Source organism: Mercurialis annua, linkage group LG1-X (genome assembly GCF_937616625.2).
Source record: "Mercurialis annua linkage group LG1-X, ddMerAnnu1.2, whole genome shotgun sequence".
Lineage (NCBI taxonomy): Eukaryota > Viridiplantae > Streptophyta > Magnoliopsida > Malpighiales > Euphorbiaceae > Mercurialis > Mercurialis annua.
This window is the reverse complement of record NC_065570.1, coordinates 63520652-63792467: the sequence shown is the minus strand read 5'-3', so window position 1 is coordinate 63792467 and position 271816 is coordinate 63520652. Positions and strand designations below refer to the sequence as shown.

The 271816-nt window shown below is 32.2% G+C and overlaps 27 protein-coding genes and 2 long non-coding RNA genes across 49 annotated transcripts; 24 read left to right on the top strand and 5 right to left on the bottom strand.

The window, feature by feature from the left end:
• Positions 1–29302: 29302 nt before the first annotated feature.
• Positions 29303–31356, bottom strand: LOC126665014 (uncharacterized). Of its 2 annotated transcripts, none has more exons than XR_007637502.2 (5): positions 30800–31356; positions 30204–30397; positions 29994–30092; positions 29787–29890; positions 29303–29530 (listed from the first exon to the last, which is right to left on the bottom strand). It is a non-coding gene; the product is annotated as an uncharacterized LOC126665014 (long non-coding RNA). The 2 variants fall into 2 exon arrangements; XR_007637503.2 differs by having other exon boundaries at positions 30204–30346.
• Positions 31357–31903: 547 nt separating this feature from the next.
• On the top strand, positions 31904–34503 carry LOC126677413 (transcription factor FER-LIKE IRON DEFICIENCY-INDUCED TRANSCRIPTION FACTOR). Its single transcript, XM_050372010.1, has 4 exons — positions 31904–32429; positions 32537–32734; positions 33404–33577; positions 34030–34503. Exons 1-4 carry the CDS (start codon positions 31947–31949, stop codon positions 34123–34125), a joined length of 951 nt encoding a protein of 316 aa, XP_050227967.1. The 5' UTR covers positions 31904–31946; the 3' UTR covers positions 34126–34503.
• Positions 34504–39529: 5026 nt separating this feature from the next.
• LOC126665948 (cation/H(+) antiporter 9-like) lies at positions 39530–42717 on the top strand. Its single transcript, XM_050358893.1, has 3 exons — positions 39530–39781; positions 40395–41393; positions 41599–42717. The coding sequence occupies exons 1-3, from the start codon at positions 39530–39532 to the stop codon at positions 42715–42717; spliced, it is 2370 nt and encodes a 789-aa protein (XP_050214850.1).
• Positions 42718–44869: 2152 nt separating this feature from the next.
• LOC126674703 (cation/H(+) antiporter 4-like) lies at positions 44870–48423 on the top strand. Its single transcript, XM_050369193.1, has 3 exons — positions 44870–45034; positions 45702–46688; positions 47302–48423. The coding sequence occupies exons 1-3, from the start codon at positions 44870–44872 to the stop codon at positions 48421–48423; spliced, it is 2274 nt and encodes a 757-aa protein (XP_050225150.1).
• Positions 48424–51753: 3330 nt separating this feature from the next.
• On the top strand, positions 51754–54983 carry LOC126665845 (cation/H(+) antiporter 4-like). The gene is made up of 3 exons (XM_050358778.2): positions 51754–52075; positions 52731–53729; positions 53826–54983. The coding sequence occupies exons 1-3, from the start codon at positions 51764–51766 to the stop codon at positions 54954–54956; spliced, it is 2442 nt and encodes an 813-aa protein (XP_050214735.2). The 5' UTR covers positions 51754–51763; the 3' UTR covers positions 54957–54983.
• Positions 54984–60363: 5380 nt separating this feature from the next.
• LOC126665846 (cation/H(+) antiporter 4-like) lies at positions 60364–64942 on the top strand. The gene is made up of 3 exons (XM_056104309.1): positions 60364–60605; positions 62166–63164; positions 63245–64942. The coding sequence occupies exons 1-3, from the start codon at positions 60378–60380 to the stop codon at positions 64373–64375; spliced, it is 2358 nt and encodes a 785-aa protein (XP_055960284.1). The 5' UTR covers positions 60364–60377; the 3' UTR covers positions 64376–64942.
• A 5632-nt stretch (positions 64943–70574) lies between these two features.
• Positions 70575–73176, top strand: LOC126674694 (cation/H(+) antiporter 4-like). The gene is made up of 2 exons (XM_050369183.2): positions 70575–71800; positions 71889–73176. Exons 1-2 carry the CDS (start codon positions 70859–70861, stop codon positions 73029–73031), a joined length of 2085 nt encoding a protein of 694 aa, XP_050225140.2. The 5' UTR covers positions 70575–70858; the 3' UTR covers positions 73032–73176.
• A 6522-nt stretch (positions 73177–79698) lies between these two features.
• LOC126674676 (cation/H(+) antiporter 11-like) lies at positions 79699–83252 on the top strand. Its single transcript, XM_050369160.1, has 3 exons — positions 79699–79962; positions 80919–81914; positions 82131–83252. Exons 1-3 carry the CDS (start codon positions 79699–79701, stop codon positions 83250–83252), a joined length of 2382 nt encoding a protein of 793 aa, XP_050225117.1.
• Positions 83253–85178: 1926 nt separating this feature from the next.
• On the top strand, positions 85179–94042 carry LOC126674668 (cation/H(+) antiporter 11-like). Its single transcript, XM_050369151.1, has 8 exons — positions 85179–85302; positions 86509–86777; positions 87030–87098; positions 87212–88210; positions 88786–89905; positions 93192–93277; positions 93362–93383; positions 93987–94042. Exons 1-8 carry the CDS (start codon positions 85179–85181, stop codon positions 94040–94042), a joined length of 2745 nt encoding a protein of 914 aa, XP_050225108.1.
• A 4656-nt stretch (positions 94043–98698) lies between these two features.
• On the top strand, positions 98699–104702 carry LOC126674659 (uncharacterized). The gene is made up of 4 exons (XM_056104925.1): positions 98699–99745; positions 99897–100033; positions 100141–103281; positions 103783–104702. Exons 1-4 carry the CDS (start codon positions 98699–98701, stop codon positions 104393–104395), a joined length of 4938 nt encoding a protein of 1645 aa, XP_055960900.1. The 3' UTR covers positions 104396–104702.
• Positions 104703–108006: 3304 nt separating this feature from the next.
• Positions 108007–114350, top strand: LOC126674640 (cation/H(+) antiporter 11-like). Its single transcript, XM_050369126.1, has 6 exons — positions 108007–108097; positions 108261–108383; positions 108729–108817; positions 110034–110048; positions 111927–112925; positions 113223–114350. The coding sequence occupies exons 1-6, from the start codon at positions 108007–108009 to the stop codon at positions 114348–114350; spliced, it is 2445 nt and encodes an 814-aa protein (XP_050225083.1).
• A 6481-nt stretch (positions 114351–120831) lies between these two features.
• LOC126674631 (cation/H(+) antiporter 11-like) lies at positions 120832–125259 on the top strand. The gene is made up of 3 exons (XM_050369115.1): positions 120832–121080; positions 121466–122455; positions 124132–125259. Exons 1-3 carry the CDS (start codon positions 120832–120834, stop codon positions 125257–125259), a joined length of 2367 nt encoding a protein of 788 aa, XP_050225072.1.
• A 4029-nt stretch (positions 125260–129288) lies between these two features.
• Positions 129289–133358, top strand: LOC126674622 (cation/H(+) antiporter 11-like). The gene is made up of 3 exons (XM_050369105.1): positions 129289–129555; positions 129935–130933; positions 132231–133358. Exons 1-3 carry the CDS (start codon positions 129289–129291, stop codon positions 133356–133358), a joined length of 2394 nt encoding a protein of 797 aa, XP_050225062.1.
• A 1485-nt stretch (positions 133359–134843) lies between these two features.
• On the top strand, positions 134844–137460 carry LOC126668579 (uncharacterized). Of its 7 annotated transcripts, none has more exons than XR_007638355.2 (7): positions 134844–135169; positions 135375–135447; positions 136245–136453; positions 136551–136591; positions 136706–136786; positions 137126–137212; positions 137294–137460. It is a non-coding gene; the product is annotated as an uncharacterized LOC126668579 (long non-coding RNA). The 7 variants fall into 7 exon arrangements; XR_007638352.2 differs by having other exon boundaries at positions 135372–135447; XR_007638354.2 differs by having other exon boundaries at positions 134844–135228.
• A 5239-nt stretch (positions 137461–142699) lies between these two features.
• Positions 142700–148429, top strand: LOC126674613 (cation/H(+) antiporter 3-like). Its single transcript, XM_050369092.1, has 3 exons — positions 142700–142954; positions 144124–145119; positions 147317–148429. The coding sequence occupies exons 1-3, from the start codon at positions 142700–142702 to the stop codon at positions 148427–148429; spliced, it is 2364 nt and encodes a 787-aa protein (XP_050225049.1).
• A 3928-nt stretch (positions 148430–152357) lies between these two features.
• LOC126674602 (cation/H(+) antiporter 4-like) lies at positions 152358–156712 on the top strand. The gene is made up of 3 exons (XM_050369082.1): positions 152358–152588; positions 153991–154992; positions 155476–156712. The coding sequence occupies exons 1-3, from the start codon at positions 152358–152360 to the stop codon at positions 156592–156594; spliced, it is 2352 nt and encodes a 783-aa protein (XP_050225039.1). The 3' UTR covers positions 156595–156712.
• Positions 156713–163393: 6681 nt separating this feature from the next.
• On the top strand, positions 163394–166669 carry LOC126672527 (cation/H(+) antiporter 4-like). Its single transcript, XM_050366482.2, has 2 exons — positions 163394–164427; positions 165535–166669. Exons 1-2 carry the CDS (start codon positions 163471–163473, stop codon positions 166648–166650), a joined length of 2073 nt encoding a protein of 690 aa, XP_050222439.1. The 5' UTR covers positions 163394–163470; the 3' UTR covers positions 166651–166669.
• Positions 165422–173095, bottom strand: LOC126672498 (uncharacterized). 6 transcript variants are annotated; one of them, XM_050366468.2, is made up of 9 exons: positions 172527–173095; positions 169493–172375; positions 168861–168914; positions 168341–168678; positions 167486–167577; positions 167348–167385; positions 166825–167123; positions 166425–166617; positions 165422–166222 (listed from the first exon to the last, which is right to left on the bottom strand). In XM_050366468.2, the coding sequence occupies exons 1-4, from the start codon at positions 172980–172982 to the stop codon at positions 168421–168423; spliced, it is 3651 nt and encodes a 1216-aa protein (XP_050222425.1). In that variant the 5' UTR covers positions 172983–173095; the 3' UTR covers positions 165422–166222; positions 166425–166617; positions 166825–167123; positions 167348–167385; positions 167486–167577; positions 168341–168420. The 6 variants fall into 6 exon arrangements, with proteins under 6 accessions (XP_050222425.1, XP_050222412.1, XP_050222418.1 ...); XM_050366455.2 differs by having other exon boundaries at positions 165422–166617; XM_050366461.2 differs by having other exon boundaries at positions 165422–166612.
• Positions 173096–177363: 4268 nt separating this feature from the next.
• Positions 177364–181919, top strand: LOC126663514 (superoxide dismutase [Cu-Zn], chloroplastic). Of its 2 annotated transcripts, none has more exons than XM_050356430.1 (8): positions 177364–177763; positions 178121–178182; positions 178279–178318; positions 178419–178514; positions 178600–178631; positions 178821–178896; positions 179364–179417; positions 181622–181919. In XM_050356430.1, exons 1-8 carry the CDS (start codon positions 177379–177381, stop codon positions 181645–181647), a joined length of 771 nt encoding a protein of 256 aa, XP_050212387.1. In that variant the 5' UTR covers positions 177364–177378; the 3' UTR covers positions 181648–181919. The 2 variants fall into 2 exon arrangements, with proteins under 2 accessions (XP_050212387.1, XP_050212386.1); XM_050356429.2 differs by lacking the exon at positions 181622–181919 and adding an exon at positions 179749–181566.
• Positions 181920–199829: 17910 nt separating this feature from the next.
• LOC126676576 (zinc finger protein ZAT5-like) lies at positions 199830–200916 on the top strand. Of its 2 annotated transcripts, XM_050370814.2 has the most exons (2): positions 199830–200087; positions 200175–200916. In XM_050370814.2, the coding sequence occupies exons 1-2, from the start codon at positions 199940–199942 to the stop codon at positions 200825–200827; spliced, it is 801 nt and encodes a 266-aa protein (XP_050226771.1). In that variant the 5' UTR covers positions 199830–199939; the 3' UTR covers positions 200828–200916. The 2 variants fall into 2 exon arrangements, with proteins under 2 accessions (XP_050226771.1, XP_050226764.1); XM_050370807.2 differs by having other exon boundaries at positions 199831–200916.
• A 13785-nt stretch (positions 200917–214701) lies between these two features.
• Positions 214702–218430, bottom strand: LOC126653421 (50S ribosomal protein L9, chloroplastic). The gene is made up of 7 exons (XM_050347319.2): positions 218208–218430; positions 217947–218074; positions 216629–216674; positions 216432–216529; positions 216299–216346; positions 215626–215816; positions 214702–214913 (listed from the first exon to the last, which is right to left on the bottom strand). The coding sequence occupies exons 1-6, from the start codon at positions 218349–218351 to the stop codon at positions 215696–215698; spliced, it is 585 nt and encodes a 194-aa protein (XP_050203276.1). The 5' UTR covers positions 218352–218430; the 3' UTR covers positions 214702–214913; positions 215626–215695.
• Positions 218431–224381: 5951 nt separating this feature from the next.
• LOC126653407 (protein SENSITIVE TO PROTON RHIZOTOXICITY 2) lies at positions 224382–225737 on the top strand. Its single transcript, XM_050347301.1, has one exon. The coding sequence runs from the start codon at positions 224449–224451 to the stop codon at positions 225679–225681; it is 1233 nt and encodes a 410-aa protein (XP_050203258.1). The 5' UTR covers positions 224382–224448; the 3' UTR covers positions 225682–225737.
• A 5457-nt stretch (positions 225738–231194) lies between these two features.
• Positions 231195–236589, top strand: LOC126688351 (uncharacterized). 2 transcript variants are annotated; one of them, XM_056104308.1, is made up of 2 exons: positions 231195–231787; positions 231911–236589. In XM_056104308.1, exon 2 carries the CDS (start codon positions 232027–232029, stop codon positions 236512–236514), a length of 4488 nt encoding a protein of 1495 aa, XP_055960283.1. In that variant the 5' UTR covers positions 231195–231787; positions 231911–232026; the 3' UTR covers positions 236515–236589. The 2 variants fall into 2 exon arrangements, with proteins under 2 accessions (XP_055960283.1, XP_050238982.1); XM_050383025.2 differs by lacking the exon at positions 231195–231787 and having other exon boundaries at positions 231807–236209; positions 236273–236589.
• A 2831-nt stretch (positions 236590–239420) lies between these two features.
• LOC126653411 (histone H2B.3-like) lies at positions 239421–240065 on the top strand. Its single transcript, XM_050347307.2, has one exon. The coding sequence runs from the start codon at positions 239489–239491 to the stop codon at positions 239909–239911; it is 423 nt and encodes a 140-aa protein (XP_050203264.1). The 5' UTR covers positions 239421–239488; the 3' UTR covers positions 239912–240065.
• A 1444-nt stretch (positions 240066–241509) lies between these two features.
• LOC126688380 (pheophorbide a oxygenase, chloroplastic) lies at positions 241510–245675 on the bottom strand. The gene is made up of 7 exons (XM_050383055.2): positions 245110–245675; positions 244307–244542; positions 244090–244216; positions 243374–243510; positions 242908–243067; positions 242416–242694; positions 241510–241901 (listed from the first exon to the last, which is right to left on the bottom strand). Exons 1-7 carry the CDS (start codon positions 245515–245517, stop codon positions 241647–241649), a joined length of 1602 nt encoding a protein of 533 aa, XP_050239012.1. The 5' UTR covers positions 245518–245675; the 3' UTR covers positions 241510–241646.
• Positions 245676–246863: 1188 nt separating this feature from the next.
• Positions 246864–248539, bottom strand: LOC126653451 (uncharacterized). 5 transcript variants are annotated; one of them, XM_050347376.2, is made up of 4 exons: positions 248428–248539; positions 248215–248310; positions 248006–248143; positions 246864–247255 (listed from the first exon to the last, which is right to left on the bottom strand). In XM_050347376.2, the coding sequence occupies exons 2-3, from the start codon at positions 248295–248297 to the stop codon at positions 248014–248016; spliced, it is 213 nt and encodes a 70-aa protein (XP_050203333.1). In that variant the 5' UTR covers positions 248298–248310; positions 248428–248539; the 3' UTR covers positions 246864–247255; positions 248006–248013. The 5 variants fall into 5 exon arrangements, with proteins under 5 accessions (XP_050203333.1, XP_050203308.1, XP_050203324.1 ...); XM_050347351.2 differs by having other exon boundaries at positions 248215–248324; positions 248428–248538; XM_056104307.1 differs by lacking the exon at positions 246864–247255 and adding an exon at positions 247265–247499 and having other exon boundaries at positions 248215–248324; positions 248428–248538.
• A 977-nt stretch (positions 248540–249516) lies between these two features.
• LOC126688368 (uncharacterized) lies at positions 249517–257656 on the top strand. 2 transcript variants are annotated; one of them, XM_050383043.2, is made up of 18 exons: positions 249517–251221; positions 251310–251396; positions 251487–251685; positions 251799–251898; positions 252740–252832; positions 252984–253065; positions 253147–253206; positions 253287–253339; positions 253590–253756; positions 254320–254530; positions 255053–255107; positions 255205–255261; positions 255346–255597; positions 256230–256306; positions 256465–256521; positions 256599–256692; positions 256784–256924; positions 257235–257656. In XM_050383043.2, the coding sequence occupies exons 1-18, from the start codon at positions 249845–249847 to the stop codon at positions 257316–257318; spliced, it is 3246 nt and encodes a 1081-aa protein (XP_050239000.1). In that variant the 5' UTR covers positions 249517–249844; the 3' UTR covers positions 257319–257656. The 2 variants fall into 2 exon arrangements, with proteins under 2 accessions (XP_050239000.1, XP_050238993.1); XM_050383036.2 differs by having other exon boundaries at positions 251487–251691.
• A 573-nt stretch (positions 257657–258229) lies between these two features.
• Positions 258230–260126, top strand: LOC126653431 (cyclin-dependent kinases regulatory subunit 1-like). The gene is made up of 3 exons (XM_050347330.2): positions 258230–258444; positions 258634–258694; positions 259361–260126. The coding sequence occupies exons 1-3, from the start codon at positions 258392–258394 to the stop codon at positions 259652–259654; spliced, it is 408 nt and encodes a 135-aa protein (XP_050203287.1). The 5' UTR covers positions 258230–258391; the 3' UTR covers positions 259655–260126.
• Positions 260127–261435: 1309 nt separating this feature from the next.
• On the top strand, positions 261436–262920 carry LOC126653442 (cyclin-dependent kinases regulatory subunit 1). The gene is made up of 4 exons (XM_050347339.2): positions 261436–261538; positions 261647–261776; positions 261863–261923; positions 262349–262920. Exons 2-4 carry the CDS (start codon positions 261724–261726, stop codon positions 262493–262495), a joined length of 261 nt encoding a protein of 86 aa, XP_050203296.1. The 5' UTR covers positions 261436–261538; positions 261647–261723; the 3' UTR covers positions 262496–262920.
• Positions 262921–271816: the final 8896 nt, after the last annotated feature.

Below are 271816 nucleotides of genomic sequence, written 5' to 3'. Positions count from 1 at the left end.
AAAATAAAGTTCTTTATATATATATATATACTCATAAAATAAAAATATATTGATAAATAAAATATTTTTTAAATATTTTTTTTGTTAAGAATTTTTATATGAGTAGATTATAAAATATATTTTATTTGAAGAATTAAAAACATATGTATGTATATATAAATATAATTTATAAAAGTATATATTATTTATAAACCGGTTAACCGGTTAAACGCGGTTTTTAAAATTCCAAAAGCTAAACCTAAACCATTAACCATAAAAATCAAAAATCAAAACCTAAACCTAAACTCTTGGACCGGTTAACTATATTTTCCGGTTCGATTTTACGGTTTTGGTTCGGTTTTACAGTTTGACCGGTTTGTTTGTCCACCCCTAATAATTATATCAGTATTTATGGGAGTACATAGCTAAAAGTGAGATAATAGTCGTACTGAATATCTCACTTAATAAGAATCATGGACTATAATCAATAACCGGAAACCACACAGCTATTCAAAGTTATATATATATATATATATATTATATTAGAGTTATATAAAATAACATGTTAAATGGATAAATAAAATCTCAAATTACCCAACTACTGCATCTCTAGAATTAAAAATAATTTTTTATTAGTTTATTGAAATCGATTTCCGAGGTAAACAATGAAAACCTTGTCATGCCAAAACTGTTATTTATCTGAAAGGGAGAAATATCAGCCGATCAGTTTAAACTGAGTGAGTTCACATAACTACTAATGAACATTAATAAAAATATAAATTGCATATATCAGTCATATAAATATAGCCAGATAATGGATCCGATTGAAACTTTAAACCTCCATCTTTATCTCATAACTAGTCACCCAAATTCACAATGGCATCAGTCTATCCAATAATCCATGATATCTAAACCGTACACTACAGACCGTTGTCTCAAACATTTTTTATTCTCACAGATCTGGACCGTGCGCCATTGGTAGCATCGCCATAGATCTGAATCGAGGTTCTAGGCCATGAACAATGTTACCATCGCCTCAAAATAGTCCCGTTAAGTCTAGGCCGTGAAAAATGTTACCGTCACCTTAGATTTATAATAGAATCAATTCTTAACTCTGTATCATGCACATACTTATTCTTTAAAAATTTCAACTAGTGATCACACAGTCCTTTTGTCGTCCAATAGGAAAGCACATATTATCAGATCTATATCGGTTTTCATAATACTACATGAAACATTACTATATGTAATGGGTTTTAAATAAATAATTAAAGACAAAAAATATTTTTAATATTTTTAATATTCAAAATTAAATTGCAAACTCATCATGACCGTTATTTTACAAATTAAAATACCGACCGTCGACTCCAATAATTTCTTTGGTCCTTCGACCAAATTGCTCGACGACTTGTCAGATCTAATTAGGATTGAAATATTAATTTTTAAATTAATAAATTCCTAACTCTATATAATTGACTTTGAATGTAAATAAAATATTTAATAAATAATCTAATCCTGATAAATATTCTTTTACCTTATTCCACCTTTCGTAAATTATTTTGCACAATTTACATTTTTAAACCATCCAAATTATCGTTTTAAAAATTTAATGATAATTCGTCCTTTCGATTTATAATTCCTCAATGTAATTCATATTTCACCTTTTTATTTTTATTTAACCTTTTTAAATTTCATTTCATCAAAATTTGACATTTTTCATTTTTCTCGTCAAATTTCCTCGTCGAAAATTTTTCGTCAAAAATTTGCGTCCCGCATAGATGGGCCTTAATGACTACTGAGCTGGGCATGATGCGTCGGCCTTGGCCCCGGGGGGCCTCAGACAGAACAGATAGAAGTGGCCATGGTTTATAACCCGGCGGTTCCAGTTCGGAACCGTCGGGTCGCGGTCCAAGAAAAAGTGGAACCGGCCAAGATTCGCCTAAGAGATGGTTCCATGACGGTTCGGAACCAGACGATTCCGGTTCCGGTTTAGGACGGTTTAGAAAAAAATTGAAAATAATTAAAATTTAATTACTAAAAAATGTAATTTAACAATAAAATAACTCACGGAGATAGTATTACAAGAAAATAAATAATTTTTTTTTGAAAATAAAATATTAACCAAAAATTTAACTAAAACAAATATAACATATATTTTATTGCAAAAATAAATATATTATATGATAAAGATATAATATATATTTTAAATATATAATATATATTTTTTATCAACGTGTTCGACCTTTAAACCGCCGGTTCCGACCCGGAATCGCCGTTTCCCGGTACAATAAATTTGGAACCAGCCCGGAACCGCCCTTTCTACGGTTCTGGGCCGGTTTTAGTCCGGTTCCGAGTTTGATCGGACCGGTTCACAGGCTGATCCAGCCTATAGCCAGCTCTAAGAACAGGGCACTCGTGTCCGGCTCTACCGAGAGCTCTCCGACGAGTTTAATTCGACTATAACACGACCTAAACGTCAAGTTTCAATCCAACCAATTATACATCCAAACACCTTAGTTAACTAAACACCCAAACTTCATCAATTAAATACTTAACTAGTGATTAAAACTAATAACATTTGAATTAAAACCTAAATCCACAAAGAAATTCGGAGCAAAAATCAAACTTCAAAAACACCATTATTTTCACCATGTTCTTGGATTTCCAACAGCCCATATACTTGCTAAACACCATATTCTCCTCCATCAAATATCAAATTAACAACTATAATCATAAAATTTTGAATTACACTTAAGTGTTTAATAATTTATAATGACAAATGAGAAAACATGGAGTTCTTACCTTGGGGAAGGGGTGCGGCACTTGGAGGAGAAGAAGAATAGGGTTTATGTCTTTATAACACATGTAAGGGGGTTTATATGGTGTTGGCAAATAGGTCAATTTGGTTCCTAAAGTTTTTAGGAGTCTTTTTTGCACTTTAACCAAAGTTTTAGGTACTAAATAACATTTTATTTTAATTCCGATATTAATCTTCTCCAATAATTATTAAATATTATTTTATGGATAATAACCTCAAAATTATTATCTCGGGACTTTTATTTTATTTTATATATTGTTTTTCTTAATTTTCTTCCTTAATCCCATTTAAATTCACTTAATTCCGAAAAATTTAAAATTAATTTTCTGTGATTCCCATATTTTGTTAGGCTCCTCGAGATTTAAATTCTCAATTTAAATTTAAATAATATTTTTCATGACCCCGGTTATCCAAATCATGACGAACCGAGCGGGGTGAATTGAGCAGTAACTTCCCTCGCGGCTCTGATCTATTTTCAGCTAAATTTCACGAATTAAATATGGTATAGTTAAATAGGATTTCGATAGTTTCGATTTGACATAAAGAACGTTAAATTCCAATGTCGGAATAGGGAGATATGAGCCGGAGAAGGTCGACTTACCCAAAACCACTTGTCCAAAGATTTGAATGATTAAATAAAAAATTAACCATATTCAGCCTATATATATATATAGAATGAAGATGTTAAAAGCTCAGCTCAATCCTTCCGTATTCCTTATATCTGCAATTGATTCTTTTGCTTATTTTTAGTTTATTCTTTTAAATATCCCCTTTATTCTTATTTATTTACGTATATAATATACGTATTATTCTTTATTGAACAAAGGATCAATTCACCCCCTCAACTTGGCACAAAATATCAAATGTGTCATTTTGGACGTTTTTGGGTCAAACAGGCCCGCAACTTGCGTTTTTCACTCAAATCAGCCCCTCTCACATAAAACACCCAAAAAAGAGAGTGAAATTTCTAATTAAGCTAATTAATTATAATTAATCACAATTACAACCTTAATTAAACACAATTAAAATCCTAATTAAACCTAATTGGTCTAATTATTTTATTTAAACACCTAAATTTAAACCACCGGAAACCGCCCGACCCCCTCCGTCACAAACCGCTCCTCAGGCGAGGAACCGTTGCTCCTCGCCTGAGGAGCAGCAGATATGCTCCTCCACGTTGGAGGAGCAGATCTGCTCCTCTAAAATGAGAAGCAGCAGCTCCTCTTTGGAGGAGCTGTTCAAGGAGCAGATCTGCTGCTCCTCACTTGAGGAGGTGGTGGCGGACAGAGGCGGCGGTAGATGATGGCGGACGGTGGTGGTCGGAACAAAGAGAAAGAAGAAGAATGGAAGAAGAAAAAAAGAAAAGAAAAGGAAAGAAAAGAAGGAGAGGAAAAATATAAAAAGATCCTTTATTTTATATTAAAAATTAAATTAGTTATTGAATTTTTAGAAAATAAGAGATGTAATTGAAAATTAAAATAATTAAGTATTAATTTAAGAGATAAATAAAATATTGAGGGTTTTCTTAAACTTTTTCCATTTTCTTCGGAGAGTGTAACGCAAGTTACGGGTCTGTTTGATCCAAAAACGTTCAAAATGTCTTTTTTGATATTTCGTGCCAAATTGAGGGGGTGAATTGATCCTTTGTTCATTCTTTATTACTTATTCTTAAAATGTCTTCGATCCATGATGGTTCAGAACCATCTTATGAAACGTGCTAAAGAGGATGCGACATACATCACTTCTTTAGAGTCGGAGGGTCGTCGCCTTAAACATGAGATGGACAAGTTGAAGTTACCCTTGGATGCCCAAGAAAAAGATGCCTTATAGGCTACTAGCTTGTACTCACTTGAGGCAAGGATCGGGGAGATGGAGAAGTCTCATTCTATTGAGTCTATGGAATTGGAAACTGGACCAATTCTCTTCTGAGAAGCACGCCCTTTCGCTTTAGTATGAGAAGGACTTAAACGAGTTAGAGTAGAAACAACGAGCTTCCCCAGCTGCTACCGTTGAAAAAATCTTTGAGTTATGACCCATCGTCTCAAATTAGAGCATGAATGAGATTTAGCTCTTTTCAAAAAACAACCGGTATTGGATGCGAAGCTAATATGTATTCCGAGTTTGGTTCGAACCTTTAGACTATTCAAGAGGATAAAGTAGCCATGGATCATTTTGGTCATCCTTTCGATACTTCCTTATTGCAGTTTGATGCCCAAGAGGTGGTTCAACAATTAAGGGTTGCCAAAGCTGCTATGCATGAGTTGGAGGAAACTGAGAAGGAAATTATCGAAGAGGATGACGTGGTTAAAGAAACCATTGAGGTGGAGGAAAACCTCAAGACTCGAGGACAGGTTGTAGATCCTGCTGACCAGGTTATTAATGATGTTCCTGATGAGGAGGAAGAAACTGAGAAGGAGCGGCTGATAAGAAAAGCACACCGGTTGGAAGTAGTGCCCTCATGTGTTCTATAGGTTTTCATTACTGTTAATTTTATTTCTACTGAGCTTATTACACTTAATATTCCTGGAGAGATTGGAATATGTTCCATCATTGTCCCTAGTGTTCTTACTTCTGAAGAAAATGTTGAAAATGCCGAGAGAGGCATTATATCTATATAATAGTTTTGAACTTCTTTCATTTTTTTAATATTTTGATATTCCTTTTTCTCGCTGTTTTTTCTTACATTTTAATTGGTGGATTTGTCAATTTTATTTTGTTTCATGCATTGGAATGTCTTTTTTGTTCTTCTCTAAGTTTGTATATTTCATGATGCCTTAGTATTTTTTTGGTAGGTTTGTATCTTTTCTCTTTCTCGTATCTTGGGCTTTTTTTACTTACGTTCAGATTTGTCGGGCTTACCTCCACCTACGCTTATGTTTGCAGGGCTAACACCAATATTCTTATGTTTGTCGGGTTTACGTCACTTACACTCAAGTTTACCGAGCTTACGTCGCTCGTGCTCAGGGTTTTCGGGCTTACGCCCCTTATGCTCCAGTTTTTTAGCCTTACGCCACTTACGATCATGTTTATCGGTCTTATGCCACTTATGCTTATGTTTGAGGGGCTTACGCCACTTACGCTCCACTTTGCCTTGCTTACGCCACTTGCGCTCAGGTTTTTCGGACATACCCCACTTGTGCTCGGTTTTCCAGGCTTACACCACTTACGCTCATGTTTTTCAAACTTATGCTACTTACTCTCATGTTTGCCAAGATTACGCCACTCATATCTTTTGACAGTAAATGGAATCATCACAGGAGTATCTTTTTTAAAAATATCTTATATTGACAGGGAAAACTCATGCTCGATTTACAAAGTTATGTGACCCATGCATGAGTGAAAAAATCCTGATTCTAACATACTATTAAAGAAGCTAACTCGTATTGTTTCTAAATCTTCAGTTTCAGGAGACTTACACAAGCCTCGCTTTTTCCCATAGTACATCTAGGCTCTACCTTCTCCGAGGTTCCTTCTTCTTTCCTTTTTACATGTTCTTATTGATTTCCCTTGGTGCCTTCTTCTATCTTGTCCATTGAGATCTCTTTCTTGAACAAAAATCCATTTTTTGATTTATTTCATCTATTCCATGATCGGAACGGGCGGGGGGGGGGGGGGGGGGGGTACCAGGTAACACCGATGAGCCAGTTGTTGGTTTCCCTTTATGACTAATATGCTCTTCTCAGTTGGTATTTCCATTACTAGATATTTTATGCATGTAATTGCTCCTGTACTATACAACATGGGTCTGCCGAGTATGACATTGTAGACCAAGGGCATGCCAACAATCATAAAAGAGTTTTTACCTTCTGTATTAGTTTCTTAAGAATTCACTTTTGTCCATCTGGTATTTTCATTTCTACTCTTAGTTCTAAATTTAGCTCTGCCACTCCTTCAGGGATGATGGGTAGTCCTCCTATTCCTACCAATGGTATGTTGAATGATGTGGGACTCGCTCTACTTCCTCCGAAACCTAAGTAGGTTGTCATAGTTAACAGGTTGGCCGAGCTCCCTTTGTCTATCAACATCCTTTTGAGCTAGAATGTCCTACGTTTCCCAGCATTTTGGTGGGGAAACTCTACTCCCTTTCCATCTTCTATTCCAAACGTTATTTTTGGTAACATATTTCCCTCTAAGATAGACATTACCCATTTTCGCTTCTTTTTCCTTCCTCACCTGGTAACAGCTACCCCCTCTCTCAGTGAAGGAAGATCGGTATGAGTCACCACTATAGTCCTATTCCAGTATGTTATGTCTGATGGGTATGCAGGATGATCTCCTAGTGGTGGTGTGATTCCGTTTGGCGGTAAAACTTGTGTGATAGGTGGTAGTTGAGATAGCAATGACTGATGTACTTGTTGAATATAGGTCATCTGTCTTCCCAAGTATTTCATATACTCATGAATTTGTAATAGAGTAGGGTGTGCTGCTGTCGAGCAGCTTGTTCCTGCGGTCGCCGTGGTGGTTGTTGCTATGGTGGTATAACTAAGTTTGGTGGGGATGAGTGTAGTTATGTAAGAAATTTTATGGTATTTGGGTTGTGGGTGTGATGAATGGGGATAGATTTTCTTCAAACAGGGGTCCGATGAAATGTTGCGGGGGTCTGAAGAGCGGCTAACTCGCGGGGTAACCTAGAATTCTATAGGAAAGGATTAAGGTCACGTCACTTTTTGTAGACACACTGCTACATACATGTGTAGTCAAGGGAGGTGTGAAAGTGTTTCCACCTAAGAGTGATATTCACGAGTCTCCCATCGATAACGATGGATATACCCTGGGATACTCAAATACCCAAAGAACACGACATGGTAACCTTCCTTAATACTGGGTCTAGATATTCCAATTTCTCGAGTATCTCTTTGCCGTTCTATTGGATGCAAATGAAAATCGTAAACAAGGGAAAAATCAGATTTCCATAAACGTCGTCAAGTGATAAATCATCAAAGCTATATGGTAGATTTGCTCCAACCAAGTAACCTAAAACCAGGAATAATAGTCAGAAAGAATGCTGAAAGGGGGTTTCTGAACGTTCTCTCCGATCAAGATAGTGTTTTAGTAGTGAAAGAAGGGAAAAAGAAAGAAAGACAAGTATGCAATATGGAATAAAAAGAAGTACCTTAGGGTTTGGATATAAGGTGGTTTATTTAGGTAATTCTCGTGCCCTTAGATCTTTTCTTCTTTAATCCTTATGTTGATAAAGTGTCCCTCCTAGGTTATAGGTTAAGCTGGCCTTTTTGTTACTGATGAGAGAAGTTGGTGTCAGACCTGAAGGGTGTGTGGGTATTGCCTCACTTGGGTTAGAAAATCTTTTGTGGTTCACTTATTAACGTGGCATGTATGACTTCTTCCTCAAGTATGCTGAGTTTTGCGGGTATTTCAATTGTAAGGGTGTGATCATCGTGGTTTCTTGTGCTACTGATTCCTGGGACTGAGATGCCATCCACTAGTATTTTGGTATTTCCTCGTGATTCTCTTTGGCTCACTGGCTTCCTTATACTGGTGTTTACACTTTGCGTGTCTTTATGTTCATTTGGACTTGTGGGCCGAGTTTAGTATTTTGCTAGACTTAGTTACATTTGAAGTATTTGAAGTTGCTTCACCGCTAGTTGTTGGATTTGGTCATTTGCAAATTTTAATCAATTTGATATTGCGATAATTTTTTATAATTTTTAAAAGGGTTAATGTCATAAAAATTCACCAACTTTACACGTTTTCTCATTTTAATCACAAAGTTTAAATTTTCTCATTTTCATGCACGAAATACCACTTTTTTTCAAATTCATGCACGGTGCTGAGGTGTCACGGTTCCATTGGTGTAATTCGCTGAGGTGGAGATCATTTTACACCAATAAATCAGCGCCACCTCAGCACTGTGCATGAATTTGAGAAAAAATGGTAGTTCGTGCATGAAAATGAGAAAATTTAAACTGTGTGATTAAAATGAGAAAACGTGTAAAGTTCGTGATTTTTTTTGACATTAACCCTTTTTAAAATTAATTTGTTAACTATTTAACCAATCTATATAAAAAAACTATATCTAATCATGGGTTTGGACTATATGGTATCTGCCGGTCCGCCCAGGCCATCCGCCTAGAGAAGACTTGGACATTTACTTACAGAGCTAGTCTGAATCCGAGCATGCAATAACCTCATTTTTGTATGTGCAAACTTGCACTTTCAATATTATGTAATTTTTCATATAGGTCCAAAACATCGAACCCGAATTTGTATGAATATAATGTAAGAATCGAAGTTGAATAGTAAATATGAGGTTCAGATCAGGCTCAGATTAGACTTGAACTTGCAATAAAATCTGTCAAAACCAATATGAGCCGATCCGAGTCTGCCCATAAACATGTTTTTTTTAAAGGACAATAGACAAGAGAGGGAGTAATTAGGTTAAGTTAAAACAAACTTTTCTTTATCATTATAAAATAAAGTTAAATAAGCTGAAACGATAACACACTAGGTAGCACGGAAACGGAAACGGGAAACGGAAACGATACGAAACGGACACGGAGAAACGAAAAGTTTTTCAAAATGAAGGACACGAAACGTGGGGGAAACGTGTAAGTAACAAAAATGTTGGGATATATTTATAAAAATATTATCTAAATATTTATGATAATTAACAAAATAATTCATTTTAATATACTAGATATTTAAATTTTTATAAATATATATAAAAATATAATATAATTCAACACAAATAAATATATTTGATGTATTGTGTGCAATGCGAATGTAAAATTTATGGGTAACTAGTTAGTTTTTTTATTTGTGGGTAATAATTTTAATTTTTTTATAAATTTTTAATTTTTATTATTTACGGAAACGGCCCAAAACGTTTCGTATAGGTGTCCAAGAGTTTCCGGTTTCCGAAACGGAAAACGCAACTTTGTCGAAGTTTCCGTGCTTCTTAGAATTAACACATAATGACTTATGGAAATTATTTGATTGCTGGACTTCTTCCATTTATGTATTATCATTAAGAATATGACAAAATACATAGGAAGATTCGTATACTATACTATTTTTGTTCCGAAATTTTTTGCACTATTCTTTTTGTTTTTCTAGTGCCTTAATTTTTCTAATTTTTGATTTTCAAGTTTTTTTATTTTTTTTTTCAGTCTTTTTACTTATAATTTATTTTTCTCTAACCACATAAAAGGACATAAAAATCAAAAATTAAATAAATAGAGGGACTAAAAAATTAAAATAATATTATAAAATTTTTTGGAATAAAAATGATATAGTACAAGGACCTTCATATAAATTTAGCCTAAAATTATTAACAAGTTAGTGATTGGATAAGGGGCATGTGCTGGACGTGCATGGACTCGATGCCAAGCTTACTTCCTTTATGTTGCACACGTTCATCTAACTTTACTAATTTTTATGCTAAAAAAAAACTAATTTTTAATCATGTGAAGTTTTATACTAACACTATTGTTAATTCGAGTATATGATTACTTTCAAGTTACAATTAATTAATCCAAGTTCGAAAAAAAAAATTAATTAATCCAAGTTGTTACAAATAGAGGCTCTTCTTCTTGTCACCCGAAAATTACATCCTTAACGAGTCAAAAATTGAAATTGAAATTTTTATATTTATTATTAATTAATTTTTTTTAATTTTTTAATTATATTTAAATTTAAAAAATTTGTTTCAATTATGTTTAAAATTTAATTATTTTTAAATTCAAACATTTGCATTAAATGACGACCAAATTTTAAAAATGTCGTCTAACTTTTAAAAAATGTTATTATAAAAATTTGGTTGTAATTGATATAAGATACAAAACGTTTAAATTAAAAAAATAACTTTAAAATTTTGGAATAATTTTAAAAGAATTTTTTTAATTGGACATAATTATAAAAATTAAAGAGTTTGATCATAAAAACACAAAATATTTGTATCTAAAAAACTAGTTTAGTCTTTTAAAAAATACAACGTAATAGGTAATTCTACTTCTCCAAACTCATTTTATATGCATGTGAACTCTTACATTCAAATTCATGTATAATTAATTATTAACATATTAATCAAAAAATAATTTTTATATGATAACACAGCGGATATGATTTGATTTTTAATTTTTTGATTGTTCATCTGGATGTTCATTTTCAGTAGTTTAATCCAGTATTATCGCTGCGCATTAATCAAATATCAATTTCACGTGAAACTCAATTTCAAGTGACAACCTACTATCTAATTTTAGTTGCACTTGAGGGGAGTATTAAGAAATACCACATAAATTTATGTTTTTTTTACTTCAACATAAAAAGGGGTCAAATTGGTATTTTAACTTGTAAAAATAGGATGGAATCAACACTTTTTATTTTTACTTAAAATATGATCAAAATAGTATTTTAACCAAAACGGGACAAATTGATATTTTTGTCACTTAACTAAGAATTGTTTATGTAGCTTCAAACCATAAGAAATTAATATGAAACTATTATAAAACATAAAAATCCATGTGAAAAATAATTAAAATTGATATGCACTTTGAAAGAACTATTGATGGATCCGGAAGTCTGACAAACGGGTTGGACTTTAGAGAAGTGACAAGGGAAGAGGGACGGGAACCGCGAGTCTGGGACTCAGGATCTGCTTCTAGGCTTAGTTTTCTGGATGTATGGTGAGGGAACCACGTTATTTCTTCCGCAACATTCATCCCTTATGTCCTCTTAACCACACCTGGTGATGGAGGCTCTTCTCTGTTATTTTCGTTCATAATAGCCACAAAACTAAAATTGTATTTTTTTAAAAGGATGAATACCCGTTCTCATAGACGGAGTCAAATGATGGTTTTGCCACGGCCAGAGTGACTCTCTTAGTTCAACCTGTAAAACAGAATAGGTTAGAGTGATTCAGACCTGTTTCATCTGAACAAACACCAATTCTAAGTGAGTTTTTGGTATATGAATAATAGTGGTTTAGTGTGAAAGGATGAATTAGGTTAACTTAACTAAGGCTTTTTTTTATATAGGCATTCGTCTTAGTGTTGTCATGGGATTCAATCACTTGTAGTGAGTATATTATTCGGTCTCTATCTCTTTGTGGAGATGAGATTGTGATCTTATCTTTTCCTATATTTATAGGATTTGATATTATCTGTTACGTCTGGTTCAATACGTCCACTCGTTTTTAAGCAGGACTCTTCCTGGTCTTAGATAAATTAGGTACGATTGGTCCTCCCATACCTTTGTAGGATCTGGTCTGGTTTCCGGGTAGTTCTGGTACGTTAACCTATATCTACCAATTACTAATGGAAAATTTAATCTGATCACTCTCTAATTGCTCATCAGAATACACTTTTAGAGAGCGTTACATATATATTGAAGTTTGAAAGAAATTAATTAATAAACTTAATGATTAGAATAAATGACTTACTGCATTTAAAAATAGGAATATATGACATATTCATTTATTATGGAAATAAAAAATAAGATATGCTTATATAAGAGGAATATATGCTTATATAAGAAGAAAGAATATGTGCGTATAAACACTCATTTTCCGCGCTGAATATACATCATCAAGGAAATTTAAAAGCAAGAAGGAATCATTTAATTATTAACTAAATTTGGTTAAGCTTACAATATAAAGTTTATTTAAGCTGAAATTGGTCAAATGTTGAAACAGGACATATCGTTTGTATAACATGCACGGTGAGATCATGGCAATAGTATGTTGATTCATATTAGCTAAATGTTTTTCTGTAAATAAAAAAAATAATGAAATGGTACAATAAATCCAAATAATTTCGCTTTCTTATAAATTTAGCTTAACTTTTAGTTCGAATTTTATAAATGGTTCAATTTGACATTTATTTTTGGACAAATGTTATAAAAAATTACAAATTTTACATGTTTTTTCGATTTAATCATGATCTATAAAAAGTGTTAAATTTATAGGTAATTGATTCCGGGGATTCCTGAACTTTGCCCGAATTTTATTTTGGTGACCCAAGTTCAATTCATTACAAAATAGTTTCTCTACTATATAAAAGTCGACTTCCGACGGTTACTAAATGAATTCCGGTCAATTTTTTTCTACGTGTCAGCTGGAGTTCGAGTCACTCCTGTCCCCCCCCCCCCCTCTTTCGCCATATCATTCCACAATACTCCTACAATGCCATGTCATCATCCCCTTCCTCATTTTTCTTCAAAATTAAACACCAAAAACGAAAAATAAATTAATCATCTCCTACCATATCCACCATCACCTGCAGCCACCCCTACTCGTCGCCTACCGTACCCGCGCGACATCTCCAATCTTTGTCTGAATTCGTCTTAGACGGAGATACTTTTGTCTGATACAGACTCAGAGGAAGTTCTCCGTCTTGGTTCGTCCCTAGACGATGCTTGAAGTTCTGAATGGCAGCATCACTGGGACGTCAAGGTGGCGGCATCGTTGGGACATAGAGGTAGCGGCGGTGCTGGGAAGGGAAGGTAGGAAGTGGCGGCGACGCTGGAATATAAAGGTGGAGATGGTAGAGTTTTTTTTGTTATGAATAGAAGATGACATGGCAAGATGACATGGAAAATTGCAAGATTGTGGTATGATGTGGCGAAGGGAGGAAGGAGTGATTCGGCATCCAATAGCCACGTAGGAAAAATTAGCCGGAAATTATTTCGGAACTGCCGAAAGTCAACTTTTGTGTAGTAGGGTAACCATTTTGTAACGAATTGAACTTGGGTCACCAAAATTAAATTTGGGCAAAGTTCAGTAACCCCCAGAATCAATTTTCAAAATTTATATCGCAACTTTCATTTTTTTTTCAAATCGACCTATTTCAAAATTCTCTGACTTCCACCTCAACAAGATTTGAAAACTATTTATCAATTTGACAGAAAATAAAAGTTGGTGTATAGATTTGATTTTGTCACAACCCATTTTTAATGAATCGCGACCGACACTAGGGTATTGGTAATGTAGTAACAAAACCCGTAGCAAGCCTTATGAAACATACAATCACATAAACCTGCAAGAAACCAATGCTCGGGGGCAACCGAGACTTCAGTCTAGTTCTAGCAGTTCATAATATTCAACATAAATATAATAAATGCTCGTACAACTACGAGTCTTCAAGATATATATATATATATATATATATATATATATATATATATATATATATATATAAAAAACCAGAGTAAACAGTATAACATGCCAAAGCAAATATATCCAGTCGGACCAATCCGACAAACAACTAGCGTAATAATAAAGACTTCAAGTTCCTACTGCGGTCCAAGAATAAAACAATTTGACAGCTTTATTAAAATAAACGGAACCTCCGAGAAAAGTAAAGAAACGGAGATCAGTTGACTCGCTCAAAATCATAACCCTGGAAAAATGGGGGAAAACAACGAGGTCAGATATACTGAGATGAGTTCATACCACTATTTACATATATTAAGTGGAAAACCTTTAAAACTATTAAAACATTTTAAATAAACATTATGACTATTAGTTGGAATCCTAACCCACAATATTCTAAAATATACTTAATCCAATAGGCCTGGTGCCGAGAGCTGAGCTATACCGAGTTACCACCGACCACACTTAATCCATAACCAGAGTCCCGAGAGCTGAGCTACATCGAGTTACTCTACCTGGTCCCGAGAGCTATGCTCACACCAGTTACCACAATTTACAATATACCTTACCCAGATCATTACCGGTGCGCACACAGTCCTAATGAAGCCCATTAGGTAGCATGTTCCAACTAAGAGCCATAATGGAAAAACAATTCGCAATTGTACGTATACAATATATAGATATTAAAATAACAATTTACTTAATAAAGCGATAAATAGTAAGTACAAACTCACTGCTTTCTAATCCACGTGATAACCTGGCAAGCGACTAATCCTGATTCGTCTCCGAAGCACGAACAGTCGACGAGTCTAGACAATATAAATAATGATTAAAATGGACCCTAACTCTAGAGAGTACTAGACACCACATAGGACTCGCACAAACAACAAGTCAAGGTAAAACAATCCAGTGTAACCACAAAACTCAAATAATTAACATAACATAAATAAGCCAAGTCTATTGAGTTCCCGCTTTAAAATCCGTTTTGGAAAAGTATTATTTAAATAATGTTTAAATAATAAATTAAATCAATTTCCAACTTCTGTGTTAGCCGAGTTACTGATAACTAACAAGCTGACCTCACATGTCAGGTGACCTAATTCTAACCCGACCCAAACATTTTATAAAAATATAAACCATAGTTTATATCTGTAGAACATTTGATAAAAATAATCATAATTCATTTTAAAACGAAACTCAATATCTTCCATTTCAAGTAACCGAAGTTAAAAACCAAATTTTAACTAAATTAAGTTTTAGAAAACGTTTAAAGTCAAAACGTAACTTAGCCAAATTGGCATATCAATCCATACAGCCTAACCCATAATTACCCAAGTAATTATGTGATTAAAGATTATAAAAATGCTCATTGTTTTAAATACTTCAAATTATAATAAAAACAATATTACCTTCAGTTTTAAAACGATGCTAACAATCGGCAATTTAGAAACCAAACTATAAAATCAACTAAACATAAATCGATATCAATCCCACGTACAATAGCAATTAAACTAAGGAATTTCAATAGCCACTACATAAACATCCATGTTGACAATACAAGCCATAGAATGAATTGGTAAGAAATAACCAAACCTTGGTCACTTAACATTCAAAATCAAGTATTCCGGCCAACACCCATCTTATGAACAATGAAATAAAGGAATAGCAGTGACCCTAAGCAAGTATTCAGCAATACACATGAAGAATAAAGAGATTGATTAAAGAATCTCCATAGCAATCTCAACGATTCAACCAACAAACCATAACCCAACCAAATTATAACCACAAGAACAAGATAACATCAATGGCAATGGAACAAGTAAACGGCAACCAACACATTTGCATCAACGCAATGTAAACGACAAGGGATTCGACATACCGATTGAGCTAACGAAACTTGATGATTCAGAGGCGGCGTGGTTCAGATTTGACGTGATATACAAGGCCTAACAAAAATAATATTTATGCCCAAAGGATTCCGAAAACGGCAGCAGTAAAACAATATGAACGACAGCCACAACATATTTGAAACGATAATCGTAGCGACGTACAACGAATAAAGTTCACGTACCGAATTCGTTTCCAACACGTAGAGATTAACTATGTCGCTGAATAGAGATGAATCGTCGAAGAATTTTTTAGATTGATGCTACAACAAGTGAATCATGAACTTAGAACGATAGTGACGATTATCGAAAGAAGTAATGATAAGGAGTGTGAATCTTACCTAATTCGAGAATGATTTAGAATGGTAAGAAAGGATTGATGTTGCTGAGTATCTTTGAAAGAAATAATGCGGCTAGGGTTTTAATTAGAATGAAGGGTTCTATAAAAATAAGAAACTTCGCTGAACAAGTCTATTTATAGACCTGTCAGCACGACAGCAGGAAGAGGTGTGCGGGCGCAAAACCTCGTGTGTGTGTGCACACACATCTCCAGTGATGTGTGCGGGCGCACATCACTGGTGTGCGGGAGCACACTGCGGTCACACATATCTAGACCCTGCCAAACCAGATCTGAAAATTAGCTGAACCGAGAGAAAAACGAGTCCGTAACCAACATGAAACACGACCGAAATCACGGGATATTACATTCTCCCCAACTTATTAAAAATTTGACCTCAAATTTAAAACCTAACCAATTAAAGCATGATAACACGTAAAACACACAAAACAACTAAAATAACCACATAAGCAATGATCCACATACCTCAAGGAAAGAGGAAAGGGTAAAGTTTCCGCATATCGGACTCCGTCTCCAAAGTGCACTCCTTAACATAATGATTGCGCCTGAGAACCTTGACCATCAGAATCTCCTTCTTTCGCCACTTACGTACTTGCGTATCAACAACCTCAACTGGATATTCTTCATAAGACAACTCTTGGTCAACCTCAACGGTCTGAGGCACAATCACGTGCGAATGATCACAACAACATTGAAACATGAAACACAAGATGCACTAAAGACATGTCTGTCGGTAGAACTAGACGATAAGCCACAACTCCAATCCTCTCTAATATCTCATAAGGACCAACGTACCTCGGTGCCAACTTTCTCTTGACACAGAAACAAACCACGCCTTTCATAGGCGAAACCCGAAGAAATATAAAGTCACCAACCTGAAACTCTATGTCTTTCCTCTTCGGATCAACATAACTCTTATGTCGACTAAACGCAGTCTCCAACCTACGCTTGATCAAAGGTACCTTCTCTGAGGTAACCTGAATAATCTCAGCACCAGACAACTTACGCTCGCCGACCTCTTCCCAGCAGATAGGAGATCGACACTTGCGTTTGTACAAAGCCTCATAAGGTGCCATCTCAATGCTCGCATGGTAACTGTTTTTGTAGTAAAACTCAATCAACGGCAGATGAGTATAATAGCTACCCTGAAAATCAAGAATACACATCCTGAACATATCCTCCAACGTCTGGATAGTCCTCTCAGACTGACCGTCAGTCTGAGGATAAAAAGCTGTACTGAAATCCAATCGAGAACACAAGGATTCCTGTAACACCTTCCAAAACCTCGAAGTGAAAATAGAACCTCTGTCTGAAACAATCGAAACCGGTACACCATGCAAACTGAAAATCATGTCGATGTAAAACTGAGTCAACTTCGAAGCAGGATACGAAACCTTGATCGGAAGGAAATGAGCCGACTTAGTCAAACGGTCAACTATCACCCATATGGAATCGTACCCTTGCCGAGTACGTGGTAATCCACCACAAAATCCATTGCAATCCGCTCCCACTTCCACTCTGGAATAGGTAGTGGTTGCAGATAACCAAATGGTCTCTGATGTTCCAGTTTCACCTGCTGGCAAGTCAAACACTTTGAAAACATACTCAGCGACATCCTTCTTCATTCCGCTCGACTAGTACGTACCCTTAAGATCATGGTACATCTTGGTAGAACCCGAATGAACACTATAAGCAGACTTGTGCGCTTCTTCCAGTACGTACCCTTAAGATTATGAGTATTTTTTTTATCAAAGATGATAATCGACTCTTTATAATCTCAAATTTTTGAGTCTACTTTAGTTTAGTAAGTATTTAAGTTAGAATGACTTTCACTAACTGAAAAACTTTTCATTTGTTAGTTAGAAAATATATTTAGTTGTTTTAAATTTATGAGTCTAACTTAGTAAGTACTTTAATAATGAGGCTATTTTAAAGTATCTTCGCCCTTATACTAAACCAACCTTACAATGCTAAATTTAGCAATTAGAATGAAATGCATAACTCTATTTATATGTTGTATCTTGTGCTAAATTTAGCACATGTTAAACTTGGAGCTAAATTTAGCACCAAGTTATATGCAAATTTTTTTTATTCATTTAAATTAATTACAAAATATTATAATAGCAATTTTATTTAGAATAATTATACCAAATTTTTTTATTTTAGATTAATAAATTATGATGATAGTAAATTTTATTAACTTTTATATAATAAAAATAGTGTACAATAATTTCTTTATTAAATATAAATTAGATGATAAATAATAAAAATATTATTAATAATAGATATTTTATAAAAATAAATAAACTATTACTATTAAAAATAATAATTCAAATATTAAAATAATTTAAATTTTTTTATATTTTCCAATATTTTATTTTTATTTTTATTACATATACTTAAATTTTAAAAAATGTTAGTTTTTATGAATTTTTTTATTACTAATGTTTATTTTAATATTTAATTAGTAATTATTAATAAGATTGAAATATTAAATTAAAATTGAGTTATTAATAGATATTTTATATTTCTTGTATATAAATAAAAATCAGTATAAAATTTAAAAATTATTATTTAATATATCAATATGTTTTAGAGTTAAAATTTAAAATTTATGCTATATTTAGCATTTATGCTATATTTTGTGCTATTTTACAATGGAGATGCACTTAGTTGTTTCTAACTTTTTTTTGTTTACTTCTGATAGATGTTTAAATCAATTATGAATGCTTTATCCCTAATTAGCAAAAGAAATTATGAATGCTTTATTTTAAGAATATACTTTGTATTAATTTTCTTTTATGTTATATACTCCTAGATTATTAGTGGCTAGACTTCTTCATTCTTAAATATATGTTTAATTATCGGACTACGCAAATCTCTTTTGCTATAATATATTTTGCCATATTATTTTTTATTTGTATCAATTATAAAATTAATCTCTGGAATAGTTTTGCATCTTATTGGATAGCAATCCGGTTACAACTGTCTTCAATTTAGTGACTATGTAATTTGTTAAAATAATTAGTTCAACTTGTTGGAAATCACTTGGCGAAGTTCGTCATTCATGATGCTCTTTATTATAAGTAATTAAACATTTGTGGTTAAATATTTAATTGTAACGACTCTCATCCAAAGACAATGACAATTAGACTAATTTTTTTTTCTTTTAGAATCAACATATACTTTTATTAATGATTGAAAGCAGTTACATTTGTGAGATATTCAGGAAAATGATTAAATCACTCCTGATGACTTGAAATGAAACGGGCTTTTTGCGCTAACACATGCGCAGCCTGATTCGCAGATCGCCTAACGAAAACAAAAATAATGTTACTAAACTGCTTTGCTAAGTCTATACAATCGCCAACTAATATATCCGCATCTATAAGAGACTGATTTCTCAGCTCAAAACCACCTTCAACGCATCCGACTCTATGATTAAGAACGGACAACCCTTGAGCCAACTTAATGCTTCCCTAATGCCAATCGTCTCTGCCCTCCTCGAGTTCAGACTTCCATGTAGATGAATATGCCGAGCCCTAACCACTGCACCCTTCCAATCTCTAACCACAATTCCTAAGCCAACACCATTTCCCCCCGGAGAACACCGCTGCATGAACGTTTGCTTTGAGCCACCCTTCTCTAGGAGGAACCCATTTGACCCGACCATCTCCCTCAAGCAAACTTGCACTTCTTAGTTTAGTCCCCGGAACGTGAGCTACACTCCATGCAGTAGCCTGAGAACAAGCTGCCGATATAATTAATTCAGCAGAGCTATGTTTGTCGTTCCACACAGCGTTATTTCTATTTAGCTACAAATTCCAACAAGCAAAAGTCACCAGCGTTTTATCCTCCATCTTCAGCACAGACAACCATCGATAAAACCAGTCTGTCACACTGTCACCTTCAACAAAACTCGGAACCCTTATAACCTGCCAAATTTGTGAAGCAACTGAACAAAAGTACATTAGGTGAGCTGCATAATCGAGGCCTGACGCACAAACTGAACACTGGTTAAATACAAAGACTTTTCTACTTGCAAGAGATTCTGCCGTAGGGAGAAAACCTCTACACACTCTCCACAAAAAGTTTCGAATATGCAAGGGAATCTCGAGTCTCCAAATTAAATTCCACGTCTCACTCGGCTGGCCAGCAACATCCCTAAACACAGCTCTATAACAGCTTTTTACTATGAATTTTCCTTTGGAATCACACCTCCACAACCATCTATCATCAACCTCTCGCACACTATAAGGGACACTAAGAATTTTTTTCCACATCACTACTCTCAAAAATATCCTTCACTAAACATGTATCCCAACCTCCCCCATCCACCTCGAGAATGTTATGAACCTTAGCGTTAACAAGAGCTTCCGACATTGGAGTATTAATTAGACCACTGCCATCACTTAGCAACCAAGGGCTGCCCCAAATGCATGTATTCCTCCCATTACCTATTCTCACTCTCGCCCCCTTAAGCATCACCGGTTGCGCCTCAAAATTACTCCTCCAAACGTAACTTGGGTTTGAACCCAACTTCGCCTCACGAAACGTAGAGTTAGGAAAATACTTAGCTTTGAAAACCTTAACCATTAAATTATTTTTCACATTAATGAGCCTCCAAGCTTGACGAGCCAACATAGCAATGTTAAAGTCCCGATTTTTTTAAATCCCATTCCACCAAACTTCTTCGGAACACAAAGCCGATCCCAACTTGCCCAACTAATTCCTTTCCGTTTAGCTTGGTCTCTACCCCACCAAAAGGAATTAAGCATCCTCTCAAGCTCCTCACAAAGACAAAGGGGAATCAAGAACATATTCATGACGTAATTGGGCATGGATTGAGCGACCGTTTTAATTAAAACTTCTTTACCTCATCTCGAAAGAAACTTTGAGCTCCACCCTTTCACCTTGTTCCAAACCTTCTCCTTAATAAAACCGAAAATAACAAATTTATTTTTACCCACCAATGACAGGAGGCCTAAATACTTTCCACTATCTCGAGCTTCAACCACACCCAACACCGACGTTATGCTCAATCTATCACTCGAAGTAGTATTTGCACTGAAAATTATATTTGATTTTTGAAAATTTATCTTTTGGCCAGACAAACTCTCATATTTATCAAGCACCCTTTTCACCACTGTTACTTCCTCCAGAGATGCCCGAAAAAATAAAAAACAATCGCCTGCAAAGAACAAATGACTAATCGAAGGAGCTCATCTACACACCGACACCCCATGTAAACTACCTCTCATCTCCTCATGCGCAAGTAACAGACTTAGATCTTCCGCGCAAATAATAAAGAGATACGGAAATAATGGATCGCCCTGTCTCAATCCTCTGCTAGGAACAATAGGATTAATATGAATTTCCGATTTTAATATGAATTTTTGATTTTTTACAATTAAGCTCACATATATTTTCTTTTGAAAAATGGTGTCATTTTACATCAAAAACGGTACCGTTTTACATCCAAAACGGTGCTGGTGTCTTTAATTGCAAATTTTTAAAAGTTCGTGTACTTTTTTGCCAAAATTTAAACATTATGTTAAATACCAAAAATACGCGAAAGTTGGTGATTTTTGGTGCATTTAAGCCTAAAAAATAAAAGGCTAATATTTTTAAAAACTACCGATCTTATATCTTTTTTCAATTGCATTATAACGTTGTAAATCGGTAAATTGTACTCCGATGTTGTTCAATTGTTTTCAGTTCCACCACAAATCATCAAATTGAACTCTTTTCATTTGGATAATATTCAAAGTAATCCTTCATATAATTATCAAAAATTCTAAATATTTTTTAGTGTTATAATTAAATTGCACAAAAACCATCTTCTCCATAAAATCAAGAAAAAATATTAAAAAATTTAATATTGATTAATTAAAAAAAAATGTCTCCGACCACGTCGCTACCTCCTCGGACCCGCCGCCGCACTCCTTGAACTCGCCGCCGCCGTTGGGCCCGTCTTCCCTGCAAAATGGCTCTCATCCGGAGGCCGCGACAGAGAGGGACGGCGGGTTCGAAAGCGGGCGGTGGCGAATCCGGTTAACTTGTCGGTATTTAATTTATTTAATTATTAAATAAAAATAATTAATTCTATATTTAATTAAATATTCCCTTAGGTTTTATTTGAATATTTTGAAAGATAAATGACTTATTTGAATTTGTGTAAGTAGAAAAAAGTATGATATGACCTTTAAGTTTAGTTGCGTTTAATATTTTCATCCTTATAGAAATAAAAGCGTCTAATGTTTTCAATTTAGAGTTCTATTGAAAGTCAAACATACGAAAAAGGATAAAATTAATGAAATTACAAAGTCAGAGTGCTATTGAAAAAAATAAATAAAGGTCGATAGTTTTTTAAACTATATAAAACAAAATTATTAATCCGATGTGAATCAAATTAAAATTTATTTTTGTTGGAATATTGCATAAAATGCTAATTGTATTAGGATTCTATTTGTGGAGTATTGGGTGAAGGGTAACTTTATTGTCATTGGCTAATTAGGAAGTATAATCCAATTAGGCTAAATACTCCTAATACCATGTGGATTATTTATTCACTATAAATACAATACCTCGTTCATCTTTTAGAATTACACCAAAAAGAGTCGAACGGTTTGTGTCATGTGAGAAGATTAAGTTAATCCTAACCCTCTTGAGTTACTTTTTGTAGAAAGCTAACCACTTTGTGAGTTTTTATTCTAAGAGCATATTTACTAAACATGTTCTCTATTTGATGATTTTCCATCAATTTTGTACTCATTTTAATGATTAGTAGATGACTCGATTCTTTCGCACGTGGATGCGCGCTTTATTTATTTATTTTACAAGCATAATTTTGGGTATTGGTTCGGTTAAGGACAATATGCATAATGAAGCAGTTAGAAACATGTATTCTAAATGCACATTTCTGGTATCTCAGTATATAAAACTACGAGTTTTGTGCCTTATTTGGCGATGAAGTGAAATTGGATGCTACACTGTGATATGATCATTGGGTTGGTCGACTTATGAAGATTAAGGGCTTGTCACGATCCGATTTCATAGATCGTGACCGGCGCTAGGGTATGGGAGCGGTAGCTCCGAAACCTTTAGCAAGCCTCGCGGATAAACATGCAAACATATATTATAACAATCAACGTGCATAAAACCAATGTTCGGAGACAACCGAGACTCTAACATTATTCTAGTATTAAACAACAATATATAATAATGCTCGGCTCAAATCTGAGACTCCAACATCATATCATATATAAAGTGGACTACTATTCGCCGCCCAAAATTACTACCCACCGCCCAACTTTTTACCAATATACCCCTAAGCTATTTTCAGTTTTAAAAAAAAAACTCAATCCTCTCAACTCAACTAAAAACCCAACGAATATCCTAGCGGATTTATAATAAAAATGTTAGAATCGACTAAAGATAGAGAACAAAAACTTCTAATAAATAATCGGTTTTTAATTTTTTCGTTTTTAAATTTTTTTTAATGGGCCATCGCCATCTCATGAGATGGCAATGGCCTTTTGGGCTATCGCCATTTTTTGGCGATAGCCCAAAGGGAAATTGTCCCTCAGGGACAATTGTCCTTATGGACCATGGCCCTGAGATGGCGATGGTCCATTGGGCCATCGCCACCTCAGGGCGATAGTCCATTGGGCCATCGCCATGTCAGGGCAATGGCCAATTAAAAAAAATTAGAAAAATTTTAAAAATTTTAAAACGAAAAAAATTAAAAATCGATTAATTATTAGAAGTTTTCGTTCTCTATCTTTAGTCGATTCTAATATTTTTATTATAAATCCGCTCGGATATTCGTTGGGTTTTTAGTTGAATTGAGAGGATTGAGTTTTTTAAAAAAAAACTGAAAATGGCTTACGGGTATCTTGGTAAAAAGCTGGGCAGTGAGTAGTAATTTTGGGCGGCGAATAGTAAAGCCCTATATAAATAACATTCAAACCAAAGTAATAATCATGCCAACACAATGTATAGCAACAATGGATCAATCCGACAAACAACAAGTCTAATATAATAAAGACAACATATTACAGCTATTACTATTGCGGTCTAAGAGTTTAAATAAGTTTGATCATTTTTATTAAATAGAAGTAGACCTCCAAAGAATAATGAAAACTGGAGATCAACCAAATGCGCTAAAAATCATAAACCTGGAAAAATAGGAAAACAACGGGAGTCATATATATATTGAGATGAGTTCATACATACTATTTACATTTATATAGTGAAAAACCTTGAAAAGCCTTTAAACACACACACACACAGACACACACACACACACATATATATTGAAACCCTATCTCAAAGTATCTAAATCCAAATGCCGTGCCGGTGAGACGTATCTCCATAACTGATTCCCGTCACTCAAAATAAATAGACGGGTGAGTCCTAGAAGATGAATCCACCATCGGCGCCCTCACTAAGGCGAGACGTATCTCTAACCATACCAGTGTATATATTGGTGCCCACACAGTCCTAATTATGTCCATTAGGTAGCACGTTCCAATCCATTTCCATAATATTTTCAAAAACCGTTCAAAATCTGCATATACAACATATATAGCAAAATATACAATTTACTAATAAAGCGGTAAATAATAAATATAAATTCATTGCTTGCGAATCCCTGAATAGTCTGGCAAGCAACTAGGCCTGATTCGACTCTAAAGCACGAGTAATCGACGGGTCTAAGAATAAAGTATAAATCATAATTAAAATCACCCCCTAACTCTAAGGAGTAGCACACACCACATAAGACTAGCACAAACACCAACTAAGTCAAAGCATAAGTCAAACATAGAGTAATCATACATACTCAAAGAATTGCGCAAGTTAAACAACAAGTAAAGTTTATTGAGTTCCACTTTGAAAACATAATCTGGAAAACCTTTTTAAATAACTTAGTTAAAACGATAAAATCAAGTTAAAACCAAAGTGGTGAGATAGCCGAGTTATCGCAACTGCCAAGCCTACACTCACAAATTGGGCGATCCAAGTCTAACCCAAACCAACATTTCACAAAATGCAAACCAAAGTTTAAAGTCCGAAAACCATTTAAATATATCATATCATCCATTTGAAAAACAAAGGAATTCAAAAACAACTCAATAATACAATATGAACAACTAACCCACAAAGTGTTTTATAAAAGTGCCCAAAGGATAAAAATGCTCGAAGCTAGCTAACACAAGCCACAACAATCACCTTATCATATAATCTATATATTAAACATGTTTAACATGCCTAAGCAACAACACCAACAATTTAAATTAACATGTTAACAATTAATGCGAAGCACGTCATAACATAACTTTATTTAACACTATTTGGACTCTATCCAACATGAATCGAATATAAAAAACCATGACCAACCTCATCATATAAAACAATATACAAACAACCATTTAATCAAATCAATCAATCAAGACAGTTTATAGTCAAAGATCAATGCGCAAACCCGGACAAACATAACTAAACTTGGATTAGAATCAACAATTGAGAATACCACATGTATGAATCACAACACATGTAAAAACAGTCATATAATCATGCTTGAACAAATCTAAACAACCAAATCAGTCTATAAACCCAAAGCGATGTGTATTTCGGATCTAAGGTAACGAATTCAGGATTTGATTCAATAAACATGCGAGGAATGATGACAGCAATCCCAACATATTAAAACAGCCCTAAAACATCTATAAATAGTAACTACTCATACAAAACAATACCCACAACAACCAATTCAAAGATTCGAATGATACGCTACGCGTTCATCGGGCTTTTGCGGAAAGCAAGAAATGAGTTTATATTTACCGTTTACCACTTTATTAAGTAAGTTGTATATTTTGTTATATATTATGTATACACAACTTTTGAACTGTTTTCAAAACATTATGGATTTGGATTGAACGGTCTACTCAATGGGCATCATCAAGAGTGCGTGCGCACCGGTAATGATCATTGGTATTGAGGTAAGGTTGGAGATACATCTCACCAATAGTAAGGGCATCGGTGGAAGATTCATCTCCTGGGACTTATGCGATTATTTTGTTGAGTGACAATCGGGGAACGGTTATGGAGATACGTCTCACCGACACGACATTGGATACTAAATATATTTTTGGTTTAGGGTTTCAATACTTATCTGTAATGTTAAAATGATTTTAAAGGTTTTTAACTTAATAAATATAAATAGTAGTGTGAACTCATCTCAGTGTATCTGACCCCCTATTGTTTTCCCATTTTTAGGTTTATGATTTTAAGGACTTTTGATTGATCTCCAATTTTCATTATTCTTTGGAGGTCTACTTTTTTATTTAACAAAGATGGTCAAACTTATTTAAACTCTTAGACCACAATATTAATAGTTATAGTATGTTGTCTTTATTATTTAAACTTCTTGTTTTGTCGGATTGGTCCAACTGTTGCTATATTGTTGTTGGCATGTCAATACATTAGTTTTAGATAATTATATATATGTCAAGCTGTTGGAGTCTCGGAGCTGTGTCCAGCGTGTTATATTATTTGTTAATGTAATTGCTAGATTAAGGTTGGTGTCTTGGTTGCACCTGAACTTTAGTTTTATATAGGTTATGTGTTTATTATATGTTTGTATGTTTACCCGCGAGACTAACTACAGGTTTTGGAGATACCATTCCCATACTCTAGCGCCGTCACGATCTATGAATTTGGGTCGTGACAAATAAGAATAACAAAAGGCAGCCTAGAAAGAGATCATCCTTATATCACACCCCTATTTTAAGAGTAGAGTCTACCTTCCGACGTTCCTGCCTGTATCACCGAGATAATGGCAAAATCCTACATTACTTGCCTAGCAAGATAAGAGGGAACCACCGAATATTATCTGACACACACGAGGTGTCCCTTGCGCTATCCGCGCCTGACACATGTTCCCTATAGAATAACATAATGGATAGCTCAACAAATCAGTGGGGATTAGAGAAGAAGCATCTAATGATCGACATACCATCTATATAAACCAACTTATAAAAAAATTTAAGGTGCTTTTTTCTCACATCATATGTCCATGTTTCTTTTCTCTCTTCTTTTTCCATAAAACTAACTTGAGCGTTGAAGTGAAAAGCCGGAAACCTTTTCGGCGTTCTTTTTGACATTTGTTCGTGTATTTCAGGTGGTAATCAGATCTACCTGGAATTCTCGCTGATTTAGCACTTATGAAAATTTTAAAAAGTGTTAAACTTATTAAAATATGATCTTTTAGAGCTTGCTTAAAGTTATAATTTCATTTTCATCTTATTGTGAACTAATATTTCAAACAACAAATTTACATGACCATATTTTATTTTATTTTTATTAATTTGATCGGTCTTCTTTTTTTTTAGCATCTTGAATATAATTGATATAAATTTTTAAATTATTGGACAAAATTGTCAAACTGTTTTGTTCGTAATATGTTAGACAAACACATTATTTTGTATATACAGATGTATATTTCCAATTGTTTTTTTTTGGTAAGCCCATCCGGTTTTCAAGACTTCGCCTTGACTAATCCGGATCCGACCCGCGTCGCGCACCTGGCATGGTGGGTGAGTCTGCCAGTGGGAATTTTCTGCATTCACAAGGACTCGAACCCGAGACCTTGCTTAAGCGATATCAAGCCGCTTACCACTTGGACCAACCCCCATTGGTATTTCCAATTGTTTTTTTAATGCATAACAGTTTATCTAATCACGCTCTACTCAATCGATGTTATTTACTTCCAAATTAGTATTAAAGTGACAAATTTAAATTCATATTATATAGTAACACCTAACAGTTTGAAGTTTTAGGTGAACTATCATTAGACATGGTACTCAAGCTTCTGTGTTTGAAAATTTTAGAGTTCGACTCTTGGCAACTATTATTTGATTAACTTAATGCATAATATGAAATGTATATGAGTTTGTTCACATTTCAAATTTAATGAATATTTGCATGTCTCACCTAAGAATTTAAATTTATAAATAAGTTGATTATTTCCAATCCATCCCATTTTAAATTATATATTTCTCAAATATTTTACAGTAGACGAGAATGCATAATCAGTGACGAACGGATGAAAAGAGCGAAAAACAATAGGTGATCGACAGAAAAAAAAGGAGTTAATGTCATAAATATTCACCAACGTTACACGTTTTCTCATTTTAATCACGTAGTTTAAATTTTCTCATTTTCATGCACGAACTACCACTTTTTTTCAAATTCATGCACGATACTGAGGTGTCACGGCTCCATTAGTGTCATTCGCTGAGGTGGAGGTCATTTTACACCAATGAATGAGTACCACCTCAGCACCGTGCATGAATTTGAGAAAAAATGGTAGTTCGTACATGCAAATGAGAAAATTTAAACTGCGTGATTAAAATGAGAAAACGTGTAAAGTTCGTGATTTTTTTTGACATTAACCCAAAAAAAAAACATGTGAGACCATTGCAAAATATAATACCAAACAAAATAGATAACAATTTGAGCCAATCGATAACTGACAACCCTCCGTCCTGCTCGCTTCGATTCCGGCCCGTGTTTAGTTACGTCGGAGAGGTTATTTTCAATTGCTTGCCTGTCTATATCATTATCTGAATCAACACTACAAAAAATGAGACCTAAGGGGACTACAAAAATGGTCTTCTAATGTTATAAAAATGGTCCTCTATACTTTTGAGGACAAATAAAATGGTCCCCATCATTTGTCCCTATTGCCTCCGTCCCCTACTCTTTAGGGGACCAAAAATAAAAAGTTGTCCCCATTTTGGGGATGATTATTGTCCCCAATTTTAGGGACGACAATCATCCCCTTATATGAGGACCAATTTTGTCCCCAATACAAAAGGGACGACATTTCCCTGAATAATAGAATAGGGATGATTGTAATTACGTAAAAAAAACAGAGGACAATAGTTGTCCCCAAATGATTTTAAAAATAAAATAAAAAAATAGGGTAAAATTTGATTTTTTTCTTATTTAATTAAACATTTTATTAATTTTAATAGAATATTATGCTTTAAGCATAAAATTCTATTGAAATTATTAAAATTATAATTAACTAGAAAAATTAAATTTTACCCCTAAAAACGACAATAATTATGTAAATAAAACCACAATAAACACAACAATGTCTATTTGTATTAATAAAGTAAACATTGTTTACAAAAATATGTAAAATAACAGAATGTTCATCATAAACTAATTCAAAGATATACAATTTTAATAAAATCATTCATTTACATAATATACATACATCCAAGTAACAGTGGCTAGAAGCATTTTGAGCAAGTGCTGAATATTAGTAGGAGACTGAGTTACAGCTACATCCTTGACCATTACACGACCTGCATTAAAATTTGCAAAAATTGTCTAAGACTCCATTCCATAAACTACTCAGAGGAGAAATGAGTTAATTACTTGCACTTCTTTACATTTTAATAACCTCAGTCCTTACACGTTAAAATATAACAAAGTTAACAACCAACATACACTGTAAAATTTGTAAACTATTATGCTTCAGGAGTCTTCAAAACTCCACTAATTAAAAGCAAATTAGTAAAAATGAAAATGAAAATGACCATACTGATTCCAATTTCTTACCTCATCGCTTGGGGCATAAACTGCAAGCACTGCTTGAACTATACTCTGCTTGGCTCCATTACTTGCTAAATATCTCATTTGGCGCATAAGAGAGACATTCTCCTCTGCCAAAATTAATATAAAATTATATAAAGACTAATGCGGCCAAAAATACTCTAAGTATGATAAATACTTCAGCCACAAGAATTGCTCTATAAACATACGGACCCTTACGACAAATTCAAACTTCCAATGTTCCTTGTATAGCCTCCTTGAATTGGACTTCTGGCAGTGTGGCTGTCTATTACAATTTGAATTCAGCAATCACTACAAATGTTGAATTACATAAAGTTACAAACATGTAGAAGATAAAAGGTAAACTAAACATTATCACAAATGGAAAAAGAAGAATGTCAAAAAGCAAATAACATGAATTACCAATCCCTGAGAATTGTTGACAACTTTCAATGTGGAATCAGAAGGCTCTTGCTTCTCCTTCACATGTGAGCACTTATTTTCTAATGCAAAATACTCAACGCTTTGAGCTTCCAACGTCTATACAAGAGTACAAGCTTTTAATTCTGGAATTGAAGAACCACAGTATCAAGCTTTGCCATAGCAAAGAGCATGAGCTGAAATGAAATTGTAGTGTAAAGTTATCATGATAAGCAACCAAAATAAGAGGCTGCTTCACCGATTTTTAAAGGGACTGCCATCAAAGAGCAGAAATCAAAAGGATCATTCAAGTAACAATAGCACTAGCAAAAATGGTTCTAAATTACTACCACATGATGTGAATTGCTTGCCTAAACAATCAAAGCAGTATAAAATGGAGTTGTATTCTTGCATTATCTTAAAATCAAAGTAAAGCAGAAAGCTTTACATAAATTAAAAATGCATAATGTCAAAAAATTAGATCAGAAATACAGCAGAATAACCCACCAAAGAGAAACCTGCATAATTTCATAATTATACATAGAATCAAAGTTGATGAAAAATCAAAAACCCATCAAAGCAACAAAAAAAATACTTACCAACAATATATTGTTGTCTTCAGAGAAATGAGAAAATGGCCGCTTCTTAGGCACGGCAGTTGTGGGTGAAGATATAGGTTCGCTTCTAACGCATGACGCAATTATCAGTTAGTTTCACTGGTTCTCCCCATCAGAAACCCTAACCCACACTAGGGGAAAAGCACATACACCAAATTCCAACACAACCTAAAATAAAACCACCAACCTAATCAGATCAAATAAAAAAATTCAATACAGTCAAGCAATACTTGAAGAAACCCAAAAGGAATAAACACAATCTTCTTCAATTTTATCTCAAATCTTATTCAATTTTGAACTCCGATTGAATATTAAATAATTTAGACAATTTCAATTTAATATTCCATAATATAAAAAAAATTCCGTCCCCAATTTTACAAAAAACCTAATTAGATAAGTATTGAATAAAAAGTCGTCCCTATTGATTTATTAATCGAAGAATAGGGGACAATTTTTTTTAAAAGTCCCCATCTGTATCAGTTTTGGTAATTGGGGACGATCAAAATAATATGGTCCTCTATTTTCGTCCCCTTATCTCTCTATTTTTGTAGTGCAAGAAAGAAAAATAAAAATAAAACATATACAAGCAGAAGAACCTGCCTAGTTAGCTATTCATTTATATTTGTATATGCAACATATATAAATCTCTAATGCCGTCACCTTTACAGAATCTGATTCCTTCCCCATTGCATTTCAATTTAAGTTATGTCTACATTATTATTTAAAATTATTTAATAATTAGCATTAAAACAAAAAAAGATTTACTAATATCTAAACTATTATTTAATTAAGAATCACATTTTGAAGTTTTTCTGCTAATTCATTCTCTTTCAAAGAATCTAAGATAGCGAAATTGCTGGAACTCAGTCATGGAAAAGTTAAAGACATGAAAACAAATAATAAAACAGTCACCTAATAAAAGAACAATATAATATATTCTTAATTTTTTTAGTTAATGTCATTATCATTAAGTTTGGTCCACCATATTATAAATTTTTTTAATAGTAATTTCCATCGTCACAAGATGCTTTTCATATCACTATAAATATAAATCTTGTTCTAATTTTATTGTAAGTTATCAAAGAATTTCTTGAATTTGTAATATTTTTTTGAATTCTTTTTTTGAGAAATGGATATGTTGGCTGATTCAAACAACAATAATTTTGAGCTACTAGATTTTACTGGTGATGCTAATTTCGATCAGTTCATCAATTTGATCCGAGGAGAAAACGAAGATCAAATTAGTGGTTTCGATTGCGATCTTATCAATGGCATGCTGGTGGATTATCATCAAACCGATCGTCACGAAAATTTATTTGATTTTAATACTACTACTACTGCCTACGATTGCACCATGATGCCGGATCAAAATTATCTTCCGACTACATTGCCGAGTTTTTATCTTGGCGATATGCAAGAATTAGGAGAAGGAGAAGAAGAAGAAACGAATGATGGAACCGAAGATTCTTCGGAAACTACCACAACCACGACCACCACGACTAGGAAAACAAAGACTGACCGGTCAAAAACTTTAATTTCCGAACGAAAGAGACGGGGTAGAATGAAAGATAAACTTTATGCACTACGGTCCCTAGTTCCTAATATAACTAAGGTAATTTATAAATTTTAAAGTCGTTTTAAAGAATTTTGATTCGATTTTTTTTATATTTTTTAGTGCATTTAAATCTGATGACTTGTATTTATAATTTTGTGATACAGATGGATAAGGCATCAATAATTGGAGATGCGATATCGTATGTGCAAGATTTGCAAATGCAGGCTAAGAAGCTAAAAACTGAAATTTCTGGACTTGAATCTTTAGTTAAAACAGAAAAATGTCAAGGATCAAACAGAAATTTTCCCAGGCAGATTCAAATTCCACGCAATAGTACTCCGATCTGCAAGAAGATCATTCAGGTTTATTTCAATATTAAACTCCTGATATATATATATATATATATATATATAACTTATATAAGTAGGTCATGTTTGGAAAAGTAAATATTTTGCGGTCACTAAACTTTTATTTTATGTCATTTTTGTAAAGAAACTTTAATTTGATTCAGCTTAGATATAGACTTAAAAAGAACAAGCAACAAAGTGATTTCAGACCAAATTAAATCAACCGGATCTCGCTATGTCATATTTTTCTTGCAGCAATGATGGATATTAAATTCTCGGGGTTATTAAACTTTTGTTTTTAATTCATTTTGGTGTGAAGAGCAAAATTTTGTTGCTCTATTATGTGGCTAAGTCCCGATTCCCACATAAACTCAATTTGACATGAAATTACTAAAAACAAAAAATCCATTTCTTATAATTTTAAAATTAAGTACCTAAATATAATAATGAAATAAAATGAATACTTGGCTACTATAACAATTTAATGCTAGTCACGTTTTGTTTAGAGTTTAGGATAGGTTGAAAACCAACCAAATTGAAATAAAAACTCTTGCATGGTTATTTATGCTAGGTAGCTTTTAGGCCAAAGAAACGTTTCTTTTAAAATGCTAATACTAAAACTATTTAATTGTAAAATTAAAATTATTTAGTTGATTAATAAAAATTATTTATCTGGGTTTGTAGATGGATGTGTTTCAAGTGGAAGAAAGAGGATTTTATGTGAGATTAGTGTGCAACAAAGGAGAAGGTGTTGTTGTCTCTCTTTATAAAACTATTGAATCCCTTTCAAGTTTCAACATTCAGAGCACAAATTTAACAACAGCTAGTGACAGCTTTATATTAACATTTACTTTATATGTGAGTCTTCTTTCTTTTTCTTTCTTTTCATTATCCCCGGGTTTAAAAAAAATTGCGGTTACTGAATTATAACTTTTTAAAAACGGCTATCATCTTTTTATTTGATATATTTCGATAACTAAACTTTCTTTTTTACATCAACAAGAGGTTATTATAATAATTCAGGTCAAAAGTTACTTATCTGGTAAAAAAGATATTTGTGTCGTTATACAATATGTATATTACCGTATAAGTAATTTTTGACCTTAATTGTTATAGTTGCCTTTTGTTCTATATTATGTAAAAGTAAAAGTTCAGTTATCAATATATAATAAATAAAACGATGGTAATTGTTCTATAAAAAATGTGTAGTTCAATAATTGAAGAAAAATTGAACCGCATTATCGTCGGGTTTTTTTATTTCTACTCTTTGATCGCTTAGTCATTTCTGTTATGTATTATATATATAACAGGTTAAAGAAAATGGAAAAGGTATGAACTTGCCGAATTTGAAGCTGTGGATAACTGGAGCTTTCTTGAACCAAGGATTTCAACTTTTTACTGCTTAATTATGTTGCGAGAGTAAGGCAATTTGGTTCATAAACTTGTGTTGACGGATCAAATAGATTCAGAAGTTTATAATTTTATGTCAGATAAATCCAGATTTTCTTATTATTCTATCTAAATTTGGATCTATTTGATTTGATTTTAGAAAGTTTTAGATTTATTTAACCTTACTTAATTAAACTGAATCTATTTGATTCTTCAATATAAGTTTATGAATCAGAATGATTCTTCTCTTAGTATGTTGATACAACATATGCATGTTGATCACAAACTCATGATTCCACTTGTAATTGCTTGCATATATGCAAGTTTGTAATAGCTATGTGGATGATATATCTACTACTAAATTTCCAAGAAATAAAAAATTATTTTGATCATAATTTTATTATTTATGGATCTTATAATTTATTTTCCTCTAGTTTTTGACTACGCAAGTAATGACCATTAATCTTAGATTTTTTTAATAAATTTCTAGTTTATTTAAGAGGGTTTATTAAAATAAAATTTAACATGACATAATGGTACCATGCGAAATTGACATTAACAACATTATCCACAAGTTATCTAAATGAAATGTTATTAATTGCAAAGTGAGAAGCAAATTGATAAAGGAAACCCATCAAAATCAAAATATACAAGAAGAGGAAAGTAGTAACTAGTAGGCCTGATTGTAAATTTTATTTAAGCATTTACCGTGTGTTTGAAATTTAAATAATTTTTTAATCTTTTATAATACTAGCTTAATTTGACAACTTCGTTGTAATTTTATTCATCTTTCCTATCAATTTTTTTTCAATCTTTATTTGACTTGGTAATCATTTTAGTTTTAGACTTGCTCTTTATTTAATCTTCAACCATCAAAAGTTAGAGAATTTGAACCCACGAGGAATGAATCTAATACCAAAATAGTTAGCTAAACTATTATTTGAGCAATTAGAGTTGAGATATTTTTGTATTTTAAATTAAACTAATAAAAACAGAAAATACTAAATAAAAGAAATTAACTATAATAACAAACGACTTCGAATATTGCTTTTGTATGAATTATCGATACTTTACAAATCTAACTTATATCAATCAATTTTAATTGTTATATGCAATGGAGGATAGATCGAAGATACTAGCTCAATATTTCTATAATGTTGCTAGCCTATTTATTATAACCTATTATCCTAAATCACCCTTACTGTTACGGCTTACAGAATGATAGAAGATAAACCGCAATTTATAATCAACGCATTATCGATTAGTTATCCACATAGACCACATAACGCAAACATGGTGGTCGGACAATGCTTTGTAATTATGTATTGGTTACCCTTTTCTGATTAAATTGCTTAAATCCCCTCCTCGCAATTTATTCTAAGTTCATGTGATTTTATAGAAAGATGCAAGGCAAGATTAGTTGCTAAAGGATATACTCAACAGGCTGGAGTTGATTTGCTTGACACATTTTCACCAGTAGCTAAAATAACAACAATCAGAATATTACTTGTTGTTTCTGCTGCCAAAGGATAGTTCTTGCATCAATTAGATATTTCATGAAGAAATCTATATGGTACCTCCTCTTGGTTTGGTACTTCCTAAACAGAAAAAATGTATGCAAATTGTAAAATCTTTGTATGGACTGAAATAGGCTAGCAGGGAATGGCATGCAAGCTCATTAATTATCTTCTAGATAAAGGATTTCATTCTGCTCCTTTTGATCCTAGATTTTTATCAAGTCTGAAGGTACAACTTTTATTGCATTATTGGTTTATGTGGATGATTTGATTCTTGCCAGCAATTTTATGTTGGAGATAGATTCTATTAAGTGCTCTATTTACACGACATTTTTAAAATAAAAGACTTGCAAGAACTCAAATTCTTTCTTGGGTTAGAGGTTGCAAGATCCAGTCTGGAATTAATATTTGTAAAAGAAAATACACTTTGGATCTTCTTGCTGATACATGTTTTTTAGAGTGTAAACCTGTTGCTACTCCTATGGTTGCCAAGGCAGCTTTTTCTGCAGAATCTGGTATTCTTCTCTTTGATACATCTCAGTAAAGAAGAATGATTGGCAAATTGTTATACTTGTGTGCTACAAGACCAGATATATCATTTGATGTTTAACAATTATCTCAGTATTTGGATAAACCAACTGATGTTCATTTGGCAGCAACTCATACGATCTTGAGATATTTGGAAGGTGCTCCTGGTCAAGGCATTTTCTTTCTTGCTACTAATGATATGAAGCTTAAAGTTTTCTCTGATTTTGATTGAGCAAACACTAGACATTCTGTTACTGGTTATTGTGTTTTTCTTGGTGATTCCTTAATCAGTTGGAAGTCAAAGAAACAGTCCACAATCTCTCGAAATTCCTCTAAAGTTGAGTATATAGTATTGGCGACTACCACTTCTAAATTACAATGGTTGTTTTATTTACTCAGAGATGTGCACATTGCTGTCTTATTCTGTTATAATTAATCAACTATTCATATAGCACAAAGTCCAGTCTTTCATGAAAGGACTAAACATATTGAAATTGATGGGCATGTAGTTACACATAATGTTTAAGAAAATGTGGTTCATCTACTTCTAGTTAGTTCAGGCAATTAGTTGACAGATTTCTTGACAAAGTCCTTAAATCTTCCTTTATTTCTTCTTTTTTTTCCAGGCTGGGCATTCAGGTCTCTTTTTAATTTGAGCATGAAATTCGAATTCCAGCATTAGTGCATGAATTTTATTGAAATTTTATTAAAATTCCAATTGCAGTTGATGGAATTCCAGCTTAACTATTTTCTGACCAATCACAAGCAACGGATCATTGTTGCGTGGATTGATAAACTACTGCTTGTATGAACTTTTGGTGATTGGATAATTTGAAGATCACTTAGATTGCTGAGTGGAGTACATTTAAGTGGGAAATGAACTGCATATAGCTAGATCACATGTATTCTGTGTGTAGATTGATCATTCCTTTGAGCTATAAAAAAAATGATCAAGTCTATTATTTATGTTTACTGAAAATTATTATGATTCTTATTCTTAGTAGATTAGAAAGAAAAAAAAAACAACTGTTGATGAAAAAAATAGTCAAAACTCATTTTAGGGTCCTGTGCTTTTCATGTTTGTTTATTTGGTCCTTTACATCTATTATGATTTTACTAGGCCATTTACTTTTATTTGTCGAAATTATATGTCATTTGCTTAATGAAGACTTATCTTCTGAAAACCCCCTCATTTTTTACCCCCAATTCATTTGTACCCTCACGTTGTAAAACCACCAATTTTATCCAAATTAAGAACTTTCGGTTTCAATTGCACCCTCAAGCATCAAATTGATCTTTTTTCACTAAAAAAATATTCAAATCAATACTATATATTTTATCATATATTCTAAATAGGGTTTAGTGTTATATTTAAAATAAAAATAAAACTATTCTTTTTAAAAATTATAAAACTTAATAATAATTTTTTATTTAATATAAATAAATATATTTATTTTATAAAAATTCACATCCGCAACCACGCCGCTCGACTCCACAAGATTAATTAATGGTATTCCGATATTTGAATGATTTTATCGCCACTATTTGACCCGCCGAAGAAATTTATATTCTAACCCCGTCCCAACTCAGATTCTACTCACCCGAGTCCGAATATCCCAGTAATACATCACCTGAATCAGGCAAGACCGACTCAGAATCTCTCAGTAAACCATCTCCTGAATCTGCAATTCTTGTAGAAATTAAAAAAGACGACTCTGTCCCTTATTCTGCAATTCTTGCACAAATTAATAAAGATGACTGGATTGAAGTTAGTGATGTCAGTAACAAAGATATTATTATCATATGGGTTTTGATCAAAATCTGATATTTTAATTTCTTATTCGAAAATTTAAAACTTTGTTTCAATTTTTATTGGTTGTTTGATTGTCTTAGAACTGAAGGAGCTAATGGAAAAGTACTTCAAAGACAACGATCAGGTGCTCCCTGTAATTATGGAAGCTACTTTGAAGCGGAAGTTGACGAATAAGCACGAGGACACTGTTGTCTTTCTCAGATCAGATCTGAAACTAATAGACCGAGGAAGACAACCGGTTCGTCTTCCTCGAAACAAATCCGAAACGGATTCGTCACGAGAAAGATGAAGGGATCTTAATTTTTTAATTTTTCAAAAAATAGTTTTATATAAAAAAAAATATTAAACTTTTCATTTTTTAAAATTATTTATCAATATATTTAATTGATTTATATTTAATAAAAAATTATTATTAACTTTTGAAATATTAAGAAAGATGGTTTTTTTGTTTTAATTATAACATTGAGAACCATTTAAAATATTTATTAAAATTTAAAATATTGAAAAAAAAGTCAATTTGATATTTAAGGGTATAATTGAAACTAAAAAGTGTGGATTTTAATGTTTGAGAGTGCAATTGAAATCAAAAAGTCATAATTTAGATAAAATTGGTGGTTTTGCAACGTAAGGGTGTAAATAAATAGGGGGTAAAAAGATGAAGGGGTTTTCAGAGGATAAACCATTAATGAATGTTAACAAACCCGTTAAAAACTCCACATAATTAATTTTTGGCTTGATCACTAAAAGAAATCTCATCTTTTAGTCCCTTTTTAAATGCATCCCGACGTTGTAATTTTGTCAGCTGCACCCTAATTCGCATCTTTAGTTTTCAAGTCCAAACGAGTACTTTATAAGAATTTTTATGAATTTTTTTCGAGTGAAAAAGAATCCAATTTGATTTTAAGGGTAGAATTAAAATCTAAAGGTGCGAATTAGGGTGCAGCTGACAAAATTGTAACGTCAGGTGTAATTGAAAAGAGACTAAAGGTAATTTTTTTTGTGATTAAGCCTTAATTTTTCTATTAAATTCATGTGAATATTTGCCTCAACTTAAAGAAATCAGCCAATAGCAACAACCACAGCACATAATTATCATGGAACATCAAGAAGCCAGAAAATTATTACTATTATATATTTTGAACAATGCCAGAAATTATTATAATTTTACAACTTTCTATATATATGGTAGCCAGGATAATTATAGTTATTAGTTATTCAAAAGAGGCAGCCAAAGAAAAAAATATTTTAATGCTTTAACGTCTCATATTTATTTAATTAATTAATGGACATGGTTATATACATATAACCTGACAGATTTAGTGGTCTAAATTGTTAATTAATTAGAAATTAGTTTCATGATTGCCTAAATATTATCACAACTTTCAACTAACACAGTTACACACATATGTTTTAGCAATTACTGGCATTTAGTTAACAATTCTTTTTCTAATAAAATTAACATTTCTACAAATCCTTCTTCTTTACTTCATATCTTCTTGTCTTCATTAATTTCACATTAATCTTACAAATTAATAATTTCTGTGAGTAGAAACTTTATTCGAAATGTCGAATATTAATTTCCCGGAGCAATATAAATATTCAGGATTCAAAGCAAATAACTTGACATTGGTGTGCATAAATATACCTCCACACACCAATTCTTATGGCATGCTTGCTTCTAAAAGATTATCAGAATTCTCAACATATCCACTGCCTCTTCTTGAGTTGCAGATTTTTGTTATTTTCATCTTCGCCAATGCATTTCATTACATGCTTAAGCCTTTGGGTGCTTCATCATTCGTCTCGTGCCTTTTCGTACGTATATTCCGATCTTCATTCGTCAATTGTTTATCTTATTTAATTTACAGATTTAGCATTGTTTTTTCAGATTTTTTGTTGAATACGTATTTTTTTTCGAATTTAATGACTTGAATGATTCAAATATTTACCGCTTTAACCAAATTTAACTAATTTTTTTTTATCAATTATAGCATGATTTCGTAAATAAAATAAAATTATAGCATGATCTTAGAAAGATTTTAATTCAATTGCAGCCAAATTCACTTAATTAAATAGTTGCGTCTGGTTTTGCTTATACGGTAGTCATCGGATAGTTGTATATGAACTTGCTAGAATTATTCAATAAAAAAACTAGCCAGAATCGTACACCAATTAATATTAAGAAAAGGTAAATATAAGAAAATATAATCATTCAATGACTGCTACGTATTCTAAATCAGACTCATTTAGTTCAACCGAGCAGCTTTGTATATAATTAAAATAAAATTTCCTTTAAATTAGATTATAATTAACAAAGTTAAAAGGTTTTATTAGAGTCAGATAAAACTGGTAAACATTTGATTTTTTTTTAATTGCTAGTGTTTTTTATGCATTCATATAATTAATGATATTATTTTTGGTAATACAGGCTGGAGTAGTTTTGGGACCAACATTTCTTGGACAATTTGAATTTACTAGAAAATGGTTTTTTCCGCATGAAAGCCAAGACAGAATCATGTCATTAGCATTACTTGGATATAGTCTCTTCTTATTTCTCAGCGGGGTCAAAATGGACGTCGGAATGGTACTCCGCACCGGAACTAAGGCATTATCGATCGGAGTTTTATCCGTAACATTACCGTTAGTACTAGGGCTAATATATGTAAATTCCAGAGCCGAATATTATCTATCCGAAGTTGATTTTCTCGCAAGTTGGTGTCTAACTTTGATTCATGCTATTACATGTTTTCCGGTCACTTCTTACATGATCAGTCATCAACTAAAAATTTCGCATTCGGAACTCGGTCGGTTATCATTATGTTCATCGTTAGTTGCGGAACTTCTTGGCATTATTACGATAATCGCATTTAACCTAGTTGATACAGGGTTATGGGTATTAGTTGTTAGGTATTTTAAATACATTCTCTTCTTTGTTCTTGCTCTAATATTTATACTACGGCCCGCAATGAATTGGGTCATCAGAAAAACTCCGGAATCGAAACCAATCAGTAGTTTTTACATTTACGTTATTCTGGCGATTGCCCTAGGATCGGAAATATTCTTTAGTTGTCTTCGTCAAGTTCAGTTTTTGGGTCCGTTTATCGTCGGTTTAGCTGTGCCAGCGGGAGCTCCGTTAGGATCGGCTTTCGAAGAGAAGTTTGGATCTTTTACCGTAGCTGTTCTTTTCGAAATTTTAACAGTGACGTCGATGATGAGGGCGGATTTATTTTTAGTCATATCGGAATATTATAAGTTGAAGAAATATATCAAATTGATTTTGATTACTTGTGGAACCAAATTGTTATCTTCTTTGTTTCCTTCTATGATTGCCAGGGTTCCTTTGGTTGATTCTATGGCACTTTCTTTCATTATGAACTATAAAGGCATTGTTGAACTATGTTTGGCTGTTATTTTCAGAGACACTAGGGTAAGTAGTTCTCTTTCTTTTTTAATATTCGTACTTTTTTTGTAACTTAAACTTAAAATTTATTTTTAAGTTTGGTGTCCATTTGATAAAATGGATAAAATTTGGGTACTAGGCATGTAATTCACCTTTGTTTCTCATTGAACACATATCTACTGTTGAAACTCGATCTGACCTTTTACTATTTTTTCTTCTAAATTGATTTCAGATGATAAGTGAAGAGATATTTGCCCTAGTAGCATTATCCATTTTATTAAACGCCGCCATCATTCCGGTCATCGTTAAATTTTTCTACAATCCTTCAAGAAAATATGCAGGCTATCAAACAAGAAATATCACAAGTTTAAAACCAAATGCTGAGCTCAAAGTTCTTGCTTGTGTTCACAGACCTGATAATGTAGCTTCGATCATAAAACTTCTCGATGCATCTTATCCGACAAAAGACAGACCAATCGGCGTTTATGTCCTTCATCTAATCAAGCTAATCGGAAGAACTACCCCAATCATGATAGCCCACTCGAAACAGAAACCGGTTTCTAACTCGAGCTCGAAAAATGTCATCCATGCATTCAATCAGTTTGAGAAAACGAAATGGGGCACCGTGTCAATCCATTTGTTTACGGCGATATCTACGTATGATTTGATGCATGAGGATATTTGCACTCTTGCTCTCGATAAACTCACTTCCTTAATAATAATTCCACTCCATCGAAAGTGGTCGATACATGAATACATTGAATCCGAGGACAAAAATTTAAGAGCTCTAAACCGAAAAGTCCTCGAGAAAGCCCCTTGCTCAGTCGGGATTTTTTTCGACCGTGGCGGGCTCGGACATTATAAAAATACATCGTCGGATGAGTCGCATAAGCTTCAATTGTGTATGTTCTTTTTTGGAGGGAAAGATGACCGTGAAGCCTTGACTTTAGCAAAACGAATGTCGAGAGACGCGAATGCATTCCTGACGGTCATACATTTCGTCGCTAAGGACATAATCGTAGAAATCGAAGATAGAATTGTGGACGCATTATTATTAGATGATGTCAAGAGAAGGGCTAAAAATGTTTACGAAAACGTAGAGTACATAGAGCGTGTTGTGAGAGACGGACAAGAAACGTTAGCATTTGTTCGTCAAAAGGCGAAATTGTATGATCTTTTTATAGCAGGAAGACGGTATGAGATTTCGTGTCCACAAACGGCGGGACTAGCAGAATGGAGTGAAATTCCAGAGTTAGGTGTGATCGGAGACTATTTGGCTTCTAAAGATTTGGAAACAAGAGCTTCTGTTTTAGTGGTGCAACAACAAAAACAAATCAAGAGACTACAATAGATTATAGCAACTCAAACTCCAAACTTTCTGTAGCTTCAGAGATGAGTGTAGTATCAAATAATTCATAAATTAGACATGTGCAATCGCAGCTTGAACATCTTGTATATATATAGAATTTTTCTATCTGAATTTCACTTGACAAGAAGATTTTTCAATCTGAATTGCGCAACATGAAATTGCAATTTGATTCTGAACGTCGGAGGGTCTGCTTAGTTCAAATGAATTTCACAATTTTTATGAAATTCAATTGAATTTATAAAAGATACGTGTTTGATTCAAATAAATTTTCACAATTTAAATTTGCATTTACACTCCAAATAAAATATTCAATTTATTTCATATTTAAAAGTCGGAATACCAAATATAAGAATTCATTTTCAAATAAAATTCATTTAGAAATGAAATATGGGCTCTTCTTTTTTCTCTTTGACAAAAAATCAAACACCTTGTGGGCGTATGTACCGAAAAACCAAGAATGAAAACATAACAATGCAGTACCATGAGAAATAGATTATTACCTGGGAAGTTATAGGAAACGGATACTTGGCATCTGCGCTTCCATATAGTAATCAATTAATAGGATTTGGGCAAAAATTGCCTTCAATTTTAAAATGAATTGAAACCCCTAATTGTTACGGAAAGAAATTCATTAGGTTTGTTGTTTTGTTTCAAAATTTGAGGATAATTTTCATCCATAGTACCTTAAGTTTTATCACTTTCCAGTTAGATCATTTTATTTCAATTTGTAACATAAAATATTCGACTTCTAAATGACTCTTTCACATTACGTGGCACGTGGCTCGTAAAATATCATTATAATTATACTAATTTATTTATATTAATAATCAATTTTAAATTAGTTTGAGTTTTTACTAGAAATAAATAAAATATTTCGATTTATTTATTTTTAAAATCAATTGACCTCAATAGCTTTATTTATGATTTATCATATTAATTAAATTTATTATAGCAATACCAATGTTTTTATGTATAATTAATATTAAGCTAGTTAGTATTTTTTTTTGGATTAGAAAATATCTTTATGAGTTGAATTAACTAGTAATTACATTAATTAATTATACTAATAAGTAAAACAATAGTAAGTGTAATATTATATTAATTAATTCATTGTTATTATTAATATATTTTAAAATTATAATCAATGTAAAATAAATTAGAGTTTGTTGGATTACAAAATATAAATTGGATTAGATTTATTATAATTACATCATTGTATTTTACTTTATGATTAATATTGTTTCCCGCGATTTTGTTGAAAAAGGTTGAGATATGGCTTTTTTTATGTGAGCTTTTTTATGTGAGCGTGTCAGAGGGTGATATCTAAAATTGGAGATTTTGAATAAATTTCAAGTGATTGTGATAATTTTTAAAGGAAATAAAAAAATGTTACTAAGTTCTTAAACAATCTACAAATAGAGTTTAAAATTGAAAGACGACTACTGTAATTGAAGTTGCTATTGAAACTATGATAACAATTAAAGTTGAAAAAAGAGTTTGAACTAAAAAAACGCAAATTACACTAAGTATGAATTTTTAAGATATTTTGCCTTTATATAATTATACGACGGATGTGAACAAATTTGTCTATCCTTTTACTAAAATATACCTAATTAATGAGATAAACTCAAAATGGAGATATAATATTTAACTTCTATCTGTTTGTTTCTATGAAAGTCAAAATTTTAGTCAAAAGAAAAATCAAACTATCTGATTTCTCTCAAGCACACCAGATTTAGCTCAAAATATAGGATTCTGTTTTTAAAAACCAATTTCTGTTCATTTCAAAATTAAAAAACGCGAGATTTAATTTTTAATTAATCTTATTTTTAACTGAAAATTGTCTATTTAATACATGTTGGTTGGTTGCAGGTGGAAACTGTTAAATAAATAGTCAAAGTTGTATTAGCATGTGAGAAAACTGGCAAAAGAAAATAAAAAAACAGTTATTTATTTAATTTCTAAATATTAACATAAACTAACATAACTTCCAAGGCAACTGTAATTCAATTTGACAAAATTCATTGATCTCCATATTTATTAAAGCCATGTTTATTTATATATTTCTTCAGAAATTTTTCTATACATTAATTGTTTTTTAGATAATCTATTAAGATTAATTACATAATCAAAAATGGATTATCATAATAATACAAAAATTATATGCTATAATCATCATTTTATGGAATTCTCATTGCCAGTTCTGGAGGTTCAGATTGGTCTCATTTTCATTATGAGTCATATGTTTCATTTCGTTCTCAAGCGTGCGGGAATTTCTTTGATTGTCTCCTCCATGATTGTGAGTTCTCATTCTATCCTTTTCATTTTCTTTTCTTTTTTCAATCAATTTTTGCGAAAATTCGAATTCGAGGCCTAAAAGAAAAACATTTGAACTTAGAACGATTGCTTGTGCCCCTAGGCGTGTGCAATCGGTTTTTGATTTGGTTTCGGAAGTAAGTTTTCTGAAAACTGATCGAGTTAGGAAATAGAAATTAATGAAATTAGAGAAGTGCAACTTGATTCAATTTGATTGGATTTTTGGTTTTAAGGAAATACCAAAATAATGGTTTTTTTTTTACTTAAAAGAAAAATAAAGAAATATTTTTTTTAAAAAAGTAACAAATATGAATATTAAGGTCAAATCTAGACCAAATAATAGTATATGATATTTTTAAGGTCAAATCCTAAAAAATACCAAACCTTTGCAATTTTTGTCAGTTATGACTAAATCGTTCAAAATTTGCAAATATAACCCGTTTTTAGAAATATTTTTAAGGTTTTGAAACTCTATATTGATTAAATATTCTAGTTAAAAAAATGGTGTTTTATCTTCTTCTTTTTTCGCATTCCTCATTTTATAGCGTTTTCATTTCCATGCTACATAGACTGATTTTAATTTCTAGATTTGTTAAAGCTCAGTTTGACATAATTCTAACCTATTTTTGATGATCATTGTAAAATTGCAGACTGGAATAATACTTGGTCCTACATTTCTTGGGAAATATGAATTTGTGAGAATGAAATTATTTCCTCCGGACAGTCAAGCAACACTCAACTTACTATCTACACTCGGAACTTACATATTCCTATTTTTATCAGCCGTGAAAATGGATCCCGGATTAGTATTGAAAACGGGCAACAAGGCGATGATGATCGGAATCGGATCAGTAATATTCCCCATTCTAATCGGTCACGGTTATAGAAAAATAGTAGACAAAAATAATATTTATCGTGGTGATGCTGATGTTATAGAATTACAATCAGTCACAGCATTTCCTGTTATTTCTCACCTAATTGATCATCTCAAACTCAGCAATTCGGAACTCGGACGGCTAGGGCTTTCGTCAGCATTAGTAGCGGACATGACGGGTGTTGTCGCCTCATCGATCAGTTCTTTCATTAGGGCTACCCCATTCGGATGGAATACTGTGAATAATCGTTTAGTAATCGTTGTCTTTATAATTGCCTTAGCTTTCACTTTCAAACCCTTGATGCTACGGGTAATTCGTAACACTCCGGCTGGAAAACCGGTGAATAGCTTTTGGATTTGGATCACAATGGCGCTCGCCTTTTTATCTACAATGTTGTTTTTTAAATTCGACCAGGGTTCGCATTTAGGTCCGTTTATTATTGGGTTTTTTGTACCGTCTGGACCGCCGTTAGGTTCTGCCTTCATCGAGAAATTTGAAGCTATGACATTGGGTATTCTTTTGCCCGTCCAAATCGCAACCCTAATGATGAGGGTTGATTTGATTGTCGTCCTTACCGAATATAGCGAAATGTATTATTATATTTCGATTATAGTTCTTATTTTCGCAGTCAAATTCGCAGCTTGCTTGATTCCTACAATGCTTTCTAAGATGCCATTAATTGATTCTTTAGCACTTGCTTTCATCATGAGCTGCAAAGGTTTCATCGAGTTGGCCATATATGTTGCTATGGAAGAAGTTGGGGTACGCTTTCAAAAATTATTTATTTGTTTTATTAGTTGGCAAAAGAAATTACTATATCCACACGAAATGGATAAATATATTAAAAATTGTATCCATTTGGTTAACAATTTTATATTTTTTATTAACTATATTTGAACATCGAAGAAAAAAACAAAAGACTTAATTGATAAAAAAAAGGTAACATTTAAGTATCTTAAGTTATTTTACGATAAATTAGTTAATATTTGAAGAAAAAATTCATATAATTTTTAATAAATCTAAAAATTCGAGAAATTCTTAGGTAGACTCAGTCTACCACGTAGCCTATCATATTATGACACGTTATTAAAATAGTGGTACTATCTTCATATATTTTTTACAGTTTGTTCTCCAATTGCATATTGATTTGTCCTAAAAATATTATAGAACTAAAAGATATTTAATTTTTTTTTATTAATTAGACTTTTGATCCTTTTTATATGTTTCTCGGATCTAAATGACACAAATTATAAAATTATCTGACATTCAAAATATGTATATTTATCAATTTCGTCATAATTCTGTTTAAATTAATTCATCTTGCATCTATAAAATATGGAAGAATCTAACAATTTAGATTTTGTTGAAATTGCAGAGCATCAAAAAACAAGTATTTGGAATTGCAGCTTTATCCATATTGATCAGCTCAACAGTTTCTCCAGTTCTTGTCACTATCCTATACAACCCTTCAAGAAAATATGCAGGTTACCAAGCACGAAACGTTTCAAGTTTAAAACCCGATTCGGAGCTTCGAATTCTGACTTGTATCCATAAACCCGAAGACGTAGTTTCGGTCATAAGATTTCTTGAAACTTCTCGTTCGACAAAACAAAACCCTATCTGTGTTTATGTTCTTCATCTTATCGAGCTAATCGGTCGAGCCACACCTGTTTTTTTAACTTACCAAAAGAATAAACCCGTTTCGAATCTCTGCTCGAAAAACGTCATTTTCTCCTTCAATCACTACATAAGAAATTATAACACGAGCGCTGCATCTGTAAATATGTTTACAGCAATTTCTCCAACTAAATTGATGTATGAAGATATATGTACGCTTGCTCTTGATAAGCTAACGTCTCTTATACTAATACCGCTTCATCAGAAATGGTCTGAAATTAACCCTATTATCGACACGGAAAATCTTAGGTTACGGACTTTAACTTGCAGCGTTCTTGAAAAAGCTCCTTGTTCTGTTGGGATATTTTTCGACGGAAGTAAACTACGTAAGACACCAATGAAAGCATCGAAAGGACCGTTTTTTAACTTGTGTATGGTGTTTTTAGGAGGTAGAGATGACCGCGAGGCATTGACATTAGCGAAACGAATTGCGAACAATTCATCAGCAAGATTTACAGTTATTTATTTTAGTTCCGATGATAATGATAGGAGTGTTGAAGGGAAAATCGAATGGGAAGACAAAATTATCGATGCAAGAGCAATCAACGACATCAAGAATTGTGCCCGAACTAATAAATTTATAGATTTTCAAGAACATAGAGTGAAAGATGGAGCTCAAACTGCATTAGTTATTCATTCTATAGCACAAGATTATGATCTTTTTCTAATTGGAAGACGATATGGAGTTGAATCGGCTCAAACGATAGGATTATCGCAATGGAGTGAAGATCCGGAGCTAGGGACAATGGGAGATTTGCTTACCTCTAAGGAAGTGTGTAATGGAGCTTCAGTTTTGATAGTGCAACAGCAAAGAAGATGAAGTAAAATAAATCCCAAGAATTGTCTTTTAGCCCTAGGTACATTCATTAGGAAAGTAAATTTTTTTTGTCTTTTTTTCTTTTTCCTCATTTTGCGAGGTTATGATAGATGATTATTTGAGTTTCAGATGACATTTCATTGAGAACTAGTAGTATTTATAGATTCAGTTTGATATTTAAAAATATTAATTTTTTTAATTCGGTTCAAATTTTGGGCACTGAAAAGTTTCATTTAAGTTTTAGTGCAAACTGTATCACAAAAATTGAATCGAATAAAAAAAGGCCGAATCAAATCAAAAAAATCAACCAAATCGATTCAAATAAAGATAAGTTTACATTTTTATAAATTCATTTTATGCGGTTCAAAGAAAAAACTCATAGTTAGTAAACAACAAAATAGAAAAATAATCAAACAAACACAAGATATACACGGTCCGCCAGTTGTATATTCAGAGACGAAGGAATGAGTACACCATTAATATCAAATAATATTACAAGAGAATGGTTAAAGATCCTCTAACGGTCAAAATACAAACGCTACAAACGGTTTATTCGGCTCAACAAAGAAAATAAACCAAATAATGTTCTGCCTTATTTATTTATTTTGCCAAAATGTTCTGCCTTATTGATGTAGCAAAAATATGGATAAACCTATAAATGAGTTGATTAATGAAATAATTTATAATTTTAGCTTCTAAAAACCTATTGTTTAAAGGAATAATAAAAAATTAGGCATCCAACGATTCATTGATCTAAAGAATTAATAGAAAATTGAAAAGTAAAGAGAAAACATTCTCTAGTAATATTTTTTAATTAAAAGTGCCTAAGCTTACTAATATAAAACAAAATAATAAAAAAAACCTCCACAAAATTAATAAAAACAAACCTACTATCTATATCTATACTATTCCAATAAATTATTATTTTAATTATTATTTTATATTTCCTATTAAAATTTAATATAATTATAAAATTTATGTATTAATTAAACATTTCAAACAATTAAAATAGTCAACTAAAGTATCTACCAAAATAAACTATTACAAATTAATTATATTTGATACTTTGACGAGTCACGCTACGTGTGAAACACGTAAAACAAAACTACTTAATTAAAAATTTAAAATGCAATTTTGAAGGTATAAATGACTGGATTTTACTCAAAAGTGACGGACATGAGCAAAGCTAATGTGTATTAAGTGTTGGCCCGTTTTTCATCAAATTGAGCCAAGAAATCATCAAATTTGTACATTTCAAACTAGAGCAAAGTTACGAAAATGCCATAATTTAGGTTTTCCTTCCAATTTTTTCATAAAGCTGATGTGTATTGATTGTTGGCCTTTTCTTCAAATTAAGCCAAGAAATAGTCAAATTTGCACACTTCAAACTTGAGCAAAGTTACGAGAATGCCATAATTTAGTTTTTGGCTTAAATGCACCAAAAATTAACAAATTTTGCGTGTTTTTTGTATTTAACATAAACTTTTAATTTTGACAAAAAAGTGCATGAACTTTCAAAATTTTGCAATTAAGAGCACGTGTGTGTTTTCTTTGAAAAATAGTGCAATTTTATATCCAAAACGACGCCGTTTTAATCTAAAACGGTGTCGTTTTACATCCAAAATGGTGCCGATGTTTTTAATTGCAAAATTTTGAAAGTTCATGTACTTTTTTGCCAAAATTAAAAGATTATATTAAATACCAAAAACACGGGAAAGTTTGTGATTTTTGGTGCATTTAAGCCTTAGTTTTTCGATCAAATTTTTTCATAAATTTCAAATCCGCATCCACATCCGCATCACCTACACGCTCTTAAAACTGTAAAATCATATAGCATGAGTATTTATAGAGACTGAAAATGCTCATCAAAGAGAATTTGTCTGCATATCAGCACAGGTTGTACCACGAATGTGGTGCTGCTGCCAGTCACCACGACCTCCATCACAGAGGCAGTCTTGGCTGCGTTGCCTCCAAAAACTGCTACCTCTCATGTTGGACGGTCTCCACTTCGCCACGGCCTGCACTACAGCTGTTGTGCTTCATGTACTGAGTCTCAAACTTATTCTTCAAACTCGGACTTACAGCTTCAACTCAGAATTATAGGCATAATTCTTACCAAACTAAAATTTTAGCATCAGTTATAATAATTCATCTGAACTGGTGTAATTTGTAAACAAGAATACACCACAAATTCCTTTAATGATAAGGATTGATAGAGAGCAAATTGTTGTTTGAAGACGCTATAAATATATAGTTTATAGTAAGCCTAAAATCTTGCTATAATAGTAGATTTTACTAAGAATAATTTCATACTAGATAAACTATACGATTGCTATATTGTTACAATTTTATAACAGCTTAACTGCTGCGAAGTCAAAAAAAAAAAACTGCTGCAAAGTCAAACTTTTTTCACAAGTCTATTCATTGTAGTACGTTGACTTAATCGAACAGTAAAATAGTATGTAATCCTATAATTTTATATTAATACTTCATCTCAATCAATATTATCTTATTTTATTTGAAAAGTTAACACATGAGGTGGAAAGACAAAAGTATATAAGAATATTACATTACATATTATTAAATAATATTTTCCAATTTTTAAAAAATCAAACCGATGTCCGAACCATGTAGTTAGAAAGAAATTCTTTTATCTCACAATAGCTCTCACTCCAGTCTCCAAATTATGAAACTTTCATTATTAAGTTAGCCATATACTTTACATGTTTATCCATTAATAAGACATCATCAAATATTATAAGTTTTAGATAAGAATCTACGACACAAAACGCTCTTGCCACGGTTTATAGTTCAACCACTACGTTAAATGATGAGTAAATTATTTATATAATTTCTTTTCTTCTAAAAATAGCTTAAAGTTTAAAACCATACATAAAATTATAACTAGCAAATGAAATTCAAAAACTAATAAATAAATCACACTCTATCTAATAAAAAAAAAGCAGATGATTTTTACGATTAATCGGGTTTAATAGTTCTCTATTTTCATTTTAAAGAGGTTGAACCATATAGTTCTCTATTTTCATTAAAATGAAGCAAAAAAAGAAAACAACCCAAAAGAGATAAGATAACACCATGTCTAGGTTTGAATTTCCCCCTTTGACAATAGGTGTTTCTTTTTTTAGGTATATTCTGTTGCACAATGTTTTTTTAATGGATAACACCTGATCGTTGGCCAACATTTTAATTAGCTCAGTAATTAGAAAATGCAAAAAACATCATATTAAAACAAGAATCTGCTAATTTTTCTGTCTAATTATTAAATTATCTACATTGTAGCTGTTGAATTAACTGTCATTTGAATTGTATATTTATAAATTGAATGTTTCAAAATCCAATTATCCAATTAATTATCCCAGATTTAATTTCGTTTTCCTCAAGTTCTCAAATATTTTCAACAATAATGGATAAAGATTTACAGATTGTTCATGTTCATAGTAATTCTTCAATGACATGCGTAACCCTCACAAATATGACGAAATATTTTGTAGAAACCGATATGGAATCATATGGTTTCATGAGCCACTATTTGCCATTATTTGAATTACAAATTGGTCTCATTTTTATTTTCAGTCATTTGTTTCATTTGCTTCTCAAGCGTTTCGGAATTACCTTGTTTGTTGCTTCAATGCTCGTAAGTCCATTCTTTATTTACTCTTTTTTCTTGGCAATTAGGGTTATGATTGAGCCAAATCTAGTTGAAATACTATTAAAATCGAGCTCGATTCGATTCTAAAATTTAAATTTTGAATGGATTTTAGTCTAACGCAGTCGAGTTCTATTTTAGAAGCTTGGTCTAGGTATGTAATTGAGAATCGAAGTCGACCTCACTCGATTCTCTCTCTAAAAATTAAACCTGTATATCTAGAGGTGAACAAATGATCTTAATTACTTTAAAAATACAAAATTCGGTCGAATTTTGAATTAATCCGACTCCACCTCGATCAAGTTTTATTTTAGAATCTCGATCTTAGTATGCAGTCGAGAATCGAAATCGACTTCGCTTGATTATCTATTTAAAAGTTAAATTTTAGTATATAAACATTAGTTATCATTATAAATATACATTTATAATGATAAAAAAATAAAACTGGAGTAGACTTGTGAATCTATTGATTATCTTAATATTCTAACTTGACTTCAAATATTTTCGAATGAGTTTTGAATAGGTCGTGAATTGACTCTACTCAATTAGACCTCTGATTACTAAATCAAGAGCGGGTTAAATGGTATTATATATAGTTAAACTATGATTGATTTATCTTAATTAATGTATTCATGTTTTACAGACGGGGATAATTCTTGGCGACACATTTCTTGGGAGATATGAATATATGAAATACAACGTATACACTGTAGAGACCCGTATAACACTCCGAATCTTAGCTACATTGAGCATCAATATCTTTATGTTTCTATCGGCAGTAAAGATGGATGTTGGAATGGTACTTACGACAGGAAAAAAGGCAATGTCAATTGGTGTAGCATGTACACTATCTCCATTTATAGTCGGAGCAATTTACACAATTACCCAAAAAGATGGTAGTTTTGCAGATTATAAGGAATTGGTTGTAATCTTAGAAGTAATACAAATCCAATCAATCACTCCCTTTTCTGTTGTTTCCTACACAATAGATCAACTCAAACTAATGAATTCGGAACTCGGCCGCCTCGGACTTTCGGCGGCTTTAGTTGCGGATGTATATTCTATAATGATAGCATTCATTGCATCATTCTTTAAAGACGGATATAAGGGAGGCAGTAAGATATACTTTATAGCATTTGCTACCTTTCTTGCTGCGGCAGCATTCATCATCCGACCAATAATGCTTTGGTTTAGTAGACAGACTCCGCCCGGAACTTCTGTCAAAAGTGGCTACGTTAGCGTCATCATAGTGCTATCATTCTTAACTGGCCTGTATTTCTTTGAATTTCGTCAGGGACCGTACATTGGTCCCTTAATTCTGGGTTTTACAGTACCAGCAGGATCTCCATTAGGAACTTCTTTGGTAGAAAAGTTCGAAACTATTTCGTATGGATTTCTTCTGCCTATCCTAACGGCTATATCGATGTTGAATGTCGATTTGTTCTTGATCGTATCTGCATTTACCGACATACAACCTTACATGGCTCTTATAGTCGCACTTTTCGTTGTCAAGTTGACTTCATGTTTCATACCTTCATTGTTCTGCAAGTTGCCATTAATTGATTCAGTGGCGCTTGCTTTAATATTGACTTGTGAAGGCGTAATAGAGCTAACAGCAATCGCTGTTCTAAAGAAAAAAGAGGTAAATTAATCTGTTTTGAAGAAAATCAAAATCTTGATTTGTTTCGCATTATTTAGTAGATTTACTAAATGTCTCGATTTCGTTCTTGCTTTGCAGGTCTTCAGTCAAGAGCTTTTGTCCCTTATGGCTTTGTTTATCCTATTTAGCTCGACCTTTTCCCCGGTTCTAGTCAAATATCTCTACGACCCTTCAAGGAAATATGCAGGGTATCAAGACAGGAACATTTCTTGTTTGAAGCCTCAAGCCGAGCTCCGAATAGTCACATGCATTAAAAAACCTGTCGACATATTTTCTGTCAAGAAACTGCTTAGAACTACATATCCTACGAAAGAAAGCCCGATTGCAGTTTACGTCCTTCACCTCATTGAGCTAATGGGTCGAACCACCCCTATTTTCATAACCCACCGAAAGCATAAACCAGTTTCTAACCCCATTTCTCAAAATATCATCCTGTCTTTTGAAAACTACCAGCAACATAATTGGAATGCAGTATCCGTAAATACCTTTACAGCAATGTCCCCCCTTAAGTGCATGCACGAAGACATATGCACACTCGCTCTCGATAAACTCGCATCCCTTATAGTAATCCCATTCCATCCGAAGTGGACAACCCGTGCAGCAACCGAATCTGAAAGCTTGAACAGATTTAGGAATCTAACTCGGAAAGTCCTCGAAAGAACCCCTTGCTCTGTGGGGATATTTTTTGACCGCAGCAAATATAATCAGCAACACATCAAAGCATCAATGGACTCATATCAATCCTTATGCATAATCTTCTTGGGAGGTAGTGATGACCGAGAGGCCTTGGCTTTAGCAAGACGCATGGCGAAGAACTCGACAACAACTCTAACGATCCTCCATTTGATATCGGAGGAACAGGACAACGATAGTTCTAACTGGGAAGAGAAAACCCTAAACACTAATATGATAGCAGATGTTAAGCAAAGCAACAGTGAAAGCAAAGGATCAACAATAAACTACCAGGATCATAAAGTAAAAGACGGACCGGAGTCTGCATTGCTAATTCATAAGCTAGCGAATGACTACGATCTTTTTATAGTCGGAAGACGAGACGGAATCGAATCTCCACAAACAACGGGGCTATCTGAATGGATTGAGCTTCCAGAATTAGGGGTTATGGGTGATTTTCTAGTTTCAGATTATCTTCGAAGTGAAGCTTCAGTTTTGGTAGTGCAAAAACAAAAACAAAAGAAATACCTAGAATAAAATAGATTAGAGTTAGATTAAATTAGATTAGAATTCAAATCACACTCGGAGCTGATTAACCTAAAAAAGTTATCAAAACTGTTTCCAACTAACATTAATTTTTTGATGAGTCTTGAAGCTAATTAGTTGAATTTTCAATTTTCATCAAACATATTGTAAATTTTTGGGGGAAACTAAATATTGCATTGTAAATGATAACAGAACAAGAAAAGATGAAGATGAGAAAATCAAACATACCAATAGTTTCATGAGAAAATTTCACTGCTAAATGCCTGATTTCTTGTAGTGCAATATGATAATGATATGATAACCAGATGATAATACAGTAATATCATAATTATTTTAAACACCCAGAGTAAAAACATAAATTTGGAAAAAACGTGAGATATTTTCTGTAATTTTTTTATGTTGAAGTAAAAAGTATATATATTTTTATTTTTAAAATAAATATAAATTTTTTCTAAATCTATATCACAGTCTCGATGATTGTACCTATTCTGGCCTAATATAAACACCAACCAATTTTATTTTTCTATTGCTTTAATTAATTGTTCATTACTTGCTGGATCAGTGGTTTAACCAATTTAACTAGTTGAACTTTAAATTGATATCCACATCGGTTTAATTATCAATTTAAATTTCAAAATACTGGATCAAAATTGATACTATTTGGAAAATAAAAAAATTAGCAAATAAAGCAGCAATTAAACTTCTAAATTCTCAAGAAAAGTGACTCTCATTGTCTATTATTTCTTCTTTAGATTCTATAAGTTATTCATTGTCTTGGTCGAACATTTATGTGATAGATTATATACAAGCTAAAGGTATAGAAAATCATGTAGGACTACAAGGAGAGAAACAACGAGGGAAGCAGGTTGCAAAACAATGGAGACTTTGACAAAATAAAAAGATTGCTATTAGGTTAATAATATACGCTCTTCATATATATGGCATATATAAAAGGAGAAGACTTAACACATAATTTAATCTCTAAACTATATCACTTTATTTTTATATTCTATACGTCGTTTTTCATTTTTAATTGAACCTTTTAACTTTCACTTTTGTTCTGTTTAATCCCTTAAATCATCTGTAAATGACAAACGTGCTGATGTGAAATTTATTTTTTTGGATTTTATTCTACTTAACCCCGTAACTATGTTATTTGACCTATTAATACTCCTTAATTAAAAAAAAATTCCCACTACACATCTAAACCACTATATTTTTTTTTATCAATTTAACCTCTAACACAATGTATTAATTTTGAAAAAGTATAAGTATGCCCCTCATATTTAAAATAAAGATCGATGTCTTTCAGTTATTATTAAAAAATTAATTTGAGGTTTAATTTTTTTAAAAATTGTGAACTTTAACGTGTTTTAAAATTTTAAGATAAATTTGAAAGATTTATAATTAATTTGAAAGGTATGAAATTGCAAAAAATCGAAAGTTGGTATTTTAAAATTTTCAAAATTAGAAATTCTTGTTAAATTTGCCAAACACAGTAAAATTTGTGATTTTTTAAACAATTAAATTTCCATTTAATATCACCAAACTATAGGAAATTTATTTATTCTATAAATGTTGTTTTAAAAAAGACAACTTCTTTTTATCATTAATGAAATGTAAAAAAATATTTACATGTACAAAATTTAATATCATATAATTACCTGATTAATTTTAAATATGTTTTTATTTATTTTTACTTTTTTTTTGCTAATATCTATCATCGTCAATAATTTACAAAAATATTATCAAAATTTGAAATTAATAGTTATTTAAAAATTATATGTCATCATACATAAATTCATTTTACATGCTTGTAAGCATTCATGCTATATTTAATATGATTGAAAATTGAGTAATTGCATTTTTGAGGAGGTTAAATGAGTAAAAGAAACTAAAAATTTAAATGTGCAATTGGCAAAAAATAATAATTCAGGGTAAATAGAACAAAATAGTGTAGTTTAAGAGTTAAATTATGCATTTTATTTATTCTTTACACGCTTTAAAGCGTTTGAATACACTCACTTTGCCACGCTGGATAAAAAGAGGTCAGATCGAAAAAAAAAATTGAAAGTTGAGGGATTAAATAAAATAAAATTGAAACTTCGAAAGTTTAATAAAAAAGACTTTTAAATTTCGGAGAATAAAATGGTATAATTTAAGAATTTATAAATTTCAGACTAATCCCAAGGTGCAGATAAGTTGATAAGGTGCTTTTCCGGTAATTGAGGACGCGGGTTCGAACTGTATTTATGTATGCAGTCGTTTAAAATTTGAGTTCAGGGGTTTGCCTCCCGCAAAAAATTTATCTGTGAGTGAGAATTAGCTTGAATCTGAAACATTTGATAGTGAGTTTTATAGTTGGAATCGTTTAAAACACCTCATATCAAAAAAAAAAAAAATTCTCCAGAGATTTTTATTCATATAATAACCCTTTAGATAATTTTATATTTTTATTAATTTTACTTCAAAAACAAAAGCTGATGATACTCCTCTTACTAGAGCATCTAACATACGAATCACAAATTAATTAGATGCTGAAGTTACTACTATAACATTTTATGTAAAAATTGTTATTTAATTTACTAAGATCCATAATATGTGAATGCTTATCGATCTGTTGACTATTTTGCATTGGGTTGATACATACTTTACTAATTGATAACAAGATAAAAGGAACAATTTAAAAAACTAAAAATCTATCTTTATCTTAAAACTAGACCGAAACAGCCACATTACGGGACAACCGAAGCAGTAATACCACGAGATGACTGAGATTACGAATCTGAGAAAATCACATTACTCAAATAATCATATCAAGTCCAGTCAATAGTTCGAGCAGGATTTCACCGAGGAAGGAAATAAACACGCTAAAAAATAATATCTGATAAGAAAGTACAATAATACACGAACTAGCCACCGACAACTCCTGTAAAAGACAGAGACAAAAAGAACATACAATAGAATCGGTCAGCATGATTTCCTACCAGTCAAAGACTATAACAAATTTTTAACTATAAAAGACCCACATAAAAAATAGACAAAGGTTATTATTTTTTTTTCTCTCAACTTACGCTCTCTTTCACCCCTTTCTTCTTTCTATTACTCATACTTCTAATTTGACTGTCAGAGTGGTTTGCCGGAATCATCCTCAACACCCTTCTGACGGATTTTTTTTTGTGATTATTCAGGATCCAATGGAGCAGACCCGACCATTTATCACTAATCGTGTCTATATGTATTTTCTAGATTAAGTCTATATGTTTAAAATTTTAACACATATATAAAATTCTAACAATCGAATGTACTGACTAATTAATAATTAATAGATCACATTCTAACTAATAAAAAAGGCCAAACACATATTTAGGTCCCTGCACTATCATTTTTTTCCAACTTAAGTCCCTGAACTATAAAACATTTAAAATAAGTCCCTGCACTATCAAAAGTCTCTGATTTAAGTCCCTCTGTGTCATTCCGTTAGAGAGTGAGATACAAACGCATGACTCTGAGATTGGTTGTAGTTAAAATTTATGAACTTAAAATTTTGAGTCCCTACACTATAATTTTTTTACCATTTGAGTCCTTGCACTATAAATCTAACTTAAATTTTTAATTACTCAAAATTAATTAATTCGAAATAAATTAATTTAGTTAAATTAAAATAAATATTTTTAAAAATATGATATTTTAAAGATTGAGAGGTAGACGAACAGTTTTTTAATATATTTAATTTTTTATAAAAATAAAAAATTAATTGTATAAAATAAGAATTTATTTTATTTAATTAAATTAATAAATTTTAAATAATTAAAATTTTAAATTAAAATGCAAAAAATTTATTGATGGTCGGAGATGATTCTAGCTTTGGAAATGCTAAAAAATTTAATAACATTAAAAAAGAAAAGAAAATAAAATAAAAATATTATTAATATTATTTAAAATATGTGATAGAAAGACTTAAAATTGATGTTTCTAATAGTGTAAGGACTCAATTTGGAAAAAAATGATAGTGCAGAGACCAAAATAGCATTTTTGATATGTAATTGTTAACGTCATCCACGTTCCGTTAACTTGCGCAACGATAGGGACTTAAAATAGATGTTTTTGATAGTGTAGGGACTTAGTTTAAATGTTTTATAGTTCAGGGACTTAAGTTGGAAAAGAGTGATAGTGCAGGGACCCAAATATGTGTTTGGCCAATAAAAAATGAAGGCAAATTATATCCACAATCCATTTGAATCTGATGAGGTGCGATACAATACACACCATGTTGAATTGTTTTGTACATGTAGACGGATAGTATTACACCACGTCATTCATAAATGCGTTGCAGATATATTTAAAAAAATTGAAAAGATGATGATGGTAATACATGATAAGATTGAAAGAATATTGTATATATGGCAAACATGTTAAAATTGTGAGTGAATAGATACATAAATAGATACATTTTGCTAATAATGAATCATACATGGAGAAATTTTTAGATAGAGTAAGTCCATCACGTCATCCGTAGACTAATCTTATTACATAATGACACATTTTTAAAAGGCATAATTACTTAAAAACCACCCACCTTGTAACTTTTTTTCATTTATACCATGACCTAGGAAAATTTTCAATTGTACCCTATTTTTGATTTTTATGTTTCATCTCTACCCTAATGAGTTAAATTGACCTATTTTCTTTTAAAAAAAGTTTAAATTTGTCCTTCATTTTTAACCTATATTATAATAAAACGTTAATATTAATCATTTATTTATCTTGTTTTTAATATTTTCATTCTTAAATCAATTAAATTATCAAAAATTTTAAATTTGGGGTACAAATGAAACATAAAAATCGAAAATAGGGTACAATTGAAAATTTTCCTAGGTCATGGTATAAATGAAAAAAAGTTATAAGATAGGTGATTTTTAAGTAATTAAGCCTTTTTAAAATGATGGCAAATACATGATACTGTTCTTATGATTACTTGGCCCATTAATTACAATTCTTACTGGTTTTTGATTGAAATGGATTGATCTGTATTTTTAATATGTGAAAAAAAAAAATCAAATCAAATCAAACCGAATAAATTTTCATGTACAATACTAGTTACTCTAAAAATAAGATGTTATTTTTATTTTTATTTTTTTATAATATTTTAATTTTACTTTCGATAAAGAAAGCCAACAAACAAACAACTCAAAAGAGCTCAGATAAAGTACCTATTGATAACAGATGTTGCCAATGTTATCCTCTTTTTTTAGTTATATCTATTTATTTTTCTATCTAATTATCAAAATTAACTAAAACAACGAGATTGCAGTTGAATTAACTATAATTTGAATTGTATATTTATATTTGAATTAACTGTGACTTGAATTGATTTTATTTTATTCAAGGTTTAAAACATTTTCAACAATAATGGAAGGCTTACAAATTGATCATGTTCATAGTAATTCTACAATGACATGCGTAAGCCTAACAAATATTACGAAATTATATCGTGAAGGAAATATAGATTCATATGCATTCATGAGCTATTCATTGCCATTATTTGAATTGCAAATTGGTCTCATTTTTGTTTTCAGCCATGCTTTTCATTTTCTTCTCAAGCGTTTCGGAATTACCTTCTTCGTCTCTTCAATGCTCGTAAGTCTTCTCTCTTTTTCTCCTGTTTCTTCCATATTTCCGATTAGGGTTTTAATCATTGCGTTTAGGGGTATAATGGGTAATGAATTGTGACCGTCATTTGTATTTCATTTCAATTACCGTATATTAATTTGTATTATTTAAGTGATTAAACTTCAATTTCATTTCAACAATAAATATCGAGTTGATTCTAAACTAATTATGTGTTTATATAATCAAACACCATTTGCAACATATGCATAATTTAGCCGTAAATTATTGGAAAAGCACCTGATGTTACTTAAATAGAAGTTAAATACTCAACATATAACAAAACAAAATACGGTAACCACAATGAAATACAAGCAAAATACATGACAATGGAAATCTATTACTTGGGGTATAATCAAGTTAAAATAAACTCTACTCGACTCTAAAATGTAAATTTCAAAATAGTTTGACGCTAACTCGATCTCTCAGTATTTAGTAGAGGATCAAATATATTAATTATAGTGGTAGATAAAAAAATTCGAGCATGTCTATGAGTATCAAATATCTTAATATTTCAACTCGGCTCAACAGTTCACTCGAGAAGGTCGAACTCGATTATATTAATATACTGCGTCGATCTCGAATAATTTTTCGAATCAGTATGAGTAGTTCGCGAATTGACTCGACTTGATTAAACCTTCAATTCTAAATCAAAATGTACTATAGTATTATGGATAGCCCGAAAGCTTTGCGGCGACGACCGACGACCACTACTGCCTGTAGTGGGTTAAACTAGCCCAAGAGTTTCACGTCGATTACTTTATGATGACGGGCAAGCGTCTGTAGTGGGTTAAAGTATAGGCTAATGGGCTGAAAAAACCTCGATTTTTGTTTTAGTTTTCAATTACACCCCGACTTAGCAATTTTTTAATTATACCCTATTTTGTATTTTTAGTTTTCATTTGCACCCTGATGTATTAAATTGAACTCTTTTCATTTGGTTAATATTCAAAATAGGTCCTTCATTTTTATTAAAAAACCTAAAAGTCCTTTAATGTTATAAATTATACCAAAAAATCATCTCCTCTATAAAAAAAAATTAAATTAATTTTAAAAAAAATATTTTAAAATTTCCGGAGCAGGCAGCTCCTCAACGGAGGAGCAGAACTGCTCCTGGCCTGAGGAGCAGCAGCTCCTCAGGCCACGAGCTGCCGGAGAAAGAGCAGCTGCTCCTCCCCCGGAAATTAAAAAAATAAAATAAAAATTAATTTATTTTTATTTTTAGGATTTATTTGAATTTCATTTAAGTATAAAAATTTGTTTGAATTTAGCCAAATGGAAAAAAGTATGAACTAATCCTTAAATGTATTTGTTTTATATATTTTAGTCCTTATAATAATAAATTCATTTAATATTTTTAATTCAGGGTGCAATTGAAAACTAAAAATGCAAAATAAGGTATAATTGAAAAAATTGCTATGTCGGGGTGGAATTGAAAACTAAAACAAAGGTCAGAGTTTTTTCAGTCTAGTAGCCTAAAGTATATGATTGATTAATTGTTCTAATATTAATTTTGCTCTTGTTTTACAGACAGGGTTAATTCTTGGTGAAACATTTCTTGGAAAATATGACTTTATGAAATACAATATATACCCTATTGAGAGCCATGTAACACTGCGAACCTTAGCTGTGATTAGCATCAATATTTTTATGTTTCTAGCGGCTGTGAAGATGGATGTTGGAATGGTACTTACGACAGGAAAAAAGGCAGTATCAATTGGTATTTTATGTACACTAACTCCATTTATAGTTGGGACAATTTATACACTCACCCAAAGACATACGATTTTTGATGATTATAAGGAATTAATTGTTTACTTAGAAGTATTACAGATCCAATCAATCACTCCATTTCCTGTTGTTTCCTACACAATAGATCAACTCAAAATGACAAATTCCGAACTCGGCCGTCTTGGACTTTCGGCGGCTTTAGTTGCGGATGTTTACTCTATAATTATTGCATTCATTTCATCATTTTTTAAGGAGGGATACAGGGGAGGCAGTAAGAGATATTTTGTAGCATTTTCCAGCTTTATTTTAGTGGCAGCATTTATCATAAGGCCAATGATGCTTTGGGTGAGTCGACGAACTCCGACGGGAACTCCGGTCAGAAGTACATATATTAGCATCATCGTTGTGTTATCATTCTTATCGGGCTTGTATTTCTTTAAGTTTGATCAGGGACCATACGTTGGTCCCTTAATTCTGGGTTTTACGGTACCAGCAGGACCTCCATTAGGATCTTCTTTGGTAGAAAAGTTTGAAAGTGTTTCGTTCGGATTTCTTCTACCTATCCTAACTGCTATATCGATGTTGAATGTCGATTTATTCTTGATCGGATCGGAATTTACCAGGATACAACCTTACCTGGCTGTTATAGTCATACTTTTCGCTGTCAAGTTTACTGGGTGTTTCATCCCTTCGTTGTTCTGCAAGATGCCAATAATTGATTCGGTGGCGCTCGCTTTCATTTTAGGCTGTAAAGGCGTAATTGAGCTAACAGAAAGTGCTGTTCTCAATGACAAAGAGGTAATCTGCTCTGAAAAAGAATCAACATCTTGGTCTATTTTGCATTAATCTAATGTCTCGTTTTCATTCTTCATTTGCAGGTCTTCAGTCAGGAGCTTTTGTCCCTCATGGCTTTATTCATCCTATTTAGCTCAATCTTTTCCCCAGTTCTAGTCAAATATCTCTATGACCCTTCACGGAAATATGCAGGGTATCAAGAGAGGAACATTTTTTGTTTAAAGCCTCAATCCGAGCTCCGAATTGTCACGTGCATTCAGAAATCAGAGGACATAACTTCTGTCAAGAAATTTCTTCGAACTGCATATCCTACAACAGAAAGCCCTTTGGCAATTTATGTTCTTCACCTAATCGAGCTAATAGGTCGAACCACCCCGATTTTCATAACCCATCGAAAGAACAAATCAAATTCGACTCGCATTTCTCAAAATGTCATCCTGTCTTTTGATAACTACCAGCAACACAATTGGAATGCAGTATCTGTAAATACCTTTACAGCTATATCTCCACCTAAGTTCATGCACGAAGACATATGCACACTCGCTCTCGATAAATTCACATCCCTTATATTAATCCCATTCCATCCAAAATGGACAACGCGTGGAGCTTCCGGATCCGAAAGCCTCATCAAATTTAGGAACCTTACTCGTAGAGTCCTCGACAGAACCCCTTGCTCTGTCGGGATATTTTTTGATCGCAGCAAATGTAATCATAAAAACATCAAAGCATCAACCATGGCATTTAAGTCCTTGTGTGTGATCTTCTTGGGTGGCAGCGATGATCGAGAGGCCTTGTCTTTAGCAAGACGCATGGCCAAGAACTCAATGGCAAGTCTAGCAATCATCCATCTAATACCTGACGAAGAGGATAATGATAGTGTGGATTGGGAAGAAAAAATCCTCAACACTGATTTGATTGAAGAAATCAAGATAAGCAACAGTGATAACAAAGCATCAATTTTCACATACAAAGAGCATAAAGTGAAAGATGGACCAGATACTGCATTGTTAGTTCATACATTAGCGAATGACTACGATCTTTTTCTAGTCGGAAGACGAGACAGAATTGAATCTCCTCAAACAAAGGGGCTATCTCAATGGAGTGAACTTCCAGAATTGGGGACTATGGGGGATTTTCTTGTTTCAAAGGATATTCAAAGTGAAGCTTCGGTTTTAGTAGTGCAAAAACAAAAACAAAAGAAATACCTAGAATAGATTACAATGGAATGAATTACGGCTCAGTGATTTTGCTCCGACTGTCAGATTGTGGATTCCAATCCCAGCCCGAGTCAGGGTAACCGTTAAATTTTTTGCGGTTATCGAACTATAGCCGAACCTCCATTTTTCCAAACAGGAGGTTACCATGGCAATTCCGGTCAATAATTCCTTATGTGGAAACAGGTGCCATATAAGCGATAATTCAGCTGAATTCGAAGCGTAAAACGCCTATAGTTCACTAACTGCAACAAATGTTAAACCCTAAGAATCAAAATTTCCAAATCTAAAAGAGTTACAAAAACTGTTTCGACCAACAAGAAACTTTTGTCACTCAGAAGTAATCTCATGAATCTTAAAGCTAATCAATGGAATTCTCAGTTCTCATCAAACAGATTGTAATTTTTTTCTTGTTTGAATATCAGAGATTGTAAAGTAAATGGAAGAGCGAAATATTCAGTGAATGATAATGTTTCTATCTTTTCTAATTGCAAAACAAACAGAAGCTAAATATGAGCAGAATCAAACTTACCAGTTGTAGTTTCTGCATAATTTAATGGGGGAGGAAGACGGAAGAAGGATTTTGCTAATTGAAATCAAAATATACTTTGCTTTGCACTTTGTTCCATTTTAATTTGTTCCAATTTAATTATCTAATTTTAACTTCTTCTTTTTTAATTTGATTATTAAATTTTAGTATATTTGTCAGAAAATACATATATGACAGCTTAAAGTTTTTTTTCTTAAAAAATTGTCATATATATTAACTAGTTTAATATATCTTTTAACCTCTGTTGATTCATTTATCCATCTGATCTCTCATCTTTCAATTTAACGTATTTGACATATTAACTTGTAGGTTTTATTGAAAAGGAAATGAGCACAAATGCACTGATGTAGAAAAAAAGTGCTTACTGGACTGCCATTTAACAAACACATTACCAAACTCGAAAAAAGAGAGTCAAATGGGTTAAACTGTAAAATATAAGATTAAATGTGTGAAAAAATAAAGAATTTTTAAAATCAAAACTTACAATTTTTAATAAAAAAACTCATAATTACAAAAAATTAAAGTCAAATGCAATTTTCTTTTTAAAAATTTACAACATGTTTTTATTTGTAGTTTAAAAATTATATATTAAATATTTTTATTTTTACGGTTAATTTTATTTATGGAGTTGATTTTATTTTTTTATATATAAAAATAAAAATGAAATTGAAGTTATAATTTTAAATTTTTAAATTTTTAAATTTATATTTATTATTTTTCTTTTTTAAAAAGGTATAAAAAATCATTTTGATTTTTTTTAAAAGAATCTATTTTAGAAATCAAAAGTTCACTAATTATATAAAGTACAAGGTTCCCTTGGCGCTGTAATAGTATACGATGCCATACCTGCTATTTGTTTATGTCTTATGCTAGGACACGCTATATCATTTGATCGTTTTGACATTGTTTTATGATAACAGTTTTTGTAAGAATAGATTGATGAGCTAATATGTATGTGGTACGGAAGTGAAATGCCCACATGTGTCGTGTCGATTGATTGGTATATATACACGTTGGTATGTTTGCTTCCGTTTATATAGTCACAATATGTTTGTTTGTTTGCAAAAATATTATAGTGATTTTAGGCTTACTACGGGTTTGAAAGCCACCATTTCCATTTTCTAGCGTCAGTCTCGGCCATTGATTTTGGGTCGTGACAGTTGAAATATATCAGAACCGGACCATCAGGATTAGGTTGATCGTCTCACTCGAAAGAAGAATTCAGTTTGGAAGATTCGATAAATCGAGGATTAGGGTTTCAATCGGGAGTTATATTTGGATGCATATGAATGAATAATTTATAACATTGTTTTGTTTTATAGAATACTCATTTGTAAATTTATGAACTCATTCAGTATCGACTGACCACCCCATAGTATTTCCTTTCAGGTAAAATTGTTTTGACGCGATGGACTTCTACTCTTGTTCTAGAAGTTTGTGTTTTGAAGTATGTACAAAAGATGGTTTCAATCGATAGAGCTGCAGTAGTCAAGTCCTATTTGTATATGTTGTTTTGTCAAACAGTTTTTAAATGTATCGTTTATAATCTAATGTTTGATAAACTTGTGTAGTTTTGAACTGTGTTTTAACTGTTTACTTTTGTGTGTGAAACGGGGTTATGCTAAATATGTGGCATCGCATTGTAAGACCCTGGTTTCCATATATCGTTTTTAGAAGATGTTTGATGTTTGTAACCATTTAAAAATTTCCTGAAAACGTTTTATGAATTATCGTATGTTGATATGTTTGATTTGATTAGATCGCGAAAAGTTTTTAGTGGTTTTTAAGTTTGCTACAGGTTTCAGAGCTAACACTCAATTCCCTAACGCCGGTTTCGGCTCAAAACTTTGGGTCGTAACATCACCAGTTCTTGGACTCAATCCTACATGCAAATGAGTGATAATCAACATGTCATCAATTCTTTCTAAGACAAAACATATACCCCATGAAAACAATAGTCCAAAACTCAATATATAAATAATTTTAGCAAACTTCGAGGCCCAATTGTAACCTTATGAGTCTAGAATTATTATCAAAAGAAATTTCATCAATATACTATACACTAAATTATAGCATTTCTCCTAAACATGGTTCAAACTGCCAGGACAAAGAGAGTAATATAATGTTTTAGACAAAACGAATATGTTGAAGACCAAATAAGAAAAAACTTAAACTTATAAATATGTAGTTAACATTTTAAAGTTTATATAGCAATAAAAATCATTCAATTTAAAGTTATAAAACTCAAATTATGCATCTCGCACTAAGGCTATAATTCCAGATTTAGTAACATAACATATAATAACATAGGTAAACCAAAAAAAAACAAGCTAAGTAGATAAAAATACATACCAATTAGCCTTGAATTACTTTCTTCATCTTAAGAGCTCATAGAATTTAAAGTTTAAAGGTTTATTCTAGGTATATTAACTTTACCTTTAAATTCTCAAGAATTTGATAGTTCATTTGAATCTACTCAATTTTACCAATCGTAACATTCATTTTCAATTGGCTTAACCGATGTTAAGGTCCATGTACTTTCTACTTTATATTTACTTGATCCTTATACTTTTGAATGATTTTTATAAAATTCTTATATTTCTTTACTTAGTCTTTGAAAGTGCAACACACTTCCGCACTTTTATTATCATAAAGAGTTTATAAAACTGTTTTCAAAAGTATAAAGACCAAGTAAAGAAAAAGAATTCTAAGGGACGAAGTAAAGAAAAAAAGAGAGTACAGGGGCCTTATGATAGGGTTTTCCTTTTCAATTTGATTCTAACTTATAAAATGTATAATAACTAATTTCTATTTTATTTTAATTATAGCTAAACAGGATATGCAATGTATAATGAATGCTAAATGAGATTATGGTGCGGTTATGAGACCTTCACCATATATCCTCAACGCCACTATTACTAATAAGTACACTCACAATCCAGAAAACATCTTCCTCCTAAAACATCCCGCAATAGACCCTCTTACAAAGCCTTACCATCAAATTCTAATAATTGATCAACCATGGCTTCTAATAAATATGGAAGTTGCGGAGTACGCACATACCCCGACTCCAGATCCATCAAATTTTTATTTTCTTTCCATCGTAATTCGCACTCTAGCTCCCAATTTTATTCCCGCTTGAGCCTAAAAAATACTTCGCCGCACATAACTAGGATTTGATCCTAAATGAGATTTGAGGAACGAGGAGTGATGAAAATTATCAGCTTTGAATACATTCGAGGAATGAACACAAGGTTGATCAGATTGTTCGAGTCTTTCTGTTCTATTTGTTGTGGACAATATTGTTTTGCGATTTGAGTTCGACTCCTCCTCTATGTGTATTATCGGCGCTGGAGGACTTGGATCATGTCGCCTCCTATGATTGGGGGTTCGCTTCCCTCGCCTATTTTTATGGTAATATGGAGCAGATTGTCCATGAGGGATCTCGTCTCTATGGGATGTGGCCCGTTGTAGACGTGTATTCTTTTTTTGAACCCTTATTTTGTGTATCTTGTCTCTATTGACTTTTTAATTTGATTATGTGTTTCCCTTTTTCAAACTTGGGATGTCCAGACTGGTATTTTGACCGAATATAGTGACATGCCGGCGCCTAGCATTCCTCTACTGTGATTTTGGGACGTCTCTCGTACTTTGACTCAGTGTCAAGGAACTGAATATAGAGATTGTCTGAACGACTTAGAGTGGATTGATGTACGTAATAAACTCATCAGTGAGTAATTTGTGTTTTAATTGCGATGCTTATTTGTAGCAATTTTACAGGTGCACTCATCTTAGAACATTCCTCCGAGGAACACTGGTCTCTTAAGCTTTAGGGAGCTATTAGTAGGTCTGACATGTGTTGTCTGATGCATGGTTGACGAATTCTCTAGAAATTATTATTGTACGCTTTAGTCCTTTATCACTTTTTACCTGTCCGGAAAATATGTGGCTACACTTGTCACCAGACGAATATCTCTGGAAATTATTATTGGACGCTTTAGTCATTTATCCCTTTTACCTGTCCGAAAAAGGGTATCTACATATATCTATATATATATATATATTATATTTAACTTATAAATAATAAAACATATTATTACTTCCGCACTTTACTTCCGCATTATAAAATAATCATTTTAAAAATGTTTTTTCATAATAAGCTTTTTTAAATATAATTTTTTTTCAAACAATTAATTTTTTTAAAATTAATTATTTTTTAACAAATCTGTTGCTAAACTACAGATTTAGCAATGAACTTCAATTTTTTTCGCTAAACTACATATTTAGTTGGCGGGATAACTATTTGACGAATTTAGCGACAGATTAAAATCCACTGCTAAATTCAGCTTTTCTAGTAGTGCACCCAAAGATTGTTCGACAGACTGAAGCCTTGATATATTAAAAATTACACGGCCTCTCCAATAAATTTTCTAACTTTTACGACGGTTGCAACAATTAAAAGACGAATTTGAAGCTAAAAGTGTCCTGAAAACCCAAATAAAACTAGTAGGTATTATATCGAGCTTATAAATTTAAAATTTGAGATTGATTGAAAAAAAAAAATTGCTTGCAATGAAATGTAGAAATTATGACATTATTGTAAAAATTACAAATTTTGAATTCGTAAAAATTGAATTTATCCTGCTATTAAGCCATAAATCACACAATATGATAATTGCAATTCTTACTGATATGTATTTTCAATTTTTAGAAGAAAAATGTTGAATCGAACGGAACTGATCATCAATTTACAATACTGGTATTAATCAATCAATACAAGATGTGGTTTGTATTTTATCTTTCAATTAAACTACTTTCGATTTAAAAAAGAAAAAAACTACCTTTTGATCATTACAGTTGTTCAATGTCATAATCGTTTTTTGGTACATCTATTTATTTATCTGTCTACTTATCAAAACTAACCAAACCTACAAGATACTAGCTGTTGAATTAACTGTAATTTGAATTGTATATTTATATCTGAATTAACTGTAATTTAAATTAATTTTATTTTCCTCAAGTTTTCAAATATTTTCAACAATAATGGAAAGCTTACAAATTGTTGATGTTCATAGTAATTCTACAATGACATGCGTAGATATAATAAATATTACGAAATTTTATCTCGACGGAAATATAGATTCGTATAGTTTCATGAGCCATTCATTGCCATTATTTGAATTACAAATTGGTCTCATTTTTATTATTAGCCATGCGTTTCATTTTCTTCTCAAGCGTTTCGGAATTACATTGTTCGTCTCTTCAATGCTCGTAAGTCCTCTCTTTTTTTCTTGTTTTTTCCATGTTTGCAATTAGGGTTTTATAATCATCCCGCGTTTAGGGGTTGTAATTCATTTTGGTTACCGTATTTTAATTTGTTTTTATTTATTTTAGTGAATAAACTTTAATTTTATTTCAACAAAAAAGATTTTTTTTTTCACGAATTAACTCATATATGAGTTGATTCTCGCCTCCTAATGTGTTTACGTAATATATAAGGTGTAATTTAGTATAAATAATCAAACACTGATTATTTCATATCCATAATTTGATCAAAATACTTAAAAATCTGATGATGTTACTTAAATGGAAGTTTGGTACTCAAAATAAATAAATTAAAAAGAGGTAGTCACAATGAAATACAAGCAATGTACATGATAGTCATAATCTATTACTTGGAGTATAAAAAATTGAGTTAAAACATTGTCAAGATCAAACTTAATTCGACTATAAAATGTTAATTTCAAAATAATGTGACTCTTAACTCGATTTCAGTATTATAGATAGCCAGAAAGCGTCACGGCGACTACTTTACAACGACGGACGAGCACGAACACCCGTAATTGTTGATTGATTGATCTAATATTAATTGTGTTGTTGTGTTGCAGACGGGGTTAATTCTTGGCGAAACACTTCTGGGGAAATATGACTTCATGAAATACAACGTATACCCTATAGAGAGCCATGTCACACTCCGAACCTTAGCAGTGATCAGCATCAATATCTTTATGTTTCTAGCGGCAGTAAAGATGGATGTTGGGATGGCACTTACGACAGGAAAAAAGGCTATGTCAATTGGTGTTTTATGTGCACTAACTCCATATATATGTGGGGCAATTTACGCAATCACCCAAAAACATAATATTTTTGAAAACTATAGGGAGTTAGCTGTATTCTTAGAAGTCGTACAGATTCAATCAATCACTCCCTTTCCTGTTGTTTCCTACACAATAGACCAACTCAAAATAACGAATTCCGAACTCGGACGTCTTGGACTTTCGGCGGCTTTAGTTGCGGATGTGTACTCTATCATAATAGCATTAATTTCATCATTCTACAAGGGAGGCAGTAAGAGATACTTCATAGCATTTGCCAGCTTTCTTTTACTGGCAGCATTTATCATAAGACCAATGATGCTTTGGGTGAGTCGACGGACTCCGACGGGAACTCCGGTTAGAAGTGCATACATTAGCATCATCCTCGTGTTAGCATTCTTGTCCGGCCTGTTTTCCTTTGAGTTTCATGAGGGACCGTACGTTGGTCCCTTTATTCTGGGTTTCACGGTACCAGCAGGACCTCCATTAGGATCTTCTTTAGTAGAAAAGTTCGAAACTGTTTCTTTCGGGTTTCTTCTTCCAATCCTAACTGCTATATCGATGTTGAATGTCGATTTGTTCTTGATCTCGTCGGAATTTACCAAGATACATCTTTACCTGGCTGTTATAGTCATACTTTTTGCTGTCAAGTTGATTGCGTGTTTCATCCCTTCGTTGTTCTGCAAGCTGCCGATAATTGATTCGGTGGCGCTCGCTTTCATTTTGAGCTGCAAAGGTGTGATTGAGCTAACAGCAACTGCTGTTCTCAACGACAAAGAGGTAGTTGAATCAATCTGTTTTGATAAGAATCAAAATATTGATCTGTTTTGCATTAATCTAATGTCTTGATTTCGTTCTTCCTATGCAGATTGTCAGTCAAGAGCTTCTGTCCCTTATTGCTTTATTCATCCTCTTTAGCTCAGTCTTCTTCCCAGTTCTTGTCAAATATCTCTATGACCCGTCACGGAAATATGCAGGGTATGAAGAGAGGAACATTTCCTGTTTAAAGCCTCAATCTGAGCTCCGAATTGTCACGTGCATTAGAAAACCCGACGACATAACTTCTGTCAAGAAATTTCTTAGATCTACGTATCCTACAAAAGAAAGCCCTATCGCAGTTTATGTCCTTCACCTCATCGAGCTAATGGGTCGAACAACCCCGATTTTCATAACTCACCGAAAGCAAAAACCAGGTTCGAACCACATTTCTGAAAATGTCATCATGTCTTTTGATAACTACCAGCAGTATAATTGGGATGCAGTATCCGTAGATACCTTCACAGCAATATCTCCACCTAAGTTCATGCACGAAGACATATGCACACTCGCTCTCGATAAACTCACATCCCTTATATTAATCCCGTTCCATCCAAAGTTCACAATTCATGAAGCTGCAGGGTCTGAAAATCTCCTCAGAGTTAGGAACCTTACGCGCAGAGTCCTCGACAGAACCCCTTGCTCTGTCGGGATATTCTTTGATCGCAGCAAATGTAATCACCAACACATCAAAGCATCAACAAACTCATTTCAAGCCTTGTGTGTGATCTTTTTGGGAGGCAGCGATGATCGAGAGGCCTTGGCCTTAGCAAGGCGCATGGCCAAGAACTCGATAGCAAGTCTAACAGTCGTCCATTTGATATCCAACACAGAGGAGGATGATACTGCTGACTGGGAAGAAAAAATCCTGAATGCTGATTTGATTGAAGATGTTATTGATGATGTTAAGCAAAGTAACATTGATAACAAAGAATCAATTGTCACATACAAAGAGCATAAAGTGAACGACGGACCAGATACCGCATTGTTAGTTCATACATTAGCGAATGACTACGATCTTTTTCTAGTCGGAAGACGAGACGGAATTGAATCTCCTCAAACAAGGGGGCTATCTCAATGGAGTGAACTTCCAGAATTGGGTATTTTGGGCGACTTTCTTGTTTCAAATGATCTTCATAGTGAAGCTTCAGTTTTAGTTGTGCAGAAACAAAAACAAAAGAAATACTTAGAATAGAATAAACTAGAATGAATTCAGTGATGTTGAAATTGTAGCTCCCACTGTGAGATTGTGAATTCCAGTCCCAGTCCGAGTCTGATTAACCGTTAAAATTTATTGCGGTTACCGAACTATAACGCAATTTCCGAGGTTACTATCGCAATTTCCGTCAGTTATGTAAACCATTACTCACCGGAATTCTAAGTGTAGAAAGCATATTAAAGCATATAGTTCACTAAATTGTAAAAAATTTAAACCCTAAAATTAAAAATTCGAAACCTAAAAAAGTTATCAAAACTGTTTCCGACTAACAAGAATATTTTTTCGCCTAACTAATGGAATTCTAAATTTTCATCAAACAGATTGTAAAGTTTATGGAAAAACTAAATATTCTAATTACAAACTAAACAAAAGCTAAAGATGATTTAATGGCGAAGGACGATGGAAGGAGGATACGTTGATCTCGGAGATATTGTGATCATATAATTAGATAAATTATTTCTTGTAAACTGAAAAAAATTGTTGATAAATACCTCTTGAATTGAAAAAATTGCAGTCTGAAACATTAAGCTTCATTTGAAACCCAATCCATAATATTATTGCCTTTAAAATTAAAAGCCTAAATTTAAAATGTAAAACAATAACCGATTTAATCGGTAAATCATTTATAACGGTTTAAATTTTCCGTTTTATGGTTTTTGATTATATAACTACTAGTTTCGCTTTATGTGACTCGTAACCTGACTAGTCAATTATATATTAATTTAATTTATGATAATTATACCAATGTACTTTATTTATAATTAATAATAGAATTTTTATTAGAAATTAATTCATAGGTTATAGGTAATTAATCATATCCGACACAAAACATGAAAAAAATTCTCGATCAAGACATGAAGAAAATTCAGAATCGGTTTTGAAATTTGAGCTTGGTTGGTCCGCTTCCTCTTTTGGCCCAACACACTTGTATTAGGATGTATCTACTTTTCTTATTTTCTTGACTATATAAGTCACTTTATCCTTTTTTTAGGTTATCTATCGTTTCATCGTAAGAAACAATTATTAGCTTAGAGTTTTATATCTCTTGTTCTTTTAATAGTGTAGAGATTTGAATATTGGTGTTCATCATTTTATTTTCAGATTTTGATGTTCTTGAATACTCATTTAATACAAGTAGTAGTTCATTTTATTAAAATTTCATTATCTCATTAACACTCTTAGCCTTTAATTAGTACTTCAAGGTAATTAATCTCTACTTTTGTTTAATTAGTTTTGTAATGTTAGTGATGAGTTGCTAAATCCCTAGTTTAGAAGTTGCTTATGATTGCTATGTTGTTGACTAGGTTATTGAGTTGGGTTTTTAATTAGGGTTCGTTGTGTTTATCGGGCCTAATTCTTAGATTAAATTGATATATTACTCTATGATTTATTTAATTAGATGCACCTAATTAAACACAAGTTTAAGGATTAATCACGCGAGAACGGTTTAGGACTTTGGTGGTTGTTAAGTTTGCGAATTAATCGTTTGATTAGTATTGTCGAAATCTAATTACGCGAGAGCGATTTAGATTTCGGTGTATTAATCAACTTTTTGTTCTTTCAATTTTAGACTCGAGAGAGCGGAATTGATACTTTTGGATAGTTTGATTAATACTTTGGTGGTTGATTTATTGTTAACGGCCTTTTGTTCTATTTTTAGCCTCTTTTTCTTATATCTTTCTCTTTTAATCAACGATATATTCAATCTTCTATTTATAACCAATTTTGTTTCAATTTTTTTTTTTTTTGGTTTTGATGGATTATAATTTATCAACAAATTTTATATCAAATACAATTTATCGCCAATCAAGAATCAAGATATATTGAAAACCTTTTAACAATAATGTTTTTTTAATACTGTATTTTATTATTTGTTCTTTTAAGGTTTTTTTTTTTGTAAAATATTTATATGTCCTTTTTATGAAGAGTTTGTTAAGTGATAGTTAAATCAGATTATATGGCTACAGTTTTTACTATAGTTCCATAATTTTTATATTTTTATAAGTAGATCTGTGAAATGGACAATACACCTATTACAAATTTTTTTTTTCAGTTTTTTGACAAATTGTAAGTGTTTTGGATTTAATTATTGATATATGATAAATTAAAAAAAAAACACTTTAAGTTGTTGTATTGTAAAAAAAAAAAACAGTTTTTGCTATCAGAAATCCAGTTTGCAATACAAAAACACTTTAAGGCTGCCTTATTATAGATTTAGTAATGTCTCATATTGAAACAATACTTGATAATAAAATAACAGCTTAAAGTTTTTGTATTTTATATTTGTTATTTGTTTGGTTCTCGATCTATTTTGTCTTTTTAATTAATTTTTATAGGTTTTTTTTTAATTTTTTTTATCTTTCTATAACTAATTTTCATAGTAATTTAGTCCTTAAAGATAGAGTAGGGACGAAATAAATAAAAAATAAAATTTTAAAAGAGAAGTAAGTAAATAAAACAATTTATGAAAGATTTAGACGAAAACGGAAATATAAAGACTAAGTAAATAAAAAAAAACAGGGATTAACTAAAGTACCAAACTAAATCAGCGGCCAAGTAAAAAAAGAATCAAAAAAAAAATATAAGAACGTGAAAATAAATTATGCCTAAAATAATTTTAATTTTTTATATGAAGTTGTAGTCGAAAAATCAGGGATCGCACCCGAGCATCTCAACTAGGTTGACACTCTCTTAGCGAATACATCATTTTTCTCGCTACAAAAATAAATAGAATGAAAAATTACAAAATTCGAGAAACCAATTACAAGAAAAGCTCCGGAACAAAATCCAACCGGAAAATCTAAACTCCCTTAAAATCATAACTAACAGGACTAAAAAGTGCAGAACAAGCATAAGCTCCATATCCATGATAATTATGCTCCAAAAAATGTATTGGTTGTTAAGTAATTAAATTTTCACTATATATAATACTCAACATTAGATTAAGTTAGGTTCTCCTAAAACTATTGAATACTATTTATAAGCTTTTTAAAATTATTGAATATTATTTATAGGATTTCAGGTTTTAATGATTCTCGAATATTTTTTATGGATGACAAAATAGTTTTAAATATGATTAATTTATTTTAAGTTCTCTAAATTTTATATTTTTAATTTATCCGGTCTTCAAACTTCCATTTGCTATTATCTGATTTTTAAACTTTATGTTTTTAGTTTATCTGATCACTAAATTTCCATTTGATCTTATTTGGTTTCTAAACTTTACATTTTTAATTTATTTGGTTCCTGAATTTTCGTCCGTTTAAGGATCCGAGGAAGCGAAAAAAATTAAAGTTTAGGGATCAGATAAGATCAAATGAAAATTTAGGAACCAAATAAATTAAAAACATAAAATTTAAGGATTAGACAAGATCAAATAAAAGTTCAGGAATCAGATAAACTAAAAACGTAAAATTGAGGGATCTTAAGATGGGCTAATTCTTCTAAATACTACGTCAGCAACCGATGCGTTATAGCTCAAACGGTTTAAGCGTTAGGCAGCAATCTGCTAGGTCGTGGGATCGATTTCTTCCACAAGTGCTCCCCCGCCCTCTAATTATAAAAAAAAAATACGACGTTAGCATATAAGAATGTTTTTTCTCTTTTGGACAAGGGCATGAGTAAGTAGAACAATAGTAAATTAAGTAGCAATTTGCCCCTCAATTTCTAATAATAAGCAATGAACACATAAATTACTGTGTAGGTAAATCAGTCATTAACTTGCTGAATATGGGCAATTAGTCCCATTTTTAAAAATTTGCTTACAAGTTGAGGGAACAAATTGCCAATTGAGGGGACAATTAGCTTACAAGTTAAAGGTAAATTGTCAAAATGGGACTAATTGTCCATAATTAGTAAGTTCATATTGATTTGTCCACAAAATTAATTTATATGGTAATTATCCATTGTTTATAAATTGCGGGTGCAAATTACAACTTAAGTCGTAATTTAGTCCAAATGAATACACAAATTTAATTATTTTTCGACTTTTACAAATTTAAATAAAAAATTGGGTATTGACAAAACAAATCCTCACCTTTTTAGCGATTTAAGTCTAACATTTAAAATGTTACGATATAAATATTAAACTTCTCAATTTTTGCATTTTTTCGCCTCATCTTGAATTCTGGCCATTTTGCCATCTTTTTTAGGTTCCATAGTGCAAAATTGCAAAACATCGGAATTTTATTTGTAAAATTTTAAAACGTTGGGATTTAAAATACTAATAATATAACTGCCACATATTCAAATAATGGCCAAAAAACGGTTTGGGTTATAAAATGAAAAAATTAGAACGGTTAGAATTTGTTTTGCAATGTTTTAAACGTTAGAATTAAATCGTCAAAAAAGTAAAACGTTAGGATTTGTTTGGGTAAGTTCCTTAAAAAATTTGAAGACCTTACTAAATGGATAGATTTTTTTTGGATATAGAAACTTAAATTTAGGAAATAAAATTTATAACCTTATTTTAAAGGCTTAATTATTTAAAAAAACCCCACCTTGAACCTTTTTTTTCGTTTATACCTTGATCTTGTAAAAAAATCATTTGTACCCAATTTTGAGTTTTTAGTCATCTCTACCCAAAAGTACTAAAATTGACTCTTTTCACTTGAAATAAAGTTGAAAATAATCCTTTTATTTATGTTTATATACTAATTAGACGTATGATATAACCTTTTATTTAATTGTTTTTAATTTTTTTCATCCTTTAATTCATTAAATTGTCAATTATATTTTATATTGGGTAGAGATGAAACCTAAAAACTTAAAATTGGATACAAATGACTTTTTTACAAGGTCATGGTATAAACGAAAAAAAAGTTTAAGGTGAGGTTTTTTTTAAGTAATTAGGCCTATTTTAAACGACTAATATAATCTTAATAAAATTAGAATAATTTTTTTTGACGAGAAAATTAGAATAATTAGATAGGTTAAATATAGAATGGGGTGTCTGAATTTTTACTGTTCTTATAACTGAATCCTCTAACTTTACTTTTATTTAATTGAGACTCTAAACTTTTCAATTTATTATTTGTTAATTTTTGACTATCAGATGTTACAATCATAAAATAAACCGTGCAAAAACTGATAAACAAAATTTATTTTTATTACAATTTTTAGCAATTGAATATTTGAACTTCAATTTCGTTTCACCTATGTAGATCATCGAACTTTTAATTTTATAAAATCTTTTTATATACCGTAGCTACAGTCTTATTGTAAGATATAATACGATTTTAAAATCTTACAAGTTTAATCCATCATTTATTCGACATGTACCAAATATACGCACATCTCCTTTGAAATATGATTCAAATCTTTAAATAACAATATTAATCGGTAAAAAACAATGGTGTTTTGATATTCCAAAGAAATTATGGATATATTTGATAGATATCGAAAAAAATAATGGATCAGCCTGACACGATTTTAAAATTATGATATATTTACCAAATGGACAATAATTATAGATATGTAAGAACATTTTGCTTTAGTTTTATAATATTAAACTCCAGAACATAATTTAAAAGTAAAGCATCATTGAAGTAACTATATAACAACCATTGAAGTAGTAAATAACAACTATTGAAGTTAATAAATAACAACCATTAAACTAATCATGCAACACATTTTATAGGTATATTTCTTACTTTTATTTTCAAAAAAAGAAAATGAAATTATTTATTTAAATTATAGATTTTTATTATAATTTTTGAACTAAAATGTACATGCATTTTAAATTTATATAGATTTATTATTTTCTTTAGAAGTAATTTATTGATTAATTTATCGGATAAATAATTAAGCAAACTGTATAGTTGTACAATTGATATTTAATTACTTAGTGGTGTAATAATTTGTATTTATATATTTTGTCTGAAAATTAAAAATTACGAAAATAAAAGTTAAGCGAGTCAATTGAACAAAACTAAAGTTGAAAAATCTATTTATAAAAACAGTGTTAGTACAATTTTATAGTTTAACAGAGTTATATATTTATATTGCATGCTATTAACTTTCATTAATCAGAGATCCACGAATCAATTTATAGTGTGAAGAACGAGGCTATATTAATTTTAAAAATTGTATGTAAGTTTCATAAATTAACTATAATTTCAACTCAAATTCAAAAATTAACAATAATCTCAATTCGATTTCAGAAATTACTTAATTTGTGAGAAAATCGTGTCATTAGTTATCTTAAAATTGAAAAATTGTTATAACAGTAAGTGCTTAATCTATGGTTTTCTTTTACTCCTAATTACTTGCAAAAAAGTATAACAAGAATTGTCATAACACTAGAACATGTAAAACCGTTTTTTGTTAAAAATGAGTTTTCTACTTGTTTACTTTCTTTCAATTTTTTAACTGTTATAACGTAATATTAATGTAATAAAATATATATATAATTAGTCAACAAAAACAGAAATCTTCTCGTAATTCACTTGTTAATCATGACAACAAAATGGAACCAATTGTTAATTTTGACCTTGATGACAATAGTTTTGACCTAGCCTAAACAATTTTAAAAGCTAATAAACTGTTAGTTTTTTTCCTTAATAAAACTCGATCAGAAGCTTAATTTTTTTTTAAATTACTACAATTTCTAAATCTGATTTCACATTTTCTAAAATTTTCTTCAATGGCGAGCCACTCCGCCTTTGTAAGTATGGTCGATAAAGGAAAAAATACAAGCCAGTCCGAAATTTTAACATGGACTTGCTATAGAACCATTCCTTCTTCAATTAGTTCTGAAGGTGCCATTGTAGAGAAAAATGCTATTCATTTCTTGAAGTACCCTTTGCCACTTCTAGAGCTTCAAATTGGTCTCATTTGCATTTTACATCATACAATACATTTATTCCTCGGCCGTTTTGGAATTACTGAACTTGTCTCACAAATTATTGTAAGTAATTTCCCTTTTCTAATTTTTTTATGTTTTTGTTTACATAACCTAGAAATATAGTCGGCTCCTAAGTTGCACGAAAACTTAGCGAGTCTTATGTTTTTCCGTTTCTAATTAAGGGGTAATTGATCCTGAAGATTATTGAACTTTCGAGTTTTTTCATTTCAGTCGCTAAACTATTTTGTTTTTCTTTTTGATCACCGAACTTTCATTTTTATTCATTTTGGTATTTTCCGGCCAAAAATGCTTAGGTGGCAGCCGGAATTAATTTTTTTTAACATGCAAACTTGCCATATATGCATAATTTGGCCTAAAAAATCATTTTTAAAGTGAAATTATGTATGTGTGATACATTTTCAAAATAAAACTAGAAAAATCCGGTTGCCGCATGCCAACTTCCGGTTGCCAGCTAAGCATTTTTGGCTGGAAATACCAAAATGAAAAAAAATGAAAGTTCAGTGATCAAAATGAAAAAAAGAATAGTTTAGTGACTGAAATGAAAAAACTGAAAAGTTCAATGATGGTCAGGATCAATTACCCCTAATTAAGAGAATAGAAATTGCTTCTAAAAATTCTAAAATTTTATATTTATAATGTGTTTCAGAATTTTTCGTTGCTCCATGTATAAATGTTGAAATGGATAACGCCAAATGGAAAATGATAAAATTGTACTCTTTACATGGAACATGTTATAACTATAAAGTTTCAAAAGCATTTTTGATAAGTTTCTGCCCAAAACCTAAAACTTTGATAAGTTTTCGTGCACTGATGGATGGTAGTTTTTGCACAATGTATTTCAAAAACATTTTAAAAATAGAAATGGCACACCAAAATCCTAGAATTGCTATACGTTTTTGCACAATGTAGCTCGTTTGAATTTCGACATTTCGTTTCCGTGCAATATATTTTGGGGGATATGTTTTTAATTAACCTTGAAATGATTTGATGTGAAACAGACGGGAATAATTCTTGGTCCAGCATTTCTTGGAAGATTGGATTTTATGAGAAAATATATATTTCCTCATGAGAGTCAAGATTTAGTATTTACAGCGGCAGCATATGTTGGATTCCATATCTTTATATTCTTGACTACAGTAAAGCTTGATTTAGGAAAAACACTAAGAACAAGCAAATTGGTGATATTCAGCGGCCTCGGAAATGTCATATTACCTTTAATTCTTGGTCTAGGTCTCACCAACATTTATAAAAACAAAGTAAAAGATGATGCATTTATTAACGAAGCAATAAATGTAGCTATCATGCAATCTTTCTCTACATTTTCAATCATAGCAAATGTTCTTGAAGAACTCAAGATTTTAAACTCGGAGATTGGACGATTAGTACTTTCTTCGACGTTGGTCGGTGATATATTGGGTATAGTCCTTTTGATTATGGTTACAACCGTTGTGCAACGCAAAGTAGAAAGAGTTTACATCGATGGTTTAGCCGTCATTGTTTTTATTATGGCGGCTTGTTTGTTACGGCCGATATTGGTGAGGGTAATTAGACGTACTCCTCAAGGTTCGCCGGTCAATTCGACATGCATTTATATTATTATGGCAATAGTAATGCTAGCTCAAGGTTATTTCCAATTTTTTCACCAATATTTAAACGTAGGGGCGGCTATTCTAGGCTTTGCTGTTCCGGCTGGTCCGCCGTTAGGATCCGCTTTCGTAGAAAAATTTGAAACTTTCATAACGAAAGTCTTAATGCCAGTTGCGGTTGTTCAAGCCGTAATGAGAGCTGATCTAACCCTAATTTTTACTAGATTCCCAAGATTTGAATTCTACCTGATTTTGGGATTATTAATTTTCGGATCCAAATTCGGAGTTTCTCTAATAGCTTCCTTGTGTGCCGATATTCCATTGAATGATTCGTTTTTATATGCTGCGGTTATGACTTGTAGAGGCGTAGTTGAGATTAGCACGTACGTGATGGCAAGAGATACTAAGGTATGTAATTCTCAATTTATCATTAGTTTTTATTTCATCCCAATATTTTCCGACTAAAAATTGGCATAATCGCTTAAGTATATTTTTAGAAAATAATATCGGACCATACCGTCATTTTGTTGAAGTGACTTCTAACACGACAATGCGTTTGCCAAGTCAGTTAGATATCAATTGAATATTTGAACATAATATAATTATTTTTTGTTTGAATTGCAGACTATAGGAGAAGAGGTTTATGCAATCTTAATCTTCAGCGTCCTCATTAGCTCAGCTTTTGCTTCAATAATTGTGAAGTGTAATTATGATCCAGCAAGAAAATATGCAGGCTATCAGACAAGGAACATTATGAGTTTAAAGCCTAAATCACACCTTCGAATTCTCACATGTATTCACAAACCTGATCATGTAACTTCAACGATAAGTCTGCTCGATGCTTTTCATCCGGCTAGCGACAAACCAATGGATGTTTGCGCCGTTCATCTAATTCAATTAATTGGCCGAGCAACACCGGTTCTTTTATCCCATCAAAAGCAGAATCGACTAGTCGACCACCGATCTCAAAATGTAATCCTTGCGTTTACTCTATATCAACAAAATAACTGGGATAGTGTATCTTTATCTTCCTTTACGGCAATAAGTAAACCTAAGATAATGAATGAAGATATTTCGACACTCGCACTCGACAAGCTCACGTCGCTTATACTGCTTCCCCTTCATCGACAATGGACTATTCATGGAGGAATTAAATCGGAAGATAAAGATATAAGAACCGTAAATTGTAAAGTTCTTGAAAAGGCTCCGTGTTCTGTGGGTATATTTTTTGACCGCGGAAAACTTGGGCGTCCATTGTTATCCACGGAAGCACCAAGGCCTTCTCTCTCTATATGTATGATTTTCTTAGGAGGTGGAGATGATCGCGAGGCATTGGCGTTAGCTAGACGAATAGTTAAGGACTCAAAAATACGTTTAACGGTCTTACATCTTGTACCAGAGGGCAAAGTCATGGACCAGTCGGAGGAAGATGAGGATAAGATGATCGATTCTTGGGCATTGAAGGACGTGATCAAGAACCAAAATGAGTTTTTTTCAAATATTGTATATAAAGAGAAAATTGTGAAAGACGGACCGGCAACTGCACTGGAACTTCATTCCATAGTCGATGATTATGATCTTTTTATGCTTGGGAGACGACATAACGAAAAATCACCTCAAACAGTAGGTATATCAGAATGGACCGAGCTTTCAGAATTGGGAATTATTGGAGATTTGTTTGCTTCCAAGGATCTTCATAGTAGAGCTGCTGTTTTGGTGGTGCAAAAACAAAAACAGGTTAGGTAGCTAGCTAGGACATATTCATGGGCACGAAAACTTATGGAGTTCTTACATTTCGGAATTTTGGTTTTAAATACTTAAATTCCAAAATGATACTTTTCTTTATAATCTATTCGTGTAATAAGAGTAGTTTCCTTGTTTTTTTATTTCAACATCTATGTTTATGCATAGTGTCCATCGACATAATTAGAATTATCTTTTAATTTATCAATCAAAATTATTTTTATTATTATAAAAGTTACTTACCATCATATTAAGCAATGAAGGAATAACTTCAACTACTCACAAAATGCATCCGCGATAAATTAATCTATATCATCGAAGCATGAAAAATCCCTGCATAAATTACAAACTGACCTAAGAAGTTTAAGGAAGTAATGTTACTTAAAATAAGTTAAATTTGTATGGTCGAAATAAAAAAAATATTTATAGACTATTTAAATATTATTTGGATTAATATTGTAAAAATAGTCATTCAAAATTATTTAATACTTTGTTAATAATTAATACATATACACACACACATTTCGTGCTACAAATGTGGCTAGTGAGGTCACTCGTCAATATATAAATTAATTAAATTCTTTATAACTATATCAATTTATTTTATTTATAATCGAGGTAAAATTAACTTAAATTAATTTAATAACATTATTTTAACTAAATTTTAATTTTTTAATTAAAATAATTGAAAAATGAAATAATAAAATTAAATAAATAATCTACACAAACTGAAAATTCGTAAGTACATATATTAGTGTAAAATAAATATTCATAGTAATAAACGACTAATGTCATCTTTAGTTTTACTATTATTATCAATGTTTTTTTTGATAAAATGATGATTTATGAAGCTCAACTATAAAGAGCGGAAGACAAAGCATTTAATATTGGATCAATCAAACTATTCTAACAAAGTAGTCTAAACATCTCAATACATTTGTGAGCGAGGTTAAAGGCCGCTTACCTAGACTTCAAATCTGGAAAGGTTTTGAAATAAATGGATCGCTACTTAGCTAAACTAAGAAACGCCTTTTCTACCGACTGGTTAGATCTCTCACGCTTATGGGTGAGATCACCTTGCATCAGACCAAGGCCTAGAAAACTGACTCAAAACATGTCCGAACACACCTTGAAAGCCACGATTCGAACCCGACATGCATGCTCTCAACACGAGAAAAACAAACGCATAAAAACATAGACGTGTCGAATAAAAACACCCGAAGTATGCTCGCCAATGAAACAACCAAGATCAGATTATGACACTGAAAAATCAAGTCGGAAAACACGGAGTATAACAATCTTCCCATCAGAGCAAGCTAGGTTATGAAGGGCTAACAGGGAATCCGACCTAGAAACCAAACAATGGAATGCCAAGAGATCATGCTCTGCTAAAAAACTATGCTTTTTCAAGGACTATTCACTCAGAACACACCATTTCTTTGGGCCTTCCAATTACTCTATTAATCACATTAGAATCAACTTTGCAATTCCTTTCTAGGTACTCATAAGCTTGAAGAGTCCTGCCATACATTGGGTCAGGAAGATACCAGCTATTATTCCTCCAACACATTGCCTTTTTAGCATTTTTTTGGAACATAAGAATCATGGATATTGATACCAGGAATTCCTTGATCAATTATGCTACGTATGATTTGTCATAGACGAATACTTCATATGATTGTAAGCTTTAGGTTCTAGTTTCTCCTTTACATGACCTGATGCTAGAAGCTTGATAGATGTGCAATATTAGAAATCAAACTCAGAGAACAAAGAACTATATTATTGGATTGTAAAAATAAAAATCCAAAAGTGAATTTAAAATGAATGCTCTATTTATACACACAACTTAAAACGATTTTTTAGTAAATGTTAAACACACAATGAAGCATGATTTGATGAGCTGTCTGATGTCTCTGAGCTGTCAATAAGATGAGACTAAAGCAAGAGCAAGAGCATGAAGTTTTGCACAAGCAGAGTTGGATCATTCTTGATGCAGCAAAGAAGCATATACTCTGTTATAACAACCTGGAAAATGACAAATTAAAATGTCATGGTATCAGAACCTTGTTCATTCATACAATTTGAGTTTGGCCGGCCCATGTGAGATTTACGTGAGGGGGGACTTTGTTACTCGGCCCGTACACGCTACGCGTGAGGGGGAGTGTTGAAGTGGGAAATCCCACATTGGTTGTATATGTGAATGGACATGTGTTTAAATATTAGTTGTACACCTTCATTTGATACCAATTGGTTTTAAGATGAAATCTAACATGGTACGACTTTTATATTATTATACTTTGGTATGTTACATTGGATTATTTATATATGAGGCATGTTTCATAGTTTTGAATTGCTATTAAGTAATTATATTAGAACTGCTATATAAGTTATTAGACTTAGGCTGAAGTCTCGGTTGCCCCTGAGCATTGGTTTTCTTGCAGGTTTATATTGAATATAAGATTTTCCGCGAGGCTTGTTACGAGTTTTGGTACGACCATACCCATACCCTAGCGCCGGTCGCGATCCATGAAATTGGGTCGTGACACTTTCAGCTTAGGTGAGTTCTGCGATTCACTCGGAAGAGTGAATCTTATACGACTCGGCTCTATTATTTTTATGCTGGAATTCAGTTTCCATCAATAATAAACATATAATTAATTTAAAAAGTAGTTAGAAAAGATAAGTTGTAGAAAAACTAGAACACTTAAATAAAATAGTAGCTTGAATGATATTTCAAATTAATGATGGTGAAAAAAGGTAACAAAAGTTAAAATATTATTAATTTTTCAATTAAACAATAATTTAAAAAATAATTTTTTTTTTTCAGATAGATTCTATTCAAATAGCATCATTGTTTTTTTTTTTTTTAAAATCAAAATTATAGATAATCATTGCATAAAAAAAATGGAAAAAATAAAAGAGATCCGATAGCTGTCTACAAAAGAGAAATAGTTTTAAGTTATAACAGCAAGCAATATTGTGCTGTTTTTATTCAAAATTAGTTTTTACTTTTTTACATTGTCGTTCTCTGTAATAAAATAATAATAAAAAATATAGTTAGTAAACCAAAACAGAAAACCCGTCTTAAATTTCTTGCTAATCTTACAACAAAATGGAACAAATTGTTACTCCTAACCTCAATGACAATTTTGTTACTTCAACATTGATTTATTCTAATGAAACTGCAGTTACCTGTTCTATTGTTTTAATAAGATTAAATCAAAATCATAGTTCATTTCTGCAATTTTTAATTTTGCAGAAATGGGCCATTTTGAATTTAAATCTGTGCTTGATGATAATGCACAAAGTACAAACAAAACCCTAATTTTGAAATGGACTTGCTACAAAATGATACCTTCATCCATTCATTCTGATGGCATGTTGGCAGAGGAAAATCATCCTATTTATTTTTTGAAACATTCTTTACCTCTTTTAGAGCTGCAAATTGGTATTATTTGCATTTTACATCATACTATACATTTCTTCCTCAGTCGATACGGAATTACCGAAATTGTCTCGCAAGTTCTTGTAAGTTCATTATTCATTTTTCTCTGTCTGTTAATTTTATTTGACCTAATAGACCAGAAAATACAAACTTGTTCGACGTTTTTTTAATTCTAATAAAATTTACTCCAATTAGGACGTTAGAAATGTAAACATTTAAAGTTCTAATTAGGTTTATAAACATTTAAATAAAAGGTCGAAAAGGGACTTATAGATTCCACGTCGGCATAGTTTTTTTGGCAAACTACGTGGGATTGGGCACACGCTGCTGAATAGGCGCATAAATTAAAACTGCTGTTGATGTTTGAAACTGGGCTAAAATTACCAAGATTGGAAAAGCCTTTGGTTAGAATTGCAAAAAAAATCGAAAAAATATTTGGATTTTCTGATCAACTAAGCCATTGTATTTTATGTGATATGCTTTTTAATTAGACTTGAAATGATTTTATGTGAAACAGACAGGGATAATTCTTGGTCCGACGTTTCTTGGGAAGTTTGATTTTATGAGAAAAGGTTTATTTCCTCATGAGAGTCAAGATTATTTATTTACATTCGCATATTTTGGATTTGGAATTTTTCTGTTCATGACTACAACAAAGTTGGATTTAGGAAAAATACTAGGAACAGGCAAAATTGTGATATACAGCGGTATAGGAAATGTCCTAATACCTTTATTTCTTGGTCTAGGTCTTACAGGACTTCATAGAAACAAATTAAATGAACATGGATTAATGGATGAAGCTACAATTGTAGCTATTATGCAATGTTTCTCTACATTTTCAATCATAGCAAATGTTCTTGAAGAGCTTAAGATTTTAAATTCTGAGATCGGGAGATTAGTACTATCTTCAGCATTAGTTGGTGATCTTTTGGGCATAATTCTTTTGTCAATAGTTACATCGGTTATGCAAAAAGGTGCGAAAGAAAATATCTTGATCGACGTTAGTGTAGTTCTTGCCTTTAGTATTGCAGCGGCTTTCGTATTCCGCCCTACAATGCTGTGGATAATTAGAAAAACTCCTCAAGGTTCGCCTGTTGATTCCACCTACATTTTCGTTATCATGGCAGTAATGTTCCTATCTCAAGCTTATTTCCATTATTTTCACCAGTATCTAAGCGTAGCGGCGGCAATTCTAGGGTTTGCTGTCCCCGCAGGTCCGCCATTAGGATCTACTTTGGTGGAAAAATACGAAACCGTTTCAACGAAATTCCTTATGCCAATAGCTATGGTTCAAGCAGTAATGAGAGCTGATTTAAGCCTATTATTTACTAATTTTTCAAGAATCGAATTCTACTGTGTTTTGGGATTATTGATTTTCGGGTCCAAACTTGGTGTGTCTCTATTAGCTGCCTTGTATGTCAAGATACCTCTGAATGATTCTTTTTTATACGCTGCGCTTATGACTTGTAGAGGCGTAATTGAGCTATGCACAAATTTGATGGCAAGAGATTCCGGGGTAATTAATTCTCAATCTATTTCACTTAATTAATTACTAGGCTAAACCTATGTACATTGTGTAGTCATTTGAATGGTACATGTAAATGGAAACATCAAAATGAAAAATAGGAAAACAACTATTTTTTATAAGAATATATTAGAAATGTAAATTTTTAAAATCTTATAAGCTTTTTTGAAAATGAAAATAATGAATTACCACAACATACGAGTAGAGGAGTTTCTTGAAAAAATTTAAGTCTTCACATTTTATTTTTATTTGTAAAGAGCTTCCAAAATTCTATAACTTTAAGCAAAATGATTTTATCTATCTATAATAAAAGTCAATTTCAAGAAGATCTCCTAGTAAACAGAATTTAAAAGTCTAGTTTGTCAATTTTATGAATTATGACAATTATTCCAAATAGTAAATAAAAAATATAGAATTTAATTCATTGAATAGTATTTTATTTTTTTAATTTATTTTTATGATAAATTAGTTCAAAATTGAAGAAAAATCATAACATTTAAGAGATTGTCTTTCCAATGTGATGAAAATTTATATTATTCTTAAAATATTTTTTATGTAATTTGCAGACCATAGGAGATGAAGCTTTTGCGTTCTTAACTTTTGGTGTCTTCATCAGCTCAGCTTTTGTTTCATTAATAGTAAAATATTGCTATGATCCATCAAGAAAATATGCAGGCTATCAGGCAAGGAACATTATGTGTTTAAAGCCTAAATCACGCCTCCGAATTCTCGCATGTATTCACAAACCGGACCATGTAACTTCAGTGATAAGTCTACTGGATGCTTTTCTACCTACCGAAGACAGACCGATCGATATCTATGTCGTTCATCTAATTCAATTAATTGGTCGAGCCACACCAGTCCTCATTTCCCATCAAATGCAGAGCCTGATTACCGATCCACGATCTCAAAATATAATCTTTGCATTCACTCAATATCAACAAAACAGATGGGGAACTGTATGTGCATCTACTTTCACGGCAATAAATAAACCTAAAATAATGAATGAAGATATTTCGATGCTCGCGCTCGACAAGTTCACGTCCCTTATACTGCTTCCACTTCATCGACGATGGTCTATCCATGGACGAGTAGAATCTGAAGATCAAGATATAAGGCTTGTAAATTGTAAGGTTCTTGAAAAGGCTCCTTGTTCTGTAGGTATATTTTTTGATCGTGGAAAACTTGGACGCCCATTTTCTATGGCGGCAACACCAAAGCCTTCTATTTCGATATGTATGATTTTCTTAGGAGGTGCAGATGATCGCGAGGCATTATCTTTAGCTAAACGTATAGTTATGGACCCGAGGACGCGTCTAACAGTCATCCATCTTGTACCACAAGGTTTAGACTTGGAGTCGGACGAAAATGAGGATTTAATGATCGATTCTTGGGCATTAAATGAAGTGATTGACAATCAAACCAATTCTTTATCAAATACAGAATATAGAGAGGTAAGAGTGAAAGATGGACCGGCAACTGCAATAATACTTCATTCAATAGTAGATGAGTATGATCTTTTTTTATTGGGAAGACGTCATGGCGAAAAATCGCCTCAGACATTAGGTTTATCAGAATGGACTGAGCTTTCAGAATTAGGAATTATTGGAGATTTATTCGCTTCCAATGATCTTAATACTAGAGCTGCTGTTTTAGTGGTGCAACAACAAAAACAGATTAGATTAGGTAGTTAGCTAGGATATATTTAGGAGCACACCAAGTTATTGAGTTATAAATGTTTCGGTATGTGTATATTTCAAAATACATTTCTGAAGCATCAATATTTTACCTTTATATCTTCTTGTTTTTGACAATCAATTAATTTTTCATTAGTATCAAGCAGTTACACGTGTAAGAATTTAGAAAGGATATAATCGTTTCTAATGACCTGACATGAAATAAGCTGTAAAGCCTTAATTCGCAGATCGCCTTACAAAATAAAAATAAAATTACATAATTGCTTTATTACAATAAGATCCAATAATTTTCTGTATAACAAAAAGAATAAAAAAGACAAACAAACTTTTTATATAAAAAGGACGACAACTTTTCCTCACCAAAGGCAATGAGTCACCCTTACCTTTATAACTTATTTTTTGTACAAAAATATAGTTTCACAGTTTTTTATTTTAGTGTTTTCGTTCCGTACGATATTCATTGACATAGTTAGGAGATTCTATTTCTACTAATAAAAATTGTTTGTAATGAATTTATATTGATACTCGTTTAGATTTTTTTTTTTTCTTTCTTGCATTGCTTTTCTTTTTTTGCACATCAAGGCATTCACTTTGCCAAGAATGTGGTGGACTAATCATTGTTTATTTTCTTTTGCAGTTCCAGTCCTTTTTTATTCAGAAGTACAACTTTATTTGGATATTGACTTTCTCTACAGTTTGGTTTCATTATAAATGGAATAGCTTGTCGGTTTATATATATCGAACACTTTGAAGCAAATTTGGTAATTTGGCATTTGAAAATTGTGATATTTAAAAGGCTTAATCATTTAAAAGTGTCCCACCTTTAATTTTTTTTCGACTGTATACTGACGTAAAAAAAATTTCTCAGAACCCTCCTCCCCCCCTCTCTCTTTAGATTTTTTTTTCAATTGTACCACAAAGTATTAAATTGACCTATTTTCACATGAATTTTTTTTTAAAATAATCTTTCATTGTTAATCTATATTCTAATTAAACACTAATATTATTAATAATGTAAAAAATCATTCTTCCTAAAATTATATCTAATAACTTTTTAAAATTAAAACTATAAAATTTTTGAATTTAGGGTACAATTGAAAAAAAAATCTAAAGTTGAGGGGATTTTAAGAGAATTTTTCTACGTCAGTGTGCAATTGGAATGGAATTTAAATCTGGGAGGGTTTTGAGAGAGTTTTCCAACGTCAGGGTGCAATTGAAAAAAAATTTAAGGATGGAGAATTTTTTAGGCCTATTTAAAAACAAAAGGATTTTCAAAAATTATTAGATGAAGTGGATCCTTTGGTTTACTATTGCATTTGCAAAGCAGTTCTTTTCTATAAATCGCATCATTCGGGAATTCCATATACTGCATAAAACGTCTCTCAAAAATCATATTGTTTTTTATTACTTTCTAGTTTTTGGAGTAAAAGATTTTTTTTTCAGCCCCGTTTTTGTGTTTAAGCTAATCAATGGCCATCATTGATAAAAAAAAAAAAAAAAGCCTACTGCCTTAAAAAATTTCGACATTTTAACTCCTTTTCGATCCTATCTTAACGTTGAAAATTAGTCAATTTTATCATATTTTGCATTTTTGTATTTAAATTGCATCTTGAAATATTAAATTGACGTCTTTTTTATTTCAAAAAAATTCAAAAACGTTCTACATGTATAGCATATATTAATTGTATGTGTTTAAAATTTATTTAGATTTAATTAAATTAATTAGGAATTTAAGTTAATTTTAATTTGATTATGAATTTTAGTTAGTTTTTAAAAATAAAGGACTTATTTATACTTTTTTGATTAGGAATGACTTTAATTTTATCTTTAGACATGATTAATTGAATGATTTCATTATTTAAGTAAAAGTATTGATAAAAATTAAAAATTTGGGGCACAAATGGAACGATAAAATGCAAAATATGATAAAATTAATCAGTTTTCAACACCAATGTAAGATTAAAAAGGGGTTAAAAGTTCAGGATTTTTTTAAGGTATTAAGCGTAAAAGAAAAGAGCATTTTTTTTCTTCAAATTTGTGTGATTTGTTTAACCTAAACCTTTTCTTAAGTCTTTTTGAATCAATGATTATTGAAAATATAATTTTTAGTTTTTTTAATCAATATGTTTTGAAGGCTGCAGTCTTACATTATTTTATTAGTTATCTCATTTTATAATTTTATCTGAGATGTCGTTTTATAAAACTGAAAATTAAGTTCTAAAAATTAAGTGCTGAATTTTAAGTGTTGAAAATAATAATTGCTGATTTTTTTAAATGTTGAATTAAATAAGTCTATTTGATAATTGTAAGTCTACAATTACTAAATATTATAAAAATTATTACATTTACATATTAAACATGTAAAGATTAACTATTTTAAAAATAAATCACTATATACAAATTATATATTATTTAAATTTTTCAAATATAAATAAAAAATATTATGAATATTACATATATTATACATAGAAATCATAAATTTTAGTTGCATATGTTAATAATTAGTTTTTAAAGATTATAATGATACTCCCTTTTAATTTAAAAATTAATCATTAAAATAAAATATTATTTTTAAAAGTCAGAAAAACCGTTTAAATCTGACAATCAATATTGTGTGTTATAAACGGAAATTCAAATAATATTAAAGAGTGGATATATTAAATAAATGACATATAGACTATAAAAAGAAAAGTAAAGATAGAAAATAAAATATTTATAATGAAAAATATAATAATTTATAATTTTAAGTGTTGATTTAAATATAATACGCTCATTATGATATTAAAAATATAATAAAAAAGAATGTATGTGAGATAAAATATTTTTATTCGTGAGTGAAAATTGAAAATAATAAGGATATAAAGTTTATTCAATGATAAAAAAAACTAATATTTAATAACTAAATGTTTCCAGTAAAAAAAAATAAGTTAAATTTTTTGATTTATTATTTTAAGTGGTTTTTGACTTAACTGAATAAGTTAAGTTGGATATTTTTGAGTTATCAAACCAACTTAAAATAATTAAGTGTTTAATATATTAATTCAATTAATAAGATAGGTTATCAAATATCCCTTTAATCTCCGCATGGTCAATTCTTCAAAATCCTAGCTTCAAATCCATCATACACACCTCATAAACAACAAACATTTTAAGTTAGCTTCAAAGCTTCAAAACCCTATTATTTTCATTCATTTTCCATCAAAGTTCACCATATAAAACATCAATTGATAGCTTACCTTGCCTCCTTATCTCCTTATAATCATTTTACATCAAAGATTGTCGAAATTGGTTGAGAATTGGCACTCCTAGTTTGATCATGATGATATTCGGCATTCATGGAGCAAAGAATGAAAAGTTTGAGGTTTTCTTTTGCTTTTCATTTCTGATTTTAGTCTTGAGAGGAGAAATAAAGAGGTGGGGGTAATATGTGTCTTCATTTCCTTAGTCTTGTAGGGAAAATAATCCATGTAAGTGCTTCAATTTGGCACCTCTTTCAAGTTAATCCTTTAACTTTTAATTTCCCCAATTTAATACGAAATTCCATTTTCGTAATTACACGGAATCTTGACGGTTATTTTTCTATAGATAAATAATGGACTTTTCGCATTAATTTTTTTCTGAGTCTAATAATTTATTTATTTAAATTTTCTTTTTTCGAATATCCAAATTCCGCTTAATAAATATTTTCGTCTAAATTTCACGAAATTTAATTTTATATTCATAAATTTATTTTACGATCTCTATCGTAAAATTGATTAGCTCGGGAATTTTCAATATTTTATTTTATTTTCTTTAGTCCCGATCAAATCCAATTTATCGCATAATAATTTTCCATTTAAATAATTATTTTTTTGATAATTCCAATAGACCCGCTTCGGTCTAAGTCCTTATTATCCAATCTTAATCCGATATTCTCGTTCTTAATCCTCATTATTATGCTTCATGACACTTACGACAAACTTTAAAAATTTGGGTTATTATATTTCTTCACTAAATACTTACTTGAGCTTTGGAGTGAGCGTCCAAAAACCTCTTCCAGCAATTTTTCTGATTGTTTTCTCTGTTCCCAGGTCTTAGAGTTCCATTAGGGGGTGTTAATGATTTCCGTGTGTTGTTGAATGATTAATGTTTGTTGTGATTATTAGAATTAATGCTTAGATTAAAGTAATTTTTAATCTATATTGTGTGTTTAATTAATTGAATGAGAGTTATTTAATTAAACGGACTTAGTTAATCACAAGCTTAGGGTTTAATCACACGAGAGCGGTTTAGGGTTTAAATGGTTATTAAGTTTGCAGTTTAATCATATTCGATTAATGTTATCAAAATCTAATCATGCGAGAGCGATTTAGATTTCGTTGTATTAATCGAATCTTAGTAGTTTTAATTTTCGACTCGAGAGAGCGAAATTGTTGCTTTTGGATGACTTGACTCGAACCAATATCAATAATTGACTCGGTTACCTAAGATTCGTTTATGGCATGATTAGCAACCTCTAGGCACCTTTATCCAATTGTTTAGAATCGTTTAGTTGTTGTTTGTTTTTGTTTCATTAATTTTTTGCTTAGTGATTGAATCGTTTAGCTATTTGTTCTTTGTCTGATTAGTTGTGATCAAATCCGTATGTTGGTTTGCTAAACAAATCGTGATTCAAAGTAAATTCATTCTCGTCAAATCCTTTCATCCTCGTAGGTTCAATATCCGGACTTTAGTCCACTCTATTACGAGTTGCGATACCATATACTTGCGTAAATGACCAACAATAGCTACTCTTTACCGAGTATTGATCAGTTGGTGGACTCCGCCAGTGGTTATGAAGTATTTGCATTTATAGATGCAAAAATGGATTTCATCAGATCCCGATGCACAAGGAGGATGAAGAGAAAACCTCCTTCATAACTGATTTGGGAACATACTGTTACACACATATGTGTTGTGATTTAAAGAATTCTAGTTCAACTTACCTGAGTTTGATAAATTTTATATTTGTTGATCTATTGGAAAAGAATGTGGCAGTTTACATTGATGGTATAGGTAAAATCCAGGAAAATGGAAGATCACGCTAAAAATTCAGTAGAGGTCTTTAAAAAGCTAGAGAAATACAATCTGAAACTTAACCCTGAGAAGTGTGCTTTTGGGCTAAGGCTGCAAAGTTTCTAGGATATATGATATCTCAGACGAGAATAGAAGAAAACCAAGAAGGATCAAGATGGTTACAATTATCAAGGGGATTACAAAAGATTTTCTGACAAGATAACAAACACACACACACACACACACCGTGCCATCCGCGCTCTGAACACTAAAAGAACAGAAAAGGCCAGCTTAGCCTATATCATAACGGGACACCTCGCCAAAGGAAGCACAGGTGAAGAAGAGTAGTACACTATATAAATCACTTTATCCTTAAAACATAAGATACTTATTTTTTTATCATTACTCTTTCTATTCTTACTTAACTCTTCTTCTTTACTAAATACTTACTTGAGCGCTGGAGTGAGTGTCCGAAAAACCCTTTCCGGCGTTCTTTCTGATTGTATTCTCTGTTATCAGATCCAGAGTTCTAGTAGATCATTCCTCCGTTTTTAGTGATTTATCAATAGCCTAAACACCACACTTAACATCAATTTCCAGCTTTCTACACCATTAAAACTCATTTCATATTCAATCTTTAATATTTATATCAATAGCCATAAACAACATTCAACCAAAAATCCAAAATCCTAACTTCGTTCTAATAACACCAATTAATTTCATTTCAAACTATTAATTTCAGTTAATTACTTAATCAACCTGTTATTTACAGTAACTTCCATGCTCAAGCCTTCATCCAATTTTTTTTTTTTTTTTGAAAATTTGATTATACAATTTAAGATATCAACATAATTGGATGTATATTAACAGGTTGAGCATAAGATTGAGAGTCCCTCAAAGATGTCCTTAAGTCCTGCTTTCTGAAAGAGACATGCTGCTGATTGTTGGAGATTGAACTCGGCATGGCATTAGGATTAGGTTTAGGGAATCTTAAGATAAACACTCTAATCCTGAAAGAACATATAGAGACCCTGTTGAGTTTATACAAAGTCTCACCATCGTCACTGCACGAGAAAAGGGTTTCTGAAAGAGGCGATGATTTTTTTTTTCTTTTAAAGTTAACGGAGTTTACAGGGATGGTTATGAATTTTGAAAGCATGTAAAGGCGGTCTAAACCATCTCTAATTCTGCAGGGAGCGTAAAAATGAAAACCTTAATACAGTAATTACGTTTTAAAAAAGTTTTATTATTGACATTTATTAATGACACGTGTTACACGATAAATAGATAGTTAATAATCCTACGTGGTAAACTTATTTCACACAAGTATTTCTCCTTCTTGAGAGCCATCCATTTTCTCTCTCTTTTTAATAAAACTTTGATCAAATACTGAAAACAAATCATAGTTTCATTATCGACATTCCTAGAAAATCAAAACATTTTTGAGGTAATAGATCGTTAAACATTTTTTGATATAAACCATTTCTTTCAAAATTTCTCTTTTGAAGCTTTTTATTTTATTTTGAATAGAGTTTTCATCTTAGGTTTTAATAGATTGATTTTATTTCATTTTAGATTTGGATATTAAACTCCATAAATCACTAACTTTTTCTCAAATTACAAAAAGATCACTAAATAAATTTTTCTTATAAAATGGTCATTAAACTATATCTTTTGTTACAAAAATGATTCTGTTGTTACGAAAAGATCATTAAACTTTTTGTAAATTACAAAAAAGTCATTAAGTTATACCTTTTATTACAAAAAGGTCACTGAACTATGTTCATTTTTGTAATTTCGGATTGCCACGTAAGCAAAAATGTTATATTTTTGCGTGAAAACGGTCTGTTTTTTTATGGGTGTAGCCTTTTATAATAAAAGGTATAGTTCAGTGACCATTTTGTAAGAAAAGTTTGTTTAGTGACTTTTCTGTAATTTGAGAAACGTCTGGTAACCTACAGAGTTTAATATCTTTTTAGATTTAGATTTAGAATTTAAGGGGTCCAGTGCAATTTGCTAAGAGACTGGTGTCTATACTATTACAGATCTCTGATAGGAGTAAAATACTCCTATCTACTAGGGTGTTCTAAAGCACTTTTTATGCTACTTTCATAGTGTTTTAAGATGAATTGAGTACCTTATTACGTGCTTTACCTTTTCAGGGCATTTGAGTGTTTTAGAGCGGTTTAGGCTAAAGGAAGCGAGAGAATCGTCAAGAAAGCAAAGAAACGAAACCTTCGAGAAGCCAGAAGCTTGTCTCGATCGAGACAGGCACAAGAGGAAGTGTCTCAATCGAGACAAGGCCAAGAATTGAGGCAGTAGCTCTTGAGCTACTAGTGTCTCGATCGAGACACACTCTTTTAATGAGTGTCTCGATCGAGACAAGGGTTATGAGATGGGCTCAGATTTCGAATTTTGAAGAATCAAGACTTAGGCCCACTTCCTTATTTGGCTAAACACCCATGTAATAGGATGTCTTTTATTTCCTTTTTGGGGAGTACTATATAACCCCTTTTATCTCTATTTTTAGGTCATTACCTCATTATTGTAAGAATCAACTAAAAGTAGAGAGAATTTCCTTTTGCTCTAGAGAATATTTCTAGTTTTTAGTGTTCTTGATACATTTCCAGATTTTGGGATTTATACCCACTTTAATGCAAGTTCTCATGATTCAATCTTCATTATCCTGTTTATGTTGGTATTCTACTTTCTAATCAAGGTAATCTATCCTATTTCCATTATGCCTATTAGTCATTACCTTGTGATTAATGTTAGAATAAGTATGGTTGGCTAAACTCTTTGTTTGGGGGTTGTTAATTTAGGTTGTTAGTTGATTGGGATTGGGTTTGTGTTTGGCTTGTGTTTGTTTTGGCTATGTGCTCTTAATGCCTAGGTTAGTGTGATCTATTAACCTAGGATTTTGGTCTAATTAATTAGGCGAGGGTCAATTAATTAGACGGAATTGATTAGTCTTGAACCTAGGACCTAATCACGCGAGGGCGGTTTAGGGATTAAGTGGTCTCTTAAGTTTGCTTGATTAATTGTAATTTGCTAGTTAGTCGATAACTAATTATGCTAGGGCAATTTAGTTATCGGTTGATTAGTTCATTGCAATTTTCCTAGTTTTAGACTCGAGAGAGCGGAACTTAGGGCTTTCGAATAGCTTGACCCAAAACCGGCGCCATCCTACAACCCCGACTCTAAGATTCTATCAATTTAAGCTAGCAACCCTTGAACTTACCTTTATTATTGTTTCAATCTTTAAGTTAAATAGTTGATTGTTTGGTTGTTATCGATAGATTAATTATTGATTACCTTATTTTTAGTCCGTAGTTATTAAATCCAAATCATTTGTTTGTTGCTTTCCGAATTGGAATTCAAGATCCGTGTTCGTTCATTTTAAACCCCTTGTCTTCGTGGGATCGATTCCGTACTTCCGGATTTACTACGAGTTGGGTTTATTCTCAACAAGTTTTTGGCGCCGTTGCCGGGGATAAGGTTGCGTTTAATTGATTGAAAGTATTTTGAAATTCGGTCGAGTTAGCATTATTTTCTGTTTTTACCTTTTGTTGTTCATCTTGCGTGTTTTCGTGATTTACGCTCGGTTCTCTTGTCTTTGTTGTGTGTAGGAATCTACCCTTCGTGTATGCATAATACACGACGTGCTAATCTTCCACTAGAACCTTTCCAAGAGGATCTCGGTAGTTACGAAAGAGGCGTGAGAAGAAGAGCCCGAATTCCTTTAGTTATGGAGGGTGACGGACATGATTATGAGATAGAAGAAGGATTCAATCCTCTAGTGGATGAAGGGGAACAACAATATCCACCCCCTCCTCCACTTGAGAATGTGAATCAACAAAGGCAACAAGAGCGACCAAGGGATGTTCGCCCTCGGGTGCAACCGCAAGTGCAAAATCAACCGAGGCAAACTTTGGGCGAGTTCTTCTTGCCGGATGTGGATAATGCCACGTTCGGATGTTTTGCTATGCCGGTTCAAGCGGCGACCTTTGAGATCAAGCCGAGTACTATCCAACTCTTGGAGAACCGTTGTGCCTTCTTTGGGTTGAAGCATGAGGACCCAAATGCCCATATAGCCAAGTTCTTGGGGGTCCTTAATACGTTCAAGCTTCATGGGATAACCGCGGACCAAATCAAGCTCCGGATGTTCCCTTTCTCTTTGAGGGATAAAGCTAGTTTGTGGCTTCAATCTCTACCCAATGAATCGATCCATACTTGGCGGGAGTTGGCTCAAGCTTTTCTTAACAAGTACTTTCCACATGGCAAGACAACAAAGCTAACCAAAGACATTCTTGAGTTTGTGCAATTCGACGGGGAGTCGCTCTATGAAGCTTGGGAGCGCTTTAAGGATCTACAAAGGAGTGTTCCCCATCATAAGCTTAACAAGGAGCATGTGATTCAAATTTTCTATGATGCAACGAATATCACCACTAGAGCCACTATTGATGCGGCTTCGGGGGGGTCTTTGATGCAAAAGACATATGAAGAGGCTCTTGAGTTGGTAGAAAAGTTGGCCATGGTTAGTAGCACATGGGGGCCCACGGATAGAAGAGCACCGGCTAGTCAAAAGTCGGTAATGACGCTTGACCAAGTTAGAGAGATGGAAGCTATCAAGGAGAAAAATGTTTCACTTCAAGCGCAAGTGGATGCCTTAAGGAAACAAGTTGCCCCAAGAAATGCTCCGGTGGCCTATGTCCAAGTAGGATGCGAGTTTTGTGGGGATCTCAACCACTCGGGAGGCGAATGCCTAGTTACGGGGCAAAGTATGAGTGAGCAAGTGAACTACATCGGGGGTCAAAGGCAAGCCAATGATCCTTATTCCAACACTTATAACCCCGGATGGAGGAATCATCCAAATTTTGGGTGGAGAAATCAAGAGGGGCAAGGCAATGCTCAAGGGTCAAATCAAGCGGGTTCAAACTTTCAAGGTCACAATAGACCTCCACAACAACAAGGTCCCTACCAAGGAAATCCAAACCATGGGAACAACTATGGTGGTAGACCGCAACACCCTCCCGGTTTTCAACAACCACGGAACACGGATGAGGGAAATGTGCTTGCCAAGGTACTTGAGAAATTGGAAAAAATGGAGCAACGGGAGAAGAACCAAGCTTCCACTATTCATCATTTGGAAACCCAAATTTCTCAAATGGCAATTTCGCTTCAAGGAAGACCTCAAGGGGGATTGCCGTCCACTACGGAAAACAATCCAAGAGAGCATCTTAAAGCGGTAGAGCTCCGAAGCGGGAGGAATCTTGAGAAGGCCAATGGGAAGAAGCATGTTGTAGAGGAGGATGAGCCTCAAGTGGTGATTGATGTCGCTAGCTCTAGTCAAGAACTACCTAATGCTAGTGAGGAGGTGGCTATTAACATCGAGGAAGCATATGTGAGACCTCCACCACCTCCACCCTTTGTTCCGAAAGTACCATTTCCAAGCCGGCTAAGGAAGGCACCGGACAACCAAAAGTTCCATAAGTTCCTTGAGGTTTTCAAGAAACTTCAAATCAACCTTAGTTTGGCGGATGCTCTAAGAGAGATGCCCCAATACGCGAAGTTCTTGAAAGACATCATCATGAATAAGCGTAGTTGGGAGCAAGGCGGAACAATACCCCTCACGGAGAATTGTAGTTCTATAATTCAAAGCAACCTACCAACAAAGCTAAAGGATCCAGGGAGTTTCACTATTCCTTGCACCATTGGAAATACTAATGCTATAAATTGTTTATGTGATCTTGGTGCAAGTATTAATTTGATGCCTTTGTTTCTTTTTAGGTCCTTATTTGGTGAACAACCGGTGAAGCATACCTCGATGGTGCTACAACTAGCCGATCACTCTCTCAAGAAGCCGTATGGGATAGTAGAAGATGTGCTTGTTAAGGTGGATAAATTCATCTTTCCGGTGGATTTTGTAATCTTGGACTACGCGGTGGATAAAGAGTGTCCTATGATCCTTGGCCGCCCATTCATGAACACCGGGCGTGCTCTTATTGATGTGCATGCCGGAAAGCTTACCTTGAGAATTGATGAGGAAAAAGTGGAGTTTGATATGAAGAGGGTGATGCGGAACACCATCGAGGACGAAGAGTGCATGAGGGTTGATTTGGTGGACAATCTTGTGGAAGATCAATTGAAAGAGAATGTGGAAGTCATCAACCAAGGAGTTTCACGGAATTTGGAAGAGTTTGACCACTGCAAGGGGTGTCTCGATCGAGACAGCCACCCAGAAAACTGTCTCAATCGAGACACATGTAGCACAAAAGCTACTGCCCCAAATCTTGGCCTTGTCTCGATTGAGACAGGGGTGTCTCGATCGAGACAAGGGAAAATCACTCCTTGTCTCGTTTTGGACCCCTCTGTCTCGAAAGAGACAAGCTGTAATGGGGAAATTACTGATTTTTCTCGAGTTTCAAAGGTTGTCTTCCATTCCGATGACATTGAGGGTGAGTATTCCGAAGAAGAGGAGCCAAGGCCGGAAATCTTGATAAAAGAAGGAGGAGTGACACCCCCATCTTCCGAGGTGCCACCAATTGTTGAAATGAAACCGTTACCACTTCACCTCCGATATGCATTTGTGGGAGAAAACAGAACGCTCCCCATCATCATCTCCGATAAGCTTTCAAAAGAGCAAGAGAAAAGGGTTGTTCAAGTAGTGAAGAGTCATGTGTTGGCCATGGGATGGCAAATTTCCGACATCCGAGGGATAAGCCCTCAAGTTGTGATGCACAAGATTCATCTTGAAGACGAGTCGAAGAGATCAACTCAAAGGCAAAGGAGATTGAATCCAAATATGAAGGAAGTTGTGCACAAAGAGATTGTCAAGCTCCTCGACGCCGGGATAATCTACCCTATTTCGGATAGTGGGTGGGTTAGCCCGATTCAATGCGTGCCTAAAAAGGGAGGTATAACGGTGGTGGAAAATGACAAGGGAGAGCAAATCTCCACAAGAACGGTGACCGGTTGGAGAGTATGCATTGATTATCGAAAGCTCAACGCGGAAACCCGAAAAGATCACTTTCCGCTACCATTTATCGATCAAATGTTGGAGAGAGTAGCGGGTCACAAGTTTTACTGTTTCCTCGACGGGTACTCCGGATACAACCAAATATTAATTCTCCCGGAAGACCAAGAGAAGACGACCTTCACATGCCCCTACGGTACCTTCGCATACCGCCGGATGCCTTTTGGTCTATGCAACGCACCCGCTACATTTCAAAGATGCATGACCTCAATCTTCAATGATATGATTGAAGATATTATGGAGGTGTTTATGGATGACTTTTCCGTCTTTGGGGATTCTTTTGATAAGTGCTTGGTAAATCTTGAACGCGTATTGAAACGGTGTGAGGAAGCAAATTTGGTACTTAATTGGGAGAAGTGCCATTTCATGGTTGAAGAAGGTATTGTGCTCGGGCACAAGATTTCCGAGAAAGGTATTGAGGTGGATAGAGCTAAGACGGAGGTAATCGAGAGATTGGTTGCCCCGACCACGGTGAAGGGAGTCCGGGCATTTTTAGGCCATGCGGGTTTTTACCGGCGATTCATTAAGGACTTCTCATCTATTGCAAGGCCGTTGACGAATCTCCTAGTGAAGGATGCCCCATTTGAGTTCACAAGGGAGTGTTGTGAGGCGTTTGGGAAATTGAAGGAAGCACTTGTGACCGCTCCGATCATTTCAACTCCGGATTGGAGTTTACCTTTTGAGCTCATGTGCGATGCAAGTGACCAAGCTCTAGGGTGTGTGTTGGGGCAACGTAAGGAGAAGCGAGTCCATGTGATTTATTATGCTAGTAGAACTTTGGCGGGGGCTCAATTGAACTACACCACCACGGAAAAAGAGATGCTCGCCGTGGTTTTTGCTCTTGATAAATTCCGGTCTTATCTACTTGGGGCCAAGACTATTGTTTTTACCGACCACGCGGCATTGAGGCATCTTTTCGCCAAGCAAGATGCAAAGCCTCGCCTAATCCGGTGGATCCTATTGATGCAAGAATTTGATATTGAAATCCGGGATAAAAAGGGAACGGAAAATGTGGTTGCGGACCATCTATCAAGGCTTGAGAACCCGGAAGCAATCCCAATTGGAGTGGAGATTAATGAGCAATTCCCGGATGAAATGTTGATGGTGATCTCGGAAGTCGATACACCTTGGTATGCGGATATTGCAAACTACCTATCTTCGAATATCATGCCTCCGGATCTATCCCATCATCAAAGAAAGAAATTTTTAAGCGATGTGAAACGATTTTTGTGGGATGAACCCTACCTATTCAAGGTATGTGGGGATGGGATGATTCGGAGGTGCGTGCCATTGAAGGAAATGATGCCAATCTTGAGCCATTGTCATGAAGCGGATTATGCCGGGCACTATGGGTCATCTAGAACCGCCGCAAGGGTTCTTGAGAGTGGGTTCTTTTGGCCGACCCTATTTCGTGATGCCAAGGACTTTGTGGGGCATTGTGACCGTTGCCAAAGGGTTGGAAACATTTCAAAACGGGATGAGATGCCATTGACCTCCATTCAAGAAGTGGAGATATTTGATGTTTGGGGGATAGACTTCATGGGGCCCTTTCCAATGTCTCACGGGAAGCTTTTCATCTTGTTATGTGTGGATTACGTGTCCAAATGGGTGGAAGCGGAGGCTTTGCCTACAAACGACGCCAAGGTTGTCCTAAGTTTTCTCAAGCATCTCGTGAATCGTTTTGGCACACCAAGAGTCATCATAAGCGATGGGGGGTCTCATTTTTGCAACCGGCAATTTGACGCCTTAATGAAGAAGTACAACGTACATCATCGAGTTGCAACTCCGTATCATCCCCAAACTAGCGGCCAAGTCGAGGTGTCCAACCGTGAGTTGAAAAGAATATTGGAAAAGACGGTGAATGGGTCTCGAAAGGATTGGTCCTTAAAGTTAGACGATGCTTTGTGGGCATACCGGACGGCTTTTAAAACACCGCTTGGTATGTCCCCTTTTCGCATTGTCTACGGAAAGGCGTGCCACTTACCGGTGGAATTAGAGCACAAGGCTTATTGGGCCATCAAAAAGTTGAATTATGATTTCAAGGCGGCGGGTGAGAAGCGCATGTTACAACTCAATGAGTTGGATGAAATCCGATTCAATGCTTATGAGAATACTAAGCTCTATAAGGAGAAAACAAAGCGGTGGCATGATGCTCACATCTCACCCAAGACTTTTGAGGTAGGAGCCTTTGTGTTGCTCTACAATTCAAGGTTGAGATTGTTCCCGGGAAAATTAAAATCTCGGTGGAGTGGGCCTTTCAAGATTCGGCATGTAGCAACCCATGGAGCTTTAGAATTGGAAAACCAAAAGGGGGAAACGTTTAAGGTCAACGGACACCGTTGCAAGCCCTACTTGGGACCTTTGACGGATCAAATAGGCGAACAAGTCTATCTAGCCCCTCCTTCGTAAGTCTCATGTAATGGAACGGTCGAGCTTTCGACTTAAAACAAGCGCACTCGGGAGGCAATCCCGAGAGGTTCGATTTTTAATCCTTGTCTTTTCATTTTCTTAGTCAATTAATTTTAGTATTTTAGTTGTTATTTTAAATTTTTGTTGTTGGATTTTATGCCGGGTGTGTTGTTTGTGTTGTGTAGGCTAAGTAAGAAAAAAATGGAATTCCGCTCATTTTTGGGTGTCTCGATCGAGACAGTCATTAAAGGAGCTGTCTCGATCGAGACAAGAAGGGAAATCGAGGCAGTAGCTTTTGAGCTACTAGTGTCTCGATCGAGACACACACTTACCCAGGTGTCTCGATCGAGACAATATTTAAAGAGGGGGATTCAAATTTGGTTCAAACACAAGCACATGGATTGATGAGGTGGCACGATCCTAGCCATTCTTAAGAAACACAAAAGACATGGATGGATGAAGTGGCAACATCTTGGGCTTCCATTTTGAAATTAGAATTTTACCATAAAAGCTCACCCACCACTTCATCTTCTCCATCTATCTTAGCCATTTTTAGCAAAATCAAAGCTTCTTCATCTCTCCTCCAAGAAAATTCGGCCACCCTATTGCCACCACCAAACCACCACCAAACTTCAAACAAAATACGTTTTCGGATACCCTTTTCGTCCTTCTCACTATGGTTCGAACCGCTAAGACCGTTAAGGAAGCTTCCACCGCCACCATCAACGCCGCCACAAGCTCAATTCCTCCTACTCAAGAACAACCACAACCCAAGAGAGCTACTCGCAAGCAATCCGCCTCCGGTGCAAGGAAATTCGGACCGAACACCCCCGAGGCCCTAACAAGGCGTTTTGAAACTCCATTCCAATGTCGTTCGGTACAAGAGGGGGAGACATACGAAAAACTCCGTGCTAGGGGTATTGCCAAGCCATTCAAGATTGATTGGAAAGCTATGAGGGATTTGGGGATTGAAGGAGATGTGAAAAGACACTTGGATGTGTTGGGTTTGCGTTACTTGGCGGAACTTCCGCACGATTATGTGGAGGAATTGACTTACGAATTTTTCTCTACCATCAAGGCCGGAAAGGAGGATGACAATATCATTTTCCGACTTAGGGGAAATGAGTGTGTTAGTAATGCTCATAACTTGGGTGCGAATTTGGAAATGCGGGAAGAAGGGTTGACTACTATGCCGGAAGAATTTGATGCGGATGTTGTTTGGAAGGAGTTATCGGATGAGGATTTCTATGATCCTCACACATCGAAGGTGAATGAGGTTAAGGACACCGCCATTGTGGTGGTCCTAAAATGGTATGGACATTCGTTCATGGGGCGGAATGAATACTCTAAGGTTGCAAAGGAGGACTTGCTTGCTTTGAACTCCATTTTGCATCCCGAAGATGAAGCTATTCGGCTAAACCTTGCATTCCGTTTGAGGCAAATGCTATTGGAAGTTCCGGGCAACAAAAACAAGAAAGTGGGGTTTGGTTGGATGATTCTAACACTTCTCCGGACTTGGGAGCGAGGCATTACAAATGAGGATTTGGCACCATGGGTTATTCATGCTCCAAGGCGGCTTGGGATCGATCATTTGAAAGCGGCGTCTTATGTTCACGAGGGGGAAGTGGTTCCCTTTTACAAGCGTGCTAGTTGGATCAATAGACATGGACCCGATGCGGCGTTTAGAGCGGAATTTCCCAATGTGGGACAAGAAGGGGATCAACCAATTGCTCGGCCGGTTAAGGAGCGTGTGAGGAGAAAGGGAAAAGAAAAAGTGGGAGAAATGTCTCAACCCGAGCGAGCCACCGAAGGGGCCAAACCCGAGCAAGGGGGGGCTCAATGGTTGACTTTTGATTATCGTTTCAAGGAATTGGCGGAGGAAAATCGCCGGGCTTGGGAGGAGCAAAGATTGATGTTAGAGCGCATGGAAGCGGCGCAAAGGCGTGGAATGGCGAGACTCGAATACAAGCAAGAGCGCTTGAGAGCAAAGATGGACCGCCAAGATGAAAATTTCCGCAATTATGTGAATGGCTCGGGAATCGTTTGGATTGACACTCCACCTCAATCTCCCGCCACCCCGGACTTCGACTAGCGAGATTTGCTTTTTTCTAACTCTCTCATTACAATTTCTTGCTTTATTTTATATTTCTATGCTTTAGGGACTAAGCTAGAAATAGTGTGAGGAGGGTTGTGAAATTGTATCTCGCTTTATCTTTATTGCTTTATGTTTGTGTGTTTTCTTTATGTTTGAGTCGTTTGAGTCTAGTTGTCGTAGGATGTTTGAGTCGCCTCCACTAAACTCTTGTACCAAGCTTGAAATGTTGATTGTTTAAGATTAGTGAATTTGGCAATATCTTGAGTAGCATCAACTTTTACTATCTCTTGTACTTAAATGTCATAATGCATTTGTCTAGCCTAAACAACTATTCTTAATGCTTGCTTAATGAAATGTGATGGGCATGACATGTTGCGAAGAGATCGAAAAAAATTGACCTTTAGTTGTTGATTCTTGAAAATGATAGTTTAGCTTAATACGGTTGCATGATGTGCGAAATTGTGAAAAATTTGTGTTGGCATAATTTGGGCATAATTGGCATGAAAACATAGGGATTGAACAATAGGCATAACACCACATTTTTGTTATTGAGTTATTTCGAGCCTACTTGTCTTTGTGAGTGTTACTTTGTCCGGAATTCCTAGAATTTGCTCGGTGTCCATTCAAAATTGCATTGTTGAGTGATTGATAATTAAATGATTATGGCATTAGGTGTAACCATTCTAGAGACCGCTTAAAAAGCCTACCTTAAACCTTTAGATAGCCAATTTTGAGCTTAGACCTTTGTTGATATTACCATGTTAACAACACAATCCCATTCTTAATTTTCCACTTTCATTCACCCAACTTGACTTGACAACTAGTGTGAGGAGGAGAGGGTAATAGCTTGATGAACATAAAGAAGAGTGAACTTGAACTAAAAGTGAAATTAGTGCCTAAGAAAAAGAAAGATACAAAAAAAAAAAAAAAAAAAATACAAAAATATGCAAGGAAAAGAAAAATCCAAAAAAAAAAAAAAGAAGAGAAAGATAGAAAAGAAATAAAGGCATGAGATTGAGTTAAGCGTTCAAAAAAAAAAAAAGAGTTCAAAAATGTAAAAAGTCCAAGCTAGCCCAAGTTCTTAGTAATATTTTAACTAGTTTCAAGTCAAGTTTTAGCCTAAAATATCAATTTTGACCTACCCCGACCCTTGGCCACGTTACAACCCGTGCAAGCCCATAAGATAATTGTTGATCACCGAGCTAAGTAGTGGAGTTTAGGACTATGAGCAAACCTATGGGAATTCCGTGTTTGTGTGCTTAAATTTCTTATCCAAACACTTGAGTGTTAGAGTGATACCTAGTGAGGATTTTGATGCCTAGGTTCAATTTTTATATTCGAATTGCCATAGCTTGCCCAATATTTTTGTTAACCAAATATTTGCATGTCCCGTAGATGATGGCGATAACTTGACTATTCGAGATTGACCATAGACTAATGCGATTGTATTCTCTTTGTCTTTGGAATATGTCATGACAATTGAATTGCTCATTTGTTGCATTGTCTCTAGTTGTTGATGTTAGACATTTGCATTTGTGCATTCTTGATGTGGAGTTTGATTGTTGATGCTTGTTCATTTTTGCCAAAGTTGCTAAGAGTGAATTGTGGTTTGATGCATTTCTTGCTTGAGGACAAGCAAGGTTTAGTGTGAGGAGGTTTGATAGGAGTAAAATACTCCTATCTACTAGGGTGTTCTAAAGCACTTTTTATGCTACTTTCATAGTGTTTTAAGATGAATTGAGTACCTTATTACGTGCTTTACCTTTTCAGGGCATTTGAGTGTTTTAGAGCGGTTTTGGCTAAAGGAAGCGAGAGAATCGTCAAGAAAGCAAAGAAACGAAACCTTCGAGAAGCCAGAAGCTTGTCTCGATCGAGACAGGCACAAGAGGAAGTGTCTCAATCGAGACAAGGCCAAGAATTGAGGCAGTAGCTCTTGAGCTACTAGTGTCTCGATCGAGACACACTCTTTTAATGAGTGTCTCGATCGAGACAAGGGTTATGAGATGGGCTCAGATTTCGAATTTTGAAGAATCAAGACTTAGGCCCACTTCCTTATTTGGCTAAACACCCATGTAATAGGATGTCTTTTATTTCCTTTTTGGGGAGTACTATATAACCCCTTTTATCTCTATTTTTAGGTCATTACCTCATTATTGTAAGAATCAACTAAAAGTAGAGAGAATTTCCTTTTGCTCTAGAGAATATTTCTAGTTTTTAGTGTTCTTGATACATTTCCAGATTTTGGGATTTATACCCACTTTAATGCAAGTTCTCATGATTCAATCTTCATTATCCTGTTTATGTTGGTATTCTACTTTCTAATCAAGGTAATCTATCCTATTTCCATTATGCCTATTAGTCATTACCTTGTGATTAATGTTAGAATAAGTATGGTTGGCTAAACTCTTTGTTTGGGGGTTGTTAATTTAGGTTGTTAGTTGATTGGGATTGGGTTTGTGTTTGGCTTGTGTTTGTTTTGGCTATGTGCTCTTAATGCCTAGGTTAGTGTGATCTATTAACCTAGGATTTTGGTCTAATTAATTAGGCGAGGGTCAATTAATTAGACGGAATTGATTAGTCTTGAACCTAGGACCTAATCACGCGAGGGCGGTTTAGGGATTAGGTGGTCTCTTAAGTTTGCTTGATTAATTGTAATTTGCTAGTTAGTCGATAACTAATTATGCTAGGGCAATTTAGTTATCGGTTGATTAGTTCATTGCAATTTTCCTAGTTTTAGACTCGAGAGAGCGGAACTTAGGGCTTTCGAATAGCTTGACCCAAAACCGGCGCCATCCTACAACCCCGACTCTAAGATTCTATCAATTTAAGCTAGCAACCCTTGAACTTACCTTTATTATTGTTTCAATCTTTAAGTTAAATAGTTGATTGTTTGGTTGTTATCGATAGATTAATTATTGATTACCTTATTTTTAGTCCGTAGTTATTAAATCCAAATCATTTGTTTGTTGCTTTCCGAATTGGAATTCAAGATCCGTGTTCGTTCATTTTAAACCCCTTGTCTTCGTGGGATCGATTCCGTACTTCCGGATTTACTACGAGTTGGGTTTATTCTCAACAATCTCAAAGTTAATCTACAAGATTTTTCTGGACGATTTCTGTCATATTATGTTCGTCTTGCAACAAATTTTCAACTCATTTGAACTGCTATTGTGTTCTTTTTGTGACTTTGATTTACATTGCATTATCTTTAGTATTTCAATATGACTTGGAGCTAGTATAGATTGACTTGTAGCATCATGGCTTACATTACATTCTTGCTAGCATTAAATGAATTTTCTGTTTGTAGCTATTAGAAGCTAGTTAAGGCAAAGAAAATCAGATAGATTGAGGCTGGACTTTTGGAATTATACAGAGTTTTGATTCTGACTTCATACTACGCTTCAAGAAGTTGTAACATCGTCCGCAAATGTGGAGTATGGATTTGATGCAAAGAACGTTCGATGTATTTAGTTTGTTAATGTGTTTGCACCTACATGTATGGCTCGAGAAGTTCTGTCCTTAAATGCTCCATTCTTGTTATAGGTACTCTTACCGCAGGTGAGAAATAATATATTCATCGTATTGTTTGCATTATTTATTTTGATGTCCATATTCTCATCTCAAATCTAGTTTAAGTAACAAAAGTCTAAAATAAGCCATAATTGCAAAACTCAATTTTAGAGGCCTTAATGAAGAAATTCGGTCCAAATTGGGCTCATCGGGAAAGCTGACGAGTCTTGTTTATTGGCTTGTTTCCGTCCGAATTAGACCTAAATTTTTCTGATTAGCACACTGTTTTGTTTTCTGGCTGAATTTTAAAAATTATAGAATACGGATTCTCGATCCAGTTTTTCCGCAAATTCCAAATTCACATCATAAAATGTGCTAAAATTTAGCATCCAAACCAATAGTAGAGATGGTTTTAAACATTTATAGAAAAAAATTGATATATGTTTAAATATAAAATTGCCCCTACAATCTGCAGTATATACCCCATCGGTTATCATTTTCCCCTCTATTTTGTTGCGGCGGCCAGAATGACAGTGTATTTTAGGTGGCTGGGTTAAACGCCTCTGAACTTTGTAGGGTGGTTAAAACTACCCATACACCTGATTTCAACCGCCCCTAAAGGACATATTTGGTGTAGTGCATGTTGACAGATTGATAAATTGTGTCAAACTTTTCTAAGTGAAATATAAAAAAAGTATTTTAAATTAATACAATTATCAACTAAAACGAATTTAAAATCTTGATAATTTTTAATAAAAGAATTATGTGAAATTAAAAATATGTATATTTATCAATGAGTTATAGTTCAAATGGTATAAGCATTGGGCAAATCTCATCCCTCCCAATTATTAGGAAAAGAAAAATGTATATTTTAAATTATAACTTTATAAATAAGTTAATAGTTTTAACAAATTATATATAGAAATGGTGTCATTTTCTAATAAATAAACTATGAATAGAAAATGGTAATATAATAATATTTGGCACGATAATTTACCGTTTAAAATTTATATCTCTATTTTAAAAAATTAAATTAATTATAACCTAATTTAAATTTGCATTAAAGTAAATGCATTGTGGCTTAAAATCGCAAGAGATGTTATAACAGTAAGTACTGAGTCTTCTGCAGATTACTTGTTTCCCCCTAATACTAGGGCTGTTTTTATTCAAAATGTATTTTCCATCTGTTTCCTGTTTTTCAACTATAAAAGACTAATGTAACCAAATATATAATTAGTCAATTCTTTTCTCCACTTTTTTTCTTATAATAAAACTGCATAATTATTATATACACATTTTTTTTATTTGATTACATCTTTTTTTCTTAAATGGTTCATTACTTGAACGCTCAATATTCTGAGCTTAATAATGCGCAAAATTTAACAAATGTTTGCTATAGAATTATACCTTCCTCCATTACTTCTTATGGCATGTTCGGAGAGGCTAAATTTATTCATTTTTGGAAGTATTCTTTGCCGCTTTTAGAGCTTCAGATTGGTCTCATTTGTATTTTAAACCATACTATACATTTCTTCCTCAAGCGTTTTGGAACTACTGAACTTATCTCACAAATTCTTGTAAGTATATTATATTCTCGTGGTTAGAAAATTGGACATTCTGACCTGTCAATTTTACGAATTGGAACAAAGACATTCAATCGTCAATTTAAACTTGTTTTCATGATTTATTTTTATAGATTTTGGATACTTTAAATTAATGATTAGTTTACACAATTGGTCTAAATGGATTTTTTATATATTTGACAAAAGTTGAAAAGTCGATGATTTATATGACAAAAACTAAAGATCATTGCAAATTTGACAAATATATTAAAATGGGGGTAGATATATATATTTTCCGAGACAACTATTCTATTTTATGTGATATGACTTTTAATTGACTTTGAAATGATTTGATGTGAAACAGACGGGGATAATTCTCGGTCCATCATTGTTTGGAAGATTGCATTTTATGAGAAACATTATATTTCCTCATGAGAGTCAAGATTTAGTATTTATATTAGCATATTTTGGGTATACAATCTTTATGTTCATGTCTTATGCAAAGTTGGAGGTAGGAAAACTACTCAGAACAAGCAAATTGGTGATATACAACGGTTTGGGGATTGTCATAGTACCTATATTTCTTGGTATGAGTGTCATAGGAATTCATAGAGAAAAACTAAAAGAAGATGGCCTGATAGGGGAAGCTATAAATGTAACCATCATGCAATGTTTCTCTACATTTTCAATCATAGCAAATATTCTTGAAGAGCTCGAGATTTTAAATTCAGAGATCGGCAGATTAGTACTATCTTCAGCATTAGTCGGCGACATTTTGGGTATAGCCCTTTTGAGTATAGTTACACCTCTTATGGCAAGACTTCCAATAGAAAATATTCTCATCGACGCTTTTGCAGTTGTTGCCTTTAGTATGGTGGCTGCCTTCATATTCCGCCCTACAATGTTGTGGATAATTAGAAAAACTCCTCAAGGTTCACCTGTTGATTCCGCCTACATTTTAGTTATCATGGCAGTAATGTTTCTATCTACAGCTTATTTCCATTCTTTCCACCAGTATGGGAGCATAGCGTCGGCTATCCTCGGGTTTGCTGTCCCTGCCGGTCCGCCATTAGGATCCGCTTTAGTAGAAAAATTCGAAACTGTGACGTTGAAACTCTTAGTGCCTATTGGTGTGGTTCAAGCAGTAATGAGAGCTGATTTAGCCCTAATTTTTACTAATTTTTCAGCAATCAGATTCTACGTGATTTTGGCTTTATTGATATTCGGATGCAAAATTGCTCTCTCTCTCACAGCTGCTATATATGCAAAGATACCATTGACTGATTCATTTTTATATGCCGCAGTTATGAATTGCAGAGGCATAGTTGACATACGCATGAATTTGAATGCTAGAGATATTGGGGTAATTGATTCTTAATTCTTTTATCTTAATAGATTTTTTTTTTATCTAAATTGGCCTATAATTATTTTATACACCCAAAATAATAACTACCAGGTTTAGGCATAATATTTCTACCATTAAATATCATTATACATTGTGTAGTCATTTAGATTGTGAAATTATGTAGTATGAAACCGAAATGCTAAAACTGTAAATTGTAAGCGTTTTCTGTTTTGGTTCTGTTTTTGTATAACATAAATGAAGTATATTATAGTACATTTGACAACATAAGTTATTATTGTATTTTGTAATTTACAGACGGTGGGAGCTGATGCTTATGCGTTCTTAACATTTGGCGTCTTCGTTAGCTCCGCTTTTTCTTCAACAATTGTGAAATGTTACTATGATCCATCAAAAAAATATGCAGGCTACCAGGCAAGGAACATTATGAGTTTAAAGCCTCAATCACACCTCCCAATTCTTGCCTGTATTCACAAATCTGATCATGTAACTTCTGTGATAAGTCTGCTTGAAGCTTTTCATCCAGCCAAAGATAGACCAATTGATGTTTGTGTCATTCACCTCATTAAATTAATCGGTCGAGCCACACCTACACTCACTTCCCATCAAAAGCAGAGACTCATAACTGTTCCGCAATCCCAAAATGTAGTCATTTCATTTACCCAATATCAAATTAATAAGTATGATAGTGTACGTGTATCTGCTTTCACAGCAATGAATAAACCTAAGATGATGAATGAAGATATTTCGACGCTAGCACTCGACAAGCTCACGTCTCTTATATTACTTCCGCTTCATCGGCAATGGTCTATCCATGGGCGAATAGCATCTGAGGATGCCGATATAAGGATTGTAAATTGTAAAGTTCTTGAAAAAGCTCCTTGTTCTGTAGGTATATTTTTCGACCGTGGAAAACTTGGACACCCATTTTCAACGGCGGCAACAACAAAGCCATCTCTTTCTATATGTATGATTTTCATAGGAGGTGGAGATGATCGGGAGGCGTTGTCTTTATCTAAACGTATAGTTAAGGATTCGAGTACGCGTCTAACTGTCATTCATCTTGTAACAGAGAGTTTAGACGTGGAGTCGAAGGATAATGATGATATAATGATCGACTCTTGGGCATTGAAGGATTTGATTGAGAACCAAACTGATCCTTTATCAAATATTGAATATAGAGAAAAAATAGTGAAAGATGGGCCGGAAACTGCGCTTATACTTCATTCCATAGTAGATGAGTACGATCTTTTTATACTGGGAAGACGCCATGATGAAAAAACACCTCAAATACTAGGTTTATCTGAATGGACCGAGATTCCAGAATTGGGAATCATTGGAGATTTGCTAGCTTCCAAAGATTTTAATACTAGAGTTGCTGTTTTAGTAGTGCAACAACAAAAACAAATTAGATTGGGTAGCTAGTTAGGACATATAAATTTATTGGTATAGAAACTTCAAATTCTTATTCTTTATAACTTATTCTTTTTATAAATATATAATTTCACCCTTTTCTCTTCTGGGTGTACCATTTTCATGCAACATTCATTAACACAGATGCATTCATTTTTTTTTTTTTAACATTAAGACATTACTAAGCCAAGAATGAGAACTAAAATGAATTTCATTTAAAATTTTAATATTGTTGAGTTAAAAAGAAAAAGAAGAAGTACACCATTCACCTTCTTTCTAAACTTATTTACAAAAATATTTTAAAGTTCTTTTTTTAGATAAATGATTATTTTATTTTAAAAACAATGAAGTATGATTAGTAACAATACAAACATGAATGACTTTCAAAATCAAGTGAGTCATTCAAAGTCAAAAAAAAAAGACGAGCTTAATTACTTGATCAATTAAACAATTTTTACTTTATTTTAATTTATCAAAATAAAGAATTAAAAAAACACTAGAAAAATAATACCGGAGCCAAGTGACAGGTCGCCGGAATTTGGTTGGAAAAAGGTGAACACGTGGTATGCTTACTGTTGTGGACTGTTGATTTTGTTGACCTTTTTATGTATGAGCGTCATTTAGGTGTATATTAAGTGTTTTTTTTTCGTGTTTTTCAGTGTATTTTTTAATTTATGGACCATTATGTATGACTTTTGTTTTATGTATGAGCGTCATTTCAGTGTTTTTTCAGGCATTTTGTTGACCTTTTAATATTTGTTTTATTCAATGCAAACCAAAAGAACTCTCTTATTTTTATTTTAAAAAAAGATAGGTAGATTAGCACAACCACGAAACTAGCTAGCTAGGAACAACATAAAACATCATTTCCAAAACTGAAATGTCATCAACATTAATGCCCACAATTGCCGATTTCTAAAAGTTGATTTGAAAACCTTGAAAAAAGCTCCAAACAATGAAGGATAAGAAGTGATCTTACGGATCATTTCAATGTCATTAAGGATAAAAAAAACAGAGTATCATCAACAAATTGTAAAATGGACAAATGGTTAATTTATCCCTCTACACGAACTCCCTCAATCAAAACCAAAGAGCAAGCTTGAGCAATTAAGCTCTAAGGCTTTTAACCGTTAACATAAAAAGTATAGGAGAAATAGGGATCATCGTGAGAAATTCCTTCTTCCGCATTAAAATTCTTTATTGGACTTCCATTAATTACAACAAAAAGTTGAACTTCATCAAAAAATGAATGAATCCACTAAATCCAAGTCTGTTTGAAATTCATACGGCGCAACATCTTTAAAATAAAATCCCAAGAGATCGGGTTAAAGGACTTCTTGAAATCAAGCTTAACGAAAAAAATTTGATCCTTACGCTTATGAGCCAAATGTATAATCTGAATGTGGTTTACCTTTAATAAACCCAAATTAGTTATCCGAAATTATTACAGGAAGTAAAACTGAAAGATGATTTACCAAAACTTTCGATAGAAGTTTAAAACCCCATTTATCAGACCAATAAGGGAAAATCGTTGATATCTCTAGCTTCTTGAATTTTTGGTATGAGCACCAAAAATGCAGTATTAAGACTAGTAGGAAAAGAACACACACAATGAAAATCTTTGAAAAACTTCAAAAAATCATGCTTAAAAATTTACTAAGCCTTCTTGTAAAAGAAAAAAATAGTTAAAACCATCAAGAACAAGAACTTTATTTTCATAATATAGTGAGAGTCAAATAAATTACTTCTTCCAAGTAGCTCAAGCAAAGAGAAGCAGCTTGGTCCATGATAGGAGTATTTTACTCCTATAATTAGGGTCGTTTATACTCGGTTTTTATTACATTTATTAGTAATTACATACATTATTTGGTGTTTTATGTGCTTAATAGTGTTTGTTAGTGTTTCAGTGAAAATTAGGTGATTATCGAGTATTGGAGCTAAATCGACGAAGGATTAAGCGTTGGAGTTAAAACGTAGCTTGCAGATGAAGAAATCATACTCCAAGGGAAAAATAACATGAGTCTCGAACGAGACCTATCAAGAAATTGGAGAGGTTCGAACGGGACAAGCATGAGGAAACGAGAAAAAAGCTCTCGAAAACTCTTTGATTCGAACGAGACTTGGAGGTTCGATCGTACCAAGGCAATTTTGTCTATGTCTCGAACGAGACACCCTTGTCTCGAACGAGACATGTGTGAAATTTGCCTAATCAGACTTGGACTTGGATTTAACTTCCTTCTTCGATTCCAACCGAAACTCCTATTACAAATTCGCTTTGAAAAACGAATTAGAAGACTCCAGAGCTTACTCCACTATATAAAGACCTTGTAATATCCTAGATTAACACATTAGATTACATTAGTTATATTTTAGTTTTCATTAAAATAGCGTTTTAGCTTCTTTTTCTAGCTGTTTATAAGTAGTTTATAATTAGTTTCTGCAAAGAACAATTGTGAAGATTTCAAGTTTAATCAAGACGATTCTTCCGAAATTGACAACTCCGGTATTTATTGTTTTAATTATGTTTAATTCTTCATCTTCTTCTTTGTTTAATTTAAGTTTAAGTATGAGTAACTAAATCCCTTGTTCGGGGATTGATATGAACACTTAGATTAGTTTTCGAATTGGATTAGGATTTCTTAAGTGAGTAAATCGTGTTTTAATTACTAACTAATGCTTGAATTGAATTGATCACTTAGTTCATGATTTTATGTTTAATTAACTAATTGAGAGATTGTTAATTGAATAGACATAGGTAATTAAGATCTTAGAGAAAAACACCGTGAGAGCGGGTTGAAATTTAGGTAGTCATTGAATTTGCTTTACAATTATAATTTGATTATTTAATTCAGTTTTAATATTGTGAGAGCAAGTTAATAATTGATTAGTTAATTAGGTTGTGATTTTATTCGAATCTTTGAGGCTTGAGAGGGTGGGATTCGGTGCACTAGAATAGCTCGATTCACGATAAAATCACTAATAAGCCTTAATCCATTCTTTTACTAGTTTAAATATTTGAGTTAATTTACTTTAGATTTAATTTAAGTTACAAAATTCGATTGTTTCTTCTAGCTAGCCAATTAAAGAGTAATTTAAATTAGTTGTTTAATCCATTGCTTCTGTGGGATCGATACTTGATCTTCCAAAATATATTACTTGCGCGATATCGTACACTTGCGATTATTTACCAACAGTCCACAAAGAGGCTTTAATATATGCAACCTATCAATATTAAAACTCCCTCCAAAGTGCTTCTTAAAGAGTTTTTGTAAAAGAGGCGAACATGGTGCTTAATATCATCTAGTTTATTATAAAATACGTCATCCACCACAATAACAGAAATCAAATTATTCCGGGAATTAATGGAAGCCATAGAATGAAAAAACATAGATTTTTTTATCTCCAAATAAATTCTAGTTTATTCTGAATTTTTAAAGTCAGAGATATTTAATCTGACTAGATACTGAATAAAAAGTGGACTTCGAGAAAGATAACTCTACCAATTCTTCCTCAGAGAGAGGCCGATAATTTAAAATTTATAATAATTTAATAATTTTAATAAACTATAAACATAATGTCAGGTTCTTATAAATAAATGGCTTTATCTGTCAAAATACATTACCTTTTTGAGTTTTTGAGTTTATATTTTAAACTTTCGAAATCTTCAATTCTATTATATTGCTCAGTTTTTAATTTCAATTGTATCTATATTTTGTCTTGAAGGTTTCAATTTGAAAAGAAGTTCAAATGTCCTTTATTTTTGACAAGTATTTATGCGGTATGGATGCAGAATTGAATTTCTTTGGAAAAACCATATCGCCAAATTGGATAACGGCAGTTTTGTAATTTTGCAAAGTTGGAAGTGTTAGATTTAGGTGATTTATATGCCTAAATTCATTGAAAATGAGTCAATGATTAATACTCATCTATTTTCTCTTCATGTCTGTCCTTTTTAGGCCAAATTCCATCGTTTTGGCCTTTAAAATGACCACTTATAATTTATGTTTATTTTAAACTTCGCTTCTTATTTTATTTTTAATTCCGACTAGGGTTTCCATATTTTAGGTATTTATGCGTAAATTTGAGACGTTAGTGAGACATTATTGGATGTTTTGAAAATTATTTTGGTTATTTTCCAATTTTCGATATTAAAATGAACATACGAACCTTTTTTATGCTAATGCCTAATATTTGTATGAATCAAATTGTTTTGAATGTTATTTGTTGGGACTAATTTTGTTAATCAACAATTTATAGATTTATCGTGTCACTTGTTATTTATACGCGCTACATGACACATGCTCAATTATTAGTACTCTTTAAAACACTAAAAACTTATTTAGACTATATATCAAATACAAAGGACATGTTTGAACATTTTTCAGAGTGAAATAGTTTCTATTTGAAAAATAGATACAATGGAAATTAAAAACTGCGAAATGAGATAAATATGATGATTTTGAAAGTTAGGAATGTAAATAAATAAGTTGAAAAAGTGGATTATTTTAAGATGATTATGCATAAATAAATTATAAATATATAATAGTATTATTTAAAAGAAAGAGTAAAAAGTTATAAGCAAATCTAAGGGTAATTGATTCTAGAAGTCACTGTACTTTTCAAGAATTGCAAAATGGTGACCGAACTTCAAAAGGTAACAAAATGGTTACTAAACTTTTAAATATGTGATTTTGCGAGGTTTTTAAGTGTTTTACGGTCAAATTATACATATGTAATAATCAAATTTTGATTATTTATGACAAATAATACCTTATATTTCATATATACACACAATCAATAAAAAATCGGCTCAAAATATTTTTCTTCAGTGACCAAAAATCCTTCTAACTTAACATAACCAAATAGTATAGTAACTAAAATGTTACGTTTTGAAGTTCGGTCACCATTTTGCAATTTTTAAAAAGTACAGCGACATCCAAAATCAATTACCCCAAATCTAACCTTTAATTTATATAATGGACAAGTTAAACCTTATGGTAAAGTTTGGTATGGAACAAGACTTTTCTGTGGCAAATATGATGTAACCTGCAACAATAACTTCAAACTTTTGACAAAAATAATTAGTGAATATTTAAAATCCAAATTAGGGGGCAACCTTAGGCGTGAAAACAATAGGATCAATCTCTAAAACCTCAACATAGGACCTATTGTGTCACAAGTAGAAAGCTTCAAAATCTACTGATGTTTTGCGTACTGGACGAGAAGGCAAAACTCAGATCGAAAGTGATGATACCTTAGCTGGATAATTTTCTTCGAAAGCCTTGATACTATAATAACTAATACAGACGAAATTAAGGCGAGCACGAATTGTGATGGAATCTTCCTCAGGATTACGTCTGAAAAAGCCAAATCTTTAATTCCTAACATTATGTTTTCTAGCCAAAGAAACTCTCCCTGCAACTCCAAATTTGAGGAAGGCATGTTGAAGGTGAGTGTAATTCCATGAATCTGGGTAATTCTTAAAGTAGAAAACTGAAAAGATTGGGTAATAGGTTTAGGGTTTAGGGTTTCGGGTAGAAAGGGTAGGGTTCGGGGTTGAGGAAAATCATTGCATAGTGTTTTTATTTTGACTTGAACTCCTTTTGTCTTTTTTTTTTAAATTATGAATTTTAACGTGTTTTATAACTTTTATTTTCAAAAAGAAACAAATACCCATTTACTATCTTTTTACACTTATTTATAAAAATACAGTAAAAAAATTTCAAAAATTACTCATGCTTTTAAAAAAACACACTTTTGACTTTATTTAAATTTTTATTTGCAAGAATATTGTTTAGGAAAAACACCCGAAACACCTAAAAACATCGGAAAACATCACCGCCGTAATTTGGCCCAAAACTTTTCGGACGGCGGTCAACATCACAACAATGTGGTCAATACGTGCTTTGTGCATTGTTGACCAGTAGTGACTTCGTTGCCTATTTATGTATGTATTTTTTAGGTGTATCTATACGAGAATTTATTGTTTGGTTTTTTTGTGTGATTTTAAGTGTATTTTTTGTGTTTTTCTATATTTGCATGTTGCAGTTTTTTTAAGTGTGTTTTTTTATACTTTTATATTCACTATTTCAGAAAAATCTAAAAAGTTGTCCGGTATTTTTATAAATGTTCTTTTGAGAACTTTTGAATAAAAATCCCTTCTAAAAATTGATATAAATTTTAACATATCTTTAAAATAACTTCATTTGCATTAAAATCAATGCATTGTGACTTAAAATTGAAGAATTGTTGTAACAGTAAGTACTTAGTCTTCTCCTAAATATTTGTTTCACCCTAACATTAGCCATTAGGCCGTTTCTATTCAAAATTTGTTTTCTATATCTGTTTACTTTCTTCCATTTTTTGAACTATAAGAAAAGACTAATGTGATTAAAGTTATAATTAGTCATTTCTTCTCTCCAATTTCCTGCTTAACAAGACTGCATAATTATTTTCTACAAATTTTTATTTGATTACATGGTTTTTTGCTTAAATGGTTCATCACTTGAACTCTGAATATTCTGTGCTTAATAATGCGCAAAATCTAACAAATGTTTGCTATAGAATTATTCCTTCTTCCATTACCTCTAATGGCATGTTTGGAGAGGCTAAATTTATTCATTTTTTGAAGTATTCTTTACCGCTTTTAGAGCTTCAGATTGGTCTCATTTGTATTTTGAACCATACTATACATTTCTTCCTCAAGCGTTTTGGAATTACTGAACTTGTCTCGCAAATTCTTGTAAGTATATTATGTTGCAAGGAAACTTAGCGATTGCTGCGTCGTTTTGGCATTTTATTTTTATTTTTTAAAAATGCTTTAATAATGTCAAAATGTTACTATCAATTAGATGAGACTAGGCCAAAAATTATTAGTTCCGTACCCCATGGATTTTAATAAAGTATCTTATGTATTCATATTCTTGACCAAAATGGTAAAACATTTGTGAGAATTTAATCCGTCAATTTTGTATTTTGCGATAGACATATTCAATGTTATTTTAAACATGTTTTTTTTATTATTTCTCCTTACAGTTAGGCAACTATAATAATTGCGTTACTGTGAATTATTGTATTTTGTTTGACATATTTTTTAATTGACATTGAAATGTTTTGATGTGAAACAGACGGGGATAATACTTGGTCCAACAATTCTTGGAAGATTTGATTTTATGAGAAAAGTCATATTTCCTCATGAGAGTCAAGATTTAGTATTTATGTTAGCATATTTTGGATTTATACTTTATGTGTTCATAACTTTTGCAAAATTGGAGGTTGGAAAATTACTAAGAACAAGCAGATTGGTGATATTCAACGGTTTAGGAAATGTCATATTACCTTTATTCCTTGGCCTGGGTCTCACAGGACTTCATAGAAAAAAATTAAAAAAGTTAGATGAAGCTACAAATGTAGCTATCCTGCAATGTTTCTCTACATTTTCCATCATAGCAAATGTTCTCGAAGAGCTCAAGATTTTAAATTCAGAGATCGGCAGATTAGTATTATCTTCAGCATTGGTCGGTGATATTTTAGGCATAGCTCTTTTGAGTATAGTTACACCACTTATGCTAAAAGTCCCAATACAAAATGTCTTCATCGACATTTGGGCAGTTGTTGCCTTTAGTATTGCCGCGGCCTTCGTATTCCGCCCTATAATGCTGTGGATAATTAGAAAAACTCCTCAAGGTTCACATGTTGATTCCGCCTACATTTTTGTTATCATGGCAGTATTGTTTCTATCTACAGCTTATTTCCATTATTTCCACCAGTACCGGAGCATAGCGTCGGCTATCCTTGGGTTTGCTGTCCCTGCCGGTCCGCCTTTAGGATCTGCTTTGGTAGAAAAATTCGAAACTGTGACAATTAAAGTCTTTGTGCCGGTTGGTGTGGTTCAAGCAATAATGAGAACTGATCTAACCCTAATTTTTACTAATTTTCTAGGAATGGAGTTCTACCAGATTTTGGGTTTATTGATTTTTGGATCCAAGTTTGCTCTATCGATGTTAGCTGCATTGCATTCAAAGATACCGTTGAATGATTCATTTTTATATGCCGCAGTTATGAATTGCAGAGGCATAGTTGACATACGCATGAATTTGAACGCAAGAGACATTGGGGTAACTAATTCTTATTCTATTTCTCATAGTAGTATATACTTTCATCTAAACTAGTGTCGTTTTACGTGTTTCACGCGTGTCTCGTAGTGTGAGTCGTCAAATAATAATAATTATATTTATGTTTAATTAATAATTATGTATAATTATAACTCATATTTAAGTATAAAATATCAAATGAAAATTGAAAGGGTAGTTTTTTATGAACAATTAAAAGGGTAATTAATTAGAAATAGTTTATCTTATTTATAGAGAATAATAATAAAAATATCAAATTATGAGTAAAATACTAATTTATAAAAAATAATTTACTTTAATTAAAATTCTAGATGTTGAAATTATCATAATATGACGGTCACATGTTAAAAATGACTACCGCTTATGTATTTTTCTGAAAAAAAATTATTTGAAATAAAACAAAAATTTAGTAATTAAAATAAAACAAATCATAGTTTAATCACAAAAAAATATGACAGTCTAAATACCTTCTAAATCAATTACCCCTACCCCGAAATCACGTCTATGATATTCCATTGACCCAAACCAATAACTATCAGGTTTGGACATAGTATTCCTACTATCAATTGGCTATACATATATGCACATCGTGTTCATTTAAATTATGTAGGTAAAATGTATAAATATTCTATCCATAACTTTAAAATGTTTGCTAAATATACTATACTTTTAAAATCGTGTCATATTCAGGATCATATTTTTAACATTTTCTAAATATATCGGCAATTAGTTTGCATTTGATATAGCGCAATGCTATATGTCTATTTGGCAAAGTCGAAAATATGGTGGTGAATATTTCACAACTTTAAAAATTTAGTATATTTTCAAAAAAAAGGCTAAAATTCTGGATATATAAATATATATTGCCAATTGTGTAATTTTGGAGTATGAAAGAACACGATAAAATTGTAAACACTAAAATGGGAAAAAAGAAATTAATAATATTTTTAAAAAGGTTATAAATATGGGGATTTAATATTTCAAAAACATTTTATAGAAATGAAATGAGATATCAAAACAAGCGACTAGAGAAGTTTTCGTTCAGCTATTGCACGGAAACTTGGCGAATTCTAAGTTTTGACATTTCATTTTTATTTATAGCAAAGCTTATGAAACTCTAAAAGTTTTTATTTATAACTTAATCTGATATTAAACTTTGTAAATTCCTATATTCTTTTCAAATTATACAAAGGTCACTAAAAAAAATTTCTTACAAAATGGTCATTGAACTATACCCTTTGTTATAAAAATAAATCTGTTGTTACAGAAAGAACACTAAACTTTTTGTGAATTACAAAAAACGTTACTGGGTTATACCTTTTTATTACAAAAAAGGTCACTGAACTTTGTCTCTTTTTGTAATTTCGGCTTACAACGTAAGGCAAAATGTTGCATTTTAGCGTGAAACGATATGTTTTATATGGGTAAACCTTTTTTTTAACAAAAGGTATATTTCAGCAACCATTTTATAACAAAAATTTATTTAGTGACCTTTCAATAATTTGAAAAAAGTCTGGTGACATACAAAGGTATAGTTCAGTAAACATTAGTATTTTTTACTTTCATTGTTTTTGTTTTCTGTTTTCGTGTAATATAATGATGTATATTACAATAACTCACATTTGACAATATAGATTGTTATTTTTTTTAATAATTTGCAGTTGATAGGGGATGGGGCTTATGCGTTCTTAACATTTGGCGTCTTTATTAGCTCCGCTTTTGCTTCAATAATTACGAAATTTTATTATGATCCATCCAAAAAATATGGGGGCTATCAGGCAAGGAACATTATGAGTTTAAAGCCGAAATCACACCTCCGAATTCTTTCATGTATTCACAAACCTGATCATGTACCTTCAGCAATAAGTCTGCTTGAAGCTTTTCATCCAACTAAAGATAGACCAATTGATATTTGTGTCATTCATCTGATTAAATTAATCGGTCGAGCCACACCAGTCCTCACTTCCCATCAAATGCAGGGCCTCATAACAGATCCACAATCTCAAAATGTAGTCATTTCATTTGCTCAGTATCAAGAAAATAAATGTGATTGCATATTTGTCTCTACCTTTACAGCAATGAATAAACCCAAGATGATGAATGAAGATATTTCGACACTTGCACTTGACAAGCTCACGTCCCTTATACTACTTCCGCTTCATCGACAATGGTCTATACATGGACAAATACAATCCGAAGATCAGGATATACGGATTGTAAACAATAAAATTCTTGAAAAAGCTCCTTGTTCTGTAGGTATATTTTTCGACCGTGGAAAATTTGGACAACCATTTTCAATGGCGGCAACACCAAGGCCATCTCTTTCTATATGTATGATTTTCTTAGGAGGTGGAGATGATCGGGAGGCATTGTCTTTATCTAAACGTATTGTTAAGGATTCGAGAACACATCTAACAGTCATTCATCTTGCACACGAGGGTTTAGACATGGAGTTCAATGAGGATGATGATTTAATCATCGACTCTTGGGCAATAAAGGATTTGATCAAAAATCAAACTGAGTCTTTATCAAATATTGATTATAAGAAGAAAATAGTAAAAGATGGACCAGAAACTGCGCTGATACTTCATTCCATAGTAGATGAGTATGATCTTTTTTTACTGGGAAGACGCCATGATAAAAAAACACCTCAAATATTAGGTTTATCAGAATGGATCGAGCTTTCAGAACTGGGAGTTATTGGGGATTTGCTAGCTTCTGATGATCTTAATACTAAAGCTGCTGTTTTGGTGGTGCAACAACAAAAACAAATTAGATTTGGTAGCTAGCTTGTAAATATTTACTGGTATATATATAAACGTATTAAATTATATATTTCGACATTTTAATGTTAAATTCCATTTTTGAAAGTCAAAAACTTTTTTTTTAGGATAATTGATTGTACGGGTACCCAAAACATCGCTTTACGTAATTTTAAGACTGAACTTTGATTAATTTCATTTTGCTTACTAAACTTTGATTCAATTTCAACAGAAGTTTTTCGGCCAAAATGTCGACATGGCAGTCGGAATCTGTCATGTGAATTGTTTCTTACGTATACACTTCATATAGAACATTTCACCTACTTTTTAGTTGTCTTTTTTAGTTAGGAGTAGATTAATTTTAGGGCTTTGTGTCTTCATCTTTTCCACCATTGTTGTGGTGTTTGAGCGTTATGATTTGTGTTGAACAAGAGCTATCTATTAATACAAGTCTTTATTGTTGATTTAATTCTTCCAAGTAAGTATTTATTCACTATGATTTCTATTTGGTTAATAGATATTAGTGATGTTTACCATGTCAGGCTAAACCCCCATGATTGGGGGTTGATATGAACTCTTAAATGTTGCTTTGAATGAATTTGTATGTATGGCTTAAATAACATGTTTTACTCATTATTCTTAATTCTTGTTTTAGATTGATCTCCTAGAGCATAATTAGTGTTTGTTTAATGCATTGGGAGATGGTTAAATAGATAGACATATGTTATTAGAAGGCTAAGTCATAACACCATGAGAGCAGGTTAGGGATTAGGTAGTCATTGAGTTGGATTAATCATTGATTGTTGTTTAATTAATTATGTTTAGTATCACGAGAGTGAGTTGAGCTTTAATTTAATTGGTTGCTCGATAGGTGGTTTTGTTGTTCTTTGAGACTCGAGAAAGCGGGAACGATGCTTTAGAAACAACTCGGTTCTTGTTGAATGCCATGATGTTCATTTCTGTTTATTGCAATGTTAATTAGTTAGTATCGACCCTTGAACGCTTTAATTTTATTGTTATCTCCGTTGTTTGTTATTGTTTTGTTAGTTATAATTTGGTTGCGTTTTAGTTGTTTAATTACTTACAATTCCTCTACCTTTTTATATGCTAAACGAATTGGAATTGAAAATCATATATCATTCACTTTAAACCTTTCATCTTTGTGGGATCGATTATGTACTTCCGGATTATTACAAGTTGGTTTTCACCCAACATGAGGAAGCCCTTGAGTTGATAGAAAAGTTGGCTATGGTTAGTAGTACTTGGTCTTCGGAGAGGAGAAGACCGTCGGGTCAAAAGTTGGTAATAACTCTAGACCAAGTGCAAGAAATGGAATCCATGAAGACTAAGAGTGTCTCTCTACAAGTTCAAGTGGATGCTCCCAAGAAGCAAATTAATCCAAGAAATGCTCTAGTTGCTTATGTTCAAGTGGGTTGTGAGTTGTGTGGGGATTATAACCACACGGATGGAGAGTTTCTTGTCGCGAGCCAAGCATTGAGCTAGCAAGTAAATTATGTGGGTGGACAACGCCAAGCAAATGATCCCTACTCCAACACGTGCAATACGGGATGGCGAAATCACCCCAATTTTTGTTGGAGGAACAAGGGAGCCCCAAAGGTCACCAAGGTGCGTGTCAAAACTTTCAAGGAGGAAACCGACCTCCACAACAACAAGGGAACTTCCACAACAATTCCAACAACTATGGGAATAGTCCACAACATTCGCCCGGTTTCCAACAAAAAGGAATTTGGATGAGGGGAATAACCTTGACAAGTTGCTTGAAAAGTTGGATGAAATGGAATTTGAGGGCAAACAAAAGGAGCTTGAGGCTAAGCAAAGAGAGAAGAACTAAACCTCTACTATTCATCACCTAGAAAATCAAATTTCACAATTGGCACTTGTACTTCAAGGAGAGCTCAAGAAGGATAACCCTCCACAACCGAGACAAAGAGAGCATGAGAAAACCATCAAAATTATTGAGCTTCGAAGTGGTAGTCCTTGCTGTTGATCATGACAAGGATCTTGAGAAGTCAAATGGCAAGAGGCTAAGAATTGAAGATGATGAGCATATTAAAGTGGAAGACATTGCTAGTTCTAGTACACTAGCTTGACCCAAAACCGGCGCCTCTTAGCAATCCCGACTCCTAGGACACTAGTGGCCCTAATTAGCAACCCTTGAACTCTTTTTACTCTTGCTTTTAATCCAATTTAAGTTAATCGTTTGCTTGATTATTTAATTATTAGATTTTAATCTTTGTTTACTTTAGTTGCTTTAATTCAATTGTGATCCGAAACACATGTTAATTGTGTGCTAAACGAATTGAGTGACAACTAAATTCATTCTCATCATAACTCTACATTCCTCGTGAGTTCGACAACCCAGACTTAATGTCCACTACATTACGAATTGAAATTGACACGCTTGCGTGTTTTTATCAACAAGTTTGATTGAAATTAGTTGAAATTCGAGAGTTGTCCAAAGCTTCGAGACAACTCTGTTAGAAACAATAACATTCCGTTGTAAGAAGAAATCCTCAAAGGAAGAAGGCATTACCCGAGATATCCCATCATGTTAAGAAGTTCATACCAAATTTTCCTAGCAAATATGCAATGCAAGAAAATATGATACAATCTTTCGAGAAGCAAGAAAAGAAAGAATTGGAGTACAATAATGCAATGTTGTCCACATAAAGAATATCACTCTCGGAGGAGCCTCGCAATTGTTGCTCACTGCAGCAGCTAATCTGATGATAAAGGCCATACTTGCAGCTGCAAAACCGCGACTACTGAGCTTCCAAACCAGTACATCTTCACCCACATTACCATCATTACAATTCTGCAGAAATAGAAGATGAAGTTCCATAAACTGTTCATTCTCTCCCAGGCGTAACCTTCTACGCCATTTCCAACCACCCGTCAAAATGGCGCTAATACTAGCTTGTTTAATGTTGGAAAGATGATATAAACGGGGAAAGAGCTATTTGTGCAAAGGAGTGAGCAGCAAAGTTTCCAAGAATTGTTATAAAAGGAAGTACTTAGTCTTGTTTTCCTCCTAAATACTAAATTATATTTTATGCTTTACCAGTTACACTCTTTGCATTAAATTCACTGCATTGTGGCCTAAAATTGCAAGAATTGTTATAACAGCAACTATTTTGTTTTGTTTTCCTCCTTATTACCTGTTTCACCCTAATACTAGGGCTGTTTTTTTATTCAAAATTTGTTTTCTACTTGTTTACTTTCTTTCTTTTTTTAACTATTGAAAAAACTAACTAATGAAATATATAATTAGTGGACCAAAACAGAAATCTGGTCTTAAATCTCTGACCAGAAAATGGAATGAATTGTTAATTCTGACCAGTGTTTTAAATCTGGACCAGCAAAACAATCACTATTGAACCGGTTTAACCAGTTAAATAGAAAATAAAAATATTTATGAAAATTCAGAAAATGAATTGACAAAATAATATATTTTGGACTTTCAACTAATATAATGGATTTGTATTTTATGTCATGCTGCATAAATATGTCATATAACTTGGCATACTGATACAGTGATAAGTCCTAGTGATTAGTTAATAATATATTAAGGTTTTAGGTTCTATTCCACAATCATCCCTGAATATAACTCACTGTCCGAAAATAGAGGAAGAGAAACTTGACGAAATTGGTGGCGTTGCGGTGGCTGTGGAAGCAAGTGGTGGAGCGGGTGGAAGTGGATTTTAAGACGTGGTGAACGGAGGCAAATTGAAACGATAACATATGAAAAACAGAGCATGAAGCAGAGCAAAAGAGAAGGAAAAAAAACCTATGAAATTGTCTTGAAAATGTTAAAAGAGCATAAACAGAACCGGTTTAATCATTTTTAAGAAATCAAACCGGACTGGTTTCTGGTTGTGGTTAAACCAGTTGGTCCGATTCGGTTTTTTGAATCCATGATTCTGGCCATAAAGACAAGAATTTAGAGTTTTTCTTTGTGGTAATAGAACTTTTTTCCTGTTCTACTTTCTTATAATAAGACTGCATAATTATTTTTCTCCAATTGTTTTTGCTTAAATGGTTCATCACGTTAATTCTGAATATTTTGCGCTGGAAAATGCGCAAAACACAAGCAAACAGCAACATTTAACAAATGTTTGCTATAGAATGATACCTTCTTCCATTACTTCTTATGGCATGTTGGCAGAGAATAATCCTATTCATTTTTTGAACTATTCTTTGCCACTTTTAGAGCTTCAGATTGGTCTTATTTGCACTTTACACCATACAATATATTTCTTTTTCAAGCGTTTTGGAATTACTGAAATTGTCTCGCAGATTATTGTAAGTATGTTATTTTTATTTTCGAATTCAAAATAAAACCAAATTTGATTCTACGGTTTGCCATTTTTATTTGACGTATACAAATGTACATTGCACATCATTATTATTGTTTTTATAAATATGTTACGTAAAAATGGAATTTATCTTTGTGTTTTAGCATACCGGTAACGGCTGAAAATATTCATTTGATACACTTTTAATGAGACACTAAGATAGAAGAAATAAACAGATACCGAAATAATAAAATTTAAAAAAGTTCAGGCACTATTTTTGTAAATCTCCAAATATTCACTGAGTCATCATGCGAGTGTTATTCCAATCATTATATCTTGTGGGGTATGCATTTTAATTAACATTTAAATGATTTGATGTGAAACAGACAGGCATAATTCTTGGTCCAACAATTCTTGGAAGATGTGAATTTATGAAAAAAATTATATTTCCTCATGAGAGTCAAGATATAGTATTCACATTATCAGCTTTTGGATTTGCAATCTATGTGTTTATGACTGCAGTAAAATTGGAGTTGGGAGAAATACTAAGAACAAGCAAATTGGCAATATACAGTGGTTTAGGGAATGTACTATTACCTTTATTTCTTGGTTTGGGTCTCACAGGACTTCATAGAAAAAAATTAAAAGAAAATGGATTGATAGACGAAGCTACAAATGTAGCTATCATGCAATGTTTCTCTACATTTTCAATCATATCAAATGTTCTTGAAGAGCTCAAGATTTTAAATTCGGAGATCGGCAGATTAGTACTATCTTCAGCATTAGTTGGTGACGTTTTGGGTATAGCCCTTTTGTGTATAGTCACAGCAATTATGCAAAAAGGTCCCAAAGAAAAAGTTTTCATCGATATTTGTGCAGTTTTCGCCTTTAGTATTGCAGCGGCTTTCGTATTCCGCCCTATAATGTTGTGGGTAATTAGAAAAACCCCTCCAGGGGCCTCTGTTAATTCCACCTGCATTTTTGTTATCGTCGCAATGATGTTTCTATCTACAACTTATTTCCAATATTTCAACCAGTACCGGAGCATAGCGGCGGCTATCATCGGGTTTGCTGTCCCCGCTGGTCCGCCATTAGGATCAGCTTTTATAGAAAAATTTGAAACTATCGCCATGAAACTCTTTGTGCCCGTTGGTGTGGTTCAAGCAGTAATGAGAGTTGATCTAACCCAGATTTTTACTAATTTTCCAAGAATCGAATTCTACCTAATTTTGGGATTATTGATTTTTGGATCGAGATTCGCTCTATCTTCGTTAGTTGCATTATATGCAAAGATACCACTGAATGATTCATTTTTGTATGCTGCAGTTATGAATTGTAAAGGCATAATCGAAATACGCATGAATTTGGCGGCAAGAGACACTGGGGTAATTAATTCTTAATCTATTTCTCGAGTAATTAAGGGGCCGTTTAGTTCAAATGAATTTCACAATTTTTATGGAATTCAATTGAATCTTTATAAAATATGTGTTTGGTTCAAATGAACTTTCACAATTTAAATTTACACTTACACTCGAAATATAATATTCAATTTATTTTACTTTATTTAAAATTAAATTCATATTTAAAATTCGGAAAACCAAACACAAAAATTCATTTTCAAATTATTTTCAAGTAAAATTCATTTAGAAATGAAACCAAATGAAATGAATTCTATACTAGAATTGATCCAAACAGGTCCTAATATTCAGGATATCTAAAGTATCGATTATCGTATTTTGGTGACCGAAATTTTATTCGTCTTGTTTTGGTTATTAAATTTTAGTTTATTTCGAAAGAAGTTTTCGGCTAAAATGATAATGTGCCGGTAAAAGTTTTCCATGTGACTATCATTGTTTGCTTGAATTTTTCTGAAATTTGTCACTTATACATAATTTCAGTTCAGCTAGAGTTTTTCAGCCATATTATGCGTACAAGTCGAGCTTTTAGGCAAGAAAATTTTGATTGTCACGATAAAAAGTTTGCAATTTTATCCGGAAAACCCCACCTTAAAACAAAATTAAAATTTAGTAACCAAATTAGGAAGACGTTAAATTTTAATATTCAAATTGAACAAATTAAAATTTGATCATCAAAATACAAAAAATACAATATTTATTGCATTGACCCATGACGATATGTTTACTGAAGTTATGAAAGTTTTATCTAAATCTAATCTATGTTTTTTGCATTGACCCAAACTAAAAACTATCAGATTTGGACAAAAAATTCCAACCATCAACTAGGCTACACCTGTATGTACATTGATAATTATTTAAATGGTATAATTATGTAGCATGGAAATAGAAACGCTAAAACCGTAAACATTGAAATGGGAAAAAAGAAACGATATATTTAAGAACAATGGGTTATAAAAAATAGAGTTTTTATATTTTATAAGTGTTTTTGCAAAACGGAAACAAAATACAAATATGTATGACCAGAGAAGTTTGTGTGCAACTATTGTACGGAAACTTATAACGGATTCTATATCTTAATAGTTCGTTAGCGTTTAAGTTTAAGGTTTAGGGTTCATATATAGCGAATTATAAATACGAAAGCTATCTTTTCTGATCACTGGTTTTTGTTTTTGTTTTTGTATTTATATCTCTGTACAGAAGATGATGTATATTATAATGTTTTACACTTGAAAATTTAAATTATTAATATTTGTGTAATTTGCAGATGGTAGGAGATGATGCATATGCGCTCTTAATTTTTGGCGTCTTTGTTAGCTCAGCTTTTGCTTCAATAATTGTGAAATGTAACTATGACCCATCAAGAAAATACGGGGGCTATCAGGCGAGGAACATTATGAGTTTAAAGCCTAAATCACACCTACGAATTCTTGCATGTATTCACAAACCTGATCATGTAACTTCAGTGATAAGTCTGCTCGAAGCTTTTCATCCTACCATCGATAGGCCAATCGATATTTGTGTCATTCATCTGATTAAATTAATCGGTCGAGCCATACCGGTCCTCACTTCACATCAAAAACAGAGCCTCATAATTGATCCACGGTCTCAAAATGTAGTTTTTTCATTTACCCAATATCAGAAAAATAAGTGTGATACTATATATGTCTCTACCTTCACAGCAATAAATATACCTAAGATAATGAATGAAGATATTTCGACACTCGCGCTCGACAAGCTCACGTCCCTTATACTGCTTCCGCTTCATCGACAATGGTCTATCCATGGACGAATACAGTGTGAAGATCAGGATATGAGGATTACAAATTATAAAGTTCTTGAAAAGGCTCCTTGTTCTGTAGGTATATTTTTCGACCGTGGAAAACTTGGACACCCATTTTCAATGGCAGGATCCCCAAAGCCTTCTATTTCTGTATGTATGATTTTTTTAGGAGGTGGAGATGATCGAGAGGCATTGTCTTTATCTAAACGTATAATTAAGGACTCGAGAACGCGTCTAACGGTCATTCGTCTTGTACCAGACGGTGTAGACATGGAGGCACAGGACGATGAGGACGAAAAGATGGATTCTTGGGCATTAAATGAATTGGTCAAGAATCAAACCGATTCTCTATTAAATATTGAATATATAGAGAAAATAGTAAAAGATGGACCAGAAACTGCAATGATACTTCATTCCATAGTAGATGAGTACGATCTATTTTTACTGGGAAGACGCCATAACGAAAAAACACCTCAAACATTAGGTTTATCAACATGGACCGAGCTTTTAGAATTGGGAATTATTGGAGATTTGCTAGCTTCCAATGATATTAATACTAGAGCTGCTGTTTTAGTTGTGCAACAACAAAAACAAATTAGATTACGTAGTTAGCTAGGACATATTTAAGGGTACAAAAACTTATTGGGTATACATTTTGGCATTTTTATTTTAAAATACACTTCTGAAATTCGAAATTTTTTTGTTATATCCTATACTTGTATAAAATATAATTTCGCCATGATCTGTTTCAGAGTTCCCACATGCAATATTCATTGACATATAGCTAGGACAATCTATTTTTTAGTGATTAAAGAATTGTTTAATGAATATATATTGATACAGAGATAAATGCAGTTTGACGCTATTGATCAAGGCATTCACTGTGCTGTGCCATTCAACCTCTGGAGCGAACTCCTCATAATAGTTTATTTGGAATATTTGTATAAGTAATCCTTGAATATTAACCCTAAACGAGTTAACAAATTCTTTCTTATAATAAGGTCAAAAACTATGTCTAATTTGATTAATTACCTTTCTTTTTCTTCACCTAGCTCCATTATTTTTTATGTATTAAATAGTAATTGCAGGTGTTTATTATACCTAGATTTGTCAATCAGAATAGGGCACACTTGAATCGAACAATAAAAAGATATTAATCATATGATTTACCTACTTGTTCTTTTTTTTTTAAATATATATGTTATGAAATTTTCTATAGCAAATACATTAATATAGTATTTGTCATAAACATAAAAATGAAAAATATATTTGTACCATAACAAATAGAAATATAACAAATTAATTACTCTCAAATCCACAATATATATTGTTACTTTCGTTCCTCTTATTTAAAAGGGTTAGCGTCGTAAAAATTCATAAACTTTACATGTTTTCTCAATAATCACATTTTTTAAAACTTCTCATTCAAATACATCAATTTTCATTTTTTTTTTCCCAAATTCATACATGGTGTTGACGTGTCACTCATTCATTGGTTAAAAATGACCTACACCTCAGCAAATTGCACCAATGAATGAGTTCACGTCAGCACCGTGTATAAAATTGGAAAAAAAATGAAAGTTTGTGTATTTTTATGAGAAGTTGTAAAGAACATAATTAAATTGAGAAAACATGTAACGTTGGTGAATTTTTATGACATTACCCCTATTTAAAAATCAAACGATATGGTTCTCTATTTATTTTTTCCGGTAGTGTTTTAGTCTTTCCATTTAATTTTGGCGTTAATCAACTAAATGAGATGGCTTAATTAAGAAAATAGAGTTCAATTTAGTAACTTTTTTTATAAATGATAATTATGTCAATTTAGTACTTAAACTTATAATTTTAGTGTGTATAAATAAAAATTATATTATTATAAAATTTAATGATTTAATCATGACTTTAATTTATTTATTTCATATTCACACTACAACAGATTGATGAAATAGGGACGAAATTATTGGTGACCGTAAGATTTTGGTCCTTAAATCAGAACCATTATCTACTATATTATCAATTCGTCGTTATTTGTAATTAGGAAAAAGAATGTTAAAGTACGGGCGTATAATAAATCTTTTTTTTAGAAAATAGAAAAACAAATCGGGACTAGGGTTTCATTTTATTTTCTTAAAGTACTCTTTCTCTGTCAATTAAAAAAAAATGTCTCAAATACGCCGTCTTCCTTCAAGCGATTATTCTTAGCTAACTAGGGTTTCGTATAAAGGAGCTATCTACAAATTCAAATCAAAAACCAAACAACATAATTCAAGTTATATCAGATTTAGAAGCTGAGATCTGGACTGAATCGGTCAGTTACAGTAAGCTTCAACGGTGGCGGAGACCTCCTCCTCCTCTTCGAAGTGGACTTTCTCAGTGACTTGAGCAGGGTGAGTGAGAAGGAAGAGCTTATGAGCTAGGATGAGGTGCGGTTGCTGACTTTCCTCTCGACCTTCCATTAACAAGTTATCGAGTGACTCAACGAGTTAGATTTCAGAAAAAGCTTTACCTGCTTGTGTTTTCTTTTCCCGACTCTCTGTCTTTGATTTTTTTAACCTAATTTTTTTTTGGATTCTTGAGATCTATAGTGAAAAGCTCATAATAAATCTTTTGATGCTTCTATTACAGCAGACGGTACAATGGAGGTGTTGTTGCTTCCGCCTCCAAGGTTAATTATGCTAATTAGAACTCTGATCCTTGGACGGTAATTTTTATTTCTCTGTTTTTTCATGCCTATTTCACTTTTAGTTTCTATTGTTTGATTGACTAGATATTGAGTGCATCTATTTTCCATAAAATGTCAATAAAATACCTTTTCTCTGCAGTAGTTGTTCCCCAGGATCATCAAGCATCATTGTCTAGATATTGAGTGCATCTATTTGACATATAATTTTTGAAATATACATTTGATTAAGTAATGCATATGAATTTAGCTTTTGTAAAGTAATAAATAGTTTTTGTGAAGTTTATTATTGTTTCTATCAGTGGGTTGCCATCTTGTACAAAGAATTGTACCTGGAATAGGACTGATTTCCATAGGAATTTATTTCAAGCAGTCGATTCATCAACCTCGTAAGGGTCATTAAATTGTATTATGCTATAGCCACTTATTTAACATGCTTTAGTTACTACTGCAATTAAATGACTGATGCACTTTTATTACAATTCTTTTTAGAATTGATACCGTTGGTAGAGTCTTCTCATTCAAATTACAATTTCATCATCAAGTTGGATGTCATTTTACTTGATATTGGTGGTTTTCTGATGGACTTTATGGGTTGCAAGAGATAGTTGAAACTCAATTGGTTGGAGTATGGCTGTAATCTATAAGAAATTGAATTTGAAAATACTTTTTCTCACATAAAACTCAGTGATCTGTCACTTCTCTACTTTCATGATTAGGCTTCATTCAATTTTATTGTTGCTCCTTATTCCGTCTCCCCAATGCTATTTTTGAATCTTTAACAGTTGTTGTTGTGGTTTTGTATTTGTATTTTTCAGTAAGCTTCAGAGAAGCATTGAGAGTTGCAATCTCTGTCATAATGGCTGCCTCAAAGGACAAGCAACCAAGTTCACTGAGACGATGGAGCTTCAGATTGGGCTTAAGAATTATGATCCCCAACAAGACAAACATTTTAGAGGTTTTGTCAAGTTGCCACACATCCCAGAAGATGATCTGTATGCTTGGAGATGCCCGGCATGTTGAGGAGGTATGCTCTTGTTATCCTAATCATTTTAAAACATGAATTTTGGATTTGCGGCATTTGACAAGCTCAAAAACGATACATTGGTAAAAACTTTCCACAGATACGCATTTGCGGCATTTCATTACTCGATGCTATCGCCTGGTTAGTTGACATCACCGTCGTAAACATCTCTTTTTTAAGTAATTTTCATGTCTTCATTTTAAATTTTGAAAATTGAGGTGATCTGATGAATGTTCTATTTTGTGTTTCAAGTAGATCTTGTAGATCACGCTCTTAATCCCATCAGGACTAAGAACTTTTGGTTTGTGTTCAGAGATTCTAAGCCACGTCACACAGGTAAACATATCATTTCTTGTGTCTAAATTTATTATCTTACACTTTTTTCACTAAAAAATCAATTCTACGAAGTGTTATCAGTTCCACGACTTACTTCAGTCACTCAGTGTGTCCTTTGTCTTCCTCATTATTAACTCTGTTATGTTTATATATCATAAATTACTGGTAAATATCATAAGAGATTTGTAGAAGTAGACTAGCCCTTATACTAAAGGTTAGGGCTATTGTAATATAGGTACCTGCCCTGAGGGTTTTATATTTAGAAATTTAAGATTGGAAGAACTAGGGTTATACAAATGTAGTAGTCAAAAGAGTTGATAACTGCACTAAAAATTGCAGGCAATAGTCGATGACAATTGTTGTGGAATTGAGAAATTGAGAAAGAGTCTTGCTTCGTCAGAAGAGAGTGTAAAATTAGAGAAATTGGTAAGCGTTGAAAGTTCAAATTCTATGTGGCTTATTTTTTAAAGAATATTTGGTTATTTTTGAATTTGCTTTTCTTTACAGAGATTGAATAGGCTGTAGCAGGATGAAAAGAGGCCAAAGTAGGTGTTTTATATACTAATTAGTAAGAACAATCATTCAGATTGTAATTGTTTTTATCATTATTGTAAATTTATTATTTTTGGTGCTTTAGCTCAAAGCATTATGAATCGAATTAGCCTTTTTTCTAATTCCTGTATTTTTAATTTTGCTGATGAAAATTGGCTCTGTTAGTTATATTTAGTGACATAATTTAGTACAATTGGTGACGAAAATATTTGTCTCCTTTTGTTCTCTTATTTGCGACGCACTTATTTCGTCGCCCAATCGTTTATTTGTCTACGAAACGAATTCGTCGCCTAAAGCCTATTGATTATCGACGAATTCATAATCCACGACGAATTGAGGTCATTTGGTCGCAGTTACAAATAGGCGACCCCTTTATGGCGACGGTCTGGGCGACGAAATTAATTGGTCTCTAAAACCTTTGGCGACGATAATCTAATTTTTGGCGACGAAATTTTTGGTCGCTAAAAATCTAATCTGTTGTAGTGTCACTAACAATTTTTTTACTTTTAGTTTTATAAAGGCCGAAGGTACAAAAAAACCCCTGAACTTTTCAAGAAAGTACAAGACAGCCCTTTTACTTTTTCCTGGCTCAAATCGACCCCTCAATTTTATTTTTTGAACAAAAAACCCCTTTTGTCCAAAATCTCTGTTAAATGATGACGTGGCACATATGGAAAAAGTTCAAAAGCAGCCTTAATATTTGAAAAACTTACCAAATTTATACCTATAATATTTTTAACACATTTCACCATCTTTTGCTTTTAAATATCTATAATTAGATAAAATTATAAGTTAAAACCACTTAAAACTCAATTAAACCAATTGAAATCTAATTAAACACTTCGAAACACAATTAAAACAAATAGAAATCTAATTAAATACATTGAAACTTAATTAAACACTTCAAAACACAATCAAAACAAGTAATAATCTAATTAAACACATCGAAGTCCATTTAAACCAATAGAAATATAATTAGATACGTCAAAACTTAAACGGAATTCAACTAATTTTTTTAAAATTTTACCGAAAAAAATCAATTTTTTAAAAAAAATTTAATTCTCTTTGAGAGGATGAACAGTGTTCATCCTCTCAAAGAGGATGAACTGTTCATCCTCTTTTGAGAATGAGCAGATCTTGCTCATCCTCAAAAGAGGATGAACAGTTCGTTCATCCTCTTTTGAGGATGCGTTCATCCTCTTTTGAGGATGAGCAAGATCTGCTCATCCTCAAAAGAGGATGAGCAAGTTCTGCTCATCCTCTTTTGAGGATGAACAGTTGTTCATCCTCAAATGAGGATGAACACAGTTCATCCTCTTTGAGAGGATGAACACTGTTCATCCTCTCAAAAAGAATTTTAAAAAAATTGAATTGGATGGTTGCGGCGGGTTCTGACGGTAGATTCGGTAGTCGGCGGCGATTTTAAAATTAATTCGTTTTTTTCAATTAAGTTTTATTAGTGTTTTGTTACAATTAATTAAGTTTTTTTTAGAAGTTTTTAAGTGAAGAAGAGGGTAAAAATGATTAAAAAGGTTCATTAGTATAAATTTGGTAAGTCTTTTAAAGATTAAGAATGTTTTTAAACCTTTTTCTTATGTGCCACGTCATTATTTAACGGAAATTTTGGATGGAGGGGGTTTTTTGTTCGAAAAAAAAAATTGAGGGGTCGATTTGAGCCAGAAAAAAGTAAAAGGGCTGTCTTGTACTTTCTTGAAAAGTTCAGGGGTTTTTTTGTACCTTCGGCCTTTTATAAAGTAAATAAAGTAATAAACAAATTAAGAAAATAAAAAATAAAAAATAAAAAATATAAATATAAGAAAATAAAAAAAATGGATTTATTAAGCTATTAGAATCTTTTAAAATGTAATTTTTATTTATACTTGTGTTAAAAGTAATTAAAATTTTAATTTTTTAGTTAAGTCCTTTAACTTAGTTGAATAACTTAAAAAAAAATAAAGAGACTAAAATGTTGATTAAAAAAAAATGAGAGACTATATCATTTGATTTTCAAATAAAGAGGACGAAAGTATGGATTACAATAAATATGGAAGGCATAAGAGTAATTTACTCATAAAAATAGGGTATTACTAAATACTTCCCCTAGTAACTAGGAAACACCCCTCTCCCGCACTTCTAAACAAAACCAAAAAAAATTCTCCTAACCTTATTCGAATCTCAAAACCGTAATGACAGATAACGCTTCAAATTCATCGGAAAACGAGTTCAAACATCGGAAACGAGTATCCCAGCTTTACCCGAGGTAATTTTTATTTTTTTAGAAGATTTAGAATAGAAAATTAAATTTTTTTGTCGAAAAAAATTGTTGACCGGCACCCCCGGATCGCATTGGTCCAGGTCTGAGACGTCCCTAGTTGACGTCTCCTGTCTGGATCGACGCGTACCGACGGCGTCGGTCCAAAAGGGTTCCCCAAACATTTCTCACGAGGGGCGGCGGCGACCGGAAACAATTAGTTTAGATTAATTATTATTTAAGATCTATTGTTTAACTACTTATTAATATTAATACAAATGTTAATATTAATTCTATATATTTTAGATGATCAATTTGAAGTTTTTGGTGACGGCGGTATCAATTACAGTGGACAATTCTATTTTGGAAAATTGTTTGAAAGTGATGATGAAACCATTAAATGGGCCAACGGAATTGATATTCGTATTGTATTGTATTGTATTGACAAGTAGGCTTGGGGAGTCTTTACTAACAATTCGAAATATAATGTTGGTGAAGGAACTTTTATTTCGCTTTGGAACGATAATTTGATACGGAATGGACCAGCGTGTAGTCTTTTTCCTCGCCTTTTTTATCTTTCAAATCAAAAAAAGCAAGCTACCATCAGTGATGTTTGGAGGGATGGGTGAAGATGGAGGCGTCGTTTGAGAGGCGCAGAGATCCTATTACACGGTGATTTTTTTAGTATTTTGAGCTTGATAGCTCAACGGGTGGGTATACTCGATCAAGTTTGGTGGAATACAAATTCAAAAGTGTTCACGACTGCCTCTTTTTGCCGTTTTTCAACTGCAAATTGCAGTTTGGACGGGAATGTGTTACGGGCTTCATTTACTGATGTACAATCAGCTGCTTCACATTTTCCTTTTTTAAGAACTGACGAGTCTGCTTCTGTGGAAAATCTAGCAGCTGATGTTGATTCTGGTCGGGATCTAACTGTTGACAGTTCTGCTGCTCCTGGTCAAATGGTTTATGTCGTGGAATCTGCTGCTTCTGGTCTGAACTGTCCAACGCTGGTAGTTGCTAATGGTCAGAATAATTAGCAACTAGTTCATGTTGTGGAGGGAATGAGGGCATGGGATGATAATGTCGAGGGGGTAACGTTCTTGTAAGTTTGGAGTTCTAAAGCACCACCACATGTTAAGTTCTTTATTTGATTAGCTTTGCATAATAGAGTTCTTTCGCTAGATTTTTTGGCACGTAATTTGATTATCACGGTTAATAACTCTTTATGCATTTTTTGTGGTGAGGTGGAGATGCATGACCACATTTTATTTATTGTGATTTTTCGAAATGTGTTTGGTGTGACATTCTGAATAAGCTTGATATGGTTTGGATCTTTCCTTCTTCGTTTGTGGATTTCATGATATAGTGGCAGAATATTATTTCAAGAGGACCTTATTTACATATATGGAGGGTTCTGTGGTTTCTGGTCGTTTGGGATAATTGGAAATATAAAAATGGGAGAGTTTTTAAGAACAAGACGCAGACCAAGGAAGATGTCATTTTTAACTGCTTTTCAAAAACAGTTTTTTTATTCAAACTTTGTAATAGGGAGTTTTCTTATTTAGGTTTGGATTTCTTAGAAATTCTTATTATATTCTCTTCGGACCGTGATGTTCTATAGCCTTTCTCTTAGTCGTAGATTTTAATGTGCCACTCTGAATGTGCAACTTCTTGTGCGGAAGCTTTAAAATGGCTTTTGTCATTTCTTGTGGCTTATAATATATATTATTCATCAAAAAACATTAATTACAAGTCTCACCACCCAAAATTTCCGTACTCAGAAACTGATGTATTTCGTTGTTTAGATTATTTCTGTAATTTTCCTGAGTTCTTTTAAAGCTCTCTTAAGGTTTAATTTGCCTTCCATTTCTTTGTGTTAGTATTAATTTACAAATTATTTATCCTAGAAAAAAAATGAAGTCGAACAATCAGAGAACGCACTGGAACATCTCTTAAGTATTTATTAAAAATGATTGAATAATTTTTAAGGATATAACATTACCTAAAATAGTTTATATATGTGTGGTTGACATGAAAAATAATGATTTATAAACTATTGATATATTATTTGAAATATTGTAAAAAGTAGTCTTTGAAATGTGTTCTCTACTTTGTTAATATTTAATGGTTATATGAATATCTTTCCTACTTCTGTAAAAAAAAATGTACTGTTAGGAAATTAAAACAAGAACGTATTTATGTTTATTCTTTGAACGCAAATAATTTTTCATTGGCTGATAGTTTTTTTTTATGAATAATAATTTTATAAAAAGCCACGAGAAGTGGCAAGGAACCAATTCGCTAAGCTTTCGTACAAGAAGTGACTTATAAAGAAGTACACTAAAAGCTTAGACAAAGAGAATCAGAACAAAAGATCAAATGTCCTGAGACAAAATACAACGCGGATTTCGAAAGAAATCCAATCCCGTATAGAGAAAATTCCTATTATAACTTTTAAAAAAGAAAGCCGCCCGCATAAAACAATTAAAGATGACATCCTCAAAATCTGAATTAGTGCTATCGAAAATCCTTCTATTTCTGCTTTTCCATATTTGGCTGATAGTTCCAAAGGTACCACACATTTGGAAAAAGAAAAATAAAATTCCAACAAAATATTTTCTTCTATTAATAGTAGTTAATTGTAGGTTATATTTACCTACGTTTGTTTATGACTATTGCACACTTAAGCTGAACTACTAGTTCATAACAATAAAAAGAAGAAGAATTCAGAATTAAAAAAAAAATTATTAGACAAACACCCATGACCCAACTGTTATTTTTTATTATTATAATTACTTAATCATTTATGTAATACCAATATGGTTTTGAAATTTGTTGTAACGTATTTCTACATTAGTACGTACCTTTAACAAAAGAAGTTACAGCTAAAGATGTTTTAAAGAAACTATCTATGATAATAATTTTCTTAGTTAATTAGTACTGTTTAAATAATTGATTACTTTCTGTTAAGTTTGTTGGTCACTCTAATCTTGTTTTTAGTTTGCTCTTTCTTTTGAAAAAGTAGAATGCTAAAATTAATGATAAATCCTTAATATATAATTGTGTTTTATATTCTTAATTCTCTTTGATTTTTCTTAAATGAAACTATGGACACTAATATAGTAAAACCGGAGTTTCTAGCAAAGAATGCATCATTCGTTACAGCAACATTTTGCTTCTCTCTTGATCCTCCTATGATCAATTCTCATGGCATTTTTAATAATACGGATTCTCCGGCGGATTTTTTGAAATTCTCGTTGCCGCTTCTCGAATTGCAAATCGCTCTCATTTGCATTGTTTATCAAGCAATTCATTTTTTTCTTAAGCATATTGGCATCACCAGTTTTGTCTCACAGATTCTTGTAAGTAAGATGTTTTGTGAACTTCAACACTAATTGTATGACAAAGGGTAATGTGCTCTTGTGCCTCAAGATTATTGCCGAGCTCGGTCTATATATAGCACGGAAATGAAAATGATAAAATGGTAAAGGTTAAAATATATTTTCTTTACAATAATTGATATAGATATAGAGATTTTAGTTTTTGAAGTATTCCGGAGATTTAAAATGAAATACAATACTGAAACATGTGATTCGAGAAGTTTTCGTATAAAATAGACCTCGGCCATAGACACTTGAGATTTCTTGGAATGTATAATTCTTAGAAGACAAAATGTCCTTGTCTACCCATAATTATGGCTCGTTTGTTAAATATCCCATGATGTTAAAATTTTGTCAGTTTGGTCTGTAATTTTTTTTATCTTTGTGAAATATATTCAGAATTTGTTTAGAGATGACATGGTGTAACATTATACGTGCACGTGTACAAAAAACTTATCCTATTTAGCATATACAACATGATTTCACATCAGCTAAAAACTAACCATGAATATGTTTGACAACATTCGTAAAGATATTAGATTAAAGTGGAAAAATTTTAAAATCATGATATATAGTTATGGATAGATAAGAATATTTTGTTCTTTTTTATAAACAAAACCTTTTTTCGCCAAGCAATTTATATAATAGTTAGCTCTAAACAAAATACTTATCTTTTGCACGAAATCTCCTTAAATTGTACGCTTTAACAATTTGTTACTATTTTTAAATCGCTTCTAAAACTCTGATAATTACTCTATATTTATAATATGTTCTTGAAAAATATATTATTTTTCTGCATTTTATGTTCTGCGTTTTTGTTTCTGTTTCCGGAAATACTTCTAAACTCTGATACTACTTTATATTTATAATCTATTCTTGAGAAAATATGGGTTTTCCGTTTTCTACTTTCATGTTTTTTGTTTAGAGTTTTTTTTTCAAAATTTAAGAAACGCTTCTGAAACTCTAAAACTACTATAAACGTATTGCCTATTTTTGAGAAATTATGATTTTTCTGTTGTGCTGCTTTGGTGTTTCCAATTTAGCATTTCTATTTCCGTGCTATATAGATGAGCTTATCTTGTTCGTTTAATTTTCTTTTCAAATAACCTATTGTTTTAAATGACTAATTAAGAATATTTTATGTGAAACAGGCGGGATTAGTTCTTGGACCAACATGCCTCGGAAGATTAGATTTCATGAGACGTGTAATATTTCCTCATGATAGCCAAGAAGTAATATCTACATTTGCATTAATAGGGTTTCAAATGTTTTTATTCTTGAGTGCAGTGAAGCTCGACGCCGGAGTAGTACTTAAATCTGGAAAAATCGTCATGTTTAGTGGTATAGGGATCGTGATTTTACCATTATTATCGGGGTTTTTTGTCGTATTTCTTAATGTAGCTAATTTATCCGCCACAAAAACATTATACGAAGCCGGAATTGTTGTTATCATGCAATGTTTCACTACTCTATCGATTATCGCTCATGTTCTTGATGAACTTAATCTTGCAAACACCGAGATCGGACGGCTAGCATTATCTACAGCATTAATCGGCGATATGCTATGCATTGTCGTTATGTCAGTTACAATCGCAACAGTCGATAGTTCAATGACTAATATGTTCGTCGGAAGTACGGCAATCGTGATTTATATTCTCGCTGCAGTATTTATTTTTCGGCCGTCCGTGTCGTGGATAATGAGACAAACTCCTCAAGGATCACCCGTTGAATCCACCTACATTTATTTCATCATCATAGTCGTGATCGCATCGGAAATATATTTCAAATTTTTCCGACAAGGTCAATGCATAGGACCACTTGTTCTTGGATTATTTATTCGGGCCGGCTCGCCGTTAGGGTCCGCGATTATAGAGAAGTTCGAGGGTTTTGTTTTAGGGGTATTGATGCCTCTTGCGGTTACTACATCAATACTTAGGGCAGATTTGAGCTTGATTTTATGGAAATTTTCGGAAATTAAATTATACTTGCTATTGATGGCATTGCCATCTATAACTAAATTCATATCATGTTTGGTACCTGCATTGTATTGGAAAATGCCAATTGTTGATTCATTGATATTTTCTGTGATTATGACCAGCAGAGGTAACATGGAGCTTACAGCATATATACTAGCAAGAGATATTCTGGTAAATATTTCTATTTCAATTACATTTAATGATTAAAAGAAGGGTCAATTGGACCCTCCAATTTGTACCTCGGGCTCAAATAAATTACTTTTAATAATATTATTTTTAATCAACTAGCTTTCAGAATTTGTGTCTCGGGGTCAAATAAGTTATTTTTAACTTTTTAGATCAATTAGATCCTTAAATTTGTGTTTCGGAATCAAATAAATTACGTGTTTGAGATATAAAAATTAGGGGTTCTTTGACTTTTAAAAATTAAAGGCTTAATCCCTGAAAACCCCCCCACCTTTTAACCCCCCTTCGTTTGCACACTCACCTTTCAAAATCTCCAATTTTACCTAAATTATCACCTTTTATTTTCAATTGCACCCTAGAAGTATTAAATTGGGCTTTTGTTACTAGAAAAAAGTTGAAATCGATACTTTATATTTTAATTCATGTTCTAAGTAGTCCTTAATGTTTAAATTTCAACAAAAAAAACCATATTTAATGATATTTTTAATTGATTTTTATTTTATATAAAAAAATTAACTTTTAAAATTTTAAGAAATATGGTTTTATTTTTGAAATTTAAACATTGAGGACTATTTAGAATATGAATTAAAATATAAATTATCGATTTGAACTTTTTTATAATAAAAAAGGGCTAATTTAATACTTTTAGGGTGCAATTGAAAATGAAAGTTGAGAATTTGGGTAAAATTGGAGATTTTGAAAGGTGAGGGTGCAAACGAAGGGGTGTTGAAAGGTGGGGGTTTTTTCAGGGAATTAGCCAAAATTAAAATACAAGTTTTGGATTTAAAAATTAAAAGTGACTTATTTGACTATAAAATACAAATTATGGGATTTAATTGACTAAAAAGGTTAAAAACAACTTATTTCATCATGAAACGCTAGTTTTGAGGGTCGAATTGACCTTTTTGCTCTTTAACGATTACATATAATAACATTAAGAAAAAGGTAGTAAGCAATTTATGTTAGACCAAAGGCGTTCTGTATATAATTGTCCTAATTTACAAAACTGTCAGATCGAACTGTATTAATTTTTGTAAGAATGCATGTCAAAATTAGGATATATAAAATCCTTTTACCTTAGAAAAAATTACTTCGTCCCTGGCCTTAATTAGGTCAAAATTATTGTCCCTTTCATGGATTTTAAAAGTTTGTTGTTTCACCAATAGTTTTTAGAAAATTGATGATTGAAATCTTTATACCTAAACCATATAAAATGGTGAATTGTATTTTCGGTTGAGGCATGTTAGGTTAGGTTAGGTTAGGTTAGGGATCGATGGTGGCATTATCAGTTATTCGTTAAGTTGGCAGTGGCGTAGACAATAAGGGACCGTTTGGTTCAAAGTTGGAAATCGGAATGAGAAGGAATAGAAATAGTAATGATTGTTTTCATTTTTTGTTTGGTTCAAAGTGTAGGAATGGGAAAGGGAATGGATAAAATTTAATAAAAAAATTATTTATTATTTATTAAAAATATTTTTTTTTATTTTTTAAAAAAATTTTTATATAAAAAAAATTATATTTTTAAAATAAAATATTTTTTAAAAAAAATTAATTTTTTAAATTTTTTTTTTAAATAATTTTTTTAAAAAATTACTTTAAAAGAACAAAAAATAAATTTTTTTTAAAATATTAAAAAATATTTTTTTATTTTATGTATATTTTTTAAAATTTAAAAATAATTTTTTTAATAATTATATATTTATTATTTATCATTAAAATATTTTGTTAAATCTTGATTCTCATTCCCAAAGGGGAATGGGTAATTCCCATTGAAAGGGTAATCACATTCTTATTCCTTAGTGTAATTTGACAAAACAAACACAAACAATGGAAATCATTTCCATTCCATTTCCATTCTCCCTTTTTTTTGGCGAACCAAACGGCCCCTAAGATGGTTTAAAAATCAATTCGATTCAAAAATGGTTATAAAAAAAAAATATATGTCAAAAATGACTAGTTTTGATAAGTTGAATAAATTGGGCTATAATCAACACAACATACAAATGTTTGATATTTTATTGAAAAAATGATGAATATCATGTCTCTGTTCACTGTCATTGTTGATAAAATTAAAGTTTCTTCACTATTATATAAAAATTAAATATATTGCAATCTAGCAAAAAAAGAACATTACATATATATAATGCAGTGTCACTAATTACCACTTGTTTAAAAATTGCAGATAGTAACCGACGACGTTTTTGCAGTTCTAGTTCTTTGCTTGCTCATAAACTCAACCTTCGTGGGAATCTTTGTGAAATACTTCTATGATCCTGCAAGAAAATACGCAGGTTACCAAGTGAGAAATATTAGAAGTTTGAAACCGAAATCCGAAATGCGAATTCTTACCTGCATTTACAAGGATGCAAACATAACATCAACGTTAAAACTTCTCGATTCTTTTCATCCAAACGTGGAGAAACCGCTCGACGTTTACGTTCTTCATCTACTACAACTTATCGGAAGAGACACGCCGATCCTAATATCACACGAGAATCGGCAACCGGTAAATGAATCCAGTTCACATAATGTCATTATTGCATTCAATCAATTTAAACAAAACAATTGGGATAGTGTATCGGTTTCTGCTTTTACCGCAATATCTCCTTTAAAATCGATGAATGAGGATTTATCTATACTCGCGCTCGATAAGATCGCGTCATTTATATTACTTCCGCTCCATAGACGATGGTCTATCCACGGAAGTATCATAGAAGAAGATAGCAATATACGGAATATAAATTGTAAAGTTCTTGAAAAAGCTCCATGTTCGGTGGCAGTTTTTTTCGACCGTGGAAAGCTCGGTCGTCGTTCTTCGACAACGGTGTCCGAGGCGGTCCCGCTTTCTATATGCATGATATTTATGGGTGGTAGCGATGATCGGGAGGCGTTGTCGTTAGCGAAACGGATTGCGAAGGACTCGAATGCGAATTTAACGGTTGTAAATTTGCTACCATCGATTAGGGCTTGTGGGAAAAATCCTGAAGATGAAATGATTGATTCGTGGGCGATGGAGAATGCGAAAAGAAGTAAGGAAAATGGTGTGAATTTGAGATATAAAGAGCAAATGGTGAAAGATGGACCAGAAACAGCACTGCAAATTCATTCAATTGTGGATGAATTTGATCTTTTTTTAGTTGGGAGACGATTTGGTGTAGAATCTCCGCAAACACTAGGTTTAGAGAAATGGGCTGAGATTCCTGAGCTAGGGATTATCGGAGATTTGCTTGCATCCAAGGATTTTAATACCAGAGCCGCTGTTTTGGTGGTGCAAGAACAAAAACAAATGAAGTAGCCAGTTAGGGTTTTCCATTTTTTTGGTACACGTACTGTGCGATATCCGGATATACTCTCCCGACTAATCTGAACAAAGCCGGATATATTAGGGCGACAAAATGAGTTAAACTATAACTTTTTTACATAACGGCTACCATTGTTAATTGGAGCCACTGCCCCAACACACGATCGAGCCAGATAGGACTTGTTAGGATGATAAAGCGAGTTACCATCATTAATTTGTTATATTTTGATGACGGAATTTTCATTTTTATATCGACTGGTGATAGCTATAGGCAATTCAGGCTGGCTTGTGGCAACAATAAGATATGCGAATATTCAACTTTTCTGTTGCCACGAAATTAAGTAAATATTAGCCTCAATTGCTATAGCAACATCCCGTTGATATAAAATAAAAGTTTAATCATCAAAAATTGATAAATTAAACTATGATATTATGTTAAAAGATTATAATACAGTAAGCCTACAAAAATTGTAATCCTCGACCAAGCTCTCATCATATTAAGTTAAGTTGCTCAATACCCGGTATTCGAAACCGAGAGGGGGGGGCCTTGCATGCAGCCCAGCTCTCTGATTAGCTAGGGGTTTTTTGAAGAAAAAAAAAATCGTCCCAGTAGTTAATTTTGTTTAATGTAATACTACATATTTACATTAAGTTAAACCATTAATGTATATAATAACGCATTAAGTTGGTACAGAATGCCGCTTAACAATTCTTAGTTTTCTCGATGATTAGCTTCGTATATTGTTTGACCTTCAGCCTTGTAGCTAAGTTTGGTGAAAAAATTGTTTGCACATATGTCTTTTCTTTTTTCAGTTTCAAGTTTGGCAATTATAATTCGATCACTATCTTTATATGAGTTATGGAGGCATTTTTATCAATACTAAAGTAGCCAATCAATTATTTGCATATTTATTACGCACCTCAAGTACTTTCACAATAATCAATTACATACTTAAACTTAACATTTTATTACATTTAAACACATTATCAAAAAGTGATGGACGTTACTTTCTGAAACTCTTAATAAACTGTCAGATTTTATTAATTTTATTAATTTTTTCATAAATTAAGGTATATATATTATTTTATTTTTAATTTAATTTTGATAGATTGATTTTAATTATTTTATCTTTTTTTATATATTTTTTGTTATATCATAATCAATTTTTTATTGCTAGTTTAACAAAGTATATAGAGAAATAAAAATTATCAAATTTAATTAAAGTTTCCAAATGAGATATATAATCAGTGAAAATATAAATTTCAAAATTATCTTTTTAGGATAATATTATATTCGAATCGTTATATATGAAATGTTCTTGCAATTTGAATATTGTTTTACAGTGATTCTTTTAAATTTACTAAATGTTTTCTTTTTTTAATATAAATTCGTAATAATTTATTTGGATTTGTAAACTATATCTTAATATTAGTAATATATTAATAAACTATCACTGTATTTTTAGTAAACATTTCATTGATATATATATATGAAAAATTAAATAATATCTTAACAAATTTTAAATTGTTTTAATTATTAGTAATAGATAAATTAAGATAGATACAATTTCTAAAAATATTAATTTTATAACAACTTTACTAATAAGTATATTTATTTAGATTGAAATATTAATTATAGACTAATTTATGAAAAAGAATAGCTAAATTGTTCTCATGATACAAATTAGTCATAGGTGATCTATTTTCTAATAAAAGAATACCTTTTTTCAAGGACTCACTCCCTTATAGACGTTTGTGACTACACGATATGCTGACTAGACAAAAATGTTTAAATATAACGAAAAGGTCAGTTTACGTGCAAATATATGGTCATTGTCAAAGTTGAGGTGTATAAGTGACTAATTCAGAAAAGTTCAGGGGCATAAATATGCATTTGGCCTGATTATTATTGAGAGCATGTGTTAGATCTTGGAGTCTACTAATGTTGAAGGAGCCAATTATACAGAAATCTAAATTTAATTTTATACAAAATATATTAGATTTTATTAATATTTTTAATAAATTTAATTTTTTGAAAACAAAATATTGTTAAACTTATCTTAAATACAAATAAATAATAATTGTAAATATATTATAGATTAATAATAATTATAAAGTATTTTTATATTTACTTAGATTTTTAATAATTTTATGGACTTTTTAAAAGACAAAATAAGCTTAAGAGTTTAATTAAACTTAATTTTTGACAATCAAAACTTTTGACCAAGTCAACTAACGAAAATAACAGACATAATGGGAAAATAATTGAATATCAGGGAAAAAACATTGAATTTTTAAAAGTTTTGAGGATAATAGTATTTTAATCCTTAACGGGAGGGGTAAATAATAATAAACCTTATGATATATTAATGTGCTTTCGGATTAACTTTTTTATTTTATTTATTTTTCAGAAGTACAAAAACATTTTTTAAACAATTACCATACTGGATACTATCTTTATCTGCATTATGCATCATTTATAAAAGATTAATACTTTTTTTTTCCAAAGGAAAAATAAAATTACAGTGCATTTGTCAAATTAAAAACACATGAATAAAAATTCTAACAATTTGGTTCAATGGTTTTATAATTTATGTCTATTATATATAAGTTAGCATATGAAGAATTAATTAATAGAAAACAATATCTATTTAATATTTGTTTTATATAGTAGGTGATATTTTATCTTTTTGATCCAACTTGAAGGACATGTGCTAAAAGTTTGGAACTTTAAAGAATTCAAGCGGTTTAACGGCATAATCGATCAAGGTTCAAGTTAAGACCTCGCAACAACGGAACTTTGTTTATCGTTGTGCGCTAAGATGACATCTTAGCGAGATTTCGGCTTAATTTTTTTTTTATTATTATCATTTTCTTATATTTTTTTATTGTTTCATATTTAGTTGCTGGATTATAGTTTGAAAGACCATATATTTAATTGTTGTTATATGGCTTTTATTTTCTCTATCTTTTAAGAAAAAACTTACTTTTATCATAAATTAGTCCATAATTTGATAAATTTCCTACAAATTTAAGATATTATCTATCCAAATTTATCAAAACCTTATATTATTATTAAAAAGTTTATTATTATCAAAAATTTACATAATTATATTTTAATATGGGCTAATAAATCATTTAAAATATTTAAAATATTTTTTATCAATTAATCCATTCATCTTTTTATTATTTATTTTGAGACAATTGACTGAAAATATGAAATTATGGTATCAAACTGTCAAAAATGTGTATTCAAGATATATTTTCACAATTTCATGATAGTTGTGGATGTAATAATTTATTTATTTATTATAAAAATATCCTTAGAATACTTATCCGATGTATTTTAATTAAAATTAAAAAAAATAACCAAAAATTGAAAAAATGATTATACATTTATACTTGAACTTATTATTCATAAAAAAATTCGCAAGAAACATTTAGCTAATTAAATTATTCATAATTAGAAAGAAAACAATAAGGCTAATGTATACAAAATAAAATAAAGTTTGAAACAAGAAAAAGAAAAACTTCTCAATTGTATAATGTTTAATACCTTTCTTTAATCCCCACTACTCATGCTACTATAATAGTAACTCATATTTTGTTACCAATTAGTTTTACTCTTGGGAGTGGCATATATCCTTTAAAAAATGTAACAACCAAAACAGAAATAAATTGATGGATTATTGCTAAATACTCACTAAGCTAAATGTAACAAAAATATATACATAAACCATTAATAGAATTTGGTTTGTTAGTGCATATATTTTTATGAATCCATCATTTTTCTTTTTACAAAATGTGTCCATGTATTTAAATCTCTAAGCATTTAGTTCTTTCACTATATATAATTCTTTTTCTAATTTTTTTTCTTTTTCGATTTTTCATCGATCGATTGAGTTCTTTACGAGCATCACCAATGGCGGCCGAGCTTGATTTTTTAAAAGGCGTTCCGGCAAATAGAACAAAAACATGCTTCACGCTTCCTATGCTAAATTCTCATGGATTAGATCTAAAATCTCCTGCCAAATTTCTGAAATACTCAGTTCCACTTCTTGAACTACAAATCGGTATTATTGTCACCATGACATTTACATTGCATGCCCTTCTTAAGCGTTTTGGAATCACCATGTTCATTTGCCAAGTTCTTGTATGTGCCCTAATTCTTTCTGTTTTATTTTTAAGGTGCTTTTAATTTTTTTTAACAGAAATAGGCTAGTTATTGTTAGAGATATAATGTTAATTTAATTCAAACCGAAACAACAAACTGCACTGAGGTCCGGGTCGAAACCCAGACCTCATGAATGCACGCAAAAAGCTTAATCACTCGGGTTAGGTTAGGCCTCACTAGCATTTTTAAGTTGATTGTGCTCTAATATAAGTTTTTTCATCTAAATCTTTAAATCTTTGAGACAACTGCAATATCTTCAAGCTAAAAAGCTTGTTAAGTTGTTTTGTTTTTCTTGGGTTATTGATTCTGGGAGTCACTATACTTTTCCAAAGTTGCAAAATGGTCACCGAACAATATTTTGTTCCAAAATGGTCACTGTACTTTGTGATTAGTAACTTCTGGCGATCACTAAATGAAATCCGATGACTTTTGTCCTATATGGCTTGCCGGAAGCTGACTCACACCTTTCTTTTTGCCGGAAAATGTTTAAAAAATTATGAAAGAAGATGATGATGTAGAAAGTTAAGAGTGATATCGACAATGACATGGCAAAGAGGAAGGTGCGAGTAAGCTTCCGGCAAGTCACGTAGGACAAAAGCCACGTAGGACAAAAGCCACCAGATTTCATTTGATGATCGCCGGAAGTTACTAATCACAAAGTACAGTGACCATTTTGAAACAAAAAATTGTTCGGTGACCATTTTGCAATTTTGAGAAAGTACAATGACTCCCAGAATCAATAACCCGTTTTTCTTTTATACAAGAAACGTGTATTCATTTCCGTTTTTAAAAATACTTCTGAAGTTAGATATACAATTCTATATAATTAATTGATATTAAAGTCCTCTCTAATATGGGTTAAAAAAATTGTGGTTTGTACTTTTTATTGATCGAATATGGAATTTTAAATATTTACATTTTGATAATTAAATTTTAATTTTACTAATAATGACATGTCACTAAATGAAATTTGGCGAACAAAATTGCTTACGTGGCCAACGGAAAAATACATAACTTCCTAATTTTAACATGCCATTTAAAAGTCAATATATATATATATATATATATATATATATATATATATATATATATATATTGCCATAAAGTATATAGTTTGATTAACCTTAAAGTAAATAAAATATGGCAAAGATTCTATCTACATTGTCCAGTAGAAATTGGCCAAAAAATCATTCAGTGACAATGCCGTAAAATTGAAGTCTTAATTATCAAAATATATTTAAAAGTCGGTAACGTTCTATAAAAACACAGCAAATTTTATTAAACCCTCTCTATTACTTTAAGGTTTAGAGTTCGAATCGCACTTGTCTTCAAGCTAGTCTAACAAGTTATTTTTGACACTGTTGTAACTTTTGTAAAACAGACTGGCATAATTCTTGGACCTACATTTCTTGGACGATTAGAAATCATGAAAAAAGTAATTTTCTCACATGAAAGCCAAGAACTAATCTGCACAGTGGAATATTTTGGTTATGCAATTTACATATTCATAAGCGCAGTAAAAATAGACATCGGAGCAACAATACGATCAACCGGAAAAGTAGTACTTATCACCGGGGCAGTATCAGTAATCGCACCAATGGTGTTCGGGTTACTTTTAGTACGGCCACCAATTTCAGGATTTCTCGAAAGCGGAATCCATAACGAAGCAATGCAAGTAGTTCTCATGAACAGCTTCTCAACATTTTCAATAATCATCCATGTCCTTGATGAACTCAAGCTCGTAAATACGGAATTAGGGCTCTTAGCATTATCTGCATCATTAGTTGCAGACGGAGTAGGTTTGAGTATTACAACATTGGTTACTGTTCTTCAGCAGAAACTTTCCTCAATAAGTTCAATAATAGACATGTCAGCAACAACCGGATTTATGATTTTCTCCGGATTTATAATCCGACCCGTGCTTTTTCTTATAATTCGAAAAACCCCTCAAGGATCCGCCATTAATTCCGACGTTACTTATATACTTATCGCAATGGCGTGTATGAGCGCAGTATATTTTCATGTTTTTCATCAGCTGCAATGTATCGGAGCTTTTGCTTTCGGGATGATGATACCAGCCGGACCGCCGTTAGGATCGGCATTGGTGAAAAAATTTGACACTTTTATGTTTTCAATATTACTTAGTGTTGGTGTGGCTACATCGGTTATGAGGGCAGATTTGAGTTTGATTATATATAAATTTGATGATATAAATTTATATTTGATGATCATAATATTGACATTTGGAGCTAAATTAGTGGCTTGTTTGTTACCTTCGTTATATTGGAATATACCATTCATTGATTCTCTAATTTTTGCTGTTATTATGACTTGCCGAGGTAACATTGAGCTGGCTTATTACATACTCGCAAGAGATACTCTGGTGATTCTCAAAATCCTTACAGTTTGTACTTTATTTTATTTTTTAGCTGTAGGACTATAAACGAACTGCGCCGCTCACGAGCGGTTCGGTGTTCGGCAAGATAAGAGCTCGACTGGAGCTCGTTCGTTAGACTAAAGGAATGAGATTGAACTCGAAACCTAATTTATGTTCATTTATTTAAATGAGTCAAGCTTGACCTTGGTGTTTGGTTTATTTGCGTTCACGAATGGATCGTATATGAGCTCATGGGCTGTCAATTATGAGCTCGCGAACGTTCTCTTATATGAGCTTGATTACAAGCTAGTGTGAGCTAGATGGCTCGTATATGAGCTCATTTAAAATCTCGTGAACTGATCGAACTCATTATATGCATTAATTTTTAAAAATTGATTTGATTAATTTTTTATACTTTATTATCAATTATATGACAATGTGAGTAGTATAACACCTCAAATTGAATTATTTCTTTTCGAAATTGTGCAGATGATAAGTGAAGATGTTTTCGCCTTGTTGATTTTATGCATGATACTCAATTCAACTTTTGTTGCAATAACTGTGAAATGCCTCTACGATCCTTCAAGAAAATATGCAGGCTATCAAGCGAGGAACATCTTGCATTTAAAGCCAAAAGCTGAGCTCCGAATTCTTGCCTGCGTTCACCAACCAGAGAATATAACTTGTATCATCGGACTACTTGACGCTTTTCACGCGAACAAAGACAGATTCATTTCTCTTTATGTCCTCCATCTCATCCAACTCATCGGACGAAACACGCCGTTAGTCATATCCCACCAAAAGCAGAAACCAGTATCGGACTCACGCGCCCATAATGTTGTCATCTCGTTCAGTCAATATGAGCAAAGAAACTGGGACAGTGTATCGGTTTCTACTTTTACTGCATTATCGCCGTCGAAATCGATGAATGGGGATATAACTCTACTCGCATTCGACAAGCTCACGTCTCTAATATTACTTCCGCTCCATCGAAAATGGTCTATCCATGGAATTATTACAGCTGAAGACAATTTTATAAGAACCGTAAACTTAAAGGTTCTTGAGAAAGCTCCTTGTTCAGTCGGAATCTTTTTCGACCGGGGAAAACTAGGACGTGGTGCCTCCGAAGCGTCGTCATCAAAGACATCGCGTTCTATCTGTATGATCTTTTTAGGGGGTCCTGACGATCGTGAGACGTTATCTTTAGCAAAACGAATATCGAAGGACTCAAGCGCGAGCGTAACAGTGATCCGTTTTATTCCAGAATCTGTTCATTTAATAGACTCTGAAGAGTCACTGCTCGACGCTTGGGCGCTGGAGGAAATCAAGCAAATAGTTGATAATAGTAAATCTAAGTCAAATTTAGAATACAGAGAACATACTGTGAAAGATGGAGCTGATACCGCGTTTGCTCTCCGTTCCATAGCTGATGACTATGATCTATTCTTAGTTGGGCGACGCTTTGGCATAGAATCTCCTCAAACAGGTGGTTTATCAGAATGGCCAGAGATTCCGGAGCTGGGAATTATAGGAGACCTACTTGCCTCCAAGTATCTCAACACCAAAGCAGCTGTTCTGGTGGTGCAACAACAAAAGAAGTTGAAATAGCTAGATAGGACCAATGTGTCAGATTTACGAGAAAATACAACTATGAATCGGCAATTTCATTTCATATCAGTATCCGGCATGAAATGGCAAGCCGATGCCATGATTTTCATCCACAATTTTCCACAATCTGTATAAATCCCCCATCAGTTAATCATAGGTAAAAACGAGAATTTTATGGATAGAAATTGTAGATTACCTACAAGTTCATTAGCATATGAACTCTAACACAAATATCACATATAGGCACATGCATGACACTCTTTCCAGCATCACAAAAGCTGCAATATGAGCTTCAGCTTCGGCAACGGAAACTTATCGACCAGACCTCCTAAAAAGAACAGGTCTCAATCCCGGGCCATAACAGCAGATTATTTCTGCAGCTGATCATCTCAGCTTTTTCTATTGCTTTGATTGAGGATTGATTAGTTAAACTTAGTTTGCTATTTAGTTATAAAGCCGATTAGAACAGGACACGTGTAAGTAGTCGGTTTTGATTCTTGTTCGTAATCGGCTTACTATATAAGGTAGCTGAGCTTTCTTTATTCATTAATGAAAATATAAGCTGATTGTTACAAAGTTCAAAATGGTATCAGACACTAATTATCTGTCACTTTCTCAAGAAACAAACAGGCATATCCATTCAACTTTTCTAACTCGATCATCAAACACATTACAAAACCTAACACTAAATCAAAATCAAAAACCTAAAATTAAATCAAAATCAAAACCTAAAACTAAATCAAAATCAAAATCAAAACCTAATCTATCAAAAAGAGACAAATTTGAAAGAAAGAATTTCTTAAAAAAAGAGTAGAGATTACCTCGAAAACGCTTTGCTTGAACAAAAACTGTTGATCGATAATCTATTTCAACGATAAGAAATCTCTGAAGAAAAAAGAATCGACTCTGAAACTGACGAGCATTTTTAATAAAGGTTCATTTTGCCCTTCAACTTGGAACAAAATATCAAATAACGCCAAATTGTGGGTGTTTTTATTCAATATTATAAACTTATTCTTAATTGATACTATGTGCTAAGTTGAGGGGGCAAAATAAGCCTTCGTTGAACAAGTTTTGTACATGGTATGTAATAGTCAAGGAAAATTTACATCAGATCAGAGTCTCAACTTCTAAATTTTTTTTGTTCTGATGTCTGAATTTTTAACTATTTTATATTAGAATTCAAAAGAAAAACATATTATATTAGAGTTATAGTAATATTTTAAAAATATTTCGTTTACCCGTTTTTCAGTTCCCAATTTATCAAAAAAAGTACTCCCTCCGTCCACAAAAAATAGGCTTATTTTTATTTTAGGCGTCTCAAATTATAGGCTTGTTTCTATTTTTAGAAAGTAGTTAGTTAGATAAATATCTAAAATACTCTTAATTAAATTAGTTTTAATCGACTAAATTAAATTAATAATGGCTTTGATAACAACAATAACGAATGTTTTTTGATAGTTTCAATATTAAAATGATTTTATATATACTTTATAAGTAGTTTTAAATTATTAATTAATAAAAATATATTGAAAAAAACAATACATTAATTATTTAATAAGGGTATTATACGGAGTTAGTATTATTCTAACCAAATACACTAAATTTTTTAATATGTGTGTAAATAAAACAAGTCTATCTTTTGTGAACGGAAGAAGTAAAAAAAAGATTTCATTTTTATTAAATTAATACCACATATTACTAAAAAGAATTATTTGTCTACGTAATGATATATTTATGACAAACCATTTAAAAAATCCAAAAAATATTTTTCTGATAATAATTGTACTTTGATTGAAAAACAATTAAAAATACTCATTTGTTATATTGTAAAAGTTGAAATGCTAATTTAAAAATAAAAAATAGTACTACTAAACTAGAAACAGAATAGTATAAAATTGGTGCAATTACACCTCTTCTAGTTTGCTTCAAAATTAGACTTGTGTGTGGGTCGGGTTTGGGCGGCTCGGACCGGACTTATGCGGGCTTGATTTTTTTAAAAGCTAGCCCAAATCCGTCTAAGCCAGGTTCAGACTTTAAATATATTATCCAAACCCGGCCTTAATACACTATTTTACGGATTCTGGCCGGATTTGGGCAGGCTTACGTTGATTTTTTTAGATATTAAAAGTCTGAGCCTATCCAAAAAAAGGCGGGGTTTTTTCGAGCTCCGGCTCGGGTCAAACTTGGGACCAAATATTGGTGTTCAATCCCGGCCCTAAGAGGACGGGACTGGATGGGCGGGCCGGATACCCAAACCTATGAACAGGTATATTCAAAATCAACAGCCGCCCTTACAGAATGATGTTATTTTTAAGAATTTCTCCATCATTAAATATAAAATCATTGGCAAATTTTCAAATCACCACATTAATTTTGTTACTAAAAGTCTTTTTTTCTTTGTGGTAGTAATTTTTTTTTTTAAAAGAACTAATTACTTTAAAACTCCTCACGTTTGTCATAATTCACAGTTTGATACCCTATTTGAAAATCAAACGATTTGGTACTTCAGCTTTAATTTTGTAACTATAAGGCCCTTCTGTTAGTTCCGTTAATAATTTAAAATTTACTTTCAAATGATTTGGTACCTCAGTTTCAATTATATAAACGATTTGATATCTCAGTTTAATTATATAAACAATTTAATACCTCATTTTCAAATGATTTGGTACCTCACATTTTATTTCGTTAACGATTTAGTACCTATATTTAACAAAAGAGCCTTATAGTTTATAAAATCAAAATTGAGGTACCAAATCGTTTGATTTTCAAATAAGGGGTATCAAATTGTGGATTATGACAAACGTGAGGGGTCTTAGAATAATTTGTTCAATTTTTTTTAGTATGCACTTCTACATATTGATGAGGGTATTAATCATTTAAAATAATCAAGTGTCTATATTTTGGAGATAAAAAAGAAACTTAAAATAATGTCTTAGTTAATGGTAAAACCAGAAATATTAGTCGGAGAAGTAAAAATTTACAAGTTGAACAAAATGTCGGTCTGCTAACACAAAGTTGTTTCAAACGATTTGTTTTACATCTTATAAATTATTTCTTTTAAAATGAAGTACTATTTATTTTTTAACATGTGTAAATTTTTTTTATACTCCATCTATTCTAAAATAATTATTAATTTTTTATTTATTTATTAGAAATACTTGTCCATTTATAATAAATTACAATTATCTAATTTAATGTTTCTATATTATACGTATTTAAAATCCACTGCTTATTGCATTATTTAAAAAATGTGAGTTAGTTATAATATTTAATAAGAATATAATAAAATAATAAAAATAAATTTGTTTAAATTTATAATATTAATTATATTTTTAAAAATGATAAAATGAATAATTATTTTAGAACGAAGAAAATATCTCTTTATTTTATAAAAAAATTATCAATATGATAAATACAGTAGAAAAATTAAAAGTTAAAAGGAATAAATGCAGCGGACAAATGTCAATAATGTAATTTTTAAATTATAGTATTTCATTATAATTATATTAAAATTAATTATTTTATATTAATTTTATGCAAAAACTAGTATATAACCCTCGCTTTGCTTCGGGGGCACATTGTTAATGGTAGCTAGTAGGTAATTTATATTATATACAATTTCGACATATTAAATTAATTGTAAATAATAATTAATATAGTCTAAATTTGTTCAAATAGTACATAATTTGAAATAGAAAAAGTACAAAGCAGACTGCATTTAGTATGAAGTGATTGCTAATTTAAAATTACAGTATCTGTATACATTACAATAGTAAGCACAGTAGCAAGCAAAATGAGACTACCTGAGAAATAAGGCCTAACGATAAAATGCATAAAGAACTGCCCCAGCTGTAACTACCCCACATCCATACAATTCATATGTCAGCTTTGTTTTGGTTTTCTTGGCTTGTGCATGGTGGTTTTGAACTTCCTCAATCCTCTCCTTCAATGTGTCCACTTCCATCATTTCCAGCCCCATTTCTTCCTTGAGAATTTGGTTCTCATGTTTGTACATGTCAACAATCTCCTTTAAGGCATTAACTTCTCCCTAGAATGAATTATTCTCTATCACCTTAGCTGCCAAAAGAGCTCTGACTTCACCAGCTTGTAGTAGAGCTGCATTACGTTCATCTTTCAAATGAATCACCTCCATCTTCAAGCTAGTGACCACCATGTGTGCGTAGCCATCTAAATTTTTGTCAACCCACTCAAAGAACTTACAATTTAGATTCTGCAATAAAGTATCATAGATGCAAATTACACAACCAAATCAGCATTGTACAAACCCTAATTTGCAATAAAAACCCTAATTTAATGATAAACCTAAATTAATAACAACCGTAATTAATAAAAGCCCTAATTTAAGAAATCAGCTCAAAATAAACCCTAACTGAAACCTTACATTTGGTTTTGGGCAGGTGTAGAACCTCCGGCCTGAATTTTTCTCAGTAGTTAAGACCTGAACTCACACCGGAGTTCCACAATCACACCGAACAACGCCATCACCACCTTCCATTCTTAGCTCTTGCAATGGTGTTGGAGGCTCACTACGGGACCGGATTGGAAATGGATGTTCACTAGGGTTGGGTTTGAAGAGAAGAAGATGAGACTCAAAAAATAAGGCTTCTGTCATGTCACATGCCACATAAGGAGATGAATTTGCCAAGTAAATAGATGGATGGAAGTATCTAACGTCGTTAATAATGAGTTCCTGAAAATGGCGGTTTTTGATTTTGATTTTTATTTTTTTAATAAAATTTAAACTAATTATAGATCTATTAAATACATTTAAAAATTATAAGTTAAATTTAGTTAAATTAACTAGGATTTTAAATTATTTATTTTAAAAAAATAAAAATATATATGAATTTTATAATAATATAATTAATTTATTTTGTTTGGATTATTATGTGATTTGGTTAGGTTAAGAATGTTACCACATCAGCAATTTGTTGAATTAGCAGTGACGTGGCAGACATGTTGGCGAAAAATTGATTTGATGCAAAAAAATGGCTACAAAAGGTACTAAATATACTAAAACATGCTAAATGGGTCGATTTTTAAAGGTTCGGATATAACTGACAAAACTCGCAAAGATTTGATATCTTTTGTTGATTAAGCCATCAATTTTTAATAGAAGGCTGGTGCATATTAAATAAATTTTAAATCGATTACAAAAAAGCAATTAAAATGTATAAAATAGAAAAAGAAAAGGATTTAAGTGGCAATTTTCCCCCTCAACTTGTAAGCAATGAGCAATTAATACATAAGTTAATTTTGTGGGCAAATTAGCCACGAACTTGTTGATTATGGGCAATTAACCCCATTTTGACAATTTGCCTCCTCAACTTGTAAGCTAATTGTTTTCAAAATTGGCAATTTGCCCCTTCACTTGTAAACTAATTTATTCAAATGGGCTCATAATTACTAAGTGTGTGACTAATTTACGCACAAAATTAATTTATATGATAATTGCCCGATACTTATAAATTGAGTTGGCAGATTGTCACTTAAGTGAAAAGGAAAGCTTATTGAATAAAAGATCACTTTACCCCCTCAAAATATCAAAAAAGTCCAAAGTAGTAAAATCGGATCACTTATACCTGAACTTGTGTAAACCATATAAAAGAACCTCTCCTTTTGCTAACGTGTCACCATAGTTGAAGGAGTAAAGTGATCCTTTGTTCAAAGCTTATTTATATCATCCTTTAGTTCTTTTGTTTATCCCCTTTGCTCCTACTTTTACAGTAACTCTTATTTAGTACCAATTAATTAGTTTTACTCTTGGTAGTGGCATATATCCTTTAAGGTATGTAACAACCAAAACAGAAAATGAATTGAATACTCACTAATTAAGCTATAACAAAAATGTATATATGTAACCATTAATGCAATGTAGTTTGTTAGAGCATTTTTTTGAGTCGATCATTTTTTCACAAAGTGTGTGCATGTATTTAAATGTCTAACAATTTAGTTATTAAGAAACCATAGCCTACTATTAGTTACGCTTCTTAATTTCTACTATAATACATTAGATTATTTCACTACATATTTCTTTCTTTAATATTTCTTTTTTCATTCGAGTTCTTTACGAGCATCTACAATGGCGGACCAACTTGATCTTCTAAAAGGCGTTCTGGCAAATATAACAGAAACATGCCTCACACTTCCTATGCTAAATTCAAATGGATTAGATCTAAAATATCCTACCAAATTTCTGAAAAATTCAGTGCCGCGTCTTGAATTACAAATCGGTATTATCGTCACCATGACATTTACATTTCATGCCCTTCTTAAGCGTTTTGGAATCACCATGTTCATCTGCCAAGTTCTTGTATGTACCTTAACTCTCTCTTTTTCTTGCTTGCTCAAGTACAAGTTTTTCCATCTAAACCCTTCCTTATATAAATAATAGTTTGTTGTTTTCCATTTCAGCATTTCCGTTTATGATCTATATAATTTTTTTATATATTCATATTTTTCACCAAAATGACAAATATATCCTTAAAAATAATTTATAATAATTTGATTCGTCTGTAAGATAAACATATTCAACTCTCAGTTTAAATTTATAATCCTCCCTGGAGTAAAAGATTAATAATATAATAAAATAATCATAAAAAACAAAAAAAATGCGAGTTGAATATTGTCATAAATTATAAATTTGACAGATCATATTGTCATAAACTTTTAAAAGTTATGTTTATCATTTTAGTAGAAGATATTAACATAAAATCATTTTACCTGAAAAATTTTTACATTATCAAATTAAAGTGTTTTTAGAGTTGGAACATCAACTTAAAAATTCTTGTGATTTTTGTGAGACAGACAGGCATAATTCTTGGACCTACATTTTTGGGAAGATTAGAAATAATGAAAAAAGTAATATTTCCTCATGAAAGCCAAGAACTAATCTGCACAGCAGAATATTTCGGTTGCTCAATCTACATGTTCATAAGCGCAGTCAAAATAGACATCGGAGCAACAATACGATCCGCCGGAAAAGTAGTAATAATCACCGGAGTAGTATCGGTAATCATACCGATGGCATTCGGTTTACTTTTAATACGACCACAAGTTGCAGAGTTTATCCAAAGCGGAACCCAAAACGAAGAAATGCAAGTCGTTTTGATGAACAGCTTCTCAACATTTTCAATAATCATCCACGTCCTTGACGAACTTAAGCTCGTTAATTCAGAACTAGGGCTTTTAGCTTTAACGGCGTCGTTAGTTTCCGACGGAATTTCTTTCAGTATAACGACGTTAGTTACTGTTCTTCAGCAGAAACTCTCTTCCGTTAATTCTATAATAGATATGTCGGCGACGACCGGATTTATGCTCTTCGCCGGATTTGTGATTCGCCCGGTGCTTTTTCGTGTGATTCGGAGAACTCCTCAAGGATCCACCGTTGATTCTACCGTTACGTATATGCTGATCACGATGGCGTGTCTGAGTGCTGTGTATTTTCATGTGTTTCACCAGCTGCAGTGCATCGGAGCTTTTGCTTTCGGGATGACGGTACCGGCCGGGCAGCCGTTGGGTTCGGCGTTGGTGAAGAAATTTGAAACTTTTATGTATGGGATTCTGATGACGATTGGGGTGGTTACGTCGGTTATGAGGGCGGATTTGAGATTGATTTTGGATAATTTTGGGGATTTGAGTTTATATATGGGGATTATAATTTTGATATTTGGAGCTAAATTGGTGGCGTGTTTGATACCGTCGTTGTATTGGAAGATGCCGTTAGTTGATTCTTTGCTTTTTGCTGTTATTATGACTTGCAGAGGTAACGTCGAGTTGGGGTATTACTTGCTCGCAAGAGATACTAAGGTGATTATTCTCTATTTACACTCTAAATTATTACTTTTTGTAAAAAAAAATATGACGTTAAACGAACCGTGTGAGCTACATATAGGACTGTAAATGAACCGAGCTGCTTCTTCGGCTTGTTTTGAACTTAAATGAATGATCTTGAGCTCGGTTTGTTTAGTAAAATGAACAAGCTCGAACTCGACTAGTTTAGCATCTAAATGGACATACACGAGCTAAACCTGAGCCAAACATGAACATTGTAAACATTAATGAACTGAGCTTGAGCTCAATACTTAAAATCAAGCTGAATATTGGACACTTCATTCATATAACGAGCTGAATTTGAATACCTCAAAACTTGGATTGATTCGGTTCATTTACATCCTTAGCTATGTAATAGGGAATAGCTCATTCTTTTGTTCGGGAACGGAATGTTTTAAATTGATTTTTAAATTTTGATTTATATTTATTTGAACTATATCCTTAACTTTTGATTTTAGATAAAGTACATTTAACTTCTTCCGATCAAGTTATGTTGACGTGAAAACCGGCTAACGCATATTTTTAGAATATTTTGTCGCATTCGTTGTCATGTTGTCGCACTATTTAAGTGGTCTTTGCATGCCAGCTTATGTGGCAGTATATTAAAAAATCATCATATCAACTTTATTTGATTAGAAAACTTACTGAGATATTTTTGCTTAAGATCAAAATCAAAAACTATATTAATACAAATTGAAGTTTAAATACCATTCTGGTATATTTTAGTTACTGTTCAAATATTTAATGGCCATAAAGGTGATAAATTCATACGTGAATAGACGGATAAAATTGTATAAAAGAATTTTTATCTGTTGCGTCACGGTATTTTTATAACAAGATAATTAGAATCTTCTTTTTTTTTAGGTTTATCATTCAATTTTTCACATACCTAAAGCGTTATTAGTTTGTTACACAAATAACATGACATAATGGTTGTGTTGTACGATTTTCCTGTATAAAGACTTGAACCTGAGAACACCAATCAAATAACTTCTTGATTTGAATAATATCTAGTATCTACTACTATCAATTATATGACAATGTGAGTATATAATAGCTTAATTGAATTATTTCCTTATGCAGATGATAGGCGAAGATGTGTTTGCTCTGTTGATTTTTTTCATGATACTCAACTCAACTTTTGTTGCAGTAACTGTGAAATGCCTCTATGATCCTTCAAAAAAATATGCAGGCTATCAAGCAAGGAACATCTCGCACTTAAAGCCGAAAGCCGAGCTCCGAATTCTCGCCTGCGTTCACCAACCCGAAAACATAGCTTGTATCATCAGATTACTCGACGCATTTCACCCGAACAAAGACAGATTTATTTCTCTTTATGTGCTCCATCTCATCCAACTCGTCGGTCGAAACATACCGTTTATCGTATCCCATCAAAAGCAGAAACCGGTGTCAGACTCGCGCGCCCATAGTGTTGTCATCTCGTTCAGTCAATACGAGCAAAGAAACTGGGATAGTTTATCGGTTTCTATGTTTACAGCATTATCGCCATCGAAATCGATGAATGAGGATATATCACTACTCGCATTAGGCAATTTCACGTCTCTGATATTACTTCCGCTCCACCGAAAATGGTCGATCCATGGAATTATTACAGCCGAAGACAATTTTATAAGGACTGTAAATCAAAAGGTTCTTGATAAAGCTCCCTGTTCTGTCGGAATCTTTTTCGACCGAGGAAAACTAGGACGTGGTACCTCAGTAGCATCATCAAAGACATCGCATTCTATCTGCATGATCTTCTTAGGGGGTCCTGACGATCGCGAGACGTTATCTTTAGCGAAACGAATAGCTAATGACTCAAGTGCGAGCGTAACAGTGATCCGTTTTATTCCAGAATATGTCCAATTAATAGACTCTGAAGAGTCACTGCTCGACGCTTGGGCGCTGGAGGATATCAAGCAAATAGTGGATAAAAATGAGGCTAAGCCAAATTTAGTATACAGAGAACATACAGTGAAAGATGGAGCTGACACCGCGTTTGCTCTCCGTTCTCTAGCCGACGACTATGATCTTTTCTTAGTCGGGCGACGTTTTGGCGTAGAATCTCCTCAAACGGATGGTTTATCAGAATGGGCGGAGATTCCGGAGCTGGGAATTATAGGAGACCTGCTTGCCTCAAAGTATCTAAACACCAAAGCAGCTGTGCTGGTGGTGCAACAACAAAAAAAGATGAAGTAGCTAGATAGGATCATTGCATCAATGAATTGGAAATTTCATGTCAGTATCCGACATGAAATGGAAAGCAAATGCCATGATTTTCATCCACAATTTTTCCGTAAATTGTATAAATCACCCATCAGTTAATCATAGGTTAAAAGGAGCAATTATGGATAGAAATTGTAGATTACTTACAAGTTTATTAGCATATGAAGTGAAACACAAAAATCAATATAGTTCCACTCAATTTAGCTTCAACTTCAACCTCAGCTTCAGCAATGGAAACTCATTTAAATGGCCACCTAAATAGAACAGGTTTGCATCTCGAGCTTCTCTCGATCTTTTTCACTTCCACCGGTTGCTGGCAATTCTATTTTCATTGTCAGACTTGCCTCCGTTTATTCTTGAAAATTACGGACTTAATCAAATCTATTCAAAGATTGTCCCATTGCTAATAGGCATAACATCAAGTTTTCATGACCTGCATTCACCATCTGGTCCAACAAAAATCAGATAATTTTAAATTAAAATGAATTGAAATGCTTAATTAGGAATGTTTGTTCTCGGATGATCAAAGAGGTAACATACATATATCTTAGCCTAAATATTATAATTAAGCCGTTGATCACAATACAGGAACCATTTCAGAAAACATAATTATCTAATCATCGATCAGCATGACTCATTGGAGTTGAAGCACGGACAAAACGAGGCTTACCATTTCAACAGGAATCTACATTTGGAAGCATCAGCCACCTAAGAGTGAAACATAATAAATAACACAATTAAGAAATAGCCCCATGAATAAGGAACACTGGGAATAATCCTTAATCGAGAGTGAAACATAAGAAAATACTTGACAATTGCAGAACATTCTCTTCTCTGCTTTCTGGTTGCAGCTCGTAAATTCCTGAATATAGGTTCATCACATTCCACTCAATTCTTGAGCTGCGAAATTATATTCAAATATAATATATGAATCCAGTTTAACTTGTTACTTGGAATACATAGAGCCTAAACCTAGACAGCAACGAACTACAAGGACATTATCATATAAGAAGGCACAACGAATATATCTCAAATTCCATATGTACCAGGATCCATAGTTACTAAATGCGAAAGGCGACCCAAGGCGACCAGGGGTCCTAGAGCCTGGCGCAAGGCGTGAGGCGATGCAAAGCCTTTTGGGAAAAAGACGACTAAATAAAAAATTATATATATATTTTTAAAGTAAAAAAGACATCTTATCATTATAAGATCAATCATTATAAAAGAAAAGAAAAAACTTAGATACAGATTCGGATCAAGGATTTAAAATAAATAAGTAAAAAAAAAAAATAGTCAATTTATCACAGAGACTAAAGAATTGTCACTGAAATTCATTATCTAATTGCAAGCGTAAGCATAAAGTAGATCATTTCAAATTGACACATTTTTTCTAAAGAGATATATATATATATATATGTATATATATATACTATGATTATAATTCTAGTATAACTTTTGTTTCAGTTAACGGTTTAACATTCAGGAAAAGACCTGTTGATTAGGAGATGTGTAGTGGAACTGTGGAAGACGTCAAAACGCGGGTAAAAAGAAAAAAAAAACTTAACAAAAGGAACATTCTTATTACAAACTAAATACTCAATATTATTACTTTCAAAACAGAAGGACAGAGGAAAAAAGGAGTCAGTTACCCAAACCTCCTCACCTTAAGCAGGGCAAGGCCATCCAACGGAGATTTGCTTCTATGAATTTAACAAAGACGAAGGCATGGAAAACCGTGCTGATTTACGTCTCAGTTTCTTCATTGAGACTACTTCCCTTGGAAATGACCTGCAATGCTGTGCCTTTCACAAGCCAAGCTGTCATTTCTGGTTGATGTTCAAAAGCATTAAGAGGAAAAGGACACATCTCCTCTAGTTGCACCCCATACACAAAAGGAAGTCTAAGTGTAAGGAAGCTTTCTGGTGGTAGAACCACTAGACATCCAAGGCTGAACTGCACCTTTTGTTCACGGTCTGCAACTGAAGGCGGCAAGCACGACGCCTTTAGAGCAAAAGATAGCTAAATGTTAGATAGCTTGGAATATAACAAATATGGGTAACATCATCACATTGTGAAAGCGCACACAAGAAAGAATTAGTATTAAGAATCTGGAGACATCAAACAGTCTTCTAGAAATAGAAAAATCTAAGGTTCGAGTAGACATTCTTGATAGCAAGACATACCTCGAATTGTACTACTGGGCATGTTGCTAATACAATTGGAAATGGAGGCGTAACCTGCACGTAGATCCATATATTAGGCATTTGGTAATTCAATGCATTTAAAAAGCTTTAACACAAGTAAAAAAAATCATTTAAAAAGAAAAAATCAATAATAATGACTTGAATCGCTAAAATCATATTCGAGTTTCAATCTAATTCAGAAAACTTTGTTAAATCTCAATATTCAGGCCCCTGTTGCTGTTGAATCTCATGAACTGTGCTATAAACCGACCAATATAGAATATTTAACATTTTAAGCAAAATCTTTGAACTCCAACAAGTCTTAGCACTGAAGAAAAACTACTGACTTTTGAATTTCAGTCTACCACTGATCATATACCCACTTTATGCCTTCATGAAACAAACTATACACAAACTGCAAAGTACTTTGAAACTTTCAATAGCGCCACTTGTAGAAAGCATGCAGTAGGGTTTCCATATTACACGTGCATCAAAGAGGACCTTTAGTTCAGTGTAGTATATCGATATTTAACAATTCCAATATTGAGATGGACTAAAACAAATAGGTACAAAATTTCACAAGTCCAAGGCAATCTTAATGAATTAAATGAAGCATAAGCAGTATTACATACCAAAAATATTCTTTGTAACTGAGATATAGTTCCGGCAAACTTAGTTTTTCTCAAATCCTTCTTACTCCGACTGCGCTTGCAATACGGACAGTTCATATATAACGGTATATTTCTATCCAACATGGAGGCAGAACTTCCACCATTGTCTAGGATAACAGAATGAGAGTCGGCTTCAAGACTTTTAACAAAATCTAAATGTGTTTGTTCCTTGGTAAATGAGTGAATATGATCCTTCCCTTCCCTGGAAAACTGTACCAATCTATCAACATGTAAAGAACCATTAGCCATCTCTTTTGGCTTATCAACATTCCTGACCTTATTAACACTTGCCTCCTTTGAGCTTCGGTGCATTTTACCATGAACACCATTCTTCCTCAAATTAGAACGATCCGCCAGAGTGTAGTCTGAAATTTCGACAGAAGGGACTTGGGAAACTTCAGGCATGGAATATAGATATCCGAGTTCATTAAGGTGGTTTGGATTTAACAGGAAACGGTGCCCATGGGGGCATTCATGCTCAAAGCCAACATAAACTATTTCATGTTTAAAAGTAGGGTTCAATTTAACCTTTTCAACACAATTAATGTTCACAGGAACGGCATTACTTCCTATCTGTACATAAGGGTCCCCGTGTATTCCACTGCTGATAGATGTTCTATTTAAAGTTTCTTTATTAGAAATAGTATCTTCAAGTTTTTGAGATCCTTGATCAACACTTGTATGCACCTGTTCTGCGTTCCTATCTTTTGCCGTATTTAGTCTGACACCTCTCTCGGAACCCAAAGGCTGTTTTCGCTGCTGGAGAGGAGGAAATCCTGAATCATTAGTTGACAATCCAGCAACAACCTCAGAAAAAGGTTTTCTCAAAGTAAAACTAGGAATACCTCTACCAAAACTATTCTTTTGGTCATCAATCTTCTTGTTTCCGAGGAGTTTCCTTTCATTTTCAACTCCGGCCTGTATGTCTCCTGAATTCGACCTTACAGCACTAGTTTGCTTTCCATCTATCTCTACTTTAATCTTAGCCAAGGGTTCTATACCTCGTCCCACTACCGAATGCCCCGTGGTTTTGGGTGGTACAGCATTTGGGTTTACTGTTTTCTCCAAAACAATTGTCAATTTCAAAAGAAATTTCTGTGAGGCAGAGAATCCACTCTGGAGTAAGCCTCTCAAAGGTTCATAATACCTTGCACCCCCAACACGGATCAAGCTCCACGACGATGACTGAACGGGTCCTACATTTTTTTGCTCAGGTAGATGGATAGCAGGAAGCAGTTTGTCGCAGTCCTGCAAACAATTAACATTTGCTGATTCAAAGTCAAAAGGATCTAATCGTAGTTGACGTGTACGGCCACATGCACAAGCATGAAGGAAAAAATAACCACTTGAATGTGATTGCACTGGCGCTTCCACAAATGACTCTGTCTCAGTATTATCAGTATAATGTCTCTGGTGCACACAAGGTTTTCCTGTCAAACTAACGGCGTCACACAGTTGCCTACCCGATTTCCAGATGGAGGTGCATTCATCCTCCAGCCTTTTTGCAAAAATGGGCACTGCAGGTCCCCTCACCAATGAATGGAAAGCTTGTAAAGCATTTTCTAAATGTGCCTCGTGCTGTGAAGTGGGATAACAAGCAGGTAAGTCCTTCAAATAAATATCCTTGGCAGAAGGAAGGGTCCTTTCACACCACAAAGTTGAAAATTTTGCGTTCAAACCTCTGCCACTTTCCAACAAAGAAACCGCAACATCTAGAGGGTCAGTTCCTTTTTGACCAAGCACTTCAACTTGGATTGGACCAAAATTACGGTGGCGAGATTTTCTTTTACCAGCTTCAGGTTCATCTATACACCCACGTTTTGCAGAGAGAATACCTAGTAGAATCAACTGGCTGGTTGACAACCATACTTCCAAACTTGGAAGGTCAGGTGTTGTGAAAGTTTTCCCAGATGCAACCGAAGCTGCAGCAGCAGCTGCAGCAACAGCAACCATTCCAACGCCAGTCACTGAGCTGCTGTTGGCACTAGAAACCAGTCCCCCTCTGCTGCTCAGGATATCAAATTGTCTGTGAATGAACTCCTTTATAGATAAAATATCCTCCTTGTTTGCACTCTGACCATGGTTTTCAAGTAAAAGAGAATCAGAGGTTGCTTTGCGTTTCAAAACATCTTCCAGAAGGTCGGTAGCAAACTCCAGAGATTCACCTTTCTGATTGGTTACTCTGTCAAGCAGCACAACCGCCCTTGACGCATCAAGTGAGAACAAAGGTGCAAAACTTGAAACGCCTCCGTTTCTCGAACCAGTATGACCTGTTTCAGAACCTGAGAGTGTCCGGCATTTCTTAATAAGAAAGCGAACCTGTGCCTCAAGAGATGACTGCACTTTCTTCCTGAAACTACCTTCAAATTTATTAACAGGACGTGCTAGCACAACAACTGAACCAGAACCCTTTGTAGACACATTTGGCCTAGATGCAACATTCAAAGAAGGAGACTGACTAAGAGAGGGGATATCTTTTGACTCCTCTACATTAGAACTAGAGTTTTGCAAATCCAAATGGTCATCAATAAAGACAAAAAGCATGACCGGCGTACAATTTCCAGGAAATAATGATGTATAGGAACCTAAACCTGACATGAGAGAGACAGCTGAACCATTTCGACTCACGACGCCACTACTTCTATTTGGAGAGGAGCTAGTAGAAGCGGACTGCTTAGAGGAAGACAATGAAGAATGCGGCGGCCTAGACGGTAATGGCGGGGTAGTTTTGGATCTTACAAACGGAGCTAAGGCATGCTTGGCTGCTTGTAAGACCCTAAACTTTTTCAAAACACGAGGGTCGAAGCGCAACCCCTCTTGAATGTATACAATTACATGGCACACCTGCATTGCTAATTGAGCTGTTTATCACATATATAACCCACATAACAAAACATATTTTGTAATGCACAAAGTTATCATATTATTTAACTCTCCAACAAAATACATTTTTACCAACCATAAAAAAAGTTAAGAAAACTTGAAAGAAACTCACAGAGAACATGAAAAGCAAGCCTTGAAGATCCTCAATCTCATTCTCCTCCAAAACCGAGTCAAGGCCCGAATCCGAGTCCAAAGACCCGGGAACAAACGGGCACCACGTCGAACAAAACTGCAAGAACAAAAACCCTTTGTCTTCATCATGATAATAGCTGATTCTCCTCATCTTGAACCAATCATTCACTTCTTCCTTATCAGCAAACAGTAATTTATCAAGTTGACCCGACCCGAATACGTTAGAGTCAAGTACACGGTTAATGAGCTGGGAAGAGTGATCAGGGTCCCGTGAAACGAACCCAACTACCATTACGCCGTCTAGAGAGCGAGGGAACAATTGGGCTTGTGATAGGGAAGGGGGAGGTTGAGCATCTGGCGGCGGAGCAGGTGGTGGGGCGGGTGGGCGGGTAAGGACCCGCATGGAGGGTGGTGGGTTTGTGTTGGTTGTGTCCATGAAGAAGAATTAGAGTGGAAAGGTAAGATGGGTTTTTAGGAGAAGTGATTCATTGGAATTTTAAAAAAGAAATTAGCATCAAAGAGTTTTGGAGGATTTAGACAATTGTAGAAGACGATGGCATGTTTTTAGTTGGAATAACTATTTGGATTAACCCATGTACTTTTGGATATTTATTAGTTTGATCCCTCCTAAAACTTTATTGTTCTAAAATTAAATTAATTATTTCATTGTTCGAATATACAATTTGATTATCTAATTAATTAATTAACTCTTTTATGAACTTTCGTATAATTATCTATTATTAATTAACATTATTATTTACTACGTCGTATTTTTTCATAACTAATAATTTTTACATAGAAAATAAAAGGTAAAAGGTACAAAAAAAAACCCTCGTAATTTTCATAAAAGTACAAATCCTTTTACTTTTTTGGGGTATAATTAAGCCCTTTTTTTTCAAATAGATCCAACATCATTAGAAACACTCGTTATTGGCTGACATGTCTCTCATAATCATATAGGAAAAAAGTTCAAAAATAATTTTAATATTTAAAATATTTACTAAAAATTTGAGGGGGTAAGTGTCCCAAAAGTAAACTAAAAGGGTTTATTTGTTCAATTTTAAAATAATAAGGGTTTAATTGTTCAATTTTAAAAACACGGGGGCTTAATTGTGCCTAGATAAAGTAAAAGGGCTTATCTGTACTTTTAAAAAAAACTCGAGGATTTTTTTGTATCTTCTGCCAAAATAAAATATTCTACATGAGTATGGATTATCTTTTTCCGAAGGCTATCTTTACTAATAGAAGTTTTAATATACAAGCAACTTTTCAATAAAATTGACTGAGTGAGTCTGAAAGTATATAATGATTACCGCAAAAGCATTTATCCCGAAGGATTTGTTTAGCCACAAAAAAGGGCCCTCAACTGCAATCATAATGTAGAAATTGAAATCCAAGTTCCAAAATTTGAAAAATTAGGCTAAAAATGTTTATCAAAATAATTGTAATATCTCTGTTTTCGGAACAAGAGGTATTTACTGCATTAATAAAAATCTGGCAATCATCATCAGATATTAAATGATCATAATTTGTAAGCATCAATTCCCCCCTATTAATGTCTATAATCCCAATACTTCTATCATAGATGTCTTCACTACGCCAGAAACGTCGAACCCCGCCAAAATAAATTTACATGTAACATCACGGATTATAAAACCAGCAGCCATTTTTTGGGAATTCAAATGTCACGATTCGATTTCATAGATCGTGACCACTGTTGTGGTACATGGGAGTGGTAGCTCTGGAACTCGTAGCTAGTCTCACGGATGAACACACAACATATAATATAACAAAAAACCTTTAAAAAAATCAATGCTCAAGGAAACCGAACCAACCTAAGTCAAACAATTTAAACAACATATAATAATGCTCGAGACAAATTCGAGACTCCAACAGCATGACATATATAAATAATATCCAAACCAGAGTAATAATCATGCCAACACAATATAGCAACAGTCGTATCAATCTGACAAACAGCAGGTTTAAAATATAAAGACAACATACTAACTGTTACTACTGTGGTCTAAGCATTTAAATATGCTTGACCATCTTTATTAAATAAAAAGTAGACCTCCAAAGAATAATAAAAACTGTAGATCAATCAGAAGCGATCAAAATAATAAACCTGGAAAATAAAAAAACAACATAGGTCAGATATACTGAGAAGAGTTCATACTGCTGCTTACATTTATTAAGTGAAAATCCTTTAAAATATCTTATATACATTATGGGTAAGTATTGAAACCTTAAACCACAAATATATCTAAAGTTTAAATGTCGTGTCGGTAAGACATATCTCTATAACCGATCCCCCACTGTCACTCAACATATATAATCGGGTGAATCCCAGGAGATGAATATACCATTAGCGCCCTTACTAAGGCGAGACGTATATCAAACCAAAATCACAATACCAAATATCTTACCGGTGCGCACGCAGTCTCAACGAAGCCCATTAAGTAGCCTGTTCCAATTCAGATCCATAATAATTCGAAAACAGCTCAAAAACATGCATATATAATATATAGCAAAAATATACAATTTACTTAATAAAATGGTAAATAGTAAATATAAACTCACTGCTTGCAAATCCCCAAATAGTCTAGCAAACAACTAAACATGGTTCGACTATGAAGCACGAACAGTCGACGAGTCTAAAAATAAGGTATAAATTATAATAAAAAATAAATCCATAACTCTAAGAAGTACTATAGGCTTAGCACAACACCTAACAAAGCCAAAGCATAAACCAACATAGGGTAATCATACATACACAGTCCATAACCAACGTCACACAATAGCCAAATTAATTTGAGTTTCCATTTTGAAAACATAATCCGGAAAACCATTTCAAATAACTTAGTTAAACAAATTAAATCAAGTTAAAAGCCACAGTGATGAATTAGCCGAGTTATCACAACTACCAAGCTTATTCTCACATGTCGGACGACGCAAGTCAATCCTAACCCAACGTTACCAAAATATAAACCAAGGTTTAAAATCCAAAAAGTCACCTGGTAACTCAAATCTCAATTTAAAAAACAATGGAACTCAATATCGCTCAATAAACCAATATTTAGCCCAAGAAAGTTATTTTCAGAATAATAAAAGTTAAAAAGCACGTGCTTTTGAGAAGCAACTGTTCAGAGACACGATTTGCAGTTCTTAAAGGTGCGGAAGAACGCGTGTCGTTGAAAGATGAATGACAGTTTTTAAATGACAAAGGCTATAAATAAGAGAAGAGCAGCAAATTTGAAGCCCCCGATCAATCATCCAAAAAACCAGTCCAAATGCAAAAACACTCAGTCTCAGCAATTTCAATTTTCTTCAATCAGTAAAGAACTTTACGATTGAATTACTGTATTCTTTACTCAAACACATGTACTTTCATTTTATTCAATTAGTAAACACATTTACAGTTGAATTTCGATATTTTAGAATTACTTTTTGGAGTACTTGTTATAAGGTTAACCAAGCACAATTGCTTGTTTAAGAAGTCAAGTTTACAATTGGAGTCCGTTCATACCACGTCCGCATTCACACACCACACTTGTTGTTACGGTTGTTCACCACAAACGCAAAACACCAGTAACATCATGTTTCCTCCATTAATGGAGGAAAGAAGGCCACCACCGGCCAAAAAAAAATTAATTTTTTTTGAAAAAAGTGTTACTTAGTCCTTCAATTTTTTAGCCCCATTACTTTTTTTTTGTTTTGATTTAACGGAATTTATTATTTAACGGAGAGTGTAGCACACTCTCCACATTCCATGCGTCTAGGGGTATAAAAACAACAAAAATGAAAATACAGAGATTTAAAAACGACAAATTGAAGTTTAGGGACCTGATGACAAAAAGGTGAAAAGTAGAGAGACCTAAGAATGGATTTGGCCTCAATTATTTGATGCAACTTTTTGATATTTTTTCTGATTGTTGGCAATTTTGTTGGAAGATCAATTCCCAGCAATAATAATATCATTATATGGCAAATCAATAAAATTATTGTCGTTTGTTGATTTTTGGTTGATATTTTATTGATTTTACCATTTGTGAAGAAGATAAAGTGTTAATTTATTATAATATTACAGTGTTAATAGTGTGTTGACATTTTGTTGATATTGCATTGATATTTGGTTGATATTTAAGTGATTTTAACATTAGCAACAAATATGATATTGTACGTAAAATAAAATAAAAAACTAAAATTTAAATTAAAATAATACTGGAAAAATAAAAATTAGTGTAAAAAAGATTTAAAGATTTAAATTAGTTAGTTTATTACATATTGATTTTTGGTTGATTTTATGTTCATATATGAAAAAAAAGTAAAATTAAATATGTGGTAAATAACAAATACCGGTTAAATATGAGAAAAAAGTAAAGATAAAAATATTAAAAATAAAAATCAGTATAAAAAATATTTAAAAATTAATATTACCAAATGTTGTTGATATACTATTGTTATTAAAATTGACGAAAAAAGTCAACTGTAAAAAAATCAAAATTAAAATCTAAAAAAATAAATAATATAAATATTAAGTGCAGAAATACAATGGTGATTTTTAAAAAAAAAAAATTAGTGGAAAATAAAAGTTAATATAAAAAGTAAATTTTTTTAAAAAAAATAGTATAAAAAAAAAAGTTGTTATAAAATATAAAAATTTAGAAAGAAGAGTATAAAAATAAATGTTGTAGAAAAAACAGTATTCTGTAAAAGACTCCTAATAAGAAGGTATTTTACTGGATAAAAAATAAAAAAAATAAAATAAAAAAGTATTTGTGATTTTAAAAAACAAAGAGTGAAGGAATCCAATGGAAACAAACAGACAAATGCAGGGAGGCAAAAAAGAGTTAATCCATTTAATTATCCAAAATCAACATATATTCAGTATTGAGCAGCCACACTCACTTCCAATATTTTCAACATCCATCAACAGCGAAAAAATGCAAGCAGCTGCTGTGTCAACAATGGCAGCTTACACGACTCTTACAGCTTCTCCATCATCATCTCACCTTCCACTTTTCAAATTCCAATCCGCATCATCATCTTCCTTCCATGGCGCTTCTCTCAAACTCCCCCGTCAAACTCAATCCCTAACTTTATCCGTCGCTAAAAAACCACTTGCTGTTTTTGCCGTCACTAAAAAAGCTGTTGCTGTACTAAAAGGAAACTCTGAGGTTGAAGGCGTTGTCACCTTGTCTCAAGATGACGATGGTCTGTTATAGTTCTTGTCTTTAATGTTTTTTTGTTTTTTGTTGCTTTTTGTTTATCTGATGAAAAATTGATGGAATAGAATAAATGGGTGTTCTTTGTTTCTAATTTTAGTGAATTATTTGGCATTTTTGTATGGAAATGGAAGATTTTAGAAGTGGGGTTTGTATATTATTTTGAATTGAACTAGAATTAAATCTCAAAGTTGCTTGCTTGGCTGAACAGTAAATTGGTGGCTGATGTCTGGAGTAATTAGATTGGAAAAATGAGATGGAAAAATTCTATTGTCATGAATTTTTGTCAGCATACAATTGAGCCATGATGATCATTTATTGATGATTTGCATTGTGTTTATAACAGGTCCCACGACAGTGAATGTCCGAATCACCGGTCTTACACCAGGACTACATGGCTTCCACCTTGTGAGTGTTTCTGGCTTTAGCTTTTGGTTTATTCGGATTCGAAATTTGGTTGCTCTCATTGTTCTAAATTTTCATGTTGGTGTTTGTTTGGTGTAGCATGAGTACGGTGACACGACAAATGGATGCATATCGACAGGTGAGAATAAAAGGACTGAACTGTCGAAACTGTTTGAATTTCCGGTTTATTATACAATGTTATTGCCATATTCATTCTTTGTTTTTCAATTGAAATATAGGACCACATTTCAATCCTAATGGCTTGACACATGGTGCTCCTGAAGATGAAATCCGTCATGCGGGCGACCTGGGAAACATTACAGCTAATGCTGATGGTATTATCTATTGAATCTTCTTTGGATTTTTGTTTTCCTTCCTAGATAAAGTTGTATTTCATTGTGTTAATTTTTTGTGATACAGGGGTGGCAGAAGCTACTATTGTGGACAGCCAGGTAATTCTTATGAATTCAGACCAATTTTTGCTAAGTGTCTGTAAAATTTACCCTCTTGCCTTACAAAACCAAAAACATTTATGTCTAGGATGTTTTTCTTTTGTGCATAAAGTTTATCTGTTCATCCAGACTTTTGGCCGTCAATAAGATGTTGTTGCTAAATCCTGGAATTTGATGGTAAATATACAGATTCCATTGAGCGGGCCTAGTGCTGTAGTTGGAAGAGCATTTGTTGTGCACGAGCTTGAGGATGACCTTGGAAAAGGTAATTCTTTTAAATTTTGATATTTAGGTACCCACTGCATCACGGAAGTTAACTAAACAATGAACCACTTTACCTGTTGAAAACTGTTTTTATTTGGTACTTCAAATTTCAATTTCAGTTCCAGTTTTACTTGTACTTGTTTAAATTTTTATTCGTAGTAATTATATAGTTTATATGTTATTTGCAAGTTAAACAAAAATCTGTGTTGCTTTGAGGAGGGATGTTTTATTACATAGGCTAAATTAATTGTTGGAATGCACTGAAACCTGCTATTTACTGCTAAATTGTTATAGTAGTAAAACAAGGGTATATCTCGAAGATCAAAAACTCAAATTTGTGTTTTCTTCCTTGAGATTCACAGAATTCTTCTTGCATTATGGTCGTAAAGCTGCCAAAATCATATCCTTTGAAGGTGAATTTATGCTCATATGCTTAATATCTTCGTTCTTTGTTTTCATTTTTTGTAGGGGGTCACGAACTTAGTTTGACCACTGGCAATGCAGGTGGAAGATTGGCATGTGGTATGTTAAGACTATAATTTTTATTTGTTACAGATTCATTTCTAATTTTTTTGTGCTTATCCTGTTGTGGTGCCATCTTTTGATTGAATATATGAGTTATCCTTAACTAAAGCTTGTGAGCAAAAAGTAAAGAACTTTCTAATTGAAATAGTAAAAGTTGGCGTACCAATTTCTTTACAGAAAGCCTAAAACGCATTAAAGCGTATCGATTATGGGTGTTTTGTCCGTGTGTGATATTTGTTGTTGTGATTACTTGCTTGTGCAAGCTCCAAACATGGACTTAAGCTAGGGTCGTTGCATATTGATAACCTCTTTGTTGTTTGGATTCCAGTTGCCGCAGTTCCCAAAAAACGCACATCTATATCAAAAAAGCGTATTCGTAAAAATTGTTGGAAAAGGAAGGGATATTGGGCAGCATTGAAAGCCTTTTCATTAGCGAAATCACTTTATAGTGGTAAATCAAAAAGTTTTATGAGTGGCAGTAGAAAAGAAGAGTAGATGCATAAGCATGCTTTGAAGTTTGAATTGATGAAGTTTCTTGAGGTTTGGGATTTTGGAAACGGGAACATGGTGATTTACACATTTGGTGTCTTGATAGAAAAAAGGATTTAGGAATTGGATATTTTAAAATATGTATAACAGAGGGAGAAATCTATCCGGGATTTTTTTAAACTGATGAACAGCTAATCATGCTCCGTGTTGCTTCAATTACTGTATTTTGTCTGATCTTATAAGATGAGTATCTTGAACCAACTGAATGTTTTAATATTACTGATTTTGCTTTAACTTTATAAGATTGTAGATGCTCTTTATTTGTTCACTAGTTTAAGTGATTGTGTGAATGATAGTTTGACTTTGGCAAATGTCTAAATTTAAATCATCATTTGTAAATGTTGCCTTCATAACACTTTTTTTATTAACTTCAATGAGCAATGTCTGTCTGTCTCTTGGGACGTGTAGACTCGAAAACTGGAGGCAAAATATGATCTTAAGTACATCGGCTATATGCAACAGTTTCTTCTTTTATTACACTTTTATTTTAGTTTTATGAAATGTAATTGATATTTGTCACTAGAATATATGAAAATAATGATGAGTTGAGGAGAAAACATTTTGTACATAGGTTGTGCTGAAATAGTTTTGTTTTGAATCAGATTATAAACATGAGGTAAATAAAGAGATCAATAAAGAAATATCTTTCACTGTGTTATTTTACTGTCATCTATGATCAAAATGGTTCTTGTGCTGCTATGCATATATTATATTGGCAAACCAAACTATGCATATCACAATACTGTTATTGACTGTGAATTGATGCCTTCGAATTTTAGACAAACATCAAGTTGTTTCGGCAAGAATGTCTGTTAGTGTTGTTAGTTGTTACCAGTTGTGCTGTATGCAAAAGGTTTTTGCATGAAGCTTAAATTACAGTCTATATTCCTCCGAAATGATGTTTTTTTTGTGTGTGTTTGCGTGGAGTATCTTACTTCGTCTTGAATGACCATTATTTAGTCCATAACTAAATTTTACTCGACTCATTGACGAGGTTCTTTTTGACTAAAACCATGCTGGAAAATTCTCCCCTCCTGTTTTAATTATTCATTTCAATTTCTAGTGGAATTTCGACTCATGATATTGAAGTGATTTACTCTTGATGTTGACTTAAAATTAGACTAGTGTGCTAGTAAATAGAGAGTGATGTAGGAAAGCATGTGTTCTAGTTAGATTAGGACTATAACCTATCTTGCACTTGCACAGAAATGGATATGTTGATAAGGGAAACCCTGAAACAGAAATCAGCGAAACCATACTAATTACAAGAATAGGTTATAAGTATAAAGTTCAGAAGGAATCTGAACTGAAAAATAAAATGCCAAAACACAGAGCTCGATAAGTGTCTGTACATTATAAGCTATAGTATTAGCTAGGTTTAGACTGAAGTTGCAATAATTACCAAAAGTGCATGTTTTGTTGGCTTATTGAGTAAAAATCATTGATTTAGCACATACTCTTGTTGTCGGAGTTCCATCAGCAGTTTATGTAGTTATATATGCAAGCTGTACAATAATTTGAGCTACATTGTCATCTGGAATTTTTAGTCTGCACTTTGCTTTTTTGCATAGTAACATGGTCTGTCTATTAACTTCAATATCTACTCGAATAACCTTTCATTTTCTGTTTCCTCGGGTACTGCACGCTTGCAGGTGTTGTTGGTTTGACGCCAGTCTGATTGCAGCTGTTATTTTCGCACCGTCTGAACTATTTGCTGCTTGCATTCATCGATAGTCTGCATGGAGTTCATTATTAATTTTCAAAGCTGATGGTGCAATGTGAAATGTGCAACTGTTAGCAGCAAGTAACAAATCATTGTTGCAGACATTTATTATGCTTATTGTATGATTTTCTTAATAAAGTTGAGTCATGATCTTGCTGTGAATCAAAATTTGAGTTGGTGGTATTTTCCCCTTTTTTCAAGCTTCTAATATAATCTTGCATTGTGTATGTTTTGCTTCTAAGTAGTAATTTCACTTTTTCTTCAAGCTTCTAATAAAAACTTAAGTTCAGTTATAGTATAAACAAAGCTTAAAAATCAATCTGAATTGAAAAATCAACTGAACTCAGCTGATTTTGTTTGGAATTTTTTACTTGATGATTGTATATTTGGTTCGGGTTGCTTTGCAAAAATTGATTGGATTCAAACTGTTCAACCTTACTCACATATTTTTTTTTTTTGGGGTGGAATGATTTTATTTTTAATTTAAGAGGTACTGGCAAAATAAATTTTAAGGTTTCAACTTAATAGTGAATTATTTTTGGTGTTCAAAGTTACAAAACAAAACTCTAACTTTTTTATTTGCATTTTGTAATTTAAATTCGTTTTTCGGCAATTTTGTCTCTTTTTTTTAGGATAAATAGTGCAAGAATACGAAATATTGGATTTTATTTGTAACGTTTTTAAAATGTTAGAATTTAATGTCTATGCAATCTCATTTATATAAAAAAGGCCAAACATTTTATGAAAATTTCATAAAAGTCTAAACTTGTTAATTTTATTCAATTTGTCTTAAAACACATGATTAATGTCCAACTATGTAATTTTGCTCATGTGACGCATGCGTGGCGCACATGTGACAATGCCACACATCAACGACACATAAGTAAAATTGTATAGTTGGATATAATTGAAACGAAATCATGCGTTTCAGGATAAATTGAATAGAATTGAAAGGTTTGAAATTTTCATGAAAGGTTTGATTTTTTGTTTATTCATTTAGCCTAAAACAAACACATGGATATTTAATATGGTTGTCATGTGTACATGAAATTGCCAAAAAATAATTTGGGTTATAAAATAGAAAAAAATAAAATTTATTTTATAGCATTTTGAACAGCAAGTCTGGATTTTTCTTTAGGAGAAATTGCAGAAAATACTCCGTTTTTTAAAAATATTTGTAAAAATACTCCGTTTTTGAAAATTTATTTTTTTACCTTTTTTCGGAAATTTTATTTTTTTACTCCGAAAATTTATAAAAATACTCTGTAAACTGTTTGGAACTGTTTTTTAGAAACCGTTTGAAACTCTATTTGAAATTGTTTTTGAAAACGGTTTCAATTTTTTTTTTAATAAACCGTTATAAACCGTTTGAAACCTTATTATAAACTGCTTTTGAAACGGTTATAAAACAGTTTCAAATCGTATTTTTTTTTGAAACCGTTTGAAACTCTATTTGAAACTGTATGCGAAAAGTTTTGTAAAACAGTTTCAAATTGTGTTTTTTGAAACTGTTTGAAACTGTTTGCAACTGTTTGAAACTGCGGAGTAAAAAATAAATATTTAAATTTTTTAGGTACATTTGCAAACTTTCAGTTTATGAGTTAAATTTTGCAAATATTTTTAATTTTTTAGGCATTTTGCTAAACTTTCCAAAGAAATATAGGCTACTTAATGTTCAAGTTGGCTACAACTTAGTATAGGCCAGTCGGTCACAATAACAATCCAGTAACAAAGATTAAAATATTTAGTCAAAATTGGATAATTTTTTGCAATTTTTTTTGTCTTTCTTCATATGAGTTTATTTTCTCTTTCTTCGTAAAAATTGGAAAGAGTTTTGTTGTATTATAAATAAGTGGTTATATATTTTTACTTTTAATTTTGTTAAGTGATCTGCAAGTTCTTATTCAAGCATCCCGTTCTATGTTATATTAGTCGAAATACATACTAACTTTTGTAACTACTTTTGATATTGAATTAATGTATGTTTTTATATTTCTGAAAAATATAAATGTATTGCTCATTACAATTTAACTTATATTAAATTTTAAAATTCAATATCTCTTTTATTAAAAACTTTATTTTAAAAATAGAATATATATACATATATATATATATATATATATATATATATATATATATATATATATATATATATATATATATATACATATATATATATATACATATATATATATATACATATATAGATACATATATATACATACATAGATACATAGATATACATACATACATATATATATATATATATATACATACATATATATATATATATACATATATATATATATATATATAGAGTGCAATAAACACGAAAATTAATTGGTTTAATATTTTCAGATCAAACTAAACTAAATTACGGATTACATACCAACCAATCACTTGGTGGTATGTTCAAGCAACTTTCTTAATTGCATATTATTTATGCATGTAGTTATCTCTTATTTTGGGTAAATTTGATCCACCGTCCATCCCTTTTAGTCTGCTACATTGGTTCTAACATAGTAATAGAAAGTGAAATTGAGTTGCATATCAAAACTTGAAAATACTATATCAGATTTGTGTTGGTTGATATTGACCAGATTTGGAACATGAATTTGTTAGTGATATGCACTAGGTCAATCATGTTTGACCATGTTTTAACTTTATCATTTTATTATTTATTGATTGGCAGTTTTTATCATTTTATATTAATGATTAAAATACTTGAATGGTTAATTCTTTCTAAGGTCATCGAGTATGTGACTTGATAGTAGAACCCTTAGGTTTAATAAAAGAATTATATACCATCTATCCCTAGTCTTAATAGAACATTGAGACTAGTATGATGTTGACTGATGATTATGTTTTACTAATTATGTATATGAGATATTAAGTCAAATCATAGGTGCTATTTGAGAAATAAGGCACTGGATGACCCACTGTGAGAATACTACATAGATCACTGTCATAAGTAATTCTCATTACAGTTCTATTAGTATAATCCTTTGACCTTGAAATCATCATGGATTTCTACATAGCTATTTCATATTTTGATACAGTCTTACATTATCTTTAACAGGATAATGGAATAGATTGTCATTGGATATGAAAGTAACTATGTGAGAAATGTGAGTGACTGAGAAGGAATTTGTCCCTCATTTATTTGAGTAAGATATCTATGGGCCCCTTGAAGAAGATAGACTGAAGTAAATGCATGGTCATGCTAATTGATAAGAAGTTATCATTTTCAGTCTACTTAGAGTCAAGAAACTAATGATTGAATGTTATAAGGATGACATAACTATGCCTTATATTCAATCTGGATATCGAGAGATAAAGGGATTAAAAATATTATTGTAAATGGTTAAATCGGATTATCGATATTCATATAACTTGGGTAGTCATAATGTCTTGCTAGAGGCCACTTATGACTTGTGGGCTGAAATAGGGATTTCGAGCCTACTGCCAACGTTATATGAACCTACAGGGTCGCACACTAAGAACAGGCCCAAAACAGTTATGGGTTGTACCCAATGTAATTAAGTGATTAATTATATATATATATATAATTCGTAATATATATATATTAATAAATATATATATTAATTCGAAATTTAAGGATAAGTGTTTTCCTTAATTTATTATTTTTGGAAGATAATAAATATAGTAATTAATATATATGGATAATTATCAAAAAGGAGTTTTTGATAAACATAAACTTGTAGAATTGCAATGAGATTGAAATTCGAATTTGTCTCAAACCCTAGTGTTATTTATCACTATAAATACTCATTAAGCAGTTGGTTTGAGAATCACGAAATTCATTATTCACTAAATCACTAAAATTCGAAATTGCTTGTGAAGCAATAGTGCTAGCACACAAGCACTAGTTTTGGCTAAGGTCTGTTCGTGTGGATACTCGTAGAGGACGCGTTCTTTTGGAGGCGTTTCTGATCCGAGGCCAGGTATCACCAAAGTGAACCACCTCCTTCCTTCCTACATTGCTGTTGAATTCGACATACAAGTAAGTAATTGTTCTGTTTAATTCGAATTACATGGATCTTGGTTTGGGTTTTTAGATAAATTTTTGAAATTCCGCTGCGTTATGAACCAATAAAACCCAACAGAATTGAATGTTGTACACATCTTTATTTTGCACAGTAAAAAGTGATAAAAAAATTTAAATGTCCAATGATAAATTTTAGAGACACCCATCTAGATGACGAGTTATCGATTCGCTTGTTATAATTCAAGTGGATTAGCAGATCAATGCGCGTCGATAAATTTAAAAGAGTGAAACATAATTTGCCGCCAATAGCCCACAACAGTCAAGAACCGTCAGTCATTGATTGAAGAAATAGACCAGACTAATATATTGAACTAGATGAATTGTAAATCGCCAACTGTCTGATCCAATTAACTTTAAAAAATTGAAAATTCAGTCCAACAAAAAAACAACGAGTCATTAAAAATGGGATAAACTGTCAATTTTTTGTTATTGGACGATTTGTTTTGAATTTTTTTGATATGGACGATTTTGTTAAACTTTTTATATTGAACCATAAAAATTGCTAAGAGGAACATAAACTATACAAGTCATGTCCATTTTTTCTTTTTATTATTTCGCTCAACCGATCAAACTAAAAACATACATGTGGTCCTATCAGTTCGACCACCGATTCAGTTTTTAAAACATTATCTTCCATCATTGAGAACACACACAAGTATTGATGCACACACACATTCATGTAAATTGCCAAGTATAGGTATGAGTTGGGCTAATTAGATAGAGAGAGTAGTGGAACCGTAGAAGCCTAATTTAGAGGTTGGAGTTGGCTAAAAGTCATTCTCAAATGAAAGGTGGGGACTAAGTTTGACGCCTACGTTACCGTTTTAGTTACAACTTCTAAAGTGCCTACCCAATACATCACTCCTACTTACTAAAACACTTCACTATTCTCACTTCTTCTAGTACGATATTTAGAGTTGTACAGACAAAATTCAAATAATCAAGTCAAATAATTCAACCAAATTAAACTAAGTATTATAGTTTGAATGATTGTTAGTTTGATTTTAATTTGAAAAATAAAAAAAAAAATTATTAGTCTACTTTGCGGTTTTAAAATAACAGATTTTTAAAATGTTATCATATAAATTTGGACATTATCGAGACAATTTAAATATTTAGACATAATAGATATTTTTTCTAAATTTTTGGTCTTTTTGGGTTATTAAGCTATTAGAAAATAATTACAAATATTCTAAAGATTTGTGGTTTTCCCACTCCACTCCACTCCACTAGTATATATATGCATTCTGCATCGAGTATATGAAATTGATCTGATAATATATTATCTAAAACACAAAATAAAGAATATAATTATAATTTATCTAAAGATTTGTGGTTTTCCAACTCCACTAACCCAACTCCACACACCAACACCTAAATTTTGGCTTTTGTATGGGAAAACAACAATATGTATAGCACGTATATAATTTGTTTTTGTGGAGTATCTTATCTTACAAATTCAATTTTCTTAAAGTGATAATATCCAATTTCGCTTACAAAGGTAGTTAGTTTAGTTGATTGACAACCAAGTAATAAAAACCCTAAATAAAAGAACTTAAATGGGGACAAGTGTTTTTGAGTAAGAATAGTGGCATATGGCTGTATACATAGTTCGTTTACAGCCAAGAAAATAATACATATACAAAACAAAATAACAAAATAACTTGTTTGTTTTCATCTTAATATATATTTATATAGATTTAATTTAATTAATTTATATAAATATATATGTTATGCTTCAGTTGTAATATAATTTTGTGGCTTAAAAGCAAGAATCTCTTCTCTTTTGTCTCACTAAGTGACGCGTGTGAAGTGGAGTGAGTACTATTAAGCTCACTAGTAGCTTATTTTAATTAGTTTTCATAAAAAAATTATCAACTTTAGTTAGTCATTAGTTTTCATTAAAACAAATTAGTCATTAGTTTAGTGTAATGTAGTGTTTTAAGAATGGTTCTAACATTTCAGCTGAAAATCAGAGGTCAGTTTGATTCGGTTTCTCTTGAAAATAAAAAAAATGTGATTCAATCGATTTGAATCGATAAAACTATACAAACCATTGAATATTAAACTGGTTAAATCATAAAAATCATTTGACTTTTATAAATTTAACTCTAATTTATGTTTTTTTAACAAAGGCCATATAAGATCTAATTCTAATTTTTTAAGAAGTTATATAATATATACTTTTTTCTGATATTGAAAACAATATACAATTTTTAATATGTAAATTGTAAATATATTTTTTCTTGCATAAACGAATCAGCTAATGATTAAACCAATTGAACCATGAACTGATGTCCATTGCGATTCGATTTTTAAACATTGGGGTAATGAATTAAGTAGGCAAAGATGACGGACCCTTCAGTTATTATTTTTTTTGGATAAATTATTAAGTGCTTATCCAAATATGTAAACTCTGTCCTCAATATATTCATGTCTTATTTATTTTTCTTTTACACTATGAATGAGCTAATTTGATAATTGAATGTTTCTTTCATTTAAAAAAAAAATTGCTACTTAATAGTGGTTACACACACTTATTTAAATAAATATATCAATATGTGCAAAAAGAGTTGACGAATAAATACATTTGATTTAATTCTAAATAATTAAGCATTATATATATTTATAAATATATTATATATAGTGGCATGATAAGCAACTTTACATTGAATACAAAGTGTTTATTTATCTAACAGAGGTAGCGTAGGGAATAAACTAAAAGAAATAAGGTTATGGTAAGCAAATTTGATGGGTTAGGTTAGGCTAGCTAAGAAGCAAAGAACACACACAATTTCCTTTTCAATTATACTTTTTTCTCCATACATTGTACCATTTTACTGCTAACTTACAATTGCAAAATTGAATTAGGTCACTAATTTTACACATGTTGAGATCATTCTATTTTCACTAGAAATGCTTTCTATAAGTCTCTTAACTTATTTTTAAAATAAATTAATATATAATTGGAGAAGAAATAATAAAAATTTGGACGCTATTATATAGACTTTTATAAAAAAATATATTTAGATATAGACTAATTTACTATAAAAATAAGATACTAAATATTTTTTATTTCTATGAATTGCAAAATGTATATTGTTTATTTACTTATATGATATAATTGATTAAAAATATGAAATTATCATACCAAACTATCAAAATTTATTATTAAAAATATATTTGTCTATTTTATCATTAGTTGTGGATACATGAATTTAATTTCCTATTTAAAATTGTGTCTTCATACAAAATGGTGAATTCAAAGTTACATTCCCAAAAATGCTATTCAAGATATTTGTTTTAGTAGTGTGATAATAGCATATTTATATTGAATAAGAGAAGTTTATCTTAATTTCTTTATTATAGCAACTAATCTAGAAAGAAAATCACAATTCACAATTTTTTGAATTAACATTATCTTTTACTTAATTATTCGTTGGCCACGTTTGATTACTGAAATGGAATAACATAAAACAAAATAACTATTTCATCTATTTTCTTTGAGAAGAAATGGAAAATTTTATGACAGCACTAGAAAAAGTATTACAATTCAATCATATAACTTCTTACGAATACATCTGCAACCCTCTTGCGCAAATCAATAAGATAAGAATTCCCGATGATAGCAATATGAGATCGAAAATTGCAAATTATTGATAAAGCATCACAATGTCTTTTGAAAGCAACTGATCTGGATTTCATCAATTGGGCATTAGGTTTAAAGTGCACTTTATCAAAATACAATCTACTGCTCTAACAGTTTCAATCTGAATTGTTCAACTGGATTATATCTTTGAATGAATACAATCGAAAACCTAAAAACAAAAATTCCATCATAAACGATTCAAATCTGCACCGCAATAGAAGATCCACAAAGGGAACATCAAATCCCATAAAGGGCAATATAAAATTTCCACGGAGGAAAATATAAACTCCATAAAAGGAGAGATAAGAACAACCATAAATAAAAATATAAAATAGCAAAAAACAACGATCATATATAAAATATATAAATAAAAACTGAATTAAAGGAAAACGAGACCACCGCCGATCAATAAAGCCAAGCTTAGGGTTTGTTTTTTGTTGGGAGAGGGTGTTGTGCGGCTTGTTTAGGTGTCTATTATTTATTTTTTAAAAAGAGTATTTATTTCACAAAATTATAAAATAGGAATTTCATAAAATAACTAGGCCAAATGACTAAAATATTTAGCTTTTTTTAGTCTATGGCCAAATAATTATTCCATAAATTAAAATATAGATTAGTTATTTTATACGGATTATCTATTATATTTGGTATCTATTGTGCAAACCAAATATGGCCTATGATTAATTAAGCATGACCTAATAACGCTTGAAAAAAATTTAGTTGTGTGAAAAAACAAATTAGAATAAACCACTCGATTTATACCAAACTTAATTTTACCTTAATTTAGAATAGTTTGGCCGTGCATTTTAGGAATTGGGCAAAAATTAACCAAAATTGAACTTCAGGTTAGTACATAGAATTTTTAAGTTTGGTATATGCATTTACTAATTCAGGCAAAAACTGACCAAATTAATTCTTCAAAGAGTTGGAATTTTGATGAAAGCTTAGTTAATTATTAACTAAAAGTTAATACCAAACTATTGGACAATGAAAAGTATATAAATATAAGAAAAACTAATTCATTAATAATATTGTCATTAATTTGTGCTTTAAGTAATCAAAATGTGACATTTTTCCCTCTCTTGTAATGTAGCAATTGATCGGTTGGATCCGGATGTGGTAAACAAGTCATTTGGTGGATCCACTTAATTTAATAATATTCCTTTAGGAAAATAATCTTTATTTAAAAATACTATGGGAAGTTATTATAGGCCAACGTGACCAAGACTATGTTCAATTATTTTGCTCACTTGCATGGCACCAGTACATGAAACCTCTCTATTCATTAGATCCTTTAAATTTTTTAACTTCCAATAATTTAAAATTATTTTTTTATGAAAAATAATTATAGTTAATTTTCATTAAATACAATTTAATTTATTTATCTATACTATATATAAAAGTACGGATGGGGGGACAAGCAAATTTACTGAATAATCCTTTTCAGTTTACTACTAAATAAAGGTTTTATAGTTATTAATTAATTAATTATTTAATTAATCACTATTGTAATTAAAGTCCTAACTAGAATAGGTAGCTAAATTATCTCCAATTTAGTTTTTAGTATGTAAAAAATAACTAAATTGTCTACAAATTAGTGAATACCTATCTTTTAATTTGATTGAACTAAAAAATTAAAATACTGTATTTGGTCAATATATTATTATTTAAATTTCTATCTTATTATTTTTAAAGATATTATTAATAAAATTAAGTTAATTATTTAATTATGGTTATTATAAAATCAAAACAAGAATAAATTCAGTATGGAAAAAAATTTAATAACCGAATATATATATTTACTTTTACAAAAATTCTTAACTAATTTAATATTAATTATAAATAAAAAATTGATATAATTATAATAAATTTACTAATATATGTTCATTGACGAGTTACGTTACGAGCCACGTGCATAGCACGTAATGCGAAACTAGTAATATAAAAAAAATGTACCATTTACAATAATTCAACATATCAATAAAAACAACTAACTAACAAATATTATATAGCAACTATTAACTAGCAATTAGTACCATCTAGCGGCTATTAAGTATCAACAACAACAATCAATTGTCGGTAATAGATTAAAACAAACCCTAATCTTGTTATAGGAACATGTTTAATTCTTGGAACTAGAGAAGGGGTCTTTTAAAAGCTCATAAACAACACTATATTCTTGAGATGTTTTTGAAATTTAAAATTGCTTTCTTGGGTTTGATTGAAATCAAAAAGAAAGTCGTCGATGTAATCCTTGTCATGCGATTTTGGCCAAATGTAGATTTTGATTTCTCTTTTATCCAATCAAATGGAATTTCTAGAGGTTTGCTTATCATTTATAATTCATCTCTGCTTACATTAGTAAGTTGTTGATTGCGAATAAAGTGTTGCATCTAGCTTCTAACCGCAAAGATAATTTGCTCCTTTTGCAAATTGATTTCCATAAGGCTTTCGACTGTGTTGATTAGAATTACCTTTTATGTATCATGCGTTGTAGGAATTTTCCGAGATAATGGATGAATTAGATTTACAATTGCCTTTCTTTAGCTACCACTTCAGTCCTTATAAATGGTAGCCCAATTGATCTTATTGTGTTGAAACAGAGAGTTCGTCAAAAAGATATCATCTTTCCTTTTTTATTTGTTATTGCTTTAGATAATACGCAGGAAGCGTCATCTCAGCTGCAATTTGCCTATGATATTTTGATTTTCTTTCCATCGTTTATAATAAGAATTTGATGCGAATTTTGCGCTGCTTTGTACTTATTTTAGGTGTCAAAATCATTTTCCATAAAAGTTGTTTGATGGGTATTAATATGGATGATAAAAACCTCTTAGCTACTGCTTCTATTCTCGGATGAAAATCTGATAAATTTCCAGCAACTTATCTAGGACTCCCTCTCATTCATATGTCTATCAATTTGAAATCATGGGATAATGTGGTGCTTCGTTTTGAAAAAAATTTATTGCTTTGGAAGGGTTCACTTCTTACCCCGGTGGGTCATTTAACATTTATTAAATCTGTTTTATATAGTATGCAATACTTTATGTCGGTGTTTCGTATGCCGGCCTCCATTTGTAATCAGTATAAGGGTTACATACGAAGATTTTTTATGGAAAGGGGACATATCTAATAGAGTTTTTTTGTAAAATCTCCTGGAATGAATTTGTAAAGAATTAAATGTTGGGGGATTGGGTTTATATTCTTTGCAAACGCATAATCAGAGTCTTCTTTTTAAGTGGTTATGGAAGTTGCGTTTTAAAAATATTTAATATCTTATCTTTATTTAATATCTTATTTTAATTTTAATATATTTATATTCATATTTTTTTATGTAATGCTTTATGTCAATTCTATCATAAATTTTATTAAGAGTTGATATCATAAAAAATTCACCGATTTTACACATTTTCTCATTTTAATCACATAGTTTAAATTTCCTCATTTCATGCACGAACTGTCATTTTTTCTCAAATTCATGCACGGTGCTGACGTTTCACGGCTCCATTGGTGTAATTCGCTGAGGTGGAGGTCATTTTACACCAATGAATGAGTGTCACCTCAGCACCGTGCATGAATTTGAGAAAACGTTGTAGTTTATCCATGAAAATGAGAAAATTTAAACTGCGTGATTAAAATGAGAAAACGTATAAAATTTGTGATTTTTTTGACATTAACCCTTTTATTAATTATATCTGTTGATATTTTTCGCGCGCTCTGAAAATATAACAGTGGACATATAATTAGTTTCATATTGGAGAGTTGCAGACTCAATTGACAAAATAGATAAAGTTAAATTAATTTATCCCATAAATTTAAGCACTAAAATGACCTTTTACAAAAAAACTTAATAATAAAAATTTATTTTAATAAGTTTATATGTCGCTTGCTGGGTAATTGATTCTGACCATCACTAAACTCTTCAGTTTTTTCATTTCAGTTACTGAACTATTTTTTTTCTTTTCGATCATTGAACTTTCATTTTTTTTTCTCATTTTAGTATTTCCAGTCAAAAATGCTTAGGTGGCAGCCGGAAATTCACACGTGGCAACCGGATTTTGCTAATTTTACTTTAAATTTTTTATCACATAAACAATTTTGAAAATGAATTTTTAGGTCAAATTATGCATGTACGACAAGTCTTCAGGTAAGAAACAATTAATTTTGGCTGCCACCTAAGTATTTTTGGCCGAAAAATACCAAAATAAAAAAATTGAAAGTTCAGTAACAAAAAACAAAAAAAAGTTTAGTGACTGAAATAAAAAAATCCAAAAGTTCAATGACCTTAAAGATCAATTGCCCAGTCATTTGCTATTGTGTGGCTTCAACATATATATATATATATATATATACCTGAAATCAATCAGTCTCATAACTAACAAAAAGGCAAGTTGATATTAATGTCCTTTTCTTTTCTTGCTGGCTTAGGCATGCTTGGTGCTCCTTACTCATACCTTATTCTCACAAGCTTTACATGAGAGAGACACAATATAGTTATATATAAGTTAAATTTATACCCATATGTCATGTATGTTAAGATTTATACAAACTCGTTTTCTTTTAAGTCTTACTTTAATTTTCTAAAACAAATTATAAACAAATTGCTTTTATTTGTTTAAAGGTTGATCACTTATAAATATTTAATTTTTTTGATTTTTTTAGTTTATGATCCAATCTTTAAAAAAATATCAATTTTAATCGGGTTAATTGCAAATTAATACACGAACTTTACCCCAATTTGCAATTACAACACGAACTTTAAAACTTGGCAAATTGGTACACCGATTTTCATTTTTTGGCGAATTGATACTGGAAAAACACTAACGTGGACATTGTCATATACAACCACGTGTTGTTGTATGATTGGTCGGTGTACTAATTTGCCAAAAAAATGAAAGTTGGTGTATTAAATTGCCAAGTTTCAAAATTCGTGTTGTAATTGCAAATTAGGGTAAAGTTCGTGTATTAATTTGCAATTAACCCATTTTAATCTAATTTTGAAAAGTATATTTAATTGTAACTAACAAACATATTTAAAAATATATATTTTATTTATCTAACTTTAAAAATAGATATTAAAATGGTACTATAAATTGTAAAATTAAAAAATTTAGTCATAAAAAAAAAGTTTGATCTTTTAGAAGAAAAAAAGTTGTGTATTTGAACACATGTGGGTAAAAGGTTGGCTTTTTAAAACAATAATATAATTAAAATAATGTCGTTTTGGCTCCTTAAAATAAATAATTAAAAACCCTAATTTTGGAAGGCATCAGTCCTAAAAGGGGCGGCGGCTCTGATGCAGGGCATTGAATCTGAACACTCGCCCCGACTTTTAATTTCGTCTATTTAGACACCTTTTCTCGGACAGGTATAAAGTGATAAGGGACTGGAGCGTCCAATGATGATTTTCAGAGAAACTCTTCCGGGTGACGAGATTGTGGACCGCCTGTTTGAATTTAAGCGGGCTAGATCGGCGCACATTGACAAATTTGAAGGATTTGAAGCGTAATTAGCGACAAGTAGCCCATAAAAGTCCAAAAGGTCACATTAAAGTTTAAAACTCGAACTAATTGCTATACCTTAGAAGTTTATGGGCCAATTTGCAAGTTTGACAGACTAAATTGACCATACACAAACTCTTAGGGTCCTGGAAGCCTTTTTGACACTTCTAGGCACCAAATAGGCCATTTAATCCTATTTATTACCTCATGCATTAATCCGAATTTAATTGTTGTAGTTATCCTAATTAGACTTATAAGCTAACCCATTTACTCCCTTGTAGACATTTAGCTCAATTCTAACTCTGTAAATCTTAACCCTAATCTGATCCCTATAAATACACCATTAACTCAGCCTAACTAGAGGTCGGAGCAAAGGACGAATTTCATAAAAAAAAGCACAAAAACCCTAAAACCACCTCGTTTGGCCGAACCAACCATCACCTCCACACACATACCAGTCAATAAAACAAGATTCTGACGCTTCAATATATTTAAGAAGACATTATTAATGGTCGAACTTAAGCTGGATTCTTCATCCGGACTGCCAAAACATGAGTCAAGAAATCAAAATGATACTTATGAAGATCCATTTATGTTCTTTATCATTTTTTATGCATCTCTGTCAAATTTTATTGAGATCTATTATCTGAGATGCATGCTTAGCTTATTTTCAGCACTTTTGCCATAATTGTTAGGTTCTTCGTTTTTTTTACCATGATTTTCATGTTTTGATCATCATATATTAAATATGTTCAATTCTGCCATTAAAATTGCGTGTTTAGCCCTAAGCTGTCATGTTTGTCATATTTGCTATATTTGTTATTTCTACCATGATTGCCATGAAATCAACCTAGAAACATGTCTTTAGGATGTTTAAATAAGTTTTAATCGTTATATTTCAATCCCAAAATGTTCCAATATGTTTTTTTCTATGTTTTTTCTCGTTTTTGTGTTATTGTTTTATAAAAATCAAACCGAACGACGAACTCCTGTGGACCAAGTTTTGGTGGCGCCACCGCCACCTTATAGTGACGCCACCCCCGCTCCTCTTGGCTCTGGCGCTAGTCCAGTTGGCGCAATTTTTCTTCAACCTAGACTCCTCCTGATCTTTCAAAATCGCTTCAAAACTTGTTTTTGTGTTTCAGGTCTCGTTTTAGCTCAAAATTGGGCACCGTTTGAGCCCACTATTTTGTAATTAGTTGTAGGTTTATAGTATATTTTATAATAGTCCATACCCAATATATTTCGGGTTTAGAAGCCATTCATGTAACCTTCAAAGACAAACATGTCCTGAAGTCCAAACCCGATAGAGACCAGAAAGTTCCAGAAGGAATTTTGGGTTCGTTTGAACTCGGAATTGACCCCTGCCTGTTTGGACCAGTGGATCTGTACTGAGGAGATGAATAACTTTTGTGTTCTGACTGATTTCAGATTCTGATCACATAGTCAATCAGACGATAGACGGGTGCCAAATACTCTAATTCTACAAGGTTAAAAAGCATTGCTAACCTTGTATGTATATCAACTCTTAATTGTGTATGTTTGCAATGTTTATGCGCTTTTCAAATCATGTCCAAATCCAATATTAACAGGCTAATATCTTAACCCCGTTAACTTAACTACAAATCTAGCAAGTCCAGCAAATCACCTATAAATCATAGAATTGTCATGAAAAAATAAGTAGTAGTTGTATAGGCATTCAAGATTACTTAAAATAAAATCAATATCACATAAACATTTGGTTTAAACTTTATGCATGTAAAATGATTAATATCAACCTCTATCTGCTACATGATAGAAACTATTAGGATTAGATGCTTGTCTAGGAGTACCCTCTACATGCCGTCACATGCTAGCTAGTGCTAATCGAGTCATGCACACGTCTCACATGCTTTATCACTTTTCTCTACCAGCTTTCCAGACTTGTTTATTTTCCAGTACATTATTATATGGATTGCATGTATGTTTAAGATGAGATAACCAGATATGTCATGTAAATACAATGTGATCGATAAGTCAAGTACAAGAGTTTTGGCAATGTTCATCGAATCCGATCTTTTGGTCTGATGCACAATGATCTCACCCATAAGCGTGTGAGTTTTTCTAGTTGGTAAAAAAGGCATTGTCTAGCTTAGCTAGATGATGATTCCATTTTTCAAAACATTTCTTAATTTGAAGTTAGCCATAAGTCTGGGCGCCCTCAAACACGTAGTATAAATGTTTAATGATGTCAAAAGGTCAATTATTTTATTTTTTTAGAAAATTTATATAAATTTTTTAAAAGATTAAATATATCGATCACAATTTAGCAAATTAGCTGCAATCTATCTAATTTTCTAAGAGTAATTTAATAGTGCCTACATGACATGTGAATATGTAAATTTTTAGATTTTTGAAAAATAAAAATTGTTGATTGAGGTAACACATGGTTCAAATAAATAATAATTCTATTAAAACCCTAGCCGCAGTAAGAGTGAGGTGATTTTGGCAATTTTTTGTTCATAATCACATCCCTACCCTCTATTTTTCTCTCTAAATCTCGTATATAGTTTACTTTACGTTAATAATCACATATCTTAGATTTATTAGTATTTTTACCTTCTTATTTTATTGATGTTTTGTCTTTTTAATGGAGTTTTAGTCCTTACCCTTTATGAGTGTTGCTATTTCCTTAATAGAAGTATCTACGAAGCGTGCATCTGAAGTGTTATCAGTCGAAATTTATTTTTAATATTCTTTCAATCGGACTCATTCAAGGACCAGATAGTCGATTTGTAGTTTAAAATAACTATCGAGTGGAGCGGACGGATCGCCGAGTTGCAAATTCAAAGAGTTTTGTCAACGTGATTGAAGAAATAATTTTTTTTTACTAATGTTCTATTATTATATCTCTTAAATGTATTAATTTACTGAATATTTGATCCAGTTGTACTTTTATTTATCTATTAATAAAATTTTCATTATTCTACAAAAATTATTATTTTCATATGTTAATTTGGTATTGTCATATAAACACAATTAAATCGATTTTAAAAAGTTGAATAAATTTTTAGCGAATTGATCAAGTTGTGATAGATTTATAACTTTTAAAATATTTGGATAGATTTAAAAAAAATTACTGACCTAAATAAAAATAGGAATTGAGTTTGCTTAAAAGGTAGAAGAATTTGAAAGAATAGTAGTACTAAAAAGAGTGGAGTGGGAGAAGAGATGATACTTTAGTTTAGGAAGACATGGAGTGAATGAGGGTCGCATGCTTTCAACGTGCAATTCTAGCCTTTGCTTTTAATGCCATTTGTTTGTGTTTATTCGTCACTTAATTGCATTTCTCAATAAACATAAAATATAACACCAACCCTTCTTCTTAACTTCTCCTAATTCACTCCATTTTTTTCAGTTATTATGTCTCTTTCTCCCTAACCAAATCCTCACCTCAAAACTTCACAAATAATTTACCTCTCCTACTTAATTTACTTTTGCGATGGAAAAATATATAGCTTTTCAATTTTATTATGTTATTAAATTGATAATTCAACTTAAAAAGCTTAACGTTTGATTATTAGTATAGTACTTCAAATACATGATTTTTCATAACAAATAGAGTGGAGCTTTGAGTCGTGCGACGTCGACCAAGAAGGACGCCTAATTCCGCCTGATTGAAGCTCCACCAATGATTATTATAAGGACAATAATGTAGTTTTTACCATATTAATTGTTTTTTTTTCTAATTTTTTTGTATAATTTTTAAACGTTAAATAATGTGAAATGAAGTGTGTATATTTTTTTGTAAAAAAAAGGTGTGCATATTTTGTTATCCACGTTAATATAAACACATTATAAATCATCTAGCTACTTTATGTAATTGGAAAAATAAATATTTGATTATCTAAATAAAAAAATTTATAACCGTTATGGAAAAAGATTAAATTTTGGTTTTTAACGCTTAAACCAAGAGTCTCCTATATAAATAATTAATAGCATGATATATTTTTCTCCTTATTATTCATGTGATTAAATAAAGATAGACAAGATGATTTTGGATTGAAGCATCTAACTAAATGCCGCGGATTTAAAGCTTGTGAAAGGCAAAAACTTTTCTTGTTAGTAACACTAATTCGAAGGTTAGAAATGCAAGCAAAGAGTTTGGTACTTTTTTTGGCGATAACTAATTACTACTGAAAGACTTATTTTTATGGTAACTATTCACGAGGCCGGCTTTTCATTCACAAAATTGATTTTTTTATAATCAAACCAAATAATTATTATATATTTTCCCTTTTTTTTATTTGTCCACTTATTCAAATGAATTTCTCAATAATTACTTGTTCATTTAGAATTTAAAATAATTTTAACTATTATCTTCTAAATGTATCTCTTCATAATAAATGAATTTATGATTCAATTTATGGAACATTTATTAACTAGTAGAATTATATTAATATTTATTTTTATAATTTAAAACAAAAAACCCACTTCTTAAATATATAAAATTCTGGTTAAATGGACAAATAAAAAAAATGAAGAAAGTACTCTTTAATGTCACATCATATTTATTATTTTTGTGTAAATTTTTATTATTATTTCACTAATAAAAAAATAGTATGTGCATTGAATAGCATTCTATTAAAATTATAGAATTAATTTTTCTCACAAGCATTAAACATTTTTCTAACTAGACTAATTAAGTAAATTCACAAAAATAATTCATATCAAATGAGACACATCTTGAATATAAACTCATATAAATTAAAACAATCAAATTTTTCAGATATATAAAGTCATTTTTCGATGAGAATATATGGTAGGATATATTTTAAAGTGATGAGTATTATTTTTTAAAATAAGTAAGAAATTACAAATACATATAAGAAATTAAGTATAACAAACAACAACCTATCATATATATCCTTTCCATTCACTATATATAACAAACCCCACTCTCCCCACTTTTACTTCCCTCACTACTCTCTTATTCTCCTTCATTTCTTCATTCTCTATTAGGTCACTTGTTTATATATACAGTTAGCCATGGACTTAGCTCAAGAACAACTCATGGGCTCTCATGATAATCATCAGATCATTAAAGGCAAGCGAACCAAACGCCAACGCTCATCTTCTCCGGGAACCGGTGGAGCAGCTGCCACCGTATCGTCTAGCTCGTCAAGCGGCGGTTATGGTGAGTATGGTTCGATTTCTTCACATACAAGTTATGAGAGTACGGAAGAAGAAGAAGAAGATATGGCTAATTGTTTGATTTTATTAGCTCAAGGTGATGGTCCAAGATTACTTAAGAAGAAGATCAAGAATCTTGATCGTCAAGAAAAAGAAAAACTCGGTAGTAATAATTCAAGAAAACTGAGTCAACTCGTTTCTAGTACTAAGTCTGGTTTTTATATTTACGAGTGTAAAACTTGTAACCGGAGTTTTCCTTCGTTTCAAGCATTAGGTGGACACAGAGCGAGTCATAAAAAACCTAAAGCGGAAGAGAAAAAAGCTTCTCCGGCGGTTTTAACGGCGGAGAATTGTGAAAATCATCGTCTTCTTGATGATTGTCGGTTGAATAAAAGTGACGAAGATGATCACCGGATTCATCCTCTTTCTCTCCATATTTCTTCCGTTAAAACCAAGATTCATGAATGTTCCATTTGCGGCTCGGAATTTAGCTCCGGTCAGGCTCTCGGTGGTCACATGAGACGGCACAGGGCTGCTGCTGCGGCTGCTGCTGCTAGTACTAGCTCAGTGATGATCAACGGTAATGATCAAATCAAGAAGCGGCCTATTTTATGTTTGGATCTTAATCTTCCGGCACCGGAGGATGATCAATATCATCATCGGGAATCTAAGTTTCAGTTTGTGCCGACTCAAAAAGCTTTAGTGTTCTCTGCGGCACCGACTTTGGTGGATTGCCATTACTGAGAAGATAGAAACCAGAAAAAAATGATATAGGAATTGATCAATATGTGATTTATTTTATTATTATCATTAATATAATTAGTAATTCATTTAATTTTTGTTGCGGTTTTAATTTCTATAATCATTTAATTTAGGTTTAATAGAACAGAAAATCTAACCTTTTTCTTTTTTACAATTCTACTAAAAAAAGTTTAAATTTTGCAATTTTAATCCAATTTACTAATGTTTGTATCGGTTTTAGCTAATTTTTAAATCAATTTAATAGCGTGTGCTTAATTTTTATGTGGCATTTACACTCTTTAAAAATCATGTCAACATGACAAGATCTATTGGATCAAAAAAAAAATACTTTCAACTTTTGCGATTCTGACTAAAATTTTAAAATATTTACAATTTTGACTTAATATTTTGTCCATAAATTTCATATTGTCATAATATTTTAACGGCGTGGAGCTATATGAAATAGAACTTAGCTACTAATTGAGTGGGGTAAAAATCAGCTAAAATTATGAAAAAGTTTAAAATTAAACTAGAAATTTTAAAATTTAAAATTTTAGTTTGAATTTAAAGAATTAAAAAAAGGTTTGATTTTTTGTCCATTATTTCTTTATTTTAGTATTATCTTTAATCAATTACTTGTTGAAGTTAAAATACTTTGAGTGAGTTAGTGGTTAGTTAGTGTTCATGGTTGTCTTTTGGTTCACGAAAAGTGGGTGATGGAAGCATCTTTTCGTATTTAAAATTGAATACTAGTTTTGATTAACTTTAATTTTAATTTTGATAACATTAATATATTTAAAAACATTATGTTTTATTAAAAATAATTGGAATTGACACTAAAACATCAATAAATTTCGTTAAAAGTTAATTATTAATAATGTAAAATATATAGAACGAGAAAAACAGGTGCAAAGCACTGTATGTTACTCATATTTTGGTTCTTTGTAAGTGGGAAATGTGACACTTAAGTAAGAGGGAAAGTGATGACATGGCTAGGGTTTGGCATCACCACCACCACAACCAGAAGTCGTGGATTAGGTTCTCTCTAGGTTTGCTCTCACTTTCTTTTTTGTTGGTTACAATAAATCTTAAATTATAATAAAAATAATAAAATATGGAGATGTATTTCAGTTCGGCCGAACAGAACTAAATAAAAAATAAGTGATTTTAAAAATTAAACCGAGCAAATTATATAAAAATAAAAATATTTTAAATTTAATTTTGATTATTCGATTGATTTAATTCCTTCAAAGACAAAAAAAAAGTAAAAATAACTGAAGTTTTTTTTGGTTCAAAGGTGATAATCGACCCTTAAAAATCTCAATTTCATTCTTTTTTCTTTTTGTTTTTCTTTCTACACAAGAATAAGGTAAAAATAAGGTTTGTGTTTGCTTTAGGCTTTTTTTTCTTTTCCTTGAAGTGATTTTTTTCGTTTGATTTAATTTTTCTATTTGAATTGTACCAAAATTAAATTGAATTGTTCTACTACGAAAGTTGACCAAACCTTTGAATAAAAATCAGACCAAACTAACCGATTAAATTGGTTGAACCAAAAACCGGCCAGTTGTATGGTCTAGAAAATACAAAAATTAAATATTCAGGAATTGAATTGATCTGGATATAGGGAATCAGCGACGGATAAATCCGTCAATATACCTAAAATCTGTTACTAATTCTCTTTTTGTAATATTTTTTACTAAATCGATTCAACCGACAATTGAACTGGTAAAATTGGGAACCAGTAACCACACATGTTCGGCTATCGGTCCTCATTTTAAAATACTGCACCAAACTAAAAACCCAAAAAACGTATGATTTTTACTCAAATGAAAACTAAATTAAATTTATTGGTTTGGTTTAATTAATCAATGTTGGTTTGATTTTGCACTAACCTCCACCACTCTCTCTATTTTAGCCTGATCAATTGCTATTAAATGACAAATAGAATAAATGGATAGCAAAGCTGAGTTGGTAACTGTCCATGCCATATGTATCCACTCTGTATCTTATTTTTTTAATTTTTATTTTTATTTTCATACTACTTATTTTTCTTTAATGGACCACCTAAATTTCATACATTTTTGGCTGTTAATTAGCTAGCTACTTAAGCTTTGTTGCACCTAATTAACCAACTGGATCATCTCTTACTTTGTAAGTCACTCAATGAAGTACCAATTAGTTAATTACTTAATATTTTATGTCCATAATTTAATCCTATGGGGTATATTTCTATAATGCTTACGACGTCGTTGCCAAGATTGGATTTTTTTTGACACAAGAATGATACAGCTAACTTTAGGATGTTCCTTAACACAATGTCCATATAGCATATAGTATTAATGCTATAATGATGCTTACATTTGGTTCTTTATTCTAAAAGCGCACAACCAAAAAAAATTGGCTAATAATCATCTTAGACCCTCGGTCTACAAATTCTTTGAGTTTCAATTTCGAGGCCAGTAAATTTTCTACCTTCTATTTGAGATTATCACATTAAAAATTAAAAAAGAATAGTATACATACAATCAGCTCCACATCACCTGACATATCAATAAAAAAATCATAAAATTTCAAAATATCTAAAATACTATGAACAAACTAAAATAATAATTTAAAAACTCTAAAATTATCCCACCCTTCCACCTATCACACTCCGGCCGCCATCCCTTCACCTACCGCCACCCTCTTTGACCACCTCCAAAAAGATGAACCCATTTCTAACTAGTTTGTCAACTGCGTCTGGTTCATTCTCCTCATAGGAGGACAAACTATTGTCTTCTTTAGAGGAAGAATCCAGATGGATTTAAGGTTTAAGATTTAGGATCATCCTCCTGAGAACGAACTAGACACAGTTCGTCTTTTCCAAAAGACCAACCCATATGTATACCTCCTCTGGGGAGGATGGTGAAGGCAAAGGAGTAGGGGAGGACAGCGGTGGCTGGAGTAGCGGGTGGTGGTGGAGGTGGTGGTAGTTGGAATAGCAGAGGACGGTGGAGGCGGCGGTAGCTGGAGTAGCGGAGGGTGGTAGAAACAGGGGGAATATATTTTTTAATTATTTAATTAAATTTTAGGATTTTCTATTTTTTAATTAAATATTTAAATAACTTTAGATTTTTAAGGATATTTTGGATATTTTAATTTTTTAGGATTTTTATAGTGTGTAAGGTGATGTAATGTTGATTGTGTATGTATTTTTTTATTTTGTGTGCCACGTCAGCATTGTTTAACAGTGTTAGAGTCCAAATGGATCACGGAAGGAATTTACCGGCTCAAAATCAGAACTCAAAAAATTTATAGATCGAAAAATCAAAAATCAGGGACCGTGAATGATAATTAGGCTAAGAAAATATTATTATTTACCTATTGGACATGATATATTTGGAAGGGGAAATTAAATCTGATCATGGTATGGATTGGGATCAAAATTTGAATGCTAATTTTAAATAATAAATTTTAAATTCGTTATAAGTATTAAATTTTAAATTTATCCAAATGTGAGCCAACAATTAAATTAATTTAAAAAAATTGGATTGACTTGTAAGAAATTGTTCAAATTAGGTTAGGTTATAAATTTTTTATATTTCATGTCAAATTGAGACGGTAAATTGATTTGGATTAATACAAAATGGTTAATTTATGGGTCTGTTCGACTCTTTTTATTCGAAAAAGACTTTTTTGATATATGGTGCCAAGTTAAGCGAATTGATCCATTGTTTAGATTAAAAAGGTTTAATTTTTTACAACATTAATCTAGAGGAATCACACCCAGATACATCCTGATAATCAGTACACTTCTCAGTGGATATATGAAAGAAAAGAACGGCTGATTCATTTTATCTTTGACAAATAAATAAGAGTTTATACCTACATTTAGAAGTGTGCATTCACTACTAATTCATATAAAAATTTATTTTTTTACTTACCAAATTAAATTTATATTTAAAATCGGGTGGAACCAAATTCATCGGTGCTGTTGGGTTTTGGTTGAATTTGATCTTTTATTTATACTAAAGTGAATAAAAGAAATTAAAATTTAAACTAAAAAAACTACTTTTTTATTATTTTAAGGGTTAATGTCAAAAAAAATCACGAACTTTACACGTTTTCTCATTTTAATCACATAATTTAAATTTTCTCATTTTCATGCATGAACTACCATTTTTTTCTCAAATTCATGCACGGTGCTGAGGTGACACTCATTTATTGGTGTAAAATGAACTCCACCTCAGCAAATTACACCAATGGAGCCGTGACACCTCAACATCGTGTATGAATTTGAGAAAAAGTGGTAGTTCGTGCATGAAAATGAGAAAATTTAAACTACGTGATTAAAATGAAAAAACGTGTAAAGTTGGTGAATTTTTATAACATTAACCCTTATTTTAAATCAAGATTAACTTGGTGTAATATTTGTACTCTTATTCTTTATAGTGATTGATGAAAGTATAAAATTAGATGTGAGTGAATGAGTGAGTATAGTGACCAACTCCATATAGAGTTTGTTAAGTGCACGTTTTGGTAAATGTTGGTGAACGAATCATGTGATACTTTGCATACATTGCGTGAGATGTCCAAATACACATATCTTATTTTGTTATCTTCGTACTATCAACATTGGCACATGTAGAATTTCTATTAAAAACTAATACTTCCAATAATCGGCCCAATTCTCTCTCATCTCTCTAAACTCTCTTTTTCTTGTCAGAAACCTTAACCGCAACAAGAGGGAGGTGATTTTAGCCACTTTTTGATTCAAAATCACCTCCCTACCTTCTCGTTTTCTGTTCAAATTTCGTATTTAGTTTATTTTCCGTCAATAATCACAGATTTAAGATCTGTTGGTATTTTTCTTTCTTCCTTTATGGATGTTTTGTCTTCCTTTGTGGAGTTCTGCCTCTTACCCTTATGGATTTTGTTATTTTCTTGATGGAATTATCTACGAAGCGTAGATCTGAAGTGCTATCAGTAGAAATTTTATTTTTAATATTCTCTTAATCGGACTCATTCAAAGACCAAAGAGTCGATTTGTGGTTTAAAATAACCTTCGAGTGGAGCGGACGGATCGCCGAGTTGCATACCCAAAGAGCTCCGTCAATGCGATTGAAGAAATTAGATATGATTTTCTGTTATTTTACTGATATTCTATTATTGTACTTCTTGAATGTATTGATTTATTCAATATTTGATCAAGTTGTATTTTTATTTCTCAATTAATGAAATTTTTATTATTCTCAAAAAAAAAAAAAACATTGGCACATGTAGTGAGGAGCTTATCTTGTCTTAATGATACTTTGTTTTCATTAAACCTTTCTCTATTGTCTACTCATAATTAGGACCCTTTTGATTTAAGCATAATTAAATTTTAGTTAGTTGCCTTTGTTGTTTGTTCATTAGCCTCACGTTTTATATGGTCTGAGTTAGGGGTGAGCAAACCGCCAGTTCGATCGATAATCGATCGATTTAACCAAAATTATGTTCTCTCTTTAATTGGACTGATTAAACTATTGATTTTACTCAAAATTGAGCTTACCACATTAATTAAAATTTAAAAATCTAAAACCAAATGACTAAATTACTCATTAATTTGGTCATATCGATAAAAATATATAAACGGTAACAATTGAAGTGTTTAAATTATTAAGTTAATTCGGTTAATCAAAATTTAAAAACTCTTATTAGTAATTGAACATAAATTTTTTATTGATCGAACTGAATTAACATAAGTCATCAAATTAATCTATATTTTAATTTGAACTTAATCGAAATAGATTGACTACACCAGTTAATTTGGTTTAACCAACATAAAGATCACTCCTAGTCCAATTTCTCTTTTCACGCAGCAAATAATATGTGGAAGCAAAGAAAAATGTTTGGAATTAAATGTTTTGATTTTTCACATTTTGATATCAATTTGGTATTTTTATTATTAAATTAACAAGGCCTAATGTTTAAAAAAATGCCAAAATTTTGCAATTGTGGTCAATTCTAATCAACTCTTTAAAAAACACTAAATTTAGGCAATTTTTATAAGTACAATTCAATTTTAGCCAATCATTTGTTTTGTCTCAAAAAAATACCAAATCGTTTATAATATTTTCAATTCTAACAAAATATAACCTATTTTTATTTGAAAAATACTTATCAAAATTTGGATAAAATTTACAAAAAATGTCATAATTAAACAAATCAAAATATTTTGATATTTTTTTGAAAAATAATGAATGATAGGTTAAAATCAAAACATATATGTCAAAAATTGACTAAAAATATTTTTTCAAAAGTTTAGTTAATATTAACCTACCTTAGAAATTTTGGTATTTTTAAGACATGAAACCAGTTAACAACTATCGTAGGATTTCATTTATGTTTATAAATTGACGGGGGAGTGCCTTGCTTAGGTATATCGTATGCCTACTAAAAGTCAATGGCTTGGTTGTTAATTACTTAACTAATTATAGTTAATGGCAATCTACTATAAAATTTTCCTCTCCCCTCTCTCTCAAATAGAAAACCCTAACCGTCAAGCGTTTCTCCTCTTGTTTTCGCTTCGGCTGCCGTCAATGGTTTATTTTTACCGTTGACGGCAGCCATTTCTTTTTTATTACTTTAGAATAAAATAAATGACCGACTCTTTTTCATCTTTTTCATTTTGGTTTGTAAATCTATCGACGAGGCGCATCAATTTCAATAAATAAAAAATCAGAGATGGATCAAGACCTTTTAAGATTGGAGATGAAATCGTTATAAGTTATATTAGTTTTTTTATTTGATAACTATTTTACAGCGATTGTCTTTCTTTTTGAAAGTTTTGCTGTCCTTTCTATATGAAAGATTTGTTGTTTTTTTATGAAGAGTTTATGAGTGCTCTGTTAGACAGAAAAGGATTGGATCTTATTGTGTTAGAGCAGTTATGTAATCTTATCTGCGAATCGAGGTTTATATCTTGTTCCATGTCAGGTCATTAAAAACGGTTATACCCTTTCTGAATTTTTACACCTGTAACTGCTTTTTATTATTAATGGAAGATTATTCGATTATCAAAAAACAAAATTATAGTTAATGGCGTGCAAATGGACATAATTTTGACATTAATAGAGATGGTAATTCTTTTATTCTTTTATTAGAATGATAATAGAAAATTTTAAATTTTAAATATTTTAAAATTGAACATAATGCTTAATGATAGATATGGCAATATTGTTATTTCTGTTACTCAAGCCAAGTCAGAATCAGTAACTAACTTGCCACATCAAATTCATCATGCAACATCATGTTTACGCGCACAAGGAACATAAAGTATGTGTGGACAATAAGCATGGGACTTAAAAGAACCAAGGTTCAAATCCCATATTCCATAAATGAGACTTATTGTAAGCATTTGTGAATGAGTTGTTAAAAGGCCCATATTAAATGGGAGGTTCGGGCGATGGAATGTCGGGACTAGCCTCCCCGAGAATTTACCCAGGTGTTCGGGTTCCGCCCTAAAGGACGGTCGGGCTCCTCCAGGAGTTCCCTCATCACCAAAAAAAAACATAAAGTATGTGTGCAATGCCACATCAGAGTCAGCTGATACAACATGTGAAGCATTAAGTATGTATGTGAAGGTTGTTACAATCAGAATGCTTAACTTGCTAGTTAAGTAATCGTTAGGTCTGTTAATTAGTATCAATTATCTTAACTGTGCTAGTATATTTTGTTAGTGAAAAGAATATTCTGTTAGGTAGTTACTTTTATTACTTGGATGTTTGCTATCTATATAAAGCAACATCAGTAACATTTGTAACGAGCTGTTCGTTTTAATGAATAAAATGAGATTTCTTTCATTTAACATGGTATCAGAGCAATTGAGAAATCTCACTGACTCTTTCTTATTCTTCTTCTTCATTGATCAACTGAGTTGCAGAGGTCAATTAATGGCGAATTATGTGAAAATCCTTCATTTAGGTGATAATCCTTCTTTAATCTTGGTTTCTAATTTGTTGAATGATGGAAACTATCATGAATGGTTTAGAGCCCTGCGCAGTGCGTTATTATCAAAAAATAAGTATAAGTTTGTAGATGGAACTATACATGTTATGCCTAAAATAGATCCTAAATTTGAAGTATGGGATAGATGTAATACAATGGTGGTTTCTTGGATAACCAGATCACTATTTCCTACCATTGCTAAGAGCATTTCATGCTTAGACAATGTCTTTGATATTTGGAAAGATCTCAGAGAGAGGTTTTCTTAAAAAGATGCTATAAGAATAGGAGATCTCTATGAAGAGATCTATGCTTTAAAGAAAAATAATATGACTGTAACAGAGTAATTCACATTGCTGAAAACTCTATGGGATAAATTGACAAATTTGAGACCTGTACCTAGCTGTTTATACTTGACTAAATGTGCATGTGGAATTGGAGATATAGTCAATACATATTTTGAAAATGATCATGTAATTATGTTTATGAAGGGACTTAATGAGAACTATGCACAAGTTAGATCACAGATCACTATGATGGATCCATTACCTCCTATCAACAAAGCATTTTCTATGGTAGCACAATGTGACAGACAATTGGGTCTGAATATCAGTTTAGAAATAAACAAGGCAATTATGCTAATCAAGTTGACAGTACTAATTCTCATTTTTATGGAAGCAGCAATAAGAATTAGAACTATTCTTTTCCTGAGATTTCACAGCTAGAATTCAGTAAAACTGAATAAATTGGAGTTATAAACATTCAATTAAATTAATCAACTAAACAAATAAATATATTTTCTTGTTTATCCCTCTCTGATCGAGAATTGACTTGTTTTCTTGAGCTCTTTGCTAGGACATCATTTTAAATTAATTGAATGGATGAGAGTTAAAATTGCCAGCATATTTATAAAATTTTAATGTTTTATATAGTAATTGTTTTCTGTATTGTAAGACCAAACATTCTAGGATCTAACTAAAAATAGTATTAGGGTGTATAAATGAAATTAAACTGGATAATCGAATGGATAAATTTAATTCGATTCTACTTGATATTGTAATAAATTCAATTTTAGTTTGGTTTTTAAAATTAAAAAATCATTGAAATTTTGGTATTAATCGACCGAAAAAAATTAATTTAACCAACTAGTTTAATTCGATACAATCTAATAAAAACTGAACTTCTAAAAGTAGTTTGATTTAATTTTTAAAAATATCAAAATTTTAATTTTGACACCTTTCATTAGGATTGTACAGAAAAATTAAAGCCAATCAATTCAAACAAATTCAACCAAACTAAACTAAAAATCACGGTTTAAATAATTACTGGTTTGGTTTTAGTTTGGTAGAAAAAAAAGATTTTAGTTATTAGTTTGGCTTGTGGTTTTAAAATTAAAATGAAATTTCTAACACTTTTTTTTTGAAAATTATCCTCTATAAAATAATATATTCTAATATCAAATGATATATATTAAAAGCTCTCCACCTTTAAATTTTTTTTTCAATTGCACCCTGACATTGGAAAACTCTCGCAAAACCCTCCCACCTTTAAATTTCATTCCAATTGCACACTGACGTAGGAAAATCCTCTCGAAATCCCCTCCCTCCCCCCCCACCTTTAGATTTTTTTCCAATTGTACCCTAAATTGGAAATTTTTATGGATTTGATTTTAAAAAGTTAGTGGATATAATTTTAGGAAGAATGATTTTTTACATTATTAATAATATTAGTGTTTAATTAGAATATAGATTAAAAACGAAAGATTATTTAAAAAAAATTATTCGAAAAGAGGTTAATTTAATACTTTTGGGTACAATTGAAAAAGAATCTAAAAGTAGGAGGTTTCTGAGAGAATTTTTTTACGTCAAAGTGCAATTACAAAAAAATTAAAGATGGAAGCTTTTGAGTGATTAAGCCAACTTAAAACAAACGAACAAAGGGTTAACGCGCCCCCTGAACTTGTGACATGGGGTCATCTAACCCAGTTTATACTTTTTTGAGCAACTAACCCCAAAACTCTTCATTTTTGGGTCAAATAACCCAATAATTTATATTTTTATTTCAAAAAAATGAATTTAGAATAATTATATCGCAACAATTAGGGAAGTATCTAATTATATTTTTGTATCTCTCACCTCCGATTTGTATTTTACGCATTTTAAAAATACAATTATGGGTTATTTGACCCAAAAATGAAGAGTTTTGGGGTTTGTTGCTCTAAAAAGTATAAATTGGGTTAAATGACCCCGTGTCACAAGTTCAGGGGGTGCGTTGACCCTTTGTTCTAAAACAAACTATGAACATCCTGCCTTTTATTGTAACGAGTCATAGAGACAAAAAATATATGACAACTTGTGACTTGTCCTGTCTTTTGCCAAATTTCTTCTTTGTCATCTATACTCCATTCTCTATTAGTTTTTGATCTTCACATGACACCAATCAATACAAATACATAGAATTAGGACTTAGGTTAACCATCATTTGTAATACAAATACATATATATTTAATACGAGTTTTTATTATTTAAAAAAAAATACATTATAATTAAATTTTTAAAAATCAATCGGTTTTTATGGTTTGGCTGGTTAAGTGGTTCCTCAGTTGTATAATTTTTTTAGTTCAAACTGATTGAACCGTATTTTTAGTTTTTAAGAAAATCGAACTGGACTAGCCTCCAGTTAGTTGTCAAATTGGTTAAACCGACTAATTCATTTATTAAAACACTATTATTATAAGTTGCCTAATTATTTTTAGTTTGGGGTGATTTAGTTGCCTAATTATTTTTAGTTTGGGGTGATTTATTGGAAACCTAAATTGTAGTATGGTTTATAGATTGGGATTAGGTGTTTAATGTTAATGGTTGTTGCCCAATGAAAAGAGTGTGTCAAATGTTACACATAGCACAAGCCATAAAATATTGCTACATTTGTATGGTACCATGTGAGGCATATAACTGAATACTGCTTCGTTTTTGCTTGTAAAATTAGTGATTGTAAAGAGTAGAATCCCTTTTTTTTTCAATTGAGCAAAGGGTTATTTCAGCTCTTAAATTTGTGCATCAAAAGTCAATTAAACTCATATGTAGCTATTTTAATCAAGGCTTAATCACCAAAAAATGCCAAACCTATACGTTTTGTGTCAATTATAGCCAAACCTTTAAAAATCACCAGATTTAGCCAAACCTTATATGTTCTGTTTCTTTTTTAGCCATTTTTGAATCGAACCGGTTTTTTTGACACCGTGTCGTCCACGTCACCGCCAACTAAGCAATTGGCTGACATGGCAGCTGAAATATTTAAATAAGGTTTGGCTATAACTGACACAAAAAATATAGATTTGGTATTTTTTGGGTGAATAAACCTAATTTTAAATTCAAGCCAATTTTTAAATTTAATAATTAGTAAATTAATTATATCATTTATGAAATTTATATATATTTAAAAATAATTAATATTTCCTATTTAATACTAATTAAAATTAATTTTAATTTTTTATTAAACCTAATTAAATCTAATAAATTTATATTATAATAAATTTTAATGAATATGTAATTAAAAAAATGAATTAACGTATTACTTAGGAATTAATATTGAATTAAATTTGGTGAAAGGATTTAATGTTTATGATGATTTTGAACTTGATTTAGTATTTTTAATGTTGTTGAGATCTTGTTATGACTGGATTTAGGTAATAAATAAAATAGTTATGTATAAATTAAGGTTATTTTTTGGCTATGCCGAGTAAAATGACATATGCGTTTATGCTTATAAACATCATGATATATATTGATTACACCACAATGAGCTTCACTTTTTAAAGAAAAAAAATGAGAAAATAATTAAACTCGTCCTTTAAATAAACAGTCTATTCAGTAATTATTTTATATTTATATGTGTATAGTTGACTTATGAACACTGTCGTATGTTTGTTGTGTATATTACTCTCAGATTGTTCGTTGGAAGACGAATAATTGGATCTCAAACGGCGGCGGTGTCAAAGAATCGACGACTGGAATTTAAAAAAATAAATTTTAAGATGAATATGACATTTTTTGTTTTTATTAGAATTTAAATTAATTATATATCTCTCAAATATGTAAAAAAAATATTATAATTATTTAAATTTAGTAAAAATAAATTAATTTTAATTAGCGTTAAATAAAATTATGATTTTTTAAATATATATGAATTTTATTATAATATAATTAATTATTTAATTATTTAATTTTAAAATTAGTTTTATTCATCAAAAAATACCAAACCTATGCATTTTGTGTCAGTTATAGCCAAACCTTATTTAAATATTTCAGCTGACATGCCAGCCAATTGCTTAGTTGGCGGTGACGTGGACGACACGGTGTCAAAAAAACCGGTTCGATTCAAAAATGGCTAAAAAAGAAACATAACATATAAGGTTTGGCTAAATCTGGTGATTTTTAAAGGTTTGGCTATAATTGACACAAAACGTATAGGTTTGGCATTTTTTGGTGATTAAGCCTTTAATCAATTAAGGAAAATATTGTCTATTTTAATGTCAATCAACTCTCAAATTGTATGAAATGGACGAATTCAGAAAACCATAATGACCCAATTTTAGAGTTAATTGACATAAAAATAAAGAATATTGTGTGTAATTGACTTAAAATATACTATTAATTGATTAAAATGGCTAAGTGTGAATTAATTGGCTCTGATAGAAAAATTCATGAACCATTATGACCTTCATCTTTTGTGTTTAATGTTCTGAACACTATATTATTAATTGAAGGGTTAATTCTAATAAAATATCAAATGTTTGCGGGTTTTGTCAGTTATAATCAAATCTTTTAAAATCGGCTAGTTTAGCCCATTTTGGGATATTTGAAACATTTTCTATGCATTTATGAACCAAACCGAAAAATTTATCATTTGTTAATGGGTTAAACTAGCCGATTTTAAAAGATTTGGTCAAAAAGTATTTCAAATATTTCAAAAGGCCTAATGCCTTAAAAAAAACCGACCTTTTAGCCCCTTCTCAATCCTACCCTACGTTTGAAAAGTAGTCAATGTTACTCTATTTCGCATTTTCTCATTTCAATTGTACCCCAATTTTTCAATTTTTGACATTTTTTTTTTACTTAAAAGGATGAAATCATTCAATTAATTAAGTCTAAAGATAAAATTAGATTAAATTTTTAATTAATTTAACTAATTTAAATAAATTTTAAACATATACAATTAATATATGCTAGACATGGAGAACATTTTTTAATTTTTCCAAATGAAAAAGATGTCAATTTAATATTTCTGGGTACAATTGAAACACAAAAATGCAAAATAAGATAAAATTGGTGATTTTTCAACATCGGATAAAATTGAAAAGGGACTAAAAGGTCAGAATTTTTTAAAATATTTGACCATTTCAAATGGTGAAACTAACAGATTTTGAAAGGTTAGGCTAGAACTGATAAAACCCCAAATGTTTAGTATTTTATTGAGATTAACCCTTAATTTTTTTTAATTTTTTGAAATCAACCCTTAATTTAATGGCCCTCAAAAATAATGCACAATAAAAAAAGAAAAAGAAGTATCATGTTCATCAAAGATGGGATAATTTTCCTTTTGCTAGAATTACTAAAGATGCTATCTACGTTTGAAAATCATTTTTTAGCTAATAATTGTCAAAAAAATGAAAGATTAAGCTATTATTTAACAACTTTCATATGTAGAGTTTAAAGCGCTAAAATAGATAATGTGAGGCTTTTTAATGCAAATAACACTTCAAAATATAGCAAAGACAATTTCAATTGACACCTTCAAACTATGCATATTGAATCGGAATTGTCATGAATCAAAGTCTCATTGCCACTGAAAAGGTTAATTGTTTGAGTGCACACACAAATATTGAAGATTGATGACAGTGTACACATAAATAGTCTCATGAAGAATTGCTAATATTTATCAAAGTAAAAACACCATAACTTCCACAACATGATTACAGATTCTAAATTCTACAGTAAATAAAAAAGAGCAAGAAACAGTAAAATTGCAGCTGAGGTGAGAATTAAGATCTTCCATCTATACGATGTGTACGAATTTTGCATTTTACTGATCTCTTTCGATTGGTATGACATTTGCCGTGATCCTGCAGTGATGCCAAATTTTAGAATCAGGAAACTAATCAATCTTGTAGACAGATAAAAGCATGATAAAGTTGCTGGATAAACTTTAACTGCAATCCCGTAAACTAAAGTATGTGCTTCAATTGTTCAGAATATGCTATGTTGCACGGGAACTTGTACATTTCTGAGTTTCGTTCGTTTCCGTTTCCGGAAATATTTTTGAAACTTTATATTTAAAACCTATTCTTATAAGAAATACTGTTTCGTCATTTTACATTCCAAAATTTTTCTGTTTCGGTGTTTCCATTTCGATATGCATGCTTTATCTATTTGATTGGAGTTGACCATTAATTTTATTAATTTTTGGCGGAAATGCGCCTTCGACAAATTTGAGCTGATATTTTGTATTTTGAGGAAATAAACAATTCATAATTGTTTTTTCAAAATACGAAAAATGTCAAGTAGAAAATTTGTCAACTTTGCTTTCTTGTGCTGGACACAATTATAGGCAAACCTCAAGATCTATGTAGCATGGACAAGGATACGGAAAACACAGAAAACTTGATATGGACACAATGAAATGGTGTTATTTTAAAGTTTTCTATGCTAAAATTGAACTTCCGTGTCCAAAACCCAAGTTTCCGACAAGTTCTAGAAACAGGAAACACTGATTGAATGGAGTGTTTGTGCTACTTAGCTCGAGATAAGATGGCATATATCAATTAGCTCACATACCTTAAACAAAAATGCAAGTTGCTCACACAAATTATCCATCCAAAAAGTAGGCTCCAACAGATGCTTTTTCTTAATTGGCAGAAACATTCACCCTTATGCGAGCCGTAACTTCAGGATGAAGCTTAAGCTCAGCAATATATTCTCCTGTTTCCCTAATTTCTGGAAGAGAAACAACTCGCTTGTCGATATCCCTAGCATCAATGAAGATCAGAAAGCAAACTAGTTAAGCCTCACACTCAAAATTGTATGCAAGTCGATCCTTAGGGGTGAGCAAACGATTGGTTCGGTTAAGTATCAGTCAATTTAACCAAAATGAAATGAATCGAATAACTTTATCTCTGTAACTAAACCAATCAAATTATCAATTATAACTGAAACCCATTTAACTGAATTAACCAAAATTTTAAAATTGCAAAACCGAACTAACCAAATCAGTCATTTAATTCGGTTAACCAATAAAAATATAAAGAATAATAATTAATAATAAATATACAATATTTTGTTTATTTGGTTAACCAAATTTTTCAAACTTAATCGAACCGGATTTTTTTAGTGACCAAAGTTCCGAAACGAACTAACCAAAACCTTTGATCAAATTTGACTGAATGATTTTTCTATTCGGATTAACCGACTGCTAACCTCTAGTGACCCTAAAATTTTTAGAAGTGAGTACCTTTGAAGCTGTGCCTTGATGATGTCAACAAGATCTTGAGCAGTTACACTGCAAAAATAATGGCAGTTAGATTTATAGATTAGGGAAAGATTTACTAATAACCTCAGCTTAAAGTTGAAATTCTTCGACTTGCCTTCCAAATATTTGTTTGTTCTTTCCACCTTTGCGCTTCACCTTGAAAGCTCCAACAGTTTCAAAAACAAGTGCAAGCTGTTGTGCTTCTTCTTTTACCTTCAGAAAAGTAAGATTTTCAGACAAGATTATGATTTTTGAAGGAAGAGATAAATAAGAAAGATAACTAACTTACAAATACTTGTAATGCTCAATTACCCGTTTTTTCTCAGCCTCGATTCTTTCCTCTTCTATCTTCATTTCCCTGAAAAGTTAGTAACAAGAGAATAATCAAATTAGTTGGGATTTAGTAAATAACTAAACTAATTTTCCATTAGGAAGTTTCAGTGCATGCAAACCAGAACCCTAAGCCAGTGAAATACAAATCTCATCTTATAGCTATATAACCATATGTAACTTTTACACTGTTTGAGCTACAGAATTGTCTTTGTTGCTTCAAAATAGCAAACAGTTGAGGATTATCAGCATTTAGATGGCTTAAGCTGCACAATTAAGTACGATAAGAGCCAACTGACAGCAGAAATTTATAATTCCTCGTATAAACCAAAACTATAAGAGGCATGATTAACTAGAAATACTAAATAATCACCACATACTCAAACTGAATTCATGTACCGACATGAGGACAAATCATGACAAACGTCAACTAGAAAATTAGAGTTTCCTGTTTCAAAAATGGAATTTCAGCATTTAAGGCACACAACGGAATTTCGTCAAACTTTGTGAAGCTCCCCTATTAATAATTTAATACTAACGGGCTTCAACATCACAGTAGAAATGAGACTTTAAACATTTCAATTAAAACAAACACCCCTACAGCATTTAAAAGTTATACTTTCTGCTACCTCTCCTCATCCAGTCATTGCATGGAAAGTTTCTTGATAACCACAATCTTCCTAGCATAGCGATAAGAGAAAACATATAATAGTGCTTCATTCAATCTATCCCCATACTAGCAGAAACCTCCATCATAAAATTAGCATTCATATTTCAAGTACTCATCGTATTCCTACAATCCAAAAGAGTCAAATATGCATAATATTATACTCCTAAATACATGCACATCTTTTTAACCGAACAACAGCATATAATACAATGCATAATTATATTGTACATTGTAGTGTACTGTCTTCTTTATTTTTAATGTGATGAAAAATTAGTGATGATGAACCTGAGCAAATCGATTTTGGGATTTTCAGCTTCGAGACGAATCTAAGCAAATGTCAGTCGCTAAATTTTTCATTTTCGCCTTTCTTTTTTTAAAAAAAAAACGTCGGATAAACTTTCACAAAACTTGAAATTAACAGACATTTGCCTTTCAACTTATCACTTAAATGCATGAGGTGATAAGAAACCTTGATAACGCCCCCCCTAAAGTAATAACATTCTACTCTGGTCAATCATATACATGGTTTCCACTTTAATATATTATCAATCAAATGTTTATAAAATATGCATCAAAATCAAGTCTAAATTAAGCAAAATGGAATTTGAAAGCAGAGAAAAAGTTGCATACTTGAGAAAAATAGGAGTGACAATCTGGGCTTTGCCCATAGGCAAAAGATAATTCCTGTAAAAGCCAGCTTTGACATCAACTAGCTGCCCTTTTTTCCCCAAATCAGACACATCTTCTTTCAATATAATCTATACACAAACACCCAAATATTACAACTCACAAAACAGAAACACAGCATTAATAAGTGAAAAATGAGCAGCCCAGTTGAGATTAAACATGAATTGATAAAACCCAACATAGATAATGAGAAAATTTGCTTACTTTTCTGGTTTTTTTGGCTTTCTTTTGAGCCCAGATAACCATAGCCATTTTTTTGTCTGGTAATTTGGAAATTTCAATGTTGGGTCCACTGAAACTGTGAAGGCAAGACGAAGAACTCCATGAAAGTGTTGATGGTGAAGCCATTGTTATTTGTTCAGTTTGCTATACTTTTTCGTTTTCTCGTGTTCAATAGTCTCTTATGTCTTATCCTTTGGTGTCTGTGTTTTGTGATTGCACCCTTGACAGGAAGGATTGGTTTGCAAAATTGGTAAAAGTTCATTATCATCCCGTTTTAAATTTCTGACTGCATTCATGCCTTTTTTTTCTTTTTTTTGGTAAGCCCATCCGGTTTTCAAGGTTTCACCCTGACTAATCCGGATCCGACCCGCGTCGCGCACCTGGCATGCTGGATGAGTTTACCAATAGAGATTTTCTGTATTTATAAGACTCGAACCCGAAACCTTGTTTAAGCGATATCAAGCCACTTACCACTTGGACCAAACCCGATTGGTCATGCCCTTTTTTTTATTAACTGATCTTTGAAACACTCTAGATTTGTAATTAAGCCCTAAGCTGGTATTTCGAACATTCATGCTTCAATAAAGATTCGTTTTGCCATTTAAATTGGGTACAAAATATCAATTAAGGTCAAATTTATAATTAAGAAAAAAAATACTATAAATTTTGTATTTTGTCTCGTTTTAACCTCAATTGATTTTTAGTGTCTAGTTCGAGGGGTAAAATAATCCTTTATTGTTCGAACATTATAATGGAAGAGGTGATTACATTAGACCCCTTACTGTTTGACAAATTACCCTAATTGGACTTTAATATTTAAAAATTACACTAAAACACTCTTCATTATTTGATATTATACTAAACACTTTCCGTTACATTTTTTGTTAGTCTACCACTAGTTAAAAAAATGTTATATTGTGAATCCTTTTAAGTTTGGCATATTATACTAATCGGTCTTTTATTTTACAATATTACACATTTTACAACTATATATATTTTTTAACATATTTAATTCTCCAAACGTGATAAGATAAAAAAAGTTTATAATTGTAATTAGTATTTCATGTTGTAATTTATTTTTAATATAAAATATATAAATAGTAATAGGTAATGCATTAATGATATAACTATATTTTATATTTTAATACAAAATAGATAAATTGATAAAAAAATATATAATAATATATGTTGTTAAATTATAAGTATTTTATTATGTGTCCTACAAATTTGCCATATTATTATAACTTGGGTGCTTTTATGAGTTTAGAAATTAAATTTAAATGTAAAATTTTATTTTTATTTCTCTTTACTAGTTATTTTAAATCACATTTAAGATAATATGGATAATTATTCTTATAAACTATTGTTTAAATTTTGTTTGGCTATTATACATTGCTTTTGAAATGATTTGTATCGAATTAAAAGGTAATTATCTATTCAATGTTTATGGGTGCTTTGTACTTTTATAAACAAGACAGTATGTATAGTCTTGACATATTTTTTTATTGAAATATAAGTTTTTTTTTTGTTTATGTATTTGTAATTTAATTTAATTTTTCAAATTATTTTATTTAATACAAATTTATAAATGTATTAATTTTGTTATCATAACATATTTAAAACAACTCGTTAAAAATATAGATAGTGATAAAATGTTGAATATGCCAATAAATCAAGTATTAATATGCTAAACTTCAAAGGGTGTATATTTTTTCTTAGCTAATGATATGTTAACGAAAAGTACAAATAAATAGTGTTTTCATATAATATCACAAAATAGATGGATGTTTTAATGTAATTTTTAAATATTAGAGTCTAACTAGTGTAATAGTCAAATCTCAAAGGGTTGAAAATAATTAAGGCTTAAATGCACAAAAAATCACCAACTTTCGCGTGTTTTTGGTATTTAACACGAACTTTTAATTTTGGCGTAAAAATACATGAACTATCAAATTTTTGCATATAAGACCAAGTTTGCATTTTTTCAAAAAACGATGTCGTTTTAAGGCAAAAACGGTGTTGTTTTATGGGAAAAACGGTGTCGTTTTATGCCCAAAATGATGTTCGTGTTATTATTGCAAAAATCAGATAGTTCGTGTATTTTTATGCCAAAATTGAAAGTTTGTGTTAAATACCAAAAACACGCGAAAGTTGGTGATTTTTTATGCATTTAAGCCAATAATTAACTCATATTTGAATCAAACTTCTTAAAGATCGAATAATTTTTTAGATAGATTATGCCCACTTCGTTATTAACGGCTACAATCAATTACATTAAAACGCATCATTTAATATGCAAGAGTTTTATTAAATGAAATTACATTACTGCCATCATTTTAATGATACTCCTTACGGTTCATAATATTTATTACTTTAAACTATTTTGCATAAACAAAATAAAATTATATCTTAATTTGTATACGCCGGTATGAAATTACCCATATTAAGTCTTACTATTTTTTTGTTAGACTGGTATTTTGTCAACACTAAATTATTTATTGATAGAGATAAATTAGAAAATATAGCAATAGATGTTCTCTTAATATATTAACTTGATAAGTGTTATACACCAAAAATATTTCTCTAAAACGGTAAATATTATGAATTGGATGGAGTATGTTTTTATATGATTGACTTTATGCACAACGTCGAACAAAGCTAGTCACACTGAAATATATCATTAACCAGGGGCCGGGCGGAACCAGCTGCATGGATGAGGTAGCGACCGCCCCCGCAAATTATTATTTTTTGCTTAATTACTCTTTCAAGCTTTAATTTTTTTTTTTTAAATATAGTTACTTAATTTTAATTTGTACTCAAATTTTATTTTATAAAACTTAGGAACCCTATAGCAAAATTCCTAGTTCCGCCCCTTTCATTAACATTATGATTTTCTAGCCGCTATTTTTTATATTCCTATATTGTTTAGTGATGGATGTATAAAAGATTTTTGAAATAAAATTATATTATTATCATCATTTTAAAAAAATTAATTTTTTTTTGTGTTTCAAATATTAAAGGACCACTTAAGGTTCAAATTGAACCCGTTATAAATGAATGTGTTATCTGTTATGTCTTCAAAACAAACAAAAAATCATTTTGAGAGATTATTTGTTTTATGTTTTCAAAGCAATTTTTTTGAATATTGACAAAATAAATCACAACGTTATATTTTTTTTCGATTTAAGTCTAACGTTTAAAGTTTTATGAAACAAATTCTAACTTTTTCAATTTTTGTAAATTGTAGTCTAAGCCGTTTTCCGGCCATTATTTACTTATGTGGCAGCCTACTATTGGTATTAAATCCCAACGTTTTAATATTTTACAAATAAAATCCCAACGTTTCGTACTTTTGCAACTTGTAGCCTAAAAAAAATAACAAAATGACTGGAATTAGAACTTGAGCTACAATTTGCAAAAATTGAAAAGATTATGATTTGTTTCGTAAAATTTTAAACGTTAGACTTAAATCGCTAAAAAGGTGAAACTTTAGGATTTATTTTGCCAATACCCTTTTTTATTATTATTTTTAAACACTGTCGTGCACGTGTTAGTTAAACAATATATTTTATGTCAGTTCATTAGAAATAATTTAATGGTTTTCTTTTAATTTTTATTGATGTAATTGTTTTAAAATTGACTTAATAAAACTACTTATTTTGAATAAAAAAAGTTTATAACAGTTTAAAAGTGATAAAAAAATGCAATTGGAAATGTATGATTGGCCAAAAATATTTCATTGAAGAAAGTATATGATCAACTGTAAATCGAAAGTTTAAAAAATCAACTCACATACATTAAAAGTTAAGATAAGCATTTGATCTAGACGTAATTATAATAGCATAAATTAGAGAAAAAGACTTGCTAAAAACTTTTTTTAACGGTTTGTGGCATGTTTAATTAATCAATAAAAACAAATAATCTAATAAATATAAAAATTTAAGTTCCAATATTTTTAATCGGCTGGAGTTAACAAATATTTTCATTAAAAAATACACTTGCATTAACTAATCAACTAGTTAACTGACATTTTTCAGCAGAACAGGCATGAATGGAAACGTAAGTATACACATAATTATGGACACCACATTAATCTAACCGGGTAAATATATAAATTCTCATGGAGCAGGCTGCTTTCGAGTCAAGTATCGAATATGCTTTTTAATTTGACAAAACTAATTCATCAAAAGAAAATTGACAAAATTAATTGGCGTAATATCCAAAAATATCCTATTTTTTTATTATTTATGGCTTCGACTTTTAAAATCTTCAATTTAATTTATTTTTCAATTTTCCAATTTTATTGTAGTCATTTGTCCAAATTGGAGTGTGAAAAAATTTAAATATGTCGTTTATATTATTTCGTACTATTCCAATTTACATTTTTACTATTATAAATTTCAAAACTGAATCAACATGATAGGTTTATTTGAACATTTTACAATTCAATTTAAACAAATAGCTATAATTGTAAGTGAAAATTTAAAAATGGACTGAAATTAAAGATTTTAAAAGGTGATGTCATATACAAAAATATTAAAAAGATGAAGTATTTTTAAATGATTAGGCTAAACTAATTTATTTATAAAAAATTTAGAGTGTTTATTAACTATATTATAATTTTTAAATTTTGTCAGTTTCATCTATTGTCATATATATCAATGGCTGGTTTAGAGCTGGTTTAGAGCTGAAGCATTGCAATTGCAAAGTCATAAAAGAAATCAAACGAATGGTTATTAATATAATTAATTACCTAAGCCTCAATAAAAAAAATCAGACACCTAAAGGGCTAGATTTGGCTGTAATAGCAAAATGAAAGGGATTGTCAAATATATGATTCTCCTAGCATAATTTAGTGATAAAAATATTATAATTAGAGAAAAAAATATTATCAAACTTTTACAATCTAAACTTTTTAATTTTTATAATATTAGCTAAATTGCATTTTTCTGTTGTAATAATAGCCAAATCAGTGATCAATCTTGTTATTTTCAATTAGACTATTAAACTATTATTATTTTTAATGAATGATGATATATTAAAAGCCATAAGAAGTGATAAAAAAGCTCAAAATTACTCAAAAGCTTTCGCATAGAAAATATAATTTGGATATCATTACATCGAAAAAAAATACAATTTGACTATTATTATAAAAACTAAAAAATTTATATTAAACTGCAATAAGTCTTAAGAATTTGATTTTTTTCATCATAGATCCCTAAAAAGATTGTCAACATCATTTATATGTCACCTTTAATTTAAAAATTTCAAGTCCTGCATCAGCTTTGACTCTGGAAAATGACATAATTGTTTCCTGAACTTTTTTTTTTAAATACTCTCTTGAGAAAACAATAATGGTAGGATGCATTTAAAATCATATAGCAAACACGCTAAACAAATCCATTTTAGAGAATAAGAGAGATCGAAAACTTATCAAATGGTTCAAATAAAAATGTTTTTTTTAGAAGATAACTGATCAAATGGTTCAAATAAAAATATGAAATGAAGCTTTTTGTAATTGGATTTCATCGAACAACTGATTAACAGCAATAAAAATAACTAAACCAAACACGTCAAACATAATATATAATTTGAAGATTTGACGTGTCAAAAATTCAAACATTTTGTCGTTTTATAAATTCATCTATAGCTTTCAAAATTTATAAATTTATACCAATTTGATAATTTTGTTGCAATTATATTCAAACTTCAAATTTGCTTATTTTTGGCTTCAATCACCTAAAGATAGAGAATTTAAAATTAACTTTTTTTTTTTGAATTGTGAGTTAAATTTTGCAATTCTGAAAAATGATTTTTTGCTAATTAAGGAGTTAGTATAGAAATTTAACTGAAAATTACAACAATTAAATTTGATTAAAAAATTTGAATATAATTACAACAAAAATAATCAAATTAAGATAAATTTCTAAATTTCTAAAAGTTTAGGATAGATTTGCAAAAACCAAAAATAATAGATAAATCTATTCAAGTAAATGATTCTATTTAATTGTTATTCTGATATGAAATTCTTACTAATAAAACATCTGAGGAAGGGATTAAGTGAGGATAGGTTCAAGCTCCAAGTTGACTTCTATATATATTTTATATATATAAAAACAACCATTGTATTCTATATATATAATAGCAAAAGATTTACGAAAAATAGATCAAAAATCCCATCTAGAAAAAAAACTAAATTAGATACAAAAATAATTTGTGTGAAATGATTTCAGGGTCAGCTTCTCACATTTTCTCTAATTATCATCAATCACAGATGTGTAATCCTGCTGCAGCAGCATCCACTACCAGCCAGAACGACGTCGTTTCACCTTCTTTTGAAGCAATTAGTTCAGGTTCTTCAGAATTATCACATTCAGATTCTTTAATATATAATCTTTCTGCCCTGAAAAATAAGGTTAATGAATTCCAATCTTTACTCAATATCCTTATCTCTCAAGATCATAATCAGAATCAAAATATTAGTCCATCATCAACTTCTATAGCTATAGCTAATATGGGCATAACTATTCAAGAAATCATTGTTTTTGCATCTTCAATGATGTTCTCTTGCCAGCAGATGTCAATTGGTTCCACTAATAATTCATGTAACAATGAGTTATTACTTGAACCACACGCTAGGGCTACACATCAAGAAAATCTGTTATTACTTCAACCCCACGCTAGGGCTACACATCAAGAAAATGTGCTATTACTTCAACCAAATTGTCAAGATCATCAAAGACGGCAGAGTTTCTATTGGTACGACGATAATCATTACAACAGTAATCATAATAATGTCGACATCGAAGCAAATGGGGGCGGCAGCGACGCCCCTGCCTCAGGTATGCAAATTAGTAATAAGGTTGAAAGAAAAAAATTAAAACAATCGAGTAAAGATAATGATTTTGAAATAATCGAGGTGGATGCTGAAATTTTATTAGCGAAATATACTCATTATTGTCGAATTTGCGGAAAAGGGTTCAAACGAGATGCAAATTTAAGAATGCATATGAGAGCTCACGGTGAAGAGTATAAGAGTAATGCTGCTTTAACTAATCCATTGAAAATTTCTGGTAATATAAATAATAATTTTGGAGAATCAAATATTAGAAAATATTCATGTCCAGAAGAGGGGTGTAGATGGAATAAAAACCATGTAAAATTTCAGCCTTTAAAATCAATGATTTGTGTGAAAAATCATTACAAGAGAAGCCATTGTCCTAAAATGTATGTTTGTAAGAGATGTAACAGGAAACAATTTTCTGTGTTGTCTGATCTTAGAACTCATGAAAAACATTGTGGAAATGTGAAGTGGAAGTGTTCTTGTGGGACTGTATTTTCTAGAAAAGATAAGCTTATGGGTCATGTTGGTTTATTTGTTGGACATACTCCTAATATTGTTACTTCATTTCCAAAAGTTGAGGATCAGCAAATAATGCAAGTTGACAATAGGTAAATATCATGTAACCCTAATTGTATTTATGAATTAAAAGATGGTTTTATTTGCTTCTATTTTAATTTATTTATGTGCTTGTTAGATTTATCTTTAACTATTTAAATTGAATAACATGTGAATGACAAAATGGGATGAGAAAGTAATCTGGTTCGTGTGCAGTGAATAAAAAATTGAAATCGACATGCAGGTTGAACCGGAAACTAGCTGGTTATCCTGTCCAAGTACTAAATCTAAAACTGGAAATTTGATCTATATGGGTTGGACCAGATTGAACTGGTTGACCCAAGTTGAACATGTGAATGATCCAATTGAACCGGCTCAATCGGTTAGATCTTAAATGTTTAAAAGTTTATTTTTATATATAATTTATTCGACCAGTTGACCCGAAAACCGGTTGTATCATATGTTTGGCTACCGGTTTGATTTCTAAGTACTGGTTCATCATTCGATTAATGTTTTCTTTCAATTTATTGTCAATAGACTGGTTGAATTGGCTATTTGAGCTCGTTATGGCCCGCTCATGTTGAACTGAATTTGAATACTCCATTTTAGAAAAGTGATTTTACATATTCACAACTAATAGTATGATGAAACTGACGAATAGAATATAAATAAAAACATTTATGATCAATACTTTTGCAATTTGACTCAATAATATCCAACAAACGAAAAAACATGGTCCAATTAAAAAAAAAATAAGGTTGATTCCAGAAAATATAAACGTTTGCGGATTATATCAATTATAACCAAATCTTTTAAAATCGACTAATTTGGTCCATTTTAAGATATTTAAAATTTTTTCTAGTTATTTGTAAATTAAACTGAAAAATTTATCATTCGTAAATGGGCTAAACTAGCCGATTTTGAATGATATGAATAGAAAAAATTAGGAAAAATACTTTGTTTTTGAAAATAATATAATTTCTTACCTCAATAAGGAAAACATTACTATCTCACCCTTTTAATATGGTTATTTTTTTACTCGAATACATATTTATATTAGGCTTAATGGCAAAAAAAACCCAAACCTTTCCGATTTGTTGCAATTTTATCTAAACCTTTTAATTTTTACAATAATATGCAAATTACATTATTTTGTTGCAATAATATCCAAATTGCACTTTTTATGTGATTTTTTTTTGTTTTTTGCCATTTTTTGGACTTTTACAATATTATTATACATAAAAAAATAGCCTAATATCTTAATTGAAAACAACAAGTTTAGCCATCAATTTGACTATTATTGCTACAAAAAATGCAATTTGGATATTATTGCAATAAAAGAATGTAATTTGGATATTATTGCAAAAATTAAAAGGTTTGGATATAATTGCAACAATTCGTAAAGGTTTGGGTTTTTTTTTACCATTAGGTATTTATATTATAATTATACCTACTTATTATTATTATTTTACTCTAATTATATTTTTTTTACTCCAAGTAGTGAAATTTATCATTTTTTATCTTTTTCTCTTTCTTTTTCCTCTTCTTCTCTGAGTTCCTTCGCCATTTTTTTTATTTATTTCTTTTTTTTCTCTATTTTTATTCTTTTACTCTTCGTCGTTTCTTTATCGTTCCGCCGTCACTCCGCCATCGTTTCGCCGTAGTAGACTCATTTAATTATATTTATAATTTGTGTCTGATGCTAATCCATCATTATTATGTTCGAGTTGAACTAACAATAAAGTTTCCACCATTTGAAGTCTGGAATTGCTTAACCCTTTAATTGTGCCACATAAGTTAAATGTTGCCTTTTAAGTTTGAGTCATTATTTACTTACAATTTTTTTATATATTTCAAAATTCATTACTTTTTTGTTTGTTTTGTAATCTATTTTGCAGGAGATAAATCTAATTTTTGTAGAAATGATTTTTGAAGTTTTTTTTTTTTGAAAAATAGAAATTCTTTATGAAAGTGACTCGAGTTTGCAATACAACTGTTTACAATAAGATTTTGAATGATTCACACCAGTTTTTTAGATGTCTAAATCAGTTAGTATATAAATTTGTTGGTATAACCTATTCAAACTATAATACTAAAGTGTTCTAGTAATCTGAAATATAAATTTAGAACATAGGCTATAATTTTTGGAGATAAAAAATTTGATAAATTTGGCTTGTAATTTTTAATATACTTGACCATTAATGCAAATGAAATATTTAAATTTTAAATCAGTTTTTTATAATATTTTTGTAAATAATGAACCGATTGAACCAAACTAAATAAAAATCAAAAATTCGGTTTATCGAACCGAAATAACCATAAACCAAATTAACAGAGTTTGATTTATGATCTAATAAGGATGGTTTGATTTGGTTATGAGAGTTTGGACACCAAACCGAACTGCTCTCAACCATTGTTCTACCTAGGGGTGTGCAGAAACCAAATTGGTCAAATTAACCGAACCGAACCAAACTGAATTAGTGTGTATGATTCGGTAATTATGACTAAGACGGCACCGTTTGGTTTGGGTTAGGGAAATATTGTGTTATTTGATATTCGGTTTGGTTTTGGTCGGTTAACCACCGATTTAACCGAAAAATCAAATAACAAAACGACGTCGTTTTGTTAAGGGTTTTTCACACGCGTAAGAAGCTTCCAGAGCTTCACCACGTGCGACGAAATCCTACACAAAACGGTGCGTATTGTGTAGGGTATATAAACCGTTTTATCAGAAACCCTAATCATTTTACATTGCAGCCTCTCTCTCTCTCTTAAACATCTGTCTCTTAATTTTCTCTCTGAAACTACCTCGCTCTCTCTTAAACTTCTCTCTGGAACCCTAAATCACTCACTGGATCACTCACTAAATCACTCTCACTCAATCAAACACATGATCGATGACTTCTTCTTTTCTACTCTCGTTGTCTGCAAGTTTCAGTTTCGATTAAACCCTAAAATGATGTTATATTTCATCATTTGAGTAATTTTTAACGATTTGTTGATAAAATTTGACATATAATCATCGGTGAGTGTTTTTTTCTACTGGGTTTCATTTAAAACTTGATTTCTTGCTTTTGGTGTTTATCTAATTGATTTTTATTTGTATTCTGTGTCGCATGTTTCATTTTCATGCTTAATCGCATGGATCTGATCATTGAGCAACGTTATTTGTTGACAACAGATTAAAAAGGTAATATTTACAGTTAAAAGTTCTTATTTTCATTTGTAGTTGTTTTCTAAATGTTTATGTAACGATTCACTGATACAACGTTTAACTTCTATTTTTGGTGGAAGCTTGACCTCTGTATTTGTGGTGGTCTCTTGATCTCTCTGTTCTTGGGTGGAAGCTTGAACTTGTAGTACTTAACTCAGTTTGCCTCTTAGAAAATCGGTATGTGGCTTGATCTGTATCTTTATTCTGTTTTATTTAAATTTCTTTAGTCTTTTTATTTGTGTGAACTAATTTGTTTCTGTGTTTCATTTTACAGGATGGTGACAGTGGAAGATGTTGGGACTGGTATCAATTTAGATCCCAGTCCCAATGCTCCTGTTCCAGTTGCTGATGTGGTTGAGGGCTCAACAGTCCCTCATCCTGTGGCTGAGGCAAACGAGAGAATTCCCACCCAAACTAAAAAGAGGAAGCCAATGGAAAAAAAGGTCTCCTGTTTGGGAGCATTTTGATCGTGCGTTTGATGAATCTGGTAAAGTGATTAGTGCTAAGTGTCTCTACTGTGCTAGGGTGTACCAGTGTCATAGTAAACTAAATGGAACATCCACACTTAGAGCATGTATGCTTGCCTGTTTAAAAAACCCACATACTAAGCAAGTTAGACAAACTTTGTTAACTTTGCAACCTGCTGTTCATACTAATGTTGCTGATAACAATGTGAATGTGGTGGGAGCCTGGACTTTTAGTCAAGAATCTGTTAGGGAAGCATTGGCTTATATGATTGTTGCGGATGAATTACCATTTAGATTTGTTGATGGTATGGGATTTAAAAGATTAAATAATGCTGCATGTCCTAGATTTAAAATACCCTTTAGGTGGACTGTAACTAGAGAATGTTTTAAGCTATTTCTAGAAGAGAGGTTGAAACTGAAAGCTTTTCTAAAAGATCATAGCCAAAGGGTTAGCATAACTACTGATACCTGGACTAGTTTACAGAGAATCAATTATATGTGTGTGACTTGTCATTGGCTTGATGATGTCTGGAAATTACATAAGAGGATCATTGCTTTTGTGCCTGTAACTGGTCATAGGGGTGAATACATTAGTAAGTCTTTAGAAAACTGCTTGCTTGAATGGGGACTTAAAATTGTATTCACTATAACTATGGATAATGCTAGTAGTAATGACACAGCAGTGGCTGCCTTTAGGAACAAATTGAATCAGTGGGGAACTGGGGTTGCTAATGGGAAGTTTTTACATATGAGATGCATTGCCCACATTCTGAATTTGGTTGTTAGTGATGGTTTAGAAGATTTGAATGTGACTGTTAAAAAAGTCAGAGAATGTGTAAGGTATATTAGAAACAGTCCTGCTAGGTTGAGAAAATTTAAGGAAGCAGCAGACTTTGTTGGTATTGAAACTAAAAAATATTTATGTCTTGATGTTCCTACCCGTTGGAACTCAACCTATTCGATGCTTACAACTGCTTGTTTGTTTGAGAAGGCATTTGAAAAGTATGAAGAGGATGATTCCTCTTTCAAGACTGATTTAAATGATAATATATCTGATTCTGCTGATTGGTTAGTTGTTATGAAGTTTGCTGATTGCTTGTCTTACTTTTATATGGTCACACTGCGCATATCTGGCTCCCTGTATGTGACTTCTGACATGCATTTCCAAGAAATCTGTGACCTAAATGTGGTTTAGCTGATATGATTATTAGTGAAGATTCTGATGTTGGGTGAAAAAATGAAAATCAAGTTTGACAAATACTGGGGTGATCCTGATAAAATGAATAAGCTTATTTTTTTGCTTATGTCTTTGATCCTTCTTCTAAGCTAAGGGTATGGAGTATTCTTTGACTACTATGTTTGGTGATGTCATTGGAATGGCTTTGTTTGATTCTGTTGTCAATGAGCTAACTCTTTTGTATAATGAGTACAAGTGTTTGTATGAAACTGGTGGAAGCAATGTTAGTCACTTGACTCAACTTGAAGCAGGCACTCAGTCTGCCTCAGTCCCTCTCCCTATGTCTGTTGCTGGTGCCAGAAAGCCTCCATCAGTAATAAAAGCAAGATTTAAGCAACACAGAATGAAAATGGGAACTTCGAGTTATCGGAAGAGTGAGCTTGAAATGTATCTGAATGAGGATATAATGGAGGATGGAGATGAGTTGGATGTGTTAACATGGTGGAAGCAAAATGCACAAAGATTTCCAGTCCTTTCTAGACTTGCCCGCGATATTCTAGATGTTCCCATTTCTACTGTGGCATCTGAGTCTGCATTCAGTACTGGTGGAAGAGTACTAGATTGCTTCAGGAGTTCTTTAACTCCGAAGATTGTGGAAGCTCTCATTTGTACTCAAGACTGGTCAATAGGATCAAATTCTCCACTTTTGGTTGAAGAATGCATTGATGAGCTGGAAAAGTTTGAGCAAGGTTATGCTTTCTATTCTTGTCTATTTATTATTTCAAATTTCATCTATATTTTCTGCCTTGTATTATGATCTTTCCTCTCTTTTCTTCATTAAAAGCTGCCAAATGTTGGTCCTCCTGCTCACTGAAACAAGCAATGTACTGCTTTTTGTCTTTTGGAAACACATATGTTTCAATTTGAACTTCTGGTGGAAGCCAAAATATCTGAAATGTCCCTGTCCCTGTCCCTTGAAAGATAATCTGAAATGTCCCTGTCCCTGAATCTAAACAATGCTGGTGGAAGCATTAAAGGCTGACTTTGTTAAGAAGTGATGGATAAAGGACCAGAACAAGGGATAAGACTCACTACAACGACCCTGAATATGGACCTAGAGGCTGATCTATTCAGGTCCCTGACCCAGTACGCAGCTATAACAGCTAAAGATATCAAGATAACACCGAAATCCCTTAAGATCAGGGATAGAGACGAATCTCAAAGAGATAACTGAGACTAATAGAGAAACAATCCTATTATGATACAAAGACTATACAATATATATATAGACGAAGCCTAAGCCAGGTAACTCTCATATTCACTTCTCATCATTACTTTCACTGACACCTCACCAAAGACTGACTTAGGCATCGGAGGGTGTTCGAGCCAACACCGGCTCGAATCCTTCTAACCTGTTGATCTTAGCAGGTGGGAGCTCAGCGACAATAGTGACAAAGACGATCATCAAAACCATCATTTGGCGCCGTCTGTGGGAAGCGACATTCGTTTCTAATATAAGTTTTAATCTTGGTTTTGAAGACGGAATGGAGGGAAGAGAAGAACCACCACCGCCGGGAGTGGTCGTGACTACAACAGGCTTACCAGCAAGCAGTGGTCCGATCATCCCACCCCTGATACCCGAAGGAGGAATCAGAATTAGCGTTCCGATCTCCAGTGGGACCATACCAGCAACCACGGGGGTCGCGTACGACATCACACCACCACCCATGATGAGAAACGTTCAGGGAATACACCCACTGAGGAACACAACCTCGCCGTGGGGATATTATACTCCACAATACCAGCCACCTATGACCTATCAGCAACAGGCAGGAGGATGGTATCCAGGTTACTATCCGTGGAGTCAGCCTAACCAACCAGGGTATCCGCGACCCGTCCAGCCTATTCCTTTCCCGTCTCTGGACACAGAAGGGACAGTGACGTCAGCGGCACAGATACCCCCATACGTACCCCAGGGGGTGCCTATGCCACCCCTCTATCATGAAGCAGTAATGAAGAGCATCAATGACTTCCAGGACCACCTGATAGGACTAGCAAGAGATCAGGAGAAATTCGCAGAAAAGCAAAACCAGGGAGTTGACGTAGGAACCAGACGTGGAAAGGACCCCCCAGTCACCAAGGAAAAAGAAAGAGGAAACGCACCGAGAAGAGGACAATCGGAGCCCATACTACAAAAGGAGAAGGAGCAGCTAGACAAAGGACCAGGAGCAGTCCCGCTCCTGGGAGATAAGACGGCCCAGGAGAAGGTCGCAGAAGCAGCGGTGCGGAATAGCGGTCGAATTCATGTAATCGAAGACGACAAATCAAAAGGAACCAAGATGCCAGGGAAGCACAGCAAAGACGCAGAAAGCCATTCATCCAACAAGAGGAGGGGAGCGGACGAAAGGAGCAACATTGACGAGAAAATTAAGAACGCCATGAAGAAATATCAGAAAGAAGGCAAGGGAGCAGAGGAGGAGCGAGAGGACGAAGATTCCCCACTTAACTCAGAGATACAGTCGGTAAGGTTTCCTTCGAGGTTTAAACTACCAACTTTTGAGCATTTTGATGGAACAGGAGATCCGAAAAGCCACATCTCAAAGTTCAAGACGATCATGATGCTACAAGATGTGACTGATCCCATGCTCTGTAGAGTGTTCCCTGCGACGTTAAAAGCATCGGCGCAAAAATGGTACTCATGTCTTAAGGCAGGGTCAATAAGTTCCTTCTCCGACTTAGCATCGGCATTCAAAGCAAGGTTCAGGACAAATATCCCCATGCAGAAGAGTTCCAGCGACTTGAGGAAGTGCAAGCAAGGAGAGCAGGAGACCCTCAAAAATTTCGTAGAAAGATTCAACAAGGAAGCAGTGCAAATCGAAAACCTGAACCATGACACAGCCATCGAAGCAATGAAGATGGGAACAAAGTTTGAAGAACTCCGTGACAAAATCCTGATGAAAAAGCCAACCACCTTTCAAGACTTAATGCTGATCGCTCACAAATATGTGGAACTAGACGAAGCCAGACGAACCCTCACGAAACAACAGGAGCACACCAAGCAGGATAGTTCCAGATATCGAGGGAAGAAGGAGGAAGAACGGCCACGGACTCAGCGATATGGCGCAGGACACAGACCCTATGACTTCACCCCGTTGAATAAAGCCCCAGTGTACATACTCAGCTGGATGAAACAGAATCGAGTGATGTTCAACACACCCCGGAAGATGGACCCGGACATCCAGAGAGACAAGAGCAAATACTGTCGCTTCCATGAGGGCTATGGCCACGACACGGACAGATGTTGGGACCTCAAAAGAGAAATAGAGCAGCTAATCCAGTCTGGACTCTTGAAGAAGTTTGTCAACGACAGACCAGGAGACAAAAGAAAAGGGGAGTTAACAGAAAAGGAGGAACAAAACAAGAAGCAGAAAGAAGTCGCAGGCGTAGTAAACGTGATAGAAGGAGGAGAGCCCTACAGCAATAATCAAAAAAAGAAGAGAAACAGAAGAGGATCGGCCGCGGTGTTCACAATTGAAAGAGAAGTAATCCCAGAGATATCGTTCGGACCAGACGATGGACATCACGTGAAGGGACCACACAATGACGCGTTGGTGATAGAAGCCATAATCAGGAATCACCTAGTAAAACGGATACTGGTAGATGAAGGCAGTTCCGTGAACTTATTAACCTTGGAGGCATTCAAAGAGATGAAAGGCTCAACAACAGACCTGCGGAAGTCCTCAGTCCCACTAGTAGGCCTGGGAGGAGCACCAATACGTCCAGAAGGGACAGTAAGTTTATATGTAGAATTGGGAAATAGAAGTGAAGGGCCAGTCAAAAAGATGCATGCTCAGTTTAATGTAGTAGACCTTCCACTGGCCTACAACAGCATACTGGGCAGACCATTCTTGTACCAGACAGGAGCAGTAACCAGCATCAGGCTGCTAACCCTGAAAATGCCAACACCATCTGGGATAGTAGTGGTCAGAGGAGACCAGGAGATGGCCAAGGAATGCTGCTTGGTAACAACAAAGGAGGATGAAAGTTTAACTATTGAGGCGTTCCCAGGAGACGCAGTAGAAGAGGAGGAGTCACAAGGAGCAGAACCAGTAGGCGTCATGAAAGAGCTTCACCTAACTGAGACCAAGATGGTCAAAGTAGGCACAGAAGTACCAGAAAAGGTAGCACATGAAATAACAGAGATACTGAAAAAGAACGTGGAATCTTTCGCTACTGAACCAACGGAGATCGTGGGAATCAATCCCAAAGTAGCGTCGCACAAACTGAACGTGATCCCAGGCAGTGTACCCAAAGTCCAAAAGAAGAGGAGGTTCACTGAGGAGAGGCAGAAGATAATCGCAGACGAAGTAAACATTTTGGAGGCAGCAGATTTTATCCGCGAAGTTTTCTACCCTGAATGGGTGGCAAACGTCGTCCTAGTAAAGAAGGCAAACGGGAAGTACAGGATGTGTGTCGATTTCACAGACTTGAACAAGGCCTGCCCAAAGGACAGCTATCCGCTCCCCAACATAGACCAGTTAGTGGACTCAACAGCTTGTTATCTCCTATATAGCTTCGTAGACGCAGCGCAGGGGTATCATCAAATACCGATGGAGGAGAAGGATCAAGAGAAAACATCATTCGTCACAGACCGAGGGACATACTGTTACAAAGTCATGCCGTTTGGATTAAAGAACGCAGGAGCCACCTATCAACGTCTGGTCAACTTCATGTTCCAAGACCAGCTGGGGAGGAATGTAGAGGCCTACGTGGACGACATAATCGTGAAGAGCCTAACAGCAGAGGAACACGCCCAAGACTTAGAAGAAACCTTCAAAGTCCTGAACAAGTTCGGAATGAAACTCAACCCGGCAAAATGTGCTTTCGGTGTTAAAGCAGGAAAATTCCTAGGCTATCTGATCAGCCAACGAGGAATAGAAGCAAACCCAGAAAAGATCCAAGCAGTGATAGATATGAAGGCCCCCCAGAGTGTGAGGGACGTACAGAAGTTGAATGGCAGAGTCACGGCACTGGGACGTTTCATTTCTTCCTCAGCCAAAAAATGCCTGCCGTTTTTCAAACAACTCCGGAACATGAAAAAATTCAAATGGGACGAAGACTGTCAAGTCGCATTCGAAGAATTAAAGGCATTCTTGACCAACCCGCCCCTACTGAGTAGGCCCGTAGCCGGGGAGAACCTGTACCTGTACTTATCGGTAGGGAGAGAGACCATCGCCTCAGTACTAGTACGGGAGGAAGAGGAGGAGCAGTGGCCGATATACTATATAAGCAGAACGCTAAAAGGGGCAGAGCTCAATTACCCAACCATAGACAAACTTGCACTTGCCGTCGTCGTAACCACCAAAAAGCTCAAGCCGTATTTCCAAGGACACACAGTCATAGTGCGCACAAACCAGCCTTTGAGGAAAGCATTGCACCGACCTGAGACTTCAGGACGATTGGTCAGTTGGTCAGTACAACTAGGAGAGCACGACATCAGGTACGAGCCAAGGACAACTTTGAAAGCCCAGGCACTTGCGGACTTCGTGGCAGAGATGACAGAGAAACCATGCGACTCAGCAACCGAGGAGTTGACATGGAACCTATTCGTAGACGGAGCCTCCAGTGACCAAGGAGCAGGAGCAGGTGTAGTCCTATTAGGACCTCACAAAATCGCAATTGAGTATGCAGTACACCTAAGCTTCAAGGCTACCAACAATGTGGCAGGTACAAACATGTTTTATTCATTTCTCAGACAAATATTTCTGCCATATGCTAACAATGTAGCAGAATATGAGGCCCTCTTAACAGGACTCGAAATCGCGACTGAAGTAAAGGCAGAAAAGCTAAAAATCCATAGTGATTCCCAACTAGTCACTAGCCAGGTGCTGGGACAATTCCAAACCAAGGACCAAAACATGGCGAAATACATGGCAAGAGCAAAGGAACAACTCAAGGAGATCGAAAAAAACGGAGGACAGTGGGATTCATACCCATCCCCAGAGAAGAGAACACTAGAGCAGACGCAATAGCCAAGGCAGCCGCAGTGAAAAGCCAGCTATATGTATCACTCCAAATGAAGGAGGAGCGGTCAACACCAACGGTAGAGGAGCAGCAAGTGTTACCAGTCGCAGTCCTAGATCCATGGATGCAACCCATAGTGGCATATTTAGCGGACAGAGTCCTACCTGAAGGACGTACCGAAGCGGCTAAGCTAGTTCGAATTTCCTCCGTCTATTCACTAATAGAAGGAGCACTGTACCGGACCTCAGCCACACACCCATGGTCTAAGTGCATATCACTAGAAGAAGGAAGCTACGTCCTTCGCGAAATCCATGAAGGAGAATGCGGAGCTCACGAGGGCGCAGCAACCTTATACAGAAAAGCGATGTTACAGGGATTTTATTGGCCCACGATGAAAAAAGACGCTGAAGAAATGGTCAAGAAGTGCGATAAATGCCAGAGATTTGGGTCGCTCATCAGAACCCCAGCCGCTCACCAGTCAACTATTGGAAGCCCTTGGCCCTTCATGATCTGGGGAGTAGACATACTGGGACCTTTTGTCCCAGCGAGAGGACAAGTAAAGTTTATAGTAGTCGCAGTCGACCATTTCACCAAGTGGATAGAGGTACAACCCATGAGCACAATAACAAGTAAGAAAATCCAGAAGTGGTTATCAAACGAAGTCATGAGCAGGTATTTGGTATTTTTCATTTTTTCCTTTAAGTCAAAAGCAAAACAGAACCACACATTAACATGTCACAGGTTCGGCACTCCACATGCCCTAGTCACAGACAACGGGAAGCAATTCGACTGCGCCAGCTTCAGAGATTTTTGCAAACGAACTCAATGAACAGGTAAAAAGAGCTTTCCAATCTAATTGTTTGTGATGTTTTTGTTATTTTACTCACTGTAATTTTATGATGTAGGTTTGAAAAAATATACAGAATCAACCATTTCTTTCATCCTTATTTGTTAGATTTATTCACTGCAATTTTGTATTGTAGGTTTGAAAAAATATATAGAGATAACCATTGATAGCTTTTCTTTTCAATATAGAAGCATCAAGCAAATACAAGAGCAATAAAATATTAACATAAAAATCTATGTATGTATATTATTTTTTTAATTATTATATGAAAAAAATTAAACATTAAGCATAAATTTAACTTTAATTTTATTATTTTCATGTCCTATGTTGATGATTGGATCAATTATAATTAATTGTTTTTGTTCTTTTGATTATTTCCAGCTTTAATCCGGCACAACAAGCCCGAATTGTTGCATTCCATTTAACAAATGATTTTGCAATTTTTAGAGTTAAGGATTATTTCTATAGCTAAGATTCATAATTCTTATTATATTGTTTGTTCTTTTGTCCTTTTGATTATGCTAACATTTTTGTAAATTGTTTTGTGAAGCAAAAATGCTATTAAGTCAAAAAAAAAATGATTTGAAGAGGTTTCGAACAGTTGGACACGTATATGAATAGTGCTTAATGTTTTCTATAAGCATATTTTTCTACTATTTATTTTAATCTTTCAATACAATGGATGAGTTGGTTATAAAATTGTTGCTTGCATAATTTAATTTTTTTAATCTATTTATAGCTATCATGGTTAATCTCTCTCAATTTAAAGTAATATAATATTGCTCTACGACAAGACTTGGATTGGTGAATGTGGTTTTATCTTAAGAATTGGATATTAAGGAGTCTTTTTTCTGCTTTGATCTTATTATAATTTTAGCTATTTAATTTTTATTAAACTTACTTTTCAAAAGTGATTTTCCATATATTTGGTAAAAAAAAAATTCATAATATTTTAATAGATAAAATTGACTTTTAATCCTTTATCTTCATATATCTCTAAACACATAAAGATAAGCGATCATCATTTCATGTTTTGAATTTTTAAATAATAAAAAAATAAAAAAATAACTTTTTTGTATTTTTCGTACATTCCTTTAGCTTTATTCTTATATATTTTCTGTAACATGTACTTTTCTATTTAAATGATAAAATATCAAAGAATTAATTAACCAAAATATGACAATATTGAAAGATGGAGTAAAATACTTAAACGTTTAAAATTATAAACTATTCTCTACAATTCAAATTTAATCAAAATCAACTAATTAAAGCATACTATATAATATATATATATATAGTATGATTATATGCATTGAATTTTAGTTGATACACAATCTACATAAATAATAGAAAAGAAGTCTGTTTTGCAATATTAAGTTATATAATACTTTTAATAAACTGTGAATGATTCGACCCAAAATTTGTCAGTTTATATAAAAATAAAATTTCAATAAAATGCAGAAATGTGCCATAAATAGTCAATGCTACAAAACAATTTATTAGTAGACTTATTAGTATTATAATTAAGTCTTTATTACTAGAATTATTATAAATGAATTATTTTCATTTTGTTTTGTTTTATCAGTTTATACAAAATAAATTTTTAGTTTCTTTTAACACTTTTAGTAATAATTTTTTTAATAAAATTATTATTTAAATTAAATATCAATTTGATTCCGCACAAATGTGCGGGTTTACGACTAGTTCATTTAAATGTTGAATACTACTATAAATAAATTAAAATTTGAATTTAACAATAAAAATACAAATCAATTAGCTAGCTCCAAAACCAGCTTTAAAAAATTTCATTTATCCCGCCTTAAACTCGAATGCCGGAAACTCAAAATTTTACAGAAACTTAAAAAGCCTTAATCCAATCCGTCCATTTCCTCTTCCCATCAAATCTACGGTCCATGTCCGCGATCCGTGTATCATCAAAACAAAAGTGCAAAACTCGAACCAAAAATCCGCTACACATTTCACACGTCACCAATCCGCGCAACATAAATCCAACCAATCAAATCACACCCCTCTTTTTCTATATAAGCAAACAGATCCACAAAACCTCATTCAACATCTCACCAATTCTTTCTCTCAACAAAAATCAAAAACTTTCAATTTTTCAAGAATACCCAATGGCACCAAAAGCAGAGAAAAAGCCGGCAGAGAAGAAGCCAATAGCAGAGAAGACACCAGCGGCGGAGAAGAAACCAAGGGCGGAGAAGAAACTGCCCAAGGATGCGGTGGCCGGAGACAAGAAGAAGAAGAGGTCCAAGAAGAGCGTAGAGACTTACAAGATTTACATCTTCAAGGTTCTGAAGCAAGTTCATCCTGACATTGGAATTTCAAGCAAAGCTATGGGGATTATGAACAGTTTTATCAATGATATTTTTGAGAAATTAGCTCAAGAATCGTCCAAGCTTGCTAGGTATAACAAGAAGCCGACGATTACATCTCGGGAAATTCAGACCGCTGTGAGGTTGGTTCTGCCCGGTGAATTGGCCAAGCATGCTGTTTCTGAAGGTACAAAGGCTGTGACGAAGTTCACCAGTTCTTAGATTTGTGGCGATGACTGAATCTGTAGATTGATTGTCATCCTTCTGTGTTAATTTGATGTTCTTAGGTTGTCTTGTTTAATTGTTTTTTGGCTACTTGTAACTAAATCCTAATGTCAGCGACTTTAATTTAAATGAAATCTTCCATTTTCATTCACAGCTGATTTATTTTTAATATGTATATTAAACTGAGAATCTACCAATTTGATTTAGATGACTTTTTTTAAATGGATTTTTTGTTTAAATTTCGCGTTTGAGATGAGTCATTAATAATTTGCAGTTAGTTTTGAATTTGTACGAACTGTGAAAATGAGAAATGAGAGTGACCAATTTCAAAAATTTGGTCATTTCGGTTCAAATCAAATTATTTCTGTTACAACGGAACTACACTTGATTTGCAAGGATTTAGAATATTTCAAGTTGATCTGAACAGAACAGAACCAAACCAATGTATTCAGTTTGTTCGTTTGATTTGGGTTGGTTCAATTTTTGCATACAGTACACGAGGTCATGACAGATTTAACAAGGTTTGATTTCCTTACCAAAACTCAAGAACACTTTTGATTCTTGAAGCATAAAAAGCAACACTTTTATATTAACAATTTGCAATAAAGGCAATTAATAACAAGGCGAGCAACAAACTTAGCACTGATCCGTGGATTCCCTCATTGGCACCGGCTCGAAGAATAAAATGGGCATGGGCAAACTCAAACAAAACCTTATGAATGTTTTAGTGTCTGAAAACATATTGGTGATGGATAAGCAAGAGAATCAGGACGCTTCTTATCGGTATTGATCAATTAGATTTGCTTTAACCACTTTTCGACAACGTCCAATAATTCAAGCCATTTTAAATTTCTAGCTTGCGCAGTAAGTTGAACACTTCCTTCCCTAGCGAATTTCATGTGCACTTCGTACATAGAACCGGTACAACTTTATTTCACGGGCATATCACAGCTTCAACAAGTTACTTTCATTTATGTCTAGAAGGAGCCGGGTGTTCAATGTAACTAAGATATTTGAGACTCGACTTAAAGCTTAAGATTTACTTAAAAAATGCAGTAAGCAGCAACTTCTGAAACACCCCGCAAGCTAATGTTATCAAATCCTCGGTTCATATCCGTACCTTATGATGAGCCAAATCAATGTGGGAAGGATCAGAGATATTCTTCACAAGCGTATCATAACCATAGAACAAATAACGCTGAATTATAACCGTTGAGAACTTGGTTTTATCAAAGTCATCTGGTAACCTAAACAATCAAAATAATAACATGACTTGAATAGTACAGTGACATCAAATTCAGCAATTAAATGATCATAAAAAAACATAAAGATAACATGAAAATAGGGAAGAATCAATTACTTTTGAGGTATGCAGGCCGGTCCTCGTTCCCAAGTTCTAGGAGACTTAACTGCGCGAACTTCAGGACTTTCTGGCATGGCCTCAGGAATCATCACGCAACATCGACACCCATCAAATGCCCACCCATGATATGAACATTCCAAATGCCCATTTTCATCAATTATACCTTCATTTATATGATTTAACTCATATCTAAAACTGCAGATACTTTTAAATTTTTATGAGCTAAGAGAAATAACCGGAGAAAAAAATTAATTTATAAAATTTATCAAAACCAATAGTTCTGTACATATAAGACACTGTTTTCTATATTTTTACTTTCACTAAAAATTTGTTCTAATAACCTATAAAACTGATGAATCTAGAAATGGGTTATTCAATTTCCGCATGTACATAATCAACATAAACAAAGTTCGATTCTAGTCGTATCAAAATATATGCTGACACAGCACTTAGAATTGCGAGCGCAGCCAAGACGATCCTTAAGTTCAAATCTGAGGGAATTCCAGCTGTTGCACAGAAAGCAACCGTTGCGCCAATCAGAATTTTCTGCAATGTCTGGAATGTTGCATATGCCTTTTTACAGGATGAACATTTCTGGGTATGTTGCTCAAATCTGTCCAACATCTGCATCACAGTATAGAACCATGTTAAGGAATAATAGCGACCCGAACCTTAGCAACTAACATATAAAACAATTATGTTATCTGTGTCTGTCATTAAGGAGCATGCACAATTCGGTTTGTTTAAGTAAAATGTAAGAAAAAAATCATTCTTTAAGAGAGAATAAAAATCAATCTGTGCCATACATTCACATAAATCCTAGCTCAATTAATCAAAATTCACAATTTTCTTTGGTTTGGTTCATTTTATTTAGTTAATATAGATTTAAACCAAAATTACACATAATAACTAAATTAATATATATAGTTTTTTTTATATGTACATATACATTAATCAAAATGAGTCGTTTTAAAGTTTGATTTTGTTCGATTTGATTAACTGATAGTAATAATCAAAAACTAAATTGTCTACTCTTTTACGCTCTAACAAATCTTTTAAAACTATTTTTATGGAGTCAGAATATACTTAATTTAGTTTGGTTTGGATAAACGGTTTAATTCGAATTTTTCAGTCCTACCTGACGTTTTGAGAAGACTGTCGATGGCAAAGGTTGTTGAGCATTAAAACTGAACCACTCCGGTTGACTGTTTCCATGTCGCCTCAGCCAGTTACGAAAGGCTAAGACAAAGCGATCAGCTTGAGTGGGTGTGAATGTGAGTTTTGTGTAGTTCTCGTTCACATCGGATGAACCTCCCCTTGATTCAGAGAGAAAAACTTTCTCTTGACCTTGAAGAACAATCATATCTCCGTCGTATACTTGATTTGATGTCCAGTGCTCGAGCCATCTAGGAACCACCTGACATAGCCAAAAATAATGAGATTAACATTATTAACCAGTTAAGGAAATTAAACCGTAGAAGCAGCAGCCGAAACTGAAAGACAAAACATCACGAGCAACTGGCTATGCCCTCAGAAAGCTTCAACTGTTAGAGTACTTTCAAAATTGCAAACAAAAAATTAATAAAACCGGACTATAAGAAAGCAAGGAAAAAAACTGAACGCTACACACCTGCCACCAGGCAGGCCCCGGCATTGATAGCTGGAAGAAATTTCGAGCACTACAGACAATCGAACGGGTTTTCCCAGGTGCCATTGGCACATTAAAGGAACAGATCCATATAACCCATTTCTGATCACCTACTACAGGGAGCTTTGTGTCTATCTCTATTCTGGAAAAAAAGAAAGTACGGCATTAAATTAACAATGCCTCAGTGAGAGGAACTTTTCACATCGGTTCGAGAAAATGTAGGCCATCACTGCCCTTGAACTACAAAGGACATCAAGATAACCTAGTCTTTATGATAATCCACAAATACACAAGAAAATCCTATTGCACCAACATTCGAACTTACTCTCTCGGGTAGATGGCCCCCAATAAAGTTATAGAAGTATTTCTCAAATTCAACGATTACATGTAATGCAAATAAGGTACATTAATTTTTTGCTTGTAAACATTATGATTAGGGTAAACTTACTTGTTTATGTAGTAACAAGGTGCAACAAATTTAGCACTGATCCGTGGATTTCCCTCATTGGCACCGGAAAATCCCCAAGTGCCACTACCCTCCAATTGAAATGGCAAAGGCTTGGCTCTATCTCTCCTTCCTGTAACCTGTACATTGACACAATTAAAAAAGAAGTCAGTACCATAAATGTCTGATAAGAGATTACTCAGAATGGATAGCATACACTGAAGCAATTTTCTAATTATGGAGGGAACATGAAGAAACTATTGATAAACAAATAATTTTAAAGTACAAACAAACAAAGATTCCTATAAATAACCATGCAACCCTAAACAAAACCTTATGAATGCTTTAGTGTCTGAAAACATATCTTTAATTGATAAGCATGGCCATCAGGAACCATCTTATTGGTGTTGATCAATTTGATTTACTTTAAATTCTCAATGATATCTAAAAATTGATTAAGCTTCTAGCTTCCGCAGCCGGTTAACACTTCTTTCCCTAGTGAATTTCATGCAAACTCTCTCCATAGAATGACAAGTGCGACTTTATTTTGCGGGCATATCACTTCAACAAGTTACTTTCATTGATGTCTACTGTCAGCTGGATGTTCAATATAACTAACTCGAATATGTGACACTGGGGATTGTTTAAATTAAGTAGTAAGCAGTAACTCCTGAAACCCCCGGATGCTACAATAACTAAATCCTCGTTTATATTTGTACCTTATGATGAGCAAAATCAATGTGGGAAGGATCAGAGACATTCTCCATGAGCGTATCATAACCATAGAACAAATCACGCTGAATCGTAACTGATGAGAATTCGGGTTTATCAAAGTCATCAGGTAACCTAAACAATTAAAACGAGAATATATGATTTTGAATAGCACAGCGACTTTAAATTCAGTAATTTAATTTGAATAAGGGAAGAATCAATCACATTGGAGGTATGGAGGCGTGCGCTCTTTCCCAACCGTTTTCATCTGGCCAAACAAAGAGAAGTCCTTGGGACACCATAGTAGGAAATCTAGTTGCACAAGCTCTAGGAGACTTGACTGCGCGAGCTTCAGGACCTTCTGTCATGGCCTGAGGAATCCTCGTGCAAGATCCACACCCGTCAAAAGACCACCCATGATATGAACATTGCAAATGCCCATTTTCATCTATTCTCCCTTCCTACAAAAACAAGGAATTCTATCAAGCTCATCAAATTCCAACAACTCTGTACTTTGATAGCCAAGACAAAATGGCGAACCATGTCTTTCTTAACACCCAATTATACGAACTGTGTCTGTAAAGCACAACCAAGCGCTGTTTTAAAAATCGAACAGGTTGTGAATCAGTGCAGCCATTGGTTCAACCAGCGATTTAATTAAAAAAATAAAGATGTTTCAACAACATATATGATATATAATTTTTTTCCAGAACAAGACTACATGTTTAAAACAGATAGTATAAATTTGTAACTAACAAAACAATAAAAAAACTAGTAAATTGTATATACCATAACTAGCAAATAAAGAACCAAACAATTTAAATGATTTAACATGTTCAATGGTTTCTGGTTCTCACGATTCTTCGGTTTAAAGACCTTTATAGGAAAGAATCAACCAAGACAGACTCCAGTTTCCATGCGAACAGGTTGAACTAGTCGATCCTGTTCTGTTCTTAAGACACTGAATTAGCTATGCAACATACACCAATAATTCTAGAAAAGAAGAAAACCGAACTTAAAAAACATACAGATAAAGGAGCAAGCCTGTGAGGACATTTATCATCAAAAGCAACCCATTCTTGATTAGCCGAATCGAACCAAAGAACCAAATCTCGACCCAAAAGCTGAAACGGAGTAGGCAAGGAAGGGTCCAAATCCAGAATTAAAGAAACCGGATACCAGTGATCCCTCCATGAAAATTTCGTCTCACCACTCTCTTCTCCACTCTCATCATAGACTCCAAACTCCTGCTCCGCCTTCTCTACAGACGGAGACGACGGAGGTGCCGCCACACAGAGCGGAGAAAATTTATGCCTTCTCTTGGGAAATTTTGGGGTAGCGAAGATTGTGTTAAAGAAAAAGGTGGGATGTTTGAGTTGGGTTTGTGTTAAGAATTTGGAATTGGGTATGGAAGAAGCAGAAACAAGTAGAGCCATGGTTCTTTATTTTTTTATTGACTTGTTTATGAATAAATTTGGTTTTTTTGTAGTGAGAGAAAATGAGAAATGTAGTGAGAGAAAGAGACAAAAAGAGAGGGATTTGCGTGCAAGATTTGTACAGTTGAATTGTTAGCGTGGAAGCATCTCTTCTCTTTCTAGTCGTTACTGCCAGTTACATGAAAATGAAACATCTGTTGCCTAATGTGAACCCTCAAATTCATTGCACACCAACTTTTTCGAGTAATTTAAATTTGCCAATAGTATTAAAAAAATTTCAAATTATTTAAAAAGATGATATAAAATTTTTTAGTTATTCTTCCGTCACTTGTGTTTATTTTTAGAAAAGGTTTGACCACAATTAACGCTAAAAAATGTGGTGACAATCATGTGCAGATTACCAACATCACACTGCATAAGATCGTCCGTTGGTCTGAATTAGGAGAAATTATTGAGTAAATTCAGCTCACCGCATGTGAATATGAGCTATTTTGACATTGTTTTGTTTGATAAATTGACGAGGTCACCGAACCGAACTAAGCTAAATTAATAAAGATCAAATTTCTTTAATTTTTTTGTTGATCGAACCACAATCAAAATATATACATCGAATTGTAGCCAAACTGAAATTTATTATTTGATTCGATTGGTTAGTTAAATAACTGAATTTAATAAAAAATAATTTTAATATTAATTGTCATTACAAAACACTTTAGATTTCCAAAAAATTATAAAAACAACATTATACATACATAAAGAAGTTCCATACTGAAAATCAAATTGAAGTGAATTAACATTTTTGAAATTTTTAACCATAATCGAACCATATTACAATTTCAATTCGCTTCGATCGGTTAATTTGGTTAATACCCAGATAGTGCACATCACTACCTATGAGCAACTAGGGCATGAATAGCAGCAATATCATTGCCAACTGCCTAAACCTAGCTATTCATGCTCGATGAATATAAGCATTTCCCATTTCAAATCCATAACAGGTTGCCATTCTTATTACCTCCTTCAAACACTTGTAAATATACAATTTTCATTTGATCAGTAACTTTCGAATTATATATATTCATCTATATTTTACAATAATATACCGTGTTCTGCGTTTCAACATTTCCTTTTAATTTTAAAAACACCTCTGAGTTTCGAAACCTTCATCTTTATAACATATTCTAAAAGAAATGCTGTTTTCCACTTTTATTCCCATGCAACATAGATATTCATAGACACATAGCTATTGAATGCACCCTATAGATGACTGGAATCATGGGTGAATTGTTCAAGCAAAGAAAAATATACCAGGCTTGCAGACCACTTACCGGCATGTACTCAGGGGAGAAATAAAGTGCACTGCATATTTGAGAAGTGAAGTGCACTGCATATTGAAAGAGAGCAGTCATTGCAAGCATTACAGTGCATAACTGCATTTATAAATCCAGACCGATCAAGATTTCATCTCTAACTACTAACAAGAATCCGCAAAGTTACAAAGGCAATTACATTTGAGCTTCAGCTACCTCACTGATAATACTATGTTCCAATGAAAATGAACTAAAATGACTTCCTTGTTATGTTCAGAACTTGAGATCACCTATGAGATATTTTTTCTGAGAAGCCCCAACAATGCTGCCCTCACGTGTTCATGGTTTCGGATTCATATATGAAACTGAAATCCGCCATGCCTTCATCTATGCTATTGGTTTTTGAACCAAATCATCTCAAGTTACGTCTGGAAATGGAAAAGGAATAAGACAGAATTTGCAACTTGGAAATTTGATTTTAAGACCACAAGACAAATGAACAGATAAAAGAAGCTGATCGGCACATCCATAACATGAATAAAATCAATCATTGGTTCAGCAGCTTTCAAGACCATTATTCAGAAAAGGGTATCAAGATGACAGAATTGGAAACAGAAACTAAGGCGGTTGTAAGCAACTTGAATACTGTCTGGAAAACGTAGGTTAAACCCCCTACAAAATGCCACTGATCTTAAGTCTTTCAAACTTGCAACAGGTTATGAAACTTAGACATTTGCAAATCCAATCAACAAAGGAAGTATCAGTACATTAACAAAAATCAAGTGCCTTCAGCCGATTTGCATTATCATCTTGTAACGATTAGTGGGAATCAAAACCAAGAATTTACTACTGCAACATCATTAACTTCACATCTATGTTGCACCAAAACGAAAACATTGAAACAGAAAACGGCTAAACATTATCGTTTCGCAAGATTAGTTATAAATTCAAAAGGTTCGTAGTTCCAAAAATGGAAATGAAATGTTCAACAATTCTCGCGCAACATCTCGCGCAACATACACAAGTAAAAACAACGAAAGTTCTCTACTTTATACAATTCAGAATCCCGCAGCTGAAATTCAATTCAGCAACACATTCAGGGAAAATCATATAGTAATACATGAATCAAACGATTAACAAGACTAAAAGAAGGCTAATTTCACAGAAAATAAACTAACCCTTGAATTCATTTCTTAGGGTAAGTCCGATGATCAGGTCCAATATCACGCGACCCGGTGTTTATATAAGGCCCTCGAAAAGTTGCTTGCGGCGGCAATGGCTTTGAAGAATCAATTACTGGACTACTCTTTGAAGATCTGCAAATAGAAAATGAATTTTCACCGAAAAAACAACAAAATGAGGATGAAATCAAGATTACTGAACTTACGCCATGTAAAAAGGAAATGCTAAGCCTGCAGAAGCAAATGCTAGTAACCCAGTTGCCACTATTACGTTACGATTACGGCTCATCTCAATTTGAAACCTACAGTCAGTGATCTTACACAAAATTGAAGATTTTTTTTAGAAAATTTGTTAAAACGCTGAAAAGAAAAAAATTATATTGATCGAGTCATTCAATTGAATTTGAGTATGTTACAACCTGATGAATGCTGATTCAATTCACGGAGTCACGGTCACGAGTTATGAAAGTAAGACGACTCAACGAGTAGAAGAAGGGATTTTTACCAAGAAACTATTGAAAAATTAAATCTTTATATGTAGATATTTTTCTTGGACGATTTAACCCACAACTTAACGAATTGTAAGGCTAAAAGTACGAAAATACTTCGATATTTTTCTTAAACAAATATCATTCAAAAATCCTCACCTTTTTAAAAATAAACATATTTTGCTAGACATTTTTTTAGCAATTATACTCATATCTCAATTCTTTGCATAAATATCCCCCCTATCCAAAAATGAAAAAAATATATTACATCTATCACTACAGAAGTGTACATTTTTTTTATTATAATTAATACAATTAATTTTTATAATTTTTATTTATTTTTCATTATATCCTAATTTAAAATAACTACAAATACTCATTTTCTTATATATTTTAATAGTTAACAATAAATATTAGTTTATTAGTAGATTTTAAATAAAAATAATATATAAAATTAATTTTAAAGTTTGATATATATTAAAAATGGGTAAAAGATCCAAAACAAAAAGAAATAAAGAAAATGGACAATTTTATCGATGGAGAAATATATAATTATTATATGTTTATTAAATTCTAGTATTATTGTATATCAAATAATTTAATACATATTATTTTATTTTTTTAAAAATAACATGATTGATTGAAAAAAAATATATTTTTTAAATTAATTATTGACATTTTATTAAAATTATAACAAAACTATATACTTTTTAAGGTATGAATAACTCTAAAAAATAAATATATTTATTATTTTTTAAAGATGATATTTTTTGTAAAAAAGTATTATAGTATTTTGTATTTTTTTGTGTTGAAAACATAATTATGTTGAGGTGTGAGTTTATTATTTTTAAAAAATAAATATTAAGTAAAATAAATGTAAAGTTTTGGTGGGATATATTTGTTCCTTTTTAATAAAATAACCTAGTCGTTTTGTACCTTTTACCAAGAAATTTAAAGGAAATTGATTACAGGGTATTTTCGACATTCCATCCATGGTGGCCATCATCATCTCTTCTCTTTCTGTATCTTTTTGTTTTCTCAAACCGTTTATATTTTCCTTTCTTCTTCCTTCTCGAATAACCAACTCAACCCACCCACCTGTATTCTGTACCCTTCTCGTCTCTCTCCCCATTAACCCTAACTTTTCCCCTTTTTAAGCAGTTACTATGAACCTTCAAGATTCTCCTGTTAATTTCATACCCATCTAACCCATTTTATAAAAAACAGAAATAATTACAAAGCAAATATGAGTAAATATGACTCAAATCTCGAATCAAAGACTTCCCCATTAATCCAAAACAGCTAAACAACAAAACCCAGAAACCGTTTCGTAAGCTGATCCCAATAAATGGCGAACGGAACGGATAACAAGAAGGATACAGTGGCGGCCAAAGTCCGGCCAGGTTTAAAACGGGAGTTTGCTTTTGCTTTCAAGGCCCATTCTGAAATTTCCGGCTCATTGGGCAGAACCCGTGCTAGGCGGGGGGATAGTATTGGTGGTGCTTCTCCGGTCAGCAATGGTGGTAAGAAGAGTTTGAAAGGTAATATTGGGTCGAAAAAGGCGAGGGCTTTGATAGAAGAGGAGGCCAATCCAAACAGTGATGTCATTGATTTGGGGAGTGGTGATGGTTTGATTGAATCAATGGAAATTAGTGATCCTATTTGTGGAATTTCTAGGAGTCTGTCGGATTTGAAATGCAAGAGTAAAGGAACTAATGGGTCTGTTCCAATTTTATTGGAGAAGGCTTCGAAAATGGAAAATGGTGAAGGAGATTGTATAGTGGAAAATGAGAAGCCTATGAGAAGGTTTACCAGGTCATTGCTGAAAACTAAGACGGAGACTGTCCGAGAAGCCGGTACCAAGGATCAATGTAAAGAAATGAGTCAAGGATCATTGCTGAGTTTTACAAATGTAGAAAATTCGGAGAAGAAGAATGACAAAACTACTGGCTTAGAGGATTCAAAGAGTGAAAAGAATGAGGTTTCGGAGAGTAAGTGTGATGTTCAAGTAAAAGGTGATAATAAGAGTAATGAGAATGAAGAGGGCAGTAATAATGGTAAAGGAAATGGTGGAATTGATTTGTTGCCAGCTTTGGTTGATGAGAATGGTGCTAAAGTGGAGAAGGAGAAGAAGCCAATTAGGAGGTTTACTAGGTCGCTTTTGAAGCCTAACATAGAGACAGTTCAAGAATCCCGTATTGCTGACGAATGTGAAGATTTGAGCAGTGTGTCAAGGATAAATTGTAAGAATGTGGAGAATTTGGTGAACAAGAATGAAGAAGTTAGTGGGCTGGTGACGATTTCAATGGAGGAGGAGGATTTGCAGAGCGAAAAGAATGAGGTTTTAGAGCTCAAGTGCAGTATTGTAGCAAAGGAGGTTGAGAATATTAATAATGTAAATGAAGAGGGGACTGATGGCAAGGGAAGTGTTGGTATTGATTCATTGCAAGGTTTGGTTGATGAAATGGAGGAGAAGAAGAGCCCTGTGAGGAGGTTTACTAGGTCATTATTGAAGCCTAAGATGGAGGCAGTGCAAGAATCCACTGATAGAGATAGTTCTGGAGATGTTGATCATGTGGGGAGTTCTTCTTCTGCTTTGGATTCTAATACACTGCAGAAAATGTGGAGGAGTGATTCATCGAAGAAGTTCCCAACAAAGATAAAGGAACTTCTTGATTCAGGTATACTTGAGGGGCAACCAGTGAAATATATGCGAGGGTCCAAGGTATGACGTAATGTTGCCAAAATGAATTACCTGTAGCAGCAATGTTTAAATTTGGTTTAACTCTAAGCTAAGGTCGTTTTAATTGCAGGCAAGAGAAGCTGGTGAGGCAGCATTGCCGGGGATTATCAGGGGATCAGGGATTCTGTGTTTCTGTAGCAGTTGCAAAGGAAATGAAGTAAGTAATGTGTATGGTTTGATTTCTTTCTACATTTGATCCATGATGTTTGTCCGAGTCATTGTGTTTCTTTGTTGATTTTGAATACAGGTTGTTACACCTGCTCTGTTTGAGATGCATGCTGGTAGTGCAAACAAACGTCCGCCAGAGTATATCTTCCTTGAGAATGGGAATACACTTCGTGATGTGATGAATGCCTGCAAGAATGCATCGTTGGATACCTTTGATGAAGATGTGCAGCTTTCTATTGGTTCTTCATCTTTGAAGAAATCTTCCTTTTGTCTGAAATGTAGAGGTTTCATTACATAACCTTTGATCCCCTAAACTTAATTTTCTACATGATTAGATCTTATTGTACTTTAACAAATGGGTAAGTTTGCTGACTTTAATTCTTATTTGTAGGTTCACTCTCTAAGGCCGACACTGGGAACTCAATTTTAATATGCAGTCGTTGCATGAAGCTGAGGAATTTCCAAGCTAGTGAGTCAGATGCAGACAAAGGGTATGTGTGTCATATTTGGTGCTTTCCAGAATTGTTGTGGCTAGAAAATTCAGGATATTGTTTTCATCAGAATTAACATATATGTGATTCAAATCTGTAATGAATGTTAAGAGTTCATGTATTACGTCTCATGAGGCCAGTGATTACTTCTGTTTGCAAGTCGCTTCCTATTTTTCTGGCCACAGATGGAAAGTTAATCTCTGACTGTACCTCTTTTCATTTATTATTGACCATGATTATATGTTCTATTATTCTATAGCTTTTGTTTCTAAACCAGTAGGAGTTATATGCTATAGCTAGCATAAGTGTATTATTGATTATTTAAACTAGGTGGTATTTTATGCTGTCAGTGTCACATGTGGTAGATTTATATTTTTTTCCATTACGTTTCTCATTTATTGTTAAGCATGTAATATATTTTCTGATTTCTGTCTATGTTGATTAAAAATTTAAAGATGAATAGAAAGTTTGTGTATCTGCTATTCTGACTATCACTGACCGTAATCCTCTCTCTATCACCTTATCTACATATATCTTCTTGACTTTATATACTATTGTATTTATTGACTATAATGGGCATCAATTATTTTTATTTCCATGAACAAACATCTTTTGCTGATCTTCATGTGAACCAATGTCGGTAGGATTAATATTTTAGGTAAATAGACAACTATGCATATGCAAACAAAACTAGTTAATAGCTGCATAATATACAAGCAGATTTATTTGCTGCACCCTGCATGATAAATAAAAAACGGAGCTTCATTGCCTGTTAATGAGCTTCAATGCTAGTTAATGTGTTGTACAGTATTAATTCACTATTTTTTTTGTCTTGTATCAGAACCCCAAAACCTCAACCCGTTTCAACGTTATCTGATAGTGTGTTGAAATGTAGCACATCACGAAGCAAGAGTCATGGGAGATTTACAGTAAAGTTAGTACTCTTGTTTTTCTTTTTCTCTTCATTAGTTTTGGTTTATCTTAAATTCTTATATTATTATAGACTTCTAGTATTCAGGATATCGTTTCCTAATTATTCTGTCAACAAGACTTACATTGTTCGTCATTCTACATCTTTTAAATAGGGATTTGCGTATGCATAAGTTGGTTTTTGAAGAGGATGTTTTGCCGGATGGAACTGAAGTTGCATATTATTCTCGAGGAAAGGTTTGTTTCTACAGTGATTGAAGGTCCGTTTTCTACATTTGTTTTAAAATTGTTGTTCTGAATTTTAATGTCTTTGGGCAGAAACTGTTGGTTGGATACAAAAAGGGTTCTGGCATATTCTGCTCTTGCTGCAATACAGAGGTAATTTATTTTCTGCTAATCTTTTCTACTTCCGCTGATACTGTTTGAGAGATTTGAAGTGCCTGACCTTTAATGAACAGATCAGCCCCTCCCAATTTGAAGCTCATGCTGGTTGGGCTTCACGTCGAAAACCGTAAGTATCAGAATCTATAGGTGGTCTTGGGTCTGAATTGCTTGTGGCTATACTAAGCAGTCCTCCGAAAGTTAATTCATTATTTCTGCATGGCATGATATGAATAACAAGTCATTAATATTCATAACATGCATTCATTGAGACTGCCAATTTCTGGGTTGTAAGCTGTGGGAATTAGGAATCTTTACTTTGTTTCTGTCGTCATTTTCTTCCTTTAACTAAGTTTTGAGCTATACTTTTACGTGAACAGCTATCTGCACATTTACACATCTAATGGAGTTTCTCTTCATGAGTTGGCATTATCGCTTTCCAAAAGTCGCAAGTTTGCTGTCCATGAAAATGACGACCTCTGCCAGATCTGTAGAGATGGTGGTGATCTGTTGTGTTGCGATTCATGCCCAAGGTCTTATCACAAAGGTGCATTTAGCTATCTATTAAAATATTTTTTCAAATTGTAGGTAGTCTCTACTTTCTGTTGAAACAGTTCTACCATGGAATATGCACAACTTTTAACATTGCATAAAAAAGGGAAATTAATCACTCAACTCTGTTTGCAAAGAAAAATATAATGAATGTTTTCAGCTGTTTTTTATTCTTCTGATTTAAGCTTCATTTCCTGTATCTATTTGATTCTTTTAGGAGGGAAGTAATAACCAGATATCATGCAAATGATGTAATGCACTAGTTAACACCAATTATTATACGGAATGAGTTCATCGTATTACTTGCCATTTACTGAATTTTCGTATTTGATGAATTATACATGGCGATTTCATGACGTTCTGGCTCATCGGAACTTAAATTTCTTGTCCAGTTTTAGTGCAACTTGCTTTAAGACTAAATGTAATTAGGTTCTCCATAAAGTTAATTCCACATTATAGGCAATTCAATTTTCCAATATCGTCGATCTACGAGTAGTTATGATTATTTTCATTATCTAAATTTTTAACTCTGGTTTTGACTTTTTTTTTTGATTCAAGAGTGTTTATCTCTACAAGCAATTCCGAACGGCAAATGGCATTGCAAATTTTGCCTGAATAACTTTCAGAAAGAGAAGTTTGTGGAACGTAATGCCAATGCAATAGCAGCAGGAAGAGTTGCTGGAATTGATCCTATTGACCAGATATCAAGGCGATGTATTCGTATTGTCAAAACAATGGATACTGACTTTGGTGGCTGCATATTTTGCAGGTAGATTACTACTAACTCATTTTATTAGTATATTGTATATGTGCTGCAGTCTTTTCTACCTCTTCTATTAGCGCCTACTGTCTTTGTGAATTTATTTTAGTGCCTGTTAGGATTAGGCAGATTTAATGCTCTGAGATGCAATAAAATTATATCTTGGGTAGTAACCTTTGTTTGTTCAGTTTTTACTTCACAGTTCATTTTATTTGGAAATAAATTCATTTTATAAATCATTTGGTATAAACACGACCAATCCTATAAAAAATTTAAAATAAATTTTTCAAAACCAAAACACAAATATACACATTTAAAAATAAATTCCATAAATTTTCGTAGAATTCATCTAAACCAAACAGAGCACATGTCCGTGCTCTGACTCGTAACTATGTATGGTCTCTAATGTTTGAATGCTATCTTGAGTCTGAGCTGCGATTTCTTACAGTATTTTCGGTATTTTCTGATTCCTTTCTCTCTCTTCTTTGGTTTCAAGTCTAATTTTCTTATACATTTTCTTGATCTCTGCAGAGGCCATGATTTTGATAAGATTTTTGGTCCTCGTACTGTTTTACTCTGTGATCAGGTGCTCCTTTTCGAAATATTGCTTGTACTTCTGAAATTTTATTTGTTTAATGTACTTTCAGTTATATGTTTTTCTCTGATTTGAATTGAATATCCAGTGTGAGAAGGAGTTCCATGTGGGCTGTTTAAAGGAGAACAACATGGAGGATCTAAAGGTATACTGTGTTCTTATTGTGAAAAGTTTCACTCTTGTCAACTGTTTATTCCATTTAGAAATGCTCACTCAATGTGTACTACAGGAATTGCCCAAAGGCAATTGGTTCTGTTGCTCAGAATGCAATAGAATTCATTCTGCGCTGGAGAAATTGGTGGTTCAGGGAGATGAGAAGCTTCCAGATCCTTGTATAGATGTTATAAAAAAGAAAGTTGAGGAAAAATGTGCTGAGACCGAGTGCAGCAATATTGATGTGAGATGGAGGCTTCTTAATTATAAAATAGACCCTTCTAGTGACGTTGCAGCGTTACTCTCTGATGCCCTTGCTATTTTACATGTGAGTAACTTCTCTTGCTATATTAAGAATTTTTTTTAATTTGTTCATTATTACAGTTTATAAAAACCATGCAGTTTCATTTCTTTAAAAGTAGGCAAAATGCATTTGGGTCCCTGCACTTGTCCACTTTTTGTTATTGAATCCCCACACTTTTATTTGTCATTATTATGTTCCCCCACTTTTATTTTTTTTAGACATTAGGTTCCTGCGTTACGGAAATGAAGTGTGTATACTTCACGCCACGCTAGTGCGACTCCGAGTTTTTTGTTCATTTTTTTACTTTAACTATATTAAAATTTAGTCCCTGCAATTTTTTTGTTTGACATTAATTCCCTAAATTGATTTTTTTTTTGGGTCTCAATTGGCACCTTCAACACTTTTTATGGAGGAATCCACTGTCTACAAAAATATAAATGTAAGGACGCAATGTTGACAAATAGAAGTGCAGAGATCCAATGCCAAATACAAAACAAGTGCTTATGCCTAAAAAATGTTCTTATTGCTTAAATGCTACTGTATGTGTTCCTGTGTCGATTAAAAAATGATTCCAGTGTATGCTCTGTTTCTTCATTTGCTTATCCCTATTTCTTTATTAAATATCTTAAATGTATTTCTCTGTTTTATGAGCTTAGGAACAATTTGATCCTATACTTGTAGCTGAAACTTCTAGCAAAGGTGACCATGACCTCGTCACGTCAATGATTTTTGGGTAAGCAATCAATTGGATTTGCATGTACAAATGTATCTAGAGCTTCACTTTTATTTTTTAACCATTATAATTGCTATATCAGTTCTTTCTTTTGTGAGCAACGCTTTTTTGCAATAAAATAATTTCTGTTGAAAGTTCACTTTTGTTTGTTTTTGTAGAGATAACTTTAAGGGACAAGAGCTCAGCGGCATGTATTGTGCTGTATTGATTGTCGAGTAAGTAATGTCCATGAATTTGTTTCCCTTGTTATATTTCACAGTGGACGCCTTATGCTAAATTACTTGGTATGCAGCCAAGTGGTGGTGTCGTGTGCAATCATTCGTTTTTTTGGACAAGAGCTGGCGGAACTTCCTTTAGTTGCAACGAGTAGCAAAGCACAGGGACAGGTGATTTGATAATGCGTCAATACTCTTTACCTGTTTTGCTTTTGTTTATGCGATCTGCAAGCTTAAGTTTTGTTCTCTTAAACTTGAGTAGGGTTACTTCCAGGCCTTGTTTACTTGTCTAGAAAAGCTACTCAGAGTTCTCAATGTGAAGAATCTTGTACTTCCGGCAGCTGAAGAAGCTGTATCTATCTGGAAAAATAAATTTGGCTTTAACAAATTTTCCCATGATGAGGTACGAGCTATTTTCTATGATCCCTTATAAGCTATGTTGCATAGAAACTTGTCGAGTCCTATATTCAGGGCCCTTTTTTTTTCAGTTTCTAGAAATGCTTTGTGCCTTTTATTAGTGTTCTATCTTACGAGCTATATTGCATCGAACGGAAATGCTGAATTGGAAAACAGTAAAACAATTTTTTTCATAAGAATAAATTGTGAAATTGAAATTCTTTAATCATCGGATTATCATTCGTGTCATGTTTTCATGATAATTAGGTATCTGTACTTGACGTTTCTACCATATTCATACAATGTTGTATTTGCAGTTTATGAAATTCAGGAAGGATTATCAAATGATGGTCTTTCTAGGAACATCAATGCTTCATAAGTTTGTTCGAAGTGCCGAATGATTCGTCGGAAGGCGGTTGAAGGTTTAAACACGTACACAGTGCTTTCTCGTTTTGGTTTTTTGATGGAAGTGGGGAAAGCAAATTTTTTGGAGGTCTTATCCTTCATGTAAAGAAAATGGCTCTACTTTTTGGCGATTTCATGTACAGAACATTAATATTGACCCACTTATGAAGATGTTTATAGTTGAAGAAAAGCAGTTAGGCTAAGAAATTGTTTTTGTAGAAGGAAATTGAAGAGGAAATCATAGGCAAAGTTTTGAAGTAGTTTCAAGAAATGATGTATGGATATTGATTTTCTTGAGAAGTTTAGCTCTAATCCTAATTTTTGATGATCGAAATTTTCTGGTCTTGATTAGTCTAAATTGCATGAACCATTTTTTATGTTGCCCCTTTTGGATGGATGGATATAATGTGTTCTAGTTTTGGGTGCTTTGTGTGATTATTTTGATTTCTGGGATAATTAATATTTTTCTTTCCATTTTTATAGGTTGTAATTACTAATTCTCCTGATTTTAAAAAGTTGATTGTTTCTTTCTATGATGTTTGGTTAAGTTAATCTGTAGGTTAATTCTGTTAGTTGATTTTGTCAAAGTACTAGATTAATTGTTAAAAGTTAAGTTTTGTTTGACCTTTAAATTTATTAATCTTTTCAAAAAAAAAAAAAAATTCCACAATTTTTTTAAATAATTATTTATTAAATTATAAAAATGCTATGAATAGTTAGGAGTTTAAAGAGGATATTTATAGTATGTCTGAAATCTATTAAAACACTGCCGTTTTAGTAGTTTGGTTTGATTAACCGAGCCCAAAAACCAAATTAAAACCGAAAACCGTGTTTCTTATAATTTAGAAACCAAACCACGCCATTTAAATCATTTTAACCACTCTACACTTATTTTCGGTTTGGTTCGGTTTTTTGCTCACTTATCTTTTTGTTGTCTTGATTTTCTTGTTTTTTCATATTTATCAAACGAGTCTCATTCCTTGTAATCTTCTAATAACTAACTAGATCGTTTTGTTTCGTCACGAAAATCAATCTCCCAAGTAGAATTCTAATTCTAGTGAGCCATTCAATGGGCCAGATCAAGTACTCTGAGAAATACTTCGACAATACTTTTGAATATAGGTAATTGATTGATTTCTTAATTAATTTTCTTTTTCTTTGAATTCATCAAATTTTATTAAATAAATTCGGGATAATTCAAAAACTAAATCCGATGATCTGATATGAAACCGATAACATGTTGTCTGATATTTGCATTTAATTTATTTATTTCGCTTCAATTTTAATATATATTGATTTGTGTCCGTACAGGCATGTCATACTTCCTCCTAAAATAGCACAACGTCTCCCTAATAATCGTCTTCTCTCTGAAGTGAGTTTTAATTGTTTAATTCATTTATTTTAATGTGTTTTTTGGTCATTTTTTTTTGTTCTAATTCAATATATTTTTTTATTCTTGTATTTAATTTAAATCAAAGGAAATCTAATACATGTAGGGGTTTTCAAATTTAGTGTATGTAGATTATAAAATTTCAATTTAGTTTTTTTTTTTGTTATCTATTAGGGTTTTGGTGGCTAGGATTTGTTATTTGAACTTCTATTATATCTGGTTTAAATTTATTTTACTTTGGAATTACAGTAGGTAATCGAAGGTGATTCATTGTACCATATTAATTTTTGAGCAGTGCTTGTTATTATAATCTGTTGTTATACAAGCACCAGTTTCAATAGGAGTTAATGCAAATTAAGTTACGATCTTCAACGTGATTTGCAAATAAAACATAAACTTTAAAACTTAACAAAAGCCGCTATTAATTTTCATGTTTTGGCAAAACAGAACACCACCAAGCTATTTTCCATTGAGTAAATGTTTTTCAGTACACTGTTCCGACATTAATATTTTTCAAAGATAAAAGTTGTTGACTGATGTTGTCAACTTTTACAGTTCGTGTTATAATAACAAAACGCGCTAAAAGTTATGATTTTTTATAAATTTTCTTGTTTTCGGTTTATGCTCTCTGATAATTGGTGTTACTAGAATGAATGGCGTGCCGTTGGAGTTCAGCAGAGCCATGGCTGGGTTCACTATGCGATTCATCGCCCTGAGCCACATATCTTGCTCTTAAGGAGGCCATTAAACCACCAGCAACATGAGAATCAAGATGAGCAAAATATTCTACATTGCGGCATTTCATTTCTAATTCCAGAAATGCTTCTGAAATTTCAAAATTTTAAATTTATAGTCCATTCTTGTAAACAAAAATTGTTTTGCTGTTTTCCGTTTCAGCATCTCCGTTTTGTTGTTTCCGTTTCCGTACAACACAGCCCATAAGATAAAACACTAATAAAAGGCACATTTTTTTTAGCACTTCCAGAGTTTTAAATTTCTAATACATTCAAATATTTGATTTAGATGTAGAAAATTCTTTTGTCATCTGAGTATCATTTGTACTGATGATTTTACCATATACAGACCATGCATGCAGTATTTGCAGTTTATGAAATTTAAGAAGGATCATCAAATAATGGTTTTTCTAGGAACATTAATGCTGCATAAGTTAGTCTCAATTGTCGAATGGTAGGTCGGAATGTGGTTGAAGCTTCCGATGGACGGACGTCGAACAAAATTGCTTTCTTGTTTTTTTTTTTTGGTGAAAGTTGGGGAAGGAAATTGTTTAGGTCTTTTCCTTCATGTAAAGGAAATGGTTCTACTTTTGGCAATATCATGTACATAATATTTACATTTATCTACCTGTTTAGGCTAAGAAATTGTTTTTGTAGAAGGAAATTGGAGTAGAATCATAGGCAAAGTTTTGTATTAGTTTAAAAAGAAATTGATGTTTGGATACTGAACTTCTTGCAAAATTTATATCTCCAATTCCTAACTTTTGATGATTGAAATTTTGTATTTCTGATTGGTCCAAAATACTTTATTGTGTTTTTTTGGATGAATATAGAGTAAATTACGCTAAGGTCCCTAAGGTATATTATAATTAACAGTTTGGTACCTCTTGTTTCAAAAGTCTATTTAATAATCTCTCAGTTTGAATTCCGTTAACTGTTAGGTCCCTCCATTAATTTCAGCACTTACTTGCAAACGATTTGGTATCCCACTTTTAATTTTGTGAATGATTTGGTCCCTCACTTTTAATTTTATTAATTTGGCCCCTCACTTTTAAACGATTTAGTACCCGAGTTTTAATCCGTTAAATGATTTGGTCCCTCAAATTAACAGAAGGATCTCCCAGTTAACGGAATTAAAATTGAAGGACCATTAAGTAGACTTTTGATATAAGGGGAAGGATCTTCCAGTTAACGAAATTAAAACTGAGGGACCATTAAGTAGACTTTTGAATAAGAGATACCAAACTGTTAATTATGGTATACTTCAGAAGCCTGTAAGTAATTTGCTCATAAATATATGAGTTTTAGGTTCTATTGTTTCTTTTTCCTGAACTTGATTTTTTTTTTGTATTTTAATTTTATTACATGTTAGTATTTTTATTTATAATTTTATCTAATATTAGATACTTAAAATTTTAACTTTTATTGATATTTAGCCGGTTAAATAAAATGTTATAAAATTTAGTTGTTTTTCAAATATAATTATGCAACGATAATATACTTTATTTTACTTTTTAAAATGATTAAATAAATTAATAATAATTTGAAATGTAAAAGTATAACAAGTAAAAAAATATTACATCAAAATGAAATGTATAAAAGAAGATGTATTATACATTGCTGTAACTAAATTTTAACAATATTATAATTTAATTATTGCAATGAAGAAATTTATTTAATATTTTTTCTATTTACGTGATTATTTTTTGAAAATAATTAAAAATAACTCGATTTATTGACGTTGTATAATACATGGGATGATCACAGCTTTTTTTAATTGGTTCAGATAAACAAAAGCTTTAATTTTAAAAAACATTCAAATTAAAGAATTTAGTATATAGAGACGTTGAGGATTGGAAGAAAAAAAATTCAGATTAAATATGAGATAAAAAAAAGCGGGAGAAATTCGAATTTCAAAATTCAAAGGCATAAATAAATCCCAAATATAGAATTTTTAATTGCTCTTCACGCCCTTCAACTATCTCATATTTGCACATGTACCCTCTTAATATAATCACAATTCATAATTATTGGTTTATATATTTGCTTTCCCACTCTCTTTTCACTCCATTTCCTTTTTTGTTTTCTCCAGGTACTCAATTTCTCTAATTATTTCAAACAAATCATTTCATATCCGTTAATATTAAATTGATTTTCATGAGAGTTTGATTCCGTTTCCGATTTGTTTCATTTTTTTCAGGCAGTGAAAATCAATCTCCGAAGTGGGATTCCGGTGAGCGATTTAAAGAGAAGAAACCCTAATTAATTAGCTGAAAAATGGGTCAGATCCAATACTCGGAGAAATACTTCGATGATACTTATGAATATAGGTTCGATTGGTTAATTAATTTACTGTTATGTTTAGTTGATTTATTTTTTAATTTTGTTTTAATCTGAATTTGTATTGATTGTACAGGCATGTAGTTCTTACTCCTGATGTAGCCAAACTTCTCCCTAAGAATCGTCTTCTCGCCGAAGTGAGTTTCATTTCTTATTTTAAATTTTAATGTGTTCTTTGTTCATTTTTTTAGTTTTTTTTAATTGCTTTATTCAGGATCTATTGCATGATTGTGTTTTTATGTTTCTGCATATGATTTATCTTATTTATTAGACCTGATTAGTTTATAATTTTTGTAAAAGTATTCATTTTCATGTTACTTGAGGATTATTTGGTATTTAATTTAGGGTTTTGGTGGTTAGGGTTTGTTTCTTTAACTTGTATTTTATTTGATTTGAATTCATTTAACTTCGGAATCACACAGTAGGCAAATTATAGGCGATTAATTGATCCGTCTTAGTGCTTGTTATTTCTGTTGTTACACATGCAGTTTTGATTATTTGTAGTTGAATTTTATTAATGCTCTCGCTTTCGGGTTTTCCGTATGATTTTTGGTATTACTAGACTGAATGGCGTGCGCTTGGAGTTCAGCAGAGCCGTGGCTGGGTTCACTATGCTATTCATCGCCCAGAGCCACACATCATGCTCTTCAGGAGGCCATTGAACTATCAGCAACAGGAGAATCAAGCTCAACAAATTCTTGCTAAGTGATTATCATCGTCATTACTGTCAAGTTTAGTTTTTTTTAACACCCTTCTAATACCAATGTCGAAAAATCGTCAGTCAAATATAGAATGTTACTTTTGTGTTTGTGCTCTCTGCATAAACATATATGCATAATTTCGGATTGTCTAGCCTATTTCGTGTCTTGTGTTTTGTTGTTGTAATTCTCTTCTTTAGAGAATTTCATGTTAGGCAGTTTGCTTATTCTTCTTCCTTTTAGCAACCATGGTTTGTTGTTGAGTTAATCATATGATGATGGTTTAACTTTGTGGTCGGTTTGGTTGGATGGATAGAATTTGGTCGATTCATGATGGTCGATTGTGATCGATAGATAAGTTTCTACTACTGTTCTGTTTATTATTTGTGGCTCTGGTTGTTGGTTTTTCAATATCACAGGATTCAGATATTGCATATGTGGTTCTATTCTTATTACAGTTGTTTTATCTTCACAATTAATTTCATTTTATTTATGCTTTCAAAGTAAATTTTGTTTACTTGAAACTAATTGTTCTGGTGACAATTGAAAATCTTCCAGTAGTATTTAGAAGTCATGTAACTGTTTGTGATGTTTACTTGACGATCTTAAACATGGTCTGTTTGGTTATGTTTCTCTTTGGCCTATTGATAAAAAAACCATTCACCTTTTAGTCCTTTTTTAATTTCATCCGGATGTGCAATTTTGTCAATTGTATTCAAATTCACACTTTTGGGCTTTATTTTCACTGTCTAGTACTAAATTAATTTTTTTTTATTTGGAAAAAGTTCAAATAAATTAATTATTTTTATTATTTTGAGTGGAAAGGAGTCAAATAAGTTCTTTATACAGATTTTTATGAATTTTTTCTGAGTGGTTAAGAGTCTGAAGGTGGAATTGAAGCTACATGCATTAATTTGGATGCAATTGATGAAATTATAACGTCAGGGCAAAGGTGGGTGATTTTTGATTATTAGATCTTATTTTTTTTTCTTACATTAAATTTATTTGGCATTGCCATAGGATGAAAATGTTGGGGTTTGTTAAAATCAAATCAAATTGTTTGATTGAAAAATTATACAACACAACCGTTGCGTCATATTCATTCGTGCAACAAATCGATAGTGCGTTAGCTATATGGAAAATTAAATGATAAAAATAATAATTAAAGGATTTTCTAACGCAAATACTTAGCTTGTTGTAAAACATGGTGCAATAGTTGTATGAGATAAGTTCTCTGTTTGGCTGGATTAAAATGACATTCAGTTTTATTCAATTATATTATAAATAATAATTTTTTTGTTCGGTTTAGAGAGTAAGTAAACTGAACTTATAAACCAGCCAAACTGTCTAGAGTAATTCAGGTTGAAATGATTTGATATATTTTAAATGTCTTTCATTTTGGTTTGATTTGATTTGGTAATTTATTTTGGTTTTGAAAGTAAAAATATTTTTTTTAATTCATCAAATCTCATTAAATCGAATATGAAACAATTACATTTGTAAGAACTTCTGAATATTATGAAAACTAAACCCGATGACCTGACATGGAACAAAAAAACATGCAATCTGATTTGCAAATCTTACTTACAAAAACAAAAATAAATTATTAATTGTTTTGCTAATTAAGTGCAGTTTTCAATCAATTTTCGATCAAACTTCACCTACAACCCGCAAACTCACATCATTCGATTCAATCACTACTTGACAACTCCTTCATATAAAAGAGACAACAAACCTTTTATATAGAAAGGACAACAAAAATTTCACAAAAAAGAACAAAATAAAACATTTTAAAAAAAGACACAATAAAAAATAAATTGAGTACCAAGATCCACTTAATACATGACTTGAATAATACGTTATTACAAACAGCCTCGGCGTACATCATGTACTTAAGTGGAAATTAAAAACAATGTACTTGAACACCTCGCAAAATAATGCGTATATATTTCTTTTTAGGATAATATATTAGGTTAAAAAAGAACCAAGATCCACTTAATACATGACTTATTATTCAATCAATCTATCCTTAAATGATTATATTAAGGTAATCAACGCTATTCATTAAAATCAACATTGATGCTGCTACTTCCGTTTTGCATCATTGTGGTTTCATTGCAGCGGTGGCTAGGGATTCAAATGGTTTTATTATCAATCGATTTCATGCTCATTATCATCACATTTGGGATCCCGGTATTTGGAGTTCTTGACTTTGCGTGAGTCGCTAGTTTGGGTTGTTTGTTGCCGTTGGAAATATATAATTATGGATGGAGACGCTTTGCAAGTTTCGCAGGCTGTTAATTCGAAAACTATAACGAATTACAGAACTTGGGGAATTTGTCAAGATCTTCGTCGTCTTCGTGGATGGTTTTCTCATTGTTCGATTCAACATGTTAATAGACGTTGTAATACTTTAGCACATGAGTTAGCTAAGTCTGTTAAAAGTTTTTTTTAAATCGCCAAAACTCATTAAATCGAATACGAAACAGTTACATTTGTAAGAAATTCGAAATAATTCGAAAACTAAATCTGATGACCTGACATGGAACAGACAACATGCTGTCTGATTCGCAGATGATCTTACTTACGAAAATAAAAATAAATTATTAATTGTTTCGCTAAATAAGTGCGCAGTCTTCGATCACTTTTCGATCAAACTTCTCCAATTACCCACAAACTCATAGCATTCCATTCAATCACCACTTGATAACTCCTTCATAAAAAAAAGACAGCAAACTCCTTCATAAAAAAGAGACAGCAAACCTTTCACAGAGAAAGGACAACAAACCTTTCATAAAAAAAGGACAACATAAAACATTTAGAAAAAAAGACAAACAATGAAGAACAAATAAAATTTATATAGCTCATAAACGATTCCATTTTATTGTTGAAAGATTTTCAATCTATCTTCACTTCTTGGTAAAGAAGTGTGCTTCGTTGATAGATTTTAATCCATCAAGAAAAAAATGAAAAAGAGTCGCTATTTATTATATTCTATGCAATTAAAATAACATAAATAAAGCGATGGCTACCGTCAACAAAGAAATTCAAACAATTGACGAAAGCCGGAGAAGAAATAAAAAAAAATTCTTGGCGGCTAGGGTTTGTTTAGAGAGAAAAAAGAGATTTTTAGATTATTTTAGGTTTTTCTGTTAAAAGTTTAGTTTTACAGAATTTCTATTAGTAGTTGTAATCCTATTTTCTATATATACATCTCAGCTTGAAAAAAAATTACCACCTCTCGACCGCCATATTTTCCCATATTTTTCTAAAATTATAGCAAATAAATAGTTTACTTGCCATATATTATTATTAGTTCTAATTTCTTTTCTTTTCCTTGGTTTTTTCTATTTTACATGAGTTTAATTCACATCATATTTTTTAAAATAGGGAATTTGCATGGTATATTTTCTTGATTTTCACATAAAATTTTACAATCCGATGCTCCACACTCATTGAGATCACTTGGTGGATCTTTTTTTAAAAATACTTCAGAACAGGTGTATCAGTGATTGCATATCTTACGTTTCCGTTTCAAAAGATTAATTTATAAATTTAATTTTTACAGCTTGACTATTGTTCTGTAAATTTATTATAGATATATGGATTTTTTGTTGCAGTTAGTTATATTTGTAAATTTTATGCTCATTTAGTTAGATTTATTTTTAGAACTAATTTTATCGGATTTTATTTTGGATGACATATTAAATTATTTTGTAGCCCTAATTTGCTGCAAGCCAATTATTGTAGATGGATTTGAAACTTATATAGTCAGATTTTCATTAATAAAATGAAACTCATATTTTATCAAAAAAAATCAACTTGAAAGGATCGTATATATGCTAAAAAGAAATATATGCAGCATTTGTATGTGATAGCTTTTAATGTGTATTTTCGGGTTATTGATTCTGGCAGTCATTGTACTTTTCCAAAGTTGCAAAATGGTCACCGAACAATTTTTTGTTTCAAAATGGTCACTGTACTTTGTGATCAGTAACTTCCGGCGATCACCAAATGAAATCCGGTGACTTTTGTCCTACGTGGCTTGCCGGAAGCTTACTCATACCTTCCTCTTTGCCATGTCATTGTCGATATCACTCTTATTTTTCTACATCATCATCTTCTTCCCTAATTTTTTAAATATTTTTCGGCAAAAAGAAAGGTGTGAGTCAGCTTCCGGCAAGCCATATAGGACAAAAGTCACCGGATTTCATTTAGTGATCGCCGGAAGTTACTAATCACAAAGTACAGTGACTATTTTGGAACAAAAAATTGTGCGGTGACCATTTTGAAACTTTGGGAAAGTACAGTGACTCTCAGAATCAATAACCCGTGTATTTTCTATGTAAATATAAATGGAAGAAAAGCGTAGAAGTATAAAAGAAGAAAAGGAGTTGATTTGAAATACAATAAAATAAAATAAATTGTCTATATGATGTAAGTTCTTCTCTTTTTTTTTATTGTGTTTTAATAGTTTTATTTATTATCTGTTTATGTTCTGCAGTCATACAAATTAATTAATCATTAAATGAGATACTACTAATTAGAACAAAACTCAAGCTCTAAACATTGTACTTCATATGAAGAATTGCATTGCATACACTTAAGAACTAGAGAAAGAGATAGATAACAAAATCTCATTTCTCCCTATTATATATAATGAAAACAAATTAATAAACAAGAATTAATCTAAGAAAAAACATATTAATAATCTGCTGCATGATCATGATCTGATCTGATCTGATCAAAATCTTCCATCAAAGCTGCGAAATCATACCGTGAAATCAAAGAAAAAGGTGACAAATGCCAAAGGATTGAAGTTGCCCTGTGTGAGACTTTATTCTCCGTCTCTCTCCAAAAATTTTCTCAATATGATCGTATTGGATCACTTGCTAATATTTCAGTCACCAGCCGCCACCCACGGTGGCCGCCATAGCCTTGCCGGCCAACCCAGAACGGCAGCATGGTGGAGGTGGCACCAATATAGCGTAGATTTAGAGAGATATTGGAAATGATGGTGGTGAGATATATATATATATATATATATAAAGAATTATGAAAAGTAGGTTTGTTGTGGAAAGGGTTAGTATTGGCCAGCATCTTCCAAAGGATATGCGGCGACCACATTTGATGACCGCACCTTTTTTTTTTTCTCGCATTCATTTCTTGTCCTTTTTGTCACTTTAATTCATATATTTTTCTCCCACCATTACACCTTCTTCAACTTATTGTTTAACTAGATTGAGTGTTTCAATGGTGGTGGCTATCTCTCAAAGGGTGAAGGCTTTGAGTGCAAACCTCTACATTCATATTTTTAGATAAAATTTTTATATTTTTTAGTAATTTTATGAGGCGTCTTGAACGGGTCTCAACTATAAGACGACACTTTTAAATTTTCTATATTCAGACCAATTCCTATTCGAGCCGGTTAGATCTTTTGCGGGAGAGAAAATTCTGATCCCAAATTTTAAAAACTACATATATAAATACGGTTCGAACTCGCGATCTCATTTAAGTCAGGAGAGTGTCTTTATGGGACGTATTTAAAGTCCCGCAAGGATTTTTGTGGTTAATCTAGAAAAATGTATTACTAACATTCAGAAGGACTAAACTATGAACGTACAAAAATAAAGAATATAGTTTAATTTTTAAATAAAAGGAACTAAAATATAAATTATGTCAAATATAATCACTATAAATTAATTATTATTAATCAAACAAAGGATCAATTCACCCCTCAACTTGGCACAAAATATCAAATGAATCATTTTAAACGTTTTTGGGTCAAACAAACCCGCACAACTTGCGTTTTTCGCTCAAATCAGCCCCTCTGACACAAAAATACCCCAAAAAGAGAGTGAGATTGCTAAACCCAAAAATTAATTCTAATTAATCACGATTTAATTCTAATTAAACACAATCAAAATTATAATTAACACTAATTAAACTTAATTATTCTAATTTAACACCTAATCAACAATAATTAACTCAAAAAAAAACTAATTAAACCTAGACTCAAGTTTCCGCCGCCGCCGCAGTTCCTTCCATCCCTCGCCGAGCAGCCAAACTGGATCAACCTAACCTAATTAACAACTAGAACTACCCACCATTGCCGCCACCACTGCTCTCATTTTCCAAACTAAACTACCGCCTGCCTCTATGATTCATAGCAAAAGGATCAATAAAAGAAGAGCAAAATTATTGTTTCATTTCAACAAATTAATAAAATTGAAACAAAAAAAACAACAAACCAATTCCCAGTAAATCAAACCAATTCAAAGAAGAAAAACAAGCGACGATAAATGGCGATAAAGCAACGATCTTTAAAAGTCGATGAGCAGTTGCAGGTGATGGCGACGCTGGTTGCTAGAAGAAAACGACGGTTGCTGCTCGACAAGGATGACGAACAATCGAAAATGGCGGAGGCGATAGCAGACGAATTACGGCTAGCGAGAACGAGAATCTCAGGAAGCCAAAGGAGTAGTTTTGCTTCGTCCAACGAGATGCAATCGTATAGTCACAATCGCCTGAGTAAGGTTTTGAAGAAGGTCGGCAGCGGTGGCTATTAGTGATGGAGGTGGCGGCGGAGTGAATTTGAGAAGATGATCAGGGTTAGGTCATATAAAAATTTGGTTTCGTTAAAAATGTAAAAAGTGCAATAAGTTTCCTATATTTTTATATAAAATTTTAAATGATATATGAAGTTTTTATATTATATAAATTAAATAGATAATTAAAAATTGTTAAGTATTAAATAAACAAATTTGATTAATATTAAGGATCATTTTTAGCTTTTTTCCATTTTCTAATGGAAAGTGTGTTTCAAACGCAGAGGTGAGAGTGGGGGAGGGTGTGTTTAATCCGGTTTGGCATAGTTACGGGTTAGTTTGATCCAAAAATTCCGAAAATGGTTTTTTTGATATTTCGTGCTAAGTTGAAGGGGTGAAATGATCTTTTATTCTTATCAATCAGTTTTCATGGTTCAACCAATTCAATATCCAGTCCATCAATTTGTATGTTATTTTCAATTCAAAAATCCGGTGAATAAGTTTTTCGATTCAAAAGAAATCAAATCAAATTGACCTTTAGTCTACGGTCAAATAAGTTGAATATACCAGTCTGAATTTTTTTTTTTTTGAGGAATACCGGTCTGATTTTTAAAATATTGATTCAACGCATAAGGTTTTGGGCTCCTTTAAAATAAAGTTTTTCATTTAAATGTTATGAATGAAGGGTATTTCGTCTATTTATTCTACTATTCATAAATAAAATCAAAAAAGAACATATTATTATATAATTTGATTAATTATATCACATATCATAGACATTATTCAACAAAATGATGTAATTTTTCTATACATTTTCTAAAAAAATAATGTTAAATAAATTTATAAATTATACTATTTGTTTTTTGGCCTAATGTCTTAAAAACCCCCGATATTTTAGCCCCTTTTCAATCATACCCTGACGTTGAAAATTTGTCAATTTTACCCTATTTTGCATTTTTGTGTTTCAATTGTACCCTAAAAAATTAAATTAACGTCTTTTGCGTTTGGAAATTTGTTTAAAACATTCTCCATGTCTCGCATGTATTGATTGTATATTTTTAAAATTTATTTAAATTTAGTTAAATTAATTAAGAATTTAAATTAGTGTTAAGTTGATTATGGTTTTTAGTTGGTTTTTAAAAATAAAGGACTCATTTGTACTTTTTTGAATAAAAAAAAATTTAATTTCATATTTAGACTTAATTAATTGAATGATTTCATCATTTAAGTAAAAACATTAACAAAAATTAAAATATTGGGGTATAATTGAAAACGGAAAATTCAAAAGTGGGTAAAATTGACAAATTTTCAACGTCGGGGTGGAATTGAAAAAAAGTTTAAAGGTGAGGGGTTTTTGAGTGATTAGGCTTTGTTTTTTCAATTTAGTTACGAATTATAAAATAAGTCAATTATATGCAGAAAGTTGCATTGTTTTCTCAATTCAATACATATGTTGACGAGACACTGATTCATTGGTGTGATTTATTGAAGTGGAAGTTATTTTTTACAGTCACGTCAGTATATTATGACCTTGTATATCGAATTGAGAAAAAATAAAACTTCATACATACAGTTGACACATTTCGAAGTCCGTGATTATATTGAAAAAGCATGTATAATTCATAAATTTGAATTGATATAAAAATAAATACTATTAAGATAGAATATAAGCTTAATTGAATTTAAATTAATTATATTAAAAATTATCAAAACAAATTTAATTATATTAAAATTAATGTTTATAAATATAATTCTATAACCTAATACATGGTATAAAATAATTATGATATTATATATTTTCAAATTTTTTAATAGTAACATGCACCTAAAATAGTAAGATCTGATTTAATAAATTTATGAGTTCATATAAGGATAAAAAAAAAAACTTAGATAGATTTAGAGTATTTACAATAATTTATATCCAGATAAATGCAATGGTTTGTGGCGTCTTTATCTTAATACACTCTTTTCTATTTTTTCTTCATAGAGCATCCTCTTCTAAAGTATATAATGAATAGGTTTCGCAATATCTATTTTTAATTTTCACCATATATCTTATATTTATAATAGTTAATTCTAAACATATATATATAATATCATTATATTTTTAAAACAATTTAATATTTTTTTAAAATCATTATAAATTCCAAAAAAATTAATTATAAAATTTTATTTGTATTTATATTTATATTTATTATAAATAATAAATAAATAATAAATTTTTAAAAAATATGCATTATGTTTGAATTTTTTTATATGGTCTACATATATTACTATATATATTTTTGTATGAATATATTTATTTAATTATATATATATATATATATATATATATATATATATATATATATATATATATATATATATATATATATATATATATATATATATATATGTCTATGTCAAGTCACTTTCACATTCCTAACCTTTGTAATTATTTTTATATGATTCAATAAAAGAATTTAATTTCAAAAAAGAAATAATCCTTATTGAAGAAAATGCAAAGTTGGTCTATCCTCACTTCATATTCCTGCAATTGCTTTCCTCATTATCTCCATTAATGTTCTTATTAGTTAGAGCTTTATGTATTTATTTATATACCCATTGTTTTTGGATTTATGAAACTATACATGTGCTGATAGATTAAAAAAGTAATTAAAGAATGTGGATTTTGATACGACATGTGGAAAATCAATTGAAATGGAAAAGCACATCATAGATACCTAATTTTAATTATTAGGAACAAGAAAATATGTGACTTATATCAAATATATCTCTCTCGCT

What these genes read in the sequence shown, in the direction of transcription:
- LOC126677413 (XM_050372010.1), top strand. Translation starts at nt 31,947, where the DNA reads ATGGATATGTTGGCTGATTCAAACAACAATAATTTTGAGCTACTAGAT. An exon ending in TCTGCAAGAAGATCATTCAG is followed by an intron (nt 32,735 to 33,403) that starts GTTTATTTCAAT and finishes CTGGGTTTGTAG; the next exon opens with ATGGATGTGTTTCAAGTGGA. An exon ending in TATTAACATTTACTTTATAT is followed by an intron (nt 33,578 to 34,029) that starts GTGAGTCTTCTT and finishes TATATATAACAG; the next exon opens with GTTAAAGAAAATGGAAAAGG.
- LOC126665948 (XM_050358893.1), top strand. Translation starts at nt 39,530, where the DNA reads ATGTCGAATATTAATTTCCCGGAGCAATATAAATATTCAGGATTCAAA. An exon ending in CATTCGTCTCGTGCCTTTTC is followed by an intron (nt 39,782 to 40,394) that starts GTACGTATATTC and finishes TTGGTAATACAG; the next exon opens with GCTGGAGTAGTTTTGGGACC. An exon ending in TTATTTTCAGAGACACTAGG is followed by an intron (nt 41,394 to 41,598) that starts GTAAGTAGTTCT and finishes AATTGATTTCAG; the next exon opens with ATGATAAGTGAAGAGATATT.
- LOC126674703 (XM_050369193.1), top strand. Translation starts at nt 44,870, where the DNA reads ATGGATTATCATAATAATACAAAAATTATATGCTATAATCATCATTTT. An exon ending in TGATTGTCTCCTCCATGATT is followed by an intron (nt 45,035 to 45,701) that starts GTGAGTTCTCAT and finishes GTAAAATTGCAG; the next exon opens with ACTGGAATAATACTTGGTCC. An exon ending in TTGCTATGGAAGAAGTTGGG is followed by an intron (nt 46,689 to 47,301) that starts GTACGCTTTCAA and finishes TTGAAATTGCAG; the next exon opens with AGCATCAAAAAACAAGTATT.
- LOC126665845 (XM_050358778.2), top strand. Translation starts at nt 51,764, where the DNA reads ATGTTTCAAAATCCAATTATCCAATTAATTATCCCAGATTTAATTTCG. An exon ending in TGTTTGTTGCTTCAATGCTC is followed by an intron (nt 52,076 to 52,730) that starts GTAAGTCCATTC and finishes CATGTTTTACAG; the next exon opens with ACGGGGATAATTCTTGGCGA. An exon ending in CTGTTCTAAAGAAAAAAGAG is followed by an intron (nt 53,730 to 53,825) that starts GTAAATTAATCT and finishes CTTGCTTTGCAG; the next exon opens with GTCTTCAGTCAAGAGCTTTT.
- LOC126665846 (XM_056104309.1), top strand. Translation starts at nt 60,378, where the DNA reads ATGGAAGGCTTACAAATTGATCATGTTCATAGTAATTCTACAATGACA. An exon ending in TCTTCGTCTCTTCAATGCTC is followed by an intron (nt 60,606 to 62,165) that starts GTAAGTCTTCTC and finishes CTTGTTTTACAG; the next exon opens with ACAGGGTTAATTCTTGGTGA. An exon ending in CTGTTCTCAATGACAAAGAG is followed by an intron (nt 63,165 to 63,244) that starts GTAATCTGCTCT and finishes CTTCATTTGCAG; the next exon opens with GTCTTCAGTCAGGAGCTTTT.
- LOC126674694 (XM_050369183.2), top strand. Translation starts at nt 70,859, where the DNA reads ATGAAATACAACGTATACCCTATAGAGAGCCATGTCACACTCCGAACC. An exon ending in CTGTTCTCAACGACAAAGAG is followed by an intron (nt 71,801 to 71,888) that starts GTAGTTGAATCA and finishes CTTCCTATGCAG; the next exon opens with ATTGTCAGTCAAGAGCTTCT.
- LOC126674676 (XM_050369160.1), top strand. Translation starts at nt 79,699, where the DNA reads ATGGCGAGCCACTCCGCCTTTGTAAGTATGGTCGATAAAGGAAAAAAT. An exon ending in AACTTGTCTCACAAATTATT is followed by an intron (nt 79,963 to 80,918) that starts GTAAGTAATTTC and finishes GATGTGAAACAG; the next exon opens with ACGGGAATAATTCTTGGTCC. An exon ending in TGATGGCAAGAGATACTAAG is followed by an intron (nt 81,915 to 82,130) that starts GTATGTAATTCT and finishes TTTGAATTGCAG; the next exon opens with ACTATAGGAGAAGAGGTTTA.
- LOC126674668 (XM_050369151.1), top strand. Translation starts at nt 85,179, where the DNA reads ATGAGACTAAAGCAAGAGCAAGAGCATGAAGTTTTGCACAAGCAGAGT. An exon ending in TGACAAATTAAAATGTCATG is followed by an intron (nt 85,303 to 86,508) that starts GTATCAGAACCT and finishes TTAATTTTGCAG; the next exon opens with AAATGGGCCATTTTGAATTT. An exon ending in TTGTAGGGAAAATAATCCAT is followed by an intron (nt 93,384 to 93,986) that starts GTAAGTGCTTCA and finishes CTCTGTTCCCAG; the next exon opens with GTCTTAGAGTTCCATTAGGG.
- LOC126674659 (XM_056104925.1), top strand. Translation starts at nt 98,699, where the DNA reads ATGGAGGGTGACGGACATGATTATGAGATAGAAGAAGGATTCAATCCT. An exon ending in GGCAAAGTATGAGTGAGCAA is followed by an intron (nt 99,746 to 99,896) that starts GTGAACTACATC and finishes CAAACTTTCAAG; the next exon opens with GTCACAATAGACCTCCACAA. An exon ending in CGGAGGTGCGTGCCATTGAA is followed by an intron (nt 103,282 to 103,782) that starts GGAAATGATGCC and finishes TCCGTATCATCC; the next exon opens with CCAAACTAGCGGCCAAGTCG.
- LOC126674640 (XM_050369126.1), top strand. Translation starts at nt 108,007, where the DNA reads ATGTTAGACATTTGCATTTGTGCATTCTTGATGTGGAGTTTGATTGTT. An exon ending in AGACAGGCACAAGAGGAAGT is followed by an intron (nt 108,384 to 108,728) that starts GTCTCAATCGAG and finishes ATACATTTCCAG; the next exon opens with ATTTTGGGATTTATACCCAC. An exon ending in TGAATGCTAGAGATATTGGG is followed by an intron (nt 112,926 to 113,222) that starts GTAATTGATTCT and finishes TGTAATTTACAG; the next exon opens with ACGGTGGGAGCTGATGCTTA.
- LOC126674631 (XM_050369115.1), top strand. Translation starts at nt 120,832, where the DNA reads ATGGTTCATCACTTGAACTCTGAATATTCTGTGCTTAATAATGCGCAA. An exon ending in AACTTGTCTCGCAAATTCTT is followed by an intron (nt 121,081 to 121,465) that starts GTAAGTATATTA and finishes GATGTGAAACAG; the next exon opens with ACGGGGATAATACTTGGTCC. An exon ending in TGAACGCAAGAGACATTGGG is followed by an intron (nt 122,456 to 124,131) that starts GTAACTAATTCT and finishes AATAATTTGCAG; the next exon opens with TTGATAGGGGATGGGGCTTA.
- LOC126674622 (XM_050369105.1), top strand. Translation starts at nt 129,289, where the DNA reads ATGGTTCATCACGTTAATTCTGAATATTTTGCGCTGGAAAATGCGCAA. An exon ending in AAATTGTCTCGCAGATTATT is followed by an intron (nt 129,556 to 129,934) that starts GTAAGTATGTTA and finishes GATGTGAAACAG; the next exon opens with ACAGGCATAATTCTTGGTCC. An exon ending in TGGCGGCAAGAGACACTGGG is followed by an intron (nt 130,934 to 132,230) that starts GTAATTAATTCT and finishes TGTAATTTGCAG; the next exon opens with ATGGTAGGAGATGATGCATA.
- LOC126674613 (XM_050369092.1), top strand. Translation starts at nt 142,700, where the DNA reads ATGGACACTAATATAGTAAAACCGGAGTTTCTAGCAAAGAATGCATCA. An exon ending in GTTTTGTCTCACAGATTCTT is followed by an intron (nt 142,955 to 144,123) that starts GTAAGTAAGATG and finishes TATGTGAAACAG; the next exon opens with GCGGGATTAGTTCTTGGACC. An exon ending in TACTAGCAAGAGATATTCTG is followed by an intron (nt 145,120 to 147,316) that starts GTAAATATTTCT and finishes TAAAAATTGCAG; the next exon opens with ATAGTAACCGACGACGTTTT.
- LOC126674602 (XM_050369082.1), top strand. Translation starts at nt 152,358, where the DNA reads ATGGCGGCCGAGCTTGATTTTTTAAAAGGCGTTCCGGCAAATAGAACA. An exon ending in TGTTCATTTGCCAAGTTCTT is followed by an intron (nt 152,589 to 153,990) that starts GTATGTGCCCTA and finishes TTTGTAAAACAG; the next exon opens with ACTGGCATAATTCTTGGACC. An exon ending in TACTCGCAAGAGATACTCTG is followed by an intron (nt 154,993 to 155,475) that starts GTGATTCTCAAA and finishes GAAATTGTGCAG; the next exon opens with ATGATAAGTGAAGATGTTTT.
- LOC126672527 (XM_050366482.2), top strand. Translation starts at nt 163,471, where the DNA reads ATGAAAAAAGTAATATTTCCTCATGAAAGCCAAGAACTAATCTGCACA. An exon ending in TGCTCGCAAGAGATACTAAG is followed by an intron (nt 164,428 to 165,534) that starts GTGATTATTCTC and finishes TTCCTTATGCAG; the next exon opens with ATGATAGGCGAAGATGTGTT.
- LOC126672498 (XM_050366455.2), bottom strand. Translation starts at nt 172,982, where the DNA reads ATGGACACAACCAACACAAACCCACCACCCTCCATGCGGGTCCTTACC. An exon ending in GCTTGCTTTTCATGTTCTCT is followed by an intron (nt 172,376 to 172,526) that starts GTGAGTTTCTTT and finishes TTAGCAATGCAG; the next exon opens with GTGTGCCATGTAATTGTATA. An exon ending in AGTTACAAAGAATATTTTTG is followed by an intron (nt 168,915 to 169,492) that starts GTATGTAATACT and finishes ATCTACGTGCAG; the next exon opens with GTTACGCCTCCATTTCCAAT.
- LOC126663514 (XM_050356429.2), top strand. Translation starts at nt 177,379, where the DNA reads ATGCAGGGAGGCAAAAAAGAGTTAATCCATTTAATTATCCAAAATCAA. An exon ending in GACTACATGGCTTCCACCTT is followed by an intron (nt 178,183 to 178,278) that starts GTGAGTGTTTCT and finishes TGTTTGGTGTAG; the next exon opens with CATGAGTACGGTGACACGAC. An exon ending in AGGTGGAAGATTGGCATGTG is followed by an intron (nt 179,418 to 179,748) that starts GTATGTTAAGAC and finishes TTTGGATTCCAG; the next exon opens with TTGCCGCAGTTCCCAAAAAA.
- LOC126676576 (XM_050370807.2), top strand. Translation starts at nt 199,940, where the DNA reads ATGGACTTAGCTCAAGAACAACTCATGGGCTCTCATGATAATCATCAG.
- LOC126653421 (XM_050347319.2), bottom strand. Translation starts at nt 218,351, where the DNA reads ATGGCTTCACCATCAACACTTTCATGGAGTTCTTCGTCTTGCCTTCAC. An exon ending in GTCACTCCTATTTTTCTCAA is followed by an intron (nt 216,675 to 217,946) that starts GTATGCAACTTT and finishes CTAACTTTTCAG; the next exon opens with GGAAATGAAGATAGAAGAGG. An exon ending in ATCAAGGCACAGCTTCAAAG is followed by an intron (nt 215,817 to 216,298) that starts GTACTCACTTCT and finishes CATTGATGCTAG; the next exon opens with GGATATCGACAAGCGAGTTG.
- LOC126653407 (XM_050347301.1), top strand. Translation starts at nt 224,449, where the DNA reads ATGATTTCAGGGTCAGCTTCTCACATTTTCTCTAATTATCATCAATCA.
- LOC126688351 (XM_056104308.1), top strand. Translation starts at nt 232,027, where the DNA reads ATGGAGGGAAGAGAAGAACCACCACCGCCGGGAGTGGTCGTGACTACA.
- LOC126653411 (XM_050347307.2), top strand. Translation starts at nt 239,489, where the DNA reads ATGGCACCAAAAGCAGAGAAAAAGCCGGCAGAGAAGAAGCCAATAGCA.
- LOC126688380 (XM_050383055.2), bottom strand. Translation starts at nt 245,517, where the DNA reads ATGGCTCTACTTGTTTCTGCTTCTTCCATACCCAATTCCAAATTCTTA. An exon ending in CACGCCTCCATACCTCCAAT is followed by an intron (nt 244,217 to 244,306) that starts GTGATTGATTCT and finishes TTAATTGTTTAG; the next exon opens with GTTACCTGATGACTTTGATA. An exon ending in TTGATTTTGCTCATCATAAG is followed by an intron (nt 243,511 to 244,089) that starts GTACAAATATAA and finishes GTCAATGTACAG; the next exon opens with GTTACAGGAAGGAGAGATAG.
- LOC126653451 (XM_050347376.2), bottom strand. Translation starts at nt 248,297, where the DNA reads ATGAGCCGTAATCGTAACGTAATAGTGGCAACTGGGTTACTAGCATTT. An exon ending in GCATTTCCTTTTTACATGGC is followed by an intron (nt 248,144 to 248,214) that starts GTAAGTTCAGTA and finishes TTCTATTTGCAG; the next exon opens with ATCTTCAAAGAGTAGTCCAG.
- LOC126688368 (XM_050383036.2), top strand. Translation starts at nt 249,845, where the DNA reads ATGGCGAACGGAACGGATAACAAGAAGGATACAGTGGCGGCCAAAGTC. An exon ending in GTAGCAAAGCACAGGGACAG is followed by an intron (nt 256,693 to 256,783) that starts GTGATTTGATAA and finishes AAACTTGAGTAG; the next exon opens with GGTTACTTCCAGGCCTTGTT. An exon ending in ACAAATTTTCCCATGATGAG is followed by an intron (nt 256,925 to 257,234) that starts GTACGAGCTATT and finishes TTGTATTTGCAG; the next exon opens with TTTATGAAATTCAGGAAGGA.
- LOC126653431 (XM_050347330.2), top strand. Translation starts at nt 258,392, where the DNA reads ATGGGCCAGATCAAGTACTCTGAGAAATACTTCGACAATACTTTTGAA. An exon ending in GACAATACTTTTGAATATAG is followed by an intron (nt 258,445 to 258,633) that starts GTAATTGATTGA and finishes GTGTCCGTACAG; the next exon opens with GCATGTCATACTTCCTCCTA. An exon ending in ATAATCGTCTTCTCTCTGAA is followed by an intron (nt 258,695 to 259,360) that starts GTGAGTTTTAAT and finishes TGGTGTTACTAG; the next exon opens with AATGAATGGCGTGCCGTTGG.
- LOC126653442 (XM_050347339.2), top strand. Translation starts at nt 261,724, where the DNA reads ATGGGTCAGATCCAATACTCGGAGAAATACTTCGATGATACTTATGAA. An exon ending in GATGATACTTATGAATATAG is followed by an intron (nt 261,777 to 261,862) that starts GTTCGATTGGTT and finishes TTGATTGTACAG; the next exon opens with GCATGTAGTTCTTACTCCTG. An exon ending in AGAATCGTCTTCTCGCCGAA is followed by an intron (nt 261,924 to 262,348) that starts GTGAGTTTCATT and finishes TGGTATTACTAG; the next exon opens with ACTGAATGGCGTGCGCTTGG.